The sequence below is a fragment of the Canis lupus genome, chromosome 3 (assembly GCF_048164855.1).
Source record: "Canis lupus baileyi chromosome 3, mCanLup2.hap1, whole genome shotgun sequence".
Lineage (NCBI taxonomy): Eukaryota > Metazoa > Chordata > Mammalia > Carnivora > Canidae > Canis > Canis lupus.
Genome location: NC_132840.1, coordinates 21,107,625 through 21,360,800, shown reverse-complemented (window position 1 = coordinate 21,360,800; position 253,176 = coordinate 21,107,625). Strand labels below are relative to the sequence as shown.

General features: G+C 48.8%; 3 protein-coding genes, 1 long non-coding RNA gene and 2 pseudogenes across 8 annotated transcripts; 3 read left to right on the top strand and 3 right to left on the bottom strand.

The window, feature by feature from the left end:
• Positions 1-40,954: 40,954 nt before the first annotated feature.
• Positions 40,955-105,830, bottom strand: CRISPLD2 (cysteine rich secretory protein LCCL domain containing 2). Its single transcript, XM_072819487.1, has 15 exons — positions 105,695-105,830; positions 89,544-89,849; positions 83,824-83,942; positions 81,159-81,291; positions 80,614-80,729; positions 77,566-77,666; positions 72,246-72,389; positions 70,645-70,705; positions 67,786-67,852; positions 67,206-67,336; positions 65,365-65,408; positions 63,397-63,469; positions 61,183-61,258; positions 54,262-54,395; positions 40,955-43,464 (listed from the first exon to the last, which is right to left on the bottom strand). Exons 2-15 carry the CDS (start codon positions 89,775-89,777, stop codon positions 43,410-43,412), a joined length of 1,488 nt encoding a protein of 495 aa, XP_072675588.1. The 5' UTR covers positions 89,778-89,849; positions 105,695-105,830; the 3' UTR covers positions 40,955-43,409.
• LOC140629989 (uncharacterized) lies at positions 60,365-64,779 on the top strand. Its single transcript, XR_012027775.1, has 3 exons — positions 60,365-60,504; positions 61,886-61,988; positions 64,642-64,779. It is a non-coding gene; the product is annotated as an uncharacterized lncRNA (long non-coding RNA).
• Positions 105,831-134,601: 28,771 nt separating the features above from the next.
• On the bottom strand, positions 134,602-207,638 carry USP10 (ubiquitin specific peptidase 10). 3 transcript variants are annotated; one of them, XM_072819485.1, is made up of 14 exons: positions 207,479-207,638; positions 173,257-173,325; positions 165,683-165,743; positions 160,290-161,330; positions 150,364-150,455; positions 149,745-149,854; positions 149,297-149,352; positions 148,973-149,076; positions 146,420-146,519; positions 145,479-145,656; positions 142,674-142,839; positions 139,517-139,661; positions 137,718-137,783; positions 134,602-135,629 (listed from the first exon to the last, which is right to left on the bottom strand). In XM_072819485.1, the coding sequence occupies exons 1-14, from the start codon at positions 207,497-207,499 to the stop codon at positions 135,442-135,444; spliced, it is 2,397 nt and encodes a 798-aa protein (XP_072675586.1). In that variant the 5' UTR covers positions 207,500-207,638; the 3' UTR covers positions 134,602-135,441. The 3 variants fall into 3 exon arrangements, with proteins under 3 accessions (XP_072675586.1, XP_072675587.1, XP_072675585.1); XM_072819486.1 differs by lacking the exon at positions 173,257-173,325; XM_072819484.1 differs by lacking the exons at positions 173,257-173,325; positions 207,479-207,638 and adding an exon at positions 167,114-167,302.
• On the top strand, positions 187,467-187,585 carry LOC140631338 (U4 spliceosomal RNA; annotated as a pseudogene).
• LOC140629986 (actin, cytoplasmic 2-like) lies at positions 194,651-195,713 on the top strand (annotated as a pseudogene).
• Positions 207,639-231,601: 23,963 nt separating the features above from the next.
• On the bottom strand, positions 231,602-252,838 carry KLHL36 (kelch like family member 36). Of its 3 annotated transcripts, none has more exons than XM_072819482.1 (5): positions 252,640-252,838; positions 242,091-242,169; positions 236,159-237,232; positions 234,516-234,673; positions 231,602-232,376 (listed from the first exon to the last, which is right to left on the bottom strand). In XM_072819482.1, exons 2-5 carry the CDS (start codon positions 242,151-242,153, stop codon positions 231,821-231,823), a joined length of 1,851 nt encoding a protein of 616 aa, XP_072675583.1. In that variant the 5' UTR covers positions 242,154-242,169; positions 252,640-252,838; the 3' UTR covers positions 231,602-231,820. The 3 variants fall into 3 exon arrangements, with proteins under 3 accessions (XP_072675583.1, XP_072675584.1, XP_072675582.1); XM_072819483.1 differs by lacking the exon at positions 252,640-252,838 and adding an exon at positions 244,705-244,778; XM_072819481.1 differs by lacking the exon at positions 252,640-252,838 and adding an exon at positions 244,511-244,588.
• Positions 252,839-253,176: the final 338 nt, after the last annotated feature.

The window sequence follows — 253,176 nt, the reverse complement described above, 5'->3', positions numbered from 1 at the left end:
CCCGCACTCAGCTACCCCCGTCATGGTGCTTGTTTCCCAGGCTGGACCCCGATCTCTATGTGGCTTCCACCTCCCACCGCACTGCCGCAGCCGGGCGCAGGCCTCTTCTGTTCTTCCCTTCCATGTTCTATTCCCTCAGCTGCATCTTGCAGCTTCCCCTCTGATTCATGCTGAGGTCTGTCTTCCACGTGCAGTTCTTGATGCGAGAGCAACCAGGTTTGGGAATTCAGAAACGTGCAGTTCCCTTGACAGCCCGACTTTCAAGACCACTGAGTAAGGATTCCAGAAAACGTCAGAAAGTTATTTCACAGCTCAAAGCGCTGAGTGTTTATCCCCCTGTATCAGTTCTCCTCTGCCCTGAGTGATAAGCTGCACTTTGTGGCTGGTTGTGACATCAGTGGGAGTGGTGATGGGGGGAACCCCAAAAGAAAATCTCTGAGCTGTTCTATTTTTTTTTAAAGATTTTATTTATTGATTGATGAAAGACACAGAGAGAGGCAGAGACACAGGCAGAGGGAAAAGCAGGCTCCATACAGGAAGCCCGACGTGGGACTCGATCCCAGGACCCCGGGATCATGCCCTGAGCCGATGGCAGATGCTCAACCACTGAGCCACCCAGGTGCCCCTCTGAGCTGTTTTGTAATATTCTTCCCTTGAAGCAAAGCCAGCAGCCAGCAAGGGACAGAGCACACTCACAGGAGCAAATTTTCACAGGAACTGGTGAAATGTGGTTGCCCCGATGTGTCTGGTCTCTCTGGAAGGACAGAAGCTGCTAACTGGGAGGGAAAGGGGGTTCGGGTGAGAGGAAGGCGAGGTCCCTGACCATCCCTTTGGCACTGTTAATGCCGGGCATGGGTGTTACCTTCTGAAAATGGAGGGGGAAAAACATCTCATCCCTCTTTCCAAAAAGTCCAGTTGGCTCAAGTCATCCTGTCTGAAATACACAGAAAAAAAATGAAGAAAAACAGCTGCTAAAAGTCTCCAGCTTGAGGCTGTGCTCTGCAGAAGTGCCCAAGCCAGGCTAACCCCTTGCCTGCCTTTTGCGATAAGCGTTTGCGGGTTCAGGCAGAAACGTCACGAGCGTGTGAGGGAGGGTGTGGGTGGCAGCCACCAGATCCCCATCTTCTGGCTGCTGGGGGCTTATCTGCCTCCGGCAAAGCGGAGGATTCGAGTTGCCATCATCCTGTCCCTGCTCGCGGTCTGTGTGTCAGAGCACCTACATGCACACACTCATCCGAGGTCTGAGACCAGAGGTCAGAGATGACTAAGGGGACGGTGATCAGAAACCCCTCCCTCCCCCTCTGAAGTCAGACCCAGACCCGGCACTGGCTGGGAGAAACCCAGGCCAGACAGACCGGCTGCCTGCATCTGCTGCATGCGGTGGTGGCAGGTCCATCTGGGGTCTCCTGGAGAGCATGGCTTGGTGGCATGCCTTGGGAGGCTGGCCTTTGTGAGCTGTGTGCACCAGCATCGACGGGGCAGACAGGACTGTACCTACAGACACTGCAAGGAAGGCTCAGGACCAAGCCCAGGACAGGTCCTGGCTGCACCTTCTACAGCCTGCTGCTGCCCCAAAGCACTGAAGATGCCGTTCCTCCCAGGGCCACGAGAGGGCACTGTCCATTGCCACATCACCACTCCCCTTCTGAAACCTTCCATGGCTCCCCATGGCTCTTAGGAGAAAGGCCAGATCCCTAAATCCGGCGTACAAGGCCATGAATGATGTGACTGCTGGCCTTCCTGGCTTCTCACCAGCAATAATGGCTGTCTTGCAGTTCCTGGCAAAGGGGACACCCCCTGTGGCCGCAGGGCTTCCGTAACCCCCTGCCCACTTCTCAGAAGGCTATTCCACCCTCGTTCACTCACCTACAGGACCCTACTCATCCTGTACGTTTGCCCTTAAACATCAGCCCAGTCCCGTAGGGAGGCCGTGCAAACACCCCTGGATGAGGGCCTATGGCCCTGAGCGGCCGCCCTGGCACCCTGCACTCCTCCCCTGCAGCACTCGCCGTAGGTGCTATTAGGTCATGACTGTCTCGCTGCTCGTCCACTGTCTCCCCAGCTAGACTCTCCCTGTACCTTGTTCAGCGCAGACTCCCCAGCCCACACGACGCCGATATTGCTTGACGGCTGCTGGAAGGGTGTCTGGTGGACATCGGTGCCAGCCACCAAATACTTCTGGATCCCCACCCTTCCGGGCACCTGGTAGGACTACCTGCAGGGGATGAGCTGCGAGCAGCAGGGCCACGGCCACGGCCCAGGCGAGGGCACTGAATGGCCAGGCTGAGCCCCTCCAGCCCGGCGCCTGGCCACAGTCAGGGGGCAGCTGTTCCCTTCGCTGGAGTCTCTGGGTGTCTGTGATGAGCGCACTTGCCCTGCTCACCTGTCGTGGATGTGGACAATAAGCAAGAGACAAATCTGTACTGTCTTCAGCCACCGGCGCTCAGGGTGTGCTTGTTACAAGCCCCGGTGCTGCCCATCCTGACTGATCCGCTGCCTTTGGCCCAGAAACAGGACACGAGGACTCAGCCTGCTGCACGCCAGCCCGTGTCACCGCTTCGGCTCTGCCTTCCTCACGGGGTTGGCACGCCGGGAAGCCAGGCCGCCTCTCCCCTACCTGGGCTTCCAGACACCTTCCCCAGGCAGCGAGGCCAGGCTTGCTGCTGCCTTAATGGGGGAGGAGAAGGAGGGGGACCCAGCGAGAACAATTCAGCATAAACAAATGCCTCAAAATGCTATGTGGCCACACATGAATTCTAACACTGGGTTAGAGCCATTAATTAATTGTCTGTTTATGCCTGTGAATCCTCCTTGAAAGCAAGGGCTGTTGATGCCTCCTGTTGCTGTGCCCACGGGGACAGCACGCCTGGGTCATCAGGTGTTCATATTTTTTTAAGATTTTATTTATTTATTTATGAGGGACAGAGAGAGGGGGAGAGACACAGGCAGAGGGAGAAGCAGGCTCCATGCAGGGAGCCCGACGCGGGACTCGATCCCGGGTCCCCAGGATCACACACTGGGCTGAAGGTGGTGCTAAATTGCCGAGCCACCCGGGCTGCCCCAGGTGTTCATATTAATCCACATCTGGCATCCCAGGTGGAAAGTGTGCACCTTCTCTCTGGCTGGTTTGAGGGCCCTTCCACAGTGTTACATTAACCACATCCCTTTCTGACCAAGATGAGGGGGAATTAGAGTATGATCAAGACCAAGTGCCAGCCTCTGGCTGGGCCCATCCACGAAGCCCGGCTCTGCTGGTCCCACTGAGGATCTGCCCTGCAGCCTGGACCCCCGCTCTGCCTCTTGTTAATGAGAAGTGGGCAGCGGGCTGCCTGTGGGAAATGGCTCTATAGATGCCAGGTGGGTCACGGGCCCCCGAAACCGGGCCAGAGCAGGGGGTCGTTTAAATGCCCAAATAGGATAAAAAGCCAGAGCTGGCCCGGGCCAGGCCCCAGCTGAGCAAGCAGCAGGCAGGAAGTGTGCAATGGGCTTCTTTGGGCTGGACAATATCTTTTTTAAGTGGAAATGTCAATCGGTTTTAAGAAGAAGACTCAGTCCTTGGAGAGAGGCCAGGTCGTTCCCTGGCCAACAGCTCCGGGCTGAGCGTGGGCTGACCCAAATTGGAGACCAGCTCTCCTACGTGGCAGTAGGAAGTTGGGGGGGAGGCTGGAGGGGCCCCCAAATGGAGCTGAAGAAGCTTTGGCCTAGGAGGAGGGGAGATTTGGGATTTTTCCCTTCCCTCTTCCCTCCCTGCCTCTTCCTGTCTTTTTGTTTTGCCAAATATTTATTAAAAGCCTACTCGGTCCCAGATACCCTGCTAGGTACGGGGGATTTGACAGCAAATGAAAAGAACAACAAAATCCTGCCTTTGTGGAGTTTATCTTTCAGTGGGAGAGATGGACAAGAAAACAAGTAAATAAAAATAAGTTTCAAGGGACGACTGGGTGGCTCCATCGCTTAAGCCACTTAATCTGACTCTTGATTTTGGATCAGGTCATGATCTCAGGGTCGTGAGATTGAGCCCTGGATTGGGCTCTGCACTGCACATGGAGCCTGGTTGAGATTCTCTATCTCCCTCTCCCTTTCTAAAAGGAAAATAAATGAAAAAAAATTCAAAAACCATTCTGGGGAACAAATAAATAAGGAAGGGAAATGCAGTTTTTTGGCAGGGGTAGGGGGCGGCTGCAGGACTCTCAGCTGGGGTAGCCCGGGAAAGGAAGGTCTCACAGAGGACGGTAAGGAAGTAAGATCACCAAGGCATGGCATTCCAGGGAGAGGGCACAGCAGGTGCGAGGGTCCTGGGGTGGCCGTGTGTCTGGCATGTGTGAGGAATAGCAAGAAGGCTCCATTCACTCAGTTCCTTTCCTGGACTGTCCCAGAACCTTCTCTTTGTCCCATTAGCCTCTGGGCTCTATCTCTCTGACCCAAGGACAAGGTAAGACCACCCATTTCATGAGTGACACTGCTCTCCATTCTGGGGATTTGGGTGGGGAAGTGAGGCAAGTCTGCACTCACATTGGTTCCAGTCCAGTCCCAATACTGAAAACGTGGCAGCTTGTAGGCTTGCCTGGACCAAACCATTTGTTTGCTTTGGCCAGAACTGATTTTTTTTTAAGATTTTACTTATTTATTCATGAGAGACACAGAGAGAGAGGCAGAGACACAGGCAGAGAGAGAAGCAGGCTCCATGTAGGAAGCCCGATGTGGGACTCGATCCCAGGACACCAGAATCATGCCCTGAGCCAAAGGCAGATGCTCAACCACTGAGCCACCTGAATATTTTTTTAATTGGTACTTTTATTTACTATTTTTAAAGATTCTATTTATTTGAGAGAGACCATGAGCATGGAGCAGGGGAGAGGGAGAAACAGGCTCCTCTCGGAGCAGGGAGCCTGACACGGGACTCGATCCCAGGACCCCAGGATCATGACCTGAACTAAAGGCAGATGCTTAACTGACTCAGCCACCCAGGCACCCCTTTGACTGGTAACTTTTATATAAGGTATAATTTCAAACTCACAGAAAAGTTGCAAGAATAGTGCATGGATCTTCTGTGTGTTCTTCATGCAGACTCACCAATTGTTCGGGTTTTGCCCCATTTGCTTCACACCCCTGTGTTGCTCTGGGTGGATGTATGTACATGTCTCTTCCCTGAGCCACGTGACAGTAAGTCACAGCCAGCAGACACTTTCACTTGGACACACTTCAGTGTGATAGAAGCAACCTCAAAAAGAAAATGTGCAAATACATCCCTTGGATTATTATAGAGCCTGAAGAAAGAAGGAGATTCTCGCATTTGCAACAACATGGATGAACCTGGAGCACGTGATGCTAAGAAATAAGCCCGATGCAGAAAGACAAACATGGCAAGGGGCCACTTACAGGATGAAGCCAACAGTCAAACTCATAGGAACAGAGAGAGTGGTCAACGGACATGTAATCTCAGTTCTGAAGATGAGTCAGTCCCACAGGCCTACCGCACAGCATGGAGCCTGTCGTCATAAATGCTGCCCTGTGAGCTAGGAGGGTGGTGGTTCCTACGTTAAGTGTGCTTATCACTGGATGGATGGATGGATGGATGGATGGATGGATGGATGGAACCTTGGAGGTGATGTGTTCATGGCAGATTATGCTGATCATTTCATGGGTGTATCCATGTCTTCACACTCATCAAGTTGTGCCCATTAAACACAACTTTCTGGATGTCAATCATGCCTCAATAAAGTGGTTAAAAAGACTTTGGTGTGCAATTCCCAAGAACAAGGATGCTCTCTTACTTAACCACGGTGTGAAGATCAAAGCAAGAAATTCACACAAATACCATCCTCGTATCTAATCCATTTCACTTCTGGTTCATATTCAACTCTCGTCAACGTCCTGTTCTGTCTTCCTCTTCTTCGTTTTTTTTTTTCTTAAGATTTTATTTATTTATTCATGAGAGACACACAGAGAGAGGCAGAGACATAGACAGAGGGAGAAGCAGGCTCCCTGTGGGGAGCCTGATGCGGGATTTGATCCCAGGACCCCAGGATCACGACCTGAGCCAAAGGCAGACGTTCAACCACTGAGCCACCCAGGCACCCCTGTTCTGTCTTCTGCAGCTATATTTGCTTTTTCTAGAATATGAGCCAGGACACCACATTGCATTTACTTGCCGGGTCTCTTGAATCTCCTTTTCTCATGAATAGGGGACTTGGCCTTTCTCCTCCTCCTCCTCCTCCTCCTCCTCCTCCTCCTCCTCCTCCTTCTTTTGATCTTTGTGGTCACAGTTTTGAAGTATATGGGGCCGTTATTTTCTAGAATGTCCCTAAGTTTGGGCTAGTCTTAGACTCTGGTGCTGCATCTGGAGCACAAATACTGCAAAAGTGATGCTCTGTCCCTCCGAGTGCATTTCCTCCAGAGGCACGATGTTGTTTTGGTCTCACGTGGATGACATTAGTGTTTTTTTTTTAAATAAATTTAAAAGTTATTAGCCCTAGGAAAAAATCGATTCCTCAAAATCAATTCTTACGTTCCCTGTAAAACAGTAAGCTTACAGAATATTTCTCTCTCATGAGCAGAAAATCACTATGCTTTTGGTCCAAGATATGTTGCATTTTTCCCCTTCCTCTACGATGACAAACAGATGGATGTAGCTGAATCTGTGAATGAGCATACTCGCCCCAAATGTGCAACATAAATACAGAAGCAATGAGCAGAAGACTCACAGCCCATTCTGGACCAGGGCCAGCTTCAAGCCCAGGTGAACCGTCTAGATAGAAGGGCCACGTGCCCTGTGGCCTGTGCTCCCCATGCCACAGCTGGTGCTCTCCTCTGCCTGAGGGCAGCCCTGTTGGGCTGGGAGAACGCTCTGCAGAGCCACATGAGGGCCACCAGGCTCAGACCCCACCTGCCAGGCATGGCAGGGACTGGCGTCGGTGGCTGAGAGGTTGCCGACGTTAGTTTTGACCACTTGATTAGGCTTGTGTCTGCCTATTTTCTCCACTGAAAAGTTACCATTTTCCCCTTTGTAAATTATAAATGATGTGTGGGGAAATATTTTGAGACTATAAATATCCTATTCCTCCAAACATTGTCTCTTGTGAGATTTTCAGCATCCACTGATGATCTAACTCCACCATTCCTAATGCATTTATTTGTTGGCAGTTATCTTGGTAGATATATGGATGCCAGAGAGATGCTTTCTTTTAAAGAGAGCTTTCTCTTCTCCCTCATTTATTCACTTATTCTTTCCTTTTGTTTCTGTCCACATGGCACACATGTTTCTAGCTGCTGTGGGGGGAATGCATGGGTGTGGGTGGGTGTATTAGCTAGCCATTGCCGTGTAACAAATCATCCCAACACTAATTTGTAAACATTTATGATCTTTCATTGTTTCTGTGTACCAGGTATTTGAGAACGGCTCAGTGGGATAGTTCTGGCTTGGGGTTTCTTGGGGTCAACATGCAGGCCTGAAGGCTTGATTGCAGATAGAGGATCCACTCATGGCTGCCTTGTTGGTGCTGGTTGTTGGCAGGAGGCCTCAGTCTCTTTCCACGAGGGCTTGGCATGGCAGCTAGCTTCCCCCAGAGCAAATGACCCAAGAGAGGGAGAGGTAGGCAGAGGCTGACCTTCCCGGGGCCTAGCCTTGGAGGTAGGACAGCATCACTTCCATCCGCTTCTACTGCTAGAAGTGAGACTGAGTGATTGGGTCCACGCCAGAGGGAGGGGAATTAGCCTCCACCTTTAAAGGACATGCATGTGTAGACATGCACAGGCTTCTCAAAAAGTTACACACAGAGCCACTTTATGACCTGGACGTCCCCCTCCTAGGTACCTACCCAGAGAAAGGAAAGTAAGGACCAATATAAGTGCTTTTACATGGATTTCACAGTAGCAGAAGTCAGAAACAACCCGAGTGCCTGTCAACAGATGACAAATAAAGCAAACACGGTCTAGCCATACGATGGAATTTTATTTTGTCATAAAAAAGAATGAAGCACTGACACAGGCTACAGCCTCACAAAACCTTATGCCATGTGAAAGAAGCCAGACACAGTTACATATTGTGTGACTCCATTTGTATGAAATGTCCAGAAGAGAAAAATCCAGAGACAGGGCCTAGGGGTGGGAGAGGAGACAGGAAGCAATTGCCTAATTGCACTGGGCTTTACTCGGCCGGGGGTGGGGGGACCCATTTGTGAAGTAGGTAGAGCTCATAGTGATACAACATCTCAAATGTACTAAATGCCACCAGACAGGTCACTTCAAAGAGTTAATTCTATGTTATGTGAGTTCACTTCAGGAAATTATTTTATCTTATTTTGTTTTATTTTTTTAAAGATTTTATTTATTTATTCATGAGAGACACAGAGAGAGTCAGAGACATAGGCAGAGGGAGAAGCAGGTTCCATACAGGGAGCCTGATGCAGGACTCGATCACAGGACCCCAGGATCATGCCCGGGCCGAAGGCAGATGCTCAACCACTGAGCCACCCAGGTGCCCCAGGAAATTAGTTTAAAAAACAAAAACCCCACGTTGGGCAAGGCTGAACTCTGGGGAGACCAGCTGGAGCTGTGCAGTCACCGGGGGGTAGGGATGTGGGCATAGGGAGGGCCTCGGAAGGAACGTGGGTGTGCAGATTTTCACCTGAACAAGCAAGGAAAGGAGAGAGTTGCTCCAGCCTCTGGAGGACTAGATGGACAGTGAGGATTGTCAAGGGCCAGAGCACAAAGGCCTCCAGAAGCTTCTGGAAGAAGAGCAATGAGCTGTTTGTGTATTGGGGTTTGCAGTGCTGGGGGGGCCTCCTGGCGGGGCTGCTCACAAGAGCGTCTGCCACTAAGTGAGTCAGAGGGAGGGCATGCTCAACATCTATCTGGGAAAACAGGCGACGTGTCTTGTCATCTGAAACCAGCCCTCCCCACCACATCCCGGGGGCCGAGCCCCCATGTCAGAGTGGCCGGCGCCTCAGCTCAGCCTGGCGGCAGACGGGTGAATGCGTCTGTGTGGGGTGGCGCCACGTGGGGCCGGGGGGCCTCGTGGGTTGCAGGGGGGCTATGCTCACGTCAAAGGCTTGTCCCGGAATCCTCTGTGCCTGGCCAGACTGAAGCACAACCTCCCTCGTGTTTGTGGGATTTGCCTCCCTATTTCTCTTTGGGGGCTGGAATCTGGGTACTTGGGTGCTGAACAGAACCCATCCCTTACTCCCTGAACAGGGAACAGAAATGCTACGGAAGATACGCAAGACTTAGAGAGACCTTCAGGGATCAGAGTGGATGATATTTTAGTCAACACCGAGCCTGGGATGTTACTAGTCCAGGTGATGTTCATGATTATGTGAACCGGAGTCTCTAATTAAGAAAGTTGGCGAGTGAGTAGTGGCACCTGGGTGCCTCAGTAGGTTAGGCGTCCGCCTTCAGCTCAGGTCATGATCCCGGGGTCCTGGGATCGAGCCCCGTGTTGGGCTTTCTGATCGGTGGGGAGTCTGTTTCTCCCTCTCCCTCTGCCCTTCCCCCACTGCTTGTGTGCTCTCTCAAATAAATAAAATCTTAAAAAAAAAAAAAGATCGTCGAGTAGACCATGGTAATCCTCATGGTGGGTTTTAGGGGATATGGGAGGGTTACTAGCGTGGGCTCAGGGTCGGATGCACCTGGAATCAAGACTAGTGGTGCTACTCACTAGCAGTTTAACTGGGGGTGAAGTCACCTGACCTCTCTGTGCCTCGACTTTTCCTTCTGTGGAATGGGGTGATAGTAGCCCCTGGCAGATAGTGCTGTGAAAATGTGTACCATGAGCTAGTGCTGTGCACACGGCTCCGATGATTACCAACCATTATCTTTACACCACTGCGATACACCTGGGGTGTTGGCCAAGTTTTATCTGACCCTCCTTCCCTGTCACCTGTCTGACATCCTGACAATTCTCCCCATTTTATTAGGGGGAGAGTGTTTGTTTCAGGGGTAACTGGGGTGGATCACATCCACACCATTTCAAATCTCACACACTTTTTATCACATAGTTTGCTTCTCACAACCTACATTCGTACCTACATTCGAAATACATTTTAGGAGGATCCCCTCTTAAGATGGCCACAGGCTTTGGGAACTTACGGAGCCAAGCCTGTCCACTGTGGGAACGGCTCTCTGCACAACGCAGTGGTGTCTCTCTCTTGCTGGGGATATAGGCTGGAAGCAGGTGGTCATGGAACAGGACTTCCCTGGGTTTGGGTTCAGTCCTCAGGGGGATCGAGGGAAAGCTGCCTCCCAGGACAGCAGCTGGGCAGAGCAGGCCCCATGGGCATATGCCCACATCAGGATAACTGAGAGAGGGTCTGGGAGCCATCTGTGCTCAGGTGGACAGGTGCGCCACCAGGTGGGCTGTTCCCTGGGCTGGAGGGGGCAGCAGGCAGGTGATGTGGGGCCAGAGGAGGGAGCCATCGGCCAGCCAGGGAGGTCTGTGTGCAGCACCCAGGCCTGCAGTTGAGGGACATGGCCAGCCCCAAGTCCACAGAGAGGAAACTGGGGGAGTGAACACCCACTTATCTCCTCCAGCCCCTGCTGGTTTTTCCCACTGGCCAAACCGCACAGGACCCCCCGGGCAGCCAGTCCCTACAGGTGGGCTCTGGGATGCAGAGGGTGGAGGGCGGATGCGGATGAACAACAGCAGCAGTTGGAACAAGCCGGGAGTCCTCAAAGGCCAGTGTCAGCAGGCCAGAGAGGGCTCCGCCTCCTGGAGCCCTGGGGACAGCAGGGTGGGCATTCCCTGGCCCCCGCCTCCTCACGCGCAGCCCTCACGAGGGAGAGGACGAGAACATTATCCTGCTGTTTGTAAACCTCAGAAAGCCAAACAAACTGTCCTTCTTAGCAGCCAGGCCCGGATCTGCCTTGGACATCTGGAAAACCTTACCCGATTTCCCAATCTCCGCTGACGGCCCTTGGCTAACTTGGGATGGGGTCCAAGTGGACAGGGGCCAGGGCACCTGAGGAATGTCACATCTGATGACTAGAGGGACAGCTGAGAGGCAGATCCCGCTTGGATCCTGTCCCACACAGGCCAGAGACGAGCAGGACGAGCAGGGTGTTCTGGAACATTCCGTGATGCATGAGGCCTTTTCTCACCAGACCCTCTACGGGCTTCAAACCCTAATATGTCCTTCCCACCGTGGGGCCTTCCCTGCACTGCAGCCTCTGTCAGGAATGCCTGCCCAGCCCCCTGCCTGCCCCCTTCAGCTCTTGGGGACACAGCCCCCCGCTTCCTAAGCTGGGTCACAGCCCACTGTAAGCTCTCGAGGCCCCCCGGTGAAATGATTTATCGCTCAGTGCATCTCCCGGATGTCAGGCCAAGGTGGGCAGGGGCACAGCTGCTGGCTCACATCCATCTGTGTTTGGGCTTGGGACGCCGTGGAAGCGCAGTGACAGGTGTGCTGGGCCAGTGGGTAAACCTCAAAAGCCCCAAAGGGTTTGTCTTGACTCCCAAGGGTTCCTCAGTGGTACCGTGTTCAGAAACATCTAACTTTTCTTAGATATATTGTTGATATTTTGAAGGAAGACAAAGTGGAAGCACATAAAAGGGACTTGTCAACGTTATGGTGACGGGAAGATGATCTACGGGGCTCCTCAGCCATCCCTTGGCTCCCAAACCGGCAGAGATTGGCCCCGGGGTAGGCCTGGCCACCCAGCCGGCCGGGCAGGGGGGTGCTAGAAGCCTACATTGCTCTGAAGAACTGTTTCTAGGGTGAACACACTCAGGTCAAGGCCTCAGGTCCTCCCCTCTGCTCCAGGAGCCGTGGCAGAGCATTGTGGCCACCCAGGCTTCCAGCAGGGCTGGGGGTGGGGGTAGGAGATAGGCCTCAGAATGCAGATTCCCGGGCATTGTGGCTTCAGGAGGTCTGGGTCGGGACCCCCCACTCCCACCCCATGACAGGAAGGGGTTGGCGGAGCATCAGGTGGAACAGCCTGAGACCCCTCTGTGACCTGCTCACATTCGGACACCCTTCCTGGTCACCTTGGTGTCTGTGCCTGAATAAAGACACTTAGGAACGAGGGTGGCCCTTATTACCATTTAGATAAGCAGAATGGTTTGACTCACCGACAACATCTCAGAAAGCCAGGTCTGGAAAATTTGCGTAAGAAAAAAAAAAGCTGAAATAAGAAAAATCGGGGAAATGTTTTTTTTTTTTTAAAGGCTGGAACCAATTTGGGGGTTAAACCAGCTGCCCACACAGATTTATTTCAGCTTTTCAAGCGTTATTCTATATGATTTATTTCCTGCTAACGTATTTGACAACTGTTGTGTAAATGGTTTCCATTTATTCTGGAAAGGCCTCTCCTCCTGCTTTGGGGAGGTCCTGCTAGGACCCTACTAAATCAAAAACAACAACAACTGGTTTTGATTTGGAAAAACAAAACCCACAAGAAGCCAGAAGAGTAAAATAAATGCTGATTCCAAAAGTAATCTTTAGACGCTCCGCAGTGAATCACCGGGGGCCCCTCTGGCCTCTCCGAGAGATCTAGGTCTGACTCCTGCTGTGTGTTTTGGGCTAAGAAATTACTCAGGCTTTCTGGGCCTCTGTTTTCTGACCCATAAAATGGGGACAGCAGTTGGAACCACCTCACGGGGACGTTGAGAGCTTTACAGAGATCGGGCATGGCACGCTTAAAAATGGTCACAGTTCTTCTTATAAGATGGAAACATTCTGAACCACAAGGACTCCTCCTCCCCGTGTTTTCATACATCCGTTCACACCGCAAGGGCCCCACAGGGAACTGGTCAACACCTGGATTCCAGGCTCAAACACGGAAGTGACTTATTACAGGAAAACGAGAGGCTGCAGGGAGGGTAAGGGATCCGCTGGCTCCGGGGCACACAGGCTGTCTTTTGAATCTAAAAAGTGGTTGAGCTCAGGTCATGATTCCGGGGTCCTGGGATCGAGTCCTGGTTTGGGCTCCCTGTGGGGAGCCTGCTTCTCCCTCTGCCTGTGTCTCTGCCTCTCTCTCTAGGTCTCTCACCAATCAATCAAATAAAATCTCTTTAAAATTCTCAATTAAATTTAAAAATAAATTAATAAATAAATAAGAGAACAAAAAACTTTGTAAGAGCTGATATTAAGGCAGGATGCCATTCAGGTGTGTGGGGGGGCTTCTGGAAAGGTCATTAGGGCAAGAAAGGGGTTTCCTTGCGGCCACCACCTTTCTACCCCAGGCTGGCCATGAGCGTGGGGAGGGGGCCATGGCTGGGCAGGGTTGCTGCCGCCTGAGCCACGTCCAGAGGACAGCGCTTCTGCTCTGTCCGGCCGAGGTGTGCCCCAGCGGCCACCATCCCTGGGGCTGCGATGCAAGGGGAGTCCCCCTGGCCTTGGTTCTGAGCAGCCACCACTGCCCGGCTGGCCCGAGAGGAGAGGGTCACGCCGGCCCAAGAGTGCACGCTCAGTCTGGGCCCCTGCAGGCACATCTGGGCATCCCCTGGCAATCAGAAGAGAGAGGCCGGGGCTGGAGGCCAAGAAAAGGATTCGAGGTCAGCACCAGCAGAGCCAAGTGAAGGCGAGGGCGAGCACGGGCAGGCCGGGTCAGCAGGCCAGCGTCAGCTCCTGGGCTCCACACCAAGCCGCGGCGGAGCACCCAGGCCAGAGTCAGCACAGAGATGCTGCTGCGGCTTCAGAGAGCCTGGCAGTGGGCAGGGAGCTGCTTCTCAGCCCAGGGGTGCCTGCAAGTGACCCTGCTTCTGCGGGAGGACAAAGGCCACTCACCTTTAGCTATGACCTTGGCTGCCTCCTGCGGGGAAGAGGCTGATGAAGTGTCGTTGGGGAGGCCAAACCGGCAGAGCAGCTGGGATGACCCAAGTGTCTGGGGAGGCACCCCACGGTTCTGGCTTCTCGGCAGCAATATGTGCTCTGACTCAAGGCCAAGCTTAGCACAGGAGACTCAGAACAGGGATACCCCCAAATCCCAAGATCCTTCCCCAAAAGACAGGGGCAGCTCAAGTGGGTGGCTTTGTCTCCCCACAGTATTCACTAGTCCCTCTGCCTTATGTTTCAGGTTGGGTCCTTCAGATGCAGAGCTTGAGACAAGGATTTGGTACAAAGAGTTTATGGGGGATGTGTTCCCGGGAAGCACAAGTGATGGAATGTGGAAGGGAGGCCAGGCAGGGGATGACAGGTGTCCTGGGTGGGTATCCTGCTGGGACCCCCGGGGATCACTTGGAGAATCCCGCGTGAGGGGCAGGGAGCCAGTGTTTACATACCCACGCTTGTCCTTCCTTGCTAGGGGACTGCCCCCAGGACATTAACTCCTCCATGGGATGACCACCCATCCTGGTCTGCCTGGGACTAAGGTGTTTCCTGGGCTCTGGGACTTTGAGTGCTAGGAACGGGAGCGTCCTGGGCAAATTGGCACAAGTTGGTCCTACGACTCTCTGGCCCTTCCAGGGCCCCTGATGCGTGGTGAACTTGCTCCTGCCGCTAGAGAATGCCTTGGGGCACTTCAGGTGAGAAGCTGCTGGTGTGAACCGCAATGGTGAAGTCGGAGGGCACACTGACAGGGGATATCAGCAGATCTGCTACACCAGATTAGGCCCCCCCCATACACCTGATTGCCCCACCTCCCTGCATCCTTCCTGCTGCCCCTCCTTACTCACGAGCCACAGCACTCCAGCCAGCCACAGTGTTCCACAAACTCTCCCGCCACCTCTGACCTCAGGGCCTTGGCACTGGCTGTTCCCTCTGCTTTGAAGTCTCTTTCCCAGACACGCATGCAGGGAAATACAAACACCATGTGAGAAGTTTGCTGGGTATGAACAGTGCATTACTCCTAATGCACAGAACAGTGCCGGGTGCACAGTAAACATTTATCCACCAAACGAATGAAAATGATCTAAAAACAACACTATATTGAAATAAGGACCTCAAATGCACCTGGAGATGAGACTGCAGGCCTTTCCAGCCATGGAGATTGCCTCCTCCAAAGGAAATGGGGGAACTGTCGAGTGATGCCTGAGAGACCTGGGATTCCTGACTCTTCTGCAGTGGCCTCTCTGCTGCCCTGTGCCCTGGAGCCTCTAGCAATCCCTGATGTGGGCATTGGAGGGAACCCAGCCCAGGACCAGGGTGTCCAGATTCCTCCACTTTAGCAAATTAATCTGTGCAGAACCTCATCAAATAAAACAAAAAATGTGCTTTTACCTTTTTTAAAGCAGGAGTGGAGAACCTAGATCTGCCCGCTTCCCATTTCCTACATGGGGGGCCCAAAGGACCACCCTGGGGACTCAAGGACAGCTTGAACACAAGGCCCTGGAGAGCTGAGATCAGAGGTCCCAAGTGAGGGTCTCATTAAGTGCAGGGGCAGATGCAGAAGATGTTAGTGTGTCTAACAAGCTCCGAGGTGATGCCAATGGCCTGTGGCCAGGGCTTTGAGCACACGATGAGCATTTGGCAACGTCTCCCCTCTCTGCCAGAGTCAGGAAGCTTTGATGATCTTGCCTATAGTTTCCACAAGCTCAGCAGTGGTGAGGTGTAAGAGAGGAGTCAGAGGCCCTTGGTCACGGGTAAAGCGAGGGTCGAGACAGCTTCTCTGACACATAGGTCCTCGTGTCTGAGTTAGGGTATGGCATACCCACAGCATTGTCTGCTGTGACAAAGAAGCCCCCCGATACATTGACTTAAACAAGATAGACAGTATTTCTCTCATCGTCCAGAAGGAGGTGGTCCAGGGCTAGTAGGATAGCTCTGCTAGCTTCAGCACATGGTTTTTACCTCTGGATCCAAAGTGGTTGCCACAGACCCTGCCATCCTAGCTACATCCCAGCTGGTGGGAGGAAGGAAAAGGCAAAGGGAGCCATGCTCATTCTTTTTAAAGGCACCATCCAGCAGTGCCACATACCCCTCCTGCCCCCACCGCACAGGCCAGACAGCCATGGGGTCATTCCTCACTATAGATGAGGCTGCGAAATGAGCAATCCTAGGCTCATTTGGGACACCGGGTGGTTCAGCAGTTGAGCGTCTGCCTTCAGCTCAGAGCGAGATTCCGGGGTCCTGGGATCAAGTCCCACATCAGGCTCCCTGCAGGGAGCCTGCTTCTCCCTCTGCCTGTGTCTCCCCTCCTCCTCTCTCTGTATCTCTCATGAATAAATAAACAAAATCTAAAAAAAAAAAAAAAAAACCTTAGGCTCAGTGAAGCGGAGGCCTTCTACCATCAAAGGAAGAAGAGGATGGATATTGGTGGCAGACACTGGAAGAAAGTTGTTACATTCAAACCCTAACTTGAAGTTGTGTGAGTAATATTCCCACAGCCCCATTAGGATGGACCATGCAGGTAGAGGGCACGTGGTAGGTGGACTAAAGATGTCCCTGTTCCCATCTCCAGAAACCGTGACTAGGTGAATTTACAGGACACACCACAGATGTGGTTAAGGACCTCGAGGTGGGGAGAGGGTCCTGGGGTACAGTGCGATCACAAGGGTCCTCGGGAAGTCAGAGAAGACGTGGTGGCAAAAGCAGAGACCAGGGCCGCACACCCAGGGTGGAGGAGGGGCCACGAGCCAAGGGATGCAGGTGCCTCCAGAAGCCGGAGACGGCCAGGAACCAGGTCCTCCCCCGGAGCCCCTGGAGGGAAGCAGCCCTGCACTGGTTTTACCTGGAAGACTCATTTTGGGCCTCTGCCTCCAGACCTGCACCGGGAGTACACTGACGTGGTTTTAAGCCGTTAATGTCCTGACCCGCTCTTACACGAGGTGGCCCTCACTAACACGCCGTGCTGGGAAGAGCCAGCCGGGCAGCCAAGCTGGGGCCTCCTGCTTGGGATGTGAGTTCACAGTGTCCGGGGCTCCCTGTTACCACCCGCCCCCCTGCCAGGCCCTGCTCTGAGTGTTGGGGCCAAGCTCAGACTTGGACCTAACCTTGGGGCGTCCTAAAGACCCCTTTCTGGAGCCACTGGCCACCAAGCCCAGACTTGGCTTTCCCACCGTCAGCTAATGACAGTCGTATTAACCCAGACAAATCCCAAGGGGCCCAGAGGCTCCCCAAGGTGCCTCCTCCCTCAAAGAAAGAGTCAGACCTTCCCTGTGCCAGCCAGGAGCTTCGAGAGCGCGCTGCAGTGGACGCGCCCCGTCCGCCCCTGCACCAGTGCTGGACACTAGCTTCTCTCCTGTTCTCCCTCCACCGTCTAGAGTGGCTCGCTCTCTGTGACTCCCCCAGGCCCCCCAAAACCTCTCTCACCAACCCCCAGGCCCCATCCCTCTACTCCCCCAGCGCCCGGGCTTCTAGCACCACCCAGCCATCCACACCCTCCCTCACACAGGAACCCCCCAATCCTCCCCACCCTGAAAATGCAGCTTTCTCACACTCTGCCTCTTCCTTAAGGACTTCAGATGAATTTTACAAGAAGCCAACTTTTTATAAATAAGTAATACTAACCAAGGGCTTATGCATCCAGCACCTGGCCCCGCACTTCCCTTCATGCCTGTCCTTCAGGATGAGGGTGTTATTACCCACCCCCCTGTGTTGGGTATGGACATGGGAGAAGGAGTCAGTGCTTTCCCAAGGTCACCTTGCAGGGAGCCAGGGGAGCCAGGGTTTGAACCCAGGTCTGGCCTGGCCGCAGTCTCTAGACACCCCCGCTGCTCGTTCTGGGCACCATGGTGCAGGAGTCAGCTGCAAAAACCATGTCCTCTCACCGGCCTAGACAGCTTGTCCACTTTTGCTTCCAAAGGGGTGGCCCTCGGAGTCCACTAGGACTGGGTCCCTCCTTTCCCGCCAGGGAAGAGAACAGAGCTGGTGCGCTGCGTCTCGGGCTGGGCCAGGAGGCAGAGCGGCTCGTCCAGCCCTGGCTGGCCACCTGCTCCGGGGCCAGGACTGATGAACCAGCAAACACACGGCCTGTGCCCTGGCACAGGTTCTCCTCACCCAGAGGATGCATGAGCTCTTGCCTGGGCCGGGCCTGGTGGCTTCGTTTAAGTGGCATCCCAGGAGCTGCACCAGGCATGGAGGGCTGTGCAGGGCACCACATTTCCCCCTCAGCCAGCAGCCCTCTCCCACTGTCTTGGGAACCCCGGGGAGCTGAGGAGGAGGAGGAAGCTGGCCTTCAGCTCGGTCCCCTGAGCCTCAGTTTCTCAGCTGAACATACAGAGGAATAGCCTGTTTCCTGCCTCCAGGGACCAGTAAGACCCAGTAAGATAATGGCAGAGAGAGTGTTCCGAAAACTCACTCCATTGAACACCTTTGTAGAGGGGCGCCTGGGTGGCTCAGTGATTGAGGGTCTGCCTTCGGCTCAGGTTGTGATTTGTGATCCCAGGGTCCTGAGATGAGTCCCACATTGGGCTCCCTGCATGGAGCCTGCTTCTCCCTCTGCCTGTGTCTCTGCCTCTCTCTGTGTCTCTCATGAACAAACAAATAAGACCTTTAAAAAAAAATCTACAAAAACCTTTGTCAAGAGCCCACAATGGCCAAGCGGGGGGAGGCAGGGCATGCTGGGGGCACTGCAACGGGAACCCAGCCTTCCAGGAGCTGTCAGTGTGACCAAAGAGCAAACAGGCCACCAGACTATCACAGAAGAGCTCAGGAGTTCCACTGTGCCTGAATATTCTGGAAGGTTCTGGGGTAAGGCAGGAGGGAAGCGGTAGTTGGAAGTGAGTGGGTGGTCAGCAGGCTGAGTCCAGAGAAGGAGCCACCTTGTAGGTGGGAGCCAGTCAGAGTACTGGCTCACCCGTGGGCCTCAGAGTTGCACCCGGGCGTGCTTTACCTAATGGGTTCTCAAAAGCAGCCTGTGGACGCTCCCTACCCTATAGTGGGGACAGACGCCCTGAAGGGAGTGACTGGCCCAAGGGCATGCAGCTAGGACCTGGTGGAGCCTTCCCATAACAGCCCGTGCAGAGGCCCAGGGGTGTGGGGAGTGGGGCGACAGGTCAGGGCTGAGGAGAGTCCACAGAGGCAGACAGGGGCAGGGTTGCAGGACTTGAGGCCCCCCCGCCAGCCTGAAGGCCATGGGAGGCTGATGGGAAGCCAGAGAAGGGTCTGAGCAGGAGAGGAGGCAGGGGACGGAGAATCCTTCAGCCTCGTGCCAAGAGCCCCTCCTTTCCCTGGGGACTTTCCCTCTGGCTCGCTGCGGCTCTGCTTGGGCCAGCTCCTTCTGGACAAACATTTGGAGCAGGGTGGGGACGTTGCCTTCTGGAGATAAGGTCTGGGCAGGCCTCCCTGGCGGCTGCCTTCGAGGACAGCTGTGCATCTGGAGCTCGCCTCCCTGGGCCTGGGGTTGCTGGAATTTTTCTGATAAGCGAACCCCAAGACCCTGAAGATCCTAGGGGCTTAACCCACCTCAAGGTCTGCACAGTCTACAGACAAAATGCAACTGGCAAGCCTGCAACCTTTCAAAACAACTCACAATTTGACGGCCTGCCTCGCTCTGGTGTTAAGGGGTCTGACCTTGAATGGGATGCCCATGACACAGCCTTCTCCCTGGGAGACAAAACTGAGCTCCAGTAGCTTTTCTAAAAACTTTATTGCTTAGCAGTCAATTTGGTAAAAATTAAAATGTTTGCAGGTTACCTAGGGCTCAGTCCCAATAAGAACAATAATAGCCATAGGACATTTTATGGGGGAAAACATGGGTTTTTTGTTTTTTAACAGTTCTTGTGAGATCTAATTCACACACGACACAGTTCTGTGGTTTAAAGTGTGTGACTCCATAGTGTGTTCAGAGTCATGCTATCAATACAGTTCATTCTAGAACGTTCTATCACCCTCTCTGCCTCGCCTTCACCTTCAATCTCCCTACCCACCCCCCCGGCCCGGCCCCAACAACCATGAACCTGCTTTCCACCTCTGTGGATTTGCTTATTTGGATGCTCCCATATTTATATGGGAGGCAAACACCCTGGGGTCTTTGTGGCCTGCTTCCTTCACACGGCCCGATGCTGTTGAGGGGCGTCCGCGGTGTGGCGGGCACCTGCCCCTCACTCATCTTTATAGCCCGAGTATGATTCCAGCGGGATGGAGCACATTTTGCATCCTCAAAATCGGGCGCGCATGGTTGGGAGGTTCCCCTCGCTGGCTGCTGGGACGAGCTGCTGGAGCATCGCAGACAGGTTTCCCCGCGAACCTGTGTCTGTTTTCTCTCGGATGTCTCCTGACAAGCGGAATCGCTGGGTCATACACGGAGTCTGCTTAACCTTGGTAACAGGCGGACTGGGAAAACAGGAGTTTACAACACACATGGCTTGTTTATTAAGAAGGTTCATGGACACGTGCTGAGTGTTGACTATGAGCCAGGGGTCCCGGGAATTGGCTTATCCTCGCGGCCCGCTGATTTGGCAGCCGGTGCTGTTACCGTCTCTACTGTTCAGACAGGAATAGAGAAATCAGAGAGGTTGAGCCACTGAGCAGGGTGGCTCAGCTTGTAAGTGTGGAGCAGGGATTTGAACCCTCTCTTCCTGATTCCTCCCGAGGGACGGTCTCTATTCATTCTAGTGCCTGGAAAGGGCCCTGTGGCTCCTTTTTACTCCTTTTGAGCCGCATCCATGCTCATCAGGGTGAACTGTAGCCCTGAGGTCACCGGTTAGCTCCTCCCTGTGGAAATCGCTGGGGCTGGGTCCCGAGGCTGTGCGACTGTGGCTGACTCACTCACCCGTCACCGTGACCACCACTGGTGGATGCCCTGCTCTAGACCAACCACCCGGTCCCATGCTGCACCACACCGTGCTCTGCCTTTTCTTCCTCAAAGCCACATCGACACAGACCGGCAAATAAATCGCTGCTCCCGGCTGGCCTGATTCATCGAAAGCAGCCATCCCCAAGGCTGAGCTGTGCCCGGAGAATCCCCCGGATTCTGGGGCCTGTCTAAACCCACAGGGCCGGGCCCGGCCCCCGGAGATTCTGAGGCTGCCAGTCTGGGGCAGACTCAGAGAATCTGCATTTCCAGCAAGCTCCCTGGTGAGGCTGGTCCTGCTGGCCCGGGGTTCCCCACTTTGACAATGTCTGCAGTCCTGGGGCTGGTCTGTAGGAACCTCCCTCGAATCACGAGTAAGGTGCTTTGGCCTCTATGTGGGCAAAACTGTGTTTGAGAAATTATGCCTGTTTCCCTCGGGGGCCTTTCTGGACCTCCACCCGGCGGTCTATGTAGGATATGCCAGTGAAGCACATGTTCGTTTGGAGGGAAGAAGAGGGGCTACCCAGACCGGGTTGGGGAGTTTTGCAACTTATCAGAGTATTAATTCGGACCCCTGGATTTAGATTGCTAAATTGATCCCTGGTGCTCTGCTGCCCCCTAGTGGTGGGCAATTCTGCACCACCTCCTTTGGGAGGTGCCCCTTGATGGCTGACCAAAGCCAGGGGACCCCAAGGCCAGAACCCTCGTACTTGCTCTTTCTCGGTAACTGATCTGCTGTCAGTCATTTCTACTTTAGCAAGAGTCAGTTCCAAGTTCTTGATTGTCCTCCGTCAGTCCCAGAGCTCATCGCTGAAGGACAGGAAAACTCCCCCTTGGCTTCCTGTTTCACGCATGGAGAAGAGAAGGGCAGGGTGTCCTTCCAGACCCTTGGAGAGTAACTGTCTCCTCCGACCCTGGAATGTGATAGAACCTGGCCGAGGTCCTGCTTGTCTCCCAGCTGCACTGGGCTCCTGACCTGGAGGTGGGTCGTGTGTCATTTGCATCTGCTCACCAAGACACTAACCTCTGATCCCGAGACCTAACCCGTGCTCGGCTTCCCTCTGTGTCTTCCTGTGCGGCCGCGTCCAGGGTCTGGGTTGCTGTCCATCCGTAGCTCACAGACGCAGCTGTGGGGGCTCAGACAGGCTAGGAGGCTTGCTCTCTTGATAACTGGTAAGCTGAGGGGTCAGGGAGGTGTCCAAGCAGAGGGGCCAGTGGCCCGCGGGCCCTAGAACGCTGCGGACCTCCGAAGAGGCGCCTGAAGCCAGGGATGCGATGAGCTCTCCTAGGGAGGGTGGATCCACGGGAGGGCAGGGGCCCAGGGTCAGCGTCAGAGGGGACAGGAAAGGAGCAGAAGGAGAGGCCGGGGAGGGAGGAAGACCATGAGGGTGGAGATATAGGTGCTAACAGGTGGACACCGGCTGGAAGTCACGGTCTCTAAGTTAAATCTACCATTTGATCAACCACTGAACCGACTGCAGTGCACAGCCCGCCGTCTGAAAGGGGGGGCATGAGGCACAGCTGGGGGCCCCATCCTGGAGGTGGAGCCAGGCTCAGGCACCTTTACTGTCCTTTTGTTTGCAGGCCAATTTGTGAGAGACTCTGCAAATTTGAATATATCGCATCCTGACCCCCTCAACCTGGAAATGTGCCTGATGTGGCAATAGGGTCTTTGTTGTTGTAATTAAGGATCTCCAGAAGAGCTCATCCTGGATCATGTGGGTGGGCCCTAAACCCAAGGACACATGTCTCCATAAGACACAGCTAAGGAGCGGACACGATCAAGGGAGAGGTCGTGTGAAGACAGGCAGGGACCAGAGTACGCGGCCACAGACCCCGGAGCCCCCGGGGGCTGGAAGAAGCAGGAAGGACCCTCCCCTAGAAGCTTCAGAGGGAGGTGACCATGTGACACCTTGATTTGGAATTGTGGCTTGCAGAGAGTGGGAGAGTACACTTCTATTGTTTTAAGCCATGTAGTTTGTGATCATTTGTTATGGGGGCTGCAGGAAACTCATATGATACGTATCAATATATCTGTATCTATATGGCTAACTACATAAATCTATCTAGAGAGAGAGAGAGAAAATAGATCCCCTCCCCCATGTGCATCTCACCTGTCATGTGAAGGGAGGATATACCATCTGTGTCAGTGTTTCTCCCAGGTGTGGCCTAAGAAGACTTGCATTAAAACGACCTGGGGGGATCCCTGGGTGGCGCAGCGGTTTGGCGCCTGCCTTTGGCCCAGGGCACGATCCTGGAGACCCGGGATCGAATCCCATGTCGGGCTCCCGGTGCATGGAGCCTGCTTCTCCCTCTGCCTGTGTCTCTGCCTCTCTCTCTCTCTCTCTCTCTCTCTGTGTGTGACTATCATAAATAAATAAAAATTAAAAAAAAAAAAAAACGACCTGGGGACCTTGCCAAAAATAAAGACCCGCAAGCCCACTTCCAGACTGAGGGGACTGGACTCCCTGGGTGGAGGCCCTGAACAGGCATTTTATTTTTCTAATTCTTTTTAAAAGATTTTATGTATTTATTTGGGAGAAAAAGAGAGCATGAGCAGGGGCAGAGGGAGAAGCAGGGAGCCCGACGCAGGGCTCCATCCCAGGACACCAGGATCGTGATCTGAGCTGAAGGCAGATGTTTCACTGACTGAGACCCCCAGGAGCCCCCTGAATGGGCACTTTAAACCATCCTTCCAGGGATCTGATGGACCTGGGGGTCTGGGGACCTGTGGTCCCTGGATGCGGCCATGAGAATGACCTGAGTGCAGGTGGGAGGAAGCTCATCACACAAGAGGGATCGGGAACGTGTCCAAGTAAAACAGGAGGGACAAGGGTGGACTGTTCTGCTGAGGCGATGTCACCAGCATGCCTTCCTTGAGGCCAGTCTATGCCATGGGCCCAGATGTTCAGGATCACAGGGACCCAGCTCTGTCCCTGGGCGTAGCTGTTCTTGGGAAGGGCGAGGAGCACATAGAGACTTTCGGAGGCTGATGTGCTCACTCAGCACGCCTGCTCCCCCCTCACCCCAGTGTTTCAGCAGCTGCTCTGGGTCAGGCTGCTCCAGGAATCCCAGGGCCCAGGAAAGTAGCCAGGGCCGACATCCCGGGAGCAGCTGGTAGGGTGGGCCGCAGGGCCATCTGGAAGCTTCCAGGCCTCAGGGAACACTTATGTAACTGGTTCAGAGGGGAATTTTGGACGCTGGGTCAGCTTGGAGCCAAGGACAGACTGAGTGTTCCACACACTGGGCCAGGGGGCACCGGGGTGGCACCTCCAGTCCCAGGCCTGGCAGTGAGAACCTTTCCTTAGTCCTCAACCCCGCGACCCCCACAAAGTGCACCACGTTGGATGCAAGCACAGAAAGCAATTTAAGCTCTGTGAGGGCGGGGCATCTTCGCTTTGTCCCCCATGGTGCTCAGCGCAGGGTGTGGCACATAGTAGGCGCTCAGGTCAGGGCGGGGCACACAGTAGGGGCTCAGCACTGTCTATAGGATACACACGTGCTATTACTACCACCGTCGTTCGGATCACCACGGTTACTGGTGCTGCGGTGAGCACCTGTACCATCATCACTACCACCAGCACTGTTCCTACTGCTGCCATCACCGCGTCTCTTGGACGGTGACAGTTGCTCCGCTCGTTCCTCTCTTCCTATCATTACTCCAGTTGTTGCTACTGATGCTATTAGTGCTGCCGCCAGTATCCCTCTGCTTCCTCCTCTACGACCACTCCTACCACGGCCCTAAAAGTGCTGCCACTGTCCATGCCATTACCACTGTGCTACTGATATGACCGTACGAGTCTTCCTACAGTTTCTTTTCGGATCGTTACTGTCAGTATTGCTGTTCTTGGTATCATTGCTACAATTCCTGCTACTATCACTACTACTTCGGCAAGGCAGAAGGACTTCTCCCAGCTTCCAGGAGGGACAGTCGCAGGAACCCGGCTCCAGCCCTGCACCTGCAGAAGCAAGACTGCCCAGGCTCAGGGGCTGCCAGTGCAGAGCAGAGGGGGGGCCCTTTCTCGCTGTGTGGGGTGAGAGGCAGCCCTCCCCGTGCACTCTGGGAGCGGTTTGGGCCCTCTCTCTGGGGGTGGGGCATCCCTCCCTGTGCACTCTGGGAGCAGTGTGGTCCCTCTGGCCAGAGCAAAGTGCAGCCACGGCTTCCCCAGACAGTCCCTGAAGGTCACAGCCCCGATGTACCAGGCCCCATCTCTCAGGCTCATGCTTTCAAAGCACCCCAGCATCTCCTGTCCTTCCCCCCAATCCCAGCAAATACACGGCTTCCCGATGGAGGTTTCCTCCAAGCGGCTCTTCCCACCCAGACCCTATCTGGTCGGGGCCAGACATGAAACAAACCAGAGCTGTCTCCGGGCTGGGAGCCACAGGAGGGAACGCCACTCACTTTTTGAAAGGCCCCAGAGCTGCAGGAAAATGCCAACCATGTCAAGCTGTGGTTTGCACGTATCTTCGGGAGAAAGGAAGAGAATGCAACACAGAGGCTAAAACACAAAATTTACACTAAACTGCTGGAATTCGGAAGGCAGTCTGCAGACCCAGTTTGGGGGCTGGAGCAGGTGGCTCCTCCAGGGCAGCTCCGCACCACGAGGGCGGACCCCACTGGCACATCCTGCTGGACGGGGGCGAGGTGCCACCGAGGGCCACCAAGTCTCGGCTTTAGGAGACCCTCTCCGGGCTCCTACCAGCCAGTGACTCGAGAGAGAAAACAAACACAACCTCCACTAGCAGCATGGATTTCATGGAAAATATCTGTATTTTCACGCGGTTCCCCCTAATCACAGTATTAGAGTGCGATCATTGATGACAACTTGAGAAGTGGAGAAAAGTGAAAGAGGACGATCCCCTGTCCACAGAGAACCTCTGTTAAATGCTAGGAAATTTCTTCCTGTGTTTTTTCCACACACTGTAAAGGAAAAAAAATAAGATCAAACGTCCTTTTCTAACTTAAGATGACAGAGGTGTTTTCTCCCCCTTCTCTCTCCTCGGCCAAGAGGTACCTGGACTGACGGACACCACTGTTCGTCCAGTTCAGCTAATTAAGCAAGGTATGCTGGGGCAGCTTTGACCCTGCTTCCTCCTCTCCCAGAGTCCACGGCCCCCGAGTCCTGTGGCGCTGCCGTCCCAATCTCTCTCAATACACCCACTTCTCTGCACCCCCAGGACTGCCACCCCAAGCTGCCTGCCACCCAGCACTAAAGAAGCACCTTAGAAATAATTGGCTGGTGACCTCTCACCAGGGCTAGGTGATGGCTGCCACCCGCTTTCTGGCTTCCACTCTGGATCCCAACATTCCACTCTCCACACTGTCCCTGGAACATGCTTTCAAAAAGCAAATCTGATCACATCACTGCCCTCTCCCCCTCGATTAAAACTTCAATGGCTGTAGTCCATTGCTCCTGGGGTTTAGACCAGACTCTTCCTCCAGGAAGGCTCCCTGTTCTGCACACACAAACACCGCCCCACACCCCGGCACCAGATGCCACCCACTTGGTGTTTGTGGGCCTCCCATGTACCCTCCCCCAGTCACGAGGCCTCTGGGAGCCACTCTCTCTGCACAGAGAGCAATGAGCTATGAGCACTCTGAAAATGCATCATAGATGAAATGAATGTCAACACTCTCGGGGCCGCCCGTAAACAGTGTCAGAGTGGGTGTTAGGATTTGCTCGGTGGAGGCTGGCGCTTTCTCCATCCTTGCCCATTTACCAAGAACAGGGGAATTTGGGATTAGTGATCACCCAGCAATAGGCAATCACTCTATGCACCCACAAAATTTAGGTGTTGGCCGCCTGAAGTGCTGAGGATGGCATGATCACCCTGATTCTCTTATCAGAGAGATAGATTTGGCACTTGGTCTAGAGAATCGCCAGGGACATAGCTCAGCAGGAAGTGGAGACGGGAGACTGAGGTCCCTCAAATCCCTGCTGGGTTCTGTGCGCTCCCTGCTCCCGGGAGCCGGAGGGGACCAGGATTCCAAGGTCAGCCCCACAGCGCTGTTCTCACTCCTTGCTCGTGGTTTGGAGACTGTTGTCTGTCCTGCAATGACACCAACTGCTGGCTGTCTTTATCAATGAGTGAGCCGCCTGTGTGTGTGTGTGTGTGTGTGTGTGTGTGTGCGTACGCGTGCGCGGGCGTGCTTGCGTGTACATGCATGTGTGCAACCCACAGTCAAGACTACCGGGGGGGTCATTCTAAAGACAGCTGCCGGGGTAGCCTGAGGTCACAGGTCCAGCCCTAAAAGGAAATTGCTGGACTCTTCCAGTGGCCAGCCTCTAAACCCCCTCTCCTTGGCTATACTTTGGGGTTAGGTCATGGGGCCTCTGAGGCCAGTGCAGAAATGACACAGGAAGAGGCCCCCGTGGGGGGACACGTGGAGAGTCTGGGCGTACCAAGCTGGGACCCATCGCTGCCCACACTTCAGGATTTCCTGCCGTAATCAGTGCCTTTTTGGTTAAAAATAATAATAATAATTCTCCTCTTACCAAGTGGCAGGTGTTGTGGGGTTGTTACTCTGGCTTTTGGCAAAGCAACCAGAGGAAAAATAAACCCACACAGTCTGCAAGGAAAGGAGGTGGCCAAATAGTAAGATCTGGACCAGTTCCGTAGCATCTGGGACACAAGCGGAGAGAATGACGAAGTGTTTTCTCCTTGAGATGATCGTCATTCTGCTCAGCGTCGTCGCTGTGGCTATAAAGTCTGTCGAGCGCCCAGCCCATGCCCGGTGCGCTATCCGTGTCCGTTCTAGAGACAAGACCATGGAGGCTTAGCCTCCAGATCCAGGACTTGGGAGCAGTGGAGCCGGGCCCGCCCCCCCTCCTCGATTCCCTACCTGCAGGTCAACACCTGTTTTGCTCCCCACTCCCAGGACACCCGAGGGGCTGCGACAGGTAGAGAACCAAAGTCCATGGGGCAGAATGAGGGTGAAGCCCTGGGGCCCGTGCCCCCCACCGTGGGCTCTAGTGGGCTCCATCTCCCTGTAGACATCACCCCTCCTTCCTACAGGAAGGGGTGCCAGTGGTCAGGTTTGAATCCCAGGGCTACCGCCCCCAGCCCCGAGACCATGGGCGAGCAAATGACACACCTGGGGCCTGTTTCTCACCTCTAAAAAGGGTTAATAGTGCCTCTTGCATAGACTTGTAGGGGGACGCGTTGCCTCCTTCCCTCCTCCCCTAGCTTCTCCCCTCCTCATGCCCAAACTATTCCCACTTGGGAGCCTTCCCAACTCCCACCCTCCCTAGACCAGCAGGTGCCCGTTGGTACCTGCGCCTCGGCCTTGGAGCCTCCTCATCCTGGTCCCACATCTGGTGGTCCTCAGAGGGCAGGGGTGGGTCTGTCTCATTAACCTTGGGGCCACCAGGTTCAACTCTTGTGCCGGGTGCACAGTAAGTGCTTCTGTCCCCCTGGAGCTGGGGGGAGGAGGTGAGGGTTTCTGGGCACCTGTGGCCCCTCCGACACGCTGAGCAGCAGGCTGCACACCTGAGCGTGATGATGCCCAGCAGCCACGCAGCGGACTGAGAAGGCACGGGCCTGCCTCGATGGTGCGGGTGTCCCTTACCTGAGCCAGGGGTCACACGGCACTGTTGACAGTACGGGTTCAGTGCCTTTTTTGTTGCCGTTCTTGGTTATTATATCCCATGATTTTTTATTTTGGTATAATTTCAAATTTACAGAAAAGCTGCAAGGACAATCTAGGGAATTCCTAGGCATGCTCCACCCAGATTAACCAGTTGTTTGCACTGATGTCACTGCTGTATCGGTTTGCGTGTGTGCCTGTGGGTTTATTCCCATCCCATTCAGCAGTAAAGTGCAGACACCGATCCTTTCTGTTCCTAAATGAAATTATGCATATTCCCTACGAACAGGAATCCCTTAATGACAGTAGCACGATCCCAGTCGGGGCGCTGAACATCTCACGGGGACGTAGTGCCATCAGAGCGTGACAGTGTGTGTACTCAGGCTCCTGTGATCGATACGGTCACCCAGCCCGCAGCCCAAGCTGCCCAGGGGCCCCGTGAAGCACTCCACGGCCGTCCCTGCTCCCGGGCTCCAGGGCCCGGTTGCTTGTGGTCATGCCGTCTCTCTCGTCCCTCTAATTCACAACAGTTTTTCCGCCCGTCTTGGTCTTTTCTGACTTGTTGATTCTCAAGACTGTGTTTCTTGTCTTGTCTCTTCCCATGAGTTGGAAACTATGACAGCCATTCTGAGCCCAGTTTGGAGGAGTTAAGTGCATGATGAAATAGATGCCCCAACATCTGGTCAGCACTCACGTCCTGTCATGTGGTCCCGATGTGTGGCTGCCACGTGCTCCTGGGCGAGGGACATGCCTCTTACCCCACTGCTCCAGCCTGTGTGACCTGGCGTAAGTCGCTTACCGTCTCTGTGTCGAAGTCTCCTTATCTGTGGAATGGGGATAAACATGGTACTCATGGTAGGATGTCATGAGGATGGATAAGCTCATGTCTGTAAGAGCTGAGACATGCCTAGCGCACGTGACACAGGAAGCCTTCCTGGAACACACTGGTTGTCTGGTTTCACTCACACGATCTTGAAGACACAGCTTGCATCACAGCGCTCCTGGGGACAGCGGCTCAGTCACATGGGATGTACTCACCCATCCCTCACTTCCCTTCCCCCAGGGCTTTCCCTTTACTCACACACACCCACACGCACAGGCACGCGCACACAGGCGCACACATGTGTCTGCACACACGGGACGGCGGAACCAGGCTGACACACACGTTCCTGCAGGGCCAGTCCATCCGTCTGGTTGTCTGCTCACTCGCTCGCTCATCAGAGTGTTACTGGTATAAATGCTCATTGTTGCTCCGCTATCTTTATAGCTGTTTGTGTTTATTCATCGTAACGTTAGCAAGCACGTGTGCAGGGCTTTGCTATTGTTAATCAGCAGCTTGGCTGTGTCCACGTGCTGCTGTAAGCTCTTTCCACCCACTATCTCCTGGAAGCCCCGGCACCTGTATGAGGCTGGGCCTATTACCGTCCCCCGGGTACAGCTGAGGAGAGAGGCACAGAGAGGTTAAGGAGCTCACCCGAGGTCACACAGAGGAGCCATGCTGGGACTCTAACCCATGGGCTACTAACTCTTTAGTTATCCCCCATGTGACGATGCTGGGGTGAAAAAAGTCCACGGGAGGGAGTGCTGATGGCATACGCTTGGGACATGGGGACAGCATCCTCAGAAGGCAGAAGCACTGAGTGTGAGGCAGTGAGGGAAACCAAGTCTCAGAGCCGTCCTGCCGCGTGGGGGCGAAGGCCAGATCGGGTACCTGCCGGCCGTGTGATGAGTCTCTGAGGCACGTAGGCTCCCCACTGGGGCTCCGAGGAGGAGGGGCTGGGGCTGAGCTTGCCCAGCAAGGCAGGGTGCGCTGGGACATGGTGCAGGTGCCCTGGTCCAGCCAGGCAAGCCCAGGCTGCGTGTCCCTGGCACGACCGCCACATTCACAAAGGGCAGCTGGGTCTGTGGGCCCCTTGACCAGGATCTGGGTTCTGCCCCTTGCCTGCATTTCCTTGGCCAAATGGTGGAACTCAAACCTCAGCTTCCTCGTGGACTCATGGGCCTGAGAGCTGTTACGTCGCCGGGCTGTCGTGAGACCAGATGCGGTGGGTTAGCCAAGAGGAGCAAATGGCCCCTTTGTCTTGACCTTGCACCGTGTCTGCTCCCTTCCCCGAGTGAGCAGGGGAGGCCCCAGGAAGGAGCGGAGCGGGTGGGGTGGTCTGGTTCCTATTAAGCTGTTTATATGCGTCCTTGTCCGGTGACAAATGGCTGCAGTGACGGAGAATCATGGTTTCAATTTTCCATTTGGGATCAGACGTCTCGCGGCTCTGCCAACCTCCTCCGGAAGTGGGCAGGTCATCCCAGAGGCCTCGAGAGCCAGGGAAGGTGGCTCCTGACCATCATGCCTGCTCCGGGCCTGGCTGGCCAGGGGAGGAGGACGGTCCTCTCCGATCTCAGCCTGGGGTCGCTCTGGAAACTTCAGGCCGTCCCTGCCCTCTTGTGCCCTCACATAGCCCTGCATGACAAGACCACCTTATTTCTTGGGCAACACACGTCCACACCCCCCAGCAAATTCTTCCTTCTCAATTGACCCATTTGGCCGGAGCCGGCTGTTTCCAGGCCAATGGGAACAGGGGTGTTGGAGCGGTGCGGGCGGACGGAGGGGCAGCCTGGGCTCTCGGTAATTTCCATCTTGATTTTCAAGGTCCCACAGAAGGTGAAGGCGAGCCAGCAGAAGCTCAGGCGGGAAGGGAGAGAGGTGCTCCACAGGGAAGGTAGCCTGGGGTGGGCCGAGGGCCGGGGTCGCGGGGCCTGGCAAGGCACTCAGCCTCCCCGGGCCTCAGCTTCCTCACCCAGCAATGGACACATCCACACCTGCTTCGCGAGCTCGTGATGAGGAATGAATGCAAGGGTGCACCTGAGCCATCATGAGTTTTCAAGCCACACACCCAGGTTGACAAGGAAAGGTGCACTTTTCTTTTTCTTTCTTTTAAAGATTCTATTTATCTATTGATGAGAGACACAGAGAGGCAGAGGGGAAGTAGGCTCCCCGTGAGGAGCCTGATGCAGGACTTGATCCCAGAACCCTGGGATCGCGACCTGAGCTCAACTGCTGAGTCACCCAGGTGCCCCTTATTTTTCTGTAGTGAACCTTTATCTCTGGAGGTCCCCCACCCCCCTCCCTACCCTCACAGCCAGCAAACTCAGTAGAAGAAAACTGGCCATTGTGCAAAAAGCAGCCTGGTTCTATTTCTGGTTTAAATTGGTTCATTCTGAGAGTACCCTCTGCCCCCTCCTGGAGCTCACGTTCCTTTAGAAATGGAAGTCAGAGCCCATCTCTTCTCAGCCAAGAGCCCTCCCATGGCTCCCCAGTTCCCTGGACTGGAAGCCTAAGTCCTCCCCACGACTGATGGCTGCCCCTGCCTGCCCTCAGGTCACCTCTCCCTCTGTGCTGTCTTCCTGGGGTCCCTGGGGCCAGGCACACTCCCTCTTCAGCTTCTCAGCCTCTAGTCCCTCTGACACGTCTGACTCCACCCTACCTCCATTGTGCCCCCTTTACAAAGTCATCTTCTCAGGGACCTGACCTCACCTTCCCTCCCTAACCACCCTGTTTAACATATCAACAACTCTGTCTCTGGCACTTCCAGCCTCCTTCATCTGGTTTCTTTTCTCATAGCACTTCTTACACTGGACACATAAAATGGGTAATTTGTTCTCTTGTCTCCTGCCTGCACCTGCCCCACCATGCAAATGTAAGCTCCACAACTCTATGTCTGTTTTTTTTTTTCATTTGTGGTACCTCTAGGACCTACAGCAGTGCTTAGAACACAGTAGGTGCTCAATAATCATCAGATGGATGGATGGATGGATGGATGGATGGATGGATGAACAATGGAAGGAAGGAAAGAAGGAGGGATGGATGGTTGGTTCAGCCTGTGGGCTGGGGAATTCTCCAAGTTCTGGAAGGAAGTAGATGAGTCCCTTCTACTTTCTAGTTTCCCAGACTGATCTGGGGGCTTCCTCCCTTCTTTCCCACCTGGCTTCAGCATAGGAGGTGGGCACAAGTAGCCCTTCCCAGTGCCCTGCACTCATTTAAACAGAAGAGGGATTTGTTATGAGAACAGGAGGACCCCACAGGATCTCAGGGCGGGCTGGAGGACCAGTTGGGAAGGTTCTACAGCTGGAAACAATGGCCAAGATCACACCAGAGAACTCATCTGTTGGGACCTACCCATTGGGTGGCTGAGTGTGGGCATGCAGGGTGGGAAATTGGACTCTCTTGTCAGCCCCACACCCAACGTTGCCAGATAAAACACAGGAGACCCAGTTCAATTGGAATTGCAGATAAACAATGAATAATATATTAGTTAATATATGTTATTGTTATTATTATATTTTCTTTTCTTTAAATCTGTCATCCTTACCCACTGCTCCTAAAGCCCCCACCATTCCTCTGAGAGAAGGCTCTGGACACCAACTTCTTTGTATCAGAGGCTCCCAGTTCAAAGTCAGGGAAGCATGCCACTTGTGTGCACCCTAGCTGCAAAGGAGTCTGGAGAAACGAGCATCAGAAACTCTAAGCCTCTCCAGTAGGAGGGAGCTCCACCTCATGGGTTGGGGAGCCCCTCAGATGATCGCCAGAACCTGGCTTTAGGCTTCTGCTCTCCTATTATCTGGAGAGCCTGGGTAGGTGAAGAATCAGACTCTCCCCAAATCTGTTGTATGTTCCATGAGATTTGGCTTTTGAGATGCAAGCATCCTTTCCTTCAAAGTGTTTTCTCTGCCAGGGAGTTTTATGTCTATTTAGATATAAACTCCACTAAAAGGAACCAGGGATCCTTGGAGAAATGGCTGATTCCAGGGTTGGGGCAAGGAAAGTACAAGATGAGCCCAGAACATCTTGTTGTGCCAGAAAGCTGTGCCAAAACGGATAGGGCCATGTCAAAAGCACACAGAAGCCAGCTGGCAGGGGCTCCCACTGTCCAATCTGGGATGAATGAGCATCAAACACAAAAAGAGTAAGGCATTGTGATTCCCTGCACAAAACAAGAATCAGTGCACCTTCCCAATGTGTATATGTATGTATATCATATATAAAGTATATATACATATATGCCGTATATTTATAAAATACAAAATACAGTGTGTTTGTGTGTGTGAATAAACGAAGAGGGCATGTGCCAGGATCGTGCCAACTAATAAAAGTGTAATTAGAAACGTTACCATTTGACAACTACCCTAGAATACTTGTTTCAGACAGGAATTATCAGTAGAGGCTAAAATTAGTAGGGAATGAGATATTTATATAGTCTCCCATATGTCTCCCTAAGATAATTATTTATTACAAAAAAAAAAAAAGACCTTTGCAGTGGAGAAATCTAGCAGACACCACCTTTACCAAATGATCAAAAATGATGTCAACAGCAAGAGCATGAACAGACATGTGCGTCCTGCTACCCCACACTGAGACAGAGATAGCAGCACTTGTGGGGGATTCCTTTCCAGAATGTGACTCTAGAATCTCCTCATGAAGAAATACCAAATGAACTCAATTTGAGGGACACACTCTGCAAAATATTTGGCCAATAATCTTGAAAACAACATAAAAGGTGAAGACACAGTGAAGTGCTCGTTCGGAGTCAAGGATACTACAAAGACACGGAGACTGAATGATTCAAGATTTGAGTTTGTTACCACAGGGACATGCCTGGACGGGTGGGTGAAATCAGAGTAAGGTCTGTATCTGTAGATTTGATCATATAACGTACCCACTTTAATTTCCCAATTTAGATAATTACACCAGGATTTATGTAAGAAAACCTCTCTAAGTAAGAGAATGTTCTTATTTGTTGGAAATACACACTAAACATGTTTAGAACAAAGAGGGTCTCAAGTCTGTAACCTCTTCTTAAATGATTGAGAAAAGAAAAGGATCCAGCATACGTGGTTAAATGTTAATGTCTGGGGAATCCAAGTAGAGTTTATTTGAGAATTCTGGTAACATTCTTGCAACTTCCCTGCAAGTCTGAAATTATGTAAAAATAAAAAGTTACAAAACAAAAAAAAGTCTGTCTAGAAACTTAAAAGTCAAAATTGACCCTTTTGTTCATACTGTCCTGATGTAGAAGGCAGGATAGCAGGGGCTGCTGCTGGAAGGCCCAGGGGAGGGTTTCAGAGGGAAAACATTCCTGGGAAAGCACAACACATTTGTTAAAATAATGGTATTAGTTGCAGTAACAACTAACATGTATAAAGCTTTATTATATCCCAGGCTTCCAAACGCTTCTTTAAAAAAATGATGTTAACTTGTTTGAGCCTCAAAACAACCTGATTACCATTTTACATTTGGGGAAACTAAGGTACAGAGAAGTTCAGTAACCTGTTCTGGGACTCCCAGATCATAAGTGGTAGAGCTGGGATTTGAATCCAGACCCACTGGCTCCAGGTTCTTTTCCTGCCCTTCAGAAGCGTCCTATTAAAGGTTCGAGCCAAGAGAAGCTGAAGAGGAAAAAGATTGAGCATAGTCTAGAAACTGAAGCCATGCCACCCAGCAACCCCCGGAGTGCTGCCCTGATGGAGAAAAGCTGCAAAGGGGTTCAGACAAAATCCCAGGGAGATAAGATGCCTGAGAGCTACCATCCCTCAGCCTGCAGGATATGTTTCTACCTACTGGATTGGGTTGAATGGTGTCTCCCTAAATACCTGACCTCCTAGAGCCTCAAAACGTGATCTTATTTTGAAATAGGGTCTTTGCAGATATAGTTAGTTAAGGATCTTGAGATAGAATCATCCTGGATTTAGGGTGGGTCTAAATCCAATGATGGGAGAAGGCCATGTGAAGATGGGAGAGACAGGAGAGATGTGCTCACAAGCCAAGGATCATCCATCTACAGCCGACAGAACCTGGATGGGGCAAGAAAGGATTCTTCCCTGGAGCCTTTAGAGGGGGTGCAGTCCTGCCAACACCTAGAGTGCAGATTTATGGCTTCCAGAACTGTGAAAGAATAAACTTCAGTTGGTTAAGCTGCCAGATTCGTGGTCATTTGTTACAGTGGCCCCAAGAAATTAATACACCTGTGGTAAGTTCCCAGGGCCGCACCTTGTCTGCTCAAGGCTCCTTCCCTCACTCTACCTCACCACAGGACACCCTTTCCAGGAGGAGCTGCAATGTACACAGTTAAAAATACACATATCTCCAAACTCCTTCATAGCTGGGAGTGGCTGTGGAATCCAATCCAGGCCATCGGGGTGTAAGTGGAGATTTATTGGCTGACACACCTGGGAAAGCTATTTCTTTCATTGTTTTTCTAAGTCATAGACTCAGGGGTTCTGCTTCCAGTACTAGCAGAGTAGCTATAACCCAACCAACTAGTCTATACATGGAGACTATAGTCTCCAGAAAAAAATATAAAACACAACTACCTGATGGTTATTGAGAGAAGCAAAGACAGGCAGAAACGTGGAAGTCAACCTTTGGAGGAAGGGGACTACACTACATGAGTCTCGCACATTTTTTAACTTTTTGCTTGAAGACAAGCCAATCAACACCATGCAGGGTTGGCTAAACGTCTACCAAGGACCTGAGGTCTTAAAGAAGCAGAGGACACAGCAGCTAGAAAGTAGAGAGGAAACCCCAAAAGGAGAGAGTTGCAGGAGGGGAGGGTCCAAGTCTCTAGCTGACCCTTGAACCATGCATGCACAGGGCAGACTCCAAGCAGAGCAGTGAAGGCCAACAAAAGCTGAATTATTTTAGCTGCTGGCTGAAATGCAATAGGGGCAGCATTCAGAATTTGAGTCCAGACAAGTTAATTTCCTGCTTAAAGTGTAACAATCTAGTCTCCATGATGCATTAATACAATGTCTAAGTTATAATCCAAAATGACTAGACATACAAAGAAATGTCTCTAAAATGTCCATACTCAAGAGAAGGGTCAGTAAACTATGGCTTGCAGGTTGGCCATCTGCTTTTTAAAAAGAAGTTTTATAGGTGCCTGGGTGGCTATCAATTAAGCGTCTGATTCTTGATTTCAGCTCAGATCATGAACTCAGAGTTGTGACATCAAGCCCCAAGTTGGCCTCCATGATGTGTCTGGAGCCTGCTTAAGATTCTCCCTCTCCCTCTGCCCACAGCCACATGCACTCTCTCTTAAAAAAAAAAAGAAGAAGAAGAAGAAGAAGAAGAAGAAGAAGAAGAAGAAGAAGAAGAAGAAGAAGAAGAAGAAGAAGAAGAAGAAGAAGAAGTTTTACTGGAACACAGTCATGTTCATTCACTGGGCACCAGTGATCGATGGTAGCCTTCACACTACAACCACACAGTTGAGTCTTAGTAACAGAGATGTTATGGCTCACGATCCTACAAAATTCACTGGTTGGGTCCTTCAAGAAAAAGTATGCCAACTCTTGCTCAAGAGAAAAGGTGAATGACCCCACAATGACCCAGACATAGGAATTAGCTGACATCTATCTATGCTGAAGTCGTAAAGGAAAATACCTTCAAAATACATGGGAAAAAATGAAAAAGTTCATGGAAAATTAGAAAATTAGGAAAAGAACCAGATGGACATTCTAGAATTGAAAAAATACCACATCTGAAATAAAAGGGACAGCTACCATGTGCCTTTTGCCCTCCATCATTGTCTCTCTTCCTTGCCTGAATGCCTATGGCATGCCGGAGATCAAGCAGTCATCTTTTGACAGTAAGGAGAAATGCCAGGTGCTCAAGAGGACAGAGCAGGAAGTGCGACGGCCACCTGGGACTCCCCAGGCACTGTATCCCTGAACCCACCTTCCACTGTGCTTGGGTCTCTGTTACATGCAACCAAATGCATTTTTAACAGACACTTTGACAAATGTAGTAGAATGGCACCTGAATTTCTCTTGACAAATAAATTGAATGAGCAAGTCCTTGCAAGACATGTCCTTAGTAAATGACAGCACATACTTGGTGCCCAGCCCATACCTGGCACGTAGTGGGCACTTTCTTAGGTGAATCCCTTTGCCATCTTCCTGTGTCAGGTGGGGAGGGGGCAGTGGATGGGAGGAAACACCCCGGGGACCACAGCCAGCCACGAAGGTGTAAGGGGGTGAGACAGGTGAGCTGGGAGGCTGCTTGCTGACCAGCTGGCCCATTCCCGTCAGCATGGGGCGGCCAGGGCACAGAAGAGGCCTCTTTGCCCACCTCAGATCCTGGCCAAGTGCTGATGGGAGGGATTGGTTTAGGGGCCCTCTCCACGCTTCTTGGATACAACATCCACTTACCCTTATTTTTTAAGGGTCTAAAAGATTTTTTTAAGCCCCAGTAGCAGTCTAGGACAGGTTTTGGTTTGGTGTGAAATTCTGGACAGAGTGTGAATAAATGACAAAAATGACCCAACACAACACAATGGCTCTACATAGGTCCAGAGGTTGTTTTTCTTTTCTTTTCTCTTCTTCTTTTTTTTTTTTTCAAATAAAGGTGCCATGGTTTGAGGATCCAGGATTTTATGTCTCGGTGCCCCTGTTCCTTGGGTCCTCAGGGCCCTCTGGGCAGGGCAGTGGGGGAAAGGCAGGTCTCTGCTGGGAACCAGAATCAGGGAAGAATACTTAAAGTCATTCAACTCCAAGATTCTTCCAGCTTCTGCTTGTATCCTTCTAGGGACAGGGAGCTCACTCCCTTTCCACACGAGCCATTTCATCTTTGGGCAGTTCTGCCAATTAGAACATCTTTATTGTATTTGGTAGTAGTCTCTCTGTGCCACATGCCTACTGGCATAAGCTCCACACCTCAAAACAACAGAGTGACGTATGTGGCAGCTGTGTGCACACCAAGTGTGAGTGTGAACATTCTCAGGTGTGACCTCATTAATCCACATAACCACCCCATGGAACAGACCCTGGTGTCACTACCCTTTTACGGAGGACACCATGATGCTCAGAGAGGTTCAGGAACTTGCCCAGCATCACAGCTTGTAGAATGGAGCTGGGATTCAAACTCAGACACAACTGGGTCCCCACTCATGACTCTTGCACTGTGCCACCCTGACTGAAGCAAATCTTCATGTATTTAAAAAAGCCCTGGGGAAGAAAAAAAAAAAACACAAAACAACCCTGGGCAGCCTGGGTGGCTCAGCGGTTTAGTGCCACCTTTAGCCTAGGGCCTGATCCTAGGGACCCGGGATCGAGTCCCACATCGGGCTCCCTGCATGGAGCCTGCTTCCCCTCTGCCTGTGTCTCTGTCTCCCTCTCTGTGTCTCTCATGAATAAATAAATAAAATCTTAAAAAATAAAATAAAATAAAATAAAACAGCCCTCGTGGCGCCCTGGTCTTCCTCTCTCCACTCTTATGGGAACTTCCTGTTCTGTCAGCAGTTGCTTGGGACAAACCTGGGAATGGGCATATGGGCCTTTATGAGGAAAGGGACTTAAAACAGGCCCACTGGGTGACACCAGGAAAGATTTCTTCCCCGACGGGAGCAGACAGCTGTGGGAAGAGGCCCTACCTCTCCCACCCAACGAACTGTCTCGGCCCCGTGCGTGGGGACAGTGTGCGGGGTGGCGGCTCTCCTAAGCACAGGGGGTGCAGTGAGGGTTGTAGAGGTGTCCACCAGGAGTCCTCACATTACATCACTGAGCAGCGGCTCCAGGAATCACCCCCCCTCCTTCATACCTGAGATATTTGCATGTCCTTAGCGCCAGAATCTTCCAGGAGGCTTGTTAATGCACAGGGTGCTGCCCTACCACCAGAGGTTTGGTGGGTCTGGGCTGAGCCCCCGAGATCCTGCATTTCTAACAAGTCCTGGGGCCATTAGATGCATTTCTGGTTTCAGTAACCAAAAGTGTCCCGACAGGTGCAAATCTTCATCATTATTCAAGAACCGCCTCTGAGCACTTTGCTATCTTAGCTCACCTGATGTCATCCTTGCCCCGTGGCGGGTGTGTGTGTGTGTGTGTGTGTGTGTGTGTGTGTGTGTGTGCTAAATCTCCATTTCGTGCACAAGCGTGCATGAGCAGCCTGAGGCCCAGAGAAGCAAAGCAGCTTGTCTCAAGTCCCAGAGCTGGTAAGAGGTGGAGGCTCCCTGGGGACTACCAGGTGCTTGCTCACAGTCACTGTGTCACCTGGCACTGAGCAACCCATGTCAGCAGCTTGGGCTGCAGGCACCACAACCTCAGCATGAACTTGCAATACTCTCTGCCTCATCTCCAGTGGATTCTGCGAGGAGGAAGCCAGCCCCTGCCTTGTGGCTGCCACCTTCCCCAGCCAATGCTACCACTTTTACATGTTGGGAACTTAGGGGGTGAGCACAGGACGGTGACATCGTGGGATGTCAGAACTTCTGGATGCAGGTGGAAGAGACTGTAGATCTGGGGATGGTGGTGGCAGGGGAGGCTCCCCAGTGCCCTGTGGGGAGCTGCCAGCGGGGTCATCTCTACAGACTTGGCCATGCTCTTGTCATAAACCAGTGTTTGCCGGACATTAGTTATTATCCAATGTCCATGATTTTTGCAATCCAGCCGCACAAGTGCTCATATATTATTTTTAAATCAACATTTTACAGAGGAAAGCTATCCCCACCATCAGTGGAAAGAACATAGCAGGGGACTGAGAACACAAAAGCAAAAGCATTGACAGTGAAATAAAAGATCAGCCGAGCCCCCGAAACCCTCCCATGACTATGGCAGATTGGGACACACAAGGACACATGACAGCAATCACCAAAAGGGGCTGATGCTCCCTCCTCCCCAAGTTCATATGTCGAAGCCCTGACTCCCAATATGACTGTATTTGGAGATGAGACCTCTAAGGGGTTAATTAAGGTTAAATGGGGTCATACGGGCGAGGCCCTTGATCCAGTAGGACTAGGGACGTACAAACAGAGCACAGGGGGGAATCCCTGGGTGGCTCAGTGGTTTGGCACCTGCCTTTGGCCCAGGACGCCATCCTGGAGTCCCGAGATCGAGTCCCACATCAGGCTCTCGGCATGGAGCCTGCTTCTCCCTCCTCCTGTGTCTCTGCCTCTCTCTCTCTCTGTGTCTATCATAAATAATAAATAAGTAAATAAATCTTTAAAAAAAACAAAAACAAACAAACAGAACACAGGACTCAGGGAGAAGGTGGCCCCGAGCAAGCAAGGACAGATACCTCGGGAGAAACCGACCCTGCTGCCACCTTGATCTTGGATTTCAGCCTCCTAAACTGGGAGATAATAAATCTGTGTTGTGTAAACCACCAAGTCTATGGTGCTTTGTTGGGGCCGCTGGAGCAGCCTCTAGCTGGCACCTACAGTATGCTCTCGGGGACCAGCATGCATGTCACTAGGAGTTCATGAGAAAGACAGGTTCTCAGGCCCAGCCTAGAGCTGCAGGACCAGAATCTGTATTCTTTTTTGTCTTTTTTTTTAGAAGAAAGATAGTGTGTGAGTGGGGGAGGGGCAGAGGGAGAGGGAGAGAATCTCAAGCAGACTCCATGCCCAGCACGGAGCCTGATGCAAGGCTCGATCTCACAACCCTGAGATCATGACCTGAGCCGAAATCAAAAGTCAGACACTCAGCTGACAGAGCCACCCAGGTGCCCTCAGAATCTGCATTTTTGATGAGCCCCCCACCCCACCCCATCTACACGAAGTTTGCACACTTTCTGTGACATCGCTTCGTTTCTTCCCACTTATCAGGTGGAGGTTTCCCGGAGGCTCCAGAAAATACTGCAGCCTTCAGCATCTCCCTGCCTACATGCGACACACTTAGTAGAAGTGGTGTTGACAAGAGCCAAGAGCCTTCGAGGAGGTTTTTAAACATTTCACAAACTGTTCAAATTTGTCCAGAAGAGATACATCACAGAAACACTTTAGAAATCAAACCAGTTTTATTGAAACAACAGCAACGTGGCCCCCGTTCATGCAAAGCACACACACACAAAATTTACAATAAACTTTTGTACATAGGAAGTAGTAAAATACATCATTTTTCATAGAAAAAAGCACACATGTAAGCTGCGGGCTGAGTGAGCCTACAGACAATATAAAAACTCAGAACATGATAGGGCAAAAATCTGAAGGAAATGAGAACTTTTTATTTTGGAGGCAGGAGACCCAGCAACACTGTTGGCCTGATTTGTCATCTTTCTGTGGGTTCCGTGCCAATGGCACGGTGGGTCTCGTTAACACGCAAAGTGAGAGGTGGCCTCTGATTATAGGGGCTTAGACTTTGCTGCCTTGTTTCCATTCTCGGAAGACAAACGGTTCCAGTTTCAAAATGTTTGTGAGTACAGAAAGGAGAGCAAGTTCCGGTTCTGGGTGAGGATTGCCTATCCCATTGGGCCGGCCGGTTACCGAGGCATTCGCCAGTCAGGGAACTCAAATTTAAAATAGTGGACGGGGTCCACTAGCACCAGATGTTTCAGATTCTCCCTTGGGTAGGATGCTTCCAACAAACCCATGGGAAGAGCCCCTGGACTGTCTCGAATTCTAAAAACCCAACCCTGTAGTCTCAACAAAGCCACAGGCCACAGAAGGTTGGTGGCAGAGCAAAGTCTGATGGAGAGTCCAGCAGCACAACACCTAGAATCCAGAAGTTTCCCAGTACTCAGATCTTTGGCTATAACTAGACACATAACTGTCAGGCCAACCAAATTCTTATGCTCTGACATTTGGGGTCAAATTGTCAAAACCTACAAATTACTATGAGCCCGCAATGCACGAACTAAAAACAGCTCTGCTAGTTTCAGCTCTGTTGGGCTACGAGTTGCACTGCTTATAGCAGCTCCCCAGAGGTGGAAGAGGGAAGCTGTTTACCTCCAGCGTGTGCACGAAGTAGGGGTGCTCTCAACAACACACCAGCTTACTCCCCCTGGTAGACTTCCTTGTCCGGATCATCTTAGTTTTGCTTCGTTTGTTTTTTCTAAAAAACTGCCTGCTAGTTCCTTTGCCTTTGCAATATTTTGATGAAGAATGAACTTAAAATTTAAAACCGGCGTTCACAGAAGTGATAGATTGGCCAGCCTGCTGGTGGAGGGTGGAATTTTACCTTCTGCAAAGCAATGCTATTTACAAAAAGGTATTTTATTTCACTGTGGGTTTTGGTCTGGGCTTATGAAGAACTTTTGTAAAGTGGAAGCCAGAGAGCACCGCACTCCTCAGAGCCCGAGGAGCATTTGGCAAGGGCTGTTCCACAAAAACAGGAAGAGAAATCTTTCTAGAGTGTTACCGTCTCTTGCTATTACACCGCAGGATGGTTTCATAACCACAAACTGTTCCTCTTCCCAGAGCTGCTAACCTGGGCGAGGAATGTACCAAGGAATCCATTCCTCCCACTGCTAAAAACTAGGTCATCAGATGGATCGGGGAATCTGCATATTTAATTGTCACTTTTTAAAAGCAGCAACAAAACAGCCCTCCTTTGGCTGTTCTTAGACACCTCAGTGGAACCAACTGATACTAAGTTTAAAAAAAAAAAAGTGGGCTGCCAACAGAACCACTTGCAAAGCGAAGACCCTGGTGGGGAACGTGATGCACAAACCAGTCTGGGCTGGGCCAGGAGCCACACGGGTGGGGGGCAAAGAAAGGATCCTGGTTCATTTGTCCTCAATGAGACCAAAGGTCACGGAAGCAAATAGACGGGCCACGTGGACAAAGGGAAGGACAAAGACATGGTAAATCTCCGGCGTTACCGTGGAACTCTAAATAAACCAGCACTGCTGTCTACAGATCCAGCCTGCGGGAGGCGGGGTGCCGGCAGGGACAGGTGCCAGGGCAGGGCCCCGGCCTCACCTCCCCAGCCCCCTGGTTCCAGCCCATTTGTCTGACCAGCAAACATTAACCCCATTTTATTCCACTGGTAGGGACAGACTGTGTTTTCAAAGTTTTTAAATAGCCACCTTCTATTCCATTCTTGAAACTCGCCCTTCGGGTGTTCATTATGCCTCCTCCCGCCCCTGCGTGCCTCCCTGCGTGAGCTCCACATCTGCCAGCTCCGGGGGCCTGGAACCCTCTCCTACCCACGGAGGAGCACTGGGGAGGAGCACCTTGGTGACCATCCGTGCAGAGCGGGCGCGCCGATGGGGACCTCCGGGCCTCAGCAGGACCAGTCACCAGCTGTCCAGCCGGGCCCCCAAGGACGCTGCTTCTCCGTGTGGTTCGAGACAAAGGCACAAAGGGTGTGACACTGAACGCCATTCAAAGGAAGTTTCCTGCCTCTCTATATCCCCAGCCCACCCCCCTCCCAAATGACAAAATAATAATAAAAAGCAAAACCCTGAAGCCCTCTTGAAGACGCACGCCCCCTTCTCCCCGGCGCTGGAAATTCACTGCCTGACGGCAAAGATCCGGAAGGCCTTTCCGTCTCGAGGGGTCCTCAGGCTGAAAAAGAAGGCAGAGGGCGTATTACTGAAGGATCTGGAGGGCCTTCCACAGAGACTAGCTCGGGGAAGGGAGAGCCGGGCGCCCCCGTGCCCCAGGTGGGGAACTGTGGCCGAGGGCCACCTCCCCGCAGCTGCTGCAAACACAGCTGCTGCGTGCGCCCAGGAACAGCTGGCAGATCCCATTCTCCTCCCGGGGCCTGGGTCTGAATCTGGGTCAGGCAGGGCGGGGAGCTCTGGTCTTGAACCCCGGGACCTCCAGCCCCGATCCGTCTGAACTGAGCGCCCCTCCGGCCTCCGAGCCTTCCGCCTGGTGTGGGCTGCCACCCGCGGGCTCCTCCGGTGGCCATGTGGCGGGCGGGCGGGCTGGCAGGACGGCACCGTGACAGCGACGACGCCCGCACCGCTACTAAAACAGAGCGGCCCCCTCTGCTGGACTCTGCGAAGCGCTCTCTTCCCGCCCTTTCACCTTCCTCGGGGGGCGGGTGCCCTTAGTGGCCTTGTTTGGCAGGTGAGAAAACAGAAACAGTAGAAAGCAAGGACTTCCCCAAGGTCACACAGCTAGTAACAGCCACTCGCAGGGCGGCAGTTAAATCCTTCAGCTAACAAAAGTTTTTTAAAAAAACAAAAACAAAAACAAAAAAAACCTCCCAGCTCTACTGATGGGGCGCCGGGGTGGTTCAGTTGGTTGAGCGGTCATGATCTCAGGGCCGTCTCGGGGCTCCATGCTCAGCAGGCAGTCTGCTTGAGATTTTTTTTTTCTCTGTCCCTCCTCCACCAGCGTGTTAATATAAATTATTTATGTTAATTATTATAAATTATAATTATAATTATATTAACTATTATTTATGTTAATTGTTATAAATTATGTTAATTAATATAAATAAATTAATTAGAACAAAGCAAAACCCAGCTCCACTGAGGTATAACATGCCATGAAATTCACCCTAAGTATATACAATCCAGTGATTTTTTTTTTTTTTTAGTGATTTTATAGGGTTGTGCAACCACGACCACTTTTGGATCATCATAATCACCCCAAAAGATCGTCTGCGTCCAGTTTTAATCAGTTCCCCTCCCACAGACCCCGGCAACTCCTGTCCGTACAGATGTGGACATCTCACGTAAACGGAATCATGCCATACTCGGCCTTGTGCACCTGGCCTCTTTTCGCCCGGCAGGAGGTGTGTGAGGCTCATCCCTCAATGTGGCAGCGTGATCTGTACTTGACTCCCTTTTGTGACTGAATAATATTCCATCACAGGGATAGGCCTCATTTTCTTTATCCATTCCCCAGTTGATGGGTATGTAGATTCTTTCCACTTCCGGCTACTATGAGAAATGCTGCTGTGAATGTGTGTGGACATGTGCTTGTACGGACACATTTTTCTTTTGAATACAGATCGAGGAGTGGCACTGCTGAGTCCATACGTTAAATGTATGTTTGCCTTTTTAAAAAGCTGCCAAACTATTTCCCAAGGCAGCTGCCCCATTTTGCCTCCCTGCCGGGAGCATGCGAGGGGCTTGTAGGGGTTCCACATTCTTGTTGGCCCTTGTGTGTCACATAGCTTGTGGTGGGCTGCTGTTCACAAAGAGCCCCCCGTGCTTTATATTCAGCGGCCCAGTATTCTATTATATTAAAGTATTCCAACGACAGCCAACCAGATCCCTATTAATGAAGATTTAGTAGCTCGTAATATTTTGCTCTTGCAAACAACGCCAAGGAGTGCTAGCTTTCCCCTACACAAGTCTGAGAGCACCTGCGGATATGCTCCGAGGAGGGGAACTGGGCATCCCAGGACCAACCTGGACAGCTTGCTAAACTGCCCTCTGTGATGGCTCCACCAATGGACAAGTCCTATCAACACTTGAGGCAGCCGGTCCAGCCCATGAGCTCGCCAGCACCTCGTGGCATCCAGCTTTTGGTGCTCAGCCATTCAAAAGTAGGGCATGGCATCCAGAGTTTTAACTTGCATTTTGCTCATTATGAATGAATTTGAACATAAGATTAACAGCCCAGCCAGGACTGAAGCCTGATTTCCAGCAGAGTCTCCCCTCCAGCTGAAAGGGACCCAGCCTGGAAACCACCAGACCAGACAGATGGCCCTCGCCCTCTCAGACTGCTTGGTAAGGGCAGCAATCCTCAGGAAGCAGGGGATCCGGTGATTCCTGGGGATCTTCCCCCTCCCTCATGGCAGCTCCGTGCTCTTGGCTACCCTGGGACTGAACTTTTGAAACGCATATCAGATGGGAACACTTGGCGAGATGGGGCTGTGAGGGAGAGCCAGGAGTCCAGACAGAGCAGAACTCCGGCCTCCCTGCCAGCAGCTCCCCACCAGACTGTGGACAGAGAGGGTGGCCGAGCTGGGGCTGGGGTTACCCCAGCTGCCCTGCTGGTTTCTGGAAAGCTCCGGTTCCAGGGCCCCCCTCGGGCCTCTGGGCTGCGAGATTTCCCCAGATTCTCTGCCCAAATGAACAGTCTGGGAGAACCACCCAGAGCCTCAAGGCTCTCAGTTATCCCTCATGGTGGGCAAGCCACGCTGGTAAAAATACCAAGGTCTGTGCCTCGGACTTACTTCTGTAAAAATCTATAGATGAGGCCGTGGTTTCTCCCCCACACAGGGCCCTAAACAACCCAGGGACAAGAGGGCCATTCAGGCTGTTGTCCAGACAAGTGCCCCAAGGTACCTGGACGTCTTGCCTGGATCTACCAAGCATCCCCAGTGAGCAAGCCATCCACCTCGGAGGCAAGAGCAGGCCCTGCTGACACAGACCAGAGTGCTGATACCGCCGAGGGTGTCAATGTGACAAGTGTCAGGCTCATCCACTGTCTCAGGCAAAGAATTCCTGCAGGTTTGGGCCACTCAGGAAAGCCTTCCAGGTGGGTCCCCATTTGTTTGTGCCTCAAACACTGACCGAGCCCCAGTCCTGCTAAGTCAGTGGCTGTGTATTTGAGGAAGAGTGGGTGCGATTGACTCAATGTAAACTGGTCTCCTGCCCCCTACTCCTAAACCTCACCCTCCTATCCCGATTCTCTCCTTGGATTAGTTGTAACTCCCATATGTAGGAGGAGGGAGTGTCAATTGGCACAGCATTTCTGGGCAATTTTCATAGAAGGTATTGAACAATTTTAGTAAAGGGTTTAAACCATTTTCATAAAATGTATAAAAAAAATCCCTCAGTGAAAAAAAAAAAAATCCCTCAGTGAGTTCTGAATAAATTTCTGAACTCAGCAATTTGCCATTCAGCCGGTGTGCAGCTGAGCACCTACTAGGTGCCAGGCACGGGGTGGGGACATGGGGTTAGCAGGACTGGGGAGGTTCCTGCTTTCATGGACCTGAGACTGGGGGTGGGAGATAACAGCAAATTACCTATAAGGGATCATCTCAGACAGTGACAGGCCCTGGGAGATGGGATCAGAGCAGAGCAGAGGTGAGGGATGCGGGGTATGGGACGGAGCATCCTGAGGAGGCAGCAGCTGAATGACAAGGAGGCCCCTGTCACAGGAATACATGGCAGCTGCAGGGCCTGGGGGGGCGGGGGCGTTTCAGAGTCAGGTGACAACAGGTGCAAAGGCCCCCAGTCTCAGTGTGTCCCTGGAATGGAGAGGCCAGTGTATGAAGGGTAATGAGGAGGAACAATGCAATGAGAGGCTGGAGGGACGGGCAAGGGCTGCATCAGCTGTGACCTTGGGTGGTAAGGGGAGCAGCTTTCATTCTTGCCACCATGGAAGCCACTGGGGGCAGGCCTAACCCGGAGCAAGAAGTGCTGCCCTCTGACAGAGAGAGAGAGAGAGAGAGAGAGGAGTTCTGGTGACTAATCTGCCAAAAGGAAGTTATCTTAAGACACTGTTAGGAAAGTACACAGGCTTGTGCAAAGATGTTCTCTGCCGTGTTGTTTATCACAGAAAAGAGAAAGGAAACAGCTTGGATGTCTGTCAAGCGGTGGTCTGTCCACACAAGGGAATAGTGTGCAGCCACTGACACGATGCCGTGGCTACCTGGGACGTGGCTTGGGAGAACATTCACAAGCTGCTGCTGATTGAAAAAAGACAGTTAACCTAACAATACAGGGAGTCTGATCCCTCTAGGTTAAAACAAAAACAAGCAATAAGGTGTTTGTGAGCAGAAAAAAATCTGGAAGGAAACACACCAGCGTGTTTGCACTGGTCGTTTCTGGGTGTGGGATGTTCAGTGGTAGCCATCCCTTAAAATTATCTTGACATTTCTTAAAATTAAGGTTTTTATCCCTTAAAATTAATTTCTTAGAATCATTTTAAAATTAAAATGATTTCTTGAGGTTTCGCTCATTTTAAAAATAAAAAAGGAAGGAAGGAAAGGAGGGGGGAAGGGAGGGAGGAAGAGAAAGGCCACACAGAAGTCCCTTGCAGAGCTGGGGAGCACCACCAGCGTGGCCAGGAAGCCTGCGGTGTTGGGGGTGGGGCTCTAGCTGACTGGGGGCACACAGAGCGCTCATCTGTTTGGGCCGAGCTGTGACAAGGGAGCTCTAGGAAATGTCCAGGGTCTGCAGTCTCCGGGGGTCACAACTCAGCCCTGGTGAGGGGTTCGCAGCCTTGTGCTGATCGCTTACCCTGCCCCTTGGTGGGAACACACCTCTGAGGGCCAGCAGCTCTGGCCACCTGTACTGCCTGCCGGATGCCACCTAGGTCATTGCATAATCTCACCCCATGTGTCCCTCTCGGCCACCCCACAAGACCTCTAAGGTTCTTGCTGCTTACAGAAAAGGAACTGAGGCTCTGAGAGATGATGCAATTTGTCCCAAATCGAATACCGGTTCTGGGCACAGCCAGATGGGGACCCCGGTGTCTCGAGGTCCCCAACCATTATCCTGGGCAGTCGGGCTGTGGCGCGCCACATCTGAGGACGACATCAGCCCAGCCAGGTCCCAGTGGGAGGGGGAGGCTGCAGGCCCGAGAGGAGCTGCAAACATCCCACTGCATCCTAGGGCTGCGGGCGAGGATCACTCAGGGAGGGACCAGTGGGCATGTGGCGCCACACGACACAAGCTGCATGACAGCACAGCAAGCAGTTCCGGGCGCGGGGTGGCCTGTCCCGGGAGGGACCGCGGGCTTACCCACCAGTTGACAGCTCACTCCACAGAGTCACGGAACCCAGCGTCAAAAGGACAGTAGGAAAGGAACACAGGACTGCCCTTCTGGCTTTTTAAGTGTGTGATTTCTTTTTTATGATTAAGAAATATCATTTCTAGGGACGCCAGCGGGCTCAGGACGTGATCCTGCAGGGAGCCTGCTTCTCCCTCTGCCTGTGTCTCTGTCTCTCTGTGTTTCTCATGAATAAATATATAAAAATCTTTAAAGAAATATCATTTCTATGTACACATGTGCATGTAATATGTACATATGCATGTGTGTGTATACGTTGGTATGTTGTGTATGTATTTTGTTTGTTTTGAGGATTCGAACCCTATTTTCCCAAAGTCTCATCCATTTACTGATCTTTCAGAGAATTCAAAAGTCAGACAGATGCGGCTTCAGAGCTTACTGCAGGACTTTGGTTAGTCCATTTCTGAGCCCGCTCCCACATCTGTTCGTGGAAGCACCCACTCCTTAGGGGCAGTGGGAAGAGGGCGGGAGCTCGTTCCCGCCAAGCCCTCGGTCGGTGCGGGCATCCAGCAGGAGCTCCAGGACGCTGAGATGCAAACATCGTCCTTCCTACGTGGTTTAAACCCTGTGCTCCTCTCGGGGAGAGGACAGTGTGCCTGGCACGTGGCAGGTACACACACAGGGATGAACGCACTACCCCACAGAAGCCCAAACCCCATCAAAACCCTTCCCCTATTTCATGAAATATAAAAGTATTCTTTAGGGGTAAGAGTCTAGAACAATGTAACATGATCTCTGTTTTGATTTTTATGCGTGTTGTATGTGCACCGGGGGGAAAGGCCTAGAAAGCTATAAATGAGCAATTAACAGAGGTTAACAGGGCAGCTGTGGGGGACTCTTATTTTCTACTCCCTAGACTTAGTATTTAAATAGTAAGTTTGTATTTCTTTTCTAATAAATGCTTTTAAAGATAGAAACAAGTGTACCCTAGCACTGTAGGCTCACCGGCCACTCCTAGGCAGGGCCTGTCCCCAGGCTCAGGGACCTATCTATGGTGGGAGTCATGTGTGCTGGTGAAGGGCATGGGTGCTGGGGCAGGCAGCCTGGGTTCAAGTCTCGGCTCTGTGGCTTGTCGGCTGGGTGACTTTGAACAAGTCACTTAACCTCTCTGTGCTTCCCTTTCCTTATTGATAAAGTGGGGATAACTGGGGTCCCCCACCTCCTGGGGCTGCTGGGGGAATGAGATGAGCTACAGCATGTATAGATCCTAGAGGACGGGGAGGGGGAAACCCACCCATTTGCACAGCAGAGGGAACCTGACACCCAGCCTTGGTCCAGCTGGCTTGAGGGAGGGTGCAGAGCGCATGATATCTGGAAACAACAACCATTAAGTCTCTATTTCTCAGAGTTTCTGTATGCATTAAGTGGTTTTCAGACACCCAACCCTTACGAGTCCCGACAGTCACACTGGCTTCTGAACACTTGAAATGGGGCTCACCCAAACATGTGCTGCATGTGTGCCATACACACTACATCTCCAAGGTCTTATTTATTTAAAAAAATATTTATCAATAATTTCCTATTAATACATGTTAAAATGATGACACTTTTGATACACTGGATTAAATCAAATAAATCCTAAAATTTCCCTTCTGTTTCTTTTTTACTGTGTCCACTAGAAACTATGTGGCTCAAGTGTGTTCTGGATGTATCCCAGGAGGACAGTGCCTGGCACAGAAGCTGCCCCACAAATGCTACCTGAATAGTCCACTTTTGGATGGAAGTCCAGCCACATAGATACCATCAACCTCTGTATATGGCTTGTATTTGCTAAAACAAAGTGACCAAGAATGCTATCTGTCATCATTGGTCTATTTCCCAATATCCTTGTGAAATCAGTTTAAAAAAAAATTAGTCCTGGTCTAGGACAAATTCCTAAACCAATATTCATCCAGATGTCCAGCTTCTTTACGAGAATACACAGGGAAACGCCAGTCCCAATGTCAAAAGCTCTTCCTGACACCTTTCCTTTCCTCTGCTATCCTTTGCAGGCGTGTGTGTGAGATAGAAGATTCCAGTCCTCTCACAGTGTCCCAGTTCTGCACACTCATTTTTCAAAACTCTCAGGAAATCCTCTTCTAGAAAAAGACCAGCAGCTTTTGGCCCATGTGCTGAGAATTCTATTCAGGAGGCTCTTGTTTGTGTGATTGAAGGATTCCCTAAATTTGGAATGAAGTTTGCTGCGAATGGGTCCCAGAGTGTCCAGCATCCACAACTCCCTTGGGACCGACTGTGACCTACTCTAGGATACAGGCAGAGGTTGGAGAGAAAGGCCTCTCCAGCCCCAGGCTTCGTTCCCACAGTCCCTAATGGGAACAGGCTCCTGGGAGATTTCTCAGTTCTGGTCTCTGTGCAGAGGGCTGCCAAGATCCCATCTGAACAAGGGGCGGGTAGCGCATGGCTGGAGCCATGTCACCAAGGAGGAGCCTCCAGATAGTGAGGTGGGGCCCTGCTTGACATGCTCAGCTGCCTGCACCTCCCTCCCTAACAGTGATGCCTGGGACCCTACAGCTGCAGGGCTTATTTGTCTCATCATCTGTACCCCCACTGGATGACACACCCCATATGGGAAGAGGGTAGGCTACATTTTCCCTGCTGGATCCCAGTGCCTGGGACATTGTGTGGGCTTGCCAAGTATAAGATCCCTGATAGTGGGTGCACATTGGAAGGACTGATACAAGGATAAAAGAGGGGGTTCCTGCAAGGTGCTTTCCCCCTCATCCTGAAAGACAATCCATACAGACTATTTTTCACACACAAGTCGCTTGGCCCTGTGTGTAAGAACCATAGCGCCTTGAGGTGTACAGCAGACCTTATAAGGTATAGCATAACAACAAGGGCCACTGGATTCATCGTGCCCAAGGACACCCAGCTGGTGAGCAGTGGAGCAGATGTCTAAATGTCATCAGACTCCGCACGCCCTCCCGGCCTAGTCCTTCCCTTCTGATGGACTCTGTCATCTGGCTGCTTGTGGACCCCAGCACTGGTCCTGGAACCCCATGAATATGTAATGAAAAAAATGAGTCTTAATTGCAAAATATCAGAATCCCACACAGTGTCTGTAAGTTCCAGGGACTTAACCACCTTCATATCATCCTCCTGAGTGCACCAGAGCCTAGTCCTGGGGCCTGTGACTCAGCAGGTCTGGGGAGCACCACAGAATCTGCTTTGCTAGCAAGCTCCCAGCTGATTTGGATTCTGCTGGTCTGTGGGGTTGGGTTTGAGATCCACTGCCTTACCACTACCCCAGGGGGGTAGGTGCTATCACCCTCCTCTTTATAGGTGGGGAAACTGAGGCACAAGAGAGCATCCAAGGAGGAAGGGAAGCAGGATCTCAACTCTGGAGATGCTGCAGAAACTCACTAGAACCTCTGAATAGTGCGGCGGGCATCGGCCCCCTCTGGGCCTGGGAAAGCCTGCCTGGAAGATATTTATGATGATAGTGGCGATTTGGGCGGGTCCCTCGGGAAGAGAGAAAGAACGATTGGGCCTGGGGGGGAGGGAGTGACAATGGGAAAGAAGCCACTTTGGGGACCCATCTCAGTCCCCAGCTCTCCCCAGACACCCACCTCTGGGGGCTGCACACTGAGCCGTGTGGCAGCCCTCAGGGAGCCGCTGCGATGTCCTCAGGGAGGAGCCAGGCAGCGAGTACGGAGGCCAAGCTGCTCGGCATGACCGGTTCCTCTTCAGGGGTATAGAGAGCTCAGAGGAGGGGGGTCCTGGGACTTCTTTCCAGCCTGGCCGGGAAATTCCACCTCATCAGCTGCCTCATTTCCCTCCCATTAAATCAATGGAATTTCCTTTCATTAAGCTTTTCCCAAAGTTGCCCATGCTGCAGGAGAAGACACAGAAGTGTTGGCTGCAGCGTCGGGGCCCAAGGCAGAGTTCCTGTGTGGGCCCCTGGGGCGGGGGATCTGCACGCCGTCCTGAGACTCCCAGGCAGCCCGGGAGGATGGGGGGCCACGGGAGCCTAGGCTTCCAGGGGCCTGGCACATTTTGTGTTCTTGATTTTACACTCTTTTTTGAAAGAAGGCCCCTCAAATATAAAATCTCAGCACTCCATTCTTCTATGGGCTCAACTGTGTCCCCCCTTGGCCCATTCCTATGGCTAAGTCCCAACCTCCAGTGCCTCAGAATGTGCCCCTATTTGGAGTGCATCTTTCAAGGGATAATGAAGTTAAAAATGAGGTGACAAAGGTGAACCTTGATCCAATCTGATTGGTGTCCTTAGAAGAGGAGAGCAGGACACAGATGCACACAGAGAGAGGACCATGTCAGGATATAGGGAGAAGGTGGCCATCTCCACACCCAGGAGGGAGGACTCAGGAGGAAGTCCCCCCTACTCTATCCCCGGCCCACGCCTTGATCTGGGACTTCCAGCCTCCAGCACCTCGAGGAAATGAATGTCTATGGTATAAGCCCCCTGTTGTCTGGGTACCTCGCCCCAGCAGCCCTACAAACAAATATACTCCCAATGGGGATCTGCCCCCAGGGAAGATGAGTCATCAGTCCCATTTCACGGATACAGGAACTGAAGCTCAGGAAAGGCTGGTGCCTCGTGTGAGGTCATGGGGGTCTCAAGAGGAGACCCTGGGCGTGGAGTCTGGATTCCTGGGCTGCAAGGCTGTGACATGCTTCCATGGACAACTGAGGGACACATGTGAGGCTGAGCAGCATGTGCCAGAAAATGGATTGGCAGCCTGAAGTGGTACTGGGACCCCTTCTGAAGAACATTCTGGAAAGGCATACCCAAAGCCTTAGACTTTCTCTTCGTCTTTGATCTGAGAATGTCACTTCCAAGGATTTCAGGAAACAAGCATGACAGTTTCAGACAGTCCTTTGTGAGGATGGTCATCATGGTGACAATTGCCCCCCGCCTGCCCCAGGGTGGAGGAGTGCTGAACTGCCCAACCAGGAAGCGAGGTGTGGTACGCTCACTGGATGCAACGACGTGGGGTCACCAGCAGTGACACGGGGCGTGGGTTTTAGGAGCAGCCTAGAGAATCTGTTCTGTGAAAATACAGAGTAATAAACTCTCCTCTACCAAGGGCCTGTTGCTCTCAGGTACCAAACAGCCACTGGATTAATCTTCCAGTGACTCTGTGAGGCCGAGACCACTGTTGACCCCATATCACAGGAGAGAACAGTGAGGTGCAAGGAAATCAATGGCTGGCTCGTGGTCACCGAGCTGGTGAGAAGCAGAGCCTGGTCTGTTGGACTCAGACCCTCTGCCCTTACTCCTGTGACGAATGTAACTATACTACCATGTTGCAAATGAGAACCATCGTGTCAACATAGTTTGATCCTATTTGTTTCACACTCATACAGGCAGAGAAAGGGCCAGAGGGAGACGCACCAAAAATCTCACAGCAACTCCCCCAGGTGATCGGCTATGGATGATTGTTTTGTTTTTCTCTGGGCTTATTGGATGCTTCTAAATTGTCTACAATAACATGTTGTCATAGAAAAACATTCTTATCTTTAAAACAGAAAAGAAGAGAAAAGAACAGGCTCGTCTTGGATATTCTGGTGAGAATGAGTGCAAGCCTACCTGAGTTTTACTCTCAGGGTCAAGGTCATTGGCTTTCCTCCCAGGGGCCCCAGGGGCACCCGTGGCAGGCCTTGGGTGTCAAGAGCCAGAGAACGCAGCCCTACCTTTCAGACTGGATTCCATTCCTGAGTGAGCCCACGTAAGTCTTCTTTTTGTCCACAGGCATCACGTCCACGTAGCCCCCGCTCTCGTTCCTGATGACTCCTGCATGCACGGCCGTCTTGCAGATGCTTGAACTCTAAAAGCGCGAGAAGAGCTATGATCAACGTCAAGGATGTTGTGCTCTCAGGCAAGACCCTGCCACTGCCAACCAGTACTTGGTGGCCTGGTTGGGGAAGGGGCATTGATCAAGTTACCCCTAGGAAATACCCATCACCACCTTGATTTCTCAGGGGTCTCTCCAGAGAAACCTGGCACCATTCATTCATGCACTCATTCCTTCATTCAGCAAGTATTTTCTGAGTGCCTACTATGTGCCAGGCACTGTGCTAGATGCAGGGAAACCCAGCAGGGAACAAAATAAAGACTCTGCCTTCATGCAGTTGAGGGAGCCTGACAAGCAAACAAACAAGCAAGCAACTCTGCCTGTGAAGAAAAAACCAGCTCATGAGATAAAATGACTGGGTGGAGGCACTCTCTTAAACAGTTCATCAGGGAAGACCGCTCTTGGTGTGACTTTTGAGCTTATATCTGGATGACAAAAAAGAATTGGCCGCAGCCTAGAAACAGGCTGTGCAAAGGTCCTGGGGTAAGAGTGAACTTGTCATGTCCCAGGAACAGAAAGACAGCCAGGGTGGTTGGAATACAGAGAGTCAGGTGGAGTGTGGCAAGACAGGAGGGAGAGGTGAACAGAGCCCATCATGTGGGGCCGTGAGGACCACAAGGATTTTAGGCTCATTCTAGGGGCCAAGGGAGCCACTGCCTTTGAAGTAGAGGCAGGATGTGCTGTTTTCCAAGATTATGGGGTAATTGAATTTCTGGATAATAAACCCGTCCTTGAGTTAAACTTTCATTTAGGGTCTTTAATTATCCAGGAGGAAAATGATCCTCAGGATGAAATGTCTGGGACTAATTAATCAAGATTTCTCAAACTGGGGAGATTCATTCAGGGGTGGGGTGGCTGGTTCTTGGTCCCCCTGACCTGCTGAATCAGAATCGCCCCCAACTAGGGCCAGGTGATGTGAGACACACTCAAGGTGAAGAACCACATCGGTACATTGTCCTGCCACTTCCATGATCCTGTCATCCATCCTGGGGTAAAATCCAGCCCTGGCCTTGGCAGTGGGCGTGAGTCTTCACTGCAACCCAGAGCCACCTGCCGCATCTTCACTCGGTGACAGTGCCCGGCCCCCCATTCCCCACCCCACTGGATTCTGCTGCTGTGGGGGAAGCCTGAACTTCAGCATTTTAATTACACACTGGTCAGGTGGTTCTCACGAGTGGCCAGGGCTGCATACAAGGGCTGAGCCGATCCATCTGTGGGGCCACCAGCCTCCTTCCCAGTAGACCTAATGCCTAACTCCGAGCCTCTTCAGTGCCAGGCCCTGGGCTGACTGCCTCTGCCTCGTGATCTCATTTCATCTTCCAATAGGATGGGTGAGTACCGCTATTCCCATTTTACAGGCCGGGAAGCATGGGGTTTGTAAGATTCAAGAACTTGGCCAGGGTCATGCAGAATGTGGCTTAGCAGAGATTCTGGTTGAGCAAAGTCTATGCTTCTGTGGTCAGCAGAGTACTGGCCTCCAACGGTGTCCACATCCCCGTCTCCGGAGCCTGGGACCGTGTGAGCTCAGGTGGCCAAAGGGCGCCACAGAGGTGACTGAGTCAAGCGAGGAGTTTGTGAGGAGTCATTACAAGGGTCCTTCCAGGAGGGGGGTACAGGGAGCAGAGTCAGAGAAACCTCATACCACACCGCTGGCTTTGCCGATGGAGGGGGTGCCACGAGCAGGGGCTGTGGGCGGCCTCTGGAAAGTGGGGAAGACAGGAAAACACAGGTTCTCCTGGAAGCTCCAGAAGGAACGCAGCTCTGCCGACAGCTTGACCTGAGCTCGGGGAGGCCTGTGTTGGGTTTCTGACCTCCAGACTGTGGGACAGTAAGGAGGTAGTGTTTTAGGCCATGAGGTTCCTAAGTCTGTGGACATTTATTCCAGCAGCCCTAAGACACCAACACAGCTTCTAATCACTGTCTTATTACAAACATGTTCCACGGATGAGGTCCCTTAAAGTTTGATGACTTCCAAATATCCAGAAAACAGAGTCACCAGGAGGGTGGCCCCAGTGACATCCGATAACGTGTTCACCCAGGCTGATGGAGCGAGCTGCTCAGTCCAGCTCAGCAACCTGTCAACTTGAAGACGGAAAGTCAGGCCGATGTCTACAGGGCAGGAGGACTGACTCTAGTCCCTGCCTTCATTCATGACCGAGTGACCTGTGGCCATGGCCGTGGCCATGACTGGGGGCTTTACCCGCAGACTCCGTGTGTGTCGAGGGTAGATGGGGGAGGATGCTAGGATGCTTCGTGCCATACATGTGCCACGCAGGGAGTGGAGGTGAGGCCACTGCTGGCCGTGCCCCCAGTGTGCAAACACCACCAGGTGATGGTCACTCGGCAGGAGGGTGGGTCTGGGCTTGGCTGTCTTCTCAAGGCCACCTGTCGACGCAGTGCCTGGGACCCAGGAACCCCCTGGGGCGTGACTCAGGTTCCAACCACTGGTTAGCCCAGCCGGCACCTCCTTCTTGAAGAGAGTAGGCTGGTGCAGAAGAACCCTGTATGATTCTACTTACACGGGGCATCAGAAGTGGCCAAGTGCAGACACAGAACGTAGAATGGAGTTCGTACCCTAAACCGCCCTTTGAATAGGACAAGCAGCCCATGAGCAGGTTCCTAACACCAGACGTGAGTGAACGGATTCAAGTGGGCTCTTTGAAAATCCAGATTTGAAATCTCACGCGTGGCTGCTCTGAACCTGCAGCCTGTTGGGAGCCCCGGGCAGCCCCTCTTAGGGACCCCTGTCCAGGCTGTGGGCTCCTGCCCCCTCCTTGGAACCAGGTCCTGCCCGAGAAGCCGCTGGTTTTGCATACGAAGAATAAGGCTCTCAGCAGCAGAGGCCACCCGGCCTGTTCCCAGGGATGCCGAGGGCTGTGGAAAGGGCAGAGCCCGAGAGCCCAAGCGAGCATTCGCACCAACGACGTGGGAGTGCTCACCCCTGTGACGAGGTGAGGAACCGAAGGCCACGGCCGATCCTGCCCTGACACATCTTTGCTTCTCTGATAAATAAACGGACGAGGGCAGGTTCCTTAGCAAAGCAGGCTCCGGGGATCTGGGAGGCCCCAGGGGTGCAGGCAGTGCTCTGGGGGCCCGTAGGGTGGGCAGGACCCTGATGCTAGCGCCGAATGAGGGCGACCCCTCAGGCCCAGGGAAGCGGGGACAGTCAGTTGCCTTGTCTGCACGAGGAAGCCTTCTTAACGATCATCTCAGAAAAACGATCCGTAGGTTTCCAGTTCTGCAAAGGCTGTGCGGTGCCCGAGGATCAGGAGGCAGGGCCTCCGGGGCGCTCTAACGCCGCGCGCATGCAGACGTGCAGGTTGTCCCCGTGCGTGGGCCGAACTGGCAGTCCTCCGGCCTCTCGGCTGCTGCTCATTCCACCAACCGAGCGGCCACTTCCACGGCAGTGCCAGGAGGGCCTCGATCCCACCTCGCGCAGGCCCTTCCTGGGGAGGCGCATCCTCTGAACTAAACGCTGCCGGAAGGTGGGGTGCTCTGGTTTTGCGCCCTCTGTGACTGTCCTTTGCCTCCGGTCCCCAGAGGAATTCTGGACACCAGTGGCACAGAAAGTTTTCTGTGATAACATCAGCGGTGAGTATGAACACCACCCAGCCAGCCAGATCTTTCTCACGAGATAGGCACAGCTATCGTCCGTTATCAACACACACCTCTTCACGCAACCACAACGTTGGGCAAACCCGTGTCTTCCCCTTCCTCTCCCTTCCTCAGAGGTGTCTCCCCTCATGAGGCAAGCTTCTATAGATACAGGTTGTCCACTTTCTCTCCTCAGGGCCCGAGTAACACGAACATCTACATGCTTATTAACTGCTGCCATCACCACAAATGTGGTCTCAGTGAGGCTGGAACCCATCCTGCCTCTACCACTTACCAGCTAGGTGGCCTTGAATGACCTGCTTTAACCCCGAGAGCCCCTATTTTGTTGATATAAAGGGGGGATCATCATAGGTAACACTTAGGAGCATTTACCAAGGCAGGCCCTGTTCTATGAGTTTCCCTGTGCAGTGATGGAGAAATCTCTCAATAATCCTGCAAGGTAGGTATTATTGTCCTCTCTTAACAGAGGAGTGGAAAGAGGTTCAAGGAGGTTAAATGACTTGCCCCAAATCACTCAGCTGGCAAACAGCTGAGCCAGGACTGCCCTCCATAGCCAGCAAGCTGCCCATTACTCCTCATGGGACCAGGAAGAGTCTAAGAGGACTATGTGGAAGATGCAATGAGCTCAGGGGTTGAATGCAGGCTCGCTGCAGGCAGCACTCAGTAGATGTTAGTAAATAAGATAACTGGGCACCACCATAATCATCACTGTCACCGTCACCATTATTGAAAACACTCAAGGGACTGTCGTCCCGGACCAGCAGCATCAGCATCGTCTGGGAACTTGTCAGAAATGCAGATTCTCTGGCTCTCCTCCAGACTCACTGAGTCAGAAATGCTGGGGTGGGGCCCAGAAATCTGTTTGAACAAGCCCTCTGGGGGATTCTGATGTATGCCCAAGTGTGAGAACTTATCCAGCAGCCGAAGGAGACAGGGAAGAGAGATAAGAAAACTGAGGCTCGGAGTAGGAGAAAGGCTCATCCACCATCTCGCAACCAGGTCTTAAATTTGCATCTGTGACCAAGACTTTGCTCTTTGGGCTACACCCTGCTGCTGTTCCTGTAGGCAGCTCACCACGGAGGGAAGGGGCTGCCAAGTAATGCACTATGGGTGAGCAGGAGGAATGGTGGCTCTATTAGGCCCTTCGAAGATCTGGAGACAACTCTCCCAAAATAAATCTCTTAGCTAAACAGACACTTTCCAAAAGACATCGTCATTTCCCAGAATACAGAGTGACCTAGAAACCAAGGCCAGGAAAGAACCTCTGAGATGGACAGACCTCCTTTCCTTCTCTCCTTACTCCTCCCCTCGCCTCTCCCTGTCTCCCCTCTCTTTCTCTTTCTTTCTCCCTTCCTTCTTTTATTTTCTGAAGAGCTTAATATTTAAACATTGATTAATGTAGCATCTTTATTTATTCCTTCAACAGACATTAACTGAACAATCATTATGTGCCAAGCCCTGCGGTGAGCACTGTGGTTCTAAAAGCTCAAAACCCTAGTGAACAAGTTAAAGACTACATACAGGTCTTCACTCACGTGCCCATTCACATCAGTGTAATTATGAATGCAGGCACATTTAAACAAAGCAGAGTACAGTAGGGAAATAAAAGAACCTGAAGCAAGACATAACCTCACAGCATCTCATCGTGGCTCTGTATTAGCTATGTGATTTGGAAGCAGGTTATTCTAAGCCTCGCTTTATTTTCTTATAAGATAGGGACAATAATACCTAGAAATGGTGTTTTTAAAGAACCTAAAACATAGTAAAAGATAGTTTTATATTTTTGTTAATTTTCATCAATTTCTCCTTGTGTTTCTAACCTTTTAAAAAAACTTTATATGTTTAGCTGCTATGTTGTTTGGTGCATACAGATTTGATCTCTTATCTTCATAAATTATACCATTTGTGCTACTGCGCAATGAATTGTGTTGTCCTATTCAGTATGCTTAGCCCTAAATTCCACTTTTCAGATAGCAATATTGTCACGCCTGCTTTATTCTCTGTATTTCACTAGAATCATTTGGCCTATCCCTTTATTTTTAAGTCCTTAAAATCAAAGTCTCCATCTTTAATAGCAGGCTTTGGGTCAAACATTTGGTATAACAATTGATAGACATTATTTTACTTCATTAAAATTTTAAAACTCAATTTCGGCTGAATGGCTTCTGAGAAGAAAAAAATTCATTTAAAAAAGGAGAGAAAAAAGATGAGGGGAAAAAAAAGGTAGTCATGAAGGTTGCTTTGACTTTAAAGAACTTGGTGACCTCATATTTATAGGAATTTGGAACAAATGAAGCAGAGGGAGGCAGATTGTGGTGGTGGGTGGGAGAGAACAATTAATATGAAGATGGAAAAGAGTTGAGTAAAAATGTTAGCTGGGGATGAGTGATGCTGAACTAATCATGAAATGTTAGGCCTCAAAAATTCCTTGGACTTGAAAGGCCCAGCTGGCTAATTCTACAGAGAGGTAAGCAACTTGGCAAGAACATCACACAGCCTGGTGCACATGGCTATGACCACATTCCCATCTTTGGGACACCATGTCCCTCAACGCTGGGCAACTGGAAAGAACAGACTATATTCTGGAAGATTCACTCAGAAAAATCAAGCTAAAGCTTCCTTGTTAAAGTTAGTAAGAAAATGTGGAAGAATGGACTCCAGTGTAATAAGAGTGGTTATGAACAAGTAGTAAATTAGTCTAATTTGTAGCACCTTCCATGTGCTTTTAGCTAAGTGAAGATATAGCCAAAAAGAAGTGCAGTGAGTAGAGTGGACCAGTTCTATAAATGCAGCAGAGAGCTGGAAAGATTATTAAATATCTGGGGAAATGATATATGTGATATGTGAAAGCCTTCATATTAAAAATGCACATGAATGGGGAAGCAGGATTCAATGTACCAAATTCTGAAAACACTTTCATAACATGAGGTTCACCTGCATCCGCATTCATAAGCATACATAAGTGGAAGTACTAATACCACTATAAATGGGGAAACTAGGGTAGGGTTGCAGAAATAAATGATCTAAATTTAGCTAGAAGCACAGGAATGAGATCTCAGGTTTCTGGTATCCAGGCCTTGGAACGTGGTTTCTAAGGTCTTAGCATGCTTTGAGAGGTGGTCATGGAAAATGCTGGCATACTCACATCTGCATAGATGTTAGTTCCAAACACAGGAGCCCAGTAGGATGGCTCGTCTTTGCAGTGTGCTGGGCAATGAACTCTGGAAAATAAGAAACATTTGTATGATGGTTATGATCATTAGAAAACAAAAGTTCTCAAGAAGCAGCTAGCCTTCCCTATTTGAATTTCAAGATTAACTTCTTACATGGGAAAGGAGACAACCATACAGTTTACTCTTTCAAAAAAAAAATATACCTCTCCCACCCTAGCAGTGGTAGATATTTTCCCTCTTTGTAAACAGTGCATACAGAATTTTTAAATTCCATATGAGACATGCAAAAATAAGGTGAAAAAGAATAAATATGTAAGAAAGGTGAATATGGGATTGGGAGAGGTTGAACCTTCCGTTTGTGGGTGTTGGCCAATTCATATTATGGGTACCTCATAATCAGAGAGATTATAATCAATAGACTTTTTTTAAAGGCCACTTCCCTGGGTGAGGGCGGAAAGGGCGGAGGGCCCTCACCTCAGTGAGTCAGACTATTCCAGGGAAGGGGCACTGATAACCTAAGGCGGAAGAGGTTAGATCACCACTGGGTCAGTCACCACGTCCCTGTTAAAGGCATAGGGGATGAGGAGAATACCTCAAACTGGAAATGGGTGGGTCCTAGGTGGTACAAAAGATTCAAATCAGTAAAAAGCATGAATTTAAGAAAAGGTTTTTTAGCTTTTATCTGCAATAGTACACCATGTTGCTGGAACCCAGAGACCAAGAAACCAAGATGGTGGCTGGAAACCATCTGGCCCCACAACAGACAAGATTCTGGCAGGTAAGAGAGCCAGGCAAAGGCATTGGGAAGTTAAAATAGTCTGGGGGGAAGGGGGGCAGGTGTGAGGGCAGGTGGGAGGAGAGAAGGAAGATGTATGTGAGATTTTAAAAAAGAAAAAAGAAATTGGGGAAGAAAATTCTTTCCTACTTTTTCTAGAATGGCAGGTGAGAAACCTGTGTTTTGTAAGCTTGCACTAGATCAAGATCTTTGTTCTTTTATGTTTTATGAAATAATTTCCTTCTGCTTCTCTTGAATATTTGGGTTAACTATTTAATACTTAATAAAAAGTTGATTGAATATTCCAAGGGGATCAGCATGGTGGTGATGTTGGTGGTAGAAGCCAATGAGAAAGCTCCAGGGGGATCATGAGCAGCAGAGGGGAGGAGGGGGGGGTTCCCCACCCAGTGTCTTCTCCATCACCAGCACCCTCCCAGGGCTCTTCCCTGCACACACCTTGAGGGTGTCTACATGTTAGTTTTAAGGTGAGTCTTTTGGAAAGTCCATAGGCCTAGGGGCCCAGGAGATGGATTCGTAGCTTCCAAGAGGACTACCAGGTACTTCAGAGGCCAATATTACCAAAGGTTACTTTACGTCACCATTCATCATCCTCCAAAAACCAGCCAATTAAGGTGTGGGTAAACACATGTAAAACCTATTCCTTGGACGAATTGTGTTCCGTGCACAGAATAGAACCCCACATAGCAACACGACAGAGGGAACAGCTGACATGCTCGCAGCACAGATGAATCTCAAAAGTATTATGCAGAGTGAAAGAAGCCAGACACAGAAGTCTACATATTATGATGGTGCTGTTTGTGTGAAATGCTAGAAAAGGCAAAATTATAATGCCAGAAAGGAGACCAGTGGCTGGCAGACACATGGGTGTGAGGTGGAGGGAGAGGGGGATGAGAAGGGACGTTCTGGAATGATGAACACATTCTCCAGCTTGACTGTGGAGGTGGCGACACGATTGGGTACATTTGTCAAGACTCATAGAATTGCATACTTAACAATGGCTGGATTTTAGTGTGTGCAAGTTATACCCCAGAAAAGCTGGGGTATAATGAGCTGGTTCTAAAATGACCCATAGAAGATGTCACAGATGAAGCACAAGGATCAAGGAACTGATTGAAAGCAGACAGATGACAGCCTGGAGTTCCTAATAAGGTGACGTCCTGCAATTCTATCCCACAGCCAGGGTTGGGAACTGTGGTCTCAGGGAGGAGTCCAGCGGGTCTGTAACTCAGCATGAAGAAGTCGGTTTTCTGGGTGTCTGCACCAAAGGGACACACCTAGAACGCAGTTGTGCTTCATTTCATGAGATGACCTCCCGCCCCTCCCCCACAACTCAGCATGATGCCTCCTCTCAGCCCCTGTATTTGCTAAACCAGATGCCAGTGGGCCTTACCTCGGGCAGTGGGTCCCCGCCTTCTCAAACGGGCAGAGCTGAGCAACCGTGGTATAACAGTCCAGGTCCTGCACTGGGGACAGGAACATGATGGGAAATGGTGAGGTTGTTGGCAAGCTGGGGTCTCAGGCTGCCAGCCTGTGAAACAGCCCATTGGACAAGCAGGTCCTGGGGGCTCACTGGGTCCTCGAACAGAGGTGGGACAAGAAGCCAGCAGGTGCTGAGTCTTGGCACTGACCGGCACCTCATCTTGGGCCCCTCAAGGGATGAGATGCCCTGTGGCCTGAGTGTGTCTACGGTTCAGGAGTGTTATCACCCCCTATAGTTTCTCCATGGGACCAATGATACCTTTTGTCTGCTTTTCTATTTTGAAGCTCTCCCCTACCCCATCCTCATGGCAGGTATTATTCTAATTACACAGAGGAGAAAAACAGAGGCCCAAAGGCCAGAGACCATCCTGGGTCCACATAGGGCATGGTGGGAGGGCAGGTTTCCGATTCCTGGTCTAGAGCTCATCCTCAAGGTCACAGAGGTCTGAAAGTGGCTCTAATACTGGCTGCCTGTGGTCTCTGAGAGCATGTCGTCAGCTAGTCCAGGGCTCGGCAAACTTTTCCTAAAGGACCAGAGGCTAAGTATTTCTGGCTTTGAGGCCCTGTGGACTATGTAGCAACCACTCAACACTGCTGGAGGAGCAGAAACCAGCTATAGCAGACGTGTAAATGAATGGGTGTGATGTGTGCCAATAAAACTTTATTTACAAAGACAGATGGCAGGCAGGATTTGCCCTGAGGGTGGTAGTTTGCCAACCCCTGGTCCAGCCTACATTTGTGGGTAGCAATCCAACAAAGGGGACCGGTTCTATATGCCACAGGTTGCTATACCATGAAAGGCAGGGGAGGTCATTAAAATTAGGTTTAGAACACCATTTAAAGGCACAGAAGCATCTTCCTGATACATTATTATTTAGGGGAAAAAAATCATGTTACCAAATTTATGTAATTCCATTGCAATTTTTAAAAGTGTATCAGTGTATTACCAGCGCACATACTCAATCATGGGAAAATAAATTATAAAAGTACTTCCAAAATGTTCACAAATGTTATCTCTAGAATATGGGCCAAACATTTTTTAATGCTTCTTCATATTTTTAAATTATCTGGAATAAATAGGCATTATTTTTGTAATAAGGAAAAAAACTACCGTATGTTTTTATAAAATCATCTAACCAGATCTTTGTGCATCCAGGGCTATGACGACAAGAACTGCTTTCCCAAAGGAAAGGAAGGGTTGGCAGGCCAGCTTCCTGAGGAAGGGCCCCTGCATCTCCGCTTGCCTGAGACTATTCTGGTCCAGTGCCCAGTCTGTGCAACTATAACGCACAGCTCCCCTTCTGCTTATGGCATGCTCTCCCAGGGATGCACCCCACCCTGCTGAATGAACGTACCCTAGACAATAAAAAAATACATAGGCAATTTAAACTATAGGTAATATGAAAAGCTGGGCCAGAGATGGCAAACATGTGCCACATACTTCCTTGCGTTTTCCTCTGGTCCTCATGGCAGACAATACTGGTCTATCAAGCCCTATTTTCTAATGAGCTCAGAATGCGGCTTCAGCACCCTTCTCAACACAGGGCTCCAGTTGCTACTGTGGACCAGCAGGAACGGACTACCTCCTATCAGGTGCTTTACACCCAGGCATTAGCATTTCTGCAGCACTCAGCTGGGAACCTCAGGCCCACATTTCTGGGGTAGCAATTTAGGGCCAATGTCAAGTTCAGATATGTTTAGAAACTGGTTAAAGAATTGACCTCATCAGGAGCCTCCTTTCAAATGCCTTTTTAAGGGCTGAGAACAGCAGTGTTAACAGGCATCAAATACAATCAATAGCTAAGGAGAATGACATCTCCAGGAAAACCCAAGATAACCTGTGTATTACAGTTCCATAAAAACAGACTGGCCAGCTTACCTTTTACTTTTGACACCACGAATGAGCTGGAAGGCTTGTATTTGCTAGAAAAGAAAACAGGAGGTAAATGCAAACAGAATCGTTTCTAAAAGTCCAAGATTGCTCCTGCATTTATTTTATTTTCAGCCTCAACTTTATATTTTCCTACTTGTTTCTCATCAGCCTTAGGGAAGGCTCAAAGCCCTTAGAACATTCCAGAGTAGGGCTCACCCTTAGAACATTCCAGAGCGGGGCTCGTTAAACTTCTCTGTGCCAAGAACCCCTCCGGCAGCCTTGGGAAGCCTATGGACCTCTTCACAGAAAAGTGACTTTAAAATGTGTATGATAAATTTACAAGATTAACAGAGAATCAGTTACTCATGACATTGTTACAGAGGTATTAAAACGACTCTGCATTCCAGTGAATGCATTAAAAACACAATGGAGAGGCGAGTCTTCTAACCGCTGTTGTCTCAGGGTAATGATGGCAGAGACCGTGTTTTCAGATGGCCGCAACAACCAGATTTGTCCCAGTGAGAGGGTTGCTGGCCCTGCTAATGCTACTGTGGTTTGGGGCCAACGTTCATACCAGCAGGAAATACTACATTTCAATTAGAGGTTAGAGAAAATAAAGCTTTGATTTGCTTTGTGTCGCTGTTTGCAGACTCCCTAAAATGTGAAGAACTCTGTTCCAGATGCAAAGTTGGCAGTTGGGAGGGCCCAGAAGCAGCTCTGTGACAAGCGTGCTGGGCCACGTGGGGCCCAAACCTGGTGCCCCTGCTGAGCCTCGTGTGGCCAGCATTAGGTCACTGGGCCTCCGAGAATATGTTGCTTCCGTTTAGACTTCCTTGCTCTTGTGTTTACACAACCCCTGAGTCCCTAGCTAAGACGAAGAGGGAATTTTGCAAGACCTCTTGAAGAACCAGGCCTTTGAAAGGGGAATGACTCATGTGGTTTTTGAAATGTCCTGAGTGGAACTCCTTGGAACACACACAGGGGCTTTGGTCACTGTGGTCCTTGCTGCAGACCCTGGGAAGGGCACTGACACGGGGAAGCTTGCTTGATGCAATGCACCATGGCCCAGGGCTGCAGGAAGCTGGGACAGGGTCCCCAGTGTCCCTGCTGGGCCAGACACTAAATCCTGCATGGGGAGGGGGCTCCCGGGCATGAGGAGGGGTGCATTCTGAGGGCTCTGGGTGACAGATCTTTCCTGGCGACTGTGGAAGAACTTTATCATTTTAAAGATTGGCTGGCTGTACCTCTGTGGACTAGCTGGGTGTCAGCCTGTCAGCCCTGGGTTCTACCATGGCTCTCTTTGACCAGCGAGGTACTGACACCCAGAAGGGACGAAGAAACTGGCCCAAGGTCACAGAGCAGAGGAAGGATAGAGCCAGTCTGTTTGGCCACTGTTGGGTTCCATGCTCCCAGTTACTTTATGTCTCTATGGACAGACCACGATGTGGCCTCCCCCACCACTCCCCAGAAAGTCAGGATAGGGAGGACAGCCTGTCCTGCAGCCTCTGCAGGCCTTATCTGAAAAACAGTATCTTGCAAAAAAAAAGTAAATACATTTTAAAAATGAAAAGCCTCATTCTCTAGAAAGAAAAGATGCTAATCAGGAAGAAACCTATAAACTCAAGAAGGGGTCAAAACTCAGCCAAATTAAACACAGAAAAACCCACTTGGGGGAAAGACGGTAATTTGCCTATGGGGTGATTTTTGAGCTACATGGTTAAGTTTATCTTTATAGTTTTTTTTCCCCCTGCTTCGTTATACTGTTCGGTGCTTTTCGAAATTTCGACAATGTTTTCATAACCCATGGGGGAAAATGTTTTAAGGAATCCTGATCACAGAATAGTTACCTCAAAGACTCCACACCATGTCTCTCAGATCTGACGAAGAAGGGGACCTTCCCGTTCCTGGTGACATCCACCAGGCCACCTTTGCTGTCCAGGATTCCGTAGTGAATGGCGGCCCGGCATATGCTGGATGACTGGGGGCAAGAACGGGGCACCATAAGTCCATCTGAATTGGCCTTTGTCCAGGCTTCTTAGAAATATCCAGGATGTTTGTCCTCAACCCACAAAAAGCTGAAACGTCAGGCCAGAGCTCGCCCCACTTCTGACCTTCCTTTCCCTAGAACACGTCTTTGTTCCTGGAGTAGCTTATCTTAGAAAACTCATCCGAGGTGCTTTACAAACTAAGAACAGTGACAAACAGCCCTTTCTCCCCATCCAGTGGAGCACATTAATGCTAGGTCTAGAATGGAGACGGACTTTCATGAGGGTCAGCCCCCGTTCCCCAAAGTGGCTTTACTAGTCCGTGATCCCAGAGATATGTGCGGATCAGCTCTCAGGCTGAGGGGTGGAAAGGAAATCTCATCGTGAGGAACCACCAACCTCCTTTACAAACACACGGTGGGAGTCCACACAGGACACTTACACTTTCATAGAAGAGAGTCCCAAAAACTTTTGCCTTGCTCTCCAGGCAGCCTGCGGGGCACTGATACCTAATGGAAAAGAAAGGAGATGACTTTCACAGGTGAACGTGTTGATGGAATCTCGCCAAGAACTTATCTGGGTTTGTCTCCTACAAAAGCTTTACTATTATATCAGAGAGAAGCTTCGGTGATACACAATTTACTGTTTCCAAGCGAGTCACAACTTCCCTAGGCTGGAGCTCATAGTCCCACGAGCACCATTCTAGATTCAATCTGACCTTCTTATCACGTGTTTGAGATTCGTGTTGAAGGCAGAGACGCAAATAGGACAATTCACAGAAGAGAGACATGTGGCTTTAACTTTAAAGGCACCAAAAAAAAACAAAAAAACAAAAAAACAAAAAAAACCCCAAAATCCTGAACTATCAGTCATCAAAGAAGGTACTAATTGAAAGGAGATGCCTCTCTCAGGTGTCAAATTGCAAGGTTTTTTTTAATAGAATAAAATTCAATGATAATGCTCATGCCCATGAAAATGCATAAATTAAGCTTTCTGGAAAGCCTTAAAAATTCATATCCTCCAATTCTTGAACTTTCCTTGTAAGTGTATAACCCAAGGTAGAAGTCAGAAAGACCCACATATTATTCCAAGTGTTTATAATAATGAAAAACTAGAAATAAGCCAGCACTGTCAAAGCAATGGCCAAACATATGTTTGTGTGGTCGTACGTTAGAGTATGATGCATCTGCTAGAAATGAAGTCTTTGAAAAATATTTGACTTTGGAAAATCTTAAATGAAAACAGTAATGCACAAGATGCATAAGCAGCGGTAATCTCACGGGGGCACAGAAAACAGACGAGAAGGGACTACATCAAATTGCTAAGAATATCAAGAAGATGCTGGGACATTTGGGTTTTTTTTTTGCTTTAAACTTCTTTGTTGGGATCCCTGGGTGGCGCAGCGGTTTGGCGCCTGCCTTTGGCCCAGGGCGCGATCCTGGAGACCCGGGATCGAATCCCACATCGGGCTCCCGGTGCATGGAGCCTGCTTCTCCCTCTGCCTGTGTCTCTGCCTCTCTCTCTCTCTGTCTCTGTGACTATCATAAATAAATAAAAATTAAAAAAAAAAAATAAACTTCTTTGTTGTTGTTTTTCCTGAATTTTCCTGAATTACTTACAATAAACAAGAATATCTTTTAGATCAGAAAAGAAATGGCCCAGTAAATATTATTTTTGTCAAAGCATCAGGTGATGGGATCCCTTTAAGGAGACAGACTGTGGATGCACTTGTGTTTGCAGGTGGGAGAGTTATAGTTCTTGATTGGAGGCCTCAAATAGTCTATGTGTGGATGGACGCCCACCTTCTCGCTGCTTGCAGAGGGTCCCACCTACCGACTCTGGAACTTTCTCAATGCCACCTGATGGATGGTCTCCAAACCTTATAATTTTTTCGCATTGACTACTCAGGCATGTTGCTCTCATAATGAGCTTGCAGTATAGAAAGGCACATCATCGCAAAGGGACATCTCAGCATTCTGAAAACCCCAGCCCCATGCGAATGTGCCCTAACGCCATGCACAGGGACAGTTAAACCACCACCCCTCATGGCCACATGTTGCTCATCTCACCAACAAACTGACTGCTTTTACTTTTGCAGTACTTGCTGGCCAGCTGCTCTTGGGCTGCACGAGCCCTTGAGCGACCTCATCCTGGGTTGTTCAAAGTTGACTTCCTGACACTCCTGCCAAAGTCCAAGGGAAGCTTCTCCTGGCAAACAAAATCCCAAATCCCCATTGTATATAGCAGGATCTGCTACCTTCTCTTTTTAGCATATGCGCTAAATACCACAATTCACCTTTAGATGAATGGTTGCCAGACTCTGGAGGAAGAGGAGTAAGTACCACTCTACCACTGACATGGTTTTCCAACCATGAGCCCGAGGTTCTGCGTGAGGCCACTGCACCTGTTGGCCATTTGCTGCCAGAAAGAGTGGCCTAGCAGCTGCACTGCCAAAACCAAACCCATCCTTCTTGGCAAACATTCTTCAACATCTGAATGGACAATACTGACTCCATCAGTTAGATGAATTCATTCAACTACCAGGGGAATAAATACACTGACAGTTCTTCCTTCAGTGGAGACTCACAGACCGCAGTCCTGCTGGATCTGTCAGTGGCCAACAGTGCCAACTCACACGTGCCCTCCCACGGCCCCCTCCCTGACCTCCCTGGCACAGAACCCTGGGTTGCCTTGTGACCCCCTTTACACACACAGGTGGAATGGAGCCCCAACCGTGCAAGATCTCCATGTCTACAGCACATCTGCTACTTGCACATCCACAGTCTGGGGACTCTTTTCAGGCCAATAACCTAGAGCATCCATGATTCAGGCCTCTCCTCCCCATTAGGGATGAAACACTTAACTGGGATATATGTCCAGGTGGGAGGAGACCCAGGGCTTAGGCCAACTCCCTAGTCAAAGGTTATCAATGGGAGTGATTTTTACCCCTCAGGGAACGGTGGGAAATTTCTGGAGACATTTTGTCATCTCACCTAAAGGTGGGAGTGCTCCTGGCATCCAGTGGGGTAAGGCCAGAATGCTGCTCAGAACCCTCCAGGGCACAGAATAGCCCTGCCACAAAGAATTATCTGGCTCTAAGTGTCAGTACATCACGGTTCAGAAGCCCTGCTCTGAGTTGACAGACACAGATCATTTTCGTGTGCCAGGCTCATAATAAATGGTGGCAGTCAGAGAGACCTCCAAGACATCACGGTCAGTCTAACTTGTGAGGTGACCCATAACCCACAGCAGCCCTTCGTAGGGCTGCAGGTGTCGGCAACAAGTTCAGCCTAGACCTTACCTGTTGCACGTGGACCCTTTGCACTTGTCCTTCATCTTGGTATCACATCGGACAACTTGGGCTAGGATGAAAGTAGGATAATACACGTCATGCAAACGGAAGGATTGGTCTGAGTTAAAAGAGACCACCCCCCACACCGATGAACCTTCTGGAACATCCTGGGATCCAGGTCATAACCCGAGCGGCAGTGCTGCCCAAAGGCTGCACAGTTCAGCTGCGATGTTTGAATCCCAGGCCCACCCTTTTAGAGTAGCAGTGAGACCCTGAACACATTCCCTCCTGTCTCTGAGGTTTGGTTTCCACATTTTGAGCAGCAGGGATAAGTCCAGCAGGTGCTATTTCTGTGAGCATTAACCAAGAAAGTCAGCATAGCCTTGGAAGGGGGACTGGCACACACCAAGTGCCCCAAAGCCCTGGAAGGCTCTGGAAGTGTAGGACTTACAGGCCTTCCCCAGCCAAGATGGCTTTGGTCAAGCTTTCCTTGTTTGTTTTCTAGGGACACATCAGAATCTTGGCATAGTGTTAGAGTTGGTCCAAAAGACATATATTATTTTGTAATTTAAAAAATTTTTTTTAGAAATGGAACAATTTTAACCTCTGGACAGACAAGGGCATCAGAGTATTTTCTGGTGAAAGAAAGCTACAGAATGATGAGGTGGGCAGAAGTTCCCCGGGGAAGGACACTGGCAGGCCCGAGAGGACAGAGACTGGTCAGGCAGGGCAGGGTGGAGCAGCTGAAAAACCTAAAGAAACAGGAGCACAACCTTGGCCCTGGGGGGGGGGGGGGGGGAGGGTGCATTTTATGCTGTTTGAAGCTTAGGGGGAAACGGAGAAGCCCAGCACACAGCCCAGGCCTGTGACGTGCCCGTGAGCCCCGAACCTTCAGTAAAGGCACTACACTGGGGACACAGAGCATATGAGGGCAGAACAAAGGGAGCTGTGAGCTGAGTGAGCTGGCAGGGCAGGGCAAAGCATGATGAGGGGTGAACATAACAACATTCCACACCTGGGCACCTCCAGGAGCCTCGTGGGGAGCCCTGGGAGGCACCGTGGTGATGACCACAGAGCTGACACTGGGTGGCCCCCATTACTGCTAATGGTCCTCACAGCAACCCTGCTTGGGCCCTACTGCCCCCTTGTCTGGATGAGCAAACCAAGTCTCAGAGGCCAGTGAGGGTCCGAGTCACCAGCCGGTATGGGGCGGTGAGGGGCCACAGCTCACCAGTGCCGGCCCTGGGGAGCCACGTCCAGCTGACACCCCCAGAAGAACCCAGTTTTAGCCCAGGCCCCCCTGGGCTGGCCCCCTTGTCCTGAAAGGATAAGGTCTAATCTTAAAATACTGGCCAGGGGGGAATGCCACCCAAGCACCACCCCTGGGATGCTAGCTTTTGAAACGACTTAAAGATATCATTTTAAAAAAATACCTTAGGGCTGTGCTTTTGCAGCTACGCCCTGCCCTGTTCCCCACTGTTTGCTGACCTGGAGACCTCTCCACACAACCCCAGCATCCCTACTCCCCTCCCCGCACCCCTGCAGGAGCGCTACACGCACCCCCACCCCACCCCCGCAGCCCTGGGGCAGGGGACAGAGCCCCCACTCACTCATGTAATTCACCGCGGGCGCTTTCTTGGGCTTCGTGGGTCTGACCACCCTGGGCTGGACCCAGACGTGCTTCTCTTCAGGAATGGGAGCCACCTCCACCTCGTTCATCTCGTCTGTTTCGGGTTTGGGGCTGTAAGACTCTCCTTAATCGTGGAGAGGGCGAAAGAGATAACACAGAGGATTCAAGAAAAATGCACTTTGTGGGGAAAACAGCAACTGTGAAACTGAACTGGCTGGAGGTTCACGTTCACAAAGAGTGGGCTCAGCGGCAGCGAGAGAGTTACGCTTCGGAGCAGAGCCAGCCAGGTGGAATTCTACGGCCAAGGCCAGCGGCCGGGCAATCTGCTCGCCGTGTTTGCTTTGGACCGGGGGCAGCCGGGCAGGCCAGAGGTGCAAACCCTGCTGCTGCTGGCACCTGGGGGATCACAGTGGCTTCTTGTCCCACCTCTTCCTGCACGCCACCACCTGCCCAAGGAGGCGGCTCCAGGAGGCTGCCTCACCCTCTGACCCCAAACTGGCACCGTCTCCCCTGAGGTCCTTCTGGCCCCAGGTATTCACTAGGGGGGAGGGGAGCCTTCCTAGGTTCTGTGCCCACCGTGGTGCAGGAGACCCGAGTCGGTGTCCTTGGACCACGCTGCACCCCGCCGCAGGCACTCTCTGCTCCGTTCTGGGCCCCTGTGAGTCATTGCTCAACCAACTCAACGCCTTTCTCTGCACGGAAGCTTCACTGTCCAACGCGTACAACCAGCCAAAGACCCAACTCCAGGTTAAAAACAGAGTGACTCCATCAGGTCCTCATAGTTTTCCCAACCCCAGTATTATCACGTTCATTGACAACCCATGACCATGACCCCCAGGTTTCAAGCATGTTAATTAACCATAGATTCCATTTCTTGTAAGTATTTTCCAGTTTCCATCCTGAAAGACACCTGAGGGCACTCAACAGCACCCACCTGCAGGCCATCAGGGTACCACGCTGTAAATTGCAGCCAACGCACAGAAAAATCTTGCTATTTTTATTTGCCGGCAAGGCCTTGTCCAGCACTAACGATGCGCACCTTTGCCGGGAGAGCCCTCCCACCCTTACGGTGTGCACACCCATCCCCTAAGGGCGTCTGTGGACCAGAGCTGGAAACCCTGCCTTGGGAGCCCCTCGGGTGAAGGTGACATAGAGCGCCTCCCAAGCCTCTTCTGTGGCACCGGATTAAAATTCAAGTGCCAGCAAGTGCTCATCAACCCTATAGACTCATTCCCGCTTCTGGTTAGGAGCCACGATCTCTCAGTCTCCAAAGGTGGACCAGGTGTTTGGTGGCTATGCAAAACAAGCATCCAAATCCAGGGCAAATTCTCTGGCGCTTGTCAAGGCAGGGTCGCTCTGCATCTGTTTCACAGGCCAGTCCCCCAAGCACAAGCACCACCCCGGGTGAGGAAGGTGGGTGGGATTTAAGCAGGTAGGGAATGGCAGTCCTGAGCCCTAGGGCCGTCCTTATCAGGGTTCACAGCATGTTGCCACCACCTGCCCCTCCCACCAGCTGCAAACTCCCTGGGGCCAGGAGCCAGCCTGCCTCACTCCCCCTCACCAGACACCCGGCTCCCAGCCACAACAATTTTGTTCAACAAAATTTGCTGAATGAAGGATGAGCTAACCCTTAAAGATTTCGGTCTTTGAGTTCTTTCGGGTAAAAAATAAGAAAAAGAAAAAAGTCTTAGCTGAGTTTAAAGACATTCACGGTGAGAATTCTGACAGCACCACTTGTCACCCAAAGCTATAGGCAAAATCTCTACGAAGACACCAGGTTTGCAAACACCCCTCGGTACACATCTGATTCTGGCCTGCTCTTCCCGTCAATGTGGCTATTCAGGTTTGTGCTTCACGGAAGGCCAGAGCTATCTCTGGAATGAGCCGAGTTTTCTTCCACTGGCCTTTAGGATTTTTATACCTCATAATCGTGGCTTTATTCAGCCGAATATAGTTTGGTAAAGCAGTCTAAAGCATTTGAGGGTTCACTATTTAAGAAAATGGGCAGACAGTCCTCGCCCTCAGACACACACATGAAAAGTGGAATGCTTACCCAGAGGACAGGCTGTATTTGAGCACATCCTAATTAAGATCCTCTGTGCAGAGCAGTGCAGACCTGGGGAAATTCCATGCCCAAGTTCATGGCAAGGTTACTGTGTGCACCGTCCAGCTCCAGACCAGGGGTCTCGGGCCCCACGGCATCGCTCACATCAGCCTCCAGACTCCTACCTGGTTCTGCAGGTAGTGACAGCACTCAGAGCTAACGTTTGCTGGACACCAACTGAATGATGACTTGCTGGCTCGGCCCTTGCCTGGCGTGCTCTCCTGGCTCCCTAGGAACCCTGAGTCAGCCCCATTTCACAGACAGGAAAATCAAGGCTTGGAGAAGCTAAGCTACCTGCCCAAGCTCACACAGCTGAGTGTCAAGCTGGCCTTCCATGAAGCCCACGCCCTTGATCGCCACGTGGTTCCTGGAGGGACGGAAGCTTCTCGTATGGTCTATCTTTATCCCTGCTCTATCTCCATTATAGGTCAAGGCCTTGCCAGGCACCCTCAATCAATGCTTATTAAGTAGCTTATGCAGATAAGCTGCTTTACAGGAGACTTTCTGCATGGTTAGCTAAGAAAACTGGGATGCCTGCCAAGGGAACTTGGGTATTTTCCACCACAAATAAAAAAACAAGCACAGAGGCTTCATTGGGTGGGCAACCCAGCATCTAAGGTGTCTTTGTGTGCATTTGTTCTTTGAAAATGATCCTCTGTGGGTATGGGCAGTATATGTGTTCAGATGGCATGCAGAACACATCTGCTACATGACCCTGGAGCCCTCAGAGCGAACTGGCAGTTGTAACACCAGGTGACCAGGGTTCAAGGAGAGTCTGGGTGCAGAAGAGCACAGGTGCACTGCCTGTGTAGTCAGGGAAGGCTCCCTGGAGGAGGTGTGACACCAGAGCTGTGTTTCCAAAGGGGAGCGGGTATCTGCCAGGTTCGTGACATGGATGAGGCCCCCAGGCGGTGAAAGGGCCTACACTCCCCACCAGGTGAGGAAGGGCCCCACGCAAGGTGGTAAGTGCAGTCGTACCACCCACCCCCACTCCTCTCGGGGAGGGGGAATGGAATGGGGGTGTTTATAAAGCACTATGTGCAGGCTGCTGTGCTAGCATCTCACACCCTTCTCTCCACATCCTCCATCCAGGAAAGCTTCTACAGAGGGACTCGACTCTTACGGTCACAGATGGACAAACAGGTTCAGAGAGAGCAAGCAGTAGGCCCAAGGATGCACCTGCAGGAACCACAGAGATGAGCCCTAGCCTGAGCAGCTCTGGCTTGTGCACCTGATGGGCCCCCAAAGTAGCCCTGTGACGAGATTAGGCTTGAGTGAAGAACAGTGGAAGACGCAAAGAGAAGCCTCAATGGCCAGCCCTCTCTCTCTCTCTCTCTCTCTCTCTCTTTCTCAGTCCCCAAATCAGCACTCAGGATCTGACGGGGGACTTGCCCCCTCCTGGGCAACTGGACAGCAGCCACAGGCTCGGCCTGCCAGGGACCCGGGGAAGGGCCCAGACAGGCCCAAGGGCCAGCCTCCACCCATGGTCTTGTCCTGCACTGACCCCACTTCCAGGCAGGGAGCCTGAGGCTCAGAGAGGGGGTGGCCTGCCCGGGGCCTGCTGCTGGAATGTGGCGGGTGTGCTCTTCCTAATGCAGGTATGCCAGACTCTAGAACCCACGTGTCTCATGAACGCAGGACTCCGAGCAGGGATATTAGGGGGGTTTCACTACAGCGTGTGGAGCCCTGCCTCGAACACAGAGAAGACGGCTGGGCCAGCAGGAGGAATTCAGTTAACAGCCTCCCTGTCTCCCAGGCTCAGGGTCACACCACCCTCACACCTAAAAGCATACACGTGGGCTCCTGCCCCTGCAGAAGCACCCCTCTCTCACCCCTAGGCTACATCCCCCTCCTAGAGGGCCACCTGCTCGGGAGGCCTTCCCTGACCCCTCCAGACAACAGTGGATGCTCCTGCTATAAGCCCCATGACAGTCAGTTACTTCCCCAGGAAGACACATGTCGCTGCTTGTGCGGCAATGATCCTCCTGGATCCCAATCTTAAGAGGGTAGGGCCTTAAGTGTCAGGTCCCATGGTCATCCCCATAGATAGCACCCAGCAACATCCTGCCCACAGCAGGCGTTCAATACGTTCATACCAAATGCGGACTCTCTCCATGGAGCCTGACACCCCCCACGGAAGGCTGGTGTCATGCTCATCTTCCTGCTGGTCAGAGTGACCAAAGGGTCTGAGAACCAGGCTCGAAGTCTGCCCCTGGCCGCTCTGCTGCTCATGGATGACACACAGCCCAGGGAGCAGCACACACAGGTTTGTCACACGTCCAGACCCTCGCCCCCCACAATGGGTGGAAGTAGAGGTGAACGGCTGGCCAGGATGACAGGGTCCCTGGGCCCCGAGCAGGTCTGGGACCCCCACCCTAGCCCATCTGTTTCTGCACCCCAGAGCCCACTGGACTGATGGGGAAAGTCCCACGTGGAGAGCTGCCCTTTCCCACACGCCCCTCTCTGCTGTCACAGGGCCTGCGGGTGCAGCTACATGAACAGCGCGTCCCAAACACAAACCCCTGGCTCGTCCCTCTGGCCCCACTCTGTCCCTCCTGGCGGAGAGCCTGAGAAAATACTGAAAATCGTGAGCAGCACCTTAGGCAAGATGCGCTCCTTACAGCAGTGGGGGTAGTGGGGACACCTTGGTGGCTGACTAGAATCCAGGGGGCAGGTACCCGGCCTCTGAAAGCCAGGGATCTGCCTCAGCCAAGGGGGGAAGGCAGCATGAGCAGCGATGACAAATCGGGTGAGGCGTCAGCAAGATGCAAACAAGGGTAGAAGGAAGGAGACCGACCACCCAGGGGCAAGCCTGGCCGAGCCCGGAGGGGGTCATCTGGGACGGGCACCGTCTAGTCAAGTGCTCTGCATTTCTTGTTTGTTGTGTGTTGACGGCGAACCATGAGCCCAACTCTGGCAGGGACGTGTGTGCATCCAGCATCCGCTCCGGCGGTGGCCGTGGGAGATGCGTACGGGGAGCACGTGCCAGCACAGCCCTGTGTCCCCAGGGAGCTGGGCGCTGAGCACCCCCGGGGCCGCAGAGGGGGACACCTGCCGCTCAGGGCTGCACAGGCAGGGGGAGGGAAGGCAGAGGCGTCTTGACCTCAGTGCTCATGTTCCCGTGTGACGACAGCTCTTCCGGGACCCACAGACAGAAGGGACGGCCACCAAGGGCGGCCTGTAAGTCACTTCCTACCTCGGTAACACAGGTTGTTGTTGCAGCTGCCTCCGTAGCTGGGCGGGCACTCGGAGCAGGGCCGGCCGGTTTTGTACGGGGCTTCTCCGATCCAGTTCCCCCTGCGGACACGCCAAAAACACCGTCAGGGGGGCCACCGCCCAAGGGCCTGGGCTGTCCAGGGGAGGAAGGACGCTGTGTGCTAGGTGCGAGGAAGGGAGACAGCTGCCCAGAGTCTAGAGGATGCTAGAGGAATCCCCGTGGGGAGCTGCGACACATCCTTCCTCCCCAGCACCCTCGGCCCGTGGCGCTGCTGTGTGCACCACCTAGCCCTGCATCTCCCGTGTCCTGCCTTACAGACTGAACGCTATCGGCCACCCCTACCCCAGCCCCAATACTTTCGTGCTGGAAGCTGCTGAGATCCCTCCTTCTAAGCTGTTTCTCAATATCAGCATGTTCTAGGGAGGACCTGGTGTTTACTTAGCTCCTATCAACCGGGTCCCTCTGTCCTGCCAACACCCAGGAGGCTCCTAGAGCTCATAAAGCTTAAGTGACCTGCCCAAGGTCACACAGCACACAAGGGGAGGGGCTCAGAGCCTCTGACCACTCTGCCCTTGGGGTGGGGACCAAGGTCCCTCTGGATGTCATGGATACCATCCACCTCTCTCTCAAGTTCTCCAAGGGCTGGGTAGCAGGTGCAGAGCGGTATTCCCAAGCCCTTCTCTCAGAGCCTGGGCCTTTGGCAGCACAAACTGGAGTGACTGGGGACCCATCTCTGTGATTCCTTCTAGAAACTTCCTTCAGGGTTGACCTGGCTCACTCAGGAAGGAGAGCCAGAGCCCCGTTGCTAAGCCAAGCCTGGCCCCGGCCTCCCTCAGCCGAGCTGTCCAGAACGACTCCCCGGGCTGCACTCCGGCCCTGCCAGCACGCCACCCCAGCGCTGCCCTCAGCCCTGACCCTCTGTCTCCTTCTCTGTAACAAGGGTGACAGCAGGTCAGGTGGTGAGGGGGTGAGGTGTGGCGGCCCTCGGACCAGGGCCTATGAAGAGGGCCGCGTGCTCTGTGAGCGTTTGCTGAACCAACAAGCTTGTCTGATGGCTGTCCAGGGAGTCGGGGGCCCTGTGGGTGCTGGCTGCAAGCTCTGGTGCCCAGGTCAGCGTCCTGCATGGCCAGGCCCTCAGACTCCTGAGGAAAGAGGCCATGGATGCCACGGAGTACCACACAGCAATCAGGATGGCCCAGTGAACAGGCAATACAGCACACAAACCTCGAACACACAGTGGTGAGCAGGACGTGCTGAGCAGAGCAGGACAGACGTGGCTGGTCGGTTCACGTGAGGGTCCAAACCAGGCACACTGACCAGCGGGGAGAGATGTGGAATGGTGGCCCCTGTGGGGGACATCCCAGGCCCCTGGAGACATGCTCCATCTTGAGCTGGGTGGTAGTTACCTGGGTATACATGCGTCCCACGGACTGACTGTGTGTCTCCCCACCACCTGTAATTCCTACGTTGAAGCCCTAACCCCCAGGGTGGCTGTGTGTGGAGGTGGAGCTTCCCAGGAGGTAAGTGAGGTGAAATGAGGCCACAGGGAAAGGCCCTGATGCAGCAGGATCGGTGTCCCTAGAAGAGGAGACACCGGGGAGCCCCCCGGCCTCCCTGCCTCCCTCTGCGTGCACACCCTGAAGAAATGCCATGTGGGGATGCAGCGAGGAAGAGGAGCGCCAGCGCCCGGCCCCGCCGTGCCTCCCCCCGGGACACGCAGCCCCTGGCCCTTGGTCACGGCCACCAGCGCCGGCTAGCCCATGCACACGCACGCTTGAGACCAGTGTGTATCCTACGTGTTCTTCTTCTTTCCAAGAAAGCAGTTGGGCACTGGGAAGGGCAGAAGGCGGCTTCTCATAGGATCTTCATGTGTATTTTTTCTCTATATACAGAGTCTGATAATCATCCCTCACGCCCCACCTGCCACTCTGCCGGGGGGTCCCCCCATCATGGGCCAGTCACAGCTCTTGCACGGGGCGGGAGTCCCTCCCCAGTGATGATGACCTAATCCGCCTGCCCTCACGTCTGTGGGCTGCTGAGACACGGCCAGCACGGACATGCCAGACGCCCGACGGAGAGCGTGTATTTTCCTCCTGACCTCAGCGATTCCCCTCATCCCGCCTCCTCGAGGCCACTCCTGACCCAAACCAAATAAGTGAGGTCACTGCGTTTCATTTCAGTCACCGAGCAAATATGCCTTGAGGGCACACTGTGTGCAAGGCACGGTGCTAGGGCGGCGGCCAGCCCAGCGGCCGGCGTGCAAACCGCAGGCCATACGCGGGGAGGGCAGTGCTCCGAGAAGCAGCACATACTTGATGGGCAAAGGAGGTGAATGAGTACATTGAGGGGTATATGGCCCCCGGATGCTATCAGGATGCTGGGAGGAGGGGGGAGGCTGAGACACAGAGGCTCCATGTGGTCTTTGCTAGAAGGGAAAACATAAAAATGCAAAAGCTAGGTCTAGCGTGAATACATTTCCTAGAGTGCTGTCTGCTGCATATTTTCAGAGAAAAAAAGACTCTCCCCATGGCACACCCCACTGATGGGCCAGCCAACAGCTATTCCCATTTCTGATTTGCTCAGGGAGTCCCAGAAGATGACCTGCAAAGCCAACTGGGCAATGTCATTGGTCGAAGCCAGTTAGGGAAACCTCGTGCCCCTACCGCTTGTCTGTGAGTGGTCTAGTTCTGGCCCGTGACATAAGGGGAAAGTGGACCAGGGCTGAGAAAGGCCTAAGAGAAAGCCCTTTTCTACCATTCTCTTCCATTTGGTTTGGGAAGATGTGATGCCCGGTGCTCTGCAGCCATCTCGGAACCATGAAGAGAGGATGGTACAGCAGGAAAACAGAAAGAGCTTGAGTCCTCACTGACACTGCTCAGCTTTTAGGCTGAACTGGATGCACCAATCTCTAGATGTCTTGTCTTGTGAATTAATAAAGAGATTTCACCGTTTAAGCTCATTTTTGTTGGGTCCTCCATGGCAGGCAAATGCATCCCAACCCAGACAACCATGTTAACTTGTTCTTACTTTGGAGAGTAATTGCAGACGAGATAGACCGCATTCTCCCAAACATCTCCCCAAACGTTCATCCTCCGGCAGGTGTTCACAGCACAGCCAATCTTGTTGGTGGTGGCCCAGACTATCTGAAAAGATGACATCCATGTGTCAGAGCCAGGGATGAGGCACAGCGGGGCCACAGAATCCGGCCTGGATCTACAGACAGGGTGCTGGCGCTAAAGGAGTGAAGGACCGGGTTTTTTCCTTAACCCACTGAAGATCCATCTGTTTGTGGAACACACACCGCCCCCAAACAAAAACAAACACACACGTGGAAAAAGTGCCAGCGATGTGAAATCGCCATACAGGTTTCTAGCGCTGTCGGTCTCTTGCACTGGCCTCACAAACACAAGCTCAGCCCAGCAGCTATACTTTAAGTAACAGCAAATTAAAGGAAAAAATTATGGTGATGACAGAGCAGAGTTTTCCAACCGGGGAGCAGTCCTGCACAGCCAGGGGAGTGATGGGGTTTGGGGGTTCTGGGCTGAGGTCTCAGCTGACGCCGCGAGTGTTACCTGTGTGTAATGGGTGCACATGGGTCCAGAGCACCTCTCTGGACACCAGGGGTTGCACTCGTGGGGGTAGGGGTAGGTGTAGTCCTTCACCTCGTCATACCAGGACTGCACGTGGAAGCCAGGAGAGCGGTACCTGCGGGGGCAGACCACATTGTTACGTCCCGGCCACCATGATACCCGGCAGAGACGGTGGCTCATAGCACTGCTGCCCACGGGGCAGGCTGGAGGAGGGGCTACTTTGGGTGAAGAGCCCCCAGTCCTGCCCAGCACCTGTGTCAGTGCCTAAACTCCAAGCTTGCAAAGAGCGTACCTTGGGGATCCCTGGAGCCCCTCTGGGATCCAGGGGTGTTCCTGGGTGGCCCACAAGCCACCTGTGTGTTCAGGAAACGTTTGCCTGGCCCCCAGTGAGTCATTTTCTCATATTACAATTATGTACTTACCCTCATGTATATTTGGGGAGATATATGCAGCCCACGAACCCTGTACTTCCCAGATATTATTGTTTAAAACGCAACTTGATTTAAAACATGAGTCCATTTAAAGTCAATGCAGAGAAAAACAATGAGTAAGTAATTGTCCAGGTAATGCACAGAAGGGCCAGGGAAGGCCTAAAAGTTGTGAGATAGCCAGCTATGGGGAAGAGGGCACACGGGTCCCCGTCACCCCCAAACAAGAGCCCAGAGACTCAGGTTTCTGTTTCGTCATGACTGGCTTCATTCTTCAGCTGCTGAGGACCCAAGGACTCCGGTATAAGGAAGGAAATGAAATCAAGGTGCGGAAACCTGCAGGTGTGCAGAGCTCTGCTGTCACGTGGGCAAAGCCTTTCAAGAAGTTCCTATTTAGGATTTGATCACCTGAGCCCTCATCTGCCCCCAGGTGAGGAGACCCCAGCCCCCACCCTGGTCATCTCCATGAGTGGCCACTGCCTCCTGGCTCGGCCCCATCCACGGGGTTGGCATCCTTACTTTCCTCCCAGGAAAGAAAATAAACTGGATGCAAATCCCCGGTCAGGTCAGCGTCACCAGCAAGTGTAAACAAAACGGTTTCGAATCAAAGAGAAAAGGCACAACGGGTCTGGCCGTTCCTAAGAGCGCTGTGGTGAGCCGGGCAGTTAGAGGTCTTGTAACAATTACGGTCACAGCCCAGAGCGCATGGTGGCGGTCAGTGACGTGGCCGGGGCCAGCCGGGGGAAGGACGCCCGCGGCCACCAGCCACAGAGCTACAGGGCCGTGTGGGGACACCCGTCCGCTTCCCCGGAGCGCCATGGCCAGGCTGCTGCGGGAGCCCCTGGAGGATGAGGGGGGCTCTTTGTGAAATCAGATGGCCCTCTGCGTCCAGCAGGGGCAAGATCTTTGTGGCCTTTGCGCCATCAGTCCCGGCACTTAGCCTGATGGAACGGCTAACTTGTAACCTGGCAGCTGGCAGCTGGGCAGCCCGAAGGCAGCCTCGACGACGATAGCCGCGACCTCTATGGAATAGAAGAATTGTCTGATATCGTATGAGAAGGTGGGGGGGAGAATTAAAAGCTGTCCTGGCCACTATTACCAGTATGTAAAAATATGCCGGCCCACAGCCAGATGGTACACAGGAGTCCAAGAATATTCTGGTTGTTGAGCCAGACCAGTGGAATGATGGTTTTCTCCCTGTAGACATTCTCTTTTCATGAAACCGGAAAACTGATTTTTATAAAAAAGCAGAATTCACCGGAGGACAAAAAAAAAAAAAACCAAAAACAACGTGTTGATTCACTTCTGCAAAGCCAGATGTCTGCAGCCCTCAGGACACCTGCGCAGGTTCCATCCTGGAAAGGCAGGGACCTAGGGGAAGCGTTCCACTCGCGGTCACACCGATGCAGGCGCTTACGGAGCTGGGAAAGAGCTGCACTGCAGGTCAGGCCACCTGTGCTTTGAGGGGATACGATAAGCCCAGTCCAACTTTTCAATGATACAGGCAAAGCACAGGTGGGCCCTGAGCCCTTGGCCAGCCCTGGGTCCAAACCCCAGAGCCTTGCATACACACCACATTGTCTGGTCGGCTAATGAGTCTACACTGGCCGGAAGGCAAGTTCCCCACGAAGGAAACCAGCCCTGAGCCGGGGGTGCACTCAGCTGACCCCAGGGAAGGCCATGGGGCAACATCTTACAGACCGCTCCCAAGACCCTCCTCCAGCTATGGGGTCCTTGGGGGTGAGACTGAGCCTCCCCATGGCCAGATGAGGAGGGGAAGGTGAGGGACAGCTGCTCTCAACATGGAACTGGCTGGGCCTTGAGAATGAGCAGAACCCAGACGTGCCAGGGCACAGAAGACGCCCTGGCCCAGCACTGCAAGAGCGACATTCCCATTTCCCACTTACCTGGCCAGCTCCCCGCTGGCCAGCCACAACGGGCTCAGGAATCCTTTCAAGGAGGTGGACTGGAACACCCAAGCTCCAGAAACCCTGAGCCCAGGGATCAGCGTCTGGAGCCAACAAGCAGGCTCGCATCCGTTTTGCCAATTACTCAGAAGTGGCCCTGGGCGCGGAGCCCGTTTCCCGATGTGTAAATGGCACAGGTGGTCCTGAGGGCTAAACATGACTATGGACAGTGAGCGCCAAGCCCAGCACCCAGTAGGTGCTCAGCAGCGGTGGCCAAGTCACAGGTAAGGGGGGAACCACGGCGGTTCTTACCTGCCCCAGTGGACGGCCAGGTTCTGCCCAATGGACACCAGCAGACCGGTGGGGCCGTGCTCCCAGATGCACTCTTGAGCCCACGCTGCCGCCGACTGCTCCAGCTCCTCGTCCCAGGTCTGCAGGGAGAGGACACACAGGCACCAGGAGGCCAGGGTCAGGGATGGGTAGAGGGTCCCAACCTGCAGCCATGCTCCCCCACCCCTGCTTGGGCCCCAGGTGGAGCCCGGGCCAGGCGCAGTTCTTGGACACAGGGTTCTATGCATACGTTGGGTGGGTTCTTGACCCAGCAAGTGGGAAGGGGCGAGGCAGCAGAGCACTCGGAGGAGCCTGGCCCACGGCGGTCCTCGGGGCTCCAGCTCGGGCTCCCACCTGCCCGGGATGCTGGGCAAGCCCCTTGCATGGCCTTCACCTCCTCGCCCGGGAAGTGAAAGGACGCCTAAGCCCTGGTGATGGTGGTGGCCGCTGCACAGCACTGTGAACGTACTTGATGCCACAGAACTGTACACTTAAAGATGGTCAGAACAGAAATTTCATGTTTTGTGCATTTTGCTGTTCTTTTTTTAAAAGATTTTATTTACTTATTCATGAGAGACACAGAGAGAGGCAGAGACGCAGGCAGAGGGAGAAGCAGGCTCCCTGTGGGGAGCCCAACGCAGGACTCAATCCCAGGACCCCGGGATCATGCCCTGAGCCAAAGGCAGATGCTCAACCACTGAACCACCCAGGCGTCCCTAATCTACTGCTGTTTTTTTTGGAAAAAAAAAAAAAAAAAAAGCAGCAGCCCCATCCAGCTTTTCCCCAGCACAGCCCACCCTGAAGGGGCAGGGTCTGGGCCAGAGGGTCTGAAACAGAGTCCGCAGCCCGTCCTGCCTCCCAGCTGGCCCAGGGACACACATGACTCCCGGGGAGGGAACGCGGTGAACAAGGCGGTGGGGTCAGTGCTCTTCCGCGGTGGAGCAGATGCCAAGCGGCCCTCCGGCCATCTGTCGGCCGCCTCCTCTCAGCCATCAGGCACATGCTCCAACTCACAGGCAGGCAGGCAGGCGCTCTTCCCTCCTCAGGGAGCCCTAGCCCCTGGCACACAGTAGGTGCTCACTGGACAACAGTCAGGGAGAGCCCTGGGATCTCGGGACTGGGACACGGACCGTGCCAATTGCGGGGGGGGGCTGGTATGGAACATCATGAAGCCCCACACCTCCCTGACCTCTTGCCTCAACGACAGAGACTCCTGAGAATCCAGGGGCAAGCCTTGGCCTAGAACAGACACCTCTGGGAACCTGGGGCACACCCTCTGATGAACCCCATTTCGGCTGCAGTGGACATTCTGGGTACACTCAGCCCTCAGACTCATCTCTTGCCGTCAATGCCTTCCCCTTTCGTGCCCACCAAGCCCTGTGCCGCTTCTGCCTGGGATCCTTCTCCAAAGCCCAGGGCACAGCCTGGGACGGGGAGGGAACAGGCCTCCTCTGGGTGGGTGATCCTCCTGCTGCTCCCCTTATGCAGCAGATCCAAGCTCCCGCTCCCACCAGGAGCCCCCTGTAGCATGCTGTGACGTCGGACTTTCTCCTTCCGCCTTCTGGACTTACGGATCACCTCCTCCCAAATAAACTACCTGCACCAATGTGGTGAATCTGTCTCCAAGCAGGGGGCCACCTGATGCTCCATGAAGGAGAAGACAGCATCCACGGTGGGGGAGTGGGGGGTGGGGGGAGGGCAGCTTGAGTGTGCACGAAGATCCCTCTGGACGGGGCCAGCGGAGGCCCTTCCCAGAGTCCAGGGAGATCAGGCACAGCCTGTGCAGGCACTGACCCCAGCCCGAGGCTCACTAGCTTCTCAGAAGTTCCCTGTTTATTCTGATCAACATGAACCTTGTGTCCCTTTGGTCCGCGTCCATAACATTTTCTACAGCTCCATGAGGAGGGCTGCAGGGACGGCCCTGGAAGATCTCTGGGGGTCAAGGGCTTTTGAAATTCTGGCTGGAGACGGGCAAACTTGACATGTGGTCTGCAACAGGACGCAGCCCAACAAGGACCCAGCTCTCCCCTCCCTGCATTTGAGGCCTCGAATGGGCCTTCCAGGCCCATTCTTCACCTCCCACCCTCCTCTCGGCTCCAGCCGTGCCTGGCACGTAGTAGGACGTCACAGTGATGTTTCCCAAACAAAGGGGTTTGGCTGTGTGCTGAGTTACTCACAGCCAACAGGCTCTTTGGCTCAGTGGCCTTGCCAGGGCAGCATTACATGTCATGACTGTCACCCCAGAATGATGCGTGCGTGCGTGGGGGAATGCGAGCCTGGTGAGGCCCAGCCCCCGCCAACTCCCCACCCTCACTCACTGCAGCTCTCAAAGACCTCCCCAGGCCCCACCTGCCCCTCACCTCCCACTCAGCCTGTGCTTTCCCAGATGAACATGCCCCGCCCCCCCACCAGTCCATGTCTCACTGAAGGACAGGCGCAGGTGAACATCCCCTACCCCATGAAGGGATGACCGGGGGTCGAAAGAGGGAAAGAAGAGGGCAGTGAGGGGCACCAGTGAGAGTGTTTGTGAGGCGAGCCTGGCTGTGGTGCCAGGCTCTGCCCCGTGCTGGCTGGGTGACTGTGGACAAGTGGCTTCACCTCTCTGAGCCTGTTTCCCCATCTGGGCCAATGATGCTGCTGGAAGAGGATTTGGGGAGAGGGTTGAATGAACAGGCATCCAGCCTCCAGGTGAGATGCAAAGCAGCTCAGTAAACAGTACATGGATATTAAGGAAATCAACTTAGGCACCTACTGCTTAGGTCTTGTGCCTGAACACCTGCCACTTGCCAGAGAACCTTATTAGCACCATTTTCTTATTTAGTTCTCGAAATAAGCCCTTGGGGAATATCTTCCTATTGTCACAGAAAAAAACAAAACAAAAAAAAAACTAAACAACAACAACAAAAACCCAAACAAAACCCTGAGGCTAAGAGAAGTTAGGTAACTTGCCTAAGATCACACAGCAGGAATTTAGAACTTTAACAACCCAGCTTTATCTTGCTTCTAAGGGATCGCATCTTGCTCTGCGTGCTGTCACCACGTGCTGGTCCCACTCCACTAAAATAATAATAGTTACTAAAATAGTAAATAGCAACATTTTATTTAGTACATTTTTTTAAAATTTTTTACTTATTTATGATAGTCACAGAGAGAGAGAGAGGCAGAGACATAGGCAGAGGGAGAAGCAGGCTCCATGCACCAGGAGCCTGACGTGGGATTCGATCCTGGGTCTCCAGGATCGCGCCCTGGGCCAAAGGCAGGCGCCAAACCACTGTGCCACCCAGGGATCCCTATTTAGTACATTTATCTACTACTTATGCATCGTCTCATCAACTCCTTCAAACAATACTGAGAAAGGTACTTTTCCTCTCCCCATTGACACGTGAGGAAGCATTAACACAGAGAGGCTAACTAATCTGGCCTAAAGTCACACGGTTACCAAGCGGCAGCTACCCTAAACCCAGGCAGGCCGGCTCCAGAGCCTATCCACTTATAAAACCTCAAAACAGGGTGTCTTAAGTCTTCGGAGTTTTAAATTCCACCTTTTGGGGCTAAGGCTATTTCAAAGGATGACAGCCTGAAGCCCCTGCAGGCAGGGCTGAACGGGAAGCTAGATTTTCTTTTTTTGGGGGGGCGGGGGGGGGGAAGCTAGATTTTCAAGCCACTTTCTCAAGCTGGTGCCACTTGTTAGGGTGGAGACAGGAGCAGATGGGCAGCCCTGGGGTGCAGCGGCCGGGCCTCGCACTGCCTTCCCTGCCTCACGATGCCCGCTCAGGGATGGCCCCAACAATAGTCATAAAAGCTCAGCTTCCCCGACAGGCAGGCCATTTAGACCTGAGCACCCAGATCCCAGCTCCAATCCTGAAATAACACAAAGTAAAAAAATAGGAAAACATGGCAGGCTCATTCTGGGCTGTACTGACGCCCCCTGCTGTGTATGTGAGCCCCCCTCGCTTGGAATCTTCTGTACACCCGCTGGACAAGCACAGAGCAGCGACGACAAGACCATCGTAACCGGAGCCTGTTCCCCACGGGAGGCAGGGCAGGAAACAACCAGGATCCCAGGGCTTTAGGGCTCAGTCAAGCTCCTAGCCGAGGAAAATTCTCTACTGCCTGGAGGGCGTCTTGGAGTGGGCAGGCGACAGGAGGAAGGCTGACCTGTCCAGGGAGGCGGAGAGCGCCCTGTCCCCCGGGGCCAAGCCAAACCACGAGGTCCCGGGAAGGATGGGGGAAGAGTCCACACCCAAAGTCACAAAGAATTCTACGCTAATTCTCGAAACCTTTAACCCTAAGAAGGTCTGCGCCAGCAGCTACTGCGTTAGTATTTTGGAAGAGTGCCCACGCTTCCTCCCAAGATTAGCACAACCCCTTCAGAGTGAATGCCTGGGCAATGTTCTGGAAGGAATGAAGACATGGCTTCATCACAGGTTCCAAAGGACAGCCTTGCTCGGGGCGGGGTGGCGGTGGGGGCGGTGATCTGCCCAGAAGGGCAAGCCTTCCATCTGCCCTACAGCCTCTGATGGGCCAACTCAGGAGGGGCTCCACAGGCACGTGGGAGGGACAGGGGCCACATGTGCTACCTGTAGCGGAGCACAAGGTACCCAGGAAAGGGACAGTGGGGTCCAGGGGAGGGAGGGAGGCTTGCTTATGATGGGCTGAGGCACGAGGTGGGGACAGGGCTCTGGGGCAGGGACGGCCTGGTGGCATCCTCGGGGAACACGGAGCCGCCTCTCAGGACAGAAGAACTCCTGATTGGAGGCCTCGAGCGCCAGGCATGAGTATTTGGGCTCCATCCTGGGCTCACAGGGCCCTGAGGCTTCTGGGCAGCAGACAGGCTTCCTGGAGGTCAGGAAGGTTACAGGAGGCAGGGCTCGGGGGGCTGGTGGGGGCACCGTGAGAGGTGTTGGGGGCTGGGCTGGGCAGACAGGATAAAACATCTGGAGGGGCCATGGAAGCGGACAGGAGCCGCGGGGGTGCCAGGGTTTAAAGTGAGCATGGAGGTGGCCGAGAGTCGGGGTCCCGCGGCCAGTCCTGCCACTCCCAGCTCTGACCTTGGGCCTCCGTTTCCTAGTCTGTACGAGGAGAGAAAAGCAGCAGGTGTGTTCGTGGGGCTGGGACTGCGGGAAGTGGTTCTGGCAGCAACAGAGAGGCGTGGCTGGAGGCAGGGCTGGAGGCAGGGATCGGGGAGCCCTTCTGCTCCCTACGTGCAGGATCTCTCCAGGGTCATGGGAGACCCTCCACTGTCCCCTCAGAGAGCAGACACCCTATCTCTCACAGGCTTGGCCCTGCTGCTGTTCAAGCAGAGTAGGGCAGCTAAAGGGGCCGGAGGAAGGCCCAGGTCTCAGTCCCCACGGTGACCGTGGCCCCAGGCGTGAGCACCTGTGCAGGGCATTCCGTCATCAGACTGTCACAGAACCACGAGAGGCCGAGGCTCCCACTGGTCAAGGGCACATCAAGGTCTCAGGGCTCCCCAAAGCCCAGCCCTGAGAGCCTCTACCAGCCTGGAGGAGAGCCAGTGGGGAGCCAGGGGTGGGCGCCTGGGCTGGGCTCCTCTGTCCTGGGGACTCCCCAGTGCCACTGTGATGTCGACAACAGAGGCAGGGGACCCCCTCTTGCCGGGAGACCCCGAGCCTGCCACCCCCACCCCCACCCCGGAGACAAAAGCAGAGGCCCCCGGCCCCCGTGGGAGCGCCCGCGCTTACCATGTACTCCATGTTAGAGGCCGGGGGGTACACCTGGCCTCGCAGCTTGTTGTGAAGCATGAGGATCTCCTCCTTGTCCGACCGGGGAATGGCCCTCCGCACGCGGGAGTGGGGCTTGTCCTGCTGGTATTTGCTGAGCAGCTTCTCTAAGTGGGTGACGTTAGGCAGGAAAAAGCCTTGGGCTCCGCAGACCAGCAGCACCAGCCCCAAGGGGACGACTCCGTTCAGGCTCATGGTGCCACGCAGGCGGCGAGGACCGGGCAGGGGAGGCAGGCTGGGCTCCGGAGGCGGTGCTGGGCGCGAGCTCTGAAGGGAAGCAGAGGGCAGGGCAGGGGCGGGCGGTCAGCATGAACCCAGCTCCAGCCTGGGCTCGAGCCGCCAGGAGCAGCTATCACTCTGCCCACTTTGCAGACATGAAAACCAAGGCTCCCGGAAGCTCAATACCGAAGGTCCCACAGACAGGACAGGTGCAGTCACCCTCATCCTGGCTTGTCGTCTGGTCCGAGAGGACAAGGCAGGGCTGGGGAGTGTGTGTTTATTCATACATTCATACATGTTTATTCATACATCTCGCCTCTGCTTCACCTCCAAGGGACCCTGACCGGGCATCTATTTGTGGCAGCCCCTGGGACACAAAGATGAAAGAGGCCACTGTGCCTCGACTCGGGGAGCTCCCACTTAGGCTGAGGAGAGAGGCAAGGAACACCACAGTCACCAGCAGCGGGGCAGTGCTGGAGGAAGGCGCTGCAGGACCCCGCCAGGGTGCAGGGCCACCTGGGCCACCGGGACGCCCTGTCCTACCACCAGAGCTCGTTGGTTGGTCTTCCTCCACATGAGCAGGAGCCAGCTCTCATGGGTGCAGCTGGCTAGGTTTGCAAGACAACATCCAGCAGAGGCATCGTCAGGGGCACGACGCAGAGGGGCAGAGGGACGAGTGCGAGGCAGAGCAGGGAGCCAAGGAGCCATGGGAACAGGGCAACCCTGGAAACTCTCCAGGGTCCTGACCGAGCCATGCCTCAGACAAAAATAGCCACCGTCCAGCAGGGAGGCCCGGCATCCTCTGGAGTGGGTGAGATGCAGAGCCCCAGGGAACCGACGGCACAGAAGGACCTGCGCATGGGCCCTTGCCTGCCCTACTGGGAATCGAACCAGTAATGCAGACCCCTGGAGTCCTGACTTCTCTCCAGGGTTAGTTGCACGGCCATATATGAACATTTTTCCAGCTGCAAAAGGCCAAGCTGACAGAGTTGCCAAGACAGTGACGCCGGATGGTGATCCATGATGGAGCGAGAGCAGAGACCAACGTCACAGAGCACCCACCAGGCCTCAGGACGGAACTGGGTCTGTTGCACTCTGCGTCTTGGCAGCTTGAGGGCCAGGGCATCCCCGAAGCCATGGGGCATGAATTGTTCATACAACTCAAATGTGATTCAACTAGACTAAAGCCTGAGTGGGGCTTAAATCCCCAGTGGGCACCATTCAAACAACTGTCACCAGGGGCCAGGTAAATAGTGGGGAGTCAGTGGAGTATTACACAACAGGTGTAATAACCTAGAACCCCGTAAGCGTCAGCACAAATAAACCCCAAATACGATGTTGGGTTAAAAAAGTGAGCTGGAGAATAGGACACTAATGGTATTATTTATGCAAATTTTAAAACATACAGACCATATCTTGTGTAATTCATGGGTAGATGTGGATATAGGCATACATACATCTAGGTGTATGCTATGTGTGCATGTTATATACATATGTTATACACACGTACACACATGTCTGTGTTTGCATGTACATATAAGTATATGGGGTGTGTGTGCGTGTTTATATGGTAAAACCACAACAGAACCAGACCAAGTTCATGATGCTGGCTGACTCCAGGGTGAGGGAAGAAAATCTGGGAAGGAGAATACGATGGACCTTGTCTCGATTTTTTAATATATCATTTATATTTTAAGAATCTTAAGCAAATAAGGCAAACTGTCCACCACTGTTTACTGTACGGGGACAGGTCGAGTTGGGAAGACCCGCAAAGTGGTGGCCCAAGGAGGGTGGCCACAGGGACAGGACTTAGGTGGGGAGCCCGTGCTATCCTTTGGACTTGTCTGTTTTTTTAAAATTATCAATTAATAAAAGGAAAACAATGTCAAAGCATGAAAAGACAAGGAAGCAGTTGCTGGTTCCAAGTACATTTTTCGGGCAAGTTCTGAACTGGTGCAGCCTTATTTCAAAAGACAAGACACGGTGCCTTCACTGTGCTCATGACGGAACTGCCTGCACGCAGGACCTGTAGGCTGGTCCTTGTCTGCATGGCCCCAAAGAGAAATTGTAAGGCCTTGAGGGCAGCTTCCAAGTTGGGAACACCACTTATGGGAGCACCACTCATGGGAGCATCACTCACAGGGTGTAGTCACACCCTCCCGACAGAGGAGAACACAACCGAAAGGACAGAGACAAGACAAGACACTTCTCCAAGGGCCTCCTCTGCCTCGCCTCGGCCAGTCACCGCCTGGGAAATGCACACGCCCTGGGTCACGCCGCTCATGGCTTGCACAGGAAGTACACCCCGTGCACCACTGGTCCTGAACATCTTCTGGCCTGGCCAGAGCTCAGGGGGCTGGGGAGGAGCAAGGCCCGGATCGTGCCACTCCTGCCAAGTCTGCACTGTAGGACAGAGACAGTGGCTCTCCTCCCAGGGGCCCCCATGGTGCTGGCACAAAGGAAAAAAGCATGGGCTTCTGGACTGAGCTGTGGCCTCCCCCAGATTCACAGGCTGGGGGCCCGGCTCCCAGCACCTCAGAGTGTGACTGTATGTGGAGATAGGGCCTTTCAAGAGGTCATTAAGTTAAAATGAGGTCACTAGGTGGACCCCAACCCTGTCTGACTGCTGTCATCATAAGAGAGGGGACTGGGATGCAGACACCCACCAAGGGAGGGCTGTGCAAGGACACAGGGAGAAGGCGGCATCTGCAGGCGCAGGAGAGAGGCCTCGGGGGGAAGCAGCCCTGCCTGCAGTGGGGGCTCGGACGTCCAGCCTCCCGCAGTGCGAGAAAACCAATCTCTGTGGGCGAAGCCCCCTGGCCTGTAGGGCCTCTGGCAACCTAATATGTGCGTCGGGCAGTACATGCTTGATCAGGACTGCGTTCCCAATACCCTACTGGCTGCTGTGGGAAGGAGGCAAGGGAGCATGGCTCACCAGGAGGCCGAGGCCCACTTCACTGCGGCATCGCCGGCAGCCCGGGCCTGTGCATCTGCTACCCCAACAGCTCAACCAGAACTTAGGGCCAAAGTACTTCAGCCCCTTTCCCACCTACAATCACAACATTAAAATCCTTTCTTCAAATGAGACATAGGCAGTATCTGAGGCTGCCTGGGGCTTCCCAGTGACAAGTACAGCGCTCAACCGACCAGGGAGGCTGACACGGAGGGAGACCTACTGTGCGCCAGTCCCTGGATTTCTCATCTCACCCACCCAATAACTCACGAGGCTTGGGTTCTAATGTTCCCATTACAGAGGAGAGAGTAAGGCCTCTGAGGTTTCCGGAAGAGCTTGAAGTCGCAAAGCTGGTGAGCAGAAACAGTGTGCTGGGACCCAGCCTGTCTGGCCCCGGGCCCTCTCCTTACACTGCCCTGCCTCCCTGGGAGGGGGCTTCCTGGAGGGGTTCCTGGCAGCATCCTGTGGGGGAGAGGAAACCCGCGGCAGCCCCCTCCACGCCGGCCTCTGGGTCAGATAGTGGTTCTGGAACTGAGAAGGCACCCATGTGTCACCTCAGGGGACTAAAACATTACAACACAGTGACCTTTCATCAAAACATGCCTCCATCACTGGGCGTGGCACCCATCTAACCTCCCTCTGCTGCCGCGCCTGACTCCCACATGGCGAGCTGACCTCTGACCCCTGGCATAGACTCTTTGGATCTCTGGTTCCCCTAGGGCAAACCTCGTTTCTAGAGAAGCCCTCCTCCACTCTGTCAGCCTGGGCCCATCTCTGGTGGCTTGAGATACGTGTCGTGGACAGCCGTACCGCGCGGCAGAAACACTCACCAGAAGCTATGGTTCTCCTTTGCCACAATTGCAAAACCAAGCCCATGAGAGTACAAACATGATAGCAGTGCCAAGGTCTCACGAGGATGCAGATGTCAGTCCACCCGGGGGGGGGGGGGGGGGGGAAGCAATGAGGCTTTCAAGCCTCATGGCCAACGGCAAGACCCCAGCCTGGCAAATGAAAGTCACAGGGAATCAAATTCCTACAACACTGCCCAGACCTCTTCAACACATCTGGAGCCGCCAGGGTGGTGGCTGTTTCCAACCCCAATTTACAGAAAAGAAAACTGAGTCTAGGGATCCCTGGGTGGCGCAGCGGTTTGGCACCTGCCTTTGGCTCAGGGCGCGATCCTGGAGACCCGGGATCGAATCCCACGTCGGGCTCCCGGTGCATGGAGCCTGCTTCTCCCTCTGCCTATGTCTCTGCCTCTCTCTCTCGCTCTCTCTCTCTGTGACTATCATAAATAAATAAAAATTAGAAAAAAAAAAAAAAACTGAGTCTAGGAGACAACTGCCCGGTGTTGGTGAGGCTGTGCGGCCAGGTCCAAGATGGAGCAAAATCCAGCTTGAAATCCAGCTTGCTGCAAGCTGGTGGAACTTCCTTTTTTTTTTCTAAGATTTTATTTATTTATTTATTCATGAGAGACAGACCGAGAGAGAGAAGCAAAGACACAGGGAAAAGCAGGGTCCACGCGGGGAGCCCAATGCGGGACTCGATCCTAGGACTCCAGGATCACACCCTGAGCCAAAGGCAGGTGCTCAACCGCTGAGCCACCCAGGCGTCCCAGGTGGAACTTTCAACACACGTCGTGGTATCAGCTCTGCATCCACCCCGCCACCCCTGCCGGGGCCCATCTAGCATCGGGGTCTCCTCGTGGTTACCTCCAGGGCAAGGCCGCCCCCCAACCCTCCCCCGGGGAGCAATAAGAGAAAGAGAGCGCGCTGGGCGCCCCGGGCGTCCTCCGGCCAGGGCCGCCTCGGCCTGTGTTTGGGAAAGCCTGCCAGGAAGATGAATCTCAGCCCTGAGTTCGTGGGCCGTCAGCTCTGAGATGTGCCAAGCTCTTCCCTCCTGCACATGCTGTTCCCACAGCTCATCCCGCGGCCCCAACCTGCCCCCTCCCTGGCCCGGGCCAGGCCGATTAATTCCTGCTCTTTCACTTAAGATTTAGCTCCAGGGTCACTGCTGAGTCACACCCCCAGACCTGCCGGGCTTGTTTGCTGCTGAAGCGCCGACAACTGACAAGTCCATGTTCAATAAATATTTATGAAATGAATGTGCGGGTCTCATCCTCCCGACGAGGTCCGGAGAGCCATATAAGGGCTGTGCGTGGTGTTGGCTGGATCATTCCCCGCCGCACGGGCCGTCTGGGCACACAGAGCAGAGTCAACTGCCGACACTGCCCCTCACCAGTGGCGTGGCGTGGGCACGTACCTTCTCTGGGCCCCGGCTGCCACGTCTATAGGGTACAGGGGAATTACAGGGCTTGTCTGACATTGGCAATGCAGCGGTGAACAAGCCAGACAGGTCTGCGGACGTGCTTGTGTGCCAGGAGGCTTCCAGAAAGCAGCGTCCTTCGCAGCAGGGTCCACAGATGAGCAGGGATTCATCCACCTGGCCTGGTTAGGGTCATGGGATGAGCTGTGTGCTGAGGAATGAACGAGATCATGAACAGGAGTACTTCATAAGTATTAGCTGTTATAACGATGATGGTGATGCTACATGTGCCCCACATGCATTGTTTGAAGAAGTTTCTAGAAGGCCAGGATTAATAATGGGGAGTGGAGTAAAGACTGTTCTCTCTTCATTACATTATTTCAAAGCCCCATCGCTGCCTTGACACAAATCTAATTTTTATTTTATTTTTTTAAAGATTTTATTTATTTATTCATGACAGATACACAGAGAGAGGCAGAGACACAGGCAGAGGGAGAAGCAGGCTCCATGCAGGGAGCCTGATGTGGGACTCGATCCCAGGATCCCGGGATCACGACCTGAGCCAAAGGCATACGCTCAACCACTGAGCCACCCAGGCGTCCCAAAAACTAATTTTTTAAAATCATATTAAATGTCTAATGCTTGCAGGGGTTAAAATCTGTCCCCTAAATTGGAAACATGCTTTGCTCAGTTCATGCCTTGAGCCATGGCCTCTTTCTCCCAGCTTCTGGGTAAGCAGGTTCCAAGATGTCATAAACTACCAGGTCTGGAGCCTGGCTGGCTCAAGTCAGTAAAGTATGCAAGTCTTTATGCTGGGGTCGTGAGTTTGGGCCCCACGTCGGGTATGTAGCCTACTTAAAATTTTTAAAAATTTAAAAAACTAAAATGAACTGGGTGTAGGGCATTAATGCTGACTATCTGGCCAGGAATTGCCTGTACATAGGGACATACTCATTCATGTTGATGACAATGACCCAATTCACCTGCCGTGACTGCCATGAAGCTCCACCTCATTCCAGGGCTCAGTCTTAGCTGAGTTAGGAAGTGGTAGGTGCCCAAGACCTCACCATCACTGTGTTAAGCCTCTCCAGCTAAGACTGCATGCTTCTTGAGGGCTGGAACCAGTGTATGCTGGTAAAGGTCTAACAACTGACATTCAAAAAAAAAAAAAAAAAAATTTGGGTCGCCAGTGTGGTTCAGTGGTTGAGCATCTGCCTTCAGCTCAGGGCATGATCCCAAGGTCATGGGATCGAGTCCCACATCAGGCTCCCCACAGGAAGCCTGCTTCTCCTTCTACTTATGTCTCTGCCTCTCTATCTATTTCTCTCACGAATAAATAAATAAAAACTTTTTTAATAAATAAAAACTTTTAAAAATCACCCTGATATGTAGTGTTCATCAGTTCCCTTGGTATAAATATTCCCACTGTGGCCAATTTCAGGCAACTCATGGGAGCTCACCGCACATGGAATTTCTAGAAGGACCCATGATGGCACACCATCATGTGGTCTTTCTATCACAGGGATGGGGCCACCCCAATCACCTTGCAGGCAGAGATAATAGTAAAGTGTAGTAAAAGATTAGGACGGGCTAAGTTGTGAGTTTTCATTACCTTCATTTTACCTAGGACTTACTTAACTGTAATTTCATATAATTTGATGTTTAATGATGGTTGTGTTTAACTGGATCACAAGCTTTCTGAAAAATTTAACAAAACGTAACGAGCCGGTTCCAGCACACCACTGGCTGGCACTGAGTCCTTATCCACTTCATACCCCAGTGAGTATTAACTGCTCCACAAACATTTATCACAAATACCACAGCCAACAGTTCTGGAGCGTGCACGGAGCAGCAATCACTGCACTGGGCCCTCCACTCCCCGCACTCCACACCCGGTTGGGATCACCGCTAGGGCCCCGTCTTAGAGGCGGGGGAACGGAGGCTCCAAACAGATAAGCAACTTGCTCCCAGTCACGCAGAATGCCTGCAGGATGCGATGCTTCGTCACACTCTGATCACTGGCCTGCCCTGGCCCGTAGGGACGGCTCTCCGAAACATCAGGACAGCTTTAACCTCCAGCACGCGTCAGCCAGGCTCATGCAGTGACACGCCTACTCGATGGGGCAGCAGCGAACCCGAAAGGCCAGGGGGGCCCCAGGCTCTGCTCTTCCTCTGAAGCACAGAGGAGAAATACAAATATGATTGAGGCCAAGGGTAGATCTCACTCATGCCCACAAACCACCCAAAATTCTAGGAATGAAGCCGTGGCTGGGAGCGGGGAGTAGGGACCCCCCCCGCAACATGTCTGGGGCAGATCCCAGGACTGGCCGAACCTCCAGAGAGGAGCGTCTGGGTGTGAGCACCAGACATCCATGGCATGAGGGGGTGTCTCCCCTCCTCCATGGGATCCAGTTGGTTTTCCTTAAACTCTTCTTCTCAGGATGCGGGGTGGACACAGCAGGAGGCAGCCCCTTCCCCTCCCTGCGGCCACTCTGCACCCAGCCCCGGCTCGCGCACAACCAATGACAGATGGCTAACAAGACCCTATGTGAAACCCATCCAATTCTTTTTTTAAAAGATTTTATTTATTTGAGAGAGAGAGAGAGAAAGAGAGAGAAGCAGGGAGAGAGAGAGAATCTCAAGACTCCACCCTGAGCACAGAGCCCAACTCGGGGCTCAATCTCATGACCCCAAGATCCTGACCTGAGCCCAAATCAAGAGTCAGACGCACAACTGAGCCACCCAGGTGCCCCTCGATTTTTTTAACTACTACACTGTGAATATATAAAGACCTGGGCAAAAGAAGAACTCATTTTTCAAAAAAAGAACTAAAAACCAGGCATGTCCAATATAAACCAAGATAATATATGAGAAAAGCCATTTTAAAGTGACTGGATAAAAAATTAATATATTCTCAAAATACCTAGTATCTCACTCCTAGGGCCCCTCGCCTGCCTTCCTGCCCATGTGTGGATGTTTAGCAAAGCTTCAGATAAGCATCAGGAAACAGGCTCCCGAAGACAAGCAGTCCAGGGCTGCCCCAGGGGGGTGTGGGAAAGCGTGGCTATTGGGTGAGCCCTGGGTTTGAATTGTGACTGCACCACGGCGAGCCTCGTGCTGCCCAGAAGGTTCCTCAGCCTCTGATTTTCCAGTTCTTCAAGAGGACGATGAGGCTCTGAATTGCTCTCAGGCGTAGAGGAGGGAGGGTGAGAAGATGAGGGGAGAACTAGTGGTTCTGGAGCTGCCTACCGACTGTGTCTTTCCCTCCTCCGATCATTTCTGCTCCAGGCTACGGGTCTGGCAGCACTTGCACCCGTCTTCTGCTGAAATGCCTGATTCACCAGTATTGGGTGGTATCTGGAAGGATGAGTCACGGCCCCTGGCTCATGTACCAAGCTTGAAGGCACACGGCTCACCCAACTCTTGGTGCTCAAGAATCCCACAGCACCAGCCTATGGAATCTCCACAGCCATACGGACAGGAATCTCAGGGCAAGCCCTCAGGTGGCCACGGAGTCCTTCGGATGTGCAGGCAAGCAAGCAAGCCTGCCCTCGAGAGAGGGAGGAGACATCACAGCTAATAGACAGAGACAGAAGGTGTGAGAAAAGCGCCCGGGGAATGGGTTGTTAACTCTCGGTAGGTGAAGGGACAGGGACCGCTCTGGCTGGGGTGGACAGCAAGGTCTCGCTGAAATCTCAAGGAAGGGGAACTCCAGACAGCAGGGACCACCAGGACAGAGGCTCAGGGATGCTCACCGTGTTGGCATGACCGAGGACAGGCACAAATCTGTGAGCTGGGGGACAGCGGGGTCACAGAGGAGGACAGGGCCAGGTGGCCAGGAGTCCTGAAGCATCAGTGGGGCGGTACAGCTGACGGTGATAGGGTCAGATTGATGCTTTGAAGGCCCATCAGCATGCAATGACACAGGCAGCAACCGAACAGGAGAAGCCAGACTCCAGGGATTAAACATGCTCGGTTCTGTTTATGTCACGTTCAGGGCCACACAAACCAACCTGTGCCATTAGAGGGGGGAATGGTTACCCCTGGGGGTGGGACTGTGGGAGGGGCCCAGGGGCCCGGCAGGCTCTCTGCAGCCCACCCTGGGGCGGTGGCCTGGCATATGCACTTGGGGAAGAGTCGCCCGCCAGCGAGCCAATGAGTGTGCATTCCTCTCTGGCATGTGAAACTTTAATACAACTTTTTTTTTTTTTTTAAGTTTCAAGTCATTTTGGCTTCTAAGAACAGATCAAGGGAAACATGAGAGGCAGCAAGGAAGACGCCAGCCTGCAGGAGGAGATCCTCAAGGCTGTCCCTAGGAGCCTCAGGAGGCTGCAGGGCCTGACCTCTGACAGCCCTTCAGAGTGCAACCCCGAGAAAGCCCCACGGCCGGCCGGGGCCTCCCACTGGGGCCAGACACCGACTCTCCCAGACAGGGCCCAGTTCATCCCAAGTCTGAGAGGGCACTTTGTCCGGCGATGCCAAAGCTGAAAATACCTTCAGTGCCAGTGAAGCCCGAGTCTTGACGGTTCCCGGGAATAAACAGGGTTTTCAGCGGCCAGGCGCTTCCCCCGAAGAGAACAGACTGGCTGTGTTGGAGCCGGTTTGGGGCAGGAGAGAGAGAGGGGATGGTGGCGGAGGACAGCCGGACACACAGAGGTATTGACGGTCGACACTGCCGTGGGGGAGCAGCTCATTGTTTTGGGGCGGGGGGGGGCGTTCTGGGCTTATGAACAGATGGACTTTGAAAGCTCCTGGACACCCAGGGGCAGTGAATGTGCTCTGAAAGAAGATACTAGACCCCTCCGGCCCCCGAGCAATGAGTGCCAACAAGCTGAGCATTCTTCTAGAAGGAAAGCTATGAACCTACCAACAACGTGTCAAGGGGCGTCTTGATCCTGCAGGGAGGTGGCCATGCAGGCCCCCAAGGCTCTCACTCCCGTCTGGCCGTGAGACAGCTCTCTGGTTGCACCAGGCCCTAGACACAGAACCTTCCACACAACTTCACATCCACCCCCACTAGCCAGCCGTCTCCAGCCCATCTCAGTGTCAGGGTCCCTGGGCAAGTCTTCATCAGCTGTATGGGGTGGCAGGTCTCACATCCAGGCCTGTGCCAGAAAGTGACGGGAGCCTCATTAAAACCCAGATTGTGGGATCCCTGGGTGGCGCAGCGGTTTAGCGCCTGCCTTTGGCCCAGGGCGCGATCCTGGAGACCCGGGATCAAATCCCACGTCGGGCTCCCGGTGCATGGAGCCTGCTTCTCCCTCTGCCTATGTCTCTGCCTCTCTTTCTCTCTCTGTGACTATCATAAATAAATAAAACTTAAAAAATAAAAAATAAAAAAATAAAACCCAGATTGCTGGCCCCACCCTCATAAGCTTCTGATTTAGGAAGCCTGGGATGGGGCCTGAGAATCTGCATTTCTCGCAAGTTCCCAGGTACTGCTGTGCCCTCCTTGGAGGGGGACCCCACTGTGACAGCCATGGCCCCAGATCGTAACAGTCCCAAATCCCATGCCTCACCCTAATTCAGCGTTTCCCCAACTCCCACCTTGGCATACCTCTCTTCTTACCCGCCCCTTGCTATAGTCCATACTTTGTACTTTTATGTAAGATGGCCCACACCAAGGGTGCGGAGAAATGTACACATAATAGATGATTTTCCGGGCCACCTGGGAGGCTCAGAGGTTGAGCATCTGCCTTTGGCTCAGGGCGTGATCCCGGGATCCTGGGATCAAGTCCCACATCGGGCTCCCTATATGGAGCCTGCTTCTCCCTCTGCCTATGTCTCTGCCTCTCTGTGTGTCTCTCATGAATAAATAAATAAAATTTAAAAAAAAAAAAGGTGATTTCCCATCATCACTGTTTGCAAAGAACATGATCCCATCTGCCTTGAACGGAAAGCAGGAGTAAAAGTTTATGTGTTGAAAACAGAACAAAAAAAAAAAGAAAACAGAACAAACTGAGGGCCTCCCATCTGGTCACGGATGCCAGCCACAGGCTGTTAGGCCGAGGGTGCTCTGTCTTTGCTGTAAAGGGTGAGTGGGGTTTAGGGGAAGCGTTAGGCATGGACAGCACCACCCACATTCACCTTGACCTAAAAGGACAGCCCATAGATTGGGGCCTTTGCGGTCTGTGCACAGGCTAGGTCACCTCGGGAACTGGTGGGGATGGCTCCCCATGCTTTGGGGAACACTGCTTATTTCACTGTTATCTGTTCTCAAGTACAAGCCCCACAGCCTGTAGGAGGACATCCAAACGCAGGGCTGCCTGGGTGGCTCAGTCGTTTAAGCATCCAACTCTTGATTTCAACTTAGGTCATAATCTCAGGGTCATTAGATGGAGCCCTAACTTGGGCTGTAAACTGGGCCTGGAGCCTGTTCAGGATTCTCTCTCTCTCTTTCCGTCTGTCCCTCCACCCCACTCTGCAGCCCCCCCACCTCCCTGCTCACACACATGCTCTCTCTCTCTCTCAAAAAAAAAAAAAAGAAAGAAAGAAAGAAAGAAAAAAGAAGAAAAGAAAAGAAGAAAAGAAAAGAAAAGAAAAGAAAAGGAAATCTAAACTCACACCACCCGAAGGGCAGACACTTGCCACTCTGGGCCTGATGCTCAGACTCTAGCCAAACTTCCTGCCACCTTCCAGGAGTGCCAGGCCCCTCCCCATCTCCAAGTTTTTGCACACACATGGTCCTTCCGCTTGGGGCACTCTCAATCATCTTTCCTTGCCTCTGTTCTAGAAAGAGTTCTCAGGCCGTTATCAAGTCCATCCCAGCAGGTACCATCCAGCTCCCAATCCTAGGGAGATCAGAGTGGGCTGTTTCTTGTTTTTCCAATCTAGAAGAACTTTAGAGCAGGCTTGACTCCAGGACCATTTGACTACAAATGAAATGGAAGCTCTATTCTTTTTTCCTTCTGGGATATTGCCTTTCTTCACTCACAATGGGACACAGTTCAGAAATTTGGATTGAAAATGTGGGATTTCATAATTTATAATATTTTTAAATGATGGTCCAGAAATTGCATGAGCTGCATTATGAATTTCTTTTTCCCCGGAATCTGTGGTTTTTGTCTAAGCTGACACAGCACTCGAGACAATCAGAGAAGATAAATCTCCCTGGGGCTGAACCATGAGAAACTGCCTGTCCTCCCGGCCTGGACAAGGGGTGTCTGCCCGTGAACACCCACAACTGCACTGCCTGGGGCACGATGCCTCGGACGGGATTCTCTGCCAATTGCCACTGTGACCCTACTGGAATGTCAACACCTCCCCCAGAACACCCAGATGCCAGGTTTCCCTGCGTCCACAGTCGAGGGCCTTGATCTATTGTGTAACGAGATGACCTGGGTCTATGCTTCTTCAAGATAAGCCAAGAAGGAAAACACAATTTCCTCTATACGTTAAACATCAAGTGACCATGTGACCTGGCAATTCCACTTCTAGGCGCACACCCAGAACACCTGCAGAGAGATGTCCAAACAAAGACGTGCACACACATATCCACAGCAACACCGTTCACGGCAGCCAAAAGGTGGACACCACCCGAACTCCCATTGATGGAAGAATGGATAATTGCAATGTGGTGCATCCACACGATGGAATATTACTCAGCCATAAAAAGGAACGAAGCACTGACACATGCTACGGCGTGGATGGACTCTGAGTGAAAGAGGCCAGTCAAAAAAGGCCACGTGTTATATCGGTCCATTTATATAAGATTTCCAGAATAAGCAAATCCACAGAGACAGCAAGTAGACTGGTGGTCGAGGAGAGAGTGGCCAATGGCGGCAGGGTGTCCTCTGGGGGTGATGGAGACATTCTGGAACTAGACAGAGGTGGTGGTTGCGCTGCGTTGTGAATGTGCTGAATGCCACTGCATTATATACTTTAAACTGGTTAAAATGGTAAATTTGGTGCTTATGCATATTTTATCACATTAAAATAATTTTTTTCAAAGAAGAAAGGTTATGGCAGGTCCTACCACCCACCACCTAGATCGGCCCTACCCTTCCTGTTCCAGAACACAGCGTGTTTCACTTAAGACTTTATGAGAGGCTCGGGGTGCCCATCCCAAGAAGGTCTGAGCAGCTACTCGGCTCCATTAACTGAAGATAAAGTGCAATGATGCTCATGTTGTATTTTCCTTTCCTGACAAGCCGTCAGCCCCTTTGAGTGATGCTGGGTTTGCACATCTGGGACTGATCAAAAACCAGTGAGTTTACAAAAAAAAGAAAAAAATCCTCCTAGGTCTGGAGCAAGCAGACACAGAGGCACCTCCCATACGTAGTAAATTACACTGGTGACAGAGCAAAGAAACGTTCCAGCTCCCACAAGGCCAAGGAGGTCAGTATTTGAGGGTCCCGCCTCCAAAAGCCAGTTTTCAAATGCAACCTACAAAAGGTCAGATATCCAACGAGGGGTCTTTGAGGGAGGGATGAAGTGTGGGACTTCCAGAGGCCTTGTGTGCTTCTGCCAAGGCCCCAGGCCCTCCCCTGCCAAGCCAGCTCTCCTTTCCAGTCCAGTGGCAGGCTCTGTGAGCCAGGACTGATCTGGGTCCCAGAGCGGGGCTCCCTCCATGTTGACACTGGTACCTGTCAGCAGAGGGGAGCCCAAGCCCCTGTGTCAGGGCATCCTCTCCCCAGGCCCGCCCCTAACTCAGGCAGGGATCCAGATCCTACATGGCTTGAGAAGCCGTGAGACCCAGCAAGTTCAGCTTTGACAGTCAAGCAGCTAGCCACGGGGTGAGCACCTTCTTCTAGAATCTGGGGTGCGACCCAGCCTGGAGGGCAGCTCTCCCCAGCCCTGGCTATGTCATGTTGCATACATGCCTTAATCACACCGAGACTCAATTTCCTCCTTGTAAAAAGGAAGGCAGTCTAGTGGCTGCCTCATAAAGAAGTCCATGAGATCATCTGTGTAAAACCTGGGCACATCTGGCTCATTCTGAGTGTCAGGTAAATGTCAGCTGCTGGTATTATTATAAATGTTGCTATTATTATTCCCACTCCTACATCTTAAGAGACTCCATAAAAAAACAAAATCGCCCTCCTTCTCCCCCCAGGGTGTATATTACTGGGACTTGGGGACTTGGGCTTAACTCTGCTGACAGATTTTCCCTGGAGCCCCTCTCAGACAACACATTTTGTGTGAAGGTCAGGTCCAGAGGTGGAGTTAGTGGTTGGGTCGAGAGGGGTCTTAAAGGAGGCAGGGCCCAGGAGTTAAGAGTATAGGGTCTGCAACCAGACAAACCAGGGGGTGACAGCATGGCGCATCAGCTAGGGGGCCTTTTGCACCATTTTTACCTCTTTGAGCCTTGGTTTACTCAGCTATGAAATGGGGATCAAGAGGCTGACCGCCCAGGTATGTGGCAGGGATGGAAATGCAGGGAAGGGGCACGGTCTCATACCTGCCACACCAGCAGTACAGCTCCCACACCTTCTGTTCCTCTTTCCCACGTGGAAACTACCAGATCAGAAAATCAGGTACACAGAGAACCTTAGAAGGCCCCCTCTCAGTCTGCCTGGGGAAGAGGACATGCCCCTCATCTTGTTCTGCTGGACCCTGGGCTCTCCCCTGGCAGGTTTAGACCTTAGATGACCCTACTAGGGAAGGCAGGGTCACCCTCCTCTGCCAGAACGTGGCACCCAAATGCTCAAGGTGGAAATTTACAAACCCACTTAGCAAGGCCAGCTGGGCATTAGTACAGGCCCCCAGCTGCTTCTCTCAGCAGGAGCAGCAGCTCACCTTTTGGCTAAAAGATGCCCCGTTCAGGGTAGACCTCAACAAGCAGGCATCAGCTAAGCCTTTTCTGACTCGTCCCCCCCCCCCCCCCCCCCCCCGAGTCCTGGGCAAGGGAGGCTCTGGGTCTGTACCACACAAGGGGCCTCCCTGGCTCTGGCCATCTAGGGCAGCCGGTCTTCTCAGGACCACAGAGTCGAGTCCTCAGCTTCCAGCACAAGTCTCCCCCCACAAGGAGTGTATGGGATGTCCACTCTGACTGAAGAGACCCAGCGTGTGTTCCCAAGCCCGCAGGAACTCTGGCAAGCCTCACACCCGGACACATCCATCTGGAGCTTTGGAGGCGGAGAGAGCCGGGTTGCAGCCCTCGCTTTAACTGGACACCTCGCTCCCCCTCCCCGACCCTCAGTATCTTCATCTGAAATATGGGGAGAGGCTACCTCTCAGGTTTGCTGCAGATAAAGGCGGAGAGGGGTGTGGCCCTGTAAACCGGAGCAGAACAGCAGCTCCGTTAGGATCGGCCTGGCCATCCACACGTGGGTAGACGAGACACATCCAACCCCCTGCCACACTCACGCCGCCGGCTTTCGGCTCACTGAGCCCCCTGCGTAGACAGGAACGCTACAGATGCTAGCAAATAGCAAGGGAGGCGAGAGTACCCGCGCCAGGAGCTTGAATCTGCGTCAGACGGGCTTTGAGCCCCCCGCCCCCTTGCTCCCCGGCTGTGAGGTCTTGGGCAAGTGCCTTGGTCCCTGCGAGCCTCAGTTTCTCCATCTGCGAAAGGCCAAGCGGTGGAGCCGGTCGGAGCCGCAGGTCGCGCGCCCGGCGCCCGGTCCGCGCCCGTCAGCCCCAAGGGATGGGCGGCCCCGGCTCGGGGAGGTCGGCGCCTGGGAGGCCGCGGGGGCGGAGGGCAGCCGGGGTCGGGCAGCCAGGTCACACTCACCTCCGCGGGGCTCTCCTGTCACCAGCGCGCCGGCGTCCCCGGTGCAGCAGCGGCGGCAGCGCGGACACTCGGGCGGACACGGCGGGCCCAGCGGCTCGGCAGGGACCCCGCGCCGGAGCAGCCGAGGGATGTCGGGGATGCGGGTTCGGCGCGCGGCTCTTATGGGACCTCCGCACCCTGCCCCCGGCGGCGCCGATAGGGCCGTTCCTCCACGCTCCGCCCCGGCCCGGCCGGCCCCTCCCCCGGGGAGGCCCGCGGGCGCCGGGGGTGCGGGCGGCGGGGGGCGCGCGGCGGGCCGGACCCCGCGTCCCCAGACCTCGGCTTGCGCGCAGGACGCGCTCGGGTTCTCTCCGCGATCGTGACGACCCTAGGTTCCCCTGGGCGCTCATGGGCGCCCGGCGAGGTGCCAAGCACTTTCCACCAGGGGTTTGCACGTTGACCAAATCCCTTCTCTCTGCGGCTCACATGGAAACTGGGAACAGGGAAGTGACCTCCCGGGATTGTAGCAAATAAAACCGGGAAGGGTGTGGGCTCTGTAAACTGTGGCACAGAATACACACTTGCTATATTTACTCCCATCCTCTACACGGTGGCTGAAAACTCCACTCATCTCTCCGTCTCTCTCTGTCTCTCTCTCTCTCACACACACACACACTCATGCACCCGTGCGCATTCCCAATGTGCAGATGAAGAAACTGTGCTCCAGGCCAGGCGCTTTCCCTTCATTATGAACCAGTACCGGTTCACAGGACTCTGCTAGGGTGGAAATGATCCCATTTCACAGATCAGACACCTGAGGCCGGAAGAAGATTGTCCTTAGTCCCACAGCTGGTGAGCAGCAGCCTTGCTCTTGCCACACTTGGCCTGCAGGCATTTAGCATTCTTAACCTGTGCAGGTAAATACTAATCAATTTAGAGCCAGAAGACACTGCCTTTGAAACGCGTAAATCCAAGGCCCTTGCTGGCAGGTGAAGAAACCGAGGCTAGCGGCTTGGCCCACTGCATGCAGACAAGGGCTGGAGGAGCCTGTCTTCCCCTGGCACGTCCCTGCATGAAGATGAGGAATGGTCTCCTGCTCCTTCCACACGCTCCAGCAGGGTCAGTCTGCACCAGCCCTGTCCTCTGCAGCGCCAGCAGGGCAGACAGAGCTCCTCTGGGATCTCAAGCATCGGGGGCATCCAGAGGGGTCAGAGCATATGGGGGAGCCAAGAAGGAGAGAGAGTGGGGCAGGGCACGCGTGGCACAGATTCGGAAAGCCCAAACGCTTGCCAGGGCTTCGGTGCAGCTCAAATGCCAAGAAAGACACAGGCATCCTGTTATCTTCCTTGGTTCATTCCCTTTACTCATCTAGCACTTACTAAGCATCTATTGTGTGCCAGGCTCTGTTCCAAACACCAGACTATCCAGTGGTGAGCAGACCGGTCCAGAACAACTTCCTATTCGACAAAGGACAAACCCAGAGGGAGAGAGATGCCTCTCGGACATGGAGCCTCACACACATGAGCCTGTCAACTCTCCCCCGACCCCCACAACTCCAAAATGTAGTGCTTTAAAACCACCATTTTATTTTGCTCATAGTTTTGCAGGTCAGGCGTCTGGGAAAGGCCTGGTTGCACGGTCCTTCCTTAGGGGTCTCTCATGTGGTTACTGTCGGATGTTGGCGGGGTGGGGGGCAGCATCTGAGGTTCAGCGGCGCTGGACATCCGCCGGGTTGTCACCCACGTGGTGGGAGCCCAGCGGGAGGTCTCGACTGGGGTACCTGTCTTTCCTGGTCTTTCCTGGAAGGTGGTCTCAGGATAGTCAGAATTTTACTCCCTCATGGCCTTCTGTGACCCACCACTGGCAATCAGAGAACCTTACTCCTGCTTAGTATGCTTAGTTGAATCGCCGAGCCTGCCACAAAGGTCAAGAAGAGAAGACACAGGTCACACTTCTCAATAGATGGAGATCAAAGAATTTGCAGACAAGATACATGAAAACACAGCTTGGTACTGAGCAGACACTCAATAAAAGAGAATCCATCTTTCTTAGGGGCTAAGCTAGGCAGTCGTGTGGAATGAGCACCATCTTCGCATGTCCACGGATGAATTCCAATCCTGACTCTACCAGGCACGCACCTGCTGTGTGTCATTGCTCAAGTCACCTGACCTCAATGAGTGACAACTGCCTCCAAGGCTCCAAAGAGGCAGGATGAGTCTGTGACTTGCTGGTTGGTGCCACCGTTTGGCACCAGTCAGGCTGGTCCCCATCCCAACTCCACTTCCAAGCCGCTGGCTAGTGCTCAACTCCCTATCTATAAAAGGTGGATGATGAGAATGGCATCTTTCTCCCTAGGGGCTGCCTTTAAAACATTAAATGGCTTAAAGGCATACATTAATTAATAGAAAATAATTGGGACAAGGCCTAGCACATAGCAAGAATTAGTTAATATTGTTATTAGAGCCAGCAAACTAAAACAAGAGACAGAATTTTAATCTTAATCAACAATTTTCCATCACTGTGCCATCTTAGAATCTAATTTCCAAAAAGTAATTATTTGAATTCGAGTAAGTTGATGTGTCATGGGGAACGTGGGTCCCTGAGAGGCTCTGAACATGGGGAAAGGCCAAGATGCACCCAGGAGTCCTTGTGGGAAGGGACTGGAAACTTATATCCTTGGAAATCCCAGAAAAGGATCCTGTTTGCTAGCCAGGCAGGAGTCAGGTCATGGAGCATTTGAGACAAAGGAAAAGTTTTTTCTGGTTAGAATGCAGCCCAGCCTGGAAATGGGAGCGTATAAGCACAGTCTCGACATCAGGGAGAGGTTCCATCCCTCTGCCCACCTATTCTCTCAGAACCCGGGTGGGCTGATAGGAAGGCCACACACAGAAGTGCAGAACAGTGGGTCGCCTCAGACAGTCCCAAGGGTTTCCCCACTCAGAGCACAGGCCAGGTCTTTCTTTCCGATCTCGACGAGGCTGCCACAGGACTGGTGGGTCTTAGACTCTCGCCAACATCTTCTTCACCAGCTGTTTTCATCAAAAGCTCTTGGGCTGGACATCAAGAGCCAAGGCTGGGTAGTTTCAGCTTCTTGTCTGTTCCTGCCACACCCGCTCAGCAGCTACCAGGTCAGGGAGCCTTAATATGCATCAAAGGTCACTAACAATTTGAGACAAGGAGACATGGGGCAGGGGTACCATTTTGTGATGGACATGGCTTAGAAAGAGGAACCAGACGAGATCGGGCACGTTCAGGGTGGTATGGCCTTGGTGTCCATCGAAAGATGAATGGATAAAGAAACTGTGGTCTATGTATACAATGGAATATTCCTCAGCCATTAGAAATGACAAATACCCACCATTTGCTTCAACGTGGCTGGAACTGAAGGGTATTATGCTGAGTGAAATAAGTCAATCGGAGAAGGACAAACATTCTATGGTCTCACTCATTTGGGGAATATAAATAATAGTGAAAGGGAAGGGAGAAGAAATGGGTAGGAAATATCAGAAAGGGAGACAGAACATAAAGACTCCTAACTCTGGGAAACGAACTAGGGGTGGTGGAAAGGGAGGAGGGCGGGGGGGTGGGGTGAATGGGTGACGGGCACTGAAGGGGGCACTTGACGGGATGAGCACTGGGTGTTATTCTGTATGTTGGCAAATTGAACACCAATAAAAAATAAATTTATTATTAAAAAAAAAAAAAGAGGAACCAGAAGGTCAGGAAAGATGGTGACATCTCTGGGTTGACAGGTACCAATCATGTGGTCCTCTGGGATCTGAGTGGGATAGGTTTGCTTGACTTGCTGCAGAAAAAGGGGTGCAGAGTGAGTTCTACAACTTATGTAGGCAGGCAACCCTTTGGGGGCAGTGTGGGCCCTGCTTGTGGGGAGATCTGGGGTAAGGTCTTGATCACCTGAAGTTGTAAGAAAAATGCACTCAAGTCAGTGCAGGTGAGCAGGGATCTTCTGGAAGGATGGTAGCTAGCTGTGGAACCCAAGGGCAGTCAAGACCCTCAAAGAACAAGAATTAGTCCTGGAGGGTGTCAGGCATCCTGGCAGTACTTTGTGTGCCTGTCTCACTGCACTGATTAGGGGTCCCCTCCTCCTCCCTCTGTGACCAGGCCTCGCCCACTCCCTGTGGACGTGACCATCCCCCCAGCATGTGTGGCTTCACATCCCCCTGGTTCCACGGACCAGCTCAGGTTGTGCCCAGGCACCTCCCAGCTCTGATTCCTAGAGAGAGAATCTAATTGGCCCTGTCGGGAGCTGATGTCCATCTCTGGTCAATCAAGTGACACCCAGAGAACATTGTCAGGCAACACAAGCGTGACAGCAGGCACTGAGAGGTAGAGTGGATGCACCCGAAGGCCAGGCTGATGGGGACGGCCCACAGCTCAGTCTTCACATCCTTACGAAAAAGGAGACCTCACATCATAATTTCATGAAACTCCTTGCTCACAGGGCCTTGAAACCATTAACCCAGGTCAGCCCAAACCAATGTCCAAACACGCCCAGGTTCCCGCCCTCCCCGGGGTTTCTGTGCTGTCTGGTCTCCCCGATCTCCGAGCCTAGGAGCCAGAGAACACCGATGACCATGACTGGAAACTCCTCGGAAATCCAGCTCTTTTGGCAAATGCTGCCACGGTGATTGCCTTCTCCCTGGGAGACAATCAGGCTTCTCCAGAGGAGGCTTGGCCCCAAGGTTCACGCCCAGGGTGTGGTGTTTCGGGAAGATTCTAAACCTTTCTGTCAGCCTGGGAGGAAGCCAAGCCACCGGATGCTGCTCATTCTCCCATGTCCCCCAGGGCGTGTGCTGGGTCCGTCTATGACCTGGGCCCCTCCGTGCCAGGGCCAGGCCGCAGAATGGAAACCACACGGCCCCCTCCTGCCGGGGAGAGGGCCTCGCACCCCTCCTCACAATACTGAGCTTCCAGTTCCCCTGTGGGCCTTGAATCCAAGCTCCATCCCACCCGCCTCACCTTCTCTGTCTGCCAGCGTCCTCCTCCATAGACGGCACTAGTAACAGCCCGTATTACGGCGCAGTGGCTGGAAACAAGCTAACTGTTGGAAACCTGCCTTCCATGTTTGCTCTTCAAGTTGTCCATACTCCTGTTTCTCTGAACACCGTCCCTGCCAAGCATGACCTCCTACAAGGCACCCTCCCTAATCACACCCACCCCAAGAAACAAGTAGTCTGTGACCAAAGTTTGAAAAGCAGGGTACATGAATGCACTGCACTGGCTTCCTGAAGCTGGTAACAAATGACCACCAAGAGGGGACAGAAACAACAGGAATTTGTTTTCTCCCAGAACCCAGAGTCTGAAATCAAAGTGTTGGTGGGGCTGTGTTCCATCTGGAGCTGGAATGGAAGGATTCTTGCCTCTTCCAGCTTCTGCTCTGTTCATGTCTCCTTTTTTTTTAAGATTTTATTTATTTATTCATGAGAGACACGGAGACAGAGAGGCAGAGACACAGGCAGAGGGAGAAGCAGGCTCCATGCAGGGAGCCCGACACAGGACTCGATCCCGGGTCTCCAGGATCACACCCTGGCTGAAGGCGGTGCCAAATGGCTAAGCCACAGAGGCTGCCTGATGTCTCCTCTTCTTAAAAGGAGCCAATAGTCAGTACCAATGTGCAGGTATGAGTGTGCCATCTTGGAATGGGTACTCCAGATCCAGTGGACATGTGAGCAAAATGAGTGACTGTTGTGCCCCAAGCCACCAGGTGCTGGGATAGCTTCTTGTGCAGCAACAGACAAAAGAATAGGAAGGATGGGGAACCCCAGGTGGCTCAGCGGTTTAGCGTCGCCTTCGGCCCAGGGTGTGATCCTGGAGACCCAGAATCAAGTCCTACATCAGGCTCCCTGCATGGAGCCTGCTTCTCCCTCTGCCTGTGTCTCTGCCTCTCTCTGTGTGTGTCTCTCATGAATAAATAAATAAAATCTTAAAAAAAAAAAAAAAAGAATAGGAAGGATGAATGCAGTGCCCTCACCACACAGCAGATGCTCACCGGTGTTTGCTGAGTAGAACAGAACCCTCTCTGACTCTTGAGAAACTAGTTGGCACTGGCAACAACTGAAGCCATTAATAAATAGAATGTGCCAGGTCCATCTTCCTTCTCACCTAGACCACAGTAAACTGAGACTTTTATTTCCAAATGATGGGGCGGCTTCAGCACTCCTATTAAATAGGCCGTACTGGCCCCTGATGGAGGACAGACCTTCCATGGCCAGTGGTCAGCTTTGGCTGGGTAATTGAATTCATAAGTCCTGCAGACGTGCAAGTCCTAGCAGGTGCTTCAACCTGGGGACACACGTAAGAGTGACTGTGTGCAGGTATTTCAGATCACTGCCATCAGCTCATTGACTGGGAGCTGGTGCTCATTAGGTCTTGCTTTCATCCCAAGCCAAAACTGAGACTGTCTCTCAAAAAGAGAAATGCCCATGTGAATCATTATAGATCATTATCATGAAAGTTCCCAGTGAACCCCACACCTCCCTGTGTCCTGCCCCTTGTCTCCTCAAGAGGTGGAGTCCATTTCCCTTGTGCGTGAGCTGGCCATGTGATTGACTTTGGCCAACAGATTATGGCAGAAGTGAGAGTACCTGTTCCAAGCTTAGGACTTCAGGGGTCTGCAGCCTCTGCTCTCATCTCTCAGACCCATGGACAGCTGTGCCCTATAGAAGCCCAGTCCAGCCTCCTGGAGGATGAGAGGCCACATGGAGGCAAAGCCAGGCACCTGTGCTGACAGCCAGCACCAACTGCCTGGCTTTTGTATGAGTGACCTTGGACTTTCAGCCCCACTCAAGCTGTCAGCCACTTGTAGCTGCAGGAGTAAGCCCAGCAAGAGAACAGAAGCACCATCAGATTGCCACCCTACAGAACATGAGAATAATACACTGTCACTGTTTGAAGCCCTTACAGTTTGGGGTACTCTGTTATGCAGCCAACACTAACAGATCATGTCCTGGAATGACAAACATTGTCAAGGAGAGATTATTCTGAAGGTCAAACATTTCCCCTCCAAAATAGCCACTTGTCCAGTAAAAAAAAAAAAAAAAACCCAGGGAATATTCTGTATTTCTGATATAGTCCGAATTGTGCCCCCCCCCACCCTCAAATTCACGTGTTGAAGTCCTAGCCCCTAGTACCTGAGAGTGACACTGTATTTGGAGATAGGTCTTTAAAAAGGTAATTAAGGAGGGGCGTCTGGCTGGCTCAGTTGGTGGAGCGTCCGTCTCTTGATCTCAGGGTTCCAGGTTCAAGTCCTGCATTGGGTGTAGAGATTACTCAAAAATTATGATTTTTTAAAAAAAGGTAATTAAAGTAAAATGAGGTCATTCTCATGACTGGCCTCAGATAAATTTCTGTTGTCTAAGCCCCCAGTCGGCCATACTTTCTTATGGCAACAAACCAATACAAGTTGTTATGCAGCTCAGGCCGAGGTCCTGCCTCCCTGCTGACCTTTGAGTTGGAAATTTGCGTTGCCCTTGGCTCGGTCGCTGCTGGGTCATCATTGGACAGGAAACCGTTACCTTTCTCCAAGGGCCCAACTGCCTTCAGCCCTGAGCCCCAAACGCTCAGGTGCCCCACTCCATACTTGTGGAATAAGATTTTTTAATACGGCCCACGGAGCCTGCTGGGCAGTCCTCATGCTTACTGCAGGGCATGTGCTGCTATCTCCTCTCTCACATAAAGGAACCGAGGCCTAGAGGGGCTGCCCAACCTGCTCATGTGTGCACAGCTGAGGCTGTGAACCCCAGAGCCTCCAGGCCAGTCTCTAGCACTGCTAAATAATGACCCCCAAAGATGTCCCCTCCTACTCTGGGCCCCCATGAATGTTATGTCATATGAATGAATATATGTTATGTATACATGTTATCCCCTTGCCCCTTGTGATGAAAAGCCACAAAGGGGGAGTACATAAAGGCGATAAAGCAACAGAAACATGTGTTCCCCCAGTTCTGGAGGCCAGAAGTCCAAAATCAAGGAGTCAATGTCCCTTGCTCTCAGCTCCTGCTGGTCGTGGGCAACCGCTGGCTTTCCAAGTCTCCTCTGCCTCCATTTCTGCCTCCGTCTTCACGTGGCCGTGTTTCCTGTGCATCCTGGTCACCTTCCCCTTCCCTTCCCAAGACGCCGGTGCCTGGATCGGGGCAAGTCCTAATCCAGTCTGACCTCATACGTGTGCAGAACCTACTTTCCGATAAGGTCACATTTGGAGGGTCCAAGAGGACAGGAATGTTGTGGGAAGGGGGATACTGCTCCACCCACCACTCAGGGTGAAAGGGATTTTGCAGATGTGATTAAGGAGGACGCTATCCTGCATTCCCTCAAGGGTCCAATGTGATCACAGAGGTCCTTATAAGAGGGAAGCAGGGGAGTCAGAGGTCAGAGAAGGTGATGGGGTGACAGGAGAAGTGGGAATGACATGCACTGAAGGTGGAGAAGGGGCCACGGGCCAAGGGACATGGGTGCCTCTGGAAGCCCCGGAAGGCCAGGAAGCAGATTCTCCCCAGGAGTCCAAGAAGGAACCAGCCCTGGACACACCTAGACTTGAGACCTGTGAGACCCATTTTGGACTTTAGACCTGCAGAACTTGAGATGGTAAATTTATGTTGTTTTCAGCCTCTAAGGTTGGGGTCACTTGTCACAGCAGCCATGGGACACTGGCACAGACCCATGATTGGCTGCATCTGTAAAGGGCCTCGGGTGGCTGCTGAGCTGGGCCAGGGGCCCCTGCGCCGCCCCTCAAGGGGAAACCACCATGAATCAGCAGAGCGCAGCAAAGCCGCTTCCCAGGCGAGCGCTGTGGCAGGCAAGGCTGCCGGGCTCGCAGACCACACAGCGCTCCGCATAGCCCTGAGTCATCGGGCTCCAACAGGCGCCTCCTTACAGCCTCTTTACCAGAAATGCCCTGGGTTTGCCCTGATTATTTTTCTAGTGATCAGAGTTAACACTTTCCAGATGCAAACTGGACAGTGACCAGTCTTAGATTGTGCGTGGCCTGGGAGGTGCGCACAAGCCACTCCCGTGGGCTCCTTAGCCCTTAGGGCTGCACAGCACCCCCACAGCCCTTGAGCGCCTGCACTGTCCGGGGGCAGTAGCCGGCTTGCCACACGCAGGGAACCTGGACGCTCCTGCAGAAGCCCTGACCTGGCTGGACTGGCAAGGGGCCGAGGCCGTGGGCAGAGAGCCCAGCGCACCCTCGGTGTCTCCCCGAGCTGCCATCCTCCACACGTTTCCCACCTCCCCAAGATGGGGCAGATGCTCAGAAGCAAAGGGTGAGGAGGGTAGTGCAGGGGGCAGTACTTAATTTAAACTGGACGTTTAGCACATCTCGGTTTCTCATTTGATCTCCTCTTTGTTCATCTGAAAGGCTCTGGTCACAGGTCCACGGATGTGCCATCTGGAGCCTCTCACTGCTGTGTCTCCCTCAGCTTTCACCTTCCTGAGATGCCCTTCCTGGGACAGGGTTTGGGGTCCTTGTGGTTTTGATGGGGACCGCCCATCCCCAACCCTCCAGACCCATTTACAAGACGTAGGAGGCAAGATTAGTTTCCTGGGGCTGCCATAACGAATAACCACAAACTGAGGGTGCTTAAGACAACTGGAATTTACTCTCTCCCAGTTCTGGAGGCCAGAAGTCCAAAATCCAGGTGTCAGAGGGGCCATGCACCCTCCAAAGGACCTAGGGGAAAATCCTTCCTGCCTTCTCCAGCTTCTGGTGGCTCCAGATGTCCCCTGTGGCAACATCACCCCAACCGCTGCTCCCTGTCCTCACGTAGCCTTCTCTTCCTACAACAACGTTCAACATTGCATTTAGGGGCCACCCAGGTGATCCAGGACGAACTCAGTTTGGGAGCTGCTGCTTGCTCACATCTGCAGACTCTTCCCAAACATGGTCCCATTTGCAGGTTCTGGGAATTAGCACTTGGATATATCTTATCAGTGGCCCCACTCAATCCACTATAGCAAGCCTGGGCTCACCTCTGGCTGGTCACCGCTAACCAGGCCACACCAGCAGCTGCAGCTGGCTTGCAACGCCCATCCCCTTGCCTCGTTGGAGCTGGGCCACAGCGCACAGAGGTCTCCCCTCCACATCACACTTCAAGGTGGCTCTCACCTCCACTGCCTCTATCTCTTTATCATCTTCCCTCTCCCTAGCTGGAACCTGGAGGGAACGATTTCCCACCTTCTTGTGCCACAGGATGCCTCTTTCATGAAGCCCTGGATTTTATCTTCCCTCTGGGTAATTAGCTTGTCAGTCAAGTTCAACAGGCCTGACTCCTGATGCCTAAGTGGGAAGGGAGCCAAAGGGACTTAGGAAACTCTTTTGTCTTCTACCCACTTTAGCTTTCAGGGCTACCATCTCGATAAGGACATAAAAGCAAAACCCACACTCCTCAGTCTCTTGCTGAGCTCCTGCTAAGCAAGCCCAGTCGTCCCTCCCCACCCTCGAGGCAGACGGGAGCCTCAGCTGGGAGGGGAAAGGGCCATGTACCCCGAGATACAAGAGGAAGGCACAATCCATGTGTTCTGAAGACCTGATCCCCTTCTTCTGACCCCCCTTCTCACCAGCAGGAGGCCTCAGATGTGGGTTTTAAATCACCCCTACAAGAGAGGTCAACCCCTAAGGGAGGTCACCTCTACAGTACAGCACACACCGCCTAAGGAGTTCTGACAAACCTCTCCACCCACGTAACTACAACACAACACTGGATGTGTCCACTGCCTCGTGGCCCTCCCGAGTCGACCCCCCCCTACCTCCCACCCGTCCTGGCTCTGCCAGGTGTAGAATGTCAAATAAATGGAATCATATGGCATGTTAAGAGCTGCTCTTGACCTTTCCCTTCCCCTACAAGAGAGCACATTCAAGCCTCCAGCTCAGCAAGCTTGTCCAATGAGGAAAGATTTTAACGTAAGTAAAGATTCACTGATTTGTGTGTTAAAAAACACACACACACACACACAAAACTATTTCACTAGGTTGTTTATGAGATTCAGATGTGATGAGGTGTATGAAGTACCTGACACTTAAAAGCTCATAAATGAGAGTCATTATTGTGCCCACTCTCTGCCCACTTTGCAGCCAGAAGCATCATGGGCAAACCCACGCCTGACTAAGACACCTGCAGCACTTACAGACCCCAGTTGGCTCCATTACTGGCAGCTTTCTGGGGTCATCCCCCTCTCCTGCACCCGACCCCGTGCCCCACCTGCAGATGCTTACACCCAACTTTCTCTCGCCCTCTGAACCCACAGGGGCCTTCTGTGTCCCTGGGCCTTTGCATGTGCTCTACCCCTGTCCCTGAGGAATGCCATCCCCACCTGGGAAGACCCAGCACAAACACGACCTGCCCTGTGAAGGTATGTGGCTGGCGTGGCAGCTACTGACAACTGTGTTCCTCAGCATCGAGAGCTTCCTCCCTTTCCCCATTTATCATGCAAATTACTTTACACAGGTGTATAAGTTAAACTGAGTTACCGGGCCCAATTCTTTACCCTGCTAGAAGACTGTTCTATGGCCCCATTGCCTTGGAGCTTACCACGGCCTTCTGGAGCGCAGAGAGCACTCCTCACCTCTTGACTTTGAGTTTAGCTGTGTGATTTGTTTTGACCAATGGGCTTCTCCCATGGCCACAAGGGGACAGTGCCAGGTGACCCTTGGAGAACCAAGCACAGAACAAAGATGTATGGAGTAGAACTGGATCAAATCTACAGCTTGGAGGCAAGCCCAGCTGAGCCCGGCCTAGACCAGGTGACTCCACTGCCCTTGCTCTCCGTTGACCTGCAGATATGGGAGCAGGACAGAGGCATAGAGTTACAGGTGCCTCATTACACAGCATCACTGTGCAATAGCTACCTGTTCTCTCACCTCTTTTTATGACAAGCACGTGTAGGATAGAGACTGCGTCTCATTCCCTCTGCCTCCCCAGCACAGCACAGGGCTCACAGTTGAAGGGGCAGATGTTTTAGAAGGCTTTGTGAAGTTACGTATCGCTCATTTCAGCCACTGGGAAGGAAAGATAGAACTAGGAGATCTAAGCAAGATGGAACCCCCCCTGGGAAAGCTAGGGGTTAAGACCACGGGTTCTGATCAGTGGACACCCCAGGCTTAAATACCAGTAGCTTCCCTAAAGGCTTGGACCTCAAGTAGAGCTGATAACAGGGTGAACCCAGGACTGTTGTCGGGAGATGGAGATGAATTAGTGCAGGTAAAACTCTGGATATAGTGCCTAGTACGTCATCAGCCCCCAAAATGCTAAAATTGATATGGCAGAGACATGCAAACTAACCCAAGAACTGCACTTAATGATGGTAAGAACTGGAAAATACTAGTTAAGAGAAATATCCTTTGGCCAGGGCAGTTTTGGAGCATGGACTATGCAGCCTCCTGCCTTAGCACGAGGGAAGGAAGAACGGCAAGGAAGGGGAACAGAGGTGAGCATGGTATTCATGATGGCTGGGCTTTGGGCCCATTATCTAGTCTCTCCCAAATTTCCAGAACTCTCCACTTTGCTCCTTTGATGATTCCAACCATAGATACCACAACTGTGAGCTTAAGGAATAAAATGTTTCTGGTGTTAGATGTATTCTGTGTCCTCATGTAACCAGAGGCAGCAAATCCAAATGTGCATCCTTACCGTTAACCTTTTCCTTAGCCAATGGTCTTGAAATTGGTCTCATTATTATAGGGAAAACCTCTACTTTCTATATGTCCCTAATGAACTTTCAACTTTTTAAATTTCTGTAAGCAAATAATAAAGGTAAATTGGAATCAGATAACCCATGCAATTGATCTAAAAGAAGGCAGGAAAGATGAGGCAAAAGTAACAAAGAAGAGATGAAACAAATTGAAAACAAGGAGCAAGATGGCAGGTTTCACTTCAACTTTGCTAAAGTTTATATTAAATGTAAGTGGTCTAAAAAATTGAAGTGCAGAGGTTATCAGATTGTACAAAAAGGCAGGGCACAACATATGTTGCCTGTAAGAAACCAACTTTAGATACAAAGCTACAAACAGGTGAAAGGGATGGAAAAAAGTAAACCCACCGAAATAAACTCGCTGAAAGAAAGCAGAGTGGTGGTATTAGTATCGAAGCAGACCTCGGAACAAGGAATATTTCCAGGGATGAAGAGAAATTCATTACAATGATTAATAAGGCCAATTCATTAAAAATAAAATCCCTATTCTATAATAGAGCTTAAAATACAAAAAGCAGAAACTTATAGAACTGAAAGGAACAAATCAAATCACAGTTGGAAACAGAAATTTCCAAATTATTATTTATTATATTTTATGAAATACAAAACACTTAAGTCTAAATCCCACAAAAGATGATCAAGATCTATATACTAGGGGATCCCTGGGTGGCGCAGCGGTTTGGCTCCTGCCTTTGGCCCAGGGCGCGATCCTGGAGACCCGGGATCGAATCCCACATTGGGCTCCCGGTGCATGGAGCCTGCTTCTCCTTCTGCCTGTGTCTCTGCCTCTCTCTCTCTCTGTGACTATCATAAATAAATAAAAATTAAAAAAAAAAAAAGATCTATATACTAGGGCAGCCTGGGTGGCTCAGCAGTTTAGCGCCGCCTTCAGCCCAGGGCCTGATCCTGAAGACCCGGGATCGAGTCCCATGTCGGGCTCCCTGCATGGAGACTGCTTCTCCCTCTGCCTCGCTCTCTCTCTCTCTCTCATGAATAAATAAATAAAATCTTAAAAAAAAAAAAAGATCTATATACCAAAACCTGAGCTAAGAGAAATTAATGACCTAAATAAATGGAGAAATACACTATGCTCGCTCATGGATCAGGATTTGAAGAACTTAAATTGATCTATACATTATATGCAATTCCAATCAAAATCCCAGCAAGTTGTTTTTTAGTAGAAATTAATGAGCAAAAATAAATTTGTTTTAAAGAAAAAAGAAATTAATGAGCACATCCGAAAGTACATATGGAAATACAATGAACATAAAGTAGTCAAAACAACTTGAGAAAAGCCCAAAGTTAGATTTACACTGCTGCTCTAGACTCTGATATAGGACAGAAAGCAAGGCTGTGTGGTACTGGCATCAAGAGAGATAAAGAGGTCAACAGAACAGAACAGAGTCTAGAAACAGACCCACACATAAATGGTCAAGTTTTTGCAAAGGTGAAAGACACATTTGATAGGGGAAGAAGAGTATTTTTAACAAAAGGTGCTGGAAAAACTGCCACATGCAGAAAATTAACCTTGATCTACACCTCATACCACATGCAAAAGTTAACTGCATCCAATCTTAGACCTAAATGTAAAACCTAAAACAATTAAACTTCTAGAAGAAAACACAGGAGAAAGTCTTTGTGATCTTGTGGTTAGGCAAGGATGTCTTAGATACAATATCAAAAACACAATAAATAAAAGAACAGATCGATAAACTGGATTTTTTAGAAGATTTTATTTATTCATTCATGAAAGACACAGAGAGGGGCAGAGACACAGGCAGAGGGAGAAAGCAGGCTCCATGCGGGGAGACTGATGTGGGACTCGATCCCAGGACCCCAGGATTACACCTCGAGCCGAAGGCAGATGCTCAACCACTGAGCCACCCAAGCATCTCGATAAACTGGATTGTTTAAATCAAGTACTGTAATACTGCCTTGCTGGGCTTACAGTGTGCAGACTACAAGAGCCCAAAGTCAGGGGGAGGGATAAATGGAAATACACTATTGCCAGGGTCCTGCATCTTTCTGGAGTAATTCAATAGTAACCTTAACTAGGTTGCAAAAAAGTTAAAGATGCACACCAGGATCCCTAGAACAACCAGAAAAAAATTATGGTTCTTTCCATGGCCCCAGAGGAAAAGTTTATGAAAATACACTAGGCAAAAATACAGGACAGCAGCGTCATACCAAGGGTATAATCCTAAATATATAAATTCTTAATATAGGGGTGCTCTGGGTGGCTCAGTTGGTTAAGCAGCCAACTCTTGATTTTGGCTCAGGTCACGATCTCAGGGGTTCTGAGATCAAGCCCCACCTCAGTCTCCTTGCTTAGTGGGGAGACTGCTTGAGGATTCTCTCTTCTTCTCTTTCTGCCCCTCCCCCTGCTCACACACTCTAATAAATCTGAATGGAAGGAAAGAAGAGAAAGAAAAGAAAAGAAAAGAGAAGAGAAGAGAAGAGAAGAAAGAAACAAAGAAACAAAGAAAGAAAGAAAGAAAGAAGAAAGAAAGAAAAGAAAGAAAGAAATCCTAAATATATAAAAGGAATAGGGGTGACTGGGTGGCTCAGTGGTTGAGCGTCTGCCTTCGGTTCAGGGCGTGATCCTGGGGTCCTGGATCGAATCCCCCATAGGTCTCCTTGCATGGAGCCTGCTATGTCTGCCTATGTCTGCCTATGTCTCTGCCTGTGTCTCTCATGAATAAATAAATCTTTTTTTAAAAAAGGAATATAAGAAGGCCAAAAGAAAATATGCACTCAGGGGTGCCTAGGGAATTCGGTCAGTTGAGCATCCAACTCTTGGTTTCAGATTGGGTCATGATCTTGGGGGTCCTGAGATTGGCTCTGTGCTCAGTGGGAGTATGCTTGAGGGTTCACCCTCTCCTTCTGCCCCTCCTTCTCCCCCCTCATGTGCTCTCACTGTGTCTAAAAAATAAATCTTAAAAAAAAAAAATCACTCATGTGGATGATGAGATTATGGGGTAGTTCTTTTTTTTTTTCGTTCCATGCCTAGCAAAAATGTTCACAGAGAGCACGTGTTACTTCAGAGGGAAAAATGCAAAACCAGAAAATGAAAGAAAAGTGAGTGGGAGGGAAGAGGAGAAAAAAAAAAGCACAAGAAGAAAAAGAGGAAGAGAGAGGGAGCGAAGAAAAACACATGGTGGGAATCTCGCGGGGTGGACAGAGGAGGGAATGGTTAGCGGGGCACTTGCAAGCCAGGAGGCCCCCCCCCCAACACCCCGTCAGGACATTGTTAAACATAGGGTGATGGCTGCCAGGTGACTTGCCAGGACGAGGCAGCCTGTGAGCCTGGAGCAGACGAAACCTATTCGCTCAACAGCCCGCACCTATAGCTGCAGAGTCCCTGCTCGTTATGAACCGAGGGCAGACGGAAGCATGCTAACTATGAACAGCAATCAAGTCTACCTCCTGCAGCCGTGCAAGTGTGTGAGCAGCAGATGAAGCACCTCTGGTGCACACCCACAGCCTCAGCAAGGTCTTGGGGTAGCCCCCCTATTTCCCCGGACCTGTTCCAGAGATTCATCAATATGACGGAGTCGGGGAAATTTCTGGCTCCAACTCCTTAGAATCGGACCTCTCTGAGTCAGTGCTGCTGACCAAGACTGGACGGGTCAGCGGAAGGGAAGGTTAAGAAGTTCCCATGAATGACGTGAGCTTGCTCCATCTGTAGAAAGAGCCAACACTGGTGGGGAAATGGCAGCTTTCTACACAGAAAGAGGTCTCTAGCTTCCCAGAAACCTTCATCAAAACAGAACGCCATAAATGTACAAACTTTCCGAAGTTAACTGTTCTTTATGACATTTCCCACCAGTAAACTGAAGTCATCTGAGAGAGCACTGGCAACTTGGCTTCCACCCGAGGTCTCTGTGGAGCACCTGCTGATAGGGAGGCTGATGGGTCGATTATTCAGGAGAGGAGGGTAGATCAGTCACATATTGAAATTCTGCAACTAATCAGCAGAAGGTAAGCTATACCTGGAAGGCTTCAGAACTTTATTTTTTAATTTATCCTGGCTACAAGGCACCATAAAAAAAGGGAGTGTGCTTGAATCTTTACCAGAACACTTCCTTGCTGTGGGTCCTTGGGAAAATCACTTCCCTCCTCTGGGCCTCACTCCTCTTGCCTGTAAATGAGGATGGTAACCCTGACTCACCTCCAGGGATGCTGGGCAGATAAATGAGAGAATTATGAAGTGTTTAGTAACTGCTAAGTGCATAAGGGTGAGTGTGCAACTACGTGTTTAATGAGTGATAGCGCTTACTATTAATATTAAAAATAAGAGATTCCCGGCTGTGCGTGCTTGACCCAAGTGCATTTGCTCCCTGGATGACTCACTCTGTTAGCAAGCAGAAGGAAGGAAATAATAAAGATGAAAGGCAAAAATCAATGACACTGAAAGCAGAAAAATAGAAGAAAGCAATGAAACCAGAAACTGGTACTTCAAAAAGACCAGTAAAATTTGACAGACTTCTAGCACAACTGACCATAAAATAAAATTAAAAATAAAGAAAAGAGAGAGAAAGAGAAGAGGGAAAGAAACAGGACCAACATCCAGAATAAAAAGGAGCTATCACTAGACCACACAGACACTAAAAGGCTAATGAAATAATAGTTTAAGCACCTCTGTGCTTAAGCACTTCTTAAACTCAACAACACAGACGAATGGGAAAGATTCCTGACAAACCACAGATTACCAGAACTCTTGCAAGGTGAAACAGACCATTGGAGAATTGGAGAGTCCCTACATCTATTAAAGAAATTGAACTCATAGTTAAAAACCTTCCAGGGGTGCCTGGAGGCTCAGTCAGTTAGGCATCTGACTCTTGATCTCAGCTCAACGTCTCAAACTCAGGGTCATGAGTTCATGCCATCCCGAGTTGAAAAATAAAAAATTAAAATTAAAAAACCTTCCAAACAAGAAATCCTTAGGCCCAGATGGTTTTACTGGTGAATCCTACGAAATGTTTCAAGAAGAAACAACACAGTGTCTCCCTGAAAATAAAAGAGGAAGGAATCTTTATCAACTCATTTTCTGAGAGCAGTACTATTCTGATACCCAAGCCATATGAAGACATACAAGAAAAGCAAAGTGGCCAGTGTGCATCAGGAACACAGACACAAAAATCTTCAACAGATAGTAGGAAATTGAATCCAGCAATATATAAAGAATACAACACACCATGACCAAATGATGTTTATCCCAGGATTGCATGGCTGGTGAAGTATTTAAATTTTATTTTTAAAAAAGTATTTAATCAATCAGCATCCTCCATATTAATAAACTAAAGAAGAAATCACTATCAAAATTGGTGCAGAAAAAATGTGACATCCTTTCATGATAAAAAAAAAAAAAAAACTCATGATATCCTTTCATGATAAAAATGCTCAGGGATCCCTGGGTGGTGCAGCGGTTTAGCGCCTGCCTTTGGCCCAGGGCGTGATCCTGGACACCCGGGATCGAGTCCCACGTTGGGCTCCCGGTGCATGGAGCCTGCTTCTGCCTCTGCCTGTGTCTCTGCCTCTCTCTCTCTCTCTCTCTCTCTCTCTGTGACTATCATAAATAAATAAAAATTAAAAAATAAATAAATAAATAAAAATGCTCAGAAACCTGAGAGAGAAGGGAACTCCGTCAATCTGACAATGGACATTTTAAAAATTCCTTACCTAGCCTTGTAACTGATGAGGAAAGGTCAAATGACCTCCCTTAAGATTGGAAACAAAGCAAATACATATATTCTTACCATATTCCTATGCTACATTTTACTGGAAGGTCTAACCAGAGAGAGATTGCAAGAAAAAGAAATCACTGGCATACAGGTTAGAAAAGAAGAAACCTAACTATCCGCATTTGCATACATCATCGTCTATATAGAGACTTTTATGGAACCTATGAAAGAACAATAGAAATAATGAGTTTAACAAGGTCACAGGATATGAGGTCAACAAACAAAATACAATCATATTTCTATTTCCTAGCAATAGGCAATAACAGAAATCCTGAAAATAATACCATTTTCAATTATTCCTCAAAGTGAAACACTTAAGTATAAATCTAACTAAACTTGTATATTACTTCTAGGTCTCATCAAAGCGCCAATGAAAGAAATTAAAAAAAAAAAATAAGGCCTAAACAAAATGAGAGGGATACTGTGTTTTATGGATTAAGAAGACTCAATGTGGGGCAGCCCCGGTGGCGCAGTGGTTTAGCACCGCCTGCAGCCCGGGGCGTGATCCTGGAGACCCTGGATTGAGTCCCACGTCGGGCTCCCTGCATGGAGCCTGTTCTCCCTCTGCCTGTGTCTCTCTCTCTCTCTCTATGAATAAATAAATAAAATCTTAAAAAAAAAAAGACTCAATGTAATTAAGTTGCACATTCTCCCCAAGTTGATTTCTAGGTCTTGATACATTTCCAAACAAAATTCCAGCACACTGGGGATCCCTGGGTGGCTCAGCAGCTTAGTGACTGCCTTCAGTCCAGGGCCTGATCCTGGAGTCCCGGGATCGAGTCCCACATCGGGCTCCCTGCATGGAGCCGGCTTCTCTCTCTGCCTGTGTCTCTGCCTCTCTCTCTCTCTCTCTTTCTGTGTCCTTCATGAATAAATAAAATCTTTTAAAAAAAAATTCCAGCACACTATTTGTAGACAGAAGCAAGCTAAAAGTAAAATCAACGTAGAAAGCAAAGAAAGACAGAAAATAATTCTGAGAAAGAAGACTGAACTCACCCCGCCCAGTCTGCCCTTCCTCTGGGCTCCCCCACCCACAGGTCTTGTTCTGTAACCCAAGCACTCACACTACATCCCTCCTATTCCCTGGGCCCAGCTTCCTATCACTGACTGTGAACTCATCAAAATGGTCAAAATTCAGAGTTGGTTCAAATTCTCACCTCCTTTCACTTCTGATCTCCCCATAACTACAAATCAAACCTGCCACTGAATTGGTGCCTCAACTGATGGTCTGAAGAGTGAATAAATACACTTGAAACTGATTCAAGATCTGATCCTGATAATGCTTAATAGTGGCTGTGGGGCAAATATTTGGGGTGGGGAGAGAGGAGGGGAAGAAAACAGGTTTGTGATGGTGGAGAGACTGGTCAGAGCAGCATGACCCCCATACCTCATCTGCACCAGTACAAATTCTCAGTACAGATGACTCCTTAGCCATTTAGGGTACTAAGAATAGACTGGCGAAGCCCCTATAGTTATTAAGTATCAATTAGGATTCAGGCTGGAACCATCCAGGGTTTGGAAAATTTTTCAGATTATTTTCCAAGTGTTTGATGAAACCTCAAAGATATTTTTCCCAGGCATACTTTCCCTAGAAGTTGGAAACCCCTAAGTATTTAAAGGAGAATTTAATCCTTAGGTTTAGTCTTTGTTTGTGCTGAGCTCATCCCAATGGAACGGCACACGATGCCCAAAGGCTCGCACACCCCATATTTGAAACGTGCAATTAGACACTTGCGCTTCAGACGCACGCAGTGAATCCCATGGTCCTTCACAAACCAGTACATGAATTCCAAGAGGGTGTAGACTTGGCAGATGTGTTCCCGAATTACTGGAATCAAAATAAGCCCCTTGGGTTGCAACAAAACCAAACTGCAGGTCTTGGGGAACCAGGACCCTTGGTCTTCAGGAAGTGGAGGACAGGAGGGGCTCCAGCCATCCTGGGCTGGCAACTCAAGCTTGGAGACACAGGAGCACAAAGTATTTTTAAACTTAGAAAGTAAAAAAGACCCATTGTAGAAAACTCGGAATACATATACAGATAGATTTTTAAAAGCAACCTACAAAGACAACCACTGGTGATGCTTTTAGATGAGGGTATTTGCTTTCAGGGTTTTGCCCCGGGCTTTGGGAATTGGCTCTCAAGGTGGCAAATGTGTCACTGAAAGGTGTGGTGGAGCTGTAAGGGCATCGGTGGTGGCCCCTCCGGGAAAGGGAAAGCTGCAGGCACAGGACGCGGGTGGGGCTGCCCTCCTGGTGGGCAGCGGGATGGAGAGGGGGCCAGCCTTGTCACTCAGGCGAACTTCATCCACAAAAAGTGGACATCACTCTGCCCGTTCCACAGAGGCTGTGACATCAGAGTAGGAGGAAACCAGACAAGAGAGGAGTTACGCCACGGTGGACACAATGTGAGGCTCTGCAAAGCAGCACTAGCTAAGCTTCATTTTCCTTGTTTTCAAACAGGACTAATCCTGCCCCACCGCCCCCTCGGATTAGGAAGATGTGCGGATTAGGAAGATGTGCGTGAAGACTCAGTGTTACCTGTTTAGCCTAGCATTGGATTACGTAGCATGCCTTCAATAAATGGCCAACAGGAAGAAAAGGGTTTTATATTGTTCTGAACTATGAGAGTTTATCGCTTTGAGAATAACCCAGTGGCAGATACAGCATTATTAAAACTGGCGCACTCTGGTCGATTTCTGTGAGCTTAACTCCTCCTACCGTGAATTTCAACACAATGTGACTTGGAGCATATAAAAAGGATTGCACTGGCCCTGCAGTGCATTTAAAATCGTGACCGGAGGGGATCCTTGGGTGGCTCAGTGGTTTGGCGCCTGCCTTTGTCCCAGGGTGTGATCCTGGAGTCCCACGTCGGGCTCCCAGCATGGAGCCTGCTTCTCCCTCCTCCTGTGTCTCTGCCTCTCTCTCTCTCTCTGTCTATCATAAATAAAAATAAATAAATAAATCTTTAAAAAAAAATTGTGACCAGAGCCCCATGACTGGCATCCTCTCTCACAGCTGGTAGGTGTGGAAATCGGTACAAGTGTTTCGGAAAACTGTGTGGCAGTGTCCACTAATGCTCAACACTGGCCCACGCCAGGCCCTGCACTTCCCCTCCTGAGTGCGCACCCCAGAGAAACAAGCACACGTGTGTACCAAAGACAAACAGGAGAATCTGCAGAGCTTTATTCAGTCCCTCCATCTACAGCAGATGCAGCAATACACTGAGGTCCAGTCATACAGTGGACTACTCAGCAGTGCAAAGGGGCAAGCTACTAGAATAAATGTGGGTTAACTTTAGAGAAATAACACCAAGTAAAAGAAGACATGAAGAGTGCATACTACATAATGGCATTTGTATGAAGTCCCAAACAGACAAAATGGTCTCTGGCAGCAGTCCTCAACCAGGGGTGACTTGGGCCATGCAGGGGGACATACTGGGTTGTCACACCTGGGGGAGGGGGTGTGGAAGCCAGAATGCTAAGCCCCCTGCAATGCATGGGATGGGCCAACCACAGAATGACCACAGTGCCATGAAGCGTCAGAAACCCAGGGGCCCTGGGTAGCTGGGAAACTCTACATAGTCACATGGGTGTGTAAATTCGCAACAAGCCACCAAGCGGCACATTTCCAAGCTATGCGCTTGCTCCCTCCCTTGCTTGCTCGGGTGTTTGTGAGCCCTGCCTCCCTCCCTCTCCAGCGCAGCACAGCCTGGCTGTCGCCCCCACTTAAGTAGGACGGGACATTTCAGTCAATGTATCACTTTTACTCAAGTGAAATTAAAGGGCTGGGTTTTGGGGTATTCCAAGGCAAACACGAACCATATGAACATGCAGACTCACGGTAGCCACTTCGTTCTGTTTCTCAATACTTTCCAAACCACCGCCGTCGCAACAAGTAAAGCACAGAAGCGTCTGGAGTTGACGCTCCCCCCTCCCCCCTCCCCAAGATTTTATTGCTCTGGCACCATTGCCTGAGAGAGCTCATCATTTCCGTGAAAGGAAGGCCTGCCTCTCTCCATTTCTGCTGAAACAGACGCAAACCTGCTCAGGGGTGTCCACGCTTGGGGGGGGGGGGTGGTGTTGTTGAAAGACCCAGTGTGGGTCATTTGCTCCATGGGCTGGGGAGGGGTCACTTCAGAAGAGCCAGCTTGCAGCTCGAGTTCTGAGCCAGGACTTAATCCCATCCAGTCCTGGGCAAAAGGGGGCCAGCGATGTGCCTGCCAGACCCGACAAGGAGGTCCTGCTGTGGCCACTGCTCCAGGAAGAGAGTGCTGAGGCACTGACCCAAAAGGCAGAGAAGCCATTGGTCCCATTTATTCATATTTTTTCCCAATGAATTTTATTTTCCCTTTGATTCATGCTCTACACTTTCACCATTAAGACTAACAGTACCACGCGGAGAAAGGTTTGGTGGTGGGAGAAAAACACTCAGGACTCAAGAGGACACGTGGGTTTCTTTGGGCACCATGGACATAAACCACCCAATGCCCCAATAAGAGAAAACCAGCAACCACTTGCTTGTGAACAAGGAACGTGCTTTCAGGCCAAGTAGATGGACACCTCCAAATTGCAAAAATGAGTTTCTAAAATGCAAACCATACTTCAGATACGGAGATTTTCAGAATTCACGGAAGCTACCTCCAGGAGAAATAGTGATGAGGCTCTTCCCTGCAGAGATTAGGGGGTTAGGGTTAACGAAGCTGGTTTCTGTGGCTGGTGGCAACCATTAACAGGCCAGAGCTCTGACCTGTGGGCCATGGTCAACACTGCCTCACAGAGGACCCGGCCACCCCAGGGCCCCCTGGGCCCATGCCCCTCCCAGCCTCCTTGCTCGTATTCCTCTCCTCTCCTGCATCTCCTCCTCCCTTTCCACAGCCTCAGCCTTTCTGTGCCCATAATTGGTCCCAACACAGAGTTAAAGCACATTTTAAAGTGTGTGCTTTGTTTATAGAGTGAAATGCGTGCTTTCTTCTTGTAAGCATAAGTTGAAGATCTTTGTTTATTTGAAAACAAATCTTTGGTTGCTCCACATCTTAGGTTGGACTAGTCTTTGGTTTATTTTTCCTGTGCTCTAGTGACTTGCTTTTTTTAAAGTCCCATTAAAACTTTAAAGAAGACTAGACATAAAAAAAGAAAAGAAAAGAAAAAAAAAAAAACCAACACACGAGGCGTGTGTGCAGCCAGCCCTTGCCTCTGCATCTGAACCCAAGGAAGGCAGTGGGAACAATAAACCGTCTACGGAGCTGTTCAGGATGACTTCCCCGAGGCAGCCTGTGATGCGGTTGCCCACCACCCACTCACACTATTTTTTAGTGGAAATCTAGCCAGCAGCAAACGTCTCTCTACCCTGGTGGGCTCTGACCAGGCAGGAGACACTGCCCAGCTGTCTGAGCTGGAACAGAAGCACCCAGAACTGACAAGATAGCAAAACTGAAATGAGGGAACGAGGAAAGAGTCAAAGCCGGAGGCAGGTCAAAGGCAGAAGTTCAAATGTGAGTTGTGAGCCACAAGATCCTGGCCACAAGCCCTGTAGTGACCCTAGGAGGGCCGCCAGTGTCCTGGGCTCACTGAGCCCCAGTGCCACCCCTGGCCATTTCACAGACCAGATGCTGGGCCACCACCCCAAGGTCCCGTAAGTGGTTAGTACAGGGGTAGTTTGGAAAGCAGGCTGGGCAGCTTCGGTAATCATTATTCTTTTTTTTTTTTTAATGCTACAAGCATTGAGAGCTCATGCACGTGTTCCCTTCCATTTCAAGGCCATATATATCCACTGGCTTCTGCCATTCCTGCTTACTCCCCAGGGCTGAGCTCAGTAAAGCAGGGCAGGCCGAAGCGGGGAGCACCCGCGCACAGCACAGACTCTGGAGCCAGCCCAGCTGGTGCCAACTCCCTGGCTGCATGATACAGATACAAAAAGCACTTGAGGGGTCGCCAGGGGGCCAAAATGTCTGTAAGAGCTCAGAAGCAGGGCTGGTCCCTAACAAGTCTAAGCTACCATGAACATCTTAAAAAGAAACAAAACCAAGCCCCAAGCCATAAGAGAATCAACGCCTGAGAGGGGAGGGGAGGTGGGGTAGCTGCAGAGAGGTGCTGAGGTGGCGGTAAGCAGGAGCACCCCAGGGTGACCACAGAGGACACTCCAGGGATTTGCTAGTCCCGGTACCCAGGGGTCACTATCAGCAGCCCAGGTGGGCGGCTCCATCTGACTGTGCTTCCCGTACTAGGAGGTGTGACCCAGTTGGCAGAGTGGATTTGAAGCCATAGGAAATAGGATATCATCCTAGAAAGCAAATGTCACTCATTTGCCAAGGTAATTTACACTTTCCAAAATTAGAACACATTTCTTGTCACTGCCATCACCTGCTAGGAGGACTCACCTGCTGGCCTCAGATGTAAGGGTGGGTATCTGCTGGGAAGTTAAGCCACCAACTTGTTCACCAGTGCACACAGGAGTATGCCACTTTAAGCTGCATGAAGCAAAATAAGCAGAAAAGCAAGCTCAGCTCTAAAAGTGTCAGAAGCTACTCAGACAGCCATCAATGACTGATTACCTGTGCAAAGACAGACACGCAGATCAGATGGTGCGGAGGTCCAGAGCCAGGCTCCATGGATGTAAACGAGGACTGACTGAGGGCAGAGTCAATTCTCAGATCAGCAGTGAATCCACATCTTACATGAGAGGTTTTCAATCTTTTTTTTTTTTAAAGAGCAGAGGAATAATCACTAAAAATCCCCAAATTCTCAGAAAATATGTAAAGTGGTTTGCTTTCTTTAAAGGACAAGTAGAAAACCCAAGATCAGTTCACCAGACCCAATCCCATAATCCCTGGGTGACCCCGGACCCTGAAAACCTCACAGAAGGCCGACAGCGGAGACTAAGACACCTTCTGGATGCATTAAAATGCTAAAACAAAACAAAACAAAACACACACACACACACACACGCAAAAAAAAAAAAAAAAAAAAAAAGACAAAACAAAAAAACAGTGTTGAGGCTTCTCTAGTTCCCAAATGTGCCGAGAGCAATGTAGGCATTCCTCAAAGTCTGTCCAGGAACTCTTCAGATGCACACACGTTTATTTAGTGTGTTTCATACAGAATAAATGAAGCTCCCCTAATATTTTACTTGTTAGAAAATAAACAGTAAACTTTTCCAACAAATGACAAACAAGACAAAGGGCAAGCACTTAAATGGGAATCTCAGAGAAAAGTGGAGTTTATAAACAAACAAGAATATCTTTAAGACCCTCTGTCGGTGTAGAGTCCTGGTGTGGAGTCCTGGAGTCGACGAAACAAAGGCACTTCACAAATACCACAGCCGCCAAGACTGAGAACATTTCCTTTAATGCAAACACAGGGATTTAAAAGCTTGCATGCCAGTTGTTTCCAAGGAAAGATCACTTGACAAAATGTTCTTGCATTCAGCAAATCAGCAAATGATCCCAATTATGATCAGTGTACAGCAAGAGACGCAACCAGGTCTGTGAAGCAGAAGGTGTATGCAACTGGGGGAGAACCATGTGTAACAACTTCTGGAAGTGAGGAAGCCCCCCACTCACCACCTACAACAGGGTGCCCTTCCCATGGGGGCAGAGAGCAGACAAGTACATGAAGGGGATGGAGCGCTTGTGAACTGGTTCATTGTTTACTCCTCAAAATTCAGAACAAACATTACCACAGAGTGAAGCCAGGCTAGAAGGTCAATTTCATTTTCCAAGCAAATAAACTTTTCCCCAAAAGATATAAATAAGATGGGAATGGTCAGTCCAGAAGATGAATAGCAACACTTAACACACACACACACACACACCCTAGGAAGCAAGAGAAAAGGCTTGCTGAAGGAAAGCCACACCTGCTTAGCAATGTACTGGACTGGTTTTAAATGAAAAACACGACGTCACATGCACAGTTGGCTGTAAACAGGTGATCTTGCTGGTCATCAGCTATTTTTAAAAGTCCCATTTTTTTAAATGTTTTCCAACTCCAATGACAGTCAAGAAACTGGTGAAACGGGCATGGTCTTCACTAAGGACAAAGAGCCAGAACAGTTAACAGAAAAGCCTTGGCTCTTCCATCCGTCCCGAGGGACTGAACAGACCATCAGATCGGTGTACCCAAGCTGGCACACCTTACTGATAATGCACATTTGTTTGACGGCTGTGCAGTAGTAAACCCACTGGTTTATTTGCTTAATCCGAAGCATCCCATTTCGATTGCAATCTTAGCTTCCTAACTAGTTGGCTTTGTCAAGTGCAAGCAGCCTATGAGAGCAATAAATAGAAACTTCCACTGAGGGAGGGAAAGACAGAAGATGGCACATCTGCCAATCACAAAGTTCTTGCTTGTGTTGCCCATGAATCAGACCATGAGGATGTGACTGAATGTGCTGAGAAATGAAAGCAGAATGCTTCCATAAGCCCCTCGGGCAACCGAACTGTTTGTTACAAATAGGACAATGAGATGAACGCCATGTGTCATTCTGAATGGAACTCACAGTACATGGTGCACTCTCTTGGCTACTGGGCAAACATACCAACCAGATAAGCTTCATGACATCCTTCCCTGTAGGAGAACTTCCAAGTCTTGTTAGTCATCATTGACACACTAAGGAAAAACCTCCCTGTAATTCACTTTCAACAGTCCCCTAGCATTCGTACTGGTTTCAAAGATGCCTGTAAATACATGTCAGGGTCTACTGAAGGGAAATCATTGAATCTGTATCCCTAACACCAAGTTTAACGATTCAAGTGCTCAGTGTAAATGACCCAACTATGAAACTTACAAAAATACTGAATATTGCAGCATAAAATACTGAGTTCAAACCCTCAAGAGCAGATAACACATAAATAACAATTCACCTGGTACCCTAGAAAATGTTGGGTTCACTAGAATGACCTTATTCTCTCTCCAGGGGTCCATTACTCACTCCAGGGACAAAATGAGAACTCTTGATTCCAGGCTGGCAGGCTTCCCCTTGCTACACATATCCTGTCCCTTTGCAAGTTTGCCCTTCTGTCTGTGGCTGGGTGTGCTGATCTGAGGAAACACAATAGGGAAGCTCCACCTCTGTCACATACACACACGATTGGAGGTAGGTGGTGGAGGGTTCCACACGCCTCCTCTTTCAAGCAAAGCTGCCCACATCTTCCAAACCAATGACATATGCACACAAAGGGTAACAGAGGAGCCCTTCACTGGCAACCAAATGGCTGAAAAGTCCACTGTCCCACAGCAGATAGCAACCTCAAGAGTGGATGCAGTACTGCTATACACTGTACACTGACCAAGACGCCTAAGGCCCTACTGGACTGACTCATCTCTACAACTCGAGAGACTGGAGATCTTTTACAGTTTCTCAATACCTCAGTCATTTCCAAGGGATTTTGGCCTAGATGAAATACATACCTTAGGAGCCTGAAGATTACATACCCATGAATGATACCTGAAGGGACATTTTCTCAGCTAAACACACAGGATGTGTTCTGAGACTTGGAAGCAGGTACCAACAAAAATGTTCTTTTACCTCTTGTTCCCGATTCCTGGGAAAAGGCATTCTCAGGTCAGAGGGCCTTATTCTGGAGAGGGCACTAGTCTGCCTTACAGGGGACAGACAGGCCAGCAACAGAGCCTCTTATCTGCTAGGGGTGAATGACCAGCACAGGTTACAGAGGCTAGATGTGTTTCTGGACAGCTAAGCCATTCACACAGCCAGGGACATGCCCTGGATCCCAGTATCACAACCCAGAACTCAATGAAGTACTCTACAACAGGGCTTTCTTCCATTTTGGCAGGTGAGGGGTTGCTTACCCCAGAGTGAATTTGGACTCCACACACCACGTGTTCCTAAGAACTGTACGTTATTTTAATGAGAACCTAACTATAACTTGGCAAGTCAGCCAAGCAAATCAGAGTAGGATGACCAGTAGATGATAGCACTGTGATTTGAGTGATCTCTCAATGTGTGTGGCACAAGGCTATGATTAAGAACACAAGCTACTAAAAGAGCTTAGTGAAAAGGCTCCAAACAGGTAAACTTGCTTCTCTGGGGATCCCAGTACATTACCATGAACTGTCTGCATAGGCTGGAGGCAGGGGCACCATGGCAACCCGCACATGGCCTCTCTCCTCTCTGGGAAGGCTTCCTTTCTACAACCCAAGGGTGGCATCCGAGTCGCTGCTAAGGTGCCCCAGCAGCACAATGTTCAGCCACAATCGAAAGCCACTACTCTGGTGATGCTGACCACACTGGGGACAGAACAGCACAGGGACACTTTACCTCCCGTTCTGCTACTAGAAGACTAAAAAACCCCATTTCCCCAAATAACTAGTAATTAATGTTAGAGATACTAAACAAGCACACAACCCAAGTCTTGGTTCATGTGGTTGGAGGGCTTGCTGTAATTCTGGAGGTGTCCTGGTGCTCACCGAAACTCCAGCGACTGGAAGAGGCATCTACAGTCAAAGAAACACCACGTACAGCTTTAAACCAACTTTGTGATTTTTATTGATGGGCGACAACTTCTGTACTCCTAGAGATCACTAAACTGTGTACAATTAGAGACGCAGCATTATAGAAGAGTAGACAGCAGAATTAAACAGAGCGACTTAGGGAAATATCAATCTTCATTATTTTGCCCATTTTTCATTACGTGTACACAGAAGCATGAATGCAATTTGAAATCTTTTAATGGCAATAAAGTTTACAATCACCCATCTATGTGGACTAACATCTTAACTCCAAATATCTGATCTGCAATGTGTACGTAAGCAGCTTCTCATCGCACAATTATTAAAATGTATTTTTCCTGTTAGGAACCAGCAACTTATTTTTTGTATTTATGTTTCTTTTGAAGTAAGAACTATTTCTTCTTTGATAACTGGCTCATTTTTATCATTATCAAAAACTAAAGGGTGGGAAGGAAAGTGTGATGGATTAAAAAATTTATTTTTTAAGGAAAGATAAAATTCATTTTCACAAATTTACAAGTGTTGCTGGTGCAGGATTTATTCTACTAAGCAATTAGACTGGGAATCAAATGCAAGTCCCCCTTCTTACTCAGGAATCAGCATTATTTCAGAAACATGGGTTTTGTGTATTTTCTTAAATCAAGCGACAGTCTGTTTGAACCGAATGATTTTGATTTGGAAGGTAGACGTCAATGTGAACTGTTGCGCACAAACCTCGAGGCGTCTGCTTTCCATTCTAGCCCATTTCTGCAAAGGAGAAAGAGTTTCTCTCTAGAGAGCCGCTAAAGAGAGGGAGGAAGTCAGAGGGAATCAGTGTCTGCAAGCGGGCATTGGGCACACAGCGCACAGGCGGCTACAGCAGGTCCACACGGCGGTAATACAGGAGGTAGGCTGTGCGCTCCGCAGTGGGCTTCACCACTTGGTACTGGTTGATCACCTTGACCGCCTGGTCATCGATGCGCAGCCAGCCGTTGAGGCCAATCTGGAAGACGTCTGTGGTGTAGTGGCCACCCGTCGCACTGCTGCCATGGTGGTAGACCACTGCGAGAGAGGGCCCACAGGCGCCCTGGTGAGAGAACTGCACACCAGCAGCTGGGAGCACCCACCTGACAACCTCCCCTCCACCCCGCCAAAGCCATTGTATGTGACACACTTTATTGAGGCAGGTGGGACAGAGATGTCACTACACAAGGGAATGTCATATAATCAAAAATCCTGCACAATTTACAAGAAAAAGTCACGTGTGTATTAATGACATGTTTAAAATGTTTAATGCCTCACAAACAAAAGAGATGCCAGTTCAGTGGGGCTGTCCTACATGCCAGCCTCTCAGGTGAGGGGCTGCCCACCATTTCATATCCATCGCTGAAGAGAGTACATGGGGATGTAGTACAAAAGACCCACAGAGCTGCCAGCAACGCACACTGACTAACCTCCAGAAATGTCACCCAGAGACCTAAAAGGCTCATGCCTTTGATCTAGCCAATCCCACTTCTATACTGCTCTTAAAAGATCATGTAAATCTCAAAGATGTCATACTGGTGAAAAAACAGAAAAACCTAAACACTCGCACTAGAAGGAATAATTAGTGGGTCATATCACAATAAGATGGGCAGAGCAAAAAGAGTAGGGGATGTGGGAATAGGCTTGTGAAAAAAACATGAAAACACAAGAACTCTAGGTTTTCTGTGACTCTCATCACAATGAGTGACCGCACTGGCCACAGGAGGGATAAATAGCAGGGCTGTGATGTGGGCAGTGTGTGCAGCAGTCCCACTGACAAGGCCCTAGTCATCACCCCTTTTCCATTTGAAAAAAGTGCTAATTTTCTATGTTTGTTATTAACAAATAATGCCAGAATAATAATAAAAAATATCACCTGTTATTTACTTAAAAAAAATTCTGGGGCAGCCCAGGTGGCTCAGCAGTTTAGCGCTGCCTTCAGCCCAGGGCCTGATCCTGGAAACCCAGGATCGAGTCCCATGCTGGGCTCTCTGCATGGAGCCTGCTTCTCCCTCTGCCTGTGTCTCTGCCTCTCTCCCTCTCTGTGTCTCTCATGAATAAATAAAATCTTTAAGAAACAAATAAATAAAAATTTAAAAAATTCTGTAATTCAATCAAGAAGCCTTAGGCAAAGGCCTAAAACAATCATTGGAAAATCCAGTGAAGTCATCTAAAGACACCAAAGGCTGTGTCTTCCCCTCTGTGAGGAGGAGGGCTGAGAGACGCAGGCAGCAAACAGGAGCCTGGGTGAGGGAAACATCCGGGGGCCGGCAATGTGGCCAGGCAAACTATGGGCCACCACCACAGGCAAAAAAGACAGGTGACTGGAGAGCCACAATACTTGGCTGGTGGGAATGTCACTGGGCTCTGGTGCCTGGGGTCCCCCCTAGGTAGGGGCCAGCCCGCTCCAGGCCTGTGGCCACAGCTAGTAGAAAGTTTCAATAAATGTGTGAGGGTCAATAAACGGTAATGTTATTTTAAATTACAAATAGGCTCACCAAAGCCAACACAAAAGAAGCTAGAAAATTCTAAAAGAATAGAAAGCACATGTGATTGTTAGAAGCAATGACTACCAAGAGATACAAAACCTCAAAGGCCCAGAAGACTCAGGCTATAAAAAAGGAAGGAGGATGGAGGGAAGGACAGAAGGTGCCAGGGGAAGTGCTGGGCCAAGAGATAAGGGGTGTCAGGGTCCCTGTCCTGGGGCTGGGGGTGCCATCGTCCCCCCTCAGAGAGCTCCAAGCCAGTGTGCAGCAGCCCAGGAGCCGGGGGCGAGCCAGCGCAGTGTGGAAAGCCATGTGGCGGAGCAACAGCACAGACTCGCTCACCATCCCCCACAGGGAGAATGACTGAGGCAGGAAGGGTCACACCTCCAACCACCCAGCACAGTGGCCTCACATTCACACGTCTAACTCAAAGACAGTAATGATGCCGAATGAGGACTGGATCCTGCTTAGAGCCAAAAATTCTGTCCTATTCCAAACATCGAATGTCAAGACAAACATATTTTCCAAAGATTTACTGAATTATCAAGTCCATGGGGACACCAGTAGAGGAGTCTATTCTCTCTGTTAGGTGGCATTTTATCACTACTTTAATAAGGAAATAATATACAAATTTACTTACCTGCAAATAGCCTATAGGTTCTGTGGCATTTAAAATTCTTATTTTTAACCCCTGGAGAAAGCAGTTCTGAAAAACAAAATACCAACAGCTGCAATCTATAAAAGCACTTAAAGAAAGTCTCAGAATGACAGAGCAAAGAGATGACAATGGTCCCCATTCACATCCGCCACCTGGCAGACCAGGAAAACCAACCCCACTGTATCCCCTCACGTGCACAAGCCCTGCCTGTGGTGGGGGGTGGGGGACCAGCCTCATGGTACAGCAATGCACATAACCAGCAACCAGTCCGTTCAGAAAGAATATACCGGTCCCAAGGAGCTCATGCTAGAAACCCCTTAAAAGCAGATATTTGGAAAAGAAGAAAGCTGCCCGCTTAGAAATAAAACAGCCCCAGGAAACCTAAGAACGAAATGTTTTACACATAAGACCACAAAACTTGCACTGTGTGACAGTCCGACGATCTCACCAGAGAGGCAATGGCCCATCAGCTGGGCAGGTGGGCAGCCCTGTCCTCGGGGGCCCCCGGTCCCTCTGCAGATGGACCCTTGTCACAGCCATGAGTGGCTGGTCCCTCCCATCCCCCACCCACAACCCACACCAGGGTAGGGTCTCTGGTCCTCCCTTAACTCATTTCTCTTTCTAGAAAGCATTTAAGGTAGCAGGTGATCTAAAAATACATCTAACAAGAAAAGATATAAACATAAAATCCGTCTAGTCAGTCCAGACAGGTAATCTGGGCGTGAGGGAAGCTGCAGGAGTACAGGGCACAGGCTGCCCTGTTGGGCTCAGCCTGTGCTCCTCATTCCCTGACAGCCAAGGCACAACAGCATGGACGACCCAGTATATGATTCTCAGCTGGCATTCCTTCTCCTTTGGTTCTCAAATGGGATCAGGAAAATGTGCTGCCTTTGAATGAAGCAGTTCAAAGTGTGAAGGTGGATGGGACAATACCCTGGGACAGGAGTCAGAGCTAGCAGCTGAAGACTGGCTATGGAAATGCAGCTCCTCTGTCTGGGATTCTGGTCAGCAGGCTTGGGAAGGAGTGGAATGTGGCAATACTGTGTGGCAGGGATGGAAGACGAGGGGAAGGCAACAGCTTTGTTCCTCTGCAAAACCCAGAGATGACATTCCCACAATCTCTTTCCTGTTTCCCAGTTGACTAGAACAAGCCTCTAGTTTGTTCCCAATCAAGCCCAGAACCACACAGCATCTTTTTCACGAATCCTGAAGCTTTCAAGGAAAGTTTTCCTCTTTAAGCTGTGCTTTCACCAAGACAACCTGAACTTGAGGCTTTGGTGAAAATCATTGATGCTGCTGAGCTCTGAGTACCTGACAGATGCTTGTGGCAGAGAGAATGCCACTGATCTGACCCAGTGTCACTGCAATGTGAGGTTGGAGGGACCCCCAGTGGCCTATGGGCAACATTCTCTCACTTCACTGAAAAAGTTCATTTCACCAGGCTGTTCTAGGCAGTTAACACTTAGTAAAAAGAAAATTGTTTTGTACCACTAACCCATAAAACATTTCTAGGAAAATGGTGCTCACTTTGATGAACAAAAATCTCCTTTTTCTAACTTAGTAGGATTATATGGTTTATTCATTTTTGCCTTTATTTTTCAAGAGCTACTTTGGTGCCAATTTTAATACCAAGGTCTGTTGTAAGTTGAGAAATTTAAAACCAACAAGTCATGACAGAGAACTTCCTTACTCTCGACATTACAGAGAAACGCTAAGAGCCATGCTCACTGATTCCCAGGAGAACTGTCACCATGAATGCTTTCGCTCCCCACGTGTGTTACCTTTACTGATTTCCAAGTCCACAGGATATTCAATATTTTTTATGAGCTTCTGGCATCCACCAGTCTTCTCGTAAACAAACCGTTTCAGGTGCAGCACAAGAACAGGAGGGAGCTTCTCCAGAGTTACTCGTCGGCTTATCTCCACCTGAGGCACAAGGCAGAGCAGGACAGGACACACCTCACTTTACACTTCATGCAGCAGATGCATACCTGTCACACAAGGCCCCCCTCTGAGGGCCCATGGCCTGAGGTTCCAGGGCAGCACTGCTCAACCCTTGCTGGGTTCAGGGAGCTTCTGATAATCTAACATTCTGCTCAAGGGCCTTTTGAGAGCTACTGACATTCCTCTGAGAAAAAAGGATACATCCCTATAAACACAATTGCAGAAGATCCCATGGATCCCTGAGCCTGTGGGTGAACTCCATGTTCAGAACCTTTGTTTTATGACATTCATGAACTGGCACAAAAATTTAAAAACGAACTTAGCAGCAGTATTTTGCATTATGTATGTATTAACATGCTTTATTTAGTAAGTCCCATAGCATTAATCAAACTAAGGCCAGAGCTCGAAATGGGTGTTCTTAATAACCAAAAAGCTATCAATTCTAGCCATTAGTTTTTATAAGTTTCAGTTTTATCAACTTATATGCTCCTTACATGTTTTCACAGGTCTAATGAATGCTGCTTTTCATTAAAACACATCCTTGCAAACAATTCTTATTCCCCTTGTTTACTATCCTACTGCTCCTTGTACTTATTTTTTTTTAAGATTTTATTTATTTATTCATAACAGACAGACAGAGAGGCTGAGACACAGGCAGAGGGAGAAGCAGGCTCCATGCAGAAAGCCCGACATGGAACTCGATCTCGGGTCTCCAGATCACACCCCAGGCTGAAGGTGGCGCTAAACTGCTGAGCCATCAGGGCTGCCCATGCTCCTTGTACTTATAAACACTTTGATGCTTCCTGTATTTATATGAAGGATACTTTTGGTAGAAATATTTGTTTCAGTCACAATCCAAAAGAGATAAGAAACCAAGAAAGCTTTCAGAAGACCACATACACATCTGGATGGGGATCTTAATGGGCACCTGGCTTCCTACCCAGATTCCGATCCCAAGGGTGGGACCACCCAACATGTCTCCAGATTCCTATCCTGTGTCTGCAACCTGGGGTCTCCATAGCCAACAAGAACATGTGAACAATGAAGAAGTGTGGCTACAGCTCAACAGTTAAAAACCGGGATTCTGACAAGTGATCTCCAGCTCCCTCATTTGTGAATCGAGAGTTGGACAAACGTGTCTCTAGGATGCTTCTCAGGACTGGCAACCCAAGATTCTGACCTCAAGCTTTCAGGCAATTAATTAAGTGGCTAATCTGAAATTCTTCTGTGTGTTTTCGGTTTCCAGACAAACTGAGACACTTTTCTTCGCCCAAGAAAACCAGACCTTTTCTATACAGTAAGTATTTTACATAATATTTTCCCATGCACCTTCATCATTCTCCCACAGGAAAAAAAAAACCTTATGACCTTAAAATACAGGAACATTAAACTCAGTATTTTAGAAAGTAAATTTAAAAGAATTCACATTCCAGAAAACGTGATACTTGCTCTTTCCAGATATTCCCACCCCATACAAGCTGTCCAAAATCTTCCTCTCTCAAACATCTGCTTTTCTGAGTGTTTTCGCTCTTAATCTGGTAACACACCACCCTCATCATGGAGTGTTTCATTTTCTTCAAGGCTCCACCAAAATGCTTCTTCTCTCCTGCATCCTTCCTCCACCTGCTATCCAAAACGAGCCACCTAATCCACATCCTCATCTTCACACTCTCCCCAGCTAACTGATCTGTGCCCTCCCCAGAGTCCACAGCTAACTGCAGCAGGAACAAGAAAGAAAAACTGGCAAGTGAGCTGGCTTTCTCACAGCCTGGAGAAAGGTGGAGAGCTGCCCTGCAAGGTTAAATGCTTACCAACCCCTATGAGTGGCCACAGGAGAGTGAGCAAGGAGAGTGGCACAGGGGCCAGGACAACGACTCCACCTTCAGAGCCACTGCTGCCACAGAATGAGCCAAGTACACAACTCAGCCACACCAACCAACCTCCCCGAAAACAAATACCCACTTTCTCGCTCATTAAGTTCCACCACCAGACTGCGCTTATTCCCTTAAGCCAAGTGCCAAGAATCTGTCTCTCATTCCTACCACTTTTATGTTTTAAACAAAATTGCCCATGGGGAGCAAGTCAGAAAACACGGTGAAGGACTGGGCGTAATTATGTGTGGATCTCCCAAGAGGGAGATCAGCCATGCAGGAGGCCCCAGATGAACTGAACGTCTCCACGTCCTCCTCTGCTCTGCTCTCCTGGCACAAGCTGCCCGACCAGGGTAGCTCACACCGTAAGGTGCTGGCACTCTCTACTCCTCGTGCCCCTTCAGCTGCCACACCCTGCCTATTCACATCAGGCTCCCCAGGGATGCTAGAACTGTTCAAACAAGTGCTACCCATACCTTAGCCTGCATTTGCCCGCACGGTCTTGACAAAGGAGAAGACCCCTTCGACCATGGAGTGGAAAATGGGTGTCAGTTGGCACATCTGGATCCCAGGAACCAGGAAGCTCTCCAAAAGCAGAGTGTTCTCCCTCTCTCCTGACTTGGCTGACAAGCACACCCCATGAAGCTATCTGCTTCCCCTCACTCCTGAACACTAAAAGACTCAAAGACTTTTATCTTTTTCAGATCAAATTAAAGACTAACAGGCATGAAAACAGCTTTCTATTTTTCGATGTCCCTGAAACCCCATAATCAAATGCAAAATAGATACATTTGGAATCTCTTTTCTATCCCAACTAATCTCATCAAACTGTGCTCTGACATCAGGGCTGTAAAGAGAAGCTATGTGGCCTCTGTCAGAGGTAGTACGATGTTATCACATCATGATTAGACTACCAGAAAATTAAATGCAGCTCAGGATAAATAATCCAAGCGATCGTTATCTTGGGTTACATGATTTAGAGGTAAAGGAGGTTGGCTGGGAGCATCTGCTTCAACCATTTCATTCTAAAAACATGGAAACCCTCTGTCTAAAACAGGCAACAGGCTTAAGAGGCAGACCGTGGTGCATTAGCACAAATGCTCACGATCAGCTATGAGTGTACCTCTTGTTTGGTTTTCGTGGTATAACCCTGGACAGATTCTCTTGCCACCAAGCTCTCCAATGCATCCTGGACCGTACGGATCCTGTCAGACTGGATGTCCAGCTGCAAGGTGAAGAATGGCTGCAAAGTGGCCGACTCCTTTGAACTCTGCTGGTAAACCACAGACCTGAGAGGCAGAGACAAAAACAGACAACCGTCAGAGACCACTCCTTCCCACTCTCCCTTAAGATGATCCAGCAGCAGAAGAGGCATTAACACTGAAAATGAGATTGCTCAGAATCATTTTCAGAAGACCAGAGAGAACAGAAAAGCCAAAAATATACTGAACTTAAAAATAATCCTGCCAAATACCACCTCCTAAGTATTTCTAGCAACTATCCACCAGTTGATAGTTTTCCCAGCACAAGCACACTAGAATAAAACAGACTTCATCTTCCAGATTCCTTCACTTCCACTCCACACTTTTAACACACCAGTTAATAAATGCATCTATCCTGCCATGGCCTCAAAATGCTGACACTCCACTTTCTCAGAGTATCAGAGCCTGTTCTAATAAAACAGAGGAAACCCCAAGGTAAACAGAGTATTTTTAACGGCATTTTCCCCCCTACAAAAATGACTTACAAAAGAAGAGGAGCAGGATGTGTAATAAAAAATAAGTTAACATTCCAGGAAACAAGGCTACCTACCACCCTCAAGAAGGATGCCAATTCACCCTTGTTTTCTTAGCTGGTTTTTCATTTCATTTTTCTTTTTCTAAGTTTTTCTGAGTAAAACTTGTGTGCTCGGCCCATCTTTCATTTAGGCCCAGCAAGGAAACATTCCAGGAGCTCAACAAGGAATTCCATTTCTGCAGTCTGAGTGACCTAGTTTACGAGTGGAATCAATGGATGTGCATCGGTATCCACAGCCTTTATAGAGAAGATGCCGTGAAGAGCAAAAAGCTTTCTGCCTAGGGCTTTGTGTCCACATGCTGCTTTCCTAAAATGTGGTATAAAGACCCATCTTCATGTTCCCTTCCTTTGAGTGTACAAACTTGGGAGCAACGGCCATTCCCCAGGTTCCAAGAATAGCAGTGCCAGCAGCAGTGATTAAAACTGGTAATGGAATCAAGAAGTGTCCTCTTGGCTCCAATAGCCTGACTTTTATTCACCTGGCCTGAGGGGAAAGGTGAAGAAAGGTGCTGGTTTTTCTGGGGGAAGTGAAAACCCAGCCAATGCAATAAGGGTGAATTTTAAAAAGAAAAACCTCTGGCCGTCTGTATAAGGGTATGTGCTTAATGATGGCTACTGCATACAGGAAAGAAGTTTCCTAAATCATAAAAAATAATTCCTATCTTTGCTTTATCATTTCTCAAAAATATCAACAATCAATTTCAAAATAAAAAGCCCACCGAGGCTAGAGGCCTGGCAGAGCCATGCAAGCCAAGCTAGAAATTTCTCCCAAGTGGATTCTGGTTTTCCCCCACTGGTTATTCACAAACTAAGTGTGGACTCTTTGGGAATGCTGGCCTCAGGGGCCTTGCAATTTTGATATTCCACCTATGCACAGGTATGGCGCTGCTGTTATACCCATATATATATTCCTTCATCCGCTCTCCTGTCCCTAAGGGGTTGGCTCAAGAATGCTAACATCAGAGGTCTAATGCAGAGCTAAAGGTGTAAGACAGCCTTCTCTCCCTGCTGTCGCCTGACCTAGATCCCTCTTCCCTTCCCAAAACAGCCCAGCCCAAGGAATTGCATCTGGCAAAAACAAGTTACAGAGGCCGCGGTCTGGGGCTGGGTGTTCCCCAGAGCACACCTGACCACAGGGCTGGTGTGGAAAGACTCCAGAATAGAAAGGGGCCCACAGGCTCTAGCTCACAGTGAAGAGCACAGAAATGACTTGTTCAAGGTAGCACGACTGGCTTCTGAATCCTGTCCAACAGAGCAGTGCTGATGGCTTGTGGAGGAGCTAGTGGACGTCCTGAGGTTTATTCACCTACTGAACGGGGCTCAACCTAAGCTGTATCAGAGCAGAGAGGCCGAATTTTCCATGCCTTGAAAAGGGTGTTACTTCTGCACACACAGCACTTGGGATAAGCAAAGGCCGTCTCACCAGAACACCACCTTTGTAGGATACAACGCAAGGCCTTCTGAGAGGAAATCCTGCTCTAATGAGGCCCTCTGGGTGACTGAACATCCTTGGAGACGGCCCCAGGGCTCCTGAGTCCCATATCACGGTGGTCCTGAATAGCGCTAATGCAATAAAATAAAATCCTTCTAGAAGGACATCATGAAGAAGCAATGAGCAGCTGGCTGACAGGAATGGGAGCAGAGAAGAGCTCCAGGAGGCCCCATGTGCCCCTTTATTCAAAAGGATCCACTTCCACACTGCCTTACCTTTCCGGCTCACTCGGTTCTGGCCCCTAATATTTTTCTAGCCAGACACAAGACTTTCTTCTCTTAACAAAACATGGATTTAATTTAACGAGTCCTTTTCTTCCTACCTAGCTATAAGCTGACTGAAGGGATGTAGTGCCGATGGAGTGAGGGTGAGATGGGCTGAGGAAGCAGGGCTCACCGTGGCCGCCCAGCCCTGGGGGTGCAGCACCCTGAGCCGAGGGGCCATGCAGGGTGGGCTGGGAGTAGTCAAAGCACTAGCCAGAAACAACACAGGGAAGCCCAGGGACAAAGTGGGCACAAATGCGTGAAGGCTAGCCATCAGGTCCGAAATTTCTCAGACACATCTTATACCCTCCCCCTTCTGCAAAACAGCAAAATCCTGAAAAAGGCAAACACTAAAGTATTCCAGAAAAGCATAAACCTGATGTGTCCACCAAAAATGCCAGTGATTGGGGTCTGAACAAACTCCGCCTGGCGAGTGACTGAAGTCTTATTTCTGGGGCCCACTTGCTCCCATTCGTCCTCACTTCCTTCGCCTGGTTCTTCCTGGTCGTCTTCAGTCACCGAGTGACTTTTGGGTCCATTGGAAATAGTGAGTTCTGAAAAGGAGACAGTCTGCTTAGGCTTGCCATTGGCAACAACAGCAGCAAAATAAATTTTTAAAGAAAGGTTCTACATAAACCACCTGCAGAGTCAGCTTTTAAAACTGAAGTCAGGATGCATCCTGCATTAAGAACAAATGCAACTTGTACGTCCACCAGAGCCCTACTTGAGCGAACCACCAAAGATGGTGTGCTTGGGGCAACTGAGAAATCTGAAGGTGGACGGGAAAGGGGGCGGTACTGTGCAACCACAGCCAGTTTTCCTAATTCGGGAAAGGGCTCTGGTCCTGCATGACAGCATCTTCATCCTCAGGAAATGCAGGCTTTGGCATTTAGGGGTGAGCTAAACTATTATCTGCAACTTAATTTGTGTCACTCAGGAAACTGCGTGTGGGAACAGAAAGAAACAGCATGGCAACAAGTGAGCTGCTGCAGAATCTAGTACTAATACAGGTTTCACCAAACTATTCTCCCAGCTTTTCAGGATGTTTGATCATTTTTCTAATTAAAAGCTGAAGGGGAAAAAAAAAAAAAAAAAGGCAGAGGTTCTGGATATATTTTGATTTATCCAAGTAGAACATTCTCAATGGTCTATAAAATAAGCAATACAAAGATATCCAGAGTCGCCCTAGTGAGGAAGGGACACAAAGAGTCAATGACCTGGGGAAAAGCAACATACTACGTGAGCAGGTGACATCGGTTCAAAAGTAATTCCGAAGGAAAGGTCCTCACACAGTGTGGCAAATAGAGTACAACCTACTTTCATTGTTCGGTGACAGGAGCTTCTTTAGGCTGAGCATTTCCTCATGAAGTCCATTTAGAATGAAGCCTAAGTACTCCTCAGCATCTTCTTGTCGACCCTGAAAAGGCCAGACGCAAGCATGTTAATTGTAGTGATCACCATGCGAGGCCTGCAGGGAATGAATGCTGTACCTGCATATTCAGACTAGGTCTCCCTTAAACTTTCAACAAGATTTAATGTAAAATGTTTCTGGAAATCACATGAGCTCTCCTTTGATCACTGAAATGGGTGGCTTGAGGCGGGAGGAGTATGGGGGAGGGACCCATTACACCTTTATGTAGGAAGGTAGAGTAGGAATTTTTATTTTTTTCTGGATTTTAGAGATTTTCTACAATATATATATATACACATTACTTTTATGATAAAAAAGTTAACAGTTGTTCTCTTGTTAACATGAAAAAGAACAGGAACTAAAGGTTGAGGCCCTCACCGCACAACCCCAGGGGTAATGGTCACCCTGGGAGTTGTGAACAGCAGCCCTGTGTGCCTCCTATTTTGGATGATGGGCAACTATTATAGGGGGAAGGACCTAAATTATAAGTGAAAAGCTCTACTGATTCATAGATTTAGCTAACAGTTTGATATACACACACATTAGCAAAATCATTTACAGATCAGTTATTTGTCTCATAATCAGTTATTTGTCTCATAATCTCGGGATTAGTTCCTATTTCATTCTTTGGAGAATAACCTTATGTTCCAAGGATTTTCAAATTCTTCTTGCAGTCTCCAGGTATGTCTGTTTGCTCCACACAGCAGCTGTTTGGTGCTGAGCATGATCTGCATGTGTGGAAAACAGCAGAAACTGGCTCAAGAAGCATGAAGAGTGCTACTGTTCTTGGAAAGGCCTGCTTGCTGGGCTGGTCCCTGGTTGGCATCTGGGAACTTGGCTTTGGGGAGGGTTCCCCCCATTCCAAGAAGTGAAAAGGGACTGTGCCGAAATCATGCAGTGTGGTTTATGGTGCACATCTGCTTTCCCTCTGCACGTCTGGAATTTTGGTTTGCGCCAGGCAGAGGATGCCTGTATGACCAGCCCTTGGTAAATCCCCTGGGCACTGAGTCTTCAATGTGCTTCTGTAGCAGACAGCATCTTCACATGTGCTGTCACATGCTGATGATACTGAGGAATTAATGTGTTCTCTGTGGTGTCCTGGGAGAGGAGCTTCAAGGTTCCCAGTGGACGTCTGACCTCGCTTCGCATCCTGCACTGTACTAAATCCTAACTGTGAGGATAACAGCTTCTGTGTCTTGTGAGTCCTTCCACTGAATCACCAAACCTGAAGGTGGTGTGGGGGACCCAACACAGCCAATATTCACGTAACTTTGAAAGACACCTCTGTCCATGAACATAACTACTAGGCAGGATCTCAGCGGGGTTCAACCACAGGATGCCCCTGACCTTCACTCCTTCACCCCTGCCTCCACCTGAGCTGGGTGACCCTCCTCTAGCTTCTAAAGCATCGGTGTACACATCTATTTTAGTACTTCTCTTGCTGTCTGTCTTCTTAGATTACATATCTAATTCCCCTATTGGACAAGTGAGCTTTTTGAGGGCAGAATGCATTCCTAACATTCTCTACATTACTTATTACCTGCGAAATGTAAATTTTGAGCTAAGCACTGACAGCTACAACATGCCCAGTAAAGCATCCCTGGTGGTATCTTACTACACTGCCCTGGCCATTTACCCTTCTTCAAAACAAGGAGCTTGGATATTACTTTATTTAGCTTCAGCGGAATTGTTTTTATGATTTCCAAATCATCTCTAAGTAATTTCCCTAAGCACCATTCAATTGCTTATACTGACTCATCATAAAGTCTGCAGAAGACCCTCCTTAGCCCTTGGTCCCATGCCTTCAGAAGCAAAATGTATGACCAAAGGTGCATAGAAGAAAGCCAAGGAGGGCAGCCTGGATGGCTCAGCAGTTTAACCTTTCAGCCCAGGTTGTGATCCTGGAGACTCGGGATCGAGTCCCACGTCAGGATCCCTGCATAGAGCCTGCTTCTCCCTCTGCCTGTGTCTCTGTCTCTCTCGCATGTGCTCTGTGTCTCTCGTGAATAAATAAATAAAATAAAATTTAAAAAGAAAGCCAAGGTACTGCTAAAACATGTGAGTACAATGAAAATCTAGCTTTCCTGAACGCTGACATGACCCAGGCCTTGCACTTATGAGCTGTGTGACCTTGGACAAGGATCTCACTTTTCTTAAATGTAACAAGGAGACAATCATACCTTACTCACAGGGTTAAGTAAACTAATGGATGGAAAGCACTTTTATAAGAGTACTTGCTGCTGCACAGTAAATGAGGAATGAACTGGCTCTGATTATGATAATTATCATATTTTTAATATTCATTCAAGCAATTGACTCCATAACAAGCCTAGATCTACTGAACACCCAGCAAATCCCAGGCCTGAAAGTGCAGGATGAGCGCTGATCATGCAACAGTGCAGGCAGAGATTGGAGCGAGAGGCGAATTTTCTACTGGCTGCATGAGAGCAGTGGCAAACCTTTTCCGACAGGCTCGACTTGATAACTGTCAGAAGTCTGTAAATATACGTAGGTTCAAAAGCAGCTCCAGGGCGGATATCTCTCACGATTTTATCCCCAAGAGCTGCAATGGAAACAGAACACAGATTTTCATAAAATGAAGTCTTAAAACGAAAAGCAGCAGGATTGGGACTCCCCCTCCACCCCCACACAATCTGAGAATAGTGTAGCACCTTGCATTTTAGAAACCTTTTTTCCCAACAAGACTGAATTCATGACATTCAGTCACCTGACCCCCTGCTGTCCATATGTAATGGGCATCAGAAGACCTCATTTTCACTCACCTTGTCTGGGTTTTGGAGGTACTGGCATATTCGTAAACTCATTCATTAGCCGAACACTATAAATACGGGGGGAAAAAAAGTTTAGTACATTCTTTTAAAAAGATCTTTTACTAAAGAGCCTCAATAGCTAAGTAGACTGTTAGTATGAAGATGGAGAATTTTAAGTAACCGATGCTATAATAATGAGTTCTTAAATCTTTTCTACATAAGGTTTTGGTATATTGTGAGTAATATACACTGGTAAACACTACATTTATGTAACTAAATTTGAAGAATACAAATAAACAATGCTCCAATTCCATTTCTGGTTAACCTCCAATAAAAGCATGAACAGTACGTTTAAAAAAAAAATAAAATTATAGGACCCATTTGCTTAACTATTTGAATTCGAATTATCAGAGGCAAAAGAAACCCAGCCCCCTAATACATTTGGAAGCACCTTACTTACAAGCTATCTATCATGGGTGTCGATGTACAAGGCCTTTGCACTTTTGAATACAGAGGAATGAACTTCATCAGGTGATACATCGGAGGGCAAGCAACCAGTGCCTGCAGCGTCTAAGTATTGGCAGTAAGGAAGTGTAAAGGAAATGAAACACACTCCAAATTTCTGAAAGACGCATTAAACCCAACGCATATAAAACTACATAAACCAAAGACACTGAAAGACTGACAGATGTAAACACAGAAAGGAATAAACCTAACAACCACGAGGATAACTGTCTTGTGATTTCGACATAGGGGTTTACTCTGCAATCAGCATTTACATACGGAAACTTGATTGGACCAAGATAAATCAATTAAAGTATTTCCAACTGTAAATGGACATGCTGCCCTACTAGTCAGGGCCATTCTAATGCAAATAAAAGTCACCTGATTCTGTCACTCACCAGTCAACAATTCATCTTTATTTGGGTCAGGAATAACTCTGTTTATAAGGTAGGCAGACTAAATAAGGAAGCAAGTCTTTGGACTCAAACTCCAGGGCAGCTGAATGAAGTCAAATGCACTGGAGAAAGGGGAAGGTGCAGCCAGCCGGCCTTGGGGACAGCACTTGAGAAGGATACAGCATTAATGTAGCACCAGTTTCCTTTATTGATCAGCCCACGGGGTTGCAATGACACTGGTTTATGTATTAGGGTTACATTCTCCAGTAACTCTGAAAGAGTGAAGAAGCATATTTAAGAAGTTAATGACATCTAGTGAATAACATGGAAGTAAACTCTTATACTCTGTGGGAGTGCTAAAAAAAAAAAAAAAAAAAAAAACCACAAAACCCTTTGAGAGAGCACATATTCAAAGAAAAGGCACACTGTATTGAAGCTGCGTGCTGTCCAACACTGTGTACAATATTTAAGGATTAAAAATGTTTTAATGTTCTGTCCCCCCACCATCCCCCCAAACATCAACATTTACTTATCTTTCCATAGGAATGTAACTGGGGAGCACAAGAACTACTTTAACAAGAAACAGAAAAGGCTGAGATATGTTGGTAACACAGGTGACAGAGACATGAGAGACACAGGCTTCCCCCCTGCACACTGCTGGCGAGGCAGGCCTTGCAAACAGCGCAGGTCATCAGACACCAGCTATGGAGGAAGGAGTTCACGGGCAGGACCCGAGCCCTCAACTAGTGCATACTCCCAGCACCCACCATGGCACCTAACATATCACAGTGATCTCTGTGCAGTGAGGGACAATACACCTTTCTGGGACAACTGTCTCATACTAACTAAATTGTATTTTTCATTAGAATTCCAATTTGTGGAATGTTTTGTGTGCCAGAATGCCCTTACTCCATTGAGAAATACATTTATCCTCAGATGCATCCTCTGACATCCCTCTTCTCTACGGTCTTCTCTGCATTCAGATGTGAATGCCATCTTCATATAATGCTTTAATACTTTAATTAGATGCTTTAAATATTTTTGTTCAGAAATGCTTTAAAACAAGGCAAAGCTTCGATGTGTCCCATTATGAGTCTTGTACCAGTGACAGCCACAACTTATGAACATCTTCCACATTCAGCAAGTGCTTTACAACTTATACTTGCTATGTGGCTACACCTAATCCCTACTAATCCAGAAGAACTACCATTAAGGAAACAGAATCTCTGAAATGTTAACTAGCTTGCCTGGGATCACTCAGGAGATATGCAGCACAGCCAGCACCTGAAATCTGTGATCTGTGGCCATTCCACACTGCTTCCCTTTACTTTTAAATTGTGTACCAGAAAAGAAAAAGTAAGTGTATATATAATGCCAGTATCCATTCAAGGCACAATTGAAACAAAAGCAGTTTTTCATTTATAAAATACAGCTGGACTGGCAGGTCTCAGACTTCAGCGTTAACTCAAGGAATTACTTTGCAAAATTCTAACATCCACATGCACACACTCCCTGAGAGTAATGCCCTCTGAGAGTAAATGCCCCCTTTCCTCTAAGGAAGCACAGAAAATAATTTTCCCATTTATAAAAAGTAAAGCATTACAGGCTCAAGAAAACCCAATGGGATCTATTCAGTCAGTCTGGACTTAAAAAGCTCTTGTCATCTCTCTCCTACTACGGGGCACAGTAGTCGGCCACAGGGAGGACCACGTCACTTACAGAACTGAACTATAAGCTCCATTTGAGAGCCCCCAGTGCAGACAGCACCAGGTATGTAGTGGACACTGTGCTGGGGGCATCATCTGCACTGTTCATAATCATCCTCACAACCCTGTTAAGGAGACACTGTTACCCTCCTCACTTTACAAGAGGTGAGAAAACACAGGTCCAGAGAGTTATGGAACTGGTACAGGTTGTGCACCTGAGCAGACATGTGACCTGGTTTGCTTTTCCTCTCAATAGTTAACAGGCTCCACTCTACAACCCTTTCACTCAAAGGTTTCCGTACTTACATGCCCCGTGGACTTGAGACCTCCTACTTACAATGGAGTGGTACATTTGTCTTTGGGGCATGTTGTCACAACAGTCCATACTCTCCAGTGTGTGCCACAGATTGGCAATTATTCTGAATAAAAAATTCTGTGCATTTTCAAATAAGCACCAATCCCAAAACTCTAGCATGACCCCATGAATCTTTGCCATAGCACTTTTATTTATTTATTTTTTTAATTTTTATTTATTTATGATAGTCAGAGAGAGAGAGAGAGAGAGAGAGGACATAGGCAGAGGGAGAAGCAGGCTCCATGCACCGGGAGCCCGACGTGGGATTCAATCCCGGGTCTCCAGGATCGCGCCCTGGGCCAAAGGCAGGCGCTAAACTGCTGCGCCACCCGGGGATCCCGCCATAGCACTTTTATAGGTACAGACAGCAATATCAAGTTTTCACATAACTGTTAAGACTCAAAATCAACTGCCCTCCACAAGGACATGCTGCCATTCGCTGAGCCCTGCCTGGGCACCAGGTCCTGGAAGCACAGAGGTGGCTAAGAGATGGCCCTGCTGCAGGAGAGCCTGTAGAGGGGTGAAGAAGGGGAAACCCAGTGCATGCTAAGCTGAAGGGGGATCAGTGGAGGAGATGCTCTCAGCCAAATGCACAGACTGGAGAAACCCTGAGGCAGCCAGGACCCAATGACAGCAAACCGTAGCTGATACCATAAGATCCCTGGCTGGGGTGATAGTGTCTTCCACGCAGTGGAGTAGGTTTCTTTTTGTTTTTGTACAATGGTGAGATCACAAGTTCAGTTTGGGAGGCACTGATAAGAGGTACCCAGATTATACACACTCACACACAGAGTCCCATAGCTGGGGGCTGGCAGTGTACATCCTGACAACCCATACACCTCAAGAGGAGTGATGTGTCAGGAGTGGAGCGCTAAGCACTACCCGTGTCTGAGTGGCAAGCCACGAAGCAGCTGTAACCATCATCTAGAAGGACAGGGCAGTTTGTGTTCACAGTGGAGGCAGAAGCAGGTTCTCGGGCCCCAAGGAGAGAAGTTGCGCCTGCCTGAGGGAGGATGGGGTCACTAAGAGGCTCACAGGATTGTGGGAGGGAGAGGGCTAGGGAAGGGCAGACTCACCACAGTTTATAGTGGGGAAAGACAGGAAACAGCAACCTCCATTTCAGATGAAAAGGAAGGAGGCAACATCTCTTAAGGTGGGTGCAAGAGCAAAGAAAGATGTGGGGTGGCTTAGTGACAGTAATCCCTGTTCAGTACAGACACTGATGGAAAATGGAAAGAAAATGACCAGGGACTGAAATAAAAGATCTGAAACTTCCCTCTCTTGTTAACTGTCTCAACAGACTCAAAACCATGTTTATAGTTAGTCAAAAGTACTTTGAATCTTGTTAAATTTTTTAAAAAATCACTTATGACAAGGCCAACTCCACTCTCAAGAGGGAAACAGGTGCAAAAATATCCAGAACTGCTCTAAGCTCCACTGGAAAACGCATGTCCTCTTAGGTTTGTACTGAGCTACATGCCCAGAGTAATGTGCACACCTGCAGGCTGAGATACTCGAGCCCTATAGAATCAGAGAAGATACCCAATTTAAAGTTGACTATTAGCTGACTTCTTTCCAACGCTGAACTGAGAAGCACTGTGTATTGGTTGGACAGAAAGCTTTAGTTTCTACATCAACCCTTCCCTTGAAGCAATGCCAGCTTCTGGCCATTGATTTCGGTTCACTTATTTTAAGGAACAGGCAGGAAAAAAGCCATTTCAGATTAGCTTCTACAATCTTAAACTCAAGTCTCTCAGCATCACCCAGTGGTTTGTTCAGTAACTACAAGTAACAGAACATTCCAAATAGCCAACCATCCACAAAATGAACATAGCAAAACTCACTTAATGTAGAACAAAAGGACACTCGGGACATTTACTAGAGAATGTACTGAACTAGCTTTAAGTCTTTAAAATAAAGAGCCTCTGGTACAGGGGAGCCTGGTGGCACAGTCAGTTGAGCAGCCAACTCGATTTTAGCTCAAGTCATGATCTTGGGGTCCCAGGATCGAGCCCCCCTTGACTTTGCACTCGGTGAGGAGTCTGCTTGAGATGCTCTCTCTCCCTCTGCTCTTTCCCCTGCTCTCTCTCTCACATAAATAAATCTTAAAAAAAAAAAAAGTTTCTTGTACAATATTTATGTTTGTAGATTAGTATCTTTATAGACTCAGAACATATGAAGAAACACTGAACAATCTAAATTTTCCCTAATCATTATGCTGCTATTCTAGAAAACCTTTCTCTACACTGGCATAAAATAAAATAGATTATTGCTCTGTCATTAGGGTCTTAAAAGGAGCCTCAACACTACTCTCAAGGTTAAGACGGACTGAAAAAAAAAAAAAAAAAAAAAAAAAAAAAGGTTAAGACGGACTGGCTGGAATGGAACAACCTTCCCTGAAGGCACCTAGAGAAGGACATGGCATCTCTCTGTGGCAGCAGGCACCATGGACTCCACCCTCTATCAGAGGCATCTCCTCCTTCCAGACAACTCCCTCACACTGCCCACTGCTCTGCTGAGTCCTCTCTGTCCAAGAAACAAACTTCAGGCCTTCTTTGTCCCAGCTTCATCCTGCCATCCCTATTGGTTCTAGTGGCTCTCCTACTGGCCCTTGGCCCACAACACCCTCTGCAAAAATCACTGCTCTTTCTGTAGACATCTGTTCCTTTTCTATCTTATTCCTTAGACAACACTCATAACAAGGCCAATCATTACTCACTGAGACAGTGGGTGGCCTACACAAAGAATTTATTAAGAGCACTGGGGATGAATTAAACATCTGGAGACTAAAGTTGTTGGTTATGGTAAATGACCCAGTGGACTCTGATGGTCATTCTATCACATTGTTCAGAGAGCCTCCAGGTGCCCCTGTGAAGGAGACTCAAGGCAGGAACCCAGAAAGACAAACCAGACAATCAGGGTTCAAAGCCTGGCTCTGCCACTTCATTCATTTTGCAACCTGGAACAGAAGATGTGGCTCCTCCCTTGTAACAGAGCCAACAAGCTGTACCATGCATGGCTGCAGCAAAGACACAAGATAATGCAAGAAGTGTACAGAGAACACCGAACAGGATGGCCAGCTTGTTATAGGTGCTGATAATCCTTATTAGAAAATGAAGAACTGGGACACCTGGTGGCTCAGTTAAGTGTCCAGCTCTTGATTTCAGCTCCGGTCTTAATCTCAGGGTCCTAGAATGAAGCCCCACATCAAACCCCCCGTTGGGCACTGCATCAGCACAGAGTCTGCTTAAGGGTTTCTCTCCCTCCCCCTCTACTCCCCCCACCCACTACTGCTTGCTGTCTAAATAAATCTTTCTTTTAAAAAGATTTATTCATGAGAGACACAGAGAGAGGCAGAGACATAGGCAGAAGGAGAAGTAGGCTCCCTACGGGAAGCCCGATGTGGGACTCCATCCCAGGACCCCAGGCATCCCAATTAATAAATTTTTAAAAAAGAACTGATGCAGATAGGAAGAGAAAGAAAAAGGAAATTTATGGAAAACTTTGAGTGAATCAACAACTTTCAGTACTCTAAGAAGTTAAATTACTTAAAATTAAGTATTGAACATTTTGTGAATATATACGGTTCCATTTCAAAAGATACAAAAGCTTGAAAGGGACGCCTGGGTGGCTCAGTGGTTGAGCGTCTACCTTGGCTCAGGTCGTGATCCTGGAGACCCGGGATAGAGTCCCACGTCAGGCTCTCTGCATGGAGCCTGCTTCTCCCTCTGCCTATGTCTCTGCCCCTCTCTCTCACTCATGAATAAATAAATAAAATCTTAAAAAAAAAAAAAAGATTAAATATCTTGTCTAGGATTTTCTCTTAAGAAACAAATATCCAAACAATGTAAAGTTTTGGTTTTGTAACATAGTATACATTATAGGCCTTTCCTCCTAAAGAATTTCAATAACCATAAACTGAGCCAGACATCAATACTCGACAAAATCTGTCAGCGTGTTCCTCTTTTCCTACCTAGTGAAACACGCGCACACACAGATAATCCTAACCCTTTTCCATAATCACTTGTCACTATTACTGAACCCTGATAAAATGAATGAATCCTGCTACTATAATTCAAGTGGATCATTCTGGATTTGCAGACAAGCCAATATGAAAACTTTTAATGTTTTGGTAAACTCTTGCCTCCGGTTCCATCTACCATTGTATTATCTTAAAGTTCAATAAGCATTGTAATTACTGAGGTCAAAAGAATTTAAAGTGAGCAGGGTGATGCCAAAGGAGAAAAGACAAGGTACATCCTGAGCTTGAAGTCTGAAGACAGATCTGTGCTGCAGTCATCACTGCTGGTTCTCTATTTTACCTTCTTTTAGGGCAAATAATCAGAAGCTGATTGTAACAACAGACTTCTCCTCCAGAGACCTTCTTTCCAATTCATTACTGTCAGTGTAATTTACCACTCAGACCCACTGAGACAGCAACCTCAGGAGGATGGCCTCCTCAATCCACCCTTCTCATAACAATATAACGGGAAAGGCACGGTAAGCCAGAATGACTCCATATCACATGAAAGGTACAAAACTGATACTGCTGTCTTCACTTTTGAAACAGCTTACGCATTAAGTGGCTGAGTTAAAATTCAACTTTCTTATGAAATCTGCCAGTGTATAAAAAAACCTGAGTTGGTTAACAGTCTTTCTTGTATTTCAAGACATACTCATGTTGCTAACATATACTGCCACAAATCATTCCACTGAAATGATTTACAAACTCAGTGGAACTTTTAAGTCAATATAAGGTAAGAGTATTTTATGCATCAAATTTTGTTTTCCTAAAATTAGGATATAGAGGTTGTATTACCATTTAAAATGTATGAAAATACAAGGTACAGAACTTTCCTTAATACTTAAGGCCCAAGAACTGGCGTGTAATTGACATTCTGATGCTGTTGACTTGCTCTTCCAGCATCTTCCTCAACTATCCACAACATCCTGTGTTTTTGTTTTCCTTGTTATATTACTTTGAAAGAACACGTGCTAGCTTGGTTACCTAGTCAAGTGGAAGACAGCAAAGTGACCAAAATGTACCACTGTCCACTGGCTGTAGATCAACATATGCTCTATAGGTGGAGGGTTCTCAATTAGTTCTAGAAGTAGAGACACTAGAAATACTAACAAGAACATATACACACTGAGTCAGATATGGACTGAACTCCCCACCCACAGGCATGGATTCCTACAAACAGGTGCTGTGTCTTTTCAGCTTACGGTATGCTACACTATCACTACCACTGCTACTTTGGACATTCTGAAAAGGAAATGCAAAAGATTTAAAAAGTCATCTCCCAAGAAAGAGGGAAGTATAAATATGATTTATAAGCTACCAAAAAGTGATCAATCACAAGGTATATATTTCTTTACATTTAAAATAAATATGGATACGAGAATTCATTTTTCTGAGCAGATCCAACTCGTAATAATTTTGTTGCTCTCTCCAGGAATAAATGTTAGGTATGTAACTACAGTGCAAAATCATATATCAAATAGGTTTTGACTAAAATCCATCCATAATAAATGGTATGAGCAGGTACTTTAATTTCCTCAGATTTTCTCAGAGCTGTCAAAGACCTGTTTACTTCATCTCTTTCCACTGGAATTTTAATTCATTTTATTTGGGCTTTTAGCTCAGTCCTTCTCCTTGCCCACCATTGATTAATATTCCTTTAAAACAAAATACATTGATGCAAGATATTAAAAGAAAAACATAAAATACAAAACAGCTCTATTTGTAATTCAAAAGCATTTGATACAATTTAAGTTTGGGATATGACAAATGTTTCTCAGTAAAAACCCAGGAAAAGTTAAACGTTCACAAGGATGCAAACGCTGTATTGTGAAGATCACATGGGCCAAAAGAGCATAGGCACCAATGACCCCCAGGCTATTTGTGTTCATCACACTTACTCTTGAATGTGGCCACATCTAATCTTTTGCAACCACTTTCAAACATAAGCTACTAAGATTTTGAAATTTCTTTTTCTTACCTCCTGGTCCAGCTGTTCCTACTACAAAGTGGCAAATACTTCCTCTCAGGCTAACAATAACTACTCATTGAAACCCAGACCCCTCTGCACGCCCAGGTAGGCTTCTGTGTAGGTGCCCATCTCCTGCAGGGCTGTGGAAGGCACACAGTGCGTTGGGATAAGTGCTCTTCCCTTCCAATCCCTTAAATCAGAGTTCACACTTAAGAAGAAACAGCCAAGGGAACGAAATGTTGACAATCTACACCAGGAAGGTGAAAGCAGAACCTGCTAAAGTAACGGATAAACAGTTACAAGTAATCACAAGATGGCTGTATTTCTGTTCAAAATGCCTTATATGGTGTTCTCATCTTTATTTATAGCTGGTCTGTCCCCCAAATTTGTATTTCACTGGTGGTTATACAAAAATTAGCTGGCATTTATGAAGCACAGACTTAATGATAGGGCAAAGAATCCAGAAATATGGACGTCCAAATTAAACGAACCTGGGCTTCAAAAAAAAAAAAAAAAAGGGATCAACTGTGGATACTGACATTATTCTAAAAATTCAAAAAAGAATAAACTTGATGACTAAACTGCTCCCTTCTGCCTCTTTCCCCAAAGTTAATAAATGTAATAATAAACATAAAAATTACTCTTCTAGTAGAACCAGTTAGATCCTAAGGCTAATTCTACGATAACAAATGTCAATCAACAGATCTTTTAATGGAACTAGAATCTCACACAGTTAAATGCAGTTTAAAACAAGTGGGCCTATGCTTACAAGCATGCTCATTCAAGGGAAGTTTGTAGTGAATCTTATTTATAACAAACTGAATACTATTCATCACTTTTATAAATTAAACCTCTATGTAGGAGAATATGACAAAGAGGAAAAATCCCAAGCAGTACTACTTCACCTAAGCTGTGTGTGATCCCAAAAGTCATTTAGCCAGGGCCTCTGGTGCGTGGTTTTACAGGAAGCAACACTCAAAACTGTCAGCAGTTACGTTCCATATTCCTAAGGTTCCATAAAAAGGCTCAAAAGAATGAAGTATTTTTTAAAAACTACACTTTTGCTCGGATAATTAAAACATCTTCTTAACTGGACCAATCAAACTAGGATTAAGGAAATCAACCTGCTGGGAGCACCATCTCAATTCAAAAATACTTGAGACTATGCCTGGTGGTGCTCTCCCCCAATACAATTAACTGAGAGCCCTCCAGAGCAGTTTACCTGCACGTTAACAGATTTCAGCAGGTTAGATTTTAACAAACATACAAGATAGCAGACTAGGCGTCAAACCACATTTAAAGTTACAGGACTAAAAATATTTCAAAACATTTAAAATGAATTTTTTCTTATTTTAAATGAATACTGAGAAAATTTCCCAGAAATCGGAGGTTTTTTTCTTTTGTGAAATAATTTTTAGGAACAAAAGTAGAACACCTTCATAACTTTGACTTTAGAAGGCAAATTTTTAAAAGCATCCCACTAATGCATTTCTCATATTGAGGTTAAAATATTGGCCCAGGTTGTTGCAGTTTTTCTTCTCCTGTCAAGGGCTGACCTTGGTGTTCTACAACTGAGTAATAAAATCCATTAACTCAATCCAAAATAGACAATAATAAGAAAAAAGCCCAATGCTTTCTTACATCTAAGAAATACAGAAAAGAAACAGTGCAAAAGGAGTCTAAATCAAGGATTACATAGCAAATGTACACGAAGGTGTTAACACAGGACAAGTACATTCAGTCACCTGCTGGAGCAAAATTACTGGATCAAAAGCACTCTGTCAACAGAGAAGGACTGATGGTAATAGACATGGACTGTTCACCTAACATAAAGGTAGGAACTGCACCCAACCCCACCCCACCCCGACCCACACTATACTTAGACATCCTTTTCCTTCTAGACAGATAGCATTTAAGATACAGACATTCTTGAGAAATTCCTATGAACACACCGACTGCTGCTTTGGGTAACAATCTAGCACAAATTATCAGCCCAGACAGCCTCAGATCTGCGCCCATCTTCACTTCCGACCTGTATCTTTTGAACTATACCTGCAATCTTTATGGCTACAGGATCCTCTGAAACTGGAACAAGCCCTTCTTTGACTTCAATCTGCTTTTCAGAGACCAGGGGAGATGTGGCAGGAGGGGAATACTTAGTTTCCACAGAAGCCACAGGTGAAGAGGAAGAGGGCTTAGAATCATGAAAAAGGCTGGCCCATGACTTAGGCTGGCTGGTGGGAGCAGTGCCCGCCACAGAGGCTGGGGTGTCGGCAGCAGGGGAAGTGCTCTCGGCCTTAGCTGGGTCCGAGTCCGTGCTCTCCACAGTGTGCAACTCGACTCCGTTGGCAGCTGAGCCCTCACCGGAGGATTCAAGTATTTGTCCGTTAGCAACTCCAAGGTTTTCAGTAGTATGAGTTCCCATGTAAGGCTGAGCCACAGCTGTCCTCAACAGGCTGTCCCTGCCAGCCTCCGTAGAGAGGCAGGACTGTTCCAAGTCAGCCCCGTGGCAGCCCTCAGGCTGCCCTGCAGTCCTGGTATCACCATCGAGGGCTCCAGGGAAAGGCCCACCAGGCACAGCGTCACTGACGAAGTCCGTGGAATCCTGAGGGCTGCTACAAGTCCTGGGCGTCCCCGATGGGGGCACCTCACCCACTAACTCTGCATCCTCTGAGCCTACGATGTTTGGGACTGCCGAATTGGCGTGGCCATTGACCAGGGCTTCCGTGGGAATACTACCCTCACCACCATCTTTCAAGTAACTGTAATATCCTGGGGGACGTTTTTTCTTCTTTTTACGCTCCCTTTGTCCAAGACCACCCGAAACACCATCACTTTCTAAAACTTCAACCTCCGCGCTAGAACTGCCATCCAGGGCAAGGGCAGAGCCTGGGTACTGGCAGTCAACTGAGCTGTAGGTAGCTTCTTTATCTAGGTCATCAGGGGGTTTTTTGGAAGTTGTGCAACTGAGAATAAATTCAGGGGCCTGAGGATTCAATGTGCTTGAAATACTGTAGTTGGGAGTTCTCGGCAAAGTGTCATTGGGTTCAATTACTTCATTAACACCAAATTCAATTCTCTGATATTCTTGTCCTGTTTAGAAAAAAAAATGATCAGTCAATATGCCATTAGTTACAAACACAGCTACACAAACTATAAAAGTCTCAATAATTATTTTCTTTCTGAAACTAAATCCTTAAAGTCTTCTAATTAACACAGCTAGGACAGTTCATTTCTGTGGCAAATAATTTGCCAAAAATAAACAGTAACTATAAAACCATATTTAATTTTAGAGCTAGAAAACCAGAAGACTGTATTCATTTTTCGCTCTTAGAGTGGCTAAGGGAGACTTTCAAGAGGTCAAAACGTAAATGAAATAATAAAAAGCACGTCATATTCTGCCTAAAAACACCCCTCAATGAAATCTGATTTTATTGGCTTATTTTCTGACTGAAACTAGGGTATATGTATTTTGGACAATTTAAAAAGAAAATCATTACTAATACCTTAGGCATTTAAAGTTATTACTCTATTTATGGCTTCTCTAACTAGTGATTGAGTCATGCAGAAAGTATGCACTACACCAAGAATTCCCCTCTCTATAAAGGTGTTCTTCAGAGGCACTCTCTGGAACCCTCCATCTCCTGATCTTCTCCACTGACAACCCTCCCTAAAGTCTGAAGAGGGCCTGACGTAAGTGCATGTCAATGTACATTAATGAGTTCACAGTGGGTCAATTCCATGGGTAGTGGAAATACTTTCAAAAATACCAAGACAATTAGGACTGCAACCTCTGAAAATTCTCTTTGGAATACTTCGGTACTGGCTACTGCCAACTGGCTATTGGGAGTACAGACAATCTACACATTCCACCCGTTACAAAATGTACATTTTTTTCCTGGTTCACATTTCTAAAATTTGATTAAGTTATAGAATCAGCTGCATCTTTCAAGAGACGTCAAGCATCAGTGTCATCTGATATCTGATGAAACAGTTAAAATTCTGAAGCAAAGGACACATGCCTTTTCATTATCTGTAATGCATAACTGAAGATCTCCCTGAGTCTAGCACAAGAGGCTGACTTCTTTTAATGGCAAATACTTAAGAGAAAAAAAAAATTCATACTACCAAAAGAACTGTGCTCTATTACAAATAACTGAGTGTTTTTCACTTTGGAAGTCTTTTAAAAAGCAGCCCCCTAGAGGGGACCATTATGTGCAAGGTAGCTGCGGAAGGGATGCCATCAGTCTCCCAATTCTTCATCTGTTTTGTGATCATACGCGGGTGTGTGTGTGTGTGTGTGTGTGTGTGCAATAGGACACCTTCCCAACTACAAGAAGTTCCTGAAAAAGGAATACTAATGATGGCTATATCTAAAAGCACATTTTCATATAAAATCACCAATATGACTATTTGAATCCTTTGGCCTCTGAGCACTGTTTTTTTTTTCTTCTTATTTTGAAAAGAGTCACCAAAGAGAAATTAATTTCTCTATCATTATACCTAAAAGTAAACTGTCCATTGTGCTTTCAGGCATCACCTATCCCACGATGCTTCGAGGGTGCAATGCTGCTACATGGACTACGTGGACGTACTTGAGGAAATGAGTAACACTCCACATGGGGAGGCGACCTTCTGGAGACTATGGTGTGCATTGTGAAATCAAAACAGACATTAGTATGCGTTGTGGCATGCAGCTTGTACAAGATTTTAATTATTTCAATAGACACAGTGCCTTCCACATCTCAATCCTTAATCTTATCGTATCACAGAATATTGTAGAACGTGATAGGACATGGTTCCATTTCAATATGCTACAGTTATTACCAAAATATTTACCCTGTATAGGGTGTGACTGTACCACTTAAAGGCAGAGTATCCTACCCAGAACAGTTCTTCTCCACAACACGTTTCATGGACACACGCGTGCACTGCACTGCACGGCAGAGGAGTCAGCACGAAGCCCAATCTGTGTGGGCTGAAGGAGTGGTGAAAGCCTGCAACCCTGGGCTTTAAACAACACAGTCGATGTACGGGGTAAATGGGGACTCCGTGCTCAGGCCACGCAGACAGTGGGTGGTTGGGGGAAGGAAAACCCGCTCAAATAAAATAACACCATCCTTACACATCATTCTGCCAAGTGTGCTCCTTGCGGTGCCCAGAGTGCTGCATGGGCCCCATAGTTTGCAATGCTTAGGGGCCCCCAAAGACTGTGATGCCCACCACTGCCTAAGAACTGCTGCTTCAGTGGCTTCCTCAGCTGATTTCTTCAATTAATAGATACCTAGCTATATAGTAAAGTGCTTATTACCACAGAGATTAGTAAGGCAAAGTCCCTGCCTCAGGCAGTGACATTCGCTGGTAGAAAAACACCTTGGACTAAAGCTGACAGTGCAGAGGAAGGGCAAGATAAGGCCTCAACAGCTTTACAGAAAGAATGTTTCTAGATACAGGAAGGAATGACCAAGCTCAATCAGAAGCTACGGAGAAGTCAGAAGTGGCAGGATAGCTGGGTGGAGGGGTGGGAAGAGTAGAGGCTATTTCCAGCTGTAGGATCAGACTAAAAAAAAGCAGAGGTATAAAAGGCACATGGGGGAATCCCTGGGTGGCACAGCGGTTTAGCGCCTGCCTTTGGCCCAGGGCGCGATCCTGGAGACCCGGGATCGAATCCCACGTCAGGCTCCCGGTGCATGGAGCCTGCTTCTCCCTCTGCCTGTGTCTCTGCCTTTCTCTCTCTCTCTCTGTGACTATCATAAATAAATAAAAATTAAAAAAAAAAAAAAAAGAAAATAAATAAATAAATAAATAAATAGGCACATGGTGATAAGGAGACCCTGCAAAGAGTTTGCTGTAGCTGCATATGCTGGGAGGTAGAACAAATCATCCTAAATCATTCATCCAGAAACATACTGAAAGTCTACACCATTCCAGATACTACAGTGCATAGCTGCTGAGCACACAGAAATGGATGATTATGATCCCCGAGACCCACAGCCTAACTCAGTCTAAAGAAGGAGGCAGATTCATTACTGGACAGTGGGACAGGCATCATAAAACAAATAAATGTCATAAAAGAAATAATGTCAATCTCATGTCACAAGAGAACAGAAAAGACCCCAGAGGAACAGGGGCCGTTAAGCTGGCCTGTCACTAACAGCATGAGCAGGTGACAAGATCCCATGCGGTGTTTTTGTCAAATTAAAAGATAGACTTGAGAGAAGAGACAATGGAGAAAAGGAGCCAAGAAGCAGGAACTGAGCAGGGAGGACAGCCTGGAAGCAGGGGTGTGGTGTGAGGGAGAAGAGCTGGTGGAGCCTCCTATCTACAGCCTGGGCCCCCCGGGGGGCCATGTGCTGATCAGGAAAGGAGTAACACAGAAGGGAAAAGAACGAAACACTTGAAAGCACTGAGCAGACATCTGCAGCATACTTACTATGTGCATAGTGCGTGGAGACAGAAATCTGACAGATTCAGCAAACAGCCACTCCGGAGGCTGGGCAGGGCATGTCCCCCCAGCTCCACCTCACTCTCATCCTGAGCCGCGACTAGAACAGCTCTTTCCCTCAGTCTCCCGGATCACAGTTTCTTACAAAACTGCTAAAAATGTTAGAAACTAGTGCTCTGATTTTACTGTACATAAAAAATCTAGACAGGCTCTTCAAGGTTTATATTTAAATTATAATGAAAACCCCATTCACAGGTCTGACCATGCTAAAGAAACAGGGAACTAGACCCCTGGCTCTCAGAGCAAAGGCTCCGTGTTCACTTCTCCAAGGCCAGCAAGGGCCTTCGGGGAGTCAAACGGTACACTAGTCCACACAGACTGGACCTACACACTGGGAGCCCACAGCAACCGAACCATCTGCTATTACTCCAGCACACAGAATCACCACCTCTCAAGAAGAACTGTCTCCAGTAATTAGCTCTGTATCTGTGACAGAGACCAAAAAAGGAACAGACCAGGAGGTGCAAAGGTCATCTGAATTCCCAAAAGCGTTAAGTGACAAACAGGGATGTAAATGTAACCCACAGAACAGATCTGAGCCATCAGTGAGCCATGCAAAGAGTACATTCTTAGATAATCACCAGATCTGGCCCATCAGCCTCTACAACCAGACGGAAGGCCACCTAAGAACTTTTACAAAAAGCTCTGGCTATAAAGAACATATGTGGGTCACTGAGAATGATCAAGGAAAAACAGAAACAACTATTTCCTTACCTAAACCTTGAACTGCCACTCAGAAGCACAGACTATACTTTACCTCACTAATGAAAATGGTTCAGAGATGAAATATGTTATAGTTTACAACAAACACATCAAGCTGTAAGGGAATGTTTATTTGAAAGTATGAACCTACAGGAAAACATGATTTCCAAATAGCCTGCCCACCCAGCACAGAGGGCCAGAATGCACGTCAGGGAGATAAAGGAGAGAACCAACGTACCATCAGGTAGCTCATCTGTAGCTTGTGTGCCACACAGCACTGCTCCATTGTATGGGGGAAGCTGCAAAGGGAATTAGAAAACAAATTTTAATTCAACGAAATGTTAAAACCCAACATATTTTTTTCATTAAAACTCTTTATCCATTCAACTTCTTCTCATAACATTTTTTCTTTACCAAATAACATACACTGAGACAGTAAAATTAAATCACCTTCATTTAAGAAAAAAAAAATACTGTAGGAATGGTCTTAAATATTGTCATTAAGATCCAGAAATGAGGCAAAAAATATATAAAAATGGATTCCAATGGACATGAAAGTCGACTACAATAAAATGCCATGACAAACCCTTCATTTCATAGGATGTTAGAGATTACCCACAGATACCACAGCCACTTGTCCTGGGCCACTAGCAAAGATGACTGCTAGTGACCATGTGGCTTTCATGCTCGCCATCCCTGCATGTCCACACAGCCAGGGCAGGTCAGGCCCAGACCCCCAGGCAGAGTCCAGAGAGCCCACAGAGAAGTCTGGGAACCACGGCTCCCTTTTTAACACAGTGTCTTAAGTAACTCAATTAATGACTGGAAACCACATTTCTTGTTTGGAAGACAGCAAAATGGCAAGTATCTGACCTCTTTGTAAAAAAATTCCAAATATTTCTTCTTTTTAGCCATCCCATAATAATAAAGAATTTGAAATGTTTCAAACGGATACATTCAGGATGAGAAAGTTAGGACGGAAGGACTAAGGTAAGTGTACTTAGAGAACAAAAGAACAAGGAATGACACCCTAACACAACAACTCTCCAAGTGCACCTCCCCCCCCTTCCCCGGGATGCCCAGGGTTCCTGAATGGGCCCCAGAGAGTCTCCTGCCTGCCCCTGCCTGAGAACTGCTGTGCAAGGGTCCTCCTCAGCAGATTTCTCCAATTAACTCTGAGCACGTGGATTCAGTGATTGTGGTAACCAAGCTGTCTCCACCAGGGAGTGAATGAACCTAAGGAAACAAAGGAACTGAATTGAACAGAACGCAGGCAGGGCCTGAGAGCTGCATGTAAGTCCACTGGGGGGCGCCCGGTGTTCAAACGGCCGACACAAGAGAAGAACCAGTTCGGGGACTACCAAGGATGACACTTGGCCTTGGACCTGCAGCACAAAGGGCAGACACTTGCACGCAGTGCTCCAGCATTTACCGCTGGCACGGATACACGGAGCAAGAAAGGTGCATCTAACAAGCAAGCAGGTTCATGTTCCCCTGCAGTCACAAAAGTTTAGCAAACTCCCAGATGCAGAATGCCTCCCCTTGTTCCAACAGTGACACAAGGGTGCCCCCTGCTGATGGAAACATATACAATTGTGAGGGACTAAGTGCTTGTTTATTTAATCATGCTACATTCACACAAAAATATATTAAGTGGTAGATGCCAGACCTGAAAACAGACTCCAGGGTAATACTGAAATTTTCTTTTTAAGATTTTCTTTATTCGGGGGAACTCTGGGTGGCTCCTGCCTTCGGCCCAGGGTGTGATCCTGAAGTCCCAGGACTGAATCCCGCATCGGGCTCCCTGCATGGAGCCTGCTTCTCTCTCTGCCTGTGTCTCTTGCGGATCACTTGCAGCTTGATCGCAGGACCCAGGATCATGACCTGAGGTGAAGGCAGACGCTTCACTGACTGAGCCACTCAGGCATCCCTTGACATTTTGCTAATGTTTACAACACTTATTCTAAGTTACTAAGCTGGTAAGAGTCCAACTGTGGCAATTGGTGCTGGAATGAGTTCAGGCACAGAAGAGGGGTATGTGTGTGTGTATGTATCTTTTTTACACTATAGGCATATGGTCCCTTTAATTCAACACACCTCTACCATTTATAAGATGCCCTCTAATCTGTGGCAAATGTGTGTTTATCCCAAACAGAATGAAATTTTAAGAATTCCTCAAAGTTCCCTCTTTAACTATATAGCTACTATATAATATATTTATACAAAAGTATAAAATCAAAGCAAAAATAAAATCTCACACATATATGCAAAGTGAGCAATGTAAAAAAACTGAAATCTATTTACATCAGATACAAAGTCAAATCAACTGTCTGAAAACACTATCATCTTGTGAAGTCAGTACTAGGGCAGTGATTAGGAAGGTAATGTTTCAAACAAATACTGTATGATATCTCCCTCATCTTTGGAATCTAAAAAAAAACACCCCACAAAACACAAAAACTCAAATCAAGAAAACAAAAGAATCGCATGGCACTAGTAAAGGCTGAAGCAGGTGATGGGAGAGCCACTGTGTCAGGGCTTACACTTGCATCCAGGAGATAAACCATCCTGGGAGTCTAATACATGGTACAGGGATTACAGACAACAAACCTTATTATAAACTTTAAGCCTGTTTAAGAAGCCAGATTTTAATTGTTCCCACCACTAAAAGAAATGGTAATTATGTGACACAATACAGCTAAGCTACAATAGCAAGCTTGCAATAGAAATGTATCAAATCAACATGGCCTATATCTTAAACTTGCCCAATTTAATATGTCAGTTAGATTTCATAAAATAAAATGTTTTAAAATCTTTTTGGGACTACCAACTATTTATTCTGCTGTCTTAAAGACCCTCATGAACCTTAAATCTCTCCTCTGAAATCCCACAGATACATCAAACCACTGAGAATAATGGGCACCTGCTGCTGAACTATGCTCTCCTGCGCTTGTCATGGTTCAGTAGCACATTCAAGTGTGTATGTGTTGCCTCAAACGTTGAAATGCTGGAAGTCTGAAGAACAAAGAGCATGCTGTTCATTTCTGAATACTAATGATGTGATTATGACTAGGGTTCAAATCATGCTTATTCAATAAATTATATTTTTTCCAGTTAGAGAAACTCATTTTTAAAAAAAAAATTTTAAAGATTTTATTTATTTGACAGAGAGAGAGAGAGAGAGAGCGTGCACGAGCGTGTGCGCAGGGGGAAGGGGAGAGGCAGAGAGAGAAGCAAGCTCCTGGCTGAGCAAGGAGCCTGATGTAGGGCTCCATCCCAGGACCCTGAGATCATGACACGAGCTGAAGGCAGACACCTAACTGACTGAGCCACCCAGGCGCCCTGAGAAATTCATTTTTAAATCATGATGGCTTATAAATTAGAGCACAGCTTTAGAAAAGACATGTTACCTTTAAATTTATACTAATATTTAGGATCCCATTACAGAAGTCAGTTGTTTGTGTCTTCAGATTCTATTAAGCTGATACCCACCCTATCTGGCCAATGAGTGGCAAGCTTTCAAACAGGCAACCTAAAACAGAGTCCAAAACTCAGCTGAAAGGATCAGTGCTTTAGCAGAAAGGTAGAATGTTTTTACATTTTAACACCTTCTGTTTCTCAAATTTTGTTTTATCGGTTCTTGGCCCCAAGTAGACAGCAATGTTTTATCAAGTTCCTAACAGCCAAAGAAGTATATGAAAACCAGGGCGGGGTTTTAGTTCCCTCCAAAGGCACAGCGCAGGAGCAGTGCTGATAGGGGCTGCAGTGGTTCTCAGCACAAGATAAAAGGCCCAGCCAGCAATATCGCAGTGCCAGGAAGAGAACATCACTCCCGCACCCACTAATCCAGCCACACATCACCCCATGAAACAGTCTGTCCCCCATGTGATTATATTATTAGTATACTCCAGACTCCTGAATTATAATTAAAATAGTGAGAAAGATAGCTTGGCCCAGTCACGTTAATTAGCCTGCATTTCCCTTTTGCCGGTTACTGGATTGACTATATGTGATTTTGACAGACAACATCTGTTAATGCATACTCAAAAGCAGAAACACAGAAGATCCCCAAATAAGCCAGACTTACTAAGATTTCTGGTTATAATTCATTCTGATAAGACAGAGCCATTATTTCTGCAATTAGAAGTTTGACATAATTTTACCACCAACATCCTTATCTGCTAACATTTGTTACCCACTAGGTATTTCACCACATACTAACGATTTCCCAATATTTTTATGAGGTAAGTAGACATTCTCCATTTTCCCACTTAAGAAAGCACAATGATATGGAAGAAACTGTCCAAGACTGGCCAGCCTGCTTACATAGCAAAGGGAGGGTGGAGCCCAGCTTCTTCAGCCCTGAAATATGGTACAGTTTCCACTTTCACATCACATGAAAACCCAAGTTTTTATTCTGACCCTTACTTGCAAACAAGCCCTCACAAACCCACATAAATGCACACACTTGAGAAAAGCTTTTGTAAAACACATGTTAGGCTTTATTGTTTTTTAAAACCGTAACTGCAAAGAGCACAGTCCTATTCCTGGCAGGTGCCCCAAATCTTACCATGATTCAAAGACAGAAAATGATTTAAAATTCAAACCATTAACAAAGTATATAGAGTAGAACCTCAGTTAATACTAATGTTTGGGAAATATGGGATCTGGTTATGTTTTGCCTAATTATTATCTTTTTTGTCAGGAAACACTAAACTTAAAGTCTTATTCTACAGAATCTAAAATGCACAGATACATTTTACTGACTTAGGAAATACAACTTAGTTTCACTAAATTGTATCCTTATGTTCCTTAAAATCCTATTACCATCAATGAACACAAAGCAGAGAGAGATGGCAGGGAATTGGATTTATTCATGTTCTAAAATAAAACCTGATATAAGCGCTGTCTTCTTTGATTTCTTCCCTTTTCCTAAAATGAAAGAGGATAAACCAATAAATCTTTCTCTCATCTGTGCAGCTGAAATAACACTTTCAACATGCTGTCATTTAATCCTTCCTCTATAGCTCCAGAAAGAGCTTAGAGTTCCAGAAGCCAAGGTGAAGAAGCGGGAAGGACCAGCCAAGGCCACAAGCAACACTGGCCTGTGGCTCCAATTCTAAGGAGTCAGCCTCCCCTGCTCCACTTTGCCAAATAAAAGAACTCCATGCAAAAACACTTCACATGTGTGCAAACCTACCATGGATGTTTATTAAGGAATCGAAGTGGCTGGCTAGGTCTTATTAAAGTTAAGTAGTTCTACTTGACTCCTACCTACTCCCCACCCCCCCCCACCACCCTTTCTCCTCTTCAATGGAATTTCAACAGTTTTTATATTTACAATATGAATATGAACAAATGTTCCCAGTAAGCTTTTATTAAACTAAAACAGACACCATTACTCACATTAAGAATGGACATAAAAGACGACCTGAATGGAGAAATACACCAAAAATGTGTTTAGGAAAACTATCATAAAGATGTTAATTCTTATATAAGTTAACCCACAATTTTAACACAATTCCAACAGAAATTTCAATAGGATTTTTTTATGGAGCTTGACATGCTGCTCATAAATTCCTAAGGAAGAGTAAGGATGAAGGAGTATCAAATACTTCTAAATAAATATAAGAGGGTGTGTACCCTCCCAGAATATGGATTATACAGTCGCAGCAATTAAAACGAATGGTAATAATACAGAGATAAAAGGAGGGCCTCAGCCAAAGGGCACTACAACTAATGACCTAGTGCTCAGTGAATGACATTGGGACAACTCACTACTGCCATGGGAGAAGACGAATTACAGTCCCACTTCACATGCACATCAAAGTCCATTTCAACTGTAGTATACACTACAGTGAAAACAAAACCTTAAAACTTTTAGAAGAAAACCAGTATCTTTATTACCTCAGGGAAGGGAAGTATTTTTTGTTTTTTTGTTTTTTTAAAGATTTTATTCATAGAGACACAGAGAGAGAGGCAGAGACACAGGCAGAGGGAGAAGCAGGCTCCATACAGGAAGCCTGACGTGGGACTGGATCCCAGGTCTCCAGGATCACACCCCAGGCTGCAGGTGGCGCTAAACTGCTGCGACACCGGGGCTGCCCCTGGAAGTATTTCTTAAAGACACTTACAAACCATGAGGAAAAAACCCAATACATTTGACATTGGAGTTAAAAACCTACTTCCCTTGCATAACAACAACAACAAAAAAAAAGCGCATCATATATGAAGTTTAAAAGCCCTCATGCTAGAAAAGGTACCTGTAACATGCAAAGCCAGGGATTCTTAATCCTATAAGCAATAAGAAAAATACAAGCCACTTAACAAAAAACGTGGACAAGGGAGATAGGGTTAAGTCACAGAAGTGGAAATCTGTGTTGTCAATAGGCACATTAAATTAAATTAAATTAAAAATTAAAAAATTAAAAAAAATTAAAAAATTAAAAAAAAAGCCCTCATGCTAGAAAAGGTACCTGTAACATGCAAAGCCAGGGATTCTTAATCCTATAAGCAATAAGAAAAATACAAGCCACTTAACAAAAAACGTGGACAAGGGAGATAGGGTTAAGTCACAGAAGTGGAAATCTGTGTTGTCAATAGGCACATGAAAATGATGCAGCAGTTTTTGACTGTCATCCGGGAATTATAAATTAAAACAATGAGAATCCATTCATACCCATCAGATTAACAAAAATTTTAAGTATGCCTATACTGAGAATAAGCAAGAATTTTTTCTTTAAATGAGATGGTAAGAATGCTCATGCACTGCTGATGGGGATCCATCCAGACTGCTAAACTACTTCGAAAGCAGATCAGCAGTCTCCAGTACAGCCAATTACTCATTGCAGACTGACCTATTCCATTCCTAGGACCTGTATCCTGGAGAAACCCCACCAAGAAGCATGAGGGGACATGTAAAATATGTTTACTGCAACATTTCTGTAACAATGTAAGAACAGAAGACCTAAATGGTCCTCAAAAGGAAAAAGGTTAGTGAGCTGTGAGAGCTGTTGAATCTATGGTAATGAGCAATTAAAATTAAAAAAAAAAAGAACAAAAAATCAGCAGATATAAATATAAAGAATATGTTAGTCTAAAATAAACCTCAAAATGATGAATATACAGTTGACCCTTGTACAACATGGGTTTGAACTGTGCAGGTCCACTTTACAGGCAGATTATTTTCTACAAATACCGTACAGTACTATAAATGTATTTTCCTTATTATTTTCCTAACATTTTCTTTTCTCTAGCTTATTTTATTCTAAGAATAAATACGTAATACTTATAACACAAAATGTGTTCATTGTTAATGTTAGCACGAAGGTTTCTGTTCATCAGTAGGCTATGAGTAGTTAAGTTTTGGGGGAATCACAAGGTATACACAGATTTTCAAATCAACTAGGGCTGGTGCTCCTAACCCCTGTGTTGTTCAAGAGTCAACTGTAGTATGACACCACTTACCATTTAAATCACATAAAACAATAAGATATTACTATCTGTTGATACCCACGTATGTAGTAAAAGCTGAAAATCAGAGTAAACAATACCAATTCAGCAGAGCTGTTACTTCTGGCAGAGGGGAGGGGGTACAGGGAGGCTTCAACTGTATCTGTGTTTTGCTATATGTAAGTATAGCAAAATGTTATTAATATCAGTAAAATCTGGCTGGTGGGTTTGGGCATTTCTCCTACTAGTCTCTGTCCTTTTCTGTACATTGGATTTATCAAAAGAGCATAAATTTAAAAATCAAAACTAAAACATAACCATTAATTATACTTATATAGTCAAGAAAATGTTTGGTCTTACCTCAACTGAAGAGCGAGGAGTCACAAAGAACTGATTGAATTCATCAGGGCTAAAATCTCCAAAAATATACTGGAAAAGAGAAAACAGGCCCTGATCACATAAAATATACAACTTATACACTTTCAGAAAAAACGCTACATATTATACAATCTAAGATTGTATAATCATAGTCCAGGAGCCCCAAGATCCTTTCTTGAGCTCTGCAAATCAAGGGCCTGCAAAGCAGAGATTTCCAATTAACAAGAAAATATTTAGCCTTTTCCATAAATTGTCAAAGAACACTCTGAAATCGATAAAGCTTATTTAGAAAGAGGCCAACTGTGTACACCAAACGTGGAAGCAGAGTCCTGCCTGAAGGAGAACTTTCTGGCTCACAGACACTTCCAGGTATATCCCCTTCACCTTTCTGCTGACTCATTTCACTACCTCCACGTCAGTGTTCTGGGCTATGAGCTAATGGAGAATAGAAAACTTGGTTCTCAGAGGAAGGTAAGGAAATCAAAAAAAAAGGAAAATGGTAATGATCCTGATGAATGATCTTTAAGATATATATATGTACCTCTTCATCCTGAAATTTCATTTTAACATGATGAATAAATTACTGAACAGATGCAAGTCTAGTTGTGAACCCTCACTTCACAGAATTCTGAGTGTAACTTTCTGGAAAAACAACTGGTTCAAATGAATGGAAGCAAGTTTGGTAAGTGCCTAGCAGTTCATATTCTCCCTGGAGCTTTAAAACTAAGTCACTGACAAGAATCAGAATGACTTGATTTTCTACAACAAAGAACCAATCACTCACTAAATCATTCATCTAATCAATGATTATTTAGAGCCTACTAACGCCATGCATGATAATCAGTATTGGGGATAAAATGGTAAGCAGAATTGTGGTTCCTCTGCTCTAATGGAGCTGAGTAACCTGCAGGGAAATTTCCAAGCATGTGATTCAAAAATAACTAATAACTACATATTATGTAAATGGATAATGCCCATTATTATCATAAATGTAAGTAAATGACAACTCTCATTGCCTGTTAATAAGATTGCACCAAGGTGCACCTGGGTGGTATAGTCAGTTAAGTGGCCAGCTCCTGATTTCAGCTCAGGTCATGATCTCAGGGTCCTAAGATCCAGCCCCATACAGAGCTCCAAGTTCAGAGGGAAGTCAGCTTGGGATTCTCCCTCTCCCTCTGCACCTCCTGCTCCTCTGCACACGCATGCACACATGCTCTCTTTCTCTCAAATAAATATTTTTTTAAAAAAAAGAATGCTCTGATATTTAAGATTTTTAAAATTTATTTTAGAAAGACTGTGTGTCAGCTGGGGGGAGGAGCAGAGAGGGGAAGGAAAGAATCTCAAGCCAACTCCCCAGTGAGCGCAGAGTTGATGGGCGTAGAGCCTGACTGGGGCTCTATCTCACAACCCTCAGGTCATGAGCCAAAGCCAAGAGTCAGACCCTCAACTGACACAGCTGCCCAGGCGCCCAAGTGTACCGATATTTCTCGAGAGAATACTCCTGGAGGGCTCTTTGGCAATAGCTACCAAAACCATAAATACGTATTAAAAACAAGAACATCATCACATAATATTCACACATACTCAAAAAAGATCCACAAAAAAATTGTGCATTAATAGTTATGGTAAAAATAAGCAGAGTCCCAAAACAATTTAGAAATCATCATCTGCAATACTTTCACTGTGAACTCAGACCCCCTTATCATCTCAAACACCAGGGGAAAAAAGCGTGTATTAATTGCAGCCAGGTGTAAAACAAGCAATGGAAGGGAAAGGTATCTTCCAAGAGAAAAGGAAGTGGCAGAAAGGGTGGAGGTGAAGAAATGACACTGCTGACTGGCATCCCTTTACAGGCCCACTCCGGATAGAGATCTTTTAAGTCTAGATATAAAACCTCAAAATTTACTCAGCAGGAAATGAAAAGGCAAGCCATAAACTGGGAAAAGATAGTCCCCAAAATACCAAATGCTGATGAGGATAAGGAATGACTGGAACTTTCTACATGGCTTACACAGACTCAGAATGATACGGCCGCTCTGGAAAAAAGTTTGGAAGTTTCTTACCAAGTTATCCCACACCTACTCACTTATCCCAGGGAAATGAAGACCTCTGTCCACCAAAAAAGAAAAAAATAAATAAAAAAGTATGCTGATGTTTCCAGCAGCTCTATTCATCATCACTAAAAATAACCAAATGTCCATCAAAAGGTGAACGTGGTACATCTATAAAATGAAAAGCTATTCAACAGCTCTCAAAAGCATCATGCTAAGGGAAAGAAGTCCAACTTAAAAAGCTACATGTGATATGATTACATTTATGTAACATTCTAAGGCAAAACTATAAGGCCAGAAAACAGATCAGTGGCTGTAAAGGGCTGATTACAAAGAGGCACACAGGAACTTTTGGGGGTAAGGAAATTTTCACAGGAGAGCCTGTTGGAAAAGCAGTAACCATCCTAATTGCCAAGGAAACACACAATCCACTAAAACATTAATGATTTCAGTCTCCAAACAGAAGTGGACAACAAAGAATCACAGGACATGTGAGGACAAAAATGAAGAGAAAGCAAAGAAATTCTAATCTGTATCCTTACAGAGATTCTGACAGATGAAAGAAATCCAGATAGTCATCACAAAGGAGCAAGTAGAGGCACCTGGCTGCCTCAGTCAGAAGAGCATGCTACCTTGACCTCAGGGTTGTGAGTTCAGGTCATGAGCCTGTGTTGGGCACAGAGCCTACTTAATTAAAAAGGGGAGAGGGGTGTGCCATCAGAGAACAATGTCTTGTTCATGCACATCAGAAAGTTATTAAACTTAAATTACTAAATTTAAAAACTCAGCAGAAGGTCGTAATAGCAGAATCATCAATAAGACTATAAAGCAATGAAGTAATGGTTTTAAATTTCCAAGAAAAAGGTATTATGTCTCTAGAATTCCAAGGCATTTTGTTTTCATAGAATTCTATTCTACATTTTAAGATTACTCCTCAAATGCAAAAAAGAAAAAAATTATCTTACATCCACACACCCCTCTGTTGAGGAAGGGGTGTTTAAGAATTCCAAAAAATGAATTCAAGAGATACAAGAGTTGTAAACAAAGAAGCAAGACCCAAGAAACTGCTGATACAGCAGCTGTGAAGTCTGATGCAGAAACCGTATTCCTGGTGCTTAATTTAATATAAATAGCAAAAACATCCATTCTATCTTCTCTTACAAGAAAGAAAGAAGGACTCCTATTTTATTTCAGAATGTGGAGAGGACATATAAAGATGAGAACTGGAAGGCTTGACAGGATTGTTAGGTTATTTTCTTGAGTCAGATTTTCTTCCTTGGTCTGCATCAGGAATCACATTTCTAAGCAGGCATTTTTATTTTGGTTTACATACAATCTAAAGTCTTAAAAAGATATGGGTAGTGCAATAAAAGAGCTAAAATTCCGGACAATTTATTAATGCCATGTCAGTAAAGAGGGAGAGGGAGTGACCAGCAAGTGCCATGTTCCTATGTCAGGCGGCTGGGAGCAGCCTCATTGCCAGCCATGGCAGTGCTTAGAAAGGTTCCAAGGAAAAAGTTTCTCTTCTGTTTCTTTCAATTTAACCATTTTTGCTGATTTATTTTACAAGAGGGAGAGAGAATCCCAAGCAGGCTCCATGCCCAGCACAAAGCCCAATTAATGCAGGGCTCGATCTGACCTGAGCCAAAATCAAGTCAGACACTCAACGGACTGAGCCACCCACGTACCCCTAATTTCTTTATTTTTAAAGTATTATTTGAGGAGCAGCTGGGTGGCTCAGATGTTTAAGCATCTGCTTTCAGCTGAGGTCATGATCTCAAGGGTCCTAGGACAGAGCCTCAGTTTTGGGCTCCCAGCTCAGCGAGGACTCGGCTTCTCCCTCTCCCCCTGCGCTCCCTCTTGCGCGTGCCCACACACTCTCTCTTTCTCTCAAGTAAATACATAAAATCTTAAAATAATAATAATTATTTGAAAAACTTTCTTATAGATTTTTAAACTTTTTTTTCTTAAGATTTATTTATTTTAGAAAGAGCGCAGGGGGAGGGCAGAGAGAATCCTCAAGCGGACTCCCCACTGTGAGGAGCCTGTCAGAGAGGCTCAATCCTGGGACCCTGAGATCATGACCTAAGCCAAAACCAAGAGCCAGATGCTACCAGCCAAAACCAAAAGAGCTACCCAGATGCCCCTAAATGCATTTTTATTACAACTTCATGCTACTAATTTCTCTACCAGATCATACCTTCAACCTGGTCACAAATCTAAATGGGGAGAAATGAGGAAGAGCTTGCTGTACAGGTGGGGAGAAAATCTCCAAGATACTGTTAAAGGAAGAGAACACTCTGGGAACAAAAGGGAAGGAAAGCTGGAGCCGAGGGAAAGCCACGTGCAAGCAGTGCAGCCGCACCAGATTCCTAATGTGTCTTGTGTCAGAATTCTTAGTTCTGAATTCTTTATTCAAAAAATTACTTGCAAAAAGTCAATATGAACAATTCAGAAATCACCATACAATTAAAGATACACTCATTTTGCAAAGAAATTACAAGTTTGCACCTAAATTTGCGCTTGTGTTCAAGATTTTACTGACAACAGATTAGAACTTGATGAGAACATTTAATCCAAAAAAGCCGTCATAAGCAACTGCTAACTATCAACTATGCAACACTAAAATATCACTTAGCACTCAACAAATGGCTAGCTGGAGCTGTGTTACTCCACTGTGATTTCCTGAACGCAGGCTCACATGCGGCAACAAACAACGCCATCAAAGTACCCGTGAATCACATCCTCCTGTCACACAATCAGACCAATTTTCAATCCTTCAAATGCACCAGTCTGAAAGTGAGCAGTTACACCTCCACAATATAAAGAATGGTCGTTTCAGTTCTGTGACTGAGATGACAGAGGGGACTGCTAGGAAGCTGGTGCCAAAAATGGCAGCGCTTGTGCACAGTGCTCACCTCCCCAAGGAGTCTGGTTAGGATTCGTTTCCTCCAGAGTGAGTATTCCCCATATGCCCACAGCACATAAACGACACAGATCTTTTTCCTCTGTGCCTGTACACATACTGCTTATGCTTAACCAGAAATGCAAATGTAACGAAGGACTGCAGTAGAGGAGGGAGTTCATTCTCAGATCAGCAGAGTTCAAGCCACTGGGGTCTCAGGCAAGGGAAAGTTTCCCAAAAGAGAATTCCCACCCTTCACAATGCATGCAACAAAAAGGACAAATCTTTCTTTCTAGGTACAGTAACAAATACCTCTTTGGTAACCATTCAAATGTTCACTTGGAACGATATAACAAAATATCCCATAAAAACTCTGAGGCTATGACATCATTTCAGAGTTTAACAAAATCACCTGCATCATTAAAAACTTACCACAAGAACCATTACCAAGAATAAGTATTTATTATTCACACTGTTCCAGAAAGGCAAATAGGAGAGTTGCTTATAAAAGTTAGCTTATGGGGATCCCTGGGTGGCTCAGCGGTTTGGCGCCTGCCTTTGGCCCAGGGCGTGATCCTGGAGTCCCGGGATCGAATCCCACGTCGGGTTCTGGCATGGAGCCTGCTTCTCCCTCTGCCTGTGCCTCTGCCTCTCTCTCTATCATGAATAAATAAGTAAATCTTTAAAAAAAAAAAAAAAAAAAAACCTTACATAAATCATTGGGAGGAAGAAAGGTAATTTTTAAATGTCCTGTTAAAATCGACAAAAACAAAGGTCAAATATTTATTTGAGAGCAATCCCAGTGCATGGACAGAGAACACTGTCCTGCATTTTATTGACAAGTATTTAACTTAATATGCTTGACGAAAGGTCGAAGCCACACAGCGTTGTGATGCTGAAGAGTCTGTCACAGAAATTCACAATGGCCAAATGCCACTAACGTGTTCAGGTTCTGTATCTTCTCCAAAGGCCTTCCTAATTTTCAATCACAAATTATTCTACGTGTTTGGCAAAATGAAGAATGTGGTCAGAGAAGGGCAGGATTGTTTTCTTCAAAAAAAATCAGTGTTGTGAAAGGTTGTGGAAAAGTCCTGAATGACAGAAGCTAAAGAGACATGACAAGTAAATGCAGTGCCTGACCCCAGACTGGATCCCATCCTGGAGGGAAATGCTATAAAGATTATTAGGTCAACTGACAAAATTAGAATATGGACAGGTTATAAAAAGTATTGCACCAGTGTAGACTTATGAAAGCAGTAAACTATCTTACTGGTTATGTAAGAGAATATTCCTATTCTTAGGAAACACATTCAAGCATATGGGGGTAAAAGATCATGGTGCATAATCTCTCAAATCTGAGGGTAGAGGGAAAAGTGTGTGTCTGCATGTGTGCATGAGTTTGGGAGTATGTGTGTATGTGAAGAGAGAACTCAAGCACATGCCAACGATGGAGCAAAGGGCGTTAAATCTTAACTGGTCAATCTGGGTAAAGGAGTAAATGAGGGGGGTTCTTCATACTACTTTTAGTTTTGCAACTTCTGTAAATCTGAAACTATTTCCGAGTATAAGACATTCTCCTTCCTCTGGAGGTTTTTTTTTTTTTAATTGTTTATTTATTTATTCATGAGAGAGGGAGAGACACAGGCAGAGGGAGAAGCAAGGCTCCCTGTGAGGAGCCTGATGCGGGACTCGATCCTAGGATCCCAGGATCACGACCTGAGCCGAAGGCAGACAGGCACTCAACCACTGAGCCACCCAGGCATCCCAAGACTTTACATGTATTAATAATCCTCCAGAGGGGAATGCCTGAGTGGCTTGGGATGCCTGGGTGGCTCATTGGTTGAGCATCTGCCTTCGGCTCAGGGCGTGATCCCAGGATCCCAGGATCGAGTCCCACATCAGGCTCTCTGCATGGAGCCTGCTTCTCCCTCGGCCTGTGTCTCTGTCTCTCTGTGTCTCTCATGAATAAATAAATTGTTTTTAAAAAATGTAAAGTCTTTTTTAGGGAAAAAATATTATAGGAGCCTGGGTTAAAAAAGATAAAAATGATTCTGCCTGATTTCACATTATTTATAATTTAGTGGGGAAGAAAATGTCACAGACTGCATGAATTAGTTTTGTCCTATTAGAGCAAAAAAAAAAAAAAAGATAAAACAGGGCAACTGAGTCTGCGTGGGAGAAGAAACAGTAGGAACAAGTGCATTATTTCTTGCATTTCCAAAGCCCAGTGCAGGGCCCAGCATAGATGCTCAATTCACAGGTTTGGTGAGGATAAAACATAAGAAGATGCCTGAAGGCCCTCTTTCGGCCCAAATGCATTACAAAAACATTTATTTTTTTTTATTTTTTTTATTTTTTTTACAAAAACATTTATATTGTCATTTAGAATTTCACTCTTCTAATAGCTATCACAAATACTATAAGGCAAAACTGGAAACTCCCTCTAGGTTTTTTTTTTTTCTTTTTTTTTTTTCTTTTTTATTTATTTATGATAATCACACAGAGAGAGAGGCAGAGACATAGGCAGAGGGAGAAGCAGGCTCCATGCACCGGGAGCCCGATGTGGGATTCGATCCCGGGTCTCCAGGATCACGCCCTGGGCCAAAGGCAGGCGCTAAACCGCTGCGCCACCCAGGGATCCCTCCCTCTAGGTTTTAAGCAAACCCCACCAGAGTTGGATGAATAATGGAGTCATAAGGAACAAGAAAGCAAAATGGGATGCTCCCTTCCCAGCTGCCATCATGCCCAGAGGAAAGGCATGTGGTCAGAGGGCACGCCCCAAGGGCGTTTAGCCTCTCCATTCCCGTCTTACAGAGACAAGCCTGTGAGGTGTAGAGACTCTTGCCCACTACCAGGGACACAGCTGACTTCCCCTTATTTCCAACTAACCCCAGCTCAGGCTTTCAGAACTCCTAGTGTTCACATGTCTGATTATTTTTTTATCCTTTCAGAGACGATATGACAAAAATAGAAGTGCTGCAAGAAAAGGGGGCAAGCCCACAACACAGGATGAACACAAGACACCTCACTGAAGTGCAGCACCAGGATGTGGCTACTCTGGGTCTCATCGTTTGGAGACCCAAAGCCATGGCCCTTAGAGGGTCTTGCTCCGTAAACCCTGGGGAAAGGGTTGGGCAAACCTGGAAACACCATGTTCACGCTACAGGAAAAGCAAAGGTGCAATGTCAGGGCAAGGAAGGCCCCACCGCCGCCCCACCTACAGCTGGCTGTGTACAGATCTCCAGAAGCGGCAGCCAGGAGAAACAGGGCACCAGCACTCCAGTGCAGCACTAGGGGGCGCGGGAACACAGCATGTCATGCCTCCAGTCCAACTTTCAAAACCTCATCTCTAAAAGCACAAAGACGTATGTAGGGTGCCACCGAAGCATATTCTCTGCCTTCAAAGGGACTCATGGAAATAGGAGATCGGCCTCAGAGGAAAAATTTCAGATAAAGGCAGTGCAGTGAACGTGTGGCTGCACACCCACGGACCCCCTCAGTCTCCTGAGGCCGGCGATGAGGCTGGCAACTGGAGCCCAGCTCCCAGAAGCATCTCCTGCGCCCAGGCACCAGCTGAGCCTCGCAGGGACAGAAGCAGGCACCGCAAACAAGAGGCTAAGAGGCGCAAAGCCTCCTCCTCCCTCATTTCCCAACCCAAGAAAGATGAATTTGGGAGAGATGATGAAACAGGAAAGACTAACAAACTGTTCCGACGGTGAAGTGAGCCTTAAGTTTATCTTTAACATGAGGGTGTGCTGAACTAGAAACCCCCAGAGCTCTCCCTGGCTCCAAAAGTAGATCCTGGATCTAATAAGGACAAAAAAAACAAGGGTCTGGAAACATCCTCAGGTAAATCCATGCTACACATGGATGAAGCCTGAAAACATCATGCTGAGTAAAAGAACGAAGGGCCACAAGTTGTAGCATCCATTCATGTGAAATATCTGGAAGAGGCAAATCTCTAGAGGTGTAAAGTAGATTGTAGTTGTTAGGGGTTCAGGGAAAGGGGAAATGGGAAATCACAGCTATTGGACCTAGGGGTTCTTTTTAGAGTGACGAAATGTTCTAAAATTGACTTGGTGATGGTTGTATAACTCTGTGACCACACTAAAAATCAATGAAATGTACTCTTATCAAATAGGTGAATTCTAAATATGTAAATTTTATCTCAACAAAGTAAAAGAAGAAAAGTGCTTGCATAAGAAGTCTAATTTCTTCACTATACTTTTTTCTTAAGATTTTTTGAGAGAGAGAGAGAAAAAATGGGTGGGGCAAGGAGCAGAGCAAAAAGACTCCCCACTGAGCAGGGAGCCTGACAGGAGGCTCAATCCCAGGACGTGGGGATCATGACCTGAATTGAAGGCAGATGCTTAACCGACTGAGCCACCCAGGCACCCCTTTACTAAACTTTATTGATCATGCCTGCTACTTGATGAATACTAAGTGACATCTACTGAAAGTTCACAGCACACTTTCAACTCTACAAAGTGCTGTAGGTGGTTTGGGGACATGTGGCGATAACACTGTACAGGCAGTTGATGCACAGCAGGAACTGCATTGATTTAACCATATGTACTGAGCACCAACTATCCACACTGAGCTGTGCTAGATTATAAGAATAAACTAAATAAAACAGACACTGGGTTCAGGACACCACATTTACAGTTTTGTCACAGCATGAGTGGAGTGCAAGCTGCAGTGAGTTTTACAAAGGGCAAAGCAAAGACGGAGGCAGAGGAAGGCCTGCTCCTCAATGGACTGGGTTGGAGCAGAACTCTGTTTTACTTTCTTGGGGCAGAGAGGTCCTGAGAAGGGGACAGAATGGACAAACTGTGTTACAAAGCCACTCCCAAAGGCATAACCCTCTTCTTACAATTCAACCATCAGAACAGTGCGGTGTGCTGTCTAGTTTTGTGTATTTTATGTGACTACTAAAGTTCTATCAGAAGATTGCCTCTCACCTTCCTAAGCAGGATCTGTAACAGACTGGCTGTATACGAAGTGCTGTAATGGAGATTCTCAGCTAAAACCTGTCCCCACCAAATGCATTTCCAAATTAGAAAACATGATTCATCTAATAGAAATCCATTTTTTACCAACTTTTCAGTTCTGCATCTACATTGTGGAATTAGTTAACTTCCACAAAGGCAGTTAAATTTTAACTTGCTTTGCTCTCAACTAATACTAAACAGCAAGATCAAAGAGTCCTCACTATACACTAACGTGCTATCTAGAACTTTTATCACATGGAAAAGAGATGATAAATTATTAGGGAATAAATTTAGTGCATATAATCTGGGATAGCTCTAGAGGAAGTTCAAGATTCCACCTACTTTAATATTCATTACAATCACCTATGTGCTAATCTAGGAAGGAAGGTTTGGTGAGAGAGCGGGAGGGAAGAAAGGGGGAAAAAAAGATAAGGGAAAACACGCAGAACTCCAATAAACAAAAAATTAATAGTAGCTCTACTTTTGCTGGGGCCAAGGGTGAATAAGAGGACAGGCTGCAGGAGACATATGGGGATGTTCTGAGAACCACAGGAAGGGCTGAAAGGTATATTACCTATGGAGGTGATTACACAAATGTGTGCATTTGTCAAGATTCATCATATATACTTTAAAAGGGTGAAATTCAGTGCACATATATTATGCCCCCATAAAGGTCTTTTTTAAAAGAACAAAACCAAGTTAAATTCATCTTTGTATTGCCAGCAGTTAATGCAGTACTTGGCATAATAGCAGGTGCTCAAAAAAAGCTTTCTTGAACCAAAAGGAAGAGGAAGATAAAGGGAAAACCCTATCACAAATGTAAATTCTAGGGATAAAGAATGAGAGCCTCTCCATCCTCCACATCAGGGAACTTCCCACATGTCAGTGCTGACAAATCACCTTGGCTGCTCTGACTGGTTTTTATTCTCCTGTTTTTAAGATCATCAGAGATGCTCCACCCAGAAGTGCAATTTTCACTTTTAAATATAACCAAGGTGTAACTTTTAATTTTAAGATACAATATTTAAAAAAAATACACATTTAAACAACCAAAACAATCTGAATTAAGCTTTAGAGAAAACTTATTAAGAGCATGTATTTTGGGACCCCTGGGTGGCGCAGGGGTTGGGCGTCTGCCTTTGGCTCAGGGTGTGATCCAGGGATTGAGTCCCGCATCAGGCTCCCTATAGGGACCCTGCTTCTCCTCTGCTTATGTCTCTGTCTCTGCCTCTCTCTCTCTCTGTCTCTGATGAATAAATGAATAAATCTTTTTTTTTTAAAGGCATATATTTTAACCTAGAGGAAAACCATTCACAATTATCATGTGGCCTCTCCAACTAAAGAAAAATGAACGTTCCCATTTTAAATCCAGAAAGAAAAAAAAAAAAGGGTAAAACACACCAAAACACACCATGGACGTGATCAGAAAGGATTAGGGCAGTATTACTATCCTTGCCTACCAAATAAATCACCTGTGTCCAGTGTGAAGAGGGGACTCTCAGTCTTTACTGTCCCTCTCTCTTTCTGGCTTAAACTTTAAGAAAAAAAAATGTATTTCACTAAGAATGACCTATCTGCAGTGTCCCTTTTCTGTCATAAATGTGGACAAAAAATTCTTCCCTTTTAAAATTGATGCACAATAAAATTACCAAGACTGATAAACACCAAGTGCTGGTGAAGATACAGAGGAAGGGGCGTTCTCATGATTGCTGATGCATGTGTCAACAACATAGCCACTTTGAAGAAACTTGGTAGTTTCCTATAAAATAAAACACACACTTACCACATGACCCAACAATTCCACTTCCAGGTAGTTATTAACCCACATGAAGTGAAAAACCATGTCCATCAAAGACTTGCATATGACTGAAGACCACAGCTTCAATCTCACAAACACCCAAACAGCAAACATTCGTCAAGAGCTAAAGAGAGAACTTGGCACATCCATATAATGAAATACTACTCCGTAACAAAAGGGAGAGAATTCTTTCAGGACGGATGAATCTCAAAATGTTATGCAGAGTGAGAGAAGCCAGAGAGAAGAGTACACCCCGTAGAACTGCACCTAAATAAAATTCTAGAAAAGGAGAATAGCCTCGACTGACAGGAAGCAGATCAGTAATGCCTCGGTTCACCCTCAGACAGGGTGAAGACTCCTGGCAGGGGGCACGAGGGAGCTTTCTGGGCAACAGTTTGTGCTGGTAGTTCCCTCGGCAGGTGTTTATCAAAACTCAAACTGAAAACTTAAAATGAGTACACTTATTGTATTAAACTACACCTCAAAATGATTTTTTAAAATCAATGCACAATCAGCGCACATCTACAACTAAGGAGGATAAGGCAGCTGTACTATAAAAGCAGCTCCTGAAGACCAGGGACCACAGTATTAATCTTTCACTTACATAAGCAGAATTCTTAAACACTCCTTTTGTAAACATCCACACATCAGGATTTTTTTTAAAGATTTCATGTTCCTTGGTCCAAAGACTCTTACTGGGAAAATATACCATCACCCATCTGTATTTTGCTGCCCACTCTTGTAGTTCCTCCATCACTATACCTCAGATTGTTCTGGTCTGGCTTGGCCGTTCTACTGCCTAGATCCCCCAGCCACCTACTCAAACCCCACACCATACACAGACAATTACTGCCAATAACACTGAGTCAAACCTGGAGTGTTTCATTAAACAGAGTGCTACATGGGCAGAAACTTGTAAGTGCATCTGTTCTACAGGATTTTTTTACTTAATGAAATATGCTGGAACTAAACCAACAGAAGCTCGGCTACTGAAGGCCACCTGCCAGAAAGGAAAGTACATCACTAAACCAGAGCTTCAAGTTTAAACACATTTGGGAAAAAGTAGTGTTACTACATAAATGATTTTCTTCTAATTTGCTAGCCATTGCCAATGGTTTCTTAAGCATTTTGTAAGATCTAGGACTGCCTAACGTATCCCCCTGTATCCCATACATCCAGAGGGAGGAAATACAGAATGCTCCCCTTAATGAGTTGTTTTGGTTGTGTTAATGACAACCAAGTTACTTAGAAGAGTTGGTCCAAGCAGTAAAAGCTGCTAAATTATGATCTGCTGAAAATACAAGAACACAAGAATAGGTGCTGTCAGCTAAGGCCAGCCGAGTCCACTGCTTGCTTTTTCGGCTTTACTTCCACCTAATCTGCTGAAAACAAGACTGCAACTATGCAGAAATGGTTTACTTTACCAACCGAAACAACAGACCGAATTATGTATTTAAGTTCATGTTATGATTTAAAATATTTTTTAAAAGATTTATTTATTTGAGAGAGAGAGCACATATGAGTGGGAGTGGAAGAAAAAAATCGCAAGCAGACTCTGCACTGAGCATAGTGCCCAAAGTGGGGCTTGATCTTATGACCCTGGAATCACAACCTGAGCCAAAACCAAGAGCTGGACACTTAACAAGCCACCCAGCAGCCCCTAAAGATCTTTTATTAGAGTAAACTAAACTTGAGGCTTCAGCAAGTCCCCCTTGTTGTAAATATGTGCAGCTTGAAACTTGAGTATCCTGGAAAAGAGGTATTTCACCCAAAGAGCTCACAATAATCTGTTCTCCATAGAAGCAGAAAACCAACCGCTGGTGGGGCTCATCTAACAGGGAAGCAGAGTCAGTGAGGCAGGTTAATGGCCTATGGCAGTGGTTCTCAGCCCCTGCTACCCCTAGAACCACCCGAGGATCCTCAGGCTATACCTGAAAATTTTCAGGGTTCATGGGGGTAAGGGGATCCCAAGGCTTCAGGCAACATTTTAAATGCTTCCTGTGTAATTCTGATGAGCACTTAGGGTTCAGAATCACTGTGTAGGGGTGTTCCCTTGACCTAAGAAAAAGCTCTACCACTATAGGCAATCAAGAGGTGGGAGAGAAAAGCAAACAGGAGGATAGGTGAGCAGAACTGCTTCATACTCAGTTCTGCTCCCAAGCCAGACAGAAACAACTATGAAACCATTTGAGACTATTATTCACTTTATAAAAGGACCTACTGCTTGATGAACAACATTCAGGGCAGATATTTTTAAAGTGGGAACTCTTGGGGAGCCTCAAGGGCTTAGTAGGTTAAGCGTCTGCCTTCTGCTCAGGTCATGATCCCAGGGTCCTGGGATGGAGGCCTGCATCAGGCTCCCTGCTCAGGAGAGTATGCTTCTCTCTCTCCCTCTGCCCACCTCCCCGCTCATGCTCTCTCACACGAATATTTTTAAAAATTAAGTAAGCTTTGCGCAGTGGCAGTATCATAGCCAATGAGGTTTATCCGAGGCGCAATTATTGCTAATTAATAAATTAAATAATAAAATGGGGACTCTTTTAGTGCTTATAAAGGTTTACTAACCACAGACAACTTAAAGGTAACAAAGCTAAATGTCAATCAGAAGAAAACTATCATGCAACTGGAAATAATTTGGTAAAAAACTTCCACTCCCATGCAACTTCCTAAAGATTTTTATTTATTTATCTGAAAGAGAGAGAGAGAGAGAGAGAGAGAGAGCATGCGCGCACACAAGTGCACACATGATCAGGAGGAATCAAGCAGACTCCTTGTCAAGTGCAGAGCCCTACATGGGGCTTGATCTCAAGAACCCGAGATCAAGACCTGAACTGAAACCAAGAGATGAATGCTCAACCAACTGACCCACCCAGGAGCACCCGCCATGCAACTTTTTAGACGTGTCTTTTCCACAAAAACAATCTTTATAACTGAGCTCATTTCCCATTTGCTCTAAACTAACCGAAATCTAACACTCACCTCCAACACTCTTTTTCAGAAATAACCTCCCATCCAATCCAGCATCCTTTTATACATCCAGCTAGATCAACCATCAATCTGTTAAAATCGAGAGCTCTCTCACACACACGTTTTCTGTCAGTGGATCCTGCACCCTGCAAGACTGGACTCTGCTTCAAACCCCTTGCTCCTCTCCTTTGGGGTGGCCCATCAATATCCCCCACAAGAAGCTCTCCTGCTCTCTCAGCTTCAACTGTTTTGAAGTCCAAATTCACATCTTCAGTGTGAATTGTTCAATCATATTCCAGCTCCATTTTTCAGGCTGCTAACCCCACAATACTTTCACTCTTATATTCTTGTTTAACCTTAAACTCAAAAGGTCCATTATTTTCTCAAAACCAGCTTCTATGCTTATGCCAAAAAACACACTTCATTGTTCTGCCAACCTCCTAGATGAGAAACTTTGAAGATTATCTTAAATTACGTACGGTTTCCATCCCAAATTTCTGGGACACATCAACAAAATATCAAATGTTCAGAAAGCTCTATTTGGCAAAAACATGGCAACTACATAAAGTGAAAGAAGCATTCTAATTGATTGATGCCTACTGATATCCCACACGACTGAGTCGCAGAGAACAGTATCTCAATGAATCAAACGCAAGAGAACTTTTTGAACATACATTATATCTCAATAATATTATTATAAAAATAGATTCATCTTTTCAATCCTGCTGTTTCTCTCTTTTTTTTTTTTAAGATTTTATCTATTTATTTGACAGAGAGAGCACGACAGTGTACAAGCAGGGGGAGTAGCAGAAGGAGAGGGAGAAGCAGACTCCCCACAGAGCAGGGAGTCCAATGCAGGGCTTGATCCCAGGACCCCAGGACCATGACTTGACCTGAAGGCAGATGCTTTACTGACTGAGCCACCCTCAATCCTGCCGTTTTCTTTTACTATCCACCCTAAGCCCTGATGACCCTCCCTCCAAGCCTGGCGATCTGCAAGAGTAAACAGCAACCTCTAAATACCTAATAAAATACTTGACACCTAAGAGGACCCTCAAATGCTGTCAGAATGGCTAACGGTCCTAACAGAGTTCGTCATCAAACCAAATAGATGTCTCTTGATCGCTAACAGTATAATAAATATTAAAAAGTTGTTTTAAATGTTTAAGCAACATTTCCTGCCTCAAAGAACTTGGCCGGGGGAGAAGTGGGAGGGAAGGAAGAATGCATTCTGAATTACTCTCACGAGGTAGGCACTTCATTAAAGACATCTAATATATAGATGTCATTTCATCATTACATTATTTCTAAAAGGCAGTGACTTCTAACTGTTTTAGGGTGGTAGCAGATTCCCTGAGAATCTGATGTAAGCAAATTAGGCCCACAGCCTGAAGAAGGCACACACCCACATTTTGGCGTATGATTCTAAGGACCTCAGAGACCCTCTGACACTCCTAATGTCCTATACTACCCTCCTACTCAAAGGGTGATCCCCAGGCCAGCAACAGTGGCACTACTCAAGGGCTTATGCAGCTCTCAACCCCCACCCCAGACCTACTGCAGCTAAATGTGCCATCAAAAAGATCCCCAGCTGATTTTTTCTGTAATTTAGGTTTGAGAAGTATGCTATATTTCATGTAATCCCAGATAAGTACTGCATCCTGTACACTGCTATCACATGGCTCTGAACAACTGCTTTAAGTCAGGTGACCATTTATCATCCAAACTGGAGGCACAGTTCAAGTAAAACAATCACATTAATTGGGATGCCTCAGCATTGGCTCAGCGGTTGAGCATCTGCCTTTGGCTCAGGACGTGATCCCAGAGTACTGGGATTGAGTCCCACATCAGGCTTCCTGGATGGAGCCTGATTCTCCCTCTGCCTATGTCTCTACCTCTGTGTATCTCTTGTGAATAAATAAATAAAATATTTGTTAAAAATCACATTAATTATTCTGGAACAACAGGTGTAAAACCAGGATGTATGGTCAATTTCTAATTGTACAGTATATAGAGATGGAATCTAAACTCTTTAGCCTGGTATAATGGCCATCCTTGCCTAAACAATCTAGCCTCATCTTGTTGTGCATCTAAAACCCCAGTTATTCTCCTGGCCTGATGCCTTCACGCAAGCAGCTTCCTCTTCCCCCACTGCTGTGACTACTGCTTGCCTGTCAAGGGTCAACACAGGCAACACCTCCTCAGGGAAGTATTCCCAACTCCTTATTTCTGTCAAAGCAACATCACATCTCATGGTAATTGCTCATTCACCTCTATGTCTCTGGAAATGAATTATGATCTCCTTGTGTCTTTTCAAGTTCTGGATCCTAACCACTTAAGTGTTTAAGCACAATACTTAGAATCTGGTAAATATATATTGATATTTACCTAAACAGTTATGGTACAATAAAATTAAAGGAAGACTGAAATACAGTAGAATGCCATTAGACTGTACAGGATGACTTGCCAAGAAAAAAGTCACAGAAGTCCAGGAAGAGGAGGAACTGACAAACCTGGAAAAGGAGAGTGGGAAAGAATGATGCTCCCGGATGGGACTGTAAAGGACTCTGCAGCCATCCTCTGAAAGTTCATTTTCCTCCTCCCCTGTTGGTGAGTGGTTACCCAGCTCAGAAAACTGACACACACCCACTCCCAGCTCTAAAGAGGAGCCCGACCTGGCATGCCACCCACCCCTGCCCCCAGTGCTTGGTTCAAGGGTGGATCAAAAGGGCACCAACCCCAAGACACAAAAACTCTGGAACATACACATACTCTCTTGTTCTGGTTGACATGGTGCAGGCTGGACACTACTGTGAAGCCTGCAACTGCTGTGACCGTTGTGTCATTTGGAGGAGAACCAGCCTTAGGAAAATGCTGACACAACACAAGTGAGAAGAAACCAGGTCCTCAAAGACACTGATTCAGCAGACCATCCCTAAAGCCTGGCCTCCTTCTGGGATTTCTAGTTCCATGAGCCACTACTCATCTCTCGTGTATGGTGCAAGCCAGTCAGGGCTGGCCTTTCTTTTACATGTTATCAAAGGCATCCTAAGACACGAATGAAGTGAGCAATGAAGGAGATAAAAGTCTTGTTCCAAGTTCAGTAGCTGCAACCAGGGGATTCATAGAAAGTAAGATCACTCCCACTTGCCCCTGATCAAATCAGTATGCAGTTTTAAAATCCAAACATTAGGGATCCCTGGGTGGCGCAGCGGTTTGGCGCCTGCCTTTGGCCCAGGGTGTGATCCTGAAGACCCAGGATCGAATCCCACGTCGGGCTCCAGGTGCATGGAGCCTGCTTCTCCCTCTGCCTGTGTCTCTGCCTCTCTCTCTGTGTGACTATTATAAATAAATAAAAATTAAAAAAATAAAATCTTTAAAAAAAATAAAAAATAAAAAAAATAAATAAATAAAATAAAATCCAAACATTAGAGGTGCCTGGGTGGCTAAGTTGTGAAGCATCTGCCTTCACCTCAGATCAAGATCCTGGAGCCCTGGGATAGAGCCCTGCCTCGGGCTCTCTGCTCAACGAGCAGTCTGCTTCTCCCTCTTCCTCTGCCACTACCCCCAACTTGGGCGTGTGCACCCACACACTAATGAATAAATAAAATCTTTTAAAAAATTGAAATTAAAATTAAATGGGAATGTGATTTTGGTCCTTAGGAACAGCCTTCCACAACTCTTCAGAAGAAAAGGCTCCAGCAGAGCATATAAGAGCTCAGGGTTTTGCACTTACCTACCTTTCCAGACTCATCAGCCAAGACCTCCCATCAACAGCCCAGGCCGCAGCGCTCTCTGCGCTCTTCTGCATAGCTGTGCACACTGGGTCTCTTGCACCAGTGGCCTTCTCTCTGGCTGGCTGATTTCTCAAACCATAGAACTCAGTCACTTTACCAACCATTTTCCCAACAAACCTGCAGAATTATTTACTCTGGGATCCCTGGGTGGCACAGCGGTTTGGCGCCTGCCTTTGGCCCAGGGCACGATCCTGGAGACCCGGGATCGAATCCCACATCGGGCTCCCAGTGCATGGAGCCTGCTTCTCCCTCTGCCTATGTCTCTGCCTCTCTCTCTCTCTCTCTCTCTCTCTCTCTCTCTCTCTGTGGGACTATCATAAATAAATAAAAATTAAAAAAAAAAAGAATTATTTACTCTGGATTTTAACAGTTGATTAGTCTCTCCCACGTTCAACTGTGAACTTGCTCAATAAATGGACTGTCCTGTATCTTTCACCAATTTTTTCATCAATACATACTTATTGAGCACTGATCATGCTCTAGGCCCTGGGGGTGTATCAGTGATTATCCTCATCTCTTACATACAATTAGGCTCTCTACCTGGGAAGGCTGACAGCTCTTTAGCTCTTGAGAATTGGGGGAATTAAAGGCATTTACTCTGACCAGGTCAACAAGTGATGGCTGCCATGGCCTACTAACAGGGCATGGGAGAGGAAGGCTGAAAGCACTGTATTGGAGTCAATAACTGTCCTCTGATCTCAGGATTACATTTATTGAGAAACAACCCAGAAAATGAAACCTTATTATCTGATACACAGGTCAGTCACCTGGATTTAAGAAACTATATACAACAGAGATAAAGAGAACAGAGAACATCAAAAACCTTAAAAGAAGCTTAGAGGTCACCCATGCATTCTTTGTTTTTGTTTTGTTTTGTTTTAAAGTAAACTCTATACCCAATATGAGGCTTGAACTTACAACCCTGAGGTTGAGTCAGAGGCTCCACCAATGAGACAGCCAGGTGCTCCACCAACTCCTTCGTTTTCTTTCTTTTCTTTTCTTTTCTTTTCTTTTCTTTCTTTCTTTTCTTTCTTTCTTTCTTTCTTTTTTTAAAGATTTTATTTACTTGACAGAGAGAGAGAGTGTGTGTGCACACAAGCAGGGGGAGCAACAGAGGCAAAGTCAGGCTCCCTGCTGAGCAAAAAGCCCAATGCAGAGGCACTCGATCCCAGGACCCTGGGATCACCTGAGCCAAAGGCAGATGCTCAACCGACTGAGCCACCCAGGGGCCCCTCACCCACTCATTCTTAATGAAGAAATTATAATCAATCTGAATACTTCATGGGCAGCCTATCTTTCTTATTCAGATCTCATTACTACAAGGTATTTCTACGGAGGATGAAATCTGTCCCTCAGGGTTCTGCACACTGTGATCCTAATCTTCATTTCCAGAATGAGAAACACCAAAACAAACCCATATGCGGGTCCTGAACAAACTGAATGACAACAAGTATTTTCTTTATTGTTTCCTCCAACAGGTCCCTCCCTCAACTAACTTATTCACTGCACACACTGTGGAAGCAAGATGCTGTGCTGACAATGGAGGTGCTGGAGAAGACCAGACCTCAAGAAAGACTTCCTGGGCCACCAGATCACCCCCAGGATCCTTATGATTACTTCAAAAACACCCACCAGGGCTCTAGTTAGACAACCATGTGTGTGGTGTTCACTCCACCAGGCAGGGCCCTCTCTGGGCACAGCGCCCATGGAGGGCCCAGAATGCTACAGGCTTCCTTCCATCAATAGCTGACTCTCAGAGGAAAGACAGGGAGGGCATCTACAGAATCAAAGTTCACAGGGGCCCCAAAGCTCACTGCGCACATTACACACAGGGCATTCCTTTCCTTTTTCATAGGAAAGTGAAGGACTAATTAACAAAACTAATTCAGATCTATGTTGCAGCCAAAAGAATCAATATCAAAGAGATAAAATGACAATGTATTTTACTTTCTGTCTACCTTAGAAAGAAAGCCTATTTGTTCAACATGTGCTATGGGATAAGAGGCCAACTCTTTCCAAACTCAGCTGTGGTAATTCTGTGTCCAAGACTAGTCACTGCTAGGATATTGCTACAGTGTCATTGTGTATGAAGTTCAAGTTATAGTCAGCTAAGCTTTCAGCCATAACTATACAGAATGCTTCTTGATCCAAACAAAACAACACCTTTCTCTTATCTTTCTCACTGAACACTAGTCAAGTTAAATTTTAAAATTCAAAATTTGTGGCACTTAACCCATAATGTACAGTTGCTGCACAGGAAAACCAAGTGTTCAATAAGAAGGCCGAACCAAGAGTAATTACTTCAGGGATGTCTGGGTGGCTTAGTTGGTTGAGTATCTGTCTTGATTTTGGCCCAGGTCATGATCTTGGGGTCCTGCAATCAAGTCCTGCTTTGGGCTCCAACATCTGTGTGTAGTCTGCTTGAGATTCTCTCCCTTGCTCTCTGCCCCTTCCTCAGCCAGTCTGTCTGTCTCTCTCTAAAATAAGTGAATAAATAAAATCTTTTTTTTTTTTAAATTAATTTATTTATTTATGATAGGCACACAGTGAGAGAGAGAGAGGCAGAGACACAGGCAGAGGGAGAAGCAGGCTCCATGCACCGGGAGCCCGACGTGGGATTCGATCCCGGGTCTCCAGGATCGCGCCCTGGGCCAAAGGCAGGCGCCAAACCGCTGCGCCACCCAGGGATCCCCCTAAAATCTTTTTTTTAAAAAAGTAATTATTGGGACACCTGGGTGGCTCAGTGGTCGAGCGTCTGCCTCTGGCTCGGGGCATGGTCCTGAGCCCCACATCAGGCTTCCCTCAAAGAGCTCCCCACCCAGGCCGTCTTCCCCTCCATTGTGGGACGCCCCCAGCACTAGGGCATGATGGTCGGCATGGGCCAGAAGGACTCCTACGTGGGCGATGAGGCCCAGAGCAAGAGGGGCATCCTAACCCTGAGTATCCCATCGAGCATGGCATCGTCACCAACTGGGACGACATGGAGAAGATCTGGCACCACACCTTCTACAACGAGCTGCGCATGGCCCCCGAGGAGCATCCGGTGCTGCTGACCTAGGCCCCCCTGAACCCCCAGAGCAACTGTGAGAAGATGACCCAGATCATGTTCAAGACTTTCAACACCCCAGCCATGTACATGGCCATCCAGGCTGTGCTGTCCCTGTATGCCTCTGGCCACACCACTGGCATCGTGATGGACTCCAGTGATGGGGTCACCCACACAGTGCTCATCTATGAGGGGTATGCCCCCTCCCCCATGCCATCTTGCATCTGGACCTGGCTGGCTGGGACCTGACCTCATGAAGATCCTCATGGAGTGTGGCTACAGCTTCACCACCACTGCCGAGTGGAAATCATGCGTGACATCAAGGAGAAGCTGTGTTATGTGGCCCTGGACTTCGAGCAGGAGATGGCCACCGCAGCCTCCAGCTCCTCCCTGGAGAAGAGCTATGAGCTGCCCGACAGGCAGGTCATCACTATTGGCAACAAGCGGTTCCGCTGCCCAGAGGCTCTCTTCCAGCCTTCCTTCCTGGGCATGGAATCCTGTGGCATCCATGAAACTACCTTCAACTCCATCATGAAGTGTGACATCGACATCCGCAAGGACCTCTATGCCAACACAGTGCTGTCTGGTGGGACCACCATGTACCCCGGCATCGCTGACAGGGTGCAGATCACTGCCCTGGCACCCAGCACAATGAAGATCAAGATCATCGCACCCCCTGAGCACAAGTACTCTGTGTGGATTGGGGGCTCCATCCTGGCCTCACTGTCCACCTTCCAGCAGATGTGGATCAGCAAGCAGGAATACGACGAGTCCAGCCCCTCCATCGTTCACCACAAATGCTTCTAGGCAGACTGTTACTTTAGTTGTGTTACACCCTTTCTTGACAAAACCTAACTTGCGCAGAAACCAAGATGAGATTGGCATGGCTTTTTTTTTTTTTTTAATTTTTGTTTTTGGATTTTTTATTTTTATTTGTTTTGTTTTGTTTTGGCACTTGACTCAGGATTTCAAAACTGGAATGGTGAAGGTGACAGCAGTGGGTTGGAGCGAGCATCCCCAAAGTTCTACAATGTGGCGAGGACATTGATTGTACATTGTTCTTTTTTTTTTTTTTTTTAATAGTCATTCCAAATATCTGAGATGTTTTGTTACAGGAAGTCCTTTGCCTTCCCAAAAGCCACCCCATTTCTCCCTGCAGAGAATGGCCTGTCCTCACCCGAGTCCACACAGGGGAGGGTGATAGAATTCCTTTTGTGTAAATTATGTAGTCCAATTTTTTTTAATCTTCGCCTTAATAGTTGTTCTTTTTTATTTTGAATGGTCTGCCATCACGGCCCCCGTTTTTTGTCCCCCCAATTTATGAAGGCTTTTGGTCTCCCTGGGAGTGGGGCTGAGGCATGGAGGCATCCAGGGCTTACCAGTACACTGACTTGAGGCCAGTTCAATAAAGTGCACACCTTAAAGGGAGGGAAAAAAAGAGCCTGCTTCTCCTTCTGCCTATGTCTCTGCCTCTCTCTCCGGGTCTCTCATGAATAAACAAAATCTTTTTAAAAAATAAATTAAATAAACAAATAAATAAATAAATAAATAAATAAATAAATAATTTTTTGAACATGTTTGTGAAAACTGGGGGCAAGGATTTCCTAAACTGAGAAACCTATGACCAGCAACAAAAAAGGGCAAGAATTTTATTTATTTATTTATTTATTTATTTATTTATTTATTTATTTATTTATTTATTTTAAGGGCAAGAATTTTAAAAAACAAATTGATTTAATACTGTACCTCATTTCTCTGACTACAGTCAGGCTTCAGGATGAATTAGAAAGTTCATCCCAGGGGCGCCTGGGTGGCTCAGTGAGTTAAGCGTCTGCCTCCAGCTGAGGTCATGATCCCACAGTTCTGGCATCAAGCTCCCAGTCAGGCTCCCTGTTCAACGGGGAGTCTGTTTCTCCCTCTCTCTCTGCCCCTCCACCCACTTTTGTGCACACTCTCTATATACATAAATAAATAAAATCTGTTTTTAAAAAAAGAAAAAAAAAAGTTTCATCCCAGCTCTCTAGGACATCAATGGTCATGTCACATTCGAATGAGCCATGCTGAAGTCTGGGCCGCTCCCACACTGTCCACCACTAGGTCCTACCTGCAACACAAGAGTAGAGTGGCCACACACAGGGCATCTCTATGGCTCTGGGGAATGTATCTGTACTTAGATATTTTTTGTAATTGTGTTTTATAATGTACAAACCCCAATACAGGCACCGGCATACAGCAAGAGCTGGACAAATGCTGCTGAAATGGAATTAATCAGAAATCTCAGTCTGAAAACCCAATGTGACAGACCTTCTAAAGGGTAAAATTTTCAGGCTGCTCATGCTGGTTCTTTTCCCACAACTCATTCCACTCAGTGCTAAAATTAAGTAATAGCGCCTCTCACAGCAGGGTACATACATGTATCTTTGTTATTGTTCACATCTAACCTAGACAAGTTAAAAATTTGTATCCAAAATATGATTTAGTTAATCCTCATCATGGTTAAAGTGCTCAACAGGTTAAGTGAAACAAGCTGGAAATAAAGCCATGTGGTGGCTCTGAAACCTGAGGGTAGCTGCAGTATCCAGGGAGAACTGCCTAAAACCCAGATCTGGGGGCCTACCCACAAGAAGCCCTATACCCAGGAGGTCTTGATGGCCATCAAGGTGCAAGATGATTCCCACACGACAAAACTATGATCAAGGGTCACAACCTAAGAAAATACTGTAAAATAAAATTATTCCAAATTTCTAATATCTGTGATAAAAAGGACCAAAGGGAAGCTTTTCAAATTATTAACCTCAGAAGTCACCTCGGGGTTGTGGGACACCATGGGTGACATGTCTTTCTTCTATTTTATTTCCTAGGATTTAACAAAGGAACAAATACTTGTTCTTATAGGTGCCTGCTCCCCCGCCCCCCCAAAAAAATAAAGGGACTAGTGGCCCCAAATGGCCTTTTCTAACAAATCTATCCAATTATCACTAAGGACAGTCAAGAGCTACTTGCCTTGCATTAATCCACCTCAGATGTCCCCAAAAGAATCCCCTACTTTTTTCCCTCAAAGTTTTGGGGTTTAAGATGCCTGGGGTGCTGAAGTGAACAGAGAATACATTCCCAGATCTGGAGGACAGCCAAAAGAGTGAGTTATATAGTCCTTTGACAGCCCATGAAGTACCTCAACTAGCCCCCTGGAAACCAGCTCCACCAAGCAATGCTAACACAACCTGGTACTACCACTTTTTAAAACCTGTGGTTTTATTACAAAAAAACTGTGGGCTCCCAAAGACCTCCAGCTGCTTACAAGATTAAAGGCAGTCTTCACCTTGGACTCTCTCAGGGCCCTTCACCTCTCCTGACTCCTGCCCCACCACTTCACCCTACACATCACTCCAGCCACAAACCTCTCCTGGGTCCCCAAATGTGCCTCAGATTTTGAGACTTCTTCCTCTGCACGCTCACTCTCCCATAGGCCTTTGTCCTCATGCTTCTCTGCCCAAATGTCACCTTTTAAGAAGAGATATCTTCCCAGCTTCCCCTGACACTCAGTTACATTCTCCTGTTCAATCCATCTTACATCTAAACATCTCTTGAATCATGCACTCTCTCCACTGCACTCTCCCCTAAACCAAAATCCAGAAATCCTCCTATGTGATCTTCCAATGGCCACTGTGACCCCATTATAACAAATCTATTCTGCACAGGGCGGTCAAAGAGTGAGCACACACTGCAACGTGATTATATGGTCCATGCCTACATACTGCATGATTCCCTCCTTCCATGTTTTTCTCAAGATAAAGACATTATCACCTAAGAAAGCCTACCAGGCTGGACAGACCCAGGTGTGCCTCTCCTCTCCAGCACTAAGCTCTGCATATATAGGCTTTCTTGGAGTTCTCTTAAGTGCTCTGAACTCCCTGTAGCCACAGGGCCAGTGCACAGGCCGTCTGCACTGTCTCACACTGTCCATCTCTGCTAAGGCACCACTTCCAGGGAAATACTTTCTTGACTTCCCCAGGCCATGCCAACACACCGTGTCCCCTTCCTTTGGGACGTGCTTCTCAGCTTGGAATGACACATGCATTACTGTGATTATCTGTTCAGCAACTCTCCCTCACCAGACAGTAAGCTCCCTGGTAGGAGGGACAATGCCTGTTTTTGCTTGTCACCCCGTCCTCTGTGCCTGGTACACAGAAGCCACTCAATAACTATTTGCTGAATGAATGAAAGTTTTGACAATGTTCTTCACACTTGTTACAGGAACTACCCCCCTAAATCAGGATTCACCAATTAGCCTGTCTCTCTCCCCTCTACTACTCTGTGAACTTTTTCTAAAGCACAGCAACTCCCTTCAGCTCCATATTCCTAATGCCCAGGCACCAAAAATTTTTGTTTGAACAATCACAAAAGATACAAAGACCTTTATATGTGGTTCTGAATAAAAGTGTCTGATAGCCTACAAATTAATTCCAAATGATACAGAGTGCTACCCTTGGAAGACCTGATTCTGCATTTTATTAGAGTCAGAAGTGGTTGAATGTGGTTGTCTCTGGGGAGAGGGACCTGAGGTGGGCAATGGGAGTGTTTTACTTTCTGCCATTGTAGTGCTTTGATTAAAACAAAGGGAAAGAGAAGAAAACCTGATTTTAGTAGAAGATAGGGGAAAACCCAAGTTAACCACCAATTCCCCCACTATTCACTCATCCTCTCAATTTACTATATAAAAACTAGATGGCATGGCTGCTGTAACTGAGGGTTTGAATTCTTCAAAATAACTTTTTTTTTTTTTAAAGTGTTTGGGGCATCTGGGTGGCTGAGTGGGTTAAGCATCTGCCTTTGGCTCAGGTCATGATCCCTGAGTCCTGCCCACATCAGACTCCCTATGCAGCAGGGAGCCTGCTTCTCCCTCTCCCTCTGTTGTTCCCCCTGTTTGTGCTCTCTTCCAAACAAACAAATAAATAATCTTTTTTTTTTAAGTGGGCATTTTATTACTCAGAAATTTCTAGGGCACTTCCACAGTTCTCAGTATATTTTAACCTCCAAAATATGTTTCATTAATCTCAGTATGCTTGAAGAGATGCCTTCAATAATTTTAAAACAAGATTTGCTCCAAAGGTTCAGCTCAGTGACCTGAGTGAGCTGATTAAACAGATCATACAATGGAATAACAACAAAAACACACAGCAGAAAAAAGCATGAAAGACATGTATCAAACTGAGCATTAAGGGCCAGAAAGAATATGACTTCTACTTTTTACTTTCAATACTTCTGGGTTGTTCATATGTTTTAGAAAGAGCACATCTGTAGTTTGTGTCTATTTTTTTTTTTTTAAGATTTTATTTGGAAAAAAAAAAAAAGATTTTATTTGGGACACCTGGGTGGCTCAACTGATTGAGCGTCTGTCTTCAGCTCAGGGCACGATCCCAGAGTCCCAGGACTGAGTCCGACATCGGGCTTCCTGCTTGAAGCCTGAGTCTCCCTCTGCCTAGGTCTGTGCCTCTCTCTGTGTGTCTCTCATAAATAAATAAATAAATAAAATCCTAAAAAAAAAAAAAAGATTATTTATTCATGAGAGAAATAGAGGCAGAGAGAGAAGCAGGCTCCCTGCAGAGAGCCCGATGCAGGACTCAACCGGAGCCAAAGGCAGATGCTCAACCACTGAGCCACCCAGATGCCCCCTATAGTTTGTGCTTATTTTTATTTCTTTATTTGAGAGATAGAGGAAGAGTGCATGAATGAAGATTAAGGCAGAGTGACAGGGAGAGGCAGACTCCATACTGAGTGCAGAGACCAACAAGCAGCTCAAACCCAGGACCCAGGGATCATGACCTGAGCCAAAAATCAAGCCATCAGATGCTTACCTGACTTCACCATCCAAACACCCCTGTAGTTTGTGTTTAAAAAAAAAAATCAACAAGGACACGCCACACACACAATTTAGTAATGAGTAACATATTTTTAACTCTTAGTAAGATTGCAATCTTTAAATGTTTCAATGGGGGGTGGGGGGGCACGCGTCTGGGTGGCTCAGTCTTTTGAACATCAGCTCTTGATTTCAACTCAGGTCATGATTTCAGGGTCCTGGGATCAAACCTGGCATTGGGCTCCATGCTAAGCATGAAGTCTGTTTCTTCCACTACCACTCGCCCTACTCGTGTGCATACATCCTCTCTCTTTCTCTCAAAATAAATAAAGAACATCTTCAAACAGTTCAATTTTTATTTCATGCATTCACTCATTCCGTAAACCTTCATTGAGGAAGTGTTACGGCAAAGTCACCATGTGAAGCACTATGCCTTTACCAGTCTCTTGTAGAAAAGCAGTTTGGCAAAGCAGAAAAAAACAAAGCATCCTGCCTGCAAGCCCCTGATCACGCACTTAACAGCCATGGGACTTCAAGTCACAAGCTGCCAGGGTCTCACTTCACTCATTCGTAAAATGGTGATGACAATAACATACTGCATAGTAGCCATAAGGATCAAACAAGCTACGGCACTTTATAAACCATGAAGCTTATGCACTGCACAACATTTCTCAAATGCTTAAATATTGCAATATTTAATGTTTTATTATTATGTTCTTCCTTGTCCAACTATGGGATCTACTTAGCCTAATTTCAGGTCTCAAATAAGTATACCCATCTTGGCAGCCATCTAAAGTGGAATTACTACTTAAACTATCGAGAGACATACTTTACAACACTGGGCAAGATTCTCAAAAAACTCCAGAATAGGGATGCCCGGGTGGCTCAGTCAGTTAAGCAACTGCCTTTGGCTCAGGTCATGAACCGTCCTGGGATCAAACCCCGTGTAGCTCCCTGCTCAGCAGGGAGTTTGCTTCTCCCTGCCCCTGCTCTTGTGCTCTCCCACACACACTCACTCTGGCTCTCTCCCTCTGAAATAAATTAAAAAATAAAAATTAAAAAAAGATTTTATTTATTTATTCATGAGAGACGTGGAGACAGAGAGAGAGGCAGAGACACAGGCAGAGGGAGAAGCAGGCTCCATGCAGGGAGCCCGACGTGGGACTCGATCCCGGGTCTCCAGGATCCACCTCGGGCTGAAGGCGGCGCTAAACCGCTAAGCCACCGGGACTGCCCTGAAATAAATAAAATCTTAAAAAGAAAAAAAAAAAAAAAACCTCTAGAATTAATTTTTACTGTCAAATACTCTTCTATTTCCTTTAAAGCTTCAACATGTCCTATCAAAAGGAAAAAAAAAATAAGACTTTCAGAAAGAACAAGGAGAGTACTTTAATGACATAAAAGTCTCTCGAGAAGCACTGCTTCACTCCTCCAGTTATAAAATGTCTCAAATAAGAAAACTCAAAAAAAAAAAAAACACTCGAAATCCTAACAGTTATTAGAATACCAAATAAATTCACAAGTTATATGGTCCTAACTAAATTTAAATGAATATAATAAAACTTAAAATGCACTCATTATATCCAGGGCAAAAGACGTCATATTTATGTGAGAACAAGTAAACAATGTAGACTGTAACCCATCAGACCAAAAGGTAAATCAAAATTTTCTACACAGAGTTATCTTAAATGCTCTTGAGCAGTTTCATTTCACAAGGTCTATGTCTTGCAAATGTAACTTATAAAGATATCTAGCTTTATTTGATACATTTTACAAACCAGTATTTTTGACATGTACTCAGATTAGTGCAAAACTGTTTTTGTGGATAGTGAGGAGAACGAAATAGAGAAAATGGTCTGGAAAGCTGTCACTACCAATTCTAGCACAACCAGCAGGTTTCATCTCGAAAGGACAGCTCCAGGAGGTGCACCATTCAAGGCATTTCACCCTTCCCACCCCAATCAGCAATTTGTCTGCACACAGTACAGAGAGACGAAAAATTTTTCTTTTTCAAAGATTCTGAAAGACAGACAGAGACACAGCATGAGTGGGAGAGGGAGAGAGAGAATTTCCAGCAGACTCCATGCGGAAAGAGGAAATGCAGGACACGCTCTCATGACCCTGAGATCATGACCTGAGCTGAATTCAAGTCAGACGTCTAACCAACTGCACCAAGCACCCCAAAAAACTTTTTCTCAAAAAACAGGGACAAATGCGGAAACAAAATCTGCTACCATCATAGATGATAAGAAAGAAAGGGAGAAAGAAAGAGGGAGGAAACTGCGTGACGGGCACTGAGGAGGGCACTTGATGTTATACTATATGTTGGCAAATCAAACTTAAATAAAACAAATGTAAAAATAAATAAATAAATAAATAAATAAATAAATAAAGAAAGAAAGAAAGAAAGAAAGAAAGAAAGAAAGAAAGAAAGAAAGAAAGAAAAAGATGGAGGGAGGGGGAAAAAGATGTAAAAATCAAGTACCAAATGTACAAGAGTGGGGTTACCCGGCCTTTCTACTAGGACATACTTTTACCTGTAGCACACCAGTTAAGAGACTCTTGAATCAGACAGGGTAGGTTTAGGTAATGTCCCTCAGGCCGATCCAAAAAAACATAAATTAAGAATCTGAAGAATGACAACCAATAAAACTGCAGACAACCAAAAGTGAGGGGCCAATGGATCACAAGAGTAGTCAGCATGAGGGTGGACACTTGGTGGCAGGCACTGGGTTAACACTATATGCACACTACCATCTAACAATTTTCCAGTAAGACAGAAAAGGAAACTCTGGGAAAATATGCTCTAATCCTCTCTGCACTACATTACTCTCCCCCAGCCTTAACCCATACCTCTATCTTCTCTGCACCTCACCTACTCTATTCCCAGGAGAGGACAACAGGAGAACTGTATGTCAAGACAGAGGGCAGAATGGAGTTACTGGCCAACAGCTTCTGATTTCTAAGGTCTTCTGCTGGAATGGGGTCACGACCGAGGAGCTTCCAAATAGAAAAATCACCAGCTCATGAAAAGTCTACATTTTGAAGATACACATTCAGGTTTACGATGGGCTCTACAATGTCTGATCCTGGAAACAAATATTATGAACATACCCCACGGGCTACCTTTATGTTGCCTACACTAGTTCTTAATCCAGCCTGTAGTGACAGAAATGGTCACATAAAGACCTCTGGGGGAGATCACTTCAATAAACAGGCAAACTGCAATCCAAGCACATGTAAGTCTTTGGAAATGAACATCTACACTGCTGAAGTAGCATGAAAGTGACAAATGACAGTAATCCAATGGCCCAAGGCCAATAAATTCCATTGCAAACAGATTTATCTGTTTTGTGCCACTGTGATTCTTGCATGGGAGGCAGTAAATAGAAATATAACAGTCTAATTACAAATCCAAAAGCAAGCTCTTCCTACAATTTCTCATACTGTAGTATATTATCAGTAAGAAGTGTCCTCAGCTACCACCTTTAATAATCCACTTGAAAAACCAGATCCACTAAGAGCAAATACTCACACGTTTGAAATCAGTAAAAACACAAAAATGATCTTTGATGTAATTAATAATTCAAGTAGAGATGATACCATCTTTCGCATTTACCTGAATATTACACTGTGAACATGGCACAAAGTAAATGCCACTAGGTTTGTCCTTAAATAATAACTAAACCTTGTCATCCTTTCCTCCTTTCAGTTTTCGTACATGAACACTATTGAAATCACACAGGTTCCAAATAAAAGTGCACTGGAATGGATGTCCTAACTTTTGCTCTGGAGATGAATTTGGAGTGAGGCAGGTCCGCTCAGCATTCACTGTCATTTCAGTAAACAGTGGTCCCAACAAGATGGGATCAAGAGCATGAGCAGGGCCCTAGATACCCCTCATCTGCACTACCCTCTATAAACACTGTGGTGACCATCAACTCAAAACTTTAAATGGCATATCTAGTCTTAGGACATGTTTCGAATTTTGCTGTTACTATGCAAAGGAAAATCAAGATCTCCAAATATCCTGCATTTCAAATAATCTTATTTACTTCAGCTGCTTAGTATGTGAGACTCCGATAAAAATGTATCTTTTGAGAATTACTAATATAGCTGTCAGTTATAAACAGATATTCAACGACACAGTAACACTTTGCCATATGCTGTAAATTGGATCCAAGAAATTCCATAGTATAAAATGTAGGAGCTCCACTACTGCGAGGTAATGAAGACTGAAGTGAGCTGGCTTCAGAGGACCAGGACAGGAGCAGCCACCTGAGAGCCAAATGACGGGTAGGAGGCGCTGTTGAGGAAATTTCACTATACAAACAACTTCAATGACCACAAAAATCTCTTCTGGTTTAAGGAAGAACCGTTCAGTTCAAACTAATTACCCCAAGTCATTTCATCAGACAACATATATTCATAAATGAGAGATGTACTTACTTCAATTGTCAAAGTTCATCCTCTGTTAAAATGTTGAAAGCTATCAGCATTAGAAATGTTTCCAAGTTCTGAACTGGTTCACTTCAATCCAGGGAACAGAGTTCAATCAATAATATGGAAACTGAATATACTCTATATAAATTCTCAAAATTATAACCGTAACAAATCAATTTTAATATAAAATCCTTACTGTTAATTTGTGGTTGTTACTCCCAATTGTAAACAAGTATACCTGTAACACTGTGCTTTAGCAGGTGGTAAGTGATCACTATTTGTTGAATTAATGAATGAATGACTACTTACGCTGCAGGACCCTTAGGACAGAAGGTAACTGAATGATGCAAATTTCTTAAAATGCTCAGCCTGACTCAAGGAGGACACAATCATGAAAGCCTGTCACATGATGTCATTACTTGTTTTCATTACTATTCTTTTAAAAACAAACTTATGAGAAATCAAACTAATCCTCTGCCACGTTCTCCATGCTAAAACTTAAAAGCAGTTAAATCATTCTTAAAAAACAAACCCAACAAAAGAATAAACTCAAAGAGTTGCTAACATTTATGTTTGGCTGACTTCTGCCACTGAACTTCTAAAGACTTGTGTAGGCAATATCGTAGTATAAAACGTTAAGTACCAGGACAATGAACAAAAACGAAATCACAAATAAATTTACGTATTATCGGTGCTAATTATCATTTCAATCAATTGGCATTGTTACGGGTGCTTATAACAAAGCGCTGAATTGGGGGCGCCCGGCGGGCTCAGGCAGTGGAGCCTGCAACTCTTGACCCCAGGGTTGTGAGTTCGAGCCCCACGGTGGGTGCAGACGCTACTTACAAAAATAAAATCTTGGGGAAAAAAAGAAAAAAGAAACAATGGACTGAATGAGTTATCCCTAAACATGCTTTCTTCGTTTCCCAAAATCACTATGAATATATTACACGTTAGTCCACAATGAATCTTGTAGCCGTTCTCACTAATTTTAACAAACTATTCACGTTAATACTTCAACGGCAAATACTAAGTCTCTTAAGAAGAGAAACTCGATTATACATGTGTAGAGATCATTCAAACACGAAGCCCCTTTCTGCGTGTGCAAAGAACCATACTAAACACTCACAAAAGTAGATGCACGAGAGCGAACAGAAAGTTAAAGGGGGAAACTTCTACTGCGGAATGCAGTATCAATATCTCACAAAATTCCAGCCTCCTGTAGGATCTCATTTAAAGAAAAGAAAAGAGAAAAAAAAAAAAACGGTTTTCGCGTTTTACCATTTCCCGACACATGAATTACATACAACAGCTATTAAAAGCGACTTCGTTTCCAAAAGAGCGAGGAAAACCAACAGCTTACGGAGGGTTAGTGTGTATCCGCCACCAGGTTTCCCAGGAGCTACTTTGTTTCACTTTGCCATGTTTAACACGAAAGCACTCCAGGAGGGCAAGAAGTGCAGTCATTTCCAGGGATTAGCGGTCAAAAAAAAAAAAAACAAAAAAACAAAAAACAAAAAAAACAGGGGTGTAGTGCAAACTAGAAAGATAATAACCGCCTGAGTAATTGTACCGGGGGTGGGGGGTGGGGGGTGGGGTGGGGGCTCAGGTCCGCACCGACAGCGCTCCCCCCCACGGCGTTATTAGAATCGGCCCCTAAACTTTAGCTGCGGCTGTGACTCGGCGCCTCGGTGTCAGCCGGGCTGAAATGGATTCGTGCAAAAGATGTCACTCCGATGCGAGTCAAAGTACCGTCCCGGGGACTCGATTTCCAGGTCTCTCTGCAACAGTGACCTAAGGCTGCTGTTCGGCGAGTGGGGCGCACACGCCAGGGCCGCCAGGCAGCCCCCCGCGGCCGGGGCGGGGGCCGGGGGCGGAGGCCGGGGCCGGGGCAGCCCACGCCTCGGGGTCCCGCCGCGCGCCCGCACGGCCCTGCCCCCTGCCCCCCGCCCCCCCCGCCGCCCCCCCCCCGCCGCCGCCGCCGCCGCCTCCCTGGGGGCGCCCGGGGACCCCTCCGCGCCCCCGGCTCCCGCGCGGTCCCCCGGGGTTAACCCCTTGGCGCCCCCCGCGGGCGGCCCGGCGCCCGCCCCCGCCGCTCCCCCCGGCCCGGGCGCCCGGGGCTCCGCGCGGGGCGGCGGGGCGGCGGGGCGGCGGGCGGCGGGGCGGCGGGGCGGCGGGGCGGCGGGCGGCGGGGCGGCGGCGGGCGGCCGGGGCCTAGTCCGGGGCAGCGTGTCCCGGCGCCCTCCCCCACTCCCACACGCTCGCTCCGGGCAGGGCGCGCCCGCCCGCCCCCGCGCCGCCCGCCGACGCCCGGGGCTGCTCCCGCCCGGGCCGCGGGCCGCCGGCTACCTGCGGGTTGCGGAGGGCCATGGCGGCCCGTTTCAATGAGCCTCGGCGCTCGTCCGACTCCTCACGCTGCTTCCCCCGCCGCCGCCATCTTCTCGCCCGCACATACACACTCGCATCGGCCGCCGCGCCTGCGCACTGGCCGCGCGCCGCGGGGCGCGGGGAGGCCGGGCGCGCCGGGCGCGTGCTGCGCATGCGCGGCCGACAGGTGGGCGTGCGCGGCGGGAGCCGGCCTGGAGGACCGAGTCCGCGCCCCGCGGCGGAGCGGGCGGGCCGGGCGCTGGGGGCCTCGGGCCCGGGGCCCCGGGCGGCGGAGGGGCTGGGACGGCGCTGATAACCGCGCAGCGCCCGGCCGGCCCGGGGTTCTCACCTGCCGGGAGGCCACCCGGGTGCTGGGCGAGACGCGGGACCGTCCGGAGCCTGGAGGCGCCACCTGAGCTCGCCCGGGGCGGGAGCCGCAGGGTCTCTCTGCACCCGGGTCTCCCAGGGGAGCGCCGAAGGCCACCGGGCGCCCTCCCCTGTGGGTGCCGAACACCCTTCCGTCCATTCATTCCTTTAGTCACTCCTCATTCCACAAACCTTGCGCGCCCACTCTGCGCCACGCCTATCGCCAGGCGGTGCAGAAAATTCCAATAAAACACGCGTCGAGAGCTCGGCGTGAGGGGCCTGGCAAATAGCAAGCACTCAGGAAGGGCCACCTATTGCACACCTACCTGCGCATATGCAGGCAGGTCAACTTTGCGGTCACTGACCCCAGAAACACGGAGCTCCCTCCTTGACCACGCAGTTTGCCTTCTGATTGGGTCCCCTTTCCTGGTGAGTGACTTCAGACATGTTACTTCTCTTTCTTCAGCTTTCTTTTCCTCACCTGCGAATGAGACTAATGCAATGTATCAGCTCAAAGGATTGCTGTGGGGATGTTAGATGAGTGTGAACAAATTGGCCAAAAGAGCCAGCCAAGAAAGAAAGAAAGAAAGAAAAGAAAGAAAGAAAGAAAGAAAGAAAGAAAGAAAGAAAAAATGTAGCTACTGTGATTATTAGTCACACCCCTTATCGTTGGTTTCACTTGTTCAAAAAACCTACACAGAGAGCCTACTATTGCCAGACCCTTCGCTAAGCAGCAAAGGTCAACAGTAAGATCCATTGCTACATTCTGTAAGACAAGGGGCCTGGTCTTTTCAAAAATAGGACACCATGAAAAAATATCAAGGGGAGGGAGGAAATTGCTCTAAAATAAAAGAGCTAAAAATGTAACCAAATATAATGGTGAATCTTGATGGGATCTTGATGGGTGTGTTTTTGACAATCAGAGAAATCTCCAAGCCATAGGTGAGTTCAGTGAGTTATTGGTCATTGTAATGGTACACAATGGTCATTGTAATGATAGTGTGCACATGTGAGAGAATGTTCTTATTGTTAGAATGTCTGAAGAATTTAGGAATGAATGTCATAATGCCTGTGAAACTTTTTTTTAATGGTTCAACAAAAAAGTGTATAAAGACAGGCAACTCTACATAGAAAGTAAATGAGGCAAATGTTAACAATTGAATCAAAGTAATACTCTCAACTTTTCTGTATGTTTAAAAACTATATAACAAAAAGCTGGGGAAACAGTATAATATTGTATCCATGCTATGGTTACAACAACAGAAAAATTGTATCTGCATGTGGATGAAGACAAAGGCATATGAAAACCCACTGGTGTTGGGGACGCCTGGGTGGCTCAGTGGTTGAGCACCTGCCTTTGGCCCAGGGAGTGACCCTGGAGACCTGGGATCGAGTCTCACATCAGGCTCCCTACATGGAGCCTGCTTCTCTCTCTGCCTGTGTCTCTGCCCCTCTCTGTGTTTCTCATGAATAAATAAAATCTTTAAAAAAAAATAAAAGAAAAGAAAACCCACTGGTGTCTTATGGTGGTTGATGTCTAATTTTTATCATAATGGTGCTTGAACAAAACATTAAAATTAAATAGGACCTAGTTTTTCAAATTTTCAATCACAGAGATATTTATACATGATTTCAATACAAGGAGATAGATGGTAAAGGGAAAAGATCAGTAAGTACTACAGGCCCCACAGTGCTGAGCAGGCCCTGCTATATTTAGGGGCATTTGAAGAACCCAGAGTCAACATGGGCCTGAATTAAAATCTTGACTCCTTCACACATTGGTTATATAATGTCGGCAGGTTACTTAACCTTTTGATGAATCTTTTGTAAAAAAGAGGCATGGCAGGCAGAGTAATACCAGCCCTCCTCCCATCCCAAAAATATCCATGTCCTAATGCCTGGAATCTATGAATACCTGACCTCATATGACAGGACTTTGCAGAGGGGATTACATTAAAGAACTCAAGATGAAGAGACCATTCTAGATTACCTGGGTGGGCCCATGTAAACACAAGGATCCTTATAAGGGAGAGAGGGAGGAGGTCAGAGAGGCAAACAATCAGACAAGGACAAGTGACAACAGAAGCAGAGTGGGGGGGCAGAGAGATTGCCCTGAAGATGCTGTGCTGCTGACTTCGAAAGTGGAGAGTGGATGGGGCCAGGAGCCAAGGAATGCAGGCAGTCTCTAGAAGCTCGAAAACACAAGGAAACAGATTTCCTCCTACTTCTTCCAGAAGGAACATGCCTTGCCCACACTTTGACTTTAGTAAAACTTCTGACATGCAAAGCTGTAAAATTATCATTTGCAAATCAGTAAATTTGAGGTCATTTGTTACAGCAATAATAGGAAATTAACACAGGACATAATATCCCCTATTTTGCAAGCATGCTGTCAGGAAGAAATAAAGTAATGCTTCAGGACATGGAATATGGTGCCTGGCAAACTTTAACTGCCTTTCCTAACCACAAAGCTGGATTTTCTTCATATACCTCAATCAAAGCAACGTATCGCTACAGATTGAATTTAGTGACAGATGTGAGATGTGAGAACCCGGCTGTTTTCCTTTAAGCCAGACATTAGAGAGCTTTATAAAAATCCACCATATGGGGTGTCTGGGTGATTCAGTCTATTAAGCATCCAACTTTTAATCTCAGCCCTGGTCTTGATCTCAGGGTCACACGTTCAAGCCCTGCATTGGGCTCTATCATTGGGCTCCATGTTGAGTGTGGAATCTACTTAAGAAAAAAAAAATCTACCATAATGCCACTCTTCTCACCAAAATTACTTGCTTTGGAAAATAGTTATTTTTCATTAAAAAAACAATGTTATGGGTCACCTGGGTAGCTCAGTCAGTTAAGCATCTGACTTCGGCTTAGGTCATGATCTCGAGGTCCTGGGATTGAACCCAAGTCAGGTTCCCTGCACAGTGGAGGGTCTGCTTGTCTCTCTGCTTCTCCTATTTCTGCTCTCTCTCTTTCTCAAATAAATAAAAATCTTTTTTTAATGTTATGTTGATGTGCAATGTCTCAAAACCTCTTAAAAATGTTATTTTTATGTTGACATACAATGTGTTTGTGATTAATACATTACTACACTTATTTTTAAATGTCTCAGGGTTTATTCCTAAGTGGTAAATAAGACATAACATACAAAACAAAGGCTTTTTTCTGAGGTCAGCAATAATTCTGAAGAATGCAAGGAAGTGTGAGAGTGACAGCTCCCAAACACTAGGCAGGCTGCCTCTTTGCTTTGCTCATCTAGCTGGAACTTTCTTTCCCCTTGCTCACTCAGGTCTCTGAAGGCCACCATTTCTGAAAGGAGGTCTCTGGCCACTCTGGCCCTAATAGCCCCTTCTCCACCTTCCCACCTGTTATCCTGCTTTATTTTTCTCCAAAGCACTTACCACTAGCTGCCAGTCTGTGGGATCTTTACTTTATGTGTGATCATCTGTTTCTTCCCCTAGGGGCCTAAGCTCCAAGAAGCCCAGTGCTTAGTCCCATCCCCTGATATTTTCCCAGCATCTATAACAGTTCCAGACATTTTCCATCCTCTCAATAAATATTTGTTGAACGAATGAATAAATGGTCTCATTTAATTCTCACAAGCCCCAGTGAGGTGGATGCTATTGGCTTCCCCGTGTTAGGGCTGGGGAAACCGAAAAGAAGTGACCTGCCTAAACTTGCACCTCTAAGAAGTGGGGCAGAATGAGATGAAAAACATGGGTGTGTCAAATGCAGAATTGGGATGTTATTTGGAAATTGAGTCAAGCCAAGTACCATAAAGAGACATTTTGGGGGCAATGTGAGAATATAAGGAAGGCCTGGAGGATACCATGGAATTACTTATTGATAAATGTGTTAGGTGTGATAGTGACATCATGGTTATGTTCGAAAATACCCCTTCTGGGACACCTGGGTGGCTCGGTAGTTGAACGTCTCCCTTCGGCTCAGAGTGTGATCCCCACATCCTGGGATCGAGTCCCACATCAGGCTCCCTACATGGAGCCTGCTTCTCCCTCTGCCTATGTCTCTGCCTCTCTTTCTGTGTCTCTCATGAATAAATAAATAAAATCTGAAAGAAAGAAAGAAGAAAGAAGAAAGAAAGAAAGAAAGAAAGAAAGAAAGAAAGAAAGAAAGAAAAAAAGAAAGAAAGGAAGGAAGGAAGAAAGGAAGGGAAATACCCCTTCTGGTTTCAAGGGATGTATGCTCAAGTATGTAGAGGTGCAATATGCAATGTATGATGCTTTAAAATATTTGAGGAAAACACAGAAAGAAGAAAGGGAAGGATGAGGCAAACATGCCAAACTTTTGGCAGCTGTTGATTGTGAGATGTGGGGGTGTCCGTTCAGGTCCTCTGAGAAGCTAGAATGAAGATGTGCTGGAGGGAACCTCCTGCCCAGGGAATGGGAGGGAGCTGGCCTAGGCGGGAGAGCCATCAGACTGGGCTGTGGGGCTGTCCCCTGGGAGCAGAGGGGGACCAACCAGGACTGGGTAGGAGTAGTCTTTGACTACCTCACCATCTTTGAAAGTTTCTGTGGGGCAATCCAGGAGCCCCTAAGCCACATTTCCCATCAGAGGGGTCCCCTGTCTCTCAGGAAAGAACCTGCCTAGTAGGAGCATCCTAGGGCTGCTGTAACAAAGTATCACAGACCAGGGGCTTAAGGCATGGATTTGTCCTCTCACAACTCTGGAGACCAGAGTCTGGAATCAAGGTGTGAGCAGCAGGTGGAGGCTGCTTCTGGAAACTCTGGGGAGAATCTGCCCCAGGCATCTCTCCGGCCTCTGTTGTTGACACGCCTCGGATTGGGGCTGCATGGCTCCCATCTCTGCCTCTGATGTCACGTGGTTCCTGCTCTGGGACTCTCTCTGAGTCCCTTAATAAAACCAACAAGGAGGGGCAGCCCTGGTGGCTCAGCAGTTTAGCGCCACCTTCAGCTCTGGGCCTGATCCTGGAGACCCAGGATCGAGTCCCACATCGGGCTCCCTGCATGGAAACTGCTTCTCCCTCTGCCTGTGTCTCTGCCTCTCTCTGTGTGTCTCTCATGAACTTAAAAAAAAAAAAAAAAGAATCTAAAAAAAAAAATCTAAACAACAACAACAAGGACTTTTCATCCCGAGCCCCATGAAACCTCAGAGTGTGCACTTGAGCCCGATTGCAGCTTACTCAGCAAGACACATTATGTGAAACCTGCTTGGTGCTAAACAGGCCACACTCGGCCACAGGCCCTGGGAGCACATGGGGACCCAGACTGCCACCTCCCACCCCGTGCACTGGCGGTGACATCCTGATCGAGTCCACTCACCTTTTTATTGCTCCTCATTGTCTTGCTCTCCCTCTTGTGTTTGGTGGCGGGACTCCTAGAGTTGAAGTGTCTTAGGTACCCATCCAACGCAGCTCCTCGCTCACACCTTGTCCGTATGTCCTCATCCCTGACCTCCAGGCCGGGGCCTGACACAGCTCCAGACAAGGACGCCCCCACAGCCAGGGGAGTGACAGTGAAGACGGGCTGAGAAGCACCGCTAGTCTCGACTGCATCTTCTGGGCTGAGCACAAGCCACCCTGAGACCGCGGCGGAACCGCTGACTTTCTCTAGCTCGGGTCCTGGGTAAGGAGGGAAGGCCACGTGTCCAGCAGCCTCAGAGGATGGATCCCACGACCAGCCGAGACACGAACACGACTCCAGCTCGTAAAATGAGTCATTAACTGCAGTGCACTTGCATCAGTAATAAGTTGAAGTGGAGACTTTGCAATTTGATGCCTTTCATTTGTCTCGGTCCAGTCCCCCTTACAAGCTTTCCCTTCCTTTTCCCACTCAGCCAAGAATTGCTTATTTTTCATGGACTTTCAGCTAACTTAGGTTTTTCTTATCTGCCAGACAGACAGCTCGGAGAGAAAAAACTACATTCTTCCAATCTCCCGTAGCCTATAAAAATAAGTATCTTTTCTACTCTAAAGGTGAGGTTAATTATTACAGCAAAATCGAGAGATTTGGGGCAGGGGGGAATAATCCATGACCCCAGCACTCTGACACAAAGATATTTTTTCTCTTTTCTTCCTAAATCTGTGGTTAACATGTGTGGAGCGGGATTCTCCAGAGTGGATTTGGAGTCCCCAGGGTCTAAGCTCAGCTCCCAGCTATCTGCTCAGCCAGCCGGCTGCTGGAAGCCTCTATTTCCTTTCTCGCATGGTCAGTGGAATTAAATGAAATCATATAAATCGGCTATAGTGGGGTAAACTGAGGATCCGAGAGAGGAGCACCCAAGCAGCCGATACCAACTGACCCTGTAAGGGTTGTGCTAGGGCATAAGCAGGTGCGGAGGAGTTCGGGCCAGGAAAAACTAAAGGAGTCTACACAGTACCTGGAAAACGGAGCTGGACTGTCAGAGAGTCTTGGCAGAGGGAATGTCAGAGAAAAACAGGAAGGGGGTGGTATATAATACCATATGATGACATCTACCATGTACTGAGGGCTGTGTGCTAGGCACTCGGATTAAATTTTTTATATGCATTAGCTCATCATTTATTCATGTATTTATGCATTTGGCAAGAGTGCATTGAGCGGCTACCATTTGCAAGTATTAATTTAGATGCTAGAGATGGAGGGAGAGTGACAACAATGTATCCATTTACCAACTCTATATACAGATACATGCAAGTTCTTTTTTTTTTAAGACTTTATTTATTTATTCATTAAAGACACAGAGAGAGGCAGAGACATAGGCAGAGGGAGAAGCAGGCTCCCTGCAGGGAGACTGATGTGGGACTCGATCCCAGGACCCTGGGATCACACCCCGAGTCGAAGGCGGACACTCAACCGCTGAGCTGCCCAGATGTCCCAATACACCCATGTTCTCATCTCATATTGTCCCTGTAGGCTGTTCCCAGCGTTTCACTGTCACTGAGAACCCTGCCATGAAATGTGGGTTTCTTACATTTCCTTCTGATTTTATTTTTGATTATTAATTGAATAAGCAATCACTTGGTGGCTGGTGAATATATTCCAGCTGGGGATCACCCAGGGTTTCCTGGCAGGTGTGACACCCCATAAAGGAGGCCACTTCCTGACACTGAGCTGAATCCAGAGCTGAATCCTGTCACTGAGCTGATGACACTGAGCAGGAGCTGGATTGTTTTTGCCCTATTGCACGCTGATCAGCCAAAGCCACAAGGTTTCCCCGTTCTGCCCCAATGATTATGAGTCTGCTCTGGGGAAGTGAGATCCACACACACCTTGCTTCCCATTAGAACCTCAACACTAGGCATAATCCCTGACACGTGGTGAGTGTTCCACTAATATTTAGTGAATTAATGAACAAATGGAGCCCTAAGAATATTCGAACCATACATAGCTAGAGTCTCCGGATAGGGAGGCAACAGCTTCGAACTTTCAACCCACCCTCACGTTTTCTCCAGAGTAGAGATTCTCTTTCTTCTGATTCATGATCAACTAGGTCTTCTAAACATAACAAGGTGACCCAGCTAGTTAGAAACAGAAAAATTAGCGCCTCACACCTTGCCTGGATGATAGCAATGCCCGACTAATGCAACATCCTCCCGCTCTATCCTGCCACCTCAGTCCACTGTCCACACAGCAGCCATAGAGCCTGTTAAAACTCACACTTAATCCTGTCCCTCCACTGGCCCCCATCACTCTGAGTACAAGTCCATACAGTGACCTACAAGGCCCTCTACAATCTGGTCTTGCCTTCCCCCATCTTCTCCTCCTTTCCCTGAAAACCTCTCTGCTCCAACACACTGGCCTCCCTTCTGTTCCTCCTGCCCCAGGACATTAGCACTTGCTCAGCCATCTGCCTGGAATATCCTCCCCACATGCCCATGGCTACTCCCTCACTCTCTCACAAGGACTTCTCTGGCTGCCCTCAATAAAGTGGAACCCCCCCCCCCCAAAAAAACCTGCTTATCTTCTTTTTTGTTTCTTTTTTCTCTTTAGGTCATATCACTCACATGGCTATATTTAATAAGTTTTCTTTAATGTATGTCTTGACCCCTAAACTGGAAGCTCCATGAATGCAGAGATACTTATATTTTGTTCATTCCAATATCTTTAGAGCCTAGGACAAGCACCTGTCATGTAAGCGTTCCATAAATATGTGCTGATTTAATTAAGTGCTTGATAATGAACCCAAATGGGGTCTCCTGAGAGCTGCAACAAGTCACTTTCTTCATCTGGGGTCTTCTCCAGGGACATATGGAAGATGTCCCCGAAGCTCTAAGATTTTGACTACTCATCTGTTGGTTCCAAGACATTTTTTTTTTTTTCATTTGAAATGTGCTCCAAAGCATGCTGGCCTTTGGTGCCACCACACTCAAAGTCACCCTGGGGATTTCTTCCTGAGCTAACACCCCCAGAGCCATCTGTGTGGAAGATTACAGACGCCTGCCAATTCTTTGACACTCTGCATTGAGAGATGGAGCCTGCTTCCCTCCCCTTGAATTTTTGACCATGTGACTTGATTTGACCAACAGAATATAGTGGAAGTGACACTGTCTTAGTTCTAAGGCTGAGCCTTTCTCTCCAGTACTTGGAGTGTTACCTCCGGTGGTGTAGAAAGCCCAAGTGACATGGAGAGGCCATGTGGGGGACGATGAGATGTTCCTGCCCCCACCCTGAGCTGGGCTTCCAGCCGACAGCCACATCTACTGGCAGCCACGTGTGTGAGCCACCTGGGATGTCCCCCAACCTGGTTGAGACCCCAGATGCCTGCAATCCCAGCTGTTGCCACACATAGAAAAGAATGGCCCAGCTGAGCCCACAACATTGTGAGAGATAATTCGTGGTGGTTGTTTTAAGCCACTGTATTTCAGGTGATCTGTTACACAGTCATAAATAATAAAATGCTCTGCTTTGTTGGGGCTGCTATACCAGAATACCATAATCTGGATGGCTTATAAAAAAATGGAAAGGCATTTCTTACAGTGCTGGAGTCTGAGAAGTCCAATATTAAAACACTGACAGATTCAGTGTCCCAGGAGGATCTGCTTCCCAGCTCATAGATGGCATCTTTACTCTGGGTCTTCACAGATGGAGGGGAAGGGATCTCTCTTGTGGGGGGAGGTCTCTCTGATAAGGGCACTGCTGCCACTCATCAGGCTCCACCCTCATGATGTAATCACCTCCTGAAGGGCCCAACTCCTAGCACCACCTTGTTGGGGGTTAGGATTTCAACATAGAGGTTTGGGGTAGGGAGTGGGACACATTCAGTCCATAGCATCAAATAATCTTTAAAATGCATATAAAAACATATTCCTGGGGTGTTGGGGTGGCTCAGTCAGTTGAGTGTCTGACTTTTGGTTTCTGCTGGGGTCATGATCTTAGTTAGGGTCAGGATCTCAGGGTCCTGAGACAGAGCCCCAAGTTGTGCTCCACACCCAGCTCACAATCTGCTTGAGATTCCCTCCCCCACTCATGCTTGCACTCTCTCTCAAATAAATAAATAAATACATACATACATACATACATACATACATACATAAATAGAATCTTAAAAACAAAAACAGGTGCATGGGTGGTTCAGGTAGGTTAAACGTCCAACTGGCTCAGGTCATGATCTTGATTTCGGCTCAGGTCATGATCTTGATTTCGGCTCAGGTCATGATCTCAGGGTCATGGGATCGAGCCCCATGTCAGGCTTTGCACTCAGCGGGCAATCAATATGCTTTTCTCCCTCTCCTTCCACCCTTCCCACTCACACTCTCTATCTCTCTCTCTCTCTAAATAAAACAAATAAATAAAATCTTAAAAAAAAAACTTCTGAGAAAATAAATAAATAAATAACATCATAAAGAGTTTTGCCTTTTGTTTTTACTTTATTTCTAAAACGCTGACGCCAGACTCAATCCTAGATGGATCGAAGTCCCCAGGTGTGGGCCTGGGCAGAGGTGTTTTATGAACTTCATCCTACCCCACACTGTGCTAACAGGCAGCCTGAATGGAGAACCACTGCCTGGGCCCTCTGGCCTTGCCACGCTGCCTCACCGGGTAGCTGGGCCCTAGATGCAACATGATCTCTCACGGCTCTATAGCTTAGCAGTGCCCTTCTCTCTGTCTAAAACACCCTTCCCTAATCCCTCCAGGCTAGCAAACTCCTACTGACTCACCACATGCATCCTAACATCCGCATTGCTGGAAGCCACACAAGCTCTGGATTCAGGTAGATGAGAGTCACAGCCCTGCCACTTATTCACTGCGTGAACTTGGGTAAAGTATTTCACTTTTCCAAACCTCAGTGTCTCCATCCACGAAATGGAGCTAATGCCAGGGGGTATTATGTGGAGCTGTTTGTGTCGAGCATCTGGCACAGTGCTGGGTCCTTAGCATAAGCTCAATCAACACAAGAGAGAAATAGTGCCAGGGAGGAGTACTTGTCGCTGTGGTGGGCATAGTAGTAAACATGAGTAATAGTCTGTCACAGCAGAAGGAAGATGCTGGTCTGCCCTGCACCCCATCCCCTTTCCAGAATAATCTTGCTCCTTCCAGTGGGTGGCTTCCACTGGCATGGGCCCCCGCTCATCAGAGGATGATTCTCATCAGCTGGGCTCCATGCTCAGTGCATGGAGGCCCCTGGTCCAAACTGGTCAGTCAAACTCCTCCCAGGATGTACCAGAGCCATTGAGAGAGGTGAGCACTCTAATTGGGTCACATGCTCAATGCCAAGGCTTCTAGTGTGGTCGTGTTAGGTACCTGCTTTAGAATAAGCCAAGCAGGTGTCAGCAGAGGCAAAAGATGGGGAGAGGCAGAGAGATAGACGGAAGGGAGGGAGGGAAAGAGAAGGAGGGGAGGGAGGGAAGAGGCTGAGGCAAAGACAGGCCTGATGATGTTACCAGAGCCCCCGCGTACCCCCACCTGAAACTGGAGACAACTCAGATTCCCATATCAACTGAGACCCTCCCACCCCATATCTTTAAACTTTTGCTACTTTGGATCAGGATCTTGTCACTTGCCACTAAGCGAATGCCCTAAATATGCTGTTACTATTGTGCAAGTATCATTTCTGGAAAGTTAAAGCTGTGACCTCATGCAAAAATACATGGTGAGCAGGGTCAGAGGTTCATTTAGCCTGTGAGTGAGGGAAGCAGTAGAATGGGAAGTGGGTTCAGGGGAGGACACAAGAAAGTGTAGTAGATAAAGTTTATGAAAGGAAGGAAAATGGTAACGACCAGTGCAAAATGGTCCGCGCCCCATGAGACAGTAAGATGCAAACAGGTGGGGCTACATATTCTTCCAGATGTAAATCATTCTCATCTCTATGGGACAAAAGTCATTGGTAACCTACTAATGCTCTACAAGTTAACATCTCACCCGAAGAGTCGAGGCCCTAAGAGTAAACAGTAAGTCAAACAGAGTCTAGTGTATTTCCCTAGAGCAATAAACTGCCATGGCTTATATGGACCGAATAGGTCCCTGCTTGTTTTTATAAATAAACTTTTATTAGAACACAGTCATGCCCACACATTTACATATTATATGTGGCTGCTTTCCCATTGGAACAGCAGAATTGAGTAGTTGCAACAGAGACTCTGACCCACAAAGTCTAAAATCATAAAATCACTATCTTTTTTTTTTTTTTTTAAGATTTTACTTATTTGAGAGAGAGTGAGCGAGCATGCATGCCTGTGCAAGAGCAGGAGCAGGAGCCAGGAGCGGGAGCGGGGACAGAGGGAAAAACAGACTCTTCCCCCTAAGCAGTGAGCCCAATGCGGGGCTCCATCCCAGAATCCTGAGATCATGGCCTGAACCGAAGGCACTTAACTGACTGAGCCACCCAGGCACCCCAAGTCTAAAGTCATTACTATCTGATCTTTTCCAGGAAAGTTTCCTGGCCCTTGGCCTAGAACTATGGTTGTCAAAGTGTGGTCCCTGAACTACTAGCAACAATAGTGGGGTACTATTAGAAATGTAAATACTCAAGCTTCATTCAGATACAGACCCACTGAGTCAAAAACTCTAGAAGCAGACACTCCAGATTTTTTTTTTAAGATTTTATTTATTTATTCATGAGAGACACAGAGAGATAGAGGGGCAGAGACACAGGCAGAGGGAGAAGCAGGCTCCCAGCAGGGAGCCCGACATGGGACTCGATCCCGGGACTCCAGGATCACGCCCTGGGCCGAAGGCGCCAAACCGCTGAGCCACCCAGGGATCCCCGACTCTCCAGATTCTAATACCTTTGAGAATCAGGTGACCTTTGGGTAGAACTAAGGATGTTGCTTTAGTAGTCTGACATGACATCTAAAGGGCATTCAGTGTTCCAAGTTTAGAATAATATTTTTTAAGATTTAGGCTTATTTATGTATTTAAGAGAGAAAGAACAATAACACAAAGTGGGAGGATCAGAAGGAGAGGGAGAGAGAATCTCAAGCAGACTCTGCTGAGCCCAGAGCCTAAGGCAGGGCTCAATCCCAGGACCCTGAGATCATGACCTGAGCTGATGCCAAGAGTCAGACATTTAACTGACTGTGCCACCCAAGTGCCCCAGGAATAATTTTTCTTTAAATAGCATATGGGGGAAAATGGTGGGAGGTAAGACTGGGGAGCTAGGCAGATGGCAGATTGTGCCAAGGTAGGAAGTTAAGCTATTACCCTGCATTGAAGGCTTTTGACACAGGAATAGTGACTAAATTTTCATTTTAGAAAGATAACTCAGGCATTATCATATAAATCAGTGGGGGTAGGGGATCCCTGGGTGGCGCAGCGGTTTGGCGCCTGCCTTTGGCCCAGGGCGCGATCCTGGAGACCCGGGATCGAATCCCATGTCGGGCTCCCGGTGCATGGAGCCTGCTTCTCCCTCTGCCTATGTCTCTGCCTCTCTCTCTCTCTGTGTGTGACTATCATAAATAAATAAAATTTAAAAAAAAATCAGTGGGGGTAGGGGTGGGAAGGGGGTGAGAATAGAGGAACACAAAAAGGTGAGAGGACTTGTAGCTAGTTAAGAGCCTGTAACTAAATTCCAGGCTGGAGTCACTTTGTGAACTCCTGGGTACAGCCATACCTGAAGCTAGGGAAAATTCATAGACTTCCCAATTAAACCATCTTGAATAGGATGCTGGGGAGAAGCTGGGGAATAGGGGACAGAATTGGAAGATACTGAGGTAATGGTGTCCAACGACTGGTGTGCAAGGTGAGAGTTAGGCACTGGTATCCAAATGCCATATTTTTGATTTGTTGGAGTGGGTATATGGGGCAGCCCAGGAAGAGGTGTTTAACTGCATATAGAACCTCTCTAGTTGCTTTCAAAATGATAAGAGAGAGAAACATAAGCCAGGGGAATGACAGTGTTCCTCTCAAAGTCACTGTATACACGTCTTGTCTTACTCTTCATCTCCATCAACAAGCTTTGTGAACATTGCAGCAGAAGTTAAGAATACACCGCTACTGGCAACAGCATGGTGGCTGAGAGTGCCTCGCTTCTGAGTTAAATGCTCCTGGGCTTAAATTCTAGCTCTGCCCCCACAACAAGCAATTTGACTTACTCAGGCCCTGCTTCTTCATCTATAATCTTGAGGTAACAAGATCAATCTCCAGCAGTGAGGAACACATATTGAGGCATTGAATGCAAACAGCTTTGCACGGGTGCCTGGTATGTGGTAAGTGTCCCCTCAGAGGCTGGGTGTTATGATGATCATTCCGGGAATTGCAGATAGACATTTTTTTAAAATATTTTATTTATTTATTTGAGAGAGAGAGCAAGCATGAGCGAGGTAAGGGGCAGAGGGAGAAGCAGACTCACCACCGAGCAGGGAGCCTGGTGAGGGACTCGATCCCAGGACCCAGGATTGTGACCTGAGCCAAAGGCAGACACTTAGCCTACTGAGCCACCCAGGCGCTCCAGACAAACATTTTTTGACTAACCGGCTTCTGACATGGATTGTTCCTCTCCAATTTAAGATGCTTTTTTTTTTTAAAATGGAAGTTTAAAAAATAATAAAAGCATAATTACCATTTAATGGGTAATTACTATGCTGTGCTTGCTAATAGGATTAAATAAAAGTGATTTGCATATAAGATAATTTTGCTCCTGTTAGCACTGGTACATTAGTTATACAATAATTTTGATTTAACTTCATAGGTAGATTCTGGGGATGGTAGCCTCCCAGAAGAGGGAGAAGGGTCCCTGCGACTTGCCGTTGCCGTGCCGTGACCTCAAATTAACAGGAAGAAGAACCAGAGCCGAGAGATTGAGACCCCATCCTACCTTTAAAAATCCAGTGTGAAAAAATAAAAATAAAATAAAAATAAAAATCCAGTGTGTTCTACTTCTTTCCAATCATAAAGGCAATTCAAGCTCGATGTGATAAGCAGGGTAAAGCTAAGTAGAAAAACAAACGCTATTGGCTTTTTGGTGTATAATCTCCAAACCTCTTAAAAAATATTTATATTTTTTAACATAATAGTGAGAATTTCATTGAGTTCAAAGGTGTATAGAAAACATCCAAGATAGTGCCTGACACTTAGGACTGTTCAGGAAATAAATGTTAACATTATTATTATTGGATATCTGATTTTTTTATCCTGGCTGTTCCCATGCAACTCTTTCCCCATTTTATTAAAAAGGAAAAGAAAAACCATAAACATTATTTTAAGTGATTGTACAGTATTGTGTCCTATGCTCATTTCCTGTATATGTATTGCTTTAATCGTTCATGCTTATGAATATTAGTGAATGTCTTCACACTTAAGTTCGTCTCTACGTTTCAAGTTATCACATTATATTAGGGTTTTCCAGAGAAAAGGAGACAATAGGGTGTGTATATACTGAGATAGAATTTTTTTTTTTCTTTCCATGCCCCGAGACAGACATTTATTTGAAGGAATGGGTTCACATGATTATGGAGGCTGGCAAGTCCCAAATCCGCAGGATGGCTGGCAGGCTGGGACCCCTGGGGATGGGCTGGTGTCACACAATTCAAGCCTGAAGACAATCCACTGGAGAATTCCTTCTTGCTCTAGGAAGTTCAGTCTTTGTTCTATTAAGGCATTCACTTGATTGGACAAAGACCATGCACACAATGGACAATCTGCTTTACTTACTGCTCACCAATTTAAGTGTTAATCTCATCCAAAAACACACCTGTGGAAACTCTCAGTAGCATTTGACCAAATACGTGGACACCGTGGCTCAGCCGAGTTTACATATAAAAATTAACTGGCACAGATGTGCTAACTAAATCAAGATTCTAGACCTGCAAAATTGAAAGCCAGACCTTAAAACATAGTAACCACACCAAACCCCTGTCCCCCGTGGAGGAATATGTCTTACAAAGTCAGCTGACCATCTCTTTGATATCTTCGTGGCATCTTTCCAACGTGGGTGATGAAACAATCACTTGATCTTTGACTGTCAGAGTTAATGGGACACAGAAATCCTTCAGTTTCCCATTTCCCAAACGGTGACGTGCTGACACACAGTCCCTGCCGTTATTAGTAGAGGGGGCCAGGGGCAACCAAGCTTGGAAAATACTGGTTTGAGCAAAGTTAGATGGGCATCTGATGGGACTTTCAGAGGCTGTGATATACAAATGAAGACCCTGGTGTGAATCTCCAAGAGGTGGATATCATCTCCAGGATTTCCCAAACTTTTCCTTTCCAGAACTCATTCATTCATTCATTCATTCATTTTAAAAACCCATGAGTAACTTTAGTCACCTTCATAGATCTGACCTTTTCATGGAGCATTAGCAAAATTCAAAATTGTGCAAACAGAGCTCCTTTAGGGAGTTGCAGGTCACACCAGAGAGACACAAATTGCCTCCAACCATCTCCTCTCATGGCCCAAGAAGATTTAAGATGAGGTGCCTTGTCCGGTGGCTATGTGACAAACCTAAGGCTCAAATCCTTGTTCCTGACTCATAGCCCATGCTCTGTGGACATCATGGAGATGTGATCTAGTCCCCATTTTACAAACAGGAGATTCTGAGCAGAGCCTTGGTTGAGGTGCGTTTGTTATGGACACTGGAGTAGAATCCAGACCTCTTGAACCTCGGCCTGAGACAAAAAAGGCCTAGAGCTTAGAAGTTTGGAGCTGCGTATGCGAGTTCTGTATTTTTAGCGCCTTTAGATGGCTGCAGGAGTGAGACCGTGGCCCCCGGGGAGGATGAGTCACTCCTGTGGCGTGCCTGGTCAAATGATTCCGTTGAGCCAGAAGAGGCTGGAGATCATTCAAAGGGTTGGGCCACAGCAGAGCTTCCTGCCCACGTCAGCAGGAAGCCCAAAGAGGAGGTCCCCTTCTCTGGGATGCAGAAGGTGTGGGACCCTGCAGAAAGTTTGCTCTAAGATCTTTCCCAGGCTTTGAAGCTGGAAGCTCAGCTACCCCTAGACAGGGTTGTGCTTAACCAGAGAGAAGCCCCATGGTTCGGGTTTTGGCCAGAGCCAACCGGGCACAACTGTCACTGATTTGGCAAGACGTCACAGCCCAGGAAGGCCTGGGGCAGGAGACAGGAGACAGGAGACCGAAGACAGGCACCTCTAGAGAGCAGTGATCCTCAAAGTAGCACGCATTACACTCACCAGGAGAGCTTGCAAGAACATGTATCGCCAGGCCCCACGCCCGAAGTAGCTGATTCAGCAGATCTGGGGTGCGGCCTGAGAATCTGAATGCTGAGCAAGTGTCCTGGGATAGTGATGGGGATCACAGTCTGAGGACTATGCTCTAGGGTACTTTTGGAGGCTGCCCTGAGGCCCCCCTCCCATGCAGAGTGGCTGTCCCACAGGCCTAGAATGAATGCTGCCTCTATTCTCATCATTTCGTCCCCTATTTTAGAACCCAAGGAGGGAAAAGCTCTCAGCCTGTAGCTATCTTGGAGATAAAACTCAGATCTCAGAAAATGGGCTGAATTATTGCTTTAACATTTTAACCAGCTCTATCAAGATATAATTCACATTCCATACAATTTGCCCCATTAAAGTGTACAATTCAACGATTTTTCAGGGTCATAGGTATGCACAGCCATGATCACAATCGATTTTAGGACATTTTCATCATGCAAAGAGGAAGCCAGTACCTGTTAGCTACAGCTCCCTATCCCTGTCATCCCCACCCCAGCCCTAAGCAACCTTAAATCTACCTCCTGGCTCTCTAAATTTGCCTATTCTGGCCCTTGTGTGTAAATGGGACCCTACAGGATGGGGTCCCTTGTGTCTGCCTTCTGTGACTCAGCGGGTGGTGGCCAGGTTCATCTGTGTTGTGGCTGGATCAGAGCTTCATTCCTGCGTACAGCCGAGTAACATTTCATTGCATGGTTAGAGCCCATTTTGTTTATCGCTGCATCCAAGGCTGGGCTTTCATTGCTGCAGGAAATAATTGATTGGTTTTAAGATTTGTGGAACTGTATACACAGAGTACATCTTACTGTATGTTAGTTTTTAGAAAACAGAGGCACCTTCCACTCCCCGTCTCGGAACACGGTTGGCCTGAGCCCCCAGGTGAAACCTCTGAGTGGGAAAGGGCAGGGGTGTGGTAGGCAGGCCCCGCAGAGGCCAGCCTCCCATCCAGAGCAGGTGTGGAGTGAGGCCGTGTCCCCAAGAGTCCCCGGCCAAGGCCACGCCGCTGCGGGGAGCAGTAGAACATCCTCGGTGGGCCTTGGCCACCCTCCTGCCCCACAGGGCTGTAGGGCACAACTAACTTGTCCTCATGAGCCACCACGTCTACATGCCGTTTGTTTCAGGGTGTGAGATGACAGGGCAGCCGCAGTGCTTCCCTAGGGCGGACTGGGACGGAGGTGAGGGGGGCAGGTCTGTCAAGGAAGTCTCCCCAGCCAGCACTGTCCACACACAGGCAGACAGCTGGCTCCTCCTCCTCCCCTTCCCCCTGTGGCCCTGCTGTCCACCACATCCAGGCTTTGCTTGGAAAACAGAGGGGTCAGGTCACTTCCCTCCTCTGTTCAAGCCCTCTGGGCAGGCCCCAGCTCCCAAACCTCACCACCTCCTACCTTGCTCAGGGCCTTGGTTCCCATCGCCTGCCATGCACACTCCCTATGCAGAGCTCGAAACATGCAGAGCTCTGTTGACATAGAATTCGTCTCTCCTAAAAGTGACCCCTTTAAAGAGTAGAGTTCGATTAGTACATTCGGATTGTGTGTCCCTACCTGACCCGTGTTTGTTGGTCCTTGTTTCCCCACTAGGATGTAAGCCCTTGGGGTTTGAGCACCGCCGTGTTCCCGGCCCCTGCAGTGGTGCCTGGCGGGCTCAGGGCAGAAGCCTCGTGAATATGTGTCACCTTCATCAACACGAACTTGCTTATTATCGTTTACAGCCACTGCTTGGGAGTGGTTTCTTACTCAGCTGTAGATAAAGCTTCTCATCAGCCTTTCCTCCTTCCTGTCTCACTCCAGCTTCCTGGGGACCACCTCCCCATATAAATCACCTGCCTTGTCTAAAGCCCTGGGTTTGAGAGAACCCAAGCAAGACAAGCACTGACCAGCTGTGTAGGTAGGGTAATTCAACTTAGGGAAGATAATGTAACCCAAGCCTTGGATGCCTCACTCAGAAAATGGGAAGACTGCCAATTCTAACCCAAGATGCTTCTAGAGTTGAAAGAATCCTGTTGAATTCAGCATCTGGTAGCCAGGGTCCTGTTTGGGGTAGCTATTGGCTCAGAGGCAAATTCTGGTCCAGGTTCCACACACAATAGGCATGCCAGGAACTGCCCATCGTCCTCCCGATGCTGATCTGCTAAAGGTATAGGGAAAAGGTGTCCCAACTGTGACTGGGCTTGTCTGCTGGGGTCGCTGTGAAACCCCTGCAGGGCACAGTGGGGCCATATGTACTTCTTTGCCCCCATGGGACATGGAGCCAACTTTGTTCTTATAGAAATGTTATGCTGTTTTTCTGATAAAGATCATAAACTGCTTGTCATAAGCTAAGTTTCCCCTGGTTTCTGTGTCTCTTCTCTAATCAAATTATCCCAACTGACACAAATTTAAGCAAATAGCTTCATTTCAGGTCACAGAACTTTGGGCTGCAATCAAGGATTTGAATGAAATTCCTGGCAAAATATAGTAATTAGAAGCACAATGAAAGCAGCCTCGAAATGTCCCAGCCTCCCACAGCACTAAGAGGCAGTCTGGTTAATTTCCAAATTATATTTGGGCTCAACATGCAAAGGGTTCTTTTTCATTCGGGCAGAGAAAACAGGCCTGAAGATCATTACAATAACCACACAAGACTAGGAATGTAATTATAAAATAAACCATACCCTAGCAGGCAAATCATTTTAATGTGTTTTGAGGATTGAATATTCTGTATGGAATTAAAAACAAAGAAAAAAAATCAACGTGCAGAAAATTAATTAAAAAGAGGTAAGACACAGAAAACCTTCGAGTGTCATAAAATTACAAATACAAAAGCAACAAATTAAAACACATACACACACACAATTACAGGTTTTGGTAACATTAGTAGCCAGAACATACTCAGTGAATTGCATACTCGTCAAATATCTTACTGATTTTGAAAGGGGGGTGGGGGGCTGGTGGTGATGATTAACTTCAGTTGACCCCAAAGGATCTGAGTCTTCCTTCCGCTGCTAGCAAACCTGTAAAGGTGGCATCGAGTCACTTTGCAAAGTATTCCTTTGCTCAAAGAAAACTGACCCGGAAGGTTGATTCCCTCAGCCCTGCCCCACCACCACATCTGCACATTCGTTTACCTCTTTTAACTAAGGCAACCAAAAGACAATTTCTTGAGACCCCAACACACCCTCAGAAGCCATAAATTCCATTCCTGTTAAAAAAGAGGAATTAACTTCCAAGCTGAGGGCAGGAATTCTGTAAAGTGTGGGATGGTTCACTGTTACAGAGTGTGTGTTGAAATGTCTCTAAAGGGGGTGGATGGCAGTGGATGAAGACCCCGGCAAGCCCTGGGTTGAGCAGTGACCTGTATGAGAAAGGTGACACACGGGTCAGTCCTCAGGGATGGTTTCACCTCTATACACACCGCTGAGGTAGGAGCTTCGGGAGAAAAGCAGAGTATCTTAAGGGAATGAGAACGTCATCTTGGCAAATCAGTGGCCTCTTGCTCAGTTGGGGGCCTAAGGCGGTCAGAGTCACAGGCCACGCGGGGCCACGCATGACCTTACAAAATTTAAGAGTTGTATCAGAACACAGCCACAGAAGGGAGTGAGATCCAAGACAAAGCCACTGGAGGCGGGCGAGACCCACAGGGCACCTGCTGTCTAGTGCAAGTTCAAGGGGGTGGAGTGGGGGACAGGGGGGTGAAGTGGAAAACCCTGGCAGCAACCTACAAAACTGTTATTAGCAAATGGTATCAAAAAGTATCAAAACATTTCAAAAAACTTTAAAAACTGCCAGGCTCGGCAGACGTATAGGGAGGGATCTCCAAGTGCCCAGGGAGTTGCCCTGCACTCCAGAGGTTTATTCTGGAGGCCAGAACACGGCCCCCTCTGCTCCCCACTCCACTGAAGATACTTGGAATCCATGGAGATGCCAAGGATGGAGCTGGCCCTCCAGAGGTGGGGGTGGTGGTCTGAGATTCCAGCCAAAAGCTTTGAGACACAGAAAGCCCGTGAGGTACTCCTTAGGCAGGTGCTGGCTAAGCCACATGCCATGGAGAACCAGAAAAGATAAAGGCTGATAACTCTACAAGGGGGTGGGGGTGGAGGTCTTTCATTTCCTGCGTTGCTGCAAACCATTGAAAGGTCACCCTGGCTTTGGGGCCAGGTATTGTGAACTGCAGGTTAATACACCTGAGCTCACAGCGTGGGACCTGGGACCTTGGACCTCAGAGCAGGGACTGGGACCCCATTCCCTTTGGCATTTGGGCTTCCACCCAAAACTGAAAACCCCTTAGGGTTAGCTTCTGGAGTTTCTACTAAGTCACCGTGAGGTCACCTTATCGTTAAAGAGCAAGGTGAAGGGGCATTTAGAACATAATTACACACACAAGCCTTTCTGCTCAGATCAAGATCTGAAAGTCCTACCTGGCAGTCTAAAATGCTAAAATGTTAACACTCGACATCTAAGATGTTAAAAATGCCGATTGAGCCATACGCCCAAGTTGCTAAGACAACCTCTGTATATTTAGCAGGAAGACCACTCTAAGTAACAAGGACTCCCCAGCTTTCTAGTCTCCTCCCTTCTGGTATTACATTTATGTCTTAAGCAAACAGGGTTCCAACTTGGGTGACGATCAAACTCCAAGCATACAATGGATGAGAAGCTACAACTCTAGTTCTTTAAAAGTGAGAGAAAAATAAATCCTGAATGAAAGCCCACTCTGCTTATTCTGAAAGATCAAAAGAAACGATTTGGGTGTTCTCAAAGTTCTCAAAGGCAGCAAAATGGTGCTGTTGCGTCTCAAGATGATGGCCCGTAAGAACCCAATCTTTGTCACTGGGCTTGGAAACCACTACCAGGATTCTTCAGTTCAAATGGCCACCTCCAAGAGTACAGCCCCAAGTTCTGCCCATCTGGGTTAAGAAGCATTTCCTTCCATCCTCAGTTGGACAGCACAGCAGAGTGATTGCCATCTTAACAACGTGGGCAGCAGATACCCATCATGGGTCCCATCACAGTGCAAATGCGGCTCACCAGTCACAATGTTCCTTTCCATCAACACAGATAAGCTCAAAAACCTTTCTTAGCATGGGGAAACCACCTCCAATTATGTGAGGCTCATCCATGAGAAGAAACTCATCAACCTTACCTTTAAAAGAACCCTAACGATATTAGATTCCAAGCCACATAAATGACAAACTGCCTTCACAGTGGCAGGAGGGACACCACAAAGTATGAGGTGCAGGACATGGTATGGAATTCACAAGGCACAAGAAAATTTGAATAGCGACCAGCACTGCACCTGTATCTGGGGATAGGTCACGGTAGTCAAAAATACAATGGCTGGCTTCAGCTAAAAACTGAAGGCTCTCCTCTTCCCGAGGTCAAAGCCATCCTGCTCCCCAAAGCACACATGGAATCTGTGTGCTTTTCCCCACCTGCCCCCAGACTCTGATTCAACAACCACCTCTTTGTGACTTAGAACAGATCACAGGTACCATGCCTTCTAAAGGGTCCTCTAATAATAAAATCTTTCCTGGAATAGGAAGAGGGTAAGCTATACCAAAGTTGGCAGAAGTTCTGCAAAACATGGTTTGTGGAGGGCTGGACAAGGTATGAGACCAAAAAAAAAAAAAAGTTTCAGGCTCAGTGAAGTTTGGAAATGCTGGATTGATAGAAGGTTAACTGTTAAGTTACCGCAGGACTTCTCAGAGCCTTTAATACACTCAAGTATTGTAGAGCTCCAAGAGTATTTTTGGTTTGATTGTTGGCATGCCTTGCAGAACCTCTAGGGACTTCCATGTGCACAAGCTAGCTCAGTCAGCAGAACCCTTGCTCCGCTGACAACAGAGGGCAAGGATTTAGGTACTGAAGCTTTCAACGCCCCCTCCACTCAAAATCACAGTAATCCCTTAAAGGAAAGAAAAAGAAGTAAAGAGATAGTTTAAAAAAAAAGTAAATAAGTTAACTGGGATTCATAGTCTAACATCAAGGTTAACAAGAGATCTTGAAGCGTTCTCTGCTATGTGATCTTTGTCGAAATGGAGATCACGAACACCTCCCCCGTCCCTGTGTCCACAGCAGCTGGGGCAGGAGTCCCCAGCTGGCCTCTGAGGGCACATGCTACTAGGGGTTCCTACAGAGATCAGCGCATGGCGCTCACACATGGCAAAAGGAGGTGCCAAACACACATTAATAGCTTATATGTACTGAATTAGCTCGCTGAGCCCTGGGAGGCAGTGGCTTTGACCAACTGCTCAATGAGTGAGGAACAGCTAGGACTTGGTGAAGAATTTGCTCAGCAGACGACAAAACGACTTAGCAGCAGACGGCTGAGTTGGGCGGGGGGGCGGGGGTACCTGACATCCTCCTTCAGGAGCACATTGTGCTCGGCTTGCTCATGGAGGTGCTCTTGAGGGCTTTGTGGAGCCAAGCCAAAGAAAACAATGGCAAATTCTAGGATGCCCACTTTTTCTTTCCTGAGAAACAAACATAGATTTTTGGGGGCTCAGTATGTCGGTAGCATAAGGAAGTAAGTTCAGGGGAAAAAAAAAAACAACAAAAGAGCACAAATAACAGAAAAATGTAAGAGCTTCATGTCCCCCCCCCCCCTTTTTTTTTAAGTTCCTTGATTACCTAGACCCTTTCAGAACTCAGGAAGATAACCAATCAGGAAAATGGGACTACTCAGAAACAACAGTCACTGTTTCAGGAAATCCTGGTGGGAACATCTTCTGGTGAGAAGTTTCAGGTCTTGCCTGACTGTCCAGGGAGTGGGCAACCCACTCACCCTGCCGGGGTCTCCGTGTCCCCAAACATAAACACAAAAGCACATGACGTTGCCCAGGATTGCCAAAGGTGGCTCATGCTGTCATCCTGGGAACTGGTTATAGTTTCCAGGCACCGCCCCCTCCGCCCCTGCTCCTGGTAGTTTTAGGACGGATAATTCTGAGGTGGGGCCCAGGAATCTGTATGTTTAAAAGATCAGCCAAGTTGAGGGAGGCGGGGACTGGGGATGGGAACTGTCCCACCAAGCCCCCTCATTTTACTTACAAAACTTTCTGTATATCCTCTGCCCTTGGAGACTCTCAGGAGGACGGCTGCGGGGGCACCCTCAGGGACTCATAATGAGGGAGGAAGCCTCACACAGATACAAGGGGATATTTCCTGCCTGGGCCCGGGTTTAATTATTCAAGCAAGATGATATGTAAAATTATATAGAATATTTAATCAGTTACTGTGATATCATAGAAAGACCAAGAATCATAAAAGTAAAAAAAAAGCTGCTAAGAAGTCCATCATGGTTCCAGGATGCTGCGAAGTCGTGGCTGGTGGAGACGCTCCGGTGGGTGGGGGCAGGGAGCGGAGCCCAGCCAGGCGCAGGTGCAGGCGGGACGGGGTTGTGGGGAAGCGGGGGAGAAGGGCGGTCACTGGCCCCGGTCCTGGTGCCTCTTGCCCTTGCCCTTCTTCTTCTTGTCCTCCAGCCGTGGCCTCAGGGCACACACGCAGGCAGACACACCAGCAATGGCCTTGGGCAGGTCGACGCCCTTGCTCCACTTGTCTTTCTCACGGTCGTACACCTGCACCGTCTTGGAGAAGGCTGTGTTCTCCCAGCTGTAGCCGCCCAGGATGTAGATGCGGCCCTCCCACACGGCCACCCCTGACTCGCTGTTGGCATGCAGCAGCGGTGCCACGCGGGTCCACTGGTTGCACTGCGGGCTGTAGGCCTCGACACCCAGCACGTCGAAGCGCTCCATGGACTCGATGCTGTCGTCGCTGCCGCCAATGGAGTAGATGCTGTCTTCCAGGCTGCACATGCTGTGCCAGCCGCGTGCCGTGGTCATGGGCCGCCGCTCCTCCCACACGTCTGTTCGGTGGTCGTAGCATAGCAGGTTCTTGCGGTAGGGGCCAATCTGGTAGTCGTGGCCTCCCGAGATGTACACGAAGTCTTTGTAGATGGTGCCTGCATGGCCGTAGGTGAACCTGCGGGGAGACGGCGGGACAGACAGAGACAGACAGGGAGCTCAAGGCCGTGCCAGGCTGGCGCCGAGGCTTTGTGCTTCTCCCCTGTGAAAGGGAGACAACCTGCAATCTTGGAGGCTGTGGGCTGTGGGGGATCTGATGAGACCACATGCACACTGGTCAGCAGCTGTTGCTGGTAAGAATGGCAGAGTCGGGGTTGGGGTGGGGGGTGCGGTAAACGTGTATGCAGCTCAGCAGTCACACCGCCTGGGCCCAGCCCCACCTCCACTCTCCCCCAGTTCGGGAGTGGCAGTGACTGTGGGGCTGATCCTTCCTATAAGAGCTGAAAACAAGGACACTGTGGGATTGAGGCACACACAGGCACCTGATCCAATTATAAAGCAAAGGGAAGGAAACAAAGTACAATTCCAACTCCGTGCACATTCTGGAAAAGACTATAGGGATGGTGAAATGTTCAAGGGTGCAGGGTGGGCGGAGCCTGTGGTGAGGATGGGATGAACAGGAGGAGTACAAGGGATTCTTAGGGCCGTGGAACTACTCTGACACTGTAAGGAAGGGTGGATGAGCGTCCCCACACATCTGTCCCGAACCACAGAACATACAGCACGGACAGCGAGCCCTCAGCCTGGGCCTCCGTTAGGGCAACGTGGCCACTTGCGTGCATCAGTTGTAACAAACATAGCGTGGCTACTTCGAGATGTTAACAATGGGGGGAAATACGCTCTGAGAAGGTCTACAGGAACAATTTATACTTTCTGCTCGATTTTCAATTTTCTCTGAAAAGTGCAGTTTGTATAAATACAAAAAAGAAAATTACAAAACCTAAGTGCAGAGCGGGTCACAGGGGAGGTGGGCAGTGGCTGCAGGTGGGGAATGTCTGGGAGGGCAGCCCCAGGGAGCCAGGAGGCACCGCGTAGCGCCTCCGCTCTCAGGTCAGGCTGCAGGTTCATGCACCCACTGGTGATCATAGCATTTCGGGCTATGTTTACTCCAACCTTGTACACCTCAGGCTCGTTGAGAAAGATAAAACCAGGGTTGTTAGGAGTATTTAGGGATGGAAGTCCCACCAGCTGGCCCAGAGAAAGAGCAGCAGATACTCTTACCACTACCGTTAAGGCTCCCTTCTCCATCTGCGAAATGGGAGGATAAAAAACACTACTAAATCCAGGGAGATCAAAGGTCTTGGTCTGCCTATGACACGGTCAGTATTTACACTGTCAACCTTCCCTGTTCACTGCCATCCGGGTTTGGGAGACAAATTATATGGGAGCCTACCTCCACCCCACCAGGTCACTGTGAGCCTCAAGGGACTCGTCACTCCTGGCCCAGGGATGGTGCGTGCCATTTGGAACCACTATGCCTATTGTCAGAGATGTTACTCCATCCACTTCCTGGAACCTCTACTCGAAGAGGGTAGCAACAGGACCAGAATTCACAATCTAATGCTTACATCACATGCCCTTCTAGCTCCTGGGGACACATGCAAGACAGCTGCCTGCATTCCACCATAAGACTGGTTCACGAAGCGTGCTTGCAGGTTCAGCTATCGAGGGACTAGCAAAATAAACAGCAAGCACCTTCTGCTAGATCCAGGATGATGAGCAGTGGTCCCAAGTGCATACCTCAATGCAGGGAGACTGAGGAGCTCCGAGCACCAGGGCACTCCCCAGGTGTTGGGTGCTGTGGGTGGGAGGGTGCTCCTAAGGAACATATCACACTGACAGCCCTATAGGGCAAGTGTTACCATGTCTGCTATACAGATGAAGTAAGAGAGCAGAGTGAAAATGCTGGCTCGGCTCACAGATCCATCATCTCTTGAACCCAGGCCCACACTCAGAGACATTTCTAGGGAAAGCCTTACTATCTGCTGAATACTCTCTCCCTGAAACTCTGGAAGTAAACAGGCTCAGAAACTGGGGGACATTTGCCTTAGCAGCAGAGCTGACTCTTGTGCCTGGATGGTCTAAAACCAGAGCCCTGACTCGTCATCACCATGCCCTCTGCCCCCATGGTCTACCCATGGTTATTTACAAGCCAGGAGATTTTCTTCCCCCTGGAATTGGAGACCAAAATATCTAGAAAATGAGGTGAACAAAGTCATCACATTTGAGGAGTCCATGACAAACCACCCCCAATCACCTTGGCAAGCCGGCCACATAGGACCAGGAGTCGGTCTTGGGGCTGTAAGTCTCCACCGAAGAAAGAGCTCCATTCTCATTCCGGCCACCAACGGCCACCAGCATGTCTTCAATGGAGGCCAGGTAGAAATCCACACGGCGCTGGTTCATGGAGGCCACCTGTGGAGGCGGGACACCTGTACCTTCCCTTCTCAATACTCAGACAACATCAACATCTAGCACTGAGTTCCCAAATGCATCCTCCGGAACACACAGCCCAGGAAGGTCAAGCAGTGGCCAAGTGTGTTTGGGAGAAGGAAGTCAAACTCAGAGAAAGAGGGGCTCTTGAGATGAGACTTCTCAGAGCTTGCAAGACCCTTGAGGTGTTGCAAGTCCCCAAGAAGGGGATCGAGAACATAGTTCCCCTAACTTGTTTGGCCACATGGCTGGCCATGTGGCTGACCTCGTGGACTCGAGTTCCACAGTACAGTTCAGAATTGCCAGTTTAGTGGTTTCCCGGAATAAAAATCCATCTTCCTTTCGCTCCTCCCCACATCAGACCCTATTAACACTATCGTGTGGACAGCAATCAATGGGAAACTAAAAACCAGAAGACTACCCCCCCCAGTTTTTAAAAAATAATTCAGGCAGAACACAGAAATGAACACAGTCCCGGAGGAGACCATACCTTTAGCTGCCACAGCCACAAAGCTCCAAAGCTGGGAGCCTCTTTCTAGTGGTGGGACTTACACTTTTGAGGGCGCTTTTTAGTTTTTGAGAATAAAACAGAAAGGTCATCGGAGTCCATTCTGAGTTTTGTGCTCAAAAAAATAAAGCCTGATCAAGTTAAGTAAAAACACTGAGGTGTGAGTATAAAGACAGACCGGTTTTTTAGGGTGGTGGCCTGGGGAGGCTTTTGTGAGGAAAAGAGCCACCTTGTCTATGCCAGGTGTCGGCCAACCACCATGAGCTACAGCCCCTCACTTCAGAATGTCAATACCCTCCCCACCCCGTTTCTAGAGACGGGAGCCAAAACTTGGAGAGCAAGGAAGCAGTCTGAAATCCCCAGCTCCAACCTAGCCAAGCTCGGGTGTGGACTCGGGTCTGGCGCCAAGACTCACGCTTCCCAGAATTTGCCACACCTGCCAAAGGGCCACAGCTACCACCAGGTGTGAGCCTTTGTGACCTCCGTAAACGAGCTCCAAACCCTTCCAAAAAAGAGAGCTCCAGGGAGACTCTGAGACAGGGGAACAGCGTTTGAACCCTGTCTAACCCGGATCAAATCTCTAGGCCGGCACCACCCAGCAGCAGCCATTAGCTCGTGTGGCCATTTACACTCGGACATAAATTAGTAAAGATGAAATAATATCGAGAACTCAGTATTTCAGTGCCACTGGCCACATTTCAAGTGCTTGATCACCACACGTGGCTGGAGGCTAGGATGGCAGACAGCACAGGCGTACAACATTTCTACTGCCGTGGAAAGTTCTATTGCACTCACTCCGGTCAGGGTGCAGGCATGAACCACGTGGCTCATAACTTTATCGTCACACCTTGTGCAGAAGCAAGATAGCGGCCGAGGCCTGAGAGAAGGGGGGCAGTTGGGGCTAGGCTAAGAGACCAAAAGTCCTCAAGAATAAAGAAATAATCTGGCTTTAATCTCACCTTGATCCACTGTTTACAGCGGGGGTCATACCTATAAAGAAGATTGGACGCTGCATCCCCTCCATTGTCCCGTGAGAAGCTGCCACCAGCGATGAAGATGAAGCCCCCCAGCACAGCGACACAGTGGTGGCTCCGCCGGGCTGGCAGGGGCGTCTCCTTGACCCACTGCTCGCTCTTGGCGTCCAGGTAGCAGGTGTCATCGCTAAGCTCCAGACACCGCTCGGAGACCTCGCCACCCACAAACAGCAGGCGCTCCTCGTTGGTGCGCAGCGCCGTGCGCTTGGTCTGCATGACTGGCTGGGCTGCCAGGCTGTTGTGGTAGCGCACGGCCTCCTCGATGAAGCCCTCGCAGTTGGCCTCCCGCGGCAGCAGTGAGCACACGGCCGGCTTGACGCGGTGCAGCAGGTCGTTCTTGGGGATGAGCGGGAAGTGGATGTTCTCCAGCACCTGGTAGGCATGGGCCTCGCGCTCGGGCTGCTGCGTCAGCCACTGCAGAGCCGCCTGCAGAAGGTCATGCTCGCATTCCCGCTGCACCTCACTGCTGCTCAGGTAGACGCAGAGCTTCTGCATGGAGATGTTCTGCAGGAAGTCGGGCGTGAAGGACAGCGTGCCAAAGCGGCTCAGGATGAAACCATCGATGAAGGCGTCGAGCCGCTTGAGGCTATAGATGGAGGCCAGCTCCTGCAGGTACAGGTAGTTGTCCTCGCTCACCTCCTGCTCCAGGTACTCACAGCAGAAGTCCACCGCCGTCCAGATCTGCAGCAGGTGGGCCGTCTCCAGGATGTAGTCGATGTTGCCGCCATCCAGCGCCAGCTCCCCGCCATACAGGAAGTCCACCACGGCCTTGAGCCCGATGTAAGAGGCGCCAATCAGCTCCACCTCCTTCTGGAAGGCCTCACGCATGCCAATGGTGAACATGGAGTTGAAGTAGTCGCTGCACACGGCCAGTAGGTTGCGGTGGGCTGGCACGCGCTGCTCGTCTGCCACCAGGACAATGTCACAGAAAAGCCCACGGAGGCGCTGCTCATTCAGCCGCTGCAGCACCGTGGTCGAGTGGTCGGCCCAGCGGTACACCTGTGGCAGAGAGAACGACTCAGGGGTTGGCTCACAGAGGGCTGGGGGGGGGGAAGGGCTGCTGAAGCATGCCAACCCCCTCCCCCACCCAGCCCTGTGCCCCACAGCAGGGTCCTGGGGTCAATCTCCTGCCCCAGCACCAGCACATAAATACAATACAACCAAAAGAGAACAGAGGATAGCAGGGGATAGTGGGTCAGATGGCAGTGCAGGAAATAAGGGTGTTCCTGTGTGTATTGTAGGCTTCCTTCTTTCTTTTCACATGCAAATCCTAAAGCAGCGCCTGGCTGGCTCAGATGGAGGAGCCTGAGACTCTTGATCTCAGGGTTGTGGGTTCGAGCCCCAAGGTGGGTGTAGAGCTTAAAAAAAAAAAAAAAAGCCTTTAAAAAGAAAATCTAACTTACCATCTCCCTTCCTACCTACCCCTACTTTCCTTCCTTATAAGTACAATTCCTAAAGACTTTTACTTTCTCTTCCTCTCATCCTTCCTTCCTCTCTTCTTTCTAGAATAGAATTGCTCAAAGTTTTCTTTCTCCTCTCCCTGCTCCCTTTCTTTCTTACTGTGGGTCCTAAGCAAATAGGTTTAAAAACTGCCATCCGGGATCCCTGGGTGGCGCAGCGGTTTGGCGCCTGCCTTTGGCCCAGGGTGCGATCCTCGAGACCCGGGATCAAATCCCACATCGGGCTCCTGGTGCATGAAGCCTGCTTCTCCCTCTGCCTGTGTCTCTGCCTCTCTTTCTCTCTCTCTGTATGACTATCATAAGTAAATAAAATAAAAAAAATAAAAAATAAAAATAAAAACTGCCATCCTTTCAGGACAGTGAAGTTGCTCAGGTGCAGCCTCTACACTCACAGGATCTGGTTTGAATCCCAGCGCTGCTACTCACTAGCTGTGTGACCTTGGGAAAGCCACAAGAAGCCTTTCAACCCCCTTTCTCTGGCCTCATGAATGAGGATGTGGGCATTTACCACTGAGGAAGGGGGTTAAGGAGACAGAATGTGGCACAGAGCTGGCCCCAGGAGAGCTGGAGTTCCAAGGCCTCACACTGCTCTCTCTGGGTCTCAGAAAGTGCTCAGCCCCCAGCCATGCCACAGAGGATCCCATTTCTACCAATGGGTCCAGGGATGTGGCAGGTCCCAGACACTCTGCACTCATCTAGACAAAGGTGCTCTGGGGCTCCTACTTTCAGAAAAAGGGCCTCCCTAGTCATTGCTGAGATTAAAAGAAAGAAATCACGAAATGCGCAGGAACGTGATCTTTTTCCCAGGGCAGGGCTTACATGCATCCTGCACTGTGCACTGGATATGCGCTCTCATTCAAGGGTTACAATGACTCTTCAAGGGAAGGTTTGTTACCATGCCCATTTCCCAGATGACAAATACTGAGGTTTGGAGACTAGGAAACTTGCCCAAAGTCCCACAGTGACTAAGTGGCAGGCCTGGAGTTTATTTTTTATTTTTTTAAATGTAATGCTTATATATTTTTAAAAAGATTTTACTTATTTATTCATGAGAGGCACAGAGAGAGAGAGAGAGAGAGAGAGAGAGAAAGGCAGAGACACAGGCAGAGGGAGAAGCAGGCTCCATGCAGGGAGCCCGATGTGGGACTCGATCCCAGGCCTCCAGGATCACTCCCTGGGCCGAAGACAGGCACTAAACCACTGAGCCACCCAGGGATCCCTAGGCCTGGAATTTAAAGCTAGGTCTGATTCCAGAACTGAAACTTTTAATCGCCATACAGCACTGGAATTAACAAATCAATTAATATGAAAAATTAAAAGGATCAACTCAAGCAATTCAGGCTGGGTGAGACATTTATTGAGGGCTGTACACCTGCCATGTGTTTTGGAGAATGCAAAGACCTGCCAGACCAAGACACCAGCTCCTTCATCCTTGGAAGACAGATTATGCTCTGGGCATTGAGGATCTGCACACTGCTTGATTTATCTGCCTTGGAAACACCACGAAATTCAGCACAGGGAGACAGAGACTGTCCAAACACATCCACGAGGTTGTTGGCCTACTTGAAGAAGTCTGAAGAAAGGGCTGGCTGGGCTCTAAGCCCGCAAGGAGAAGTGGTGCAGGTGCGGGGAGATGGGCTGAGAGCCCAGTAGGTCCCTGGGTTCCTGCAGGTCACTTCTCCACCTGTGCCCTATTGCATGGGTTACATCACCTTCTTTGCTTTCTGCCTCCAACACATTTGTGATTGTGGTATTTATTTCCCTCTGGTCCCCCCTGGTCTGGCCACTTCCAACACCAATCACCTCATCTAGATCACAAGTGCAGGCAACGTTCTCACACTCTGATGAGGACACCAGACAGTGCCCAAAGCTTCCTTCCCTTCCAAGTGCTGAGAGCCAGGCTCTTCAGCTCTTATGTTACAGGATGGTTTCTCAGAGGTCCCTGACACGGATCTCTCCATCTATTCTGGTTACTGGCAGCGAGAGCCAGGCTGGCCTGGTTTGGGCTTCTAATTAAGCAGAAATGGTCTGGGCTCCAGCACACTCTGGCTTGGGGCCCCTCACTCTGGCATGTGGACTGAAGGGAGGGGATATAAGAGCAGTATGGCAGCAGGCTACCTTACGATAGCAAAGGTTCAAAGTCCTGAGAAGTGAGGGGCACCTAGTGTGTGATCTGCCAATCCTAGGCCCCTGGCTGGCTCTAAGCTGGGGAGAATGTGGAACCACCACTTAAATGGGTGTACACAGGACCCTCATCTGCAGTGTAAAAAGAGAAACAGACCCCGGGGGGGGGGGGTGAGGGGTGGGGACAGCCCCAGATGACAGCTGCAGAGGGGACCATCTGCTCCAGCGAGCCAGGGCAGGGAGAAGGGCAGCCACTCTTTCTAAAACTGGGTCTCCATGCTAAGTACGCATGCTTCAGTCTTCACCTGGGGCTCTAATTATAACCCTTTTCTGGTTATTTCAGTGTAGCTGCAAAGGTGAAAACTTAGACAAATGTGATTTCTCAAAGGGACATTAGTTAACAGTCTCACAGCATTTCCTATAATTTAGAAGCCCCAACCCCAACGTTCTTTGATGGTATTAAACCTATTCATTCATTTATTTCCTACTTTAGTGCCTTCATCAGAGGCGAAGCAAGGTGGGTGAAGGAACACAGGCGCTCAGCAGCTAACCTTAGTCAGAATACAGCAGTTATGGCGTATTTCATTAAAAAAAAAAAAATTCACCATCAAAATGGATGAAGACATTTCAGAGCAGATAAACAAAGAGTGGCCATTACACGATAGAAGACTCTAGTGCACTGAGAAGGAACTACTTCCCACTACACACACCAACAGGAGTGAACACCAACCATACTAATTGGTGAGAGGAGCCAGGCACATGGGTGTATCCACCTCTGGTCCCATTTACATTAAGTTCAAGGGCAGGCAAAACTCCAGTCCTGAAGCTGGAGCCTGGGGCCAGGGTTCTGGTAATATTCTTTTGTAATCTTGGTACTGGCTATATGGATGTATTTAACAGCTAGGAAATCGAGGATACGCTTACCATTTGGGCTTTTAAAAGGTAAAAAAGTGGAAACATAAATACAATCTAACCAAGGGCTAGGTTCAGACAGAAACAAACTCAGAGTGCGGCTGCTGTAAGGGACAAAGATTTCTAGCGCTATCACACTGAGAAAGCTACACTGTCTCTGCAGCCAGGGTCCGAAACAAAGCCTCTTTGAGACAGCCGCTAGACCTCTCTGGGTTTTCACAGCAGATAAAGCTGGGCTTGGCAAGCGCCTTCTCTGTAACTCAGATGGAAACAGGAGCCCGTTTCTCTGGAGAACCAACCTCTCTTGCAAACTATACCCCAGTTTCCTTTATGCACATCTGTAGAACCTGTCCCTCCTCTCCCCTCAAATCTACAGGCTGCTCACAACTCCCCTTATCTACAGTGGTATTCCTTAATCTTTTTTTTTTTTTCAATCTTCTCTTAAAATATTTTTTCCTAAGAGTTCCCATGAAATTTTAACACCACATATATTCCATATATCTGTGCATGAACTGTAGGTATAGCCATGCTCTCATCACAAAAAAGGGCTTTCTGTACCCTCAAGACCAGTATTGGCCCCAAGGGGGCAATACTGGCTCCATTGAAAATGCATGATCTAAGATAACCATAAAATTTCATCTCCAAAAGGGCCACTTTTAAGGAAAACAGGCTGTTATTAGTATTTATTTACATTTATAGATGGACAGGTGTAAACAGGGCCTGTCCAGCAAATTGGTTCCCCGGTCCTTATTTCCAGTAGCTTGGGCGACAGGCTGCTCTGAGTCCTCTGAAGAGTCTGCTGAAGGTATAGATTCCCAGGTCCTGCTCTCAGATTTTAATTTAGCAGGTCTGGGGCTGGGCGGAGCATATGCATTTCTAATTATGAACCCCCCCCCCCCCCCCGGGGTGATCCCGATGTGACCAGTGAGGCACAGTTTGGCAGCCTAGCCCTGGGGAACCCACCCTCACTTGCTCCTACGGTCCCAGAAAGTCACGACTAGGGGATGACTCTGGGTCCTTAAACAACCAGGTATGCAACACGTTGCTCCCACCATGAGGTCAGCCACTGGCTTGTCAATGGACGTGTCCCCAAGTGGGGACAGAAATCCCGTGGCTTTTCTTCCCTCCTATCCACCTCCTCAAGTTGAGGGCAGAGAACAAATGAGCCAAGGTGTCGCCCCTCCCTCTGAGTTGAGGATGTCTTCCATTCCATGCCCGTGTTACCTCTCCGTTCATCAAGGAGGTTAACACTACCGCCAAGAACAGAAAAGCAGTCTGTACGTTAGGAAAACAACTCATCAGAAAAACAGCACACTCCCAGGCAACCTACACAGGTGGCGAGTGACCGACCACTCACTGACCTTGGATGATTCGCTGATCTTGTACGGCCGTGACACTCGCGTCTGTCGGCTTCCCTCCATCATAAGAGAGACCGCAGCCCTAAGACAAGAACAGGATCTCTGAGTGTGTGAATAATAAACCCTAGACCATTCATGAATCACAGCTCTGCTGGCAGACATCAATGACAACCAGCATGAAAACAGTCACGTGAAGGAAAGAGGGAGAAAAGACTGTATACTGTCAAGAACTCTCGTATGTGGATTTTAAAAACCAGCTTAGAATCAGAACACCTAACGCTGTTCATTTGTGAACTAAAACCTGACATCATGTCTTTCAGTCCACCTCCTATAAATATCTGCCTTTTGATGTTTGATCCCAAGGAAGTCTTCTTCTTTGAAGCCTTTGGCTAGATCAAAATTACAACAGTTATTTCCAAGCCCAGACTATGACCCAGGAGCCTGGCTGAGGGATTCACATATGCGATCTCATCTCAGCCCCGCAACTGCACAGCCAGGCTAGGGTCACATCCCACTGTACAGATGAGGATGCTGGGATCCAGGTCACAGAGCTAGTTAATGGCCGGGAATCAAACCTGAGCCCATCCAGCTTCAAAGAGGCAGATGCTGGCCCTTTACCAGGAAGCTCTGCTGAATGTAGCTCAGTACGTAAAGGTTTCTTACTTTTAAAATATCATGATGAAGGCAAGGAAGTGATGCAGGGATCAACTGCCACGTATAAAATACAGTACCATTCTAGACACGGCTTTCCTTTAAGTGCGTTCCTATGTCTTCACTGATTTAGTCTCCACAAAACCCCCAGGAGGCCAGCATTGTCTTTCTGCTCAGTTTACAGAGGAGGAAGCAGATACAGATGTGGTCACTTGCCCAGCGTCACACAATCAGGAAGGAGCAGCAGAGTTAGGACTGTAATCCAGGAAGGCTTCCTTGCTTTCAACCCCTAAGCTACCATGCCTGGTCATTAAAAAATAATAATAATAATAGAGATGTCTGGGTGGCTCAGTGGTTGAGCCTCTGCCTTTGGCTCAGGTTGTGATCCCGGGGTCCTGGTATCGAGTCCCGCATCAGGCTCCCTGCTCTCAGGGAGCCTGCTTATTCTCTGCCTATGTGTCTGCCTCTTTCTCTGTGTCTCTCATGAATAAATAAAATCTTAAAAAACAAACAAACAAACAAAAAAACGAATGCTTATGTTCACCTCCCTAGACCTTGTAATCACATCTATGGAATGGGCTGGTGTATCAGGCAATGTTAAAGTTTCTTCCAGCTTTGAAATGCCAACTAACTCACTAATAATAGCACAGAGCCAGGCTTTAGGGAACCTGGGAGGATGGGAGCACCCAAGAAGGACCACACTAGCTAGCTATGGGGGCACCAGTCACATACTGGGTTTCAGGAGGAACTTTCCTCCCCTGTTGAGTTGAGAAGAGTCAATTTGTTACCTACTGAACAAACAGCCCAGGCTAATAAAGAGCAGTATCACAAGAAATAAGCACTGTGTCAATGATACGGGGTGTCACACGGGGGTGGGGAGTGCCTCCAGTGTTCCCACGGGAGTACTCTGGGCACAACCCATCCTGCCCAGCTCCTGGGGGAAAGGAAAGAACATCACCGAGATTTCTGACAAACTAGCAACTTTGTGACAAAGACCAGCTGGAGCTACCCCTGTTCCTTCTGACTGTCCTGGGGGCTGCTAGGGGGTTCAGGAGGGAAGGGCAGGAGACCCATATTCATGCAGTGCCTGAGACAGGTGCCACCATCCTCCCTGATGCCTAGGCTCAGGTGGTAGACAGGCCTGCCCAAGGTCACACTCCGGAAAGCAGCATGTCCCCCTCTCTCCACCACCCCTGCAGCCAGTCAGGGCTCAGGTCTGCTCTCAGCGCTGAAAAGCTTTCTTTTCTAGGCCAAGATTTCTTGAGAGAGTTTCCCCCTGGTGGAAGCTCCCTTTTGTCTCAGGGCAAGTGGTCTGTGGCCAAGGTGCACAGGAGCGCTGGGTGTCAGCCGCCTCCGGTGCTTCCTGGGGGCGGACGCAGGGGTCAGGGCCATCTCTGCACGGGCAGGGGCGATCCCCAGCCCTGCGTTAAAGGGTCTTTTAGTAAACAGGGGAACAGGGGAGACGTCCGGACGGAGGGTCCCCAGGGAGCCTGATCCCGGAGCTGCTTCCCGATTTCTACCCTGAGCCCAGCGGACCTCAGCGACCGGGAAAGGGACTCGGACGCCCGCCGCCACTCACCAGCCGCGGGTCTCGCGGCCGCCGCGGCCGCCCGCGCCCGCGCCCGCACCCCGGGCCGAACCGCCCGCACAACGGCCGCCGGGCAGGCTCGAGCCGGCAGCGAGGAGGCGGAGGGAGGCGGAGGGAGGCGGAGGCGGAGGCGGGTCGCGGCCGGGCCGGGCCGGCGTCCGCGGCGGGACGCGGGGACACTCACCTGGGCCGCGCGGGCCGGGCCGCGCAGGCCGCACCTGGCTCACCTGCGGTCCCCCTCCCGCCGCGCGCCCCCCGCACCCAGGGGCGCGGAGGGGGTACGGGTGGCGCGGCCGGGGTCGCCGCTCGCGGGGTTGGGGCCCTCCAGGCGCCCGCCCAGCCCCCGGCCCCGACCCGACGGCGCGCGGAGGCCCCCACCTGCAGGGCGCGCTACGGGAGCGGCGCGGGGAGCCCCGGCGGCGGCGGCACCGGGCGGGCGCGGCGGCGGGGCCGGGTCGCCGGAGCCCCGGGACCGGCCGGCTGCGCAGCCATGGCTTCGCCAGGAAGTGCGAGGCCGAGGGCGGAGGCGGCGCGCGCGGCCAATGGCGGCTGCCGCGAGGAGGTGGGCTCAAGGCGGCGCCGAGGCGGGGCCTGCGCTCCGGAGGTGGGGGCCGCGCAGGGGGAGGCGGCGGGGAGCCCGCCGGGAGCCGGCGCGGGGGGAGGGGCGGGGGCGGCGGGAGTGCGCCGGGGGAGGGGGCCGGGGAGCGGGGGGAGGGGGCCGGGGGCGGTGCGTCGGGAGGGCGGGGAGGGGAGGGGAGGGCGCGGGGGGTGGGGGCCCGGAGCGGTGCGTGGGGAGGGAGGGAGAGGAGTGCGCGGGGGGTGGGGGCCCGGAGCGGTGCGTGGGGAGGGAGGGGAGTGCGCGGTGGGAGGGGGCCCGGAGCGATGCGTGGAGAGGGGAGTGCGTGGTGGGAGGGGGCCGGGAGCGGTGCGTGGGGAGGGAGGGAGGGGAGGGCGCGGGGGGTGGGGGCCGGGAGCGGTGCGTGGGGAGGGAGGGAGGGGAGGGCGCGGGGGGTGGGGGCCCGGAGCGGTGCGTGGGGAGGGAGGGAGGGGAGGGCGCGGGGGGTGGGGGCCCGGAGCGGTGCGTGGGGAGGGAGGGAGGGGAGGGCGCGGGGGGTGGGGGCCCGGAGCGGTGCGTGGGGAGGGAGGGAGGGCAGTGCGCGGTGGGAGGGGGCGGCGCGCGCGGCCGGGAGCGGGGAGCGGCGAGCCGGGCCGAAGCTGGGGGGCGGCGCGCCGGGGGGAGAGGCAGCGCGGGAGGGGGCCGTGCGCGGGGTCGGCAGGACTCCCACCCTGGGCCGCAGCCTCCTTCTGTCACCCAGCTGGCTCCCCGGCACGCGGGGCCCCCCAGGCTTGCACCTGGAAACGCCCGCTGGTACTGACCCGAGTGCTGAGAGGGGTCGCGCGGCGGCCTCCCGGCTCCCTCCCGCTCCCAGTCTTAGCCCAGCCGTAGGCTGCGCTCACGCTCAGGTGAGGCGTCTGCCGGCCCTTCCAGGTAGGGTCACGCCACCCCCCCTCCCGTTCTGCCCACCTCCAGCTTTGCGCTTCTGTACCTCTTACTCTTAGCACCCTCGAATATTACAAACCACTTTCTTATTCATTTGGCTTATTGTCTCTCTCCCCCGCTAGAAACCCTCCAGGACAGAGTTTACAGTCGGTTTAATTCCAGGCTGGGCCCCGGACTGGCACATAGTAGGTGCTCAGTATTGAGTATTTGTGGAACAAATGAATTTAATCCCCTGGCAATCTGTGAATTGTCAGATTTATCTCATGCTACAGCATGGATGGACCTGGAAAGCATTAGGCTAAGTGAAAATAGACACAAAAAGGACACATATTGTATGACTTTAGGTATACAAAGTGTCCAAAACGAGCAGGTCCACGGAGACAAAGTAGACTGGTGGTTGCCTAGGTCTGGGGATTTGGGGGGATACAGGGTAACTTAAAGTATAAGGGTTTTCTTCTTGGGTGATAAAAATGGTCTGAAATTAGATGATATTGCTGGTTGCACAACTCAGTATACCAAAAACCATTGGATTTTATAATTTAATAGGGCAAATTTATGGTATGTGAATTATATCTCAATAAAACTGTTACAAAAAACAAAACCAAACAAAGAAGGGGGGAAAAAACCCTGTCCTTGTTTTTCTATTCCTTGCCTTCTCTGGAAAGGATTCAGAGCATCTTTTGGGGCTGCATAAAGCATGGGTACATACAGCCACTGAAGGTGGGCCAGGAAAGAAAAGAAAAATAGGGATGGGGAGTGTGACCAGGCAAATACTCAAGGCTTGTCTTTGTTCTTTTTGTGTTAGACGTGACAATGACTGAGGCCCCTTCCATCAGATAATTCCCAGCAAGGTATCCTGTGGCCCCTGAGCAGCCTGGGCCAGGGTGCTGTCCCACCCTCATCATGCACCTTTCCCCAGAGGCTACCTGCCCTTGGGGTGGGGGTGTGTGTGGCCCTCACTCACCTCTGGTGCAAAGTAAGGGTGCAGCAGTGATAGGAGCACTGCAGGAATCATGCCTACAGGAGGGGCAGAATGGACTGGGTAAACTCACTTTCTCCTGAGTGCCTGTCACATCCTGAGTCTGTTTCCTCACCTGTGAATGGGGTCAAGTGAGAGCAGAGCCAGCCTGCCCTTCCCTCCCTGGTTCAGCCCACTGCACATTCACACCCTGCTTCTTTCTGAAAAGCATTACATTTATGGGACTTATAAAAAAATTGCTTTTGGAGGCTCCTGGGTGGCTCAGTTGGTTGAGCATCTGACTTCTACTCAGGTCATAATCTCCTACGGGTCCTGGGATGAGTCCCTAGTCCTGCATTGGGCTCCCTGCTCAGTGGGGAGCCTGCTTCTCCCTCTCCTCTCCCATTCCTGCTCTATCTATGTCGCTGTCTCTGTCTCAATCAAAGAAATAAATACAATCTTTTTAAAAATTACTTTTGGTAATTGGGATTTGTGTTAAATGTCACTAGTTTGTTAAGAAACAAAAGTACAGAAAGTTCTTTTTTAATTTAAAGAGAATGAGGGTAAAACTAACCCTGGAACCACCTGGAGGATCCTTTGAGTGCTATGCTCACTGTCTCTTCACCTCTCTCCCCTCTTCTGTGGGGACAAGCACCCGGTCACCTTTCAATACTTTATTCAGGCATCATCTTTACTCTAGAGCCTTCCTTGCTCATTTTTGATCCTCCCTTGACCCGTCTCCACCCCCCAAAAAGCTAATCCCAAATCTCATTCTATGTCTGTATCTTGACTTGTGAATCTCTGTTATTACTTGAACTCATTCATTCAACAGACTTTTAGGGACTTCTACTACGTGCCAGACACCATGGTATGTGCTATGGAGAGAAAGAAGACATTTTCAGGAGTTTCAGGGAGGGAGGCAAATAAGTAAATGAGTAATTACCATATCATGGCCAGTCTTGTGTTAGGCTTATATTTGGGGACTGTGAGTGGGAACTACTCTTTTTTTTATAGCTGTAAAGATTCCTTCTCTATATATACACATAAATATAGTAGATGGATGGACAGATATAATACAGATAGTGAGCAACATCGTACGTATCTCTATGTGTATATGGATATATTTCTGAGAGATTTAGCCATAGCTATTTCATTGTGAGAGCCTACACTTTGGCATTGACATCTGTCCATCAGGTGTTGGATCCTTTATGAATGAGAAGGTACACAACCTGATGGTAGGCCTGGAATAAGGGCCTAGAACAAGCCCTGGAATCCACCTTTGACCTTGGCCTGAAAAGTATGCAGATATGGCTCACCCGACTTCATCCTGTTTTCCCCAACACTTAGTATACCACCTTTTCAGGTTTTTCCCCTCTAATATTTTCTCTCAAATCATAAACGTTCATGCTTCACTTGGGAAAGACAGAAAAGTCTGAAAGGAAAAACAAACCACTCACTTCAACATCATCCCACAATAATCACTGTTAATATTGTTGTGTCTTCAGATTTTTCTCATTTAATTTGTTTACAATGCTAACAACACCACATACAGCTCCCTGTGTGCTAGGCATTGCTGAGCTCTCTGCACTAATTCATCTCCCCTCCTTGTCTCTTTGAGGAAGGCAGTATTACTTTCTCTGCTTACAGATGGGGAAGCTGAGGCCCAGGGAAGATACATCACTTGCCCAAGCTTGTAGGGAGCAGAGCTGGGTTTTGAACCCAGGCAGTCTGGTCCATAGGCCTAAACTAACTTTACCCTCTGCACCCTCATGCCTCTATGCAATGGTAAAAATGAGTTGGAGACACAGACACCCACGAAAGGGAAAAAAATTGCCCGCCCAAGGAGAACAGCTGTCAGCACTTAAGTGTAAATCGGCCCAGTATGTTCCCCATGTATATATTCCCCACGCTTCTATGCAAATGAAGTCACATGGTACAGGCCCTTCCCTAATTGCCTTTTTCCCTCTTTTGCAAATATCATGAGTTCTCATGCCAGTGAATTCTCTATGATATGCTCCTCCAGTGGCATCTGATCCCTCCATCCTGATTGTGCGCTTGACCCTCCTTCACTGCTGGGCGTCTGCCTGTTTCTGCTGTTATAAATAATGCCAGGTGAACATTCTTGCACACACACTTTTGTGCACATCTCTAACAATAAAGCAGAGTTGCTGCGCCAGAGAAGTACATATTTGTTAGGCTCTAATCAACCCCTCAAAGGCTGTCCTAGTGGGTGCCCCCTGGCAGTGGCTCGGCACCCTGACACTTCTGAGACTTGGGCACCAGATGGAATCTTGGCCAGCTACATCATTTGCAGGGTCTAGGGCAGAATGAAAACATGGGGCTCCCTGTTCAAAAAGGAAAAAAAAAAAAAAAAACAATTTCCTTTCTTTGCAGTTTCTCTTGATCTGTCCTGGTGCTTTTTATGTGCTGTGTGCCCTGAGCCCTTGTGGGGCATGTGCAGAGCCTCGCTGCCCCTGGGATCATGTAATTTGGTGGGCAGGGCCCAGAGGTTTGGCTCTAAGCCTTCCTGCACCTGTGCCCAGGCCCCTACTGAGTAAAAGTGATGTAAACCTGTGAACCAAGCCCACTAGCACATGCTCCATTGTCCCACTCAGCCTAGCTTGCATAATCCAAATCCAAAAAATAGTTATTAAGGATTTTAAGACAACCATCTCAGGGCATTAAACCCCCAAGTGCGAGGCCTGAGCATGGAGCTCTGTGAGACACTTGCCAGATGGGGCAGGTGGAATTGTCACCAAGGAGGGACATGCAAGATCCATGTTATTTCTATTCTCAATGATTCATTACAAAAACACGTCACAGCAGAGTGCCCCTTGTAAAGAACATGTCATCTGAATACACAAAATGGCAAAAAATGGGGTAGGGGTGGGTGAGTGGGGAGGGGCATAGGTAAGTGAGGCCCAAGTGAATGGCAGGTGATGCACAGGCCCTGCACCACACACTTGCAGTGGCCTGTGTAATCCTCATGGTAGCCTTCAGGGTCCGTGCTAGTGTTATGCCCACTTTACAGATGAGGAAGCAGAGGCTCTGAAGGAGCTCATGCTCATCTCACACTAGTAAGTGCAGGACGTAGGACGAGGCACCTGTGCCTCCCGTGTGCCAGTGCCTGACGTTAACCAGCACGTTAGAAGGTTCACTGGAAGGGCTGCAAGCTGCTTTCCTTTCGAGCTGCTGAGTTGGCTCTGACCTTCTGGTGCCCAGGAGGTCACAGCGAGTAAGAAGGAGAGGCAGGGAAAGGTGTCCGTGAGGTGCCAGCCAGGCTCCCCAAGAACAGCTGCACTTGGCAGTGGCAGACTGGGGGGGGGGGGTGCTGCTGGTTGCCACCAGGCCTGCCCCCTGCAGGGGGTTTGCAAGGCTTCTGGCCTCCTGGAGGAGGAGAGAGGGCAGAGGAGGTGGGCCTGTTCCCTAAACAGTCTGTTCTTCTCACCAAGGGTTTGTCCTTGGCCCAGCTTCCATCCCAAAGGCTGAGTAATCTCAAAAAATCGCAGGCCAGCATAAAAGAGCAGGCCCAGGGGCCGACCTGGATCACATCCTCAAGCAGAATTCTTGGCCAGCTCACTCTTGTAAGTTTGTAACTATTTAGACCAGAGAGAGGACCAGAAGCAACAGATGCCTCTGGAGGATCAGGCCAGCCAATGGGTAGAGTGCAGCAGGAGCCTGGGCCCAGCCCATGGGTCGTCACAACCTAATCTCAGATTGCAGGAAAAAAGGCCTCCCTACAATTGGTGCTTGCTGCTTCCTCCTTCCCTCTCATCCCCAATGCTTTTCTCCCCAGCTCTGCCTGGGTCTGAAGCTGGCCTGGCTATATTCCCCCTCGCCCTCCCCACCACCTGCCAGCTGTGAACTGGACAGCTACTTAACTTCAGCGTGCCTCGGTTTCCCCATCTGCAAATGGGGTGGCACATGTTCCTTTCGCGTGGCGAAGCAGAGTTAAATGACTTCATACATGACCACCACTTCCTCTGCTGCCTGCCACATAAAGCTGCATACATAGAGCTTTTGCTGATGATGCCGGACACTCTGCTGGCCTCTGCTTCCTGTCAAAATAGAAATTGTTGGGAAGTGGACGCTTCCTATTAGTCATGTACACCTTAGTGTTCATCAGCTTCAGACACTTTCTCAAGATCATGCTGTGATTACAGGTGAAGAAAGATATGAGCCCCCGGACAGAAGTAGGGCAAGGCCACAGGGGAAGCGGTTGCCACGGATAAGATGGACAGGAAGCTCCTCATGTGTCATGGTTTTACCTGGAGCCAACTGTTGTGGGTCTTGTCGTTGACCACTGAGGCCCCTAACTAAGCTGACTGCCCACAGCCTGACTCCTCGATGGCACGCCAGACTGACCATGTCCTTCTCATTCTGCCAACCATTAAAACAAAATGCTTGGTATTTGGGGTTCATGAACCTGGTTTGGGTCCAAGGCCAGCAGGTAACCCTGAGTGTGCCGTGTCCTCCTCTGGAATCTTCAGACTTTTCTCATGTGTAAAACTAGACAACACAGGAAAAAAAGCCTTCCCGGAATTGTTGTTGCTGGAAGAGCACAAATGTAGCTGCTTGGAGGTCCACTCATTGGTTACACTCCTGCCCTCCCTGATGGAATTATAGCTGAAACTGTCCCAGTGTATTTCTGCGCATCTGTGGAGAACCTGGACCGTGTTCTGAATATGGCATCTGGTATCATTCCAGGGCAGTCGAGCAAGCCCTCAAGCTCTAGAGCAATGTTGTGCAAAAATGGTCACCGACAGCCACATGTGGCCATTTCGATTTCAATTAGCTATGATTACATAAAATTAAAAATTCCGTTTCTTAGTTGCTTGAGCCTCATTTGAAGTACCTCGCAGCCACACACCTTCGTGGCTGTTGTTACAGACCGCAGAGGTTATAGGACATTTCCATCATCACAGAAAGTTCTACAAGAGACGCACACTGTCCTAGCCACATGACTTACTAGGTTACACTTACTAGCTGCATGACTTTGAGCAAGTTACTTACCACTCTGGCCTCAGTCTTCTCATCTGCAAAGAGAGTTAATCCACTTAACAGCAAATGCTTAATTGAGTGCCTGCCTGGTACTCTTCCAGAGCCTGGGGATACAGCACTAAACAACACAGATAAATAAAATCATGGCCCTCATGGAACTTTTTTTTTTTTTTTGAGAGAGAGAAAGAGGAAGAGAGTGGGGGAGGGGCAGAGGGAGAGAGACTCAAGCAAGCTCCATGCCCAGCAGCAAAACCTGATGCAGATGTGGCACTCAATCCCATGACCCCAAGATCATGACCTGAGCAGAAACCAAGAGTCAGAGGCCCAACCAACTGAGGCTCCCAGGCACCCCTTGCAACTGACCGTCTAAAGGAGGGGCAAAACAACACTTACCTCCTGGAGTTGGTTTGAGAGTCAAATGAAATACAGCAGGAAAAACACTTTATCTGGTTCCTGACACATTCTAAGCACTTAATAGATGGAAGTTGCTCTTATTACTAGTAATCTTCTCAGCTCCCTTCTCCCACAGCCCTGCTAACCGGGATGGTAAATACATAGCAGTCAGACCTCCACCTCCTATCCTATACCCATGGCAGACATTGCTAATCGATCACAGCACACTTTCCACTGAGCCCAGACTTTCCTATGGGATTCCTAGGAATAGTGCATCAGGGAGTACTCTCAGACACATTCTCTCTGAACTCACATCACCCTGTTCAAAAATCGTCTCTGCATTTTTCTACAAGCCTTTTGGCCTCCCACAATCCTGGGACCCCTTATGTCCTGTTGAAGCTCAGACTCCAGGCCCAGGCCTGCCCCTACTTAGGAGAAAGAGCAGGTGCCCGGTTGTTACCTTGTCAGCTGAGCAGCTGGTCCTCTGACCTCCTGCCAGTAATGGGCCTCTTGCTTCACTGCCTCCCCGAATGGGGTCTGGCCTTGTTCTCACAGGGCTCCTGGGGTCTCGAATCCTGTTCCTCTTTATTGTTCAAGAAAAGTGGATTGTTTCTAGGCAAGGCAAATAAGTCCTGGCCAAAAAAGGTCTGAGTGAAACCCAGTCTGCATCTGAAGTGGGAGAGACAGACATGTGAGCAAGCAACTGCAATGTGGATAAGATAAGGGGAGGGTGGAGGTGGCCCTGTGCTGTGGGACCCAGGGGAGGAAGGAATGCTGGGTTCCTTCATGGCAGGGATGCACATCCTGGACTGCAGCCTCCAGCCAGACCCTCTGAACAGCCTGTCCTTGTCCCTCCATCCTCCCCTGCATATACTGACCTGGATGGTCCTGCCTGCATCAGCAGGGCTGTTCTCTCTCTGGATCTTATGCCGTTTTGGTTTTGTTGATCCATTCAATCATTTGTTCAGCATAGCATGTAGTAATGATACCTGGCATA

What these genes read in the sequence shown, in the direction of transcription:
- CRISPLD2 (XM_072819487.1), bottom strand. Translation starts at nt 89,777, where the DNA reads ATGAGCCTGAACGGAGTCGTCCCCTTGGGGCTGGTGCTGCTGGTCTGC. An exon ending in CCTCTAACATGGAGTACATG is followed by an intron (nt 83,943 to 89,543) that starts GTAAGCGCGGGC and finishes CTCTCCCTGCAG; the next exon opens with ACCTGGGACGAGGAGCTGGA. An exon ending in CAACAACCTGTGTTACCGAG is followed by an intron (nt 72,390 to 77,565) that starts GTAGGAAGTGAC and finishes TCCACGATTAAG; the next exon opens with GAGAGTCTTACAGCCCCAAA.
- USP10 (XM_072819484.1), bottom strand. Translation starts at nt 167,254, where the DNA reads ATGCAGGGAGCCCGATGCGGGATTCAGTCCTGGGACTTCAGGATCACA. An exon ending in TGTAGCCATAAAGATTGCAG is followed by an intron (nt 150,456 to 160,289) that starts GTATAGTTCAAA and finishes TCACTCTTTCAG; the next exon opens with AGTTACTGGAGAATGTAACC. An exon ending in AGTCGAGCCTGTCGGAAAAG is followed by an intron (nt 146,520 to 148,972) that starts GTTTGCCACTGC and finishes TGGCCTTTTCAG; the next exon opens with GGTCGACAAGAAGATGCTGA.
- KLHL36 (XM_072819482.1), bottom strand. Translation starts at nt 242,153, where the DNA reads ATGATGGAGGGAAGCCGACAGACGCGAGTGTCACGGCCGTACAAGATC. An exon ending in AGATCAGCGAATCATCCAAG is followed by an intron (nt 237,233 to 242,090) that starts GTCAGTGAGTGG and finishes TCTCTGCCACAG; the next exon opens with GTGTACCGCTGGGCCGACCA. An exon ending in TATGTGGCCGGCTTGCCAAG is followed by an intron (nt 232,377 to 234,515) that starts GTGATTGGGGGT and finishes GTCTCCCCGCAG; the next exon opens with GTTCACCTACGGCCATGCAG.